The sequence below is a fragment of the Canis lupus genome, chromosome 22 (genome assembly GCF_003254725.2).
Source record: "Canis lupus dingo isolate Sandy chromosome 22, ASM325472v2, whole genome shotgun sequence".
Taxonomy (NCBI): domain Eukaryota; kingdom Metazoa; phylum Chordata; class Mammalia; order Carnivora; family Canidae; genus Canis; species Canis lupus.
This window is the reverse complement of record NC_064264.1, coordinates 17536599-17824956: the sequence shown is the minus strand read 5'-3', so window position 1 is coordinate 17824956 and position 288358 is coordinate 17536599. Positions and strand designations below refer to the sequence as shown.

At 34.7% G+C, this 288358-nt stretch overlaps 2 long non-coding RNA genes across 2 annotated transcripts; one reads left to right on the top strand and one right to left on the bottom strand.

The window, feature by feature from the left end:
- The first annotated feature begins 109353 nt into the window (after positions 1–109353).
- LOC118351987 (uncharacterized) lies at positions 109354–179751 on the top strand. Its single transcript, XR_004808330.2, has 4 exons — positions 109354–109490; positions 120497–120564; positions 167993–168117; positions 179608–179751. It is a non-coding gene; the product is annotated as an uncharacterized LOC118351987 (long non-coding RNA).
- A 9671-nt stretch (positions 179752–189422) lies between these two features.
- On the bottom strand, positions 189423–267221 carry LOC112678739 (uncharacterized). The gene is made up of 5 exons (XR_003147788.3): positions 267150–267221; positions 259624–259664; positions 206754–206784; positions 200199–200278; positions 189423–189497 (listed from the first exon to the last, which is right to left on the bottom strand). It is a non-coding gene; the product is annotated as an uncharacterized LOC112678739 (long non-coding RNA).
- Positions 267222–288358: the final 21137 nt, after the last annotated feature.

Sequence of the window (288358 nt, the reverse complement as noted above, 5' to 3'; positions counted from 1 at the left end):
GTGGGGAGAGATGAAAAAGCAATAGGACTATGTAGGAGGTTGTGGAATGTTCCAGAGAGGGTGTGATGCTCAGGTAAGGGTAGTGTCAATGGTGGCGATGACAACTGCACAGGTTATAGCTATTTTGGAGGTAGACTTTGTTGTATTTGACCATGATCTATACAGGAGGTGATAGAAAGAAATGAGAGCTACTGAGGAAAAGACATTCAGAATAAAAATTAATATTGAGAGATAGGACTACAGTGTCCTGCATGGTTAAGGCCACCTTAGCATGACATGGATTCTACACGGGGGCTAGAAATTGAGGCTTTAGGTAACAAATAATGGGCACTTTTCTGTCATTTCACACTCCATTCTCCCTAGGGATCCTACAACAGTAATAGATGTCCGCTCAGATGCTTCAGAGATTCAGAGTTTTGATACATCCCTCCTCAAAGAAACAAAATAAAATAAACTAAAAGAATAACAACAACAACAACAAAAAACATGTCACCATAATTTTAAAATCCAAAAGCTCTTAGAAGAGTGTGAATAAATGACTAATTACAATTATTTACCTAGAGAGCTGGAATCATATCCTTGAAATAAAATAAATGATCTGGAAGGAAAAGAATAAACAATTTGGAACATTGTTGCACTCCCAAAGGATTTTGTTTTAAAATAAAGCACTTATTTCTCTGAATAATGCTTCTTTAATGGTAGCATTTTGGGAGGCTTGGAAACAAAGTGGAGACAGTTGTGAAGAGGGAAGCTTTCCTGTTGCAGCATCCAGATGAAAGGTAGCAGTGCCATTATAGTGAATGCAAAGTGTATAAAGCTGATGAGGCTCTTCAGTTTCCTGTTATTATGTGTAAACCTCTCTCCTGAGAATAAAGTTTTGTAGAAAAACCTAACTTAGGACACTTGCACAAAGTGCATCTTTTAGGAGTAAGTGAAGATACAGAGAGAGAGAGAGAGAGAGAGAGACAGACAGAGACACAGGCAGAGGGAGAAGCAGGCTCCATGCAGGGAGCCAGACACAGGACTCAATCCTGGGTCTCCAGGATCAGGCCCTGGACTGAGGCAGCACTAAACCGCTAAACCACCGGGGCTGCCCAGAATATTTTTTCTCCCATGATTCTGAGGTAAGATAGTATTTTAAATATATTTTTACAAAGGAGAACATATATTATAATCCCTAGGATTGGACTTATTCATATAAATCTCAAGTGATCACAAAATAGGTTTGAACTTTTGTCTTATTGTAACTATACTTATTGTAAATAAAATATACTATGTAACATACAAATATTATAAATGTAATAAATACCTAGGCTAGAACAAACTTTAGTACACTAAAGGGCTACATGAAAGTCAGATAACTTATAGAAGATGTCTTGATACTATTTCTTCTCACAGTATACAATTTTCATCTCAAATCTTTGACTAGAATAAAAGTTAAAAAGTCAGAATAAAATTTTAACTTCATATTCCCCTTTTTATTGAAGTATAATTGATGTACAATATCCCATTAGTTTCAGGTGTACCTCATAGTCATTCAATATTTTTAAACATTACAATATGATCTCCATGGTAGGTCCAGTTACCATCTCCCAAAATACAAAGTTGTTACAATATTATTGACTATGTTACATATGCTGTATTTTATATCCCCATAACTTAATTATTACTGGAAGTTTCTATCTCTTAATCCTTTTCACTTGCCCCCCGACAACCCTTTTCTTTTCTTTTCTTTTCTTTTCTTTTCTTTTCTTTTCTTTTCTTTTTTTTTTCTTTTCTTTTCTTTTCTTTTCTTTTTTCTTTTCTTTCTTTTTTCTTTTCTTTTTTTTCTTTTCTTTCCTTTCCTTTTCTTTTCTTTTCTTTTCTTCTCTTTTCTTTTCTTTTCTTTTCTGGCAACCAATAATTTCCTTTATCTATGGCCTGTTTCTGTTCTGTTCATTTGGGTTTGTTTTTTTTTTTTTTAAAGATTATTATTATTTTTTAGATCCCACATATAAATGAATCATATGCCATAAGTGAAATCATATGATCTCATTTATATGTGATATTTATGAAAGAAAACAGATGAATGTAGGGGTAATTCTACATTACCCCTGCCTGACTTATTTCATTTAGGATAATACTCTCTAGATCCATCCATGTTGTTGTAATGGGCAAGATTTCATTCTTTTTTATGGTTGAGTAGTGTTCCATTGTAAATGTATACCACATCTTCCTTAACCATTCTTCTGTCAATGGACACTTAGGTTGCTTCTGTATGTTGGATATTGTAAATCATCCTGCAATGAACATAGGAGTGCATATATCTCTTCTTCTTGGTGTTTTCATTTTATTTGAATAAATAGCCAGGAGGGAAATTGTTGGATTCTATGGTAGTTCTATTCTTAAATTTTTAAAATGATTTTATTTATTTGAGAGAGAGATAGTGAGAGAGGACATGAGTGTGGGGGAGAGGGAGAGGGAGAAGCAGACTCCCCACTGACCAAGGAGCCTGACATAGGGCTCAATCCCAGGACCCCAGAATCATGACCTGAGCTGAATCCAGACCCTTCACCTACTACACCATGGAGGTGCCCCTATTCTTAATTTTTTGAGGAAACTCTATACCATTTTCCATAGTGGCTGCATTGATTTATATTCCCAAAGACAGTGTAGGAGGTTTCCCATTTCTTCACATCTTCACCAAGATTTGTTAGTTTTTGTTTTCTTTGTTTTAGATAATAGCTACTTTTAACCAGTATGAGATGGTATCTCTGTGGTTTTGATTTGCATTTCCCTGTTCATTAACATCTTTTCACATGCCTGTTGGCCATCCAATATGTCTTCTTTGGAAAAATGTTTATTCTGGTCCTCTGCCCATTTTTAAATCCAATTGTTTGCTTTTTTGATATTAAGTTGAATAAATTCTTTATATATTTTGGATATTAATCCCTCATCAGATGCATAATTGTATAATATCTTCTCTCACTCAGTAGGTTGCCTTTTGTTGTTATCTTTTTTGCTGGTGCAATACCTTTTTAGTTTTATCTAATCCCATTTGTTTATTTTAGCTTTTGTTGCCATTGCCTGAGGAGATTGATTCAAACAAATATTGCTAAGACAAATATTATTAAGGAGCTTACTGGATATGTTTTCTTCTAGAAATTTTATGGTTTAACATTCAAGTGTTCAATCCATTTTTTCAAGTTTTTATTTAAATTCCAGTTAGTATGTAGTGTAATATTAGTTTCAGGTATAGAGTTTAGTGATTCATCACTTATATACAACACCCAGTGCCCATCACAAGTGCCCTACTTAATCCCCATCACCCACTTAACCCATCCTCCCACCCTCTCCCCTCCAGAGACTCTGTTTGTTCTCTATAGTTGAGTCTCTTTAGTGGTTTGCCTCTTTTTTTTTTTTTTTTTTTACCCCTACATTCATCTGTTTTCTTTCATAAATATCACATATAAATGAGATCATATGAAATTTTTCTTTAGGGCAATTGCTGGATCCTAGGGTAGTTCTATTTTTATGTTTCTGAGGAAACTCCATACTGTTTTCCTTTTTTTAAAATAATAAATTTATTTTTTATTGGTGTTCAATTTGCCAACATACAGAACAACACTCAGTGCTCATCCCGTCAAGTGGCCCCCTCAGTGCCCGTCACCCATTCACCCCCACCCCCCGCCCTCCTCCCCTTCCACCACCCCTAGTTCATTTCCCAGAGTTAGGAGTCTTCATGTTGTGTCTCCCTTTCTGATATTTCCTACCCATTTCTGTTTTCCAAATGGCTGTAAGAATTTGCATTCCCACCAACCAACAGTGTAAGAGGGTTCCCCTTTTTCCACATCCTTAACCACACCTGTTGTTTGCTGTGTTGTTAATTTTAGCCATTCTGACAGTGTGAAGGAGTGTCCCATTGCAGTTTTGATTGTATTTCCCTGATGATGAGTGATGCTGAGCGTGTTTTGATGTGTCCATTAGCCATCTGGGTGTCTTCTTTGGAAAAGTGTCTATTCATGTCTTCTGCCCATTTCTTAGCTGGATTATTTGTTTTTGGGTGTTGAGTTTGATAGATTCTTTCTATATTTTGGATACTAATTCTTTATCAGATATGTCATGGGCATATATCTTCTCTGATTCCATAAGTTGCCTTTTAGTTTTGCTGATTGTTTCCCTCACTGTGTAAAAGCTTTCTATCTTGATGAAGTCCCAATAGTTCATGTTTGCTTTTGTTTCCCTTGCCCAGGAGACCTATCTAGTAAGAAGCTTCTACAGCTGATGTTAAATGTTGCTGCCTGTGTTCTCCTCTAGGATTTTGATGGCTTCCTGTCTCACATTGAGGTCTTTTATCCATTTTGAATTTATTTTTACATAAGAAATCAAGAAATCAATCTCATTTACAACTGTAACAAAAACCATAAGATATCTAGAAATAAACCTAACCCAAGAGGCAAAGATCTGTCCTCTTAAAAATATGAAACACTGATGAAAGAAAGTGAAAATGACACAAAGCCAAACTGTGGAAGGAGCCTCGGTGTCCATCGAAAGATGAATGGATAAAGAAGATGTGGTCTATGTATACAATGGAATATTACTCAGCCATTAGAAACGACAAATACCCACCATTTGCTTCAACGTGGATGGAACTGGAGGGTATTATGCTGAGTGAAATAAGTCAATCGGAGAAGGACAAATATTATATGGTCTCATTCATTTGGGGAATGTAAAAAATAGTGAAAAGGAATAAAGGGGAAGGGGAAAAAATGAGTGGGAATTATCAGAAAGGGAGACAGAACATGAGAGACTCCTAACTCTGGGAAACGAACCAGGGGTGGTAGAAAAAGGAGGTGGCCGGGGGGTAGGGGTGACTGGGTGATGGGCACTGAGGGGGGCACTTGATGGGATGAGCAGTGTGTGTTATTCTATATGTTGGCAAATTGAACACCAATAAAAAATAAATTTATTAAAAAATGACACAAAGAAGTGGAAAAACCTTCCATGCACACGGATTAGAAAAACAAACATTGTTAAAGTGTCTATACTACCCAAAGCAATCTATGCATTTAATGCAATCTCTATCAAAATAGCACCAACATTTTTCTCAGAGCTAGAACAAACTAACCTAAATTTTTTATGAAGCCACACATTTCCTCCAATAGCCAAAACAATCTTGAAAAAGAAAAGCAATGTTGGAGGCATCACAATTCTGGACTTCCAGCTACATTACAAAGCTGTACTGATCAAGACAGTATAGTACTGGTACAAAAACAGATACTTAGATCAATGGAACAGAATAAAAAAATCCATAGCTATAGAATAGAATAGGATCAGAATAGAAACCCATAACTATATTAAGAAAACTTCAACAAAGCAGTACAGTCTCTTCACATAAGGTGTTGGGAAGACTGAACAGCTCCATGCAAAAGAATGAAACTGGACCACTTTCGTATATTATATACAAAAAATATACTCAAAATGAATTAAACACCTATTTTGAAAGGACAACCCCATGTAAAAGAATAAAACTAGACCACTTTCTTATACCATACACAAATATAAACTCAAAATGGATTAAACACCTATTCTGAATGGACATTACTTTGCATGGGGCTGTCCAATCTTCCCAACATCATTAGCTGAAGAGATTTTTCCTCATTGTATATTTTTGCCTCCTTTGTTGTAGATTAATTGACCATGTATTCGTTGGGCTTGTTTCTGGGATCTCTGTTCTATTCACCGATTCATGTCTTTTTTTGTTAACCTCACCTTCCTAAAAGAAGGAAAAAAATAAATTTCTTAGTTTTCAATAAAGATGTTTTAAGCTTTCCTCTAGATCTTTTTACTTCAATAACTAGTATGGCATTTTTTATCAGTGTTTAAAAAGCTCAATATATAAAATGAAAATATCATCCCAACAGAAAACATTTTTTGCAGTTTTTGGTGTTTGTTCTGTTTTGTTTTGCTTTTAATCCTGAAATCCCTGGGGTTACATAGCCAAACCCACTTTTTCATTTTCCATGGCTATAATGACAGAGTAAAAAAACTACAATCCACTCTTAACAGCAAATTTTAAAAATGCATCAAAGCTCCAAAGGGAAAAGTACACTGAGAATTATAAGTTCTATTAGGCGGTGTCCCACTTGTAGGGCAACGTTTATGTGCATGCTTGCATCGTATTATTCCTCACGAGACACCATGGATTGCTTTAGAGTCAGCAGTGATTCACCCACTAAAACTAGCACTAGGGAAGCATTAATGTTACTTTTTAGAGCCATCTTTCCAGATTTTTAAATTTGACCTTCAAAAGTAGCATGCATTTTCACCCCTCTGAGAAAAACATATACACTGTTTGAAATATTCAATTAATATCATAAGGCTAAAACTTCATAAATGTCCCTGTCAAAAATATACCAGATGATTCTAAATTTAGATAAATAGTGAACTGTTTGTATATTTGACAGTTTGTTTGGCGTTTTTATTTATTTATTTTTTTTATTTTTTGGTCTCTCTGTCTCTCTGTCTCTCTCTCTCTCTCTCTTTCTCTCAGTGTTCCCTTGGCTATGTGTTCCAAATTAGTGAGGTTCAGGCTCCACAAGGGATGTAAAGCATGGCATTTGAGAAAGGGCTGTCTTTTTGGGTACTGCATCTCCTGACAGCATGATGAAAAGTTAATAGGCCAAATACACTTGCTATTTACAGGTGTATGAGCCTTAATAGTGAATTCTTTTCACAGCTGTCACTTTGTGCCCCAAGATACACCCATTGTCACAAAGCAACCTGTTTGTTAAGGAAGTTTAACCTCTTCAGAGTCAGAGCTTGAAATTTCAATCAGTGGAGAGCAAGATTTATAAATGACAAGGATTTAACAGTGACACTGGTGGAGATATTTCTGTAAGGCAGGAACAGAAACAACCACCACAACAAGATAGGACCGATGTATGAGAATCTTGGAGCAGCCTAGTGGACTCACTGACCTGTCACCACCCATAATTCTCCCACAGATAGGCCCCTGTTGGTGTATACCAATGTGTTCAAACGTGTCTAATCATGAGGATCACTTGCAAGGCTGGTGGTTAGGCATACAGATTCTTGAGACTCCCTGGAGAATCCAATTCAGTAGATATGAAGCAGAGTTCAGGAAATTCAATTATTAATGAGTACCCCGGGTGGTTTTATTGATTCAGCAAGTGTGAGTAGTACTGATTAGTCAATGCATGCCATCGGCAGCCCTTTTCTTTCTACCTGTAGCTTATGTCGGTGTATCATGAAAGTTCGGTTTCTGACAGGCTTTAGAATCCTTTAGGAAGGATTCTAAACCTGTGGAAACTGTATCACTGATATACTCCACATACACTTAGTATGTAAGTGTCCCTACTCTCCTGCAGTCTGCATGGTGCAACCTGTGAGCTGTTGCTATAACCTAAGGAACAGCTCTCTGTTCTCCAAAATTTCTCATGCTCATTCCTTCCTTTCACATAAAATATTACAGGTTAGGGCTGTGCTCTCTGTTCAACTACTCACTGTGAAGTAGTCAGGCAATAACTGTGATTCTTGGAAACAAACACAAGCCATATTTTTTCAGGGTGGCTCTTCTCTAAGTGAAGATGCAGGGGTTCAATCTTCCATTTTGTGTATTCTCCAATTCAGCCTGTGCACCCCAGCTGCATGGAAAGGGAAGGCAGAAGGACTGTGGATCTCCAAGGATATTTTAGGATTACAGTTCCCTTAGAAGCACTAGTTATTATTCCTAACAAAACTGGAGATATGTTCTTACTGTTTCTACACATACAAGAAGAGGAATGGGATACACCGAGGATGCTGCTGGGTTGTTCCATTGCTCCAATTGAGTAATATAACTTCTTTATTTCAGGCTCACTATATAGACTGATTTGTACTAGATTTTAATCTTGAATAGGCCTCTTAATGTCTTTTAATTTTTGGATCTTAGTTAAAATAAATTAAATGGTAACTATTTCTTTTTTTTTAAACTTTTTATTTATTTATTTATTTATGATAGGCACACAGTGAGAGAGAGAGAGGCAGAGACACAGGCAGAGGGAGAAGCAGGCTCCATGCTCCGGGAGCCCGACGTGGGATTCGATCCCGGATATCCAGGACCGCGCCCTGGGCCAAAGACAGGCGCCAAACCGCTGCGCCACCCAGTGATCCCAAATGGTAACTATTTCAATCATAGTAAGAGCCCAGAAGTGGAAGCAGTAAAACACTAGGTATTTGTTTGCTTCTTCCTTTTTGAATAGGAAAGCTTTTGAAAGCATATTTTTTTTAAAAAGCACTTTTTAAATTTTTTTGTGTGTGTTCAAAGTTCTAACTTAGTGTAATTGTTTAAGCAAATACCATTGAGTTTTAATCCTCTGAGAACATAGGGAGATTATTTTTTCCTTTCACACGGAAAAAAGAAAGGACCCAATTCTCCCAGCAAATACCTGCTTCAGTTGATAAACAAAGTACACTCAGAAAGAAGGCTGTCTACATACAACTGCAATAATATTTGTTTTTCTCTTTAGATCTTTAGAAATACAATATAGCTTTTATTTCCCTTTTCTACATCTTAGTTTCAAGGTCATTTAACTATATCATAATATTCAAGGCAATTATTTCTTTGATTCTTCATTCAGATGGAGGACATTATGGATCTTTTGAAAATATTGTAAATATTGTTTTCTCCAAAAACAAACCAGAGACACAGATAAACAATACCTATATATAGTTTTGATATGTTCAAGGCTCTTTGAAGGCAATCCATAAAGCACAGTTACCTTAGATATAAGCCCAATAACTTTTGATTAGGATGGAAAGCTAAACAATGATAATGATTCAAAAACTTTGTAGAATGCATGAAAACAAAAGGCTACATTTGCAGAAATAAGAGGTGACTGATATGTTCAAGTAGTACTAGCATACACCTATTGTTTGCAATTAGCTTCATTTTTCTATTCCCACAAATAATTGGGAATGTTCTTCCCACATACAGTACTTGAAAAAATAAATCATCACTCCTTGGCTTTCAGAAATATGACCTGGTTTATATCAAAATTCTCTCCTGTAGCTGTCTGCCTTTCCAAATTGTGTGCTTATTTCTACAATTCCTTTTAACAAAAAAAAAAAAAAAAAGTTCCAAGTTTTTTGTTTTGCTACATGTTCCCTGACTTGAACAATTTCAACAACCATTTCTTCAGTCAGCTTTAACTTTAATCAATTTTGACATTCTGACTGCCCTGTTCTTGGAGAGGTTGATTACTTCATACTCTTTGACCCAGAAGTGATATCTTGCTATGTTTTTATACATCCACATCCTAAATTTTCTAAAATTTTCTTGGTGCTATCTTTATTGCTTTGAGCATTTCAGCAAGCAGCTAGATTGGAAAAAAAAAAAATTAGCATTCTTCAGACCACATTAATGGATCATACATTACAATGATTTCTATATTCAGCAAAAATTGAAAACAGAATATGTGTATAAATTTGGATAAGCAACTTAGTGAAGTGAAATCTAGACTTGTTTATGAAAATAATAAACATGTATGCGTGTGAACGTACAATTTGTATTTGTTTTCTATTGCTACCATAACAAATTATCACAAACTTACAGACTTAACACAATTTTACTAGTTCTGATCTGTGGGTCTAATATGGTTTTATTTAAAGCTAAAGTCAAGGTGTGGGTAGAGCTGTGTTCCTTTCTGGAGTCTCTAGGGGAGAATCCTCTTTTTCCTTTTCCAATCTCTTAGAAGCTGCTAGCATTCTCTTTCCTCAATCTTTAAAGCAAGCAGAGATGCATTATCGCTGACCCTTCAGTTTACCTCTTCCTCCAGCCACAACTAGGAAAGGTTCCCTACTGTCAAAGACTCATGAGATTAGATTGGGCCCATTCAGATAATCCTGGAAAATATCCCCTTCTCGATGTTTTTAACTTTAATCACACTTGCTAATTTTTGTTGTTATCATGTAGGTAACTTACAGGTTTTATACATTAGGTTATGGACATTTTAGTGTTCATTATTCTACCTATCACAATATGATAGTTTATGATACATGACACATCATATTCATATTTATACATATATATAATGTATATTTTTAAGTATACATAAAATATATTTTATTTTGAAGTATACATAAAAAGTGTGTGTGAGAGTGTATATATATATGACTTATATGATAATAATCAAATGAAAACACATATAACTACTACCTAGGCTAAAAAAAGGATATTACTGGTAGCTTAGATGCCTTCCTCTTCTGGATAGTTCCCTTCCCATATACATACCTCTTCCTTCTTCCCTACGTCTCCTACTAGAGAACCTTGATAATGGATTTTTGTTAACTGCTCTGATAGACATTAATAGTGTTAATTCTTTCTGTACCTTTTCTACCTGGACATATAGGAAGCCAAAATTTTCCAGTCCCTCCCCACCTAATAGGTAGCTAAGGCTATGTACTACTGAAAAATGAAATATGACTGGAAATGAAATTTCTTACTACTCTGTGAAGCAAAGGTAAGTTCTATGTGGTCCTCAATTCTTTTTGGCCTTTTGCTAGGAAGAAGTGGTAAGTCACAAGATTTAAGTAGCCTGGATTTGATGTGTGTTACCATATAGAGGATGCCATCATTTGCACTGAAAATTCTAAGGAGCAAAAATTAAGCCTAAATTCTGTAAAGATACTAAGGTTTGTTTTTTTTTTTTAGATGAAACAGACTTACCTAATTAAGTAATATTATTTTTCTCTATCATTCTCCCAATTCTTCGATAATTCCCAAATAACAGTTATTTAGTTTCCTTATTTTTCAAATTAATACATGTGGCATAAAATTGTATATACTTTGTCATTTGTATCTTTTATTGTTTTCAATATTTTTCTATGTAAAAGTATGTAGCTTGGGCAGCCCAGGTGGCTCAGCAGTTTAGCGCCGCCTTCAGCCCAGGGCCTGATCCTGAAGACCCAGGATCGAGTCCCACATCGGGCTCCCTGCATGGAGCCTGCTTCTCCCTCTGCCTGTGTCTCTGCCTCTCTCTCTCTCTCTCTCTCTCTGTATGTCTCTCATGAATAAATAAATAAAATCTTTTTTTAAAAAAAGTATGTAGCTTTTTCATTAATCTTTACTAATATATTTTATCAAGTTGATATATAATATGGCATTTCTATATACTAACAATGAGACTGAAGAAAGAGAAATTAAGGAGTCAATCCCATTTACAATTGCACCCAAAAGCATAAGATACCTAGGAATAAACCTAACCAAAGATGTAAAGGATCTATACCCTCAAAACTATAGAACACTTCTGAAAGAAATTGAGGAAGACACAAAGAGATGGAAAAATATTCCATGCTCATGGATTGGCAGAATTAATATTGTGAAAATGTCAATGTTACCCAGGGCAATTTACACGTTTAATGCAATCCCTATCAAAATACCATGGACTTTCTTCAGAGAGTTAGAACAAATTATTTTAAGATTTGTGTGGAATCAGAAAAGACCCTGAATAGCAAGGGGAATTTTAAAAAGAAAACCATATCTGGGGGCATCACAATGCCAGATTTCAGGTTGTACTACAAAGCTGTGGTCATCAAGACAGTGTGGTACTGGCACAAAAACAGACACATAGATCAGTGGAACAGAATAGAGAACCCAGAAGTGGACCCTGAACTTTATGGTCAACTAATATTCGATAAAGGAGGAAAGACTATCCATTGGAAGAAAGACAGCCTCTTCAATAAATGGTGCTGGGAAAATTGGACATCCACATGCAGAAGAATGAAACTAGACCACTCTCTTTCACCACACACAAAGATAAACTCAAAATGGATGAAAGATCTAAATGTGAGACAAGATTCCATCAAAATCCTAGAGAAGAACACAGGCAACACCCTTTTTGAACTCGGCCACAGTAACTTCTTGCAAGATACATCCACGAAGGCAAAAGAAACAAAAGCAAAAATGAACTATTGGGACTTCATCAAGATAAGAAGCTTTTGCACAGCAAAGGATACAGTCAGCAAAACTCAAAGACAACCTACAGAATGGGAGAAGATATTTGCAAATGATGTATCAGATAAAGGGCTAGTTTCCAAGATCTATAAAGAACTTCTTAAACTCAACACCAAAGAAACAAACAATCCAATCATGAAATGGGCAAAAGACATGAAGAGAAATCGCACAGAGGAAGACATAGACATGGCCAACATGCATATGAGAAAATGCTCTGCATCCCTTGCCATCAGGGAAATACAAATCAAAACCACAATGAGATACCACCTCACACCAGTGAGAATGGGGAACATTAACAAGGCAGGAAACCACAAATGTTGGAGAGGATGCGGAGAAAAGGGAACCCTCTTACACTGTTGGTGGGAATGTGAACTGGTGCAGCCACTCTGGAAAACTGTGTGGAGGTTCCTCAAAGAGTTAAAAATATACCTGCCCTACGACCCAGCAATTGCACTGTTGGGGATTTACCCCAAAGATACAGATGCAATGAAACGCCGGGACACCTGCACCCCGATGTTTATAGCAGCAATGGCCACGGTAGCCAAACTGTGGAAGGAGCCTCGGTGTTCATCGAAAGATGAATGGATAAAGAAGATGTGGTTTATGTATACAATGGAATATTACTCAGCCATTAGAAATGACAAATACCCACCATTTGCTTCAACGTGGATGGAACTGGAGGGTATTATGCTGAGTGAAGTAAGTCAGTCGGAGAAGGACAAACATTATATGTTCTCATTCATTTGGGGAATATAAATAATAGTGAAATGGAATATAAGGGAAGGGAGAAGAAATGTGTGGGAAATATCAGAAAGGGAGACAGAACGTAAAGACTGCTAACTCTGGGAAACGAACTAGGGGTGGTGGAAGGGGAGGAGGGCGGGGGGTGGGAGTGAATGGGTGACGGGCACTGGGGGTTATTCTGTATGTTAGTAAATTGAACACCAATAAAAAATAAATTTAAAAATAAATAAATAAATAAATAAATAAATAAATAAATAAACTTTATATTTTACAATTAAAGTATATTTGCATTACACAAGAAGTTCTTCTGGTATGAATATTTTTTATACATGTTCTTTTTTAAAAAAATATATTTATTTATGATAGTCACAGAGAGAGAGAGAAAGAGAGAGAGAGGCAGAGACACAGGCAGAGGGAGAAGCAGGCTCCATGCACCAGAAGCCCGATGTGGGACTCGATCCCGAGTCTCCAGGATCGTGCCCTGGGCCAAAGGCAGGGACTAAACCGCTGCGCCACCCAGGGATCCCCTATACATGTTCTTAAAAATATTTCCTAGTACATATGTAAAATCATGTCTTTTGTATATAGATAAGATGGAAATGTTTAAATTGTAGGATATATACACATGTACAACTTTTTAGAAACTTTATTAACTTCTACCAATTTGTAGTCCATGAATTTTAGTGAGAGTTGTCATTCCACACATTGTTGAAAATATTACATTTTGAGAAAACTCTGAATTGTTCCTAATTAGATAGATCTGGTATTTTATGTTATGGCCATTCTAATTTACATTTCTCTATTACTAATGAGGATGAGCATCCATTTAAATGTTATGGATCATTTGGAATAATTCTGCTAATTCCAGTCTTTTGCCCATTTCCCAAATAACTTGTTTCTTATTAATGTATTAGAGTTCTTTCTAGGTTCTAAATGCAAAACCTTTATCAATTACATATGTTACAAATAATTTGTTCCACTTTCTGGCACGCATTTTATCATTAAATTGCCTTTTCATTTACAGAATTTCTTAATTTTTAAAGAAGATTTTATATATTTGAAAGACAGAGAGAAAGAGAGAGAGCAAGTCCATGAGTGGGGGGAGGGGCACAGGGACAAGCAGAGAAACTGTTGAGTGCTGAGCCAATCCTGGAGCTAGATTCCAGGACCCCAAGATCGTGACCTGAGTCAAGGTTGGATGTTTAACCTACTGAGCCACTCACGTGCCCCAGGATTTCTTAATCTTAATGCAATAAAATGTATTGGTCTTCCTCCACATGCTTACCAATTTTTGTGTCTTGTTACAAAAATCCTTGCCTAAACATACAAAATCATAGGATATTCTTTCATAATTTCTTAAAGTGTTATAGTCATGTCTTTAATCCAACTGTAAACATCTCAGATATTGTGCAACACAGAGATCCAATTTCATTTTTTCTCCTTCTCAATAACCAAATCCCTGAGCAGTATTGGCTAAATAGTTTCTATACATGTCTAGATCTGTATGTTTTCTCTAGACTATTGATTTGTCTTCCTTTACTATACAACAATAATTTGCTTTTCAGTTTTCCTTTTTAGAAGTGTCTTCCTTTGGCTAATTTTAGCTTTCAGTTCTCACATGTGAATTTTATTTTTTTTAAAGATTTATTTATTGAGAGAGAGAGGGGGAGAAAAGGAACTGGGGGCAGGGCAGAGGCAGAAACAGACTCCCTATGAGCAGGTAGTCTTACCCAGGGCTCTATCCCAGGACCCCGGGATCATGGCCTGAGCTAAGGCAGATACTTAACCCACTGAGTCACCCAGGTGTCCCTCACATGTGAAATTTAGAATTATCTTGTTGAATTCCACATCACATCCTATGTCTGATATCCAGTCTGATATCTAGCTTTCAAAAATGACTCATGTGTCATCCCTGAACACTTTCATTGGGAAAGAAAACACTTTCATATAGCCATATGGCCATAACTAGATGGAAAACTGTCATATCTGGAAAAAAAAAGATGATTTATGTAAACAGCTAGCTATTTACGTTACCATACTTTCTTCTGGATACCAAGACTTTAACTTTTAAGCTATGAGTGAATGTAAAGTATTGCAATGTGTATGGTATATCTCCAATAAACATATATTGAGATATAATGTGCATTTTCCCTTTTTCTTTTGGTAAAAATTTCATAACTAAAATTTATCATCTTAACTACCTGAAGGGTACAGTTCAATAGTATATTCACATTATTGTAAAACAAATGCCTAGAACTTTTTCATCTTGCAAATCTAAAACTCTATACTCAGTAAACTACAACTTTCCTCTCTCTAGTCCCCCCAGATACTAATAACAATCAATCCACTTAGAAGTGTTTTTAAGATGCTGAAATTTTGGAATTTAAGAGAAATTCAAAGATCAAAAGAGAATGATCTCCCTTTACATATGGAAATCAGCTCTGACAATCTACCCGTGATCTACAGTCAGAGATCTCAGTGTACCAGGGCATATGAGAAAATGTCACTCCCCAGTTAGGGTAAGAAAAAGTATGATATGAAGAATCTCTCATCTGGATTGAACTGCAGTGACTGACTTACCAGAATCATGTATGGATAGAGGGTCAATAAATTTTTGACAGGTGCTGGCAATGTGCCAAAATGGTAAATGAATACACAGGACAAGAATACACAGGATTTCTTTGTACAGGCAATGTCACTCAATGGTTAAAAGTACGGATGTTAGGGATCCCTGGGTGGCGCAGCGGTTTGGCGCCTGCCTTTGGCCCAGGGCGCGATCCTGGAGACCCGGGATCGAATCCCACATCAGGCTCCCGGTGCATGGAGCCTGCTTCTCCCTCTGCCTGTGTCTCTGCCTCTCTCTCTCTCTCTCTCTCTCTCTCTCTGTGACTATCATAAATAAATAAAAATTAAAAAAAAATAAAATAAAAAGTACGGATGTTATAGTTAGTGAGACCTGAGTTCTCATCCAGTTTCTACCATATACTAATGATTTGTCTTTAAAGTTACTTTACTTCTCTGAGCCTCAGTTTCCTTATTTAAAAAATGCTGTGTGTAAAAATACCTATCTCATAGGGCTGTTATTAAGATAATCCCCACAACTGGGGCACCTGGGTGGCTCTGTGGTTGAGCATCTGCCTTTGGCTCAAGTGTGGTCTCGGGGTCGTGGGGTGGAGTTCCTCAACAGGCTCCCCGGAGGGAGTCTGTTTCTCCCTCTGCCTGTGTCTCTGCCTCTCTCTCTGTGTCTCCCATGAATAAATAAAATCTTTAAAAAAAAAAAAGACAGTCCCCACAATTACTCTCCAATAAGTTGTTTATTGCTCCCAGTATCTGCTCAGTTGGAGATACTAGTTATTAGAGGCAGGAGTTCTGTCCAGGAGGAAAATTTGAATAACACACAATACATAAAATATATAAAGTTTAAAATGAAATTATATATATATATATATATAAATTAAGGTATTAAATATATATGAAATTTTATAATATGTAATGTGTTACATAACATGCATATAAGATTATATTTTTGCTAAACATATATAAATTTGCATAGAAAGGTGATGATATAAGCATGCCTAAATAAATAAATATGTATCACTTCTTTAGCTCAAGGATTACTGGATATATAAATAAATCAAATTGGAAGATTTTCTTTGCTGTTTGAGACTATTCTAGTGTTAAGCAGCTTTGAAGATATTCTTTCTCCTTCCCAAACCCCCTTTCTCTTCCCTTGATATCTGAGAACTGATTGAACCTATAGCAGAATGGTGCTTACTATACTGATATGATTCTTTTTCCCATTGGATTACAGAAAAGGCAGAAGTATTTGTGAGGATTTTGTGATAATATGACTTAGAAGATTTTCTTCTACAGAGAGATTATATATTTCAGTTTCTTAATAGTGCTTAGGTTTATAGTTACTTATGCTTTAGTTATCTAGGCATGACTTACAGCCAGAATCCCTAACAGATTGAATTTCTGCTGAATAGGGCATTCAGCAATTATTTGAGAAACTTGCTAGCTGTCAAAGATGAGAGCAGAATTAAACTAAATATTCTAACATATTGTTAGGGGAAAGAAGTCATTACTGACACTTTAAATATATACTTTGTTTTAAATCAGTTGCTCAGGTTTGACAGCTTTAAGGGAACACTACATATCTTTGCCTAAAATGTACACACTAATCTTTCAGTAAACTCTCGTTCATTTTTTCACTGTTTGTAAGTGTGTGCATTCAATATTAAGAAGAGAGCTGCTGCTCCAGTCCCCTCTCCATAATAATAATGTAATGGGATTTAAAATGTATAATGAGTAGCAGTAATCCAAGAATGACCCAAGAAACTCCTATTATATCTCAAAACATCATTTCTTTGAAGATCTTTCCTCACAACGTTGAGTGGACACATACTTTTCTCCTAAAGTGAATTGGAAACCTCAACCAGATGCCTTGTCTTTAAAGGAATCTAGAATTATAAATAAGAAAAGAATCACATCATTTCCTATGATAATGTAATTCTGAGCCGTGATCCTTGAGCGATGTGCTCAGAAATCTGGCTGCTCATGATGCCGAGTCCAGAAGATGACAAATTTCCAGCTAGTGGTCAAAGACCAAGGAGAAGAATATATAGCAATAAGTTCTCAGAAACATGACCAGGGTGGGCATAAAAACAGGCTGCTGCTGCAACTTACAATTCTCTGTGGTCTATGGCTTCTAACTCTAGCTAATGGACTGAGCAGTCTTCTTGAAAAACCACCAACTGGACTTCCCAAGTCTCAGAACTTGAGGGGAGAGCATGAACCCGAGTGGAGTTCCTATAAACTAACCGATCCTGAACTGCCTGGGGATGGACTACTTTTAACTGAACAACTGGTAGCTTCTCCTGAGTCCCACTCTTATCTTGCTCAGATACTCACGTCCCAGGGGTTGCTCTCCTTCATTATATTTAAATATAAGAAAAGAACCAATTCTTTTAATGATCTTGGGATTACTCTTTGATGGATCAGAACCCTTCCCACGAGGGTCTGTTCTTCCATGTAGAACCAGGTTTGCCTTGCTTTGCCTAGCAGCACCCTCAGCTTAACGGTCACTGGCCTTCTGCCTCTCTTTATCTATTATTTAAGCCTTCTGCATATTGCAAACTACCTCTGACTGCAAGAAAAATCACAGGAAAGGCAAAGTTTATAGAGCTCTAAAAATAGTAGGCCACGAAGGAATAAACTGAGAGGTAATTTCTAATGTTAAATGATTTTTTTTTTTAATGAAGCAGATTGCATTATAACAAAGGTCTTTGGGATGATCACTAGCACATTCCTGGGTAGACAGATTCAGAGGTGGATGTGGAGATGAACAATGATGAGATTAAAGGTGAAGCAATTTGGAGCAAAGTGGGGAAAAGGGTAAACCCTAGTGATTTAGGGGAGCCATTCCTATTATTGCGATACGTTTGACATTTCTGTAGAAGGTGAACCTGGGCACATATCTGTCAGAATATGGTTTGGAAGAAGGGCTTACGAAGGATTTATGGTATACTTAATGTTTTTGCAATTTGGGAAAGACAGACCCTGGATACAGGACAGAATATTTTCAGGTTAACTTTAGTGAAATTCTCTATGCTTAAAATTGAAAATTTGATCATGTCAAAGTGTTATGTTATTGTGGATATTGCTGTTTTTTATGATCTTTCTTTTCTTAGTACCTGAGCTAGGAGTTAGCTTCTGAGTAATTCCTGAAATTTCTATTTGAAGGGGAAGTTTTCAGAGCTGAAAAAACACTCTATCCCTTCAGTGCAGAGGAATTTGTGAGGGGAACTGGTGCTCACTGAAGAGCCAAGACCTGAGGGATATGGGAATCTCAACCACAAATATTTTTCTCCCCATTCCTTGACTTTTAATTCATAAGATATGTCATGTTAGTTTTTATGACCCCCTCTTACTTTAGAAGGCACAGAAAATAAAATCTGGAAGTCCAAGGACTTGCCACTAAGTCTGGTTGTCAACTGAGCCCTTCTAATACAGGGCACTTATGTTGTAGAATTTTTTTTTAAATCAATCAAAATAAAAACATTTAAACACTGTCAGGAGCACGACTTACATATAAGTTATACTGGCACATCGGTGTATCCGATTTATGCATTGTTAAGCAGTATCATCTCATCTGATCCTCAGCAGGAATTATTTTCTGTCTTTTACACACATAATTACACAACCTTTGACAAATCACTTAACCTTTCAGCTCCAGTTTCATCCTCTATGAGATAATGAGATCGAGTGGCTATTTTTTAGCGTTGCTTTTTATGTTCCTTTCTTGTAACTTATTTGGCCTCTGGAATTCTTTTGCTATAAAAAAACAAAATGACTAACTCTGTAAAGGAAAAATCTTACTTCCCAATGATGCACAGCTATTCTTCTCTCACACACGGGAAACACAACAGAGATGCCCCTAGTTTTGTCTTATAAATGCGGCAATCTACTCCCCTCCATCTAGGGACTGAGATTTTTAAGTTGCTCTACATTTTAGAGAATTGATAATAAAACAAATCACTGATTATTTTTTGAGAGGGGGGTTTAAATCTCCTTCTTAATATTCAGTTCCTATTGAGAAATCTACTCAGGATCAGAAATAATAAATTACAAAATTTTCAAAGTCACACAGTCATTGTTCACCAAGTCTGAACACACTCTTCATTTGTCTTGCTTACCGCTCTATTTGTAAGTAGACCTGACATGTAAAAATAGCTCTAGTGGTAAACCTTTGGTCTCAAAGTGGTTACCATTCCCCATGAGTGCTTTTATAACTATAGCTTACTTTGTAGTAAAGTTGTAATGACAGCTGTCATCAAAAGGCTTTCATGAAGCATTTGCTGACCTTTAGATGCTGCATGTAACAAGTGCTGTTGTAAAGTCTTCAGGGTCTTGCTTTGGAGTCTTGTTCTTCGACATAGTTTTCACATGGTTAACTCTAAATATACCAATTGAAATCTGATAATTCAATCCTTTTATTTCTCTGATGGTTCTCTCATTCCGTGTGTATTCATTGAGTTCTTCTTATGTGCCAGAAAATATATTATCTTCTAGATACATGATGATGAACAAAATAGCCACACCCATATCCACTTGGAAATTACCACCTAGCAGGATTGCTAGAGAGTAAATGAATGAACATACAAATAAGTATACATCATTTTATCATGATTCTTATCATGAATCTCATCATGAATCATTTATCATTATTCTTGAATAGCTGGGAGGTTCCTTTCCAGTTCCCATATCATTATATTGGTATGTTTTTATCCGTATTTTTTAAAAATGTAGAACTTCTCAAGTCCTCAAGACTGAGTGGCAACTAATGTTTATTGAAAGTGGGAGAAAGACGAATACCATAAAGGCAGGGGACCAGAGCTCCTCATACAGTAATTACCAAAATCCTGAGTGGGGCGAGAAGCAATATATTCTTTGAGTTCTAGAAGATCATTATTACATTTAAAAACTCAACTTTAAATTTCTGGCATCTGTAATCTGAAAAGTTTAAACTTGATAGCCTTCATGTCCATAATATAAACAAGGACATTAGGAGTCTTTTAAAGTGCATGTTTATGTTTTACCTAATGCCTGTGGGATGGTGATCATGCAAAGCGTCAATGTTTCATACTTAGTACGATGCTTCTTAAATCTAGATTTCATTATGTATCATTTGGAAGTTGCTAGAAATAGACTATGCTGAGTTTAAAATTTATTTTCGTCTTCCCTTCTAATTTCATACGTATAAAGTAACGTATCAAGGATAACCAGTGAGAGGAGGTGTTCGTTTTTATTCTTTATAAGGTATTTTTCCCCCCTGAGAGCAGATTTCACCTAGCCACATGAAAAGATTTTTACTATAAAGAAAATAATTGTAAAAGAAGCAAGCAAGTCAGAAAACCCTTAGAAAACTCTGCCCAAATTATGCTAGAAAATATAAATGAGGATAACTGTTAGGTTAACAATCTTAGTTCTTGTTTGTTTGGCTAGTTTTTTAAATATGCCTCAAAAAAAATCTGACACATGGGAGAAGTTCTATCACCATGTTTTTAACCTAAAGTAAACTTTATATGGCTCTTTGTTCCCAATTTTTCTAATTCCCTTCACCCCAGTGGCTTAGCAGAGAGTCTCCAGCTCTATTTCAGACTTAATCAGTTCAGCATCTTCCCAGGTCTCGTGTGAACACATATGAAAGACTGGGGAAGTGAAGCTGCTCGATACAATGGGGGCTCATTAACATTGTTTTAACAAGCCTTGGTTTATGCAAGCGGTTGTCTAACATGCAGCTCTAATTTGAATCCACACTTCTCAGCATGGTAATGAGGGCTCTGCTGAATGCCAGTGTTTGTGCATATACATGAGCACTCTGCATTTAATTCAATCAAGAAAATGGAAACTTTCAGACTCAAGCTTAATTTGACTTTGGATTAACCATTCTGACGACACTAAAAAAGTTCCCCATGAACTCACGTACCTTAAATGAAAATTAAGAGGACATGATGAAAAAGTGTACAACTGGCATTTACTTTAAAAGGAAAAATATTTAAATTTCTGCTTTGAGGAGAAGATCATGTCTTCTGTTCCATTACTGCAATAATAATATTATGTGCACTCATGGATGGTTTAAGAGAAAGTACAGAGCAAGGTGTGAATCCCAGTTTCTCTACATAGAGCCGGGGCCTCAAGAAGTTACTCCTGAGTTTTGGCATTTGTAAAATATAACCCCTCACACAATAACTATCTAGGATCAGAAAATAAGAGTGGATAAAGAAGCTGTGGTCTATGTATACAATGGAATATTACTCAGCCATTAGAAATGACAAATACCCACAATTTGCTTCAAAGTGGATGGAACTGGAGGTTTTTATCCTGAGTGAAATAAGTCAATTGGAGAAGGTCAAACATTATAGGGTTTCACTTATATGGGAAATATAAAAAATGGTGAAAGAGATTAAAGGGAAAAGGAGAGAAAATAAGTGGGAAATTTCAGAGAGGGATACAGAACATGAGAGACACCTAACTCTGGGAAATGAACGAGGGGTGGTGGAAGGGGAGGTGGGAGGGGTGGATGGGGTGACTGGGTGATGGGCACTGAAGTAGCACTTGACGGAATGAGCACTGGGTGATATACTGTATGTTGGCAAATCGAACTTCAATAAAAAAAATATACAAAAAACAAAGGAAGATGTATCTTTATGATTAAAATATTCATTTTATTCAGCATCAGTGAATCAAGGAAATCACACACATACACACACATACATGATGTAGCACTAATATTGTACACAACATTGTTTTAAAGATTTTATTTATTTATTAATGAAAGAGAAGCAGGCTTCCCCCGGGGAGTCCAATGCGGGACTCGATCCCGGGAAGCCGGGATCAACCCTGAGCCATAGGCAGATGCTCAACCATTAAGCCACCCAGGTGTCCCTGTACACAATATTTTAAAACAAAAATTTGACAAATTGTATTATCATGGAAATATTTTAGTTAAAACAGCTATGCAGAAAAAAAGTAGGTTTCTGGATATTTCTTTACTAAAATGCAAAATAAAACATTTCATCAATTTGAAATCTTGCTGTTTAACAAAAGCAAATATTTTAGAGTTTATATCTATAACACATTATCTATTATAAATATAAAAATACACACAAAAGTAAATATTTTAGAGTAAATATTCTGAAGTTTTATTTTTCTTATACATACATAAAATCTGAAGTTTTTCAATAATTATATTGAAGTTACATCTTTTCCTTCTATCCCTTATGTATAATATATTGTCAAACTACTTGAATGTTTTTCCTTTATTTGCTGATGAACTTACTTATATATAAGTTTTATTTCATACCCAAAACCAGATTGAAACAATTAATATATACAAGGTACATTCACTTTGTTTTCCATAATTCTTTTGCTTAAAACTTTGCAATGACTCTCCTTTTTATTCAGAATCAAAGATTAAGTTCTTATAATGACCCATGAGGCTCCTACCAGTTATTCCATAGGTACCTGCCCTCAACACAAAGCCTTATGGATTATTCTCTAGTTGCCCCCTTCTCCAGCTACTTCTCTCACCTCATCCTTTATTTATTTTCTTCTTACCCACATGCTCCATTCAAACTGCCACTGGCTGTTCCCTCTGACTTGAAAGTCCTTCCACTAGTTATCTTCATGGTTAATCCCCTTTCTCCTTCAAGTCTTTGGTCTCGTGTCATTTTCCTGATGAAGCCTATTTTGCAATACCATATTTGAAATTAAAACACCTCCTCACTTGCCTATACTCTGGTCCTCCTTATCTAGTTTTTATTTTCTCCTATTTTTATTTATATTAATAATTATAATATACTATAATTTAGTTATATGTTTAATGTGTGAACACACTTCCTATTCCAGCTGCAATGCAATATTAAATATATTAAATATACTTATTGATTTTAAGCTTATTTTTATTTGCTTATTGTTATTAAGCTTATTGATTTTGCTTATTAAGCTTCATTGCTAACTACATCTTCCTCTATTTTTCATCTTCCTCCAACCACTGTTTAACATTTTTAATTATTATTTGTGGAGGTGATGTTTCTTCAAAACTAGTCTCTAAAGTAATAATGGATAATATGCTTTCTAAATTTTTACATGTCTTTAAGATACTCTCACTTTCACTGGTTAGAGTACTTAAGGGTTGTAGTCTTATACTTTGTTTAGTTTGTTTTCTCACATCAAGACTGGAAAAGGAGTTACTCAATGCCAGTCTGATTTTTTTTCTCTTTGTATGAAACCTGAAGCTTACAAGCCTAGTATGATTCTTTTTTGATATCTGTAATCTTATCTATCAATACGTACATAGGAACATTTATTTTCTTCTAAACCCAGTCCAGAATTTAATGAGATTTCAATCTGCAAAACTGGATTTTTAATAATCTCAAGGAATTTTCTCTTGTGTCTTCTGTAATTATTGACTTCTGTTTCATTTTGTTCCATTTTGTTTTCTGAATGTATCATCCAAGTTCCTAGGCTTCTCATTTTAGATTCATAGCTCTTTATATTTTTTCCTATGCTTTGAGCTACTTTTTTCTATTTCATTTTCCAAGCCACTGACATAGGTCCAACTTTCATTTAGTACATTTTTGGTTAATTGGGTATTTATGTTTTCTTTTGTTTAGGAGTTTGTATATTTTTTAAACAAACTGATTATATTAATTACTTACAACAATGTAGAGAAATGATTGAATATGCAGCTAATGTGCTTATTTTATTTTGCTTCTTGGAATTAGGCACAATGATGTAAATTTAATGCTATTAAAGTAAAAGCTAACATTTTCAGCATCTCCAAATAGGAAAACTTCCTGTAACCCAACTTTTAAGATTGTGACCACACAGGTAAAAATATATATTATTTCAAAATATGGTGTGCTCCTTGTTTTTATGAAAAGAGGAGCCACCAGCTTCAATTTGCAAAATGAGGTATCTTTTGATATTTTTCATACTGATGAGTCTAGTGAGACACATTTTAAAAATGATACAGCTGTTAAGTTTAAGAAAATTTCATAAATTAGAATCATTTGGTTATGCCTAATCAGAAAAGTCCTTATGTAATACACAGTAATCCCAGTGGAATTCTGAATACCAAATGTTCCATTGTCATAGTTGTATAAATTTTTTATTGCATCTCACAAGATAAATTTGACATAATTTATGATATACCAGTGAAAATCAGATTATATTTTTCATTTGAAATTTAAAATAAAAACGGATTACTATTTTGCTTAAGAGAATATGAAGAAAATGTGCAGAATATTTGTTCCCTCACTGGTTTATTAAAGAAAATGTTTAAACTCTTTATACTGAATGACACTGATAAAAAATTTAAAGAACAAAAGTTAAAGCTTATATAATAAAAAATGGAACTCATCCATATGGTTGCCTAGCTTGAATAAATATAGTGTATTAAATAATTCAAGATACCTTATCGTTATGCATATAATGCTATGGTTTATTTTTTTTTTTTTTTTTTTTTTTTTTTTTTTTTTTTTTAAATTTTTATTTATTTATGATAGTCACAGAGAGAGAGAGAGGCAGAGACACAGGCAGAGGGAGAAGCAGGCTCCATGCACCGGGAGCCCGATGTGGGACTCGATCCCGGGTCTCCAGGATCGCGCCCTGGGCCAAAGGCAGGCGCCAAACCGCTGCGCCACCCAGGGATCCCAATGCTATGGTTTAGTAATGCTTATTGTAAATGATGCAAAAGGCAATATCAGGAGAAGTCATCACCATTCTTAAAAAAATGGAACTCTTTATCTCTCTAGGTTGAATTAATGTTATAATCACTGGTGAAGAATAGCATACATATTTTTAAATATATTCTATTAACAATAGACTTTTAAACTTTTTTCTTTTCTTAGTTCTAGGAGAAGAGCATTAGGAAACATTCTTTGTCACCAATTTCACCAACTACAAGAGAGGAAAATGTGATGGTGAAGAATGAAATTTATTAACTTCCTGTATTTGGCAAGCACATATTTCTCAGATTGTAAAGATATATAAAAGATTATGTTATCCAATTTTTAAATATCCACAAAGACTAATAAAAAAGTTTGATGCCAAGTGCCTGGGTGGTTCAGTGGTTGAGTATCTGCCTTTGGCTCAGGTCATGATCCCGGGGCTCTGGGATTGAGTCTCGCATCCAGCTCCTTGCAAGAGCCTATATCTCTGCCTATATTTTGGCCTCTCTCTGGGTCTCTCATTAATAAAATAATAAAATATTTTTAAAAAGTTTGATGCCTCCAAAATGCAATATGACATCTTAAAAAATTTATTGTATGAGGTACTATTTCATTACCTGATGTTCAATCTTTAAGTTTAATTTTTTTAGAGGTGGAATGCAACATTGTTCTGAGACTTCATATTGTATCAAATAGTTTAAAGCTATAACTATATAACAAACATTCATAAATGCATTGTTTATGTAATAAATACTATGACATTGTACTTTTTTCACTTAAAAGTTTAAACTAAGTTAAAAGAAAGCAATCAACAAAGAAAAGTCATCACATGGAGGAGAAGGACAGGCTGTTCTGTATCTCCAATTTGAAATGCAGATGTGGAAAGAAGGTGAACTTCCATTTTTCAGTTAAGCATGAGTAGCTAATGGTAAAATACAGTAGTTTTCATAGATATCTTCTTGGAAAACTCCATTAGCTTTTTTTTTAAGATAGTACTTAACTAGTTTCTGGCTTTCACTTAGGGTAGGATTTGAACAAGTATCATTTCCACCCTACCGTCACCACAACTAACGAACTCTGATCAGCCTTTAAATTCCTAACTTCTCTTTAACCCATCAGAGAACCAAAGTAACAGGGCAATCAACTAAACCTTAAACTAAGGAAGGTCAGATGCCTCCAAAAGGAAATAAAATACAAGCCATTGCTCATTGGAGCTAATTCTATCAGACACTACTAAGGATCAGAAAAACATAGTGACATATTTTTAAAACATTAATAACTTTAATAATAAAAGACACATTGAAAAGAAAAAAAAATCATGGTCCAATCAGAATTACAAGTTCATCAAAAAATTTTTCAAAATTGAAGATGAGAAAAATTACCAGGCAGAAAAATTAAGAGGGTGTATTGTTAATAGACCTGTACTATATGTTAAAGGAGGTATTTCAGACAGAAGAATGAATACAAAACAAAAATATGGATCTACCCAATTAGTAACAAGTGCTGGAACTTACAGTACTATTCTATAAGGTAACTGAATGCTTAAAGCAAAGTTAGTGGTAACGTATGTATTGTGTGTTTGTAGCATGTATAAAAAGGAAATGTATAGCAATAATAATATAAAAGAAAAAGAACTGAATTAAGAGTGTACTCCACAAAGGTCATTATGCTAAATGTAAAGCAGACATAATTTTATAAGGTAGAAACTGATTAATAAAGGGTGGGTATTTTCAATCCTGTAGCCATTATTTAAAATGTGTAAAAAGAAGCCAATAGTGAGGATAATCAAAACAATGAAATTATTACTATCCAATAAGGGAGAGAAAGAAGGGAAAATGAGTAGATGGAACAAATAAAAAACAGCTAGAAAAATGTAGATTTTAAGCCACTCTCAATAATTACATTACACAAAAGGATCAATTAAAAGTGGAGAGTGGGCAGCCCGGGTGGCTCAGAGGCTTAGGGCTGCCTTCAGCCCAAGGCGAGAGATCCTGGAGACCCGGGATTGAGTCCCACATCAGGCTTCCTGCATGGAGCCTGCTTCTCTCTCTGCCTGTGTCTCTGCCTCTCTCTCTGTGTCTCTCATGAATAAATAAATAAAATCTTTTAAAAAAAGGCAGATTAGATATTTTATATGTTGTCTATCAGAAACCCATGTAAATGTAAGATAGAGATAGGCTAAAAGTGAAAGAATGAAACAACATACCGTGCAAGCACACATTGAAAGAAAGCTGTAACAGCTATATTAATGTCATATAAAGTCGACTTCAGAACAAGGAAGTTTATGAGTTAAATAATGACATCACAAAATGATAAAGATGATAACTCCCTAGAAAATATAGAATTCCTAAATGTGTATGTATCTCAAAACAAAGTAAACATGAAGCAACAACTAGTAACACTAAAACTGAAGTAGACACATCCACAATTATATTTGGAGCCTTTAATATCTCCCTTTCAATAGCTGACTGAACAAGATCTGAACAACAATATCAAAGTATTTGACCTAATTGACATTTATAACTCCTCCTTAGTGAGAACAGAAGCATGTACATTGTTTTCAAGTGCACATGAAAAAAAGAGAGGTAATCAAAAAGAAAAGCTATATTGTAGATCATAAGACAATACTTAAAATATTTAAAAGACTAGTCATCAGACAGTTATCTGACCTTATTGAATTAAAATGAAGTAACAAATATATCTGGAAAATCTGCAAATATTTGGAAATGAGCTTCCTCCTAAGTAACAAATGAGTGAAAGATAAAAACAAAATAATTTTTTTAAAGTTTGAATAGAGTGAACATAAAGACACAATATATGAAAAGTATGGAATATAGCTAAAGTAATCCTTAAAGAGAAATGTATAGTGTTAAATACATTATAAAAGAAAAAAGTTCTCCAATAAATGAACCATGCTTCCACCTTAAGGAGCTAGACAAAGAATAGTAAATTGATTCCAAAGCTAGCACAAGAAAGGAAATAGAAGACAGAAATAAATTGTCAAAGCTCACTCAAAAAGAAATGGACTACATAGCCCCATCTTTTATAAATAAATTTTACTCCCAGTTAAAAATCTTCCCATATAGTTAACTCCAGTCCCAGATGGCTTTATTGGAAAATTATACTAAGCATTTAAGAAGGACATCATAACAATTTTATAGACTTCTCCATATAGAAGAAACAATACATTTTAATAGGCTAGTATTAGTCTGATACCAAAACTCAATAAAAACATCTTATGAAAACATTCATATCCCTTATAAACATAAATACAAAAATTCACAATCAAACATTAGCAAATAGAAACCAGAAATATGTATAGAAGATATAACATGACCAAGTGAGTTTCATCTTCAAAAAGAAAAGTTAGTTCAAATTCAACAATTAATCATGGTGATTTAATTCAATAACACATTCAAGATGTGAAACCATATGATCATCTCAGCAGATAAAGAAATATTTCCTTAACAAAATTCATAATTTTGTTCGTAAAAATTTATGCAAACTAGAAATGGAAGGGAGTCTCCTCAACCTGATAAAGGGAACTACCATAAACCTAGCATACACATTAGGTAACATATATTGGTGAAAGACTAAGTGTGCCTTCTGTCCCATACCCCATTGTCAGAAACAAGGCAAATTTGTTTACTCTTATTCAGCAACATCCTGGAGGTATTAGTTTGTTTTAATAATGAACAAAGAATTTTAAAAAGCCACATCCATAGGACAAGAAGAGACAAAACTGTTTGTTCACAGCTAACATGATCATCTTCCTAAATCCCAAAAATTCTATAAAAAGCATGATTAGAACTAAATGAGCTTGAATAAGGTAAGGTCACAGAATATTAATATACAAAAATCACATATCTCTAAAGACCAGAAATAAAAAAAAATAAATTAAAAATATCACTATTTACAATAGCACTAAAAACCCTACTTACCTAAAAGACTTGCAAAATATGTGCAAGATCTGTATGCTGAAAACTACAACACACTGATGAAAGAAATAAAAAATACCTAAACAATTAGAGTGATTTTCCATTGTCACAGATCTAAAGATTCAATATAATTAGTCAATTCTCTTTAAACTGCTTTCTATCTCCCTCTGCCTATGTCTCTGCCTCTCTCTCTCTCTCTCTCCTCTCTGTGTATTCTCATGAATAAATAAATAAAATCTTAAAAAAATAAATAAACTGCTTTCTAGATTTAATGTATTTCAATCAAACCCTCAGCAAGCTTTTCCTTAAAGAAATCAACAAATTCTAAATAATAATAATAAATCAACAAATCTAACTTAATGTAAATTTAGATTATAAATAATGGACTACAGGATAAGGATATATGGGAACTATATGGGGGAACCATATGGGGAAAACAATTTTTAAAAAGAGCAAAGATTACTCACACTACCCTACTCTGTAAATCTATTAAATGATACAGTAGTCAAGACAGCAAGGAATTGGAGAAGTCATGGGCTATATAGATCAGTGAAAGTAAAAAGAAGGTCCAGAAAAAAATGCTTAAATAAAAGTTCAATAATTCTTCAGAGAAAGGATAGTTTTTAGTTCTGGAACTATTGCACATATTTTGGCTAAAAGAAACTCAACTCTTACTTCTTATCCAAATAAAAACTTAAAACATATCATAGATCTAAATGGAATTTATTTTTTCAATAAATAACAAACAAACAAAAATCTTTAGTGGAAAGCATAGGGGGAAATCTTACATTAGGCAATGATTTCCTAGATCTTAAAAGTACAACCAATAAGATAAAACATGGATAAGTTGGACTTTACCATAATCAAAATGCTGTACAGTTTGACAAAGTATATACTATACTCTTTAAAGATGTTATTTATGTATTCATGAGAGACAGAGAGAGAGAGAGAGAGAGAGCGGCAGAGACATAGGCAGAGGGAGAAGCAGGCTTTCTGCGGGGCCCCTGATGTGGGACTCAATCCCAGGATTACACCTTGAGCCAAAGGCAGATGCTCAACCACTGAGCCACCAGGCATCCCCAAAATATATATTATTAAAGGAGAGAAAGACAAGTTACAGACTGGGAAAAAATGTGTTAAAATCACATAAGCGTATTCACAAATATAAAGAACTCTCAAAGTGCAACAGTAAGAAAACAAATATTCTCCAAATTGTACAAAATGTTTGAACAGACACTTCACCAAAACAGAAATATGGATGGCAGATAAGTGCAAAAGAAGATGCTTAACATCACATCATTGGGAAAAATAAATTCAAACCATAACGAGACACCAATATTTGCTTATTAAATAACTAAAAAAATTACCAAGTATTGCCAAAAATATGGACCAAATGGATGTCACAACATTTTTCTTTGGTATTCAAAATGGTACAGTCATTTTGGAAAATTTTTTGTCAACTTGTTATAATATTTTTTAATAATAAATTTATTTTTTATTGGTGTTCAATTTGCCAACATACAGGATAACACCCAGTGCTCATCCCAAGTGCCCCCCTCAGTGCCCGTCACCCATTCACCCCCACCCTCCGCCCTCCTCCCCTTCCATCATCCCTAGTTCATTTCCCAGAGTTAGGAGTCTTCATGTTCTGTCTCCCTTTCTGATATTTCCTACCCATTTCTTCTCCATTCCCTTCTATTCCCTTTCACTATTATTTATATTCCCCAAATGAATGAGACCATATAATGTTTGTCCTTCTCTGATTGACTTATTTCACTCAGCATAATACCCTCCAGTTCCATCCACGTTGAAGCAAATGGTGGGTATTTGTCGTTTCTAATGGCTGAGTAATACTCCATTGTATACATAGACCACATCTTCTTTATCCATTTATCTTCCGTTGGACACCGAGGCTCCTTCCAGTTTGGCTGTTGTGGACATTGCTGCTAGAAACATCGGGGTGCAGGTGTCCGGCATTTCACTGCATCTGTATCTTTGGGGTAAATCCCCAGCAGTGCAATTGCTGGGTCGTAGGGCAGATCTATTTTTAACTCTTTGAGGAACCAATGCCCAGAAGTCAGTGGCATTTCTATACACTAACAATGAGACTGAAGAAAGAGAAATTAAGGAGTCAACCCCATTTACAGTTGCACCCAAAAGCATAAGATACCTAGGAATAAACCTAACCGAAGAGTTTACCTCTAAACTACCTCTAAACTTTAGGGTATAGGATCTATACCCTAAAAACTATAGAACACTTCTGAAAGAAATTGAGGAAGACACAAAGAGATGGAAAAATATTCCATGCTCATGGATTGGAAGAATTAATATTGTGAAAATGTCAGTGTTACCCAGGGCAATTTACACGTTTAATGCAATCCCTATCAAAATACCATGGACTTTCTTCAGAGAGTTAGAACAAATTATTTTAAGATTTGTGTGGAATCAGAAAAGACCCCGAATAGCCAGGGGAATTTTAAAAAAGAAAACCATATCTGGGGGCATCACAATGCCAGATTTCAGGTTGTACTACAAAGCTGTGGTCATCAAGACAGTGTGATATTGGCACAAAAACAGACACATAGATCAATGGAACAGAATAGAGAACCCAGAAGTGGACCCTCAACTTTATGGTCAACTAATATTCGATAAAGGAGGAAAGACTATCCATTGGAAGAAAGACAGTCTCTTCAATAAATGGTGCTGGGAAAATTGGACATCCATATGCAGAAGAATGAAACTAGACCACTCTCTTTCACCATACACAAAGATAAACTCAAAATGGATGAAAGATCTAAATGTGAGACAAGATTCCATCAAAATCCTAGAGGACAACAAGGTAACACCCTTTTTGAACTCGGCCACAGTAACTTCTTGCAAGATACATCTAGGAAGGCAAAGGAAACAAAAGCAAAAATGAGCTATTGGGACTTCATCAAGATAAGAAGCTTTTGCACAGCAAAGGATACAGTCAACAAAACTCAAAGACAACCTACAGAATGGGAGAAGATATTTGCAAATGACGTATCAGATAAAGGGCTAGTTTCCAAGATCTATAAAGAACTTCTTAAACTCAACACCAAAGAAACAAACAATCCAATCATGAAATGGGCAAAAGACATGAAGAGAAATCTCACAGAGGAAGACATAGACATGGCCAACACGCACATGAGAAAATGCTCTGTGTCACTTGCCATCAGGGAAATACAAACCAAAACCACAATGAGATAGCACCTCACACCAGTGAGAATGGGGAAAATTAACAAGGCAGGAAACCACAAATGTTGGAGAGGATGCGGAGAAAAGGGAACCCTCTTACACTGTTGGTGGGAATGTGAACTGGTGCAACTTGTTATAATGTTAAAAGCATGCTCACAAAATCACCAATCAATCTTATTCCTATATATTTATCTACATGATATAAAAGATGTATGCTTATCCAATAATCTATATGAAAATATTTATAACAGTTTTGTTTGTAATCAACAAAAACTGAAAATAGGCTAATTGTGTTTAACTGTGAAAGCAATAAACAAAATGTTTTACAACCATACAATGGAATACAACTCTGGAATACAAATGAATAGACTAATAATACATGCAATTATATGGAAAAGCCTCAAATTGGGAAAAACCAGAGTAAAATGCTTTATATTGCATGATTCAATTTATTTGGCTTTTTTACAAATACAAAACTGTAGAAACAGAAAAACAAGCTAATGGTAATACCAGAGGAAGCACTGTCTATAAAGGAACATGGACTGATTAAGTGCTGAGCGGTTCTCTAACTCATTGCCAGTGGTAGTCACAAGATTGAATATATTAATTAAACTGAAAAGAGTAAACTTTAATGTGTACAAGTTATACCTAATTAAAAATGAAAGACTATATATATATATATATAATTATGTCTACATATAGCTGAAAATTGTCAGTTCCTGCCAGTTTAGTTCAAAGCTAATTCCTATTTGACAATAGGAAATTAGTTTCTTTACTTAGATGTAGCAAATGACTTTCAATGACAAAAAAAAAAAAAATTCTAACCAATTATTCTAATAAATTTATTTTGCTGTTAGCTTGAAATACTTGTAACTGTTGATAGTCAATATTCTGTCTCAAAAATGAAACTTATAACCAAATATATAAAATAAGCTTTTTATAAAAGATCGTAATAAATATAGCTCTTTTCTTTGAGAGTACAATTGCAAATCTTTCCCTTGTAACCTTAATAACCTTATCAAGACTGACTTAATTGGGACACATGTATTTTCGACTACACAGTTTCAATGTATTTAAAAAAATACGGAGCAAGTGTTCAAAAAGCTTTTTTATTCTTATTTTTTAAATTTTTTGTTTTAAATAAAAAACAATTGGCAGCTCTCAGTCTTTATTGATTACCAGAGGGGAAGTGGGTCACAGGATGGAGGAAATAGGGAATAGGGATTAAAGAATACGCTTACCATGATAAAAATAAATAAATAAAATGATAAAAATATGAAAAATAGCCTTTTTAAATGATTTGACAGCTCATATCTTGCAAAGCACTTTTCAAAATGTACATTGTAATTTACATAGAAAAATATAATGGTTGAAATACGTATAGTAATAATAATATATCTCAATACTTACAGTATTTCAAAATAATATTACTGTCAAAGTTTATAATACCTTTATAGTGGAAATAAATTGCACATGGAAGCATTTGGTTGAATGTGTATTCTAACATCAGATAGCTCTATCTTTTGGATTTTTGCCTTTTTCTTTTAAAAGATTTTATTTATTTCAGAGAGAGAGAGAGAGCATGAGAGCACATAAGCAGGGGCAGAAGCAGAGGGAGAAGGAGAAGCAGACTCCCCACTAAGCAGGGAGCCTGATGTGGGGCTCTATCCCAGGACTCTGAGATCATGACCTGATCTGAAGTCAGATGCTTAACTGACTGAGCCATCCAGGTGCTCCCAGATTTTTGCCTTCTGAGGCAAAATTTTCCTATTTGAAATATGATGGTGGAAAGACAAGTGGAAACTGGCTTAGGGCAGGAAAAAGTATGTAAATGGAAAGTGCATAGGCTGTCTTCTCCAGATGATGGTGGTGTTGACAAGTGAATGCCAGTGGAGATAAAGAAAAACAGACTAAATATATTTATTTTGTTAGGAAAGCTCAGTAAAGGTAACTGAAAGTAGAATGCAAAATCTGCTGTGGTTGTTCACCCAGACCTTAGGTCTAAGAATTCTTTTGTGTAAACTGCTAACAATCACATCTGTCAGCTAAAGGCCTAGGGTTTCACCAAGAAGTAATTTCAAAGGCAGGCAGTAATATTTATTAATATAAGCCCTCAAAGATTGGTTCTTCTGGCTTCCATGTGTTTGACAAGTGGGAATTTCAGTCTTTAATAGAATCTTTCTCCCAACATACCCCCAAAAATCCACAGGGAAGCTTATCTATATAATGTGAATTTTCAATAGGTAGTACTAATTCAAAGGGATACATGCACCTATAAACAGGGATGTTTATAGCAGCAGCATCTACAATAGCCAAATTATGGAAACAGTCCAACTCTCCATCAACTGATGAATCGATAAAGAAGTGATACACAATGGAATATTACTTAGCCACAAAAGAATGAAATCTTGCCTTTGAAATGACATAGATGGAGCTAGAGAGTATTAAGTGAAATAATTTGTGAGAGAAAGACAAATACCATATGATTTCACTCATATGTGGAATTTAAGAAATGAAACAGATGATTTTAGAGGGGAAAAAGAGAGAGAGGCAAACCAAGAAACAGATTCTTAACTATAGAGTACAAACTGATGTTACCAGAGGGGAGGTAGTAGGGGGTGGGTTAAACAGATGATGGGGATTAAGGAGCGCACCTGTTGTGTTGAGCACTGGGTATTGTGTGGAAGTGCTGAGTCACTGTATTGTAAACCTGAAACTAATATTACACTGCATGTTAACTAACTGACATTTAAATGAAATAATAGGTAGTAGAATCTTGGAATCCTGGGATATGGCACATCCCACAATAGGCTGGGGATCAGCGGGAAATTAGGAAAGTCAGGGATCCTGGCAACCACTTGAAGACATTGGAAATCTTGACTGGAGGGATGGTGATGGAGATTCCAGACCAGGTAGGATCAGAAGGCAGTGGACAGGGAGGAGTGGTGGGTGAACAACTTTTCCATATAGCAAAGCAGAGAATCAAAGGATGAGGCAGGCAGCTAGAATGACTGGATCAAGGCTTTGGGGGGTGGGAGGTGTTTAGAAGAGGGCACACTTACAGTGTATAAACAAGGGTGGGCACTGTAGGGTGCATGAAGGGTGCTCTAAAATGACAGGAATGGGCAATTAGGTGAATGCTCTCAGAGGTGAGCCCTTGGGAGAGAGCTAAAAGGTGGGAGAGAGGAGCAGGTGGGGGTGAGTGTAGCCTTCTGCAGCAGCCTCAGATCTCCCTAATCCCAGGATCCTCCTTAGTAGGGGGTATGCTTCCATACATATTTTCAGAAAAGGACACTGAAGCAAGAGAAGTTAGGTAACTTTCCCAGGGTCATACAGTGTTGAATTTGGACAGGGAGGCCAGGTTTGGAAGCTGGCTGGCTTAGGATCCAAGAAGGAAGGGACAGTGTTTCCCTGCTTTTTCTGTGGTGGTTTTGGCCTAGGAGGCAGTTTAAGGAGCAAGCCCTGCTCATCCCAAGGCAGACTGCCCAGGGAAGTGCAGGGGTGTTGGGGTTCACCCATCCAGTCACTTGCAGGTACAGAATTTCAGACAAGTTGAGCAGGCCTCAAGGCAGCCTTAAAAAGCTCAACTATGAAGCTATGCAGAGACATATCACCAAGTGAAAGTCACCAATCTGAAAAGGATACATACTATTTTATTCTAACTGGATGACATTCTGGAAAAGGCAACACTGTGGAGTCAGGACAATGATCAGTGGCTGCCGTGGGTGGGAGTGAAGAGAGATGAATAAGACAAGCACAGAGAATGTTTAGGGTAGTGAAAATACTCTATGTGATATTACAATGATGGATATAAGTCATTAAACTTCTGTTCCAACCCGTAATATACAACAGCAGGAGTGAATCCTAAGGTAAATGATGGACTCTGGATGATTACATGTCAATGTAAGTTCATTCTTGGTAAAAAATTCAATGAACGGTGTTGATAATGGGGAGGATCTGCATGTGTAGGGACAAGAGGTATATGAGAAGTATCTGTACTTTCCTCTCGCTTTTGTTGAAAACCTAAAATTGCTCTAAAAAATTAAAGTGTTAAGAAAAACCTGTTCATTCCATCGTGTATCCTAATTTCTGGTAGGTAGTAGTTTTAACCAAGAAAGAATGTATAAATAATACAGAAGTAAGAAAAACTAAAGTTAAACTTTAGACATCCTCACAAGCAGAGACTGATTTTCATCACATTCCTGGGGACTTATTTAAAAGTTGGTTTAATAAGTGATTTCTAGCTGAAAGTAAGTAATCTAAAAAATAACTGCAAAACTAAACATGAAACAGAACTATAAAAATAAGATCAAAGAGAGTCCAAAAATAAACCATGTTCATAAGGTCAATTAATTTACAATGAAGGAGACAAAAATATACAATGGGGAAAAGATAGGCTCTTCAACAAATGGTGTTGGGAAAACTGGACAGCTGCATGCAAAATAATGGAACTGAATCACTTTCTTATACCATACACAGAAATAAACTCAAATTGGATTAAAGACTTAAATGTGAGACCTAAAGCCATAAAACTCCTAGAAGAAATCATAGGCAATAATTTCCTTGACATCAGGTGTAAGAATGTTTTTCTAGATAGTCTCCTTAGGCAAGAGAAGCAAAAGCAAAATTAAATGGTTAGGACAACACCAAAATTAATAGCTATTGCATAGTAAAGGAAACCATCAACAAAACAAAACAAAACCATCAACAAAACAAAGCAACCTAATGGATGGGAGAAGATCTTTGTAAGTGATGATATATCTGATCAGGAGTTAATATTCAAAATATATAAAAAAACCTACACAGCTTGGACCAAACCCACAAATAATCTGGTTAAACATGAGGAGAGGACCTGAGTAGGCATTTCTCCAAAGAAGACATACAGATACATGAAAAAGATGCTTAACATCACTAATCATCAGGGAAATGCAAATTAAAACCACAGTGAGATATCACTTTACACCTGTCAATGACTAAACTAAAAAAGAAATAGCAAGTATTGAGGAAGATATGGATAAAAAGGAAGCCTAGTGCTCTGTGGCTGGGAATGCAAATTAGTGCAGCCACTATGAAAAACAGTATGGAAGGTTCTCAAAACATTAGAAATAGAATTACCATAGAATCCAATAATTCTATTCTGGGTATTTAACTCCCCCAAAACAAAATTCTACAAGATAAATTATCCCTATGTTTCTTGTAACTATTATTTACAATAGCCAAGATACAGAAGCAACCTAAGTGTCCATGACAGATAGATGACACCACATGAAGATGTGGTGTACACATACACACACACATGCACACACACACGCACACAGGACTATTACTAAGCCATAAAAAGAGAATGAAATCTTGCCATTTGCAACAACATAGATGGACCTAGTCCCTATAATGCTAAGTAAAATAAGTCAGAGAAAGACAAATAACATATAATTTCATTCATGTGTGGAGTTTAAGAAACAAAGCAAATGAACAAATGAAAAGAAAGAGCTAAATAACCAGACTCTTAAATACAGAGAACTGGTGATTGCCAAAGATAGAGTGTGAGAGAATGGATAAAAGAGATAAAGTGGATTAAGAGGATATTTATTTTCATGAGCACTGAGGAAAGTATAGAAATCTTGAATCATTATATTGTACACCTGAAACTAATATGTTAATTATATTTGGAAAAAATCAAAATCCTAAAGATTTTCATTTGAAATAAATATGCATTTTAAATGGACACTAATACACTACCAACAAAATTGGGAAAAGTGAATGGGGGTACCCTGGGCAGCTCAGTCAGGTGAGTGTCTGACTCTTGATTTCCCCACTGGTCATGATCTCAGGGTCTTGAGATTAAGCCCAGAGTCGGGCTTTGCATTCAGTGGGGAGTCTGCTTAAGATTCTCTCTCTCTCTCTCCTTTCTCCCCTGCCTCTCCCTGCCCCACTCCCTCTCTCTTTCTAAAATAAATAGTTTTTAAAGTGAATGAAATGGAATTTTATTTTTCCAATTTTATAAGCTATCAAATTGTATACTATTGTGATTTTCCAAGTGCGTCACTTTTTTTTTTTATTGAGGTATAATTGACATATAACATTATGTTAGTTTCAGGTCTACAACATGATTTTATATTTGTATATACTGTGAAATGGTCCACAATTAAGTTGTCGGCAAAGAATTTCTAGAACTCACTGTCAGAAAATGCATGAAACCCTTGAATAGCAGTCATCCCTAAGAGAAAATGTCTGGATAAAACGCATTAGAGAAATTTTATATCACTCAGTAGACCAATTATAGTTTGATGTGTAGCTTCTCTAACTAAAACTGTATTACTTCATATACTGTTTCTATTTCAAATTTAATGACAGAGAAGAACTTAGAGAATATATAGAAAATTAGAGGATTATGACCCAGGGTGTATTGCAACGTGTAAAAATACATTTTGTTCGTTCCAACAATTTTGTATATTAACCTTGTAGCCACTTATTTTAATTCCTCTGAATGGCATATTGGACATACTGTAAAATTTTTTTCATTATCTTGAGAATGTTCTAATTAGCTTTTACATTGTTTTATAAATCATTAGACTGCTAAGCAAGACAAAGATTCTTCATTATAAACCAATATGCTTCATCATCAATGCAGTTCTCTCTGATCACCACCTACCTACATCCCACATCACAATCCAAACCACTGCTGGCACCAGCCTGCCTTTTTATCTTTTTATGTCACTTGCTTTATGAATCTCCAGCCTCCTAATTACCTTCCCTTTTCACTTAACTTCTGTCTCAAGTGGAATTGTAACCTATACTATTTTCTTTCTTCTGTGCTGTGTGTGAATATCAAGCCTCATCCACTGATATTATCTGACATATGCATATATTCTCTTAAATACTCAAGTAACCAACATTTCTGGAAGAAGACAGGGTACACTTGTTTTCAGTAGCCTCGCATGTATGCTTTCCTTACTCTGGTTCATCCTTATCATTCCTTTATACTAACTTCACCTTTTCTTTGTTGTTCTCAGGATCGTAGGGACTCCACAGCCATCTTTGAATTTAAGAGTCAAGCAACAAGAAAAAGTTCTCAATATGGGCTACCCCTTACTTTGTGACCACCCCAGTGTCTGGCAAATAATTGTCTGTCTTTGTCCAATTCTTGAAACCGAATGATTATTCTTTTTCTTTTCTTGTTTAACTACTGCAAATTCTTGACTTTCTCACAAGAGCCCTTTCTGTCACATTTCCAGTGACTTCCCTGGGTGTGGGAAAAGATATTGTCAAGTTTTTGTAACTACAGTCAAATTACTCACTCATTTCTACAAGTTATTACTACTTTGCTGCATGATGAATGCATTCCAAAATCAATCTTTTTGCATATGTTTTTTTGATGTTCAATGCATAAGATTATATGCCCTACCCCCTCAAAGAACTTTGAGTAGGTTTCAATCACATTTCACAACAAGAAAAGATCAGGATAGTCTATTTTACAAAATAACTAATATAGTAATGTATTCTGGTTTATACTAATCATTTTTAACATACGCATGTCATTTTAATTTCATTTTTACTTCATTTCTCAATGTATGCTGCCTACTTATGAAATGTATTTTTGCCTGTATTTTATTGTGTCCTTAGCTTATTTGTTTAAGGCTACTTCAGATGATATTTCATTCATGATCTTGGCCTAATTTATAGGCAAATTTTTTTCCCTTTAGTTATTCCTATTAGCATACACTTTAGTGTTTTTATCTGGAGCACAATGTATACATTCATTTTTAAAAAAATTCCTCTTACATGTGATCCTGGTTTACCCTATTCTCTTTTTATAAAGCTCAACTTCTTTTTACATGTTTATGTATTTATCTTTTTATTGTTTTGTTTACTACATAGGGTCTCCTATGGCAAACATGGAATCTGTAGAATTTCTTTTGCATATCACCTGTAAATAAACTCAGATTTTTGTCTTATTTTCATTTAATATATAAATATAATATATATTATATATAATATATAAATATAATCTCAGTTATTTTTAATCTCAACCTCTGATTTATACCTCTGAAAATTCATTATCTTTAACTCATATTCAGTAAAAATAAACCTTCCAACTATTCTTTTTCCATAGGCAATAATGGGTCAAGGGGTTAACTATGCTTATTACTTCAGTACTTTAGATGATCCCTAGGCACAAAATGAGCTTTTGTTAAGTATTTGTTATATGCACTAATAAAGCTGATTACAAAGACTCCAGGATACCAAGTAAAATTGGTTATATAGAAAGACTTCACCAATTTTATTGAGCTCATTTTTTTTTCCTTCACTGAGAAAGACAAGCTTTGTATTTTTTTTTCATCCTAGATGTACTAGCAAAGGGCTTTGTCTCAAGTAGGACCAAGATGATCTTAAAATATTGCCTTTTGAAACATGCTTTTTTTCTGCCTGAAATACAGCACTTATTGAAAGTCTAAATTAAATACAAGTAGAAGGGCTTTTATAAAATTCTATTATGGCTCAAAATTGAAGTCTGATAAGAAAGCCATCACAGGACACTACTGGATGGTGATTGATGAGCTACTGACATTTCAAGTTTTCATCCTTAATGCATAGGAAACCAATTATTATCCAAATGACAACATATTTCTAAGTCTCTTAAGGCTGAGAATCATATATTCAATCATTCAGCTTTTGATGGTTCTGTGGGTTTCTTTTCATCCCTATTTATTGTACATTGGTGTGTATCTAAACTGTCCTTTGTGCACATGGGACAAATGAAGGATTCATTCTTGATTTCTTGTTTTAAGAAGTCTATTTGGTTAAAAAAAAAAAATCTACTTTTTTTTTTTTTTAATGCTAGCTTACCTCCAAATGGTGGTAAGAAAGCAGCAAAATGTGTCTTTTAGAAATGTTATTCTTAAGAAAAAAAACAAGTATGTTTTAAAGAATATTTTAAAGACCCATTGATTTGATATAATAGAGATCTAGAAGAAAAACAAAAATGAGTAGCATAGAACAGACAGTTTAGAACTGCATTTTTCAATATTTACCCAAGGAACTCCCTCCTTAGGTTATTCAAAATGTAGGCTTCTGGACTTCATCTCCACTGACTCTTTGGTGTCATTTTCTTAAAACATGGACTCAATTTATTAACCAATTCTTAAACGAAAGTTTAGAACCACTGACTTATGCCATACCTGGGGTTTTATATATTTGTTTTGTTTGCTCTGTGGAATTTGGAGATAATGTGCTTAGGAAAATAACTGTCAATATCCCCAGTTTTGCAGTATAGACTTCTGAATATTTTGGAGTATTGTTATGTTTTTTATACCTTGGAAAGCTCATAGAGTCCATGAAATAGTCTGGGAGGGCCAAAAATTTTAGGAAGACCTCCTTAAAATGGGGGGGGGGAGGACATTTCAGTGTTGCTATCAGGATAATCTGTGTGTAGGTATGTGACATAAAAAAAGTTTACAAAATTGTCTATTTGTTTACATGGCTTGTAAAAGTAAATATTATATAGCATAAGGTAAAGCCAGACCTACAAATTAAAGCTAAAATTAAACATGACTAAAGTGAGAACATAGTTTTCCCAATACCCTGTGAATTATCTGGATATCAAAATGTGTGTGTGTGTGTGTGTGTGTGTGTGTGTGTGCGCGCGCGTACTTAATGTGTCAGTGCTGCAATAGTTTAATAATTAACCTTAAAATAGTCAGGTTTTTAAAAAGGTAATGAGGTGTTTGCTAGATTAATTAGGACTCAAGCAGGAAATAGCATGGATTATACAAATATAGCATATGACAAATGGCATAGCACATGGTCTTTTAATGCACTATTAAATTGCAACTGTCCTGGGTAAAAGAAATATACATAAAGACTGTCAGGAGAACTTGAAGTAATATATCATCTTCTCATAAATAATAGTTAGCTGTCAACATGGAACTGCTTTGTGTGCAGTAATTCAAGTTAAAGAGTTGTGTTTCGATTGCCTGTGTACATGTACTGTTTCAGTATATATATTTTTTATTTCAGTTTCAGAAGCACTTAAACTACCACTTATGACTAACAATGAAAGCATACACATGGTTTAGACAGGGAAGTTTAACTATCTTATAGTTTAAAAAAATTCATAACCCCAGTTTCAAAGCATTGTAGTTAAATGCTTTGTAGCCACCTGGTAGATACTATGAAAATTAGAATTGAATGATTACCATTTAATTTTATTTATTTTTACCTTCATTTATAATATCACCATTTATTAGACACATATAATTCTCACAATTACCTTTATATGAAATTAAGTTCTATTATAGACAATGATGTCTACGTTGATAAGAATAGTTATAAAGGTTCAATAACTTACACAATATAATAGATCAAATAAGTTTCAAAGGGTGGATTCAAACCCATTTTTGTTGCAATCCAAAAGCTCAGATATTTCCAAAACATTGCATGTTCCTTTTGTGTTCTATGCTGACAAGGTAATAATTATCCATAAAAGTGGGCCTTTTAAAGAATACGACTGTGATGTCTAACTTGCATTTCTAAAAACTATTCTGATTAGATACTTTACTGGTTAAATGAAACTTGGATTAAATAGAAACATGGGTTAATTGAAACTTGGATTAAATAGAAACATGGGATAATAAGGTTTAGAAGCCTCTTGATGCAAAAAATAAACTAAAAATTACTTTTATGGAAATGTTAAGTAGATTTATCATATCAAATGCATCTTTACAAACTCTAAATATGTTCCACAAGCAAATACAATACATATCCTTTATACTGCAATAATTGAATATATATTGGTGATAGGAGTATTAACTCTCATTGAAAATAATTTTAGTATCTATGTTTTCTAGGTCATGCATGAAAGAACTATATTTCCATTGTAATGAACTCTCTGATTTCAATGAGGATGATGAGGTCTCAGAGTACCCAGAATCATGTAGCAGCACTCAGCAACCAGGGACACTGGTGTGGTTGTCACAGTAAACAGCAGAGTCAATACTATCATCAAAATGGCAAAACAATAGGTATATACAATAATGACCAATTGATCATGGCATCCTAAGACAAAAATAGATATATCATTTATACTAGAATAGAAAACTTCATCATTTTTTTTGTCAACTAAATATTTTTAAATGAAACAAGATAAGCAAGATAAATAACAACAACCAAAAACTTGAGTCATCCCAAAGACTTATGGTCTCTAGTAAATTTCCCAATTTTGTGTCCCTTGAATATACCAATTCAAACCCTTGAACGTTGGAAAAGTATCTTGAAAAAGTCTCTGCATTTTTAGCAAAATTGTACATTGTAAATCTCCAAGGAATTTCCTGAAGGGACTTATACAAGGTACCAGATACCTGACACTTATAACCAGGGTAACCATATCAGGGAAGGGAAAATATCAATCGTTTTAGTAATTAATGACCAAAACAAATATTGAATTTGGTCTATTTCATTTCAGTGAATCCAGTAATCCTGTAAACACAATCTCTAACTATTTTCTAGTTTCTAAATATATAGTTGAAATGGGTTTATAAAATGACTGGTAGAGTCCTCCTACTAGCTCCCTTGACACGTAAGAATCTAGCTCATCTTGCTTACCAACACGATCAATCAAAAGACATGCTTCATCAAAGATTTGAAAGAAGCAAAGATCATGAATTTTTATCACATCGCCATTTAAATTACCTAACTGAATTACTGTATTCAAATCGTGATTCCATTTACAGTGTTTATTAGAGATGTGGATTCTGAAAAAAAAGCATTGAAAATGTCACTGTCCTAGCACCTCATATACAAGCAGCTGGTTTGGATTTATTAAACCCAATAAATAGTCCTAGCAAAGATAGCAAGCTACCTTCCACATTTTGCCTCAGGGGCTGTTACCTTTCTGGATTAGTGACTTATTTACACCATAGCATATAATTATCTCTTTATTCCATAGATCATCACTCATATCTGCTACATTGGGACACCTTGTCAAAATAATATGTTGACACATATTGTTATTGGGAAAACATTGGTAGTCAACTGAGGAATAAATCCCACCCAAAGCGATGGATCTGTCATTTCAATAAAGCTACTTAGTGTCTTGTGCTCCATAATATATTAGGATCTACTTTCCAAAGGGAAAAGCAAATTGCCTCATTTGAATCATTTGTCCAAAGAAAGTGTCAAAATGCTTAAAACTTCTTAAATTTGGAAGAAATATATAGCTCTAATCTATATATTGCATTGCACATTATGTTATTAGGTTTGAATAGGGACACCAAGAAGAATGGTTGGCTGGCTTGTATTCATTTAGAGAATCCAGTGGTACACAAAATATCAGCCACTGACAAGTTCTGATAAGAAACACAGAGCAGTTGGTTATAGGGAGACCTGGGTGGCTCAGCAGTTGAGCGTCTGCCTTCGGTTCAGGGTGTGATCCTGGGATCTGGGATAGAGTCCTGCATCGGGCTCCCTGCATGGAGCCTGCTTCTCCTTCTGCCTATGTCTCTGCCTCTCTCTGCCTTTCATGAATAAATAAATAAAATCTTAAAAAAAAGAACAGTTGGTATAGTGCAAGGATTTAGAGGAATAAGATACTAGATTAGAAGACTGAAAATAACTTTGAAGAAAATTGTATGGGTAAATTTAAAATAAGCTGTAAATAGTGACACTATGTTTCATATAAATGTTCAAAATACTTTCAATAACTATCTAAGATCTCTTATTTGGTAGATATCAGTTGACTTGTTTTCCCAGGCACAGCAATATTCACACGATAGTTGTATGAAAAAAGAAGGCATAGAGGTGGAAAGTTGCGAATGCAAAAAAAGATATGAACTGCTTCTCACCAAGGCTCTCTTGGCTACCTACCACTATTGAGTGCCCTAATTGCCTCTAACAGTGACCAACTATAGGCCCCCAAATGAATATACTGATGGTAGGGTGATTACATTGAACACACACTATTATGTAACTGGAAGTGGTTTATCTTGCTGGAATAGAATATGGATTTACCTTCCTTGCCATCTATGATTCTGCTACAACCATAATCTGGAAACTTGGTGAAAGCTTTATTCATCATCATCTTGTCCTATGTAGCATTGCTTCTGATAATGGGAAATTTTCTGATATTAAATCAAATAAGCGCTTCAATAAACTGAAGATTTTATAATTCATAGCCTTTAAGCTCCCTCCTCATCAGAAGTATCTGGCCAGGAAGGATGCTCCTCTTTCTCTCTGGCCTATGAAGATTCAGTTTAGTGGTGCCTGGGTGGCACAGTCAGTTAAGCAACTGACTATTGGTTTCAGGTCAGTCTGTGATCTCAGGGTCCTGAGATTGAGCCTTGCATGGGCTCCACACTCAGTACTGAGTCTGCTTAAGATTCTCTCTCTCTTTCAAATAAATAAATAAAATTTTTTTAAAAAGTTAGTTTATGCTTCGGATGAAAGATACCATTTGTTGAGTGTGTGGGATGTTTATCTGCAGGAAGGCACATATGTTATTATCCAGTATACTATATAGATGATGATGCTTCAACTGTACCCAGAGCACCTGAATTTAGGAAACAGGGTGAAGGCAAAAGTGATGCAGCACATGATTTTCTCCTCACAAAACAAAGTATTGCTTCCTGTACCCTGTGACTCTGTCCTCTGAATTTTTTAAGCCTTTATACCTGAGGGAGGGAAGTTTACATTATGTGTGTGAACTGTTAATCTGTTAAACTGAAATTTGAGTTTTGCTTCTGGACATTTGGAACTTCTCATGTCACAGATGAAACAGTCGATATGTGGTTAATATGTGGTTAACATATGTGGTTAATCTGTTGGATGAGGTGACTGATCATGATCAGCACAGGAAATACATGATTGTGTACAAGGAGAGGAACAGGTTTTTTTAATAGGGCAGCCTCTTGGAGCCTTTTCATACTGTCATTTTGCATGTTAAAAGAAATTGATTTTATTTCTGAAATACAGTATTTTCTTTATTTTATTTCATTGAATAAAACATTAGAAAGAAATCCCTGTTTTAAGCAAGATACTTTTCCACTATTACAACTCTGAAGAACAGCCTAAATCGCTGAAGCATCAGAAATGAAAAGTATCAGAAACATGGCTTTTCTTTCAAGACTGTAAGTTTTGTTGGTGGCTCGTTACACAGCAAATATGAGCAGATACACCATGGGAAGGGCAAATCTTTCATGGCAGCATCAGCATTATTTGACTTTAGAGAGAGTCAAAAGAAACTCTCAAGAAACTCCTATAATATAACATAGTAAACAATTTAATATATTTGTTTTTTAATTTATTTGTTTTATTGTATTTGTAAAATGATTTTAAGTTATTTTACCTCACCTTAAGTGGGAAACATGGTATAAATTCATTCAAAAAACAAAAAAATATATATATGAATGTTTTTAAAAATACATCTTTGTTTTTTATGTTTTTAAATACATTTTAAAAACCTCACAAACCTAAATCAACTTCTACAGCAAGTAGATTAATAAGAGAGACAAAGTTTGCTTAAATTGAAAAAAAATTGAATCCTTTGCCTTATAGAGCAAGTTACACTATGTACTATGAATATTAGAAGAGACTTCAGGAATGCCTGGGTGGCTCAGTGGTTGAGTGTCTGCCTTCAGCTCAGGGCATGATCCCAGGGTCCTGGAATTGAGTCCCACATCGCGCTCCCTGCATGGAGCCTTGCTTCTCCCTCTGCCTATGTCTCTGCCTCTCTCTGCCTCTCATGAATAAATAAATAAATAAATAATAAATTAATTAATTAATTAATTAATTTAAAAAAGAGAATTGAGACTTCATATTGTTTTAATGGGGCAAATCGTTTTTTGTTTTTAACTGTATTCTATCTCCCCTGAGCAAAGGCCTGGATATGATTTTCTTAAATTGGAAAGCTAAATAAAGATTCATTTATATCATTTATAAATTACTCAATTTAGTAAAGAACGAAATATAATATCCTTATAAAATCTGGAATGACTGAGGTAAATTATTTTTTTTTTTATAATGGAAGAATATAATGTTTTGAGAATACCCAGCCATGATCATTCTAAGAATATCAGAAATCTTTATATAATGGAAATGGACAGAAAATAACTTTCTAATTGTATGTGTTCATTGTATGCATAGAGGATGGGAATTCTAGGGTGGAAATTATAGAAGCCATAGAGAATGTAATGGTGATGCCAATGCCTTTGGATTCTTGGGTTTGGGAAATTATAGATAAATCAATTATAATTGCCCATGGTGAACAGAATGCCTTTCAAGTAGTTATTAAACACATTTCTAGGGAATACAGGCAGATTTTCCAAACTGGCTTTCATTTCTCAAAATATCTTCAATAATTGCTCAACCAGAAAACAAACTTTATGTATTCCTGATTTCTTAAGAAGAATGTTACTGATACCACCAATAAATTAATATACAGCCTCTACCTTAAATTCTTCAGGTAATCTGTGATTTTTTAAATCTTTACATTGCTGGGACATGTCCATATTCTTTTTATAGTTTGTGTGTATATATGTATCCTACCTTATCTTACTTAAAGTATTTTATCTTGATAGTGTATAAATACCTCTATTCCCTAGTCTATGGATATTTCTGCTTTTGTCATTTTACTTTTTCACAATATTTTTCAAAATAATAATATGCCATCTGAGACACACAGAACAAAACAAAACAAAAAAACAACAAAAAGCACAGAAATATCAAAGACAGGTGACTTCTTTAAATGGCTCCCTAAAACATGGTCTTTCAAAATTTTTCAAAAGACCTTCTCTTGTGAGAAGCAGAGAAGGTAATGTTTGATTTTCAATCAAAACGGTTAATTTATCTCCTTTTCCCATTTGTAAACTTCTCCTAATTGTTTAGCATTAATTATTTTCTATACGGACAAAATTCTGTAAATATTTTGAATTTTATTACTACTAGTATATTTTAAAGTGGTGATGACTACGTTGGAGTACAATTTATCATTTTAATTTCATGACAAGTTTCTCTTGCAAGAATAGGAACAGGCTCATTTTTAAGGATTTCATCAGAATTGTTATCTTTGCTGTAGGATAACACATTCACACTATTTCTTATAAAATTTTTGACAGGAGACAGTGAAATTATCTCTATTAAAGTGTTTTAAAATTAAAAGTATTTTGTTCTCGTATCTTTTTTGGGTAATCACTGAAGGAGTCCTTCCATGAGGAAGCCAAGGTTTAATTCATTTTAAATCATATGTATTCCTTTCACATAAGTCTTATCAAGGTTACACAGCTTGCTATTCTTTGAGACGTTGTTGCTGCTAAACAAAGTACCCATTAAAATAGCATTTAACTGGTAAGAGAGTGTCAAAAGTGATAACATACTTCCATGTAGGCAATTTTTAAAAATTTACTTTGTCATTTAGGTCACTAATACTATTGTGCAGTTCTAAGGTAAATTTGAAAAAAACAAAACAAAACAAAACCTCCATCTTTCTTTGCAAGTAGTATGTTTCATTTCCTTTTCACTTCAACTAGAAACTGAAAATAACCTAACCTTTCTGGGGAATCAGAATATAAATTATAGTGTTAGACACACAAATGAATGAAGGTAATTTAGGATACAATATCTGTTAAAATACTAAGTACTACATCTATACCTAGGATTAAATATGATATCTGGGCTCAAAAAGTACACTCGCTTTTGTAAACTAACAAGTTGACATCAAGACTTACACTTATGATTATTTCCAGGAATTTATAAGGCTTCAAATTTCAACCAATAGCTACTCAAAGAATTTTGGTGGCCTTAGTTTCCATGTAGAATCTATTATTTTCTAGCACTGGTGTTAGAACAATAGCTTAAATGCTATTCAGGACCCCTTCATCAGTCACTCCTATTTATTTTCCTAACCCATCACCTTCTACTTCTTCCCTGCCTGCTTCACAACTAAAATGAACTACTTAAAATACCTACCTGTGTTTCATACAGCAAAGTCTTTGTTCATTCTCATTCTCTCTGTCTCGTTTCTCTCTATATATACATATAAGCATAAAATTATTTTACAAATTATATGGTTTTTATATGTTCTTTTAAAATTTTTCTCACTATAAATCCTAATTCAATAATCATTTTAAATGATAATTTTCTAGAAATCTTTATTTTGTGACTCCATTTAAAATCATTTCTGCACCATATCCTATCATTCCTTCCTTCTTATATCTAACTCTTTTAACCTCTGACAAAATTGTGAGCTCCTTTAGTATCTCAAAACTCCACTTGAAAGCTATTGGAAATTTTCAATCAAATAGCACATTGACCTATGGATTGAAAGCAAATAAATAATTTGGGACAAAGTCGAAAGAAAAGTACAGCAACATATAGCATAATTGGAAAATAAACTTATCATTGTTTAAGTAATTGGATCTTACTCATTTGAATAATTACTCTAATATTAGGTTCTTTTAATAATCTAATGTACTGCTTCAAAACTTTTTTAAAAATTGCATTATGCAATAAAATAATAAACCATGACAGACATATTTTTAACTTAAAAAAGGTAGGTTTTTTTTTTAAATAAAACATTACAAAAGAGATATATAATGACATTTAGATCAGTACTCAGACATAGAACAGAGTGCTGTCAGTGAATAGAAGTCAGAACCTTACATAGCCTGGAGGTTTAGAAAAGGAGTTCTAAAGTCAGCTTTAGAAAGCAGAGTGTAAGTTGAAAGTGTGAGCTCAGAACAGAAGTTGAGAAGAAGATAATTAAGTTTGAAAGAAGATACTCACTTGTACCTTTTCAAATATAAAATATAAAATATTTTATATATTAAAATATATTTATTTTATATTTAAAATATATTTTAGATATCACTCAATATTTTCAGACATCACTCAAAACATATTCTAAACATTGATCAAGCATGCTCATTACAATATGCCAATCACCCACAAGGTGCTGAGAATCTAGAGGTTAAAAAAAAGAAAGCAGAGATTTTCAAAGAAAACATTCTAACTGAGGAGACAAGGGAGAACCTCAGTGATTATATGTGTCATAATTGCCATTAGTGAGTTGGGTTATAAAAGTTTACAAGATATTGTGGGAGAGATGGGGGTTTAGATAAGGACCAACTAACTCAGGCGATGCATCACATTTCAGGTCTTTTGTATTTATTCCACAAACACTTGAAGACTCACTTGGTGACAGACACTAATTAAGCCCTTGGAATGCTGGGATGCTCAGGAAAGACAAGACACCTGTTACCAAATAGCTTGTGTCTAATACTCTCAAACTTGAAAAGCAGTTCTAGAGTATTCATGGGCAAGTTAGAAGAACAAACTCATGAAGAGGGATTAGCAAACGTTTTCTGGACATTGGGAGAAACTAGCTCCGTAAGAAGGGGACTAAGTTGTACTCCGAGGAGAGCTGGGCATAGCAGGCCTCCTGCATTATACTGTTCACTGACAAAGAATACTTCAGAAAGTATGAGGGCTGCATTGACATTATCTCCTAGCTCAGTTCCCTATGGACTAATATCTGATTGCTTATGTATTTCTAAATTTGAGTCTTAGAGCAGTCATATTCAAAGTATGGTCCACTTCCAGGAAGAATCTTCACAATCTGGGCACTTGTTAAAAATGCAAATTTTATGGACATACCCTAGACCAACAACGTCAAAATCTCTGGAGTTATTTCCATGATTCTGCTTTAAAAAGTTATACAAATCATTCTCATGCATGCTAAAGATGTGAAGTATTCCATAAAACATCACACATGAAGTATTAAAGTTACAAAAGAGAATACATTAAGATAAAGAATATTTTCAAAAAATATCTTGTGAGACAGTTATATTTGCCTTGTTTTTTTTAAGTTATTCTCTTTTTGTGAATTGTCATTTCTTATGCATAAAACATCTCCTTTTCATCAGACTAATAGCCTCATGGCTCTTACATGGCTCTTACGGTATTGCCTCTAAAAATTTTCTTCTTCAAGAACGTCAAAGACAACTTTGAAAACAATAAGCAGAAGATAAACAAATGTTCTTATTACCTATTCATAACATTCAACTTCTCCTTAAGTTTGAACCTTTTCTTTCACTTAAAAAGTTGTACATTCTTGTTAGTGTTTGTATTAAAATTTCTAGTCAAACAGTAAAGTACAATATTTAATTACATTGATTTGGCATCTTAAACTACTTGAAATGGCATTTGGTAAATATTGACAAAGAAAAATATGAGAATATGCTAAATTAGAAAAATGTATTTTATATTTTGTGTCACAGCATAACTTGATGTACACAGCCCTTCATATATTACATATGCTATGATTTGATGCACAGAATGGACTTTTTCTAGTTGAAAGATGGTGCTACCTGCTATAATATTTACAAAGTATTGAATAGCATGTGATTGATTGTCTTTTTAATTAGAAAAAATATGACACAATGTAGCTTTCACTGTAAGGTGTTTTTTTTTTTTTTTTTTTTTTTGTTTTTTTTTTTAGCTTGCTGATACTCAAAAAGAATGGAAATCATTGCATCTTTTCCAAAATGACAGATTTTTTTCCACTCCAAATAGAAACTGTGGAACACAGAATTTGGGATACTAAATCATCAAGGAACAACTGAGTATTTCAGGCACATGATGGATGCCAAATTTCTGGTGGGGATCAAAATCTGTCAAGGACAGTAGCTGCTATCATAAATCACTTCCCTGAAGTGCCTGGTTCTGCAGTGACTTATGAGTTTACAGGAAGCCCAGTGGTGGTAGAAAGTAAAAAGACAAAAAAAAAAAAAAGTCAACATTTCCTCAGTGGTACCCTGGCCAGATGATTAAAACTCAACATTCATACAATAAGTCAAGGAGAAAGAGTGGCACAAATGGGGATTTTAATTAGAATAAATTCACTATGGTTTATCAGCCCATGAGGCATATATTGTCATTGTACTAAGTAAAGAAATTTGTCTATCAAATTTATGAAATTGTATTTTTAATCCATAGTTGGAATTTCATTGATTAAAAAGTATATTTAAAATTATGTATAATTTGAAATTTGTGTCTTGCTTTTTTATGCTTTTGTGATATATTATTTCAATGTTCAATAGAGTATACTAAGAATAATAAATTACCATTAAGTTTAACTGCTTTTATACCTTTTTCACACAAAATATCAGCTAAGATAGTTTATGAAGTACTTTGAACTGATATGGCTTCATTGTTTTCATTTGGTAGTTCAGAAATAAAAAGCTGCCTTTCACCATATGTAGAGGAGCTCAGTTATTACATATATGTGATTTCATATTTTGTTTAACTAGGGAAACTAAATGTTCTCTGCAGATTATCTTTATTTTCTACACATAATGCAGATTACCTCTCCCTTTTTAATTCCTTTCTGTTATCCTTTTATCAATATTTATAATTCATTTTCTAGATCTAAAACTGCATTTGACTAACACTCCAATTTTTCATTGTTGAGGTAGAACTGACATACAATTCTATATTAATTTCAGGGATCCCTGGGTGGTGCAGCGGTTTAGCGCCTGCCTTTGGCCCAGGGCGCGATCCTGGAGACCCGGGATCGAATCCCACGTCGGGCTCCCGGTGCATGGAGCCTGCTTCTCCCTCTGCCTGTGTCTCTGCCTCTCTCTCTCTCTGTGACTATCATAAATAAATAAAAATTAAAAAAAAAAGCTTAAAAAAATTTCAGGTGTACAAGGTAATGATTCAGTGTTTGTATACACTGTAATATTTTTTTATAATTGTATATATACTTTTATTAGATAATGCCAAATTCCCCTCCACTTTCTGGATTATTTTGCAATTCTAACAAGAATGTATGAGATGGACTGTTTCTCTAAGCTTCCTTAACAGAATATATTGTTAAGCTTTTGAATTTTGCCAATCTGATGGGTGAGGAAAAGACTTTGGTGTAATTTAAAATTATAATTGATTATTTATTTATTTATTTATTTATTTATTTATTTATTTATAAGATTTTATTTATTTATTCATTAGAGACAGACAGAGAGAGGCAGAGACATAGGCAGAGGGAGAAGCAGGCTCCCTGCAGTGAGCCTGATGCAGGATGTGATCCCAGGACCCCCGGATCAAGACCTCAGCCAAAGGCAGACGCTCAATCACTGAGTGACCCAGGCACCCCACTTGGTGTAATTTATAATAAATCTAGTTACTATGCATCACTAAACAAAATTACAATTTTTTTCTTGTGATAAGGACTTTTTTTGTGATATGAACTTTTAAGGCTTACTCCCTTGGCAACTTTCAAATATACACCAAAATATTATGGACTCTTATTCCCACACTATACATTACATCCCAATGACTTTAGTATTTTATAAATGAAGTTGGTAGCTCTTTATCCCCCTACTCATTTCACCTACTCCTCAATCCCAACTCCTCTGGAAACTACCATTCTATTTTCTGTATCTCTGAGTTTTGTTTTGTTAGTTCATTTGTTTTGTTTTCTGGATTCCAAATAAGATGAAATCATATGGTATTTATCTATATTTCACTTGGCATAATACCCTCAAGCTCTATCAATATGACCCCCAATGGCAAGATTTCATTCCTTTTTTCTGCTTGAGTAATATTTCAGTGTGTGTGTGTGTGTTTGTGTGTGTGCACGCGTGAATGCGTTTGTGTGTGTGTATCAAATTTTTATCCATTTATCCATTATTGAACACTTAGGTTGTTGGTTCCATGTCTTGGCTATTGTAAATAATTCTGCAATGAGACAGAGGTATATATATATATATATATTTCAAATTAGTGTTTTTATTTTCTTTGGATAAATACTCAAAAGTAGAATTGCTGGATCACATGGTAGTTCTGCTTTTAATTTCTGAGGAAACTCTATATGGTTTTCCACAGTGGCTATATGAGTTTACGTTTCTACCAATAGTACATGAGGGTTCTCTTTTTCCACATCTTTGCCCACATTTGCTATTTCTTGCATATTTCGTATTAGCCACTCTAACAGATATGATTGTGATTTTGATTTGCATTTCCCTGATGTTTAGAGATTATAAGTGATTGAGGACTTTTTCCACTGCTGGCCATACAGTCTGGCCATCCATATATCTACTTTAGAAGAAGATCTATTCAGATTCTCTGCTCATTTTTCAATCAGTTTTTTTTTCTACTGAGTTCTTTATATAATTTGGATATTAATCCCTTATCAGATACATGATTTGCAAATATTTCCTCTCATTCAGGAAGTTTCCTTTTGTTTTGTTGATGGTTTCTACTACTTTGCAGAAGCTTTTTAGGTTGATATAGTCCCATTTTTAAATTTTTACTGCCTTTGCTTTTAGAGTGAAATATAAAATATCATTGCAAAGACTTATACCATGGACCTTACTGCTTATGTTTTCTTCTAAGAATTTTATGATTTCAGGTCTTATTCAAGTCATTAATATGTTTTGAGGGGCTCTTTATTTGTTTTTTTTTTTTTTTTTTTTTTTTTTTGGTATGGTGTAAGATAGTAGTCTAGTTTCATTCTTTTGCATGTGACTAGTCAGTGTTTTTTTAACACCATTTATTAAAAAGACTGTCCTTGGATCCATTATTTAATGGTGAGGACATTAAAACTTGAGAATTCCTTCTGTATTTATTAGCAGAAACTATCCCATAAAGAATATTCCCTCACCAATTATTGGTTTACCTTGTAATTTAGTCTGTACTGGAGAGGCTGGATTAATCTTCAATTCTTTCCTTTTACTAGGTTTCAGAATAATTACCATTAGGCAGCTCTTTGCTTCTGGGTCTTTCTAGGAGGAGCAGTTAGGATATATATCTAATAAGGGGAAAATAGTCATGAGTTTATACTGCTATTTCCAATTAAAATTCAGGACCACTGGGCTTTGACTTTTAAAATTTTATATCTGTGTCTTTTCTATGTAGAAAATCTTGGTTCCTAATGACATTAATTATATTGATGCAGACAGGCTGCCTGAGGACCCAGAGTGGGGTTCCCCAGGACTAACCAAGAGGATCATTGGCTTTATGCAAGACGGGTATCAAATGTAAGCAGGGAAATGAAGTTTCCCTGAAGTTTACTGAAGATATATATATACAGAGAGAGAGAGAGAGAGAGAGAGAGAGAGACAGTGCATCCAGGAGACTCAGAAAGGAAGATTAGAAGTTTTGTCTTTGCTTGGCATCTGGGCTTTTTATTGGTGATTGTGGTCTGGTGCACTGATCCAGAAACTGGTCAGAACAAGGGAGGGTCCTGTTTTTGATAAACCTGCCTGGTCACTCCTTAGATGTTATCTATTGCGCTGGAAGACTAAAGATACCATTATCTCTTTGACCCTTACAAGGAGGACATATGCTATTTGCATTACAAAGATACAGATAGAATAGGATGGGGGTGCAGGTCTCAGCAAGAATAGAAGCTGGAAAGGAAATAAAAGAAAAAAAACAGGTGTTTTTATGTTGTTTTGTTTTTGTTTTTGTTTTTGATGAGTTTCCTTCAGTTTCCCTGCCTCATTTTCCCCTATGGGATCTAGCCACTGGGAACTTTATAATTCAGGACTAAATTGAGAACACCCAATCAATCAGCAGCCCATGCCTCCTGCCCAATACCAGCCTCCCTGAGCCTCACCCAAGAATCTCATCCACCTGCAGGATGTTCTTGCCTCCAAATCAAACCAGAATTCCAGCAGGCCTCTAGACTTCCTACCAGCTTACAGGATGCAATCTGTAGAATCAAAAAATGGGGAAAGCATTACAGGAGAGAAGATCTAGTGTGTTTAAAAAACAAATGGCCTGACTCCAAAAAGAGAATGAGGGAAATATTAAATGTTAAGAGACTTAAGAGACTTATCAGCCAAATGAAACCTGTAGATCCCGACTAGACCTTAAACAAAACTGCAAAATACAAACAAAACAAAAACAGAAAGACATTTATCAGATAATTTGGGCAATTTAAACACTGACTGGATATTAATGATATTAAATAATTGTTCAGGTATACATATAGTATTAAAGTAATTTTTAAAAGAAATAAAAATAAAATGACTGTCCTTTCCCCACTGTATATTCTTGGCTTCTTTGTCATAAATTAATTGACCACATATGCCTGGGCTGATTTCTGGGCTCTCTAGTCTGTTCCATTGATCAATGTGTCTGTTCTTATTTCAATACGATATTGTTTTGAATTACTATAGATTTGTAATACAGTTTAAAATCAGGAAGCCTAGTGCCTCCAACTTTGTTCTTTCTCAAGATTATTTTGGTTATTCGGGGTTTTCTGTGGTTCCATAGAAATTTAGAATTATTTGTCACATTTCTGTGAAAAATGCCTTTGGGATATTGATATAGATTGCACGGAGTCAGAAGAATGCTTTGGGTAATATGCACATTTTAACAATATTAATTCTTCCAATTCATGACCATGGAGTATATATCCATTTATTAATATCTTCTTCAATTACTTTCATCACTGTTGTCATTTTCAGTGTATAGGTCCTTCACCTTAATTATATTACTAGACTTTTTATTCCTTTTTGATTAAATTAAAATGGGATTATTTTAATTTCTCTGACAGTTTGTTATTAGTATATAGAAATGCAACAGATTTTTGTATGTTGATTTGTACCCTACAATGTTACTGAATTTGTTTATTTATTCTAACAGTTTTTTGGTGGAGTTTTTAAGGTTTTCATCTAAACTGATGTCACCCACAAATAGTGACAGTTTATTTCTTCCTTTCCAATTTGAATGTCTTTATGTGTTTTTCTTAACTAATTGCTCTGGCTAGGATTTCTAACACTATGTTGAATAAAAATAGCAAGAGTCGACATTCTTTTCTTGTTCCTGATCTTAAGGGAAAAGCTTTCAACTTTCACCATTGAGTATGATGTTAGCTGTAGGCTTGTCATATATGGTCTTCATCATGTTAAGGTACATTCCTTGTATAGCCACTTTGTGGAGGGTTTTTATCATAAACACACAAATTTTGTCAAAAGCTTTCTCTGAATCTATCGAGATGCTCATGTGATGCTTATCTTCCATTAATGTGGTATATCACACTGATTGATTTGCAGATTTAAACCACCCTTACATCCCTGGAATAAATCCCATTTCATAATTGTCCTTTGAAATGTATTGGTGAATTTGGTGTGCTAATATTTTGTTGAGGATCTTGGCATCTATGTTCATCAGGAATAATGGTCTATAATTCTTTTCTTTTGTTCTCTTTTTTTGTTGCTGTGCTTGTCTGGTTTTGATATCAAGGTAATGTTGGCCTTATAACCTGTGTTTGGAAGCATTCCCTCTTCTTCTATTTTTTGGGGAAGATCTGAAAAGGACAGGAATTAAATTTTCTTAAAATGTTTGGTAGAATTTGGGGGCACTTGAGTGGTTCATTCAGTTAAGGATCTGACTCGATATTAGCTCAGGTCATGATCTCAGCATTGTGAGATAGAGCCTCACATCAGGCTCCATGCTCATTAGGAAGTCTGATGGAGATAGTCCCTTCTCTGTCTCTCTCTCAAATAAGTAAATAAATCGTTTTTAAAAATGTTTGGTAGAATTCACTAATGAAGTCATCTGGTTCTGGGCTTTTGTTTGTTGGACGATTTTGACTACTGATTCAACCTTCTTACTAATAACTGGTCTATTCAGATGTCTTATTTCTTCATGATTCAGTATTGGAAAACTGTATGTTTCTAGGAATTTATCCATCTTAGGGTTGCCCAATTTTTTGGCATATAATTGTTCATAATAGTCTCTTATGATCCTTTGTATTTCTTTGGTATCAGTTGTAACTTCTTTTTCATTTATAATTTTATTTGACCCCTTTCTCTTTTTTCCTTGTTGGGTCTACCTAAAGGTTTATCAATTTTGTTTTTATTTTCAAGGAACCACCTTTAATTACACTGATGTCTTTTTAGTCTCTATTTCATTTTTTTTTTCTGATTTTTTTTTTTTTTAATCCATGAGAACACAGAGAGAGAGGCAGAGAAATAGGCAGAGAGAGAAGCAGGCGCCCTGTGGGGAACCTGATGTGTGACTTTATCCCAGGACCCCAGGATCAGGACCTGAAGCCAAAGCAGACACTCAACCACAGAGCCACCCAGGTGCCCCTTCTCTCTGATCTTTATTATTTTCTTCCTCCTATTAACTTCAGGCTTCATTTGTTCTTCTTTTTCTAATGTTTTTTTGTTTGTTTATGAGTAAGTTAGATTGTTTGAGAGTTTTCTTGTTCTTGTTTTGGGGGTAGGCCTATATTACTATGAACTTCTATCTTAGAATTTGTTTTGCTCTTTCTAAAAAAAAAAAAAAAAGATTTTTTTTTTTTTTTGCTGCATCCTATAAATTTTGGTCAACTGTATTTCCATTTTCATTTGTCTCAAGGTTTTTGTATTTCTCCTGTGATTGATGTTTTGGTTGTTCAGTGGCATGCTGTTTAATCACCACATATTTTTAATTTTTCTGATTTGACCCTTTTAATTGATTTCTAGTTTTATACCATTGTGGTCAGAAAAGATGCTTTATAGGATTTCATTCTTCTTAAAGTTACTGAGTCTTGTCCTGTGGCCTAACATATAACCTAAATCAGAGAATGATCTATTTGCACTCGAAAAGAATGTGTATTCTGCTACTTTTGGATGGAAAGTCCTGAATATATCTATAAATGTATATATGTCCATATATATCTATGTTTAATGTGTCATTTAAAGCCAATATTTTATTTTCTGTCTGGATGATATATCCATTGATGTAGTTGGGCAGAAATCTTCAAATATCATTGTATTGCTGTCAATTTATCCCTTTAGATCTGTTAATATTTGCTTTATATATTTAGGTTCTTCTATGTTGTTGCATGTATATTTACAATTGTGATATACTTTTGTTGTATTGACCCCGTTACCACCATTTGAAATTTTCCTTTTTCTTTTATTACAGTCTTTGTTTTAAAATGTTTTTTTTTTTTTTTTTTTTTTTTTTTTTCCTGAGGCACCTGGGTGGCTCAGTCAGTTGAGCAGATGGCTCTTGATTACAACTCAGGTCATGATCTCGGGGTCCTGGGATCAAACCCCATGTCAGGCTCTGCATTCAGTGGGGACTGTTTGAGGATTCTTTCTTGTCTTCCCCTGTGTTGTACCATGTGCATGTGTGTGCACTCTCTCTCTCCAAATAAGTAAATAAATCTTTTTTAAAAAAATCAATAAAGTGTATTTTTTCAGATATAAGTATAACTACCTCAGCTTTCTTCTGGTTTCCATTTGTGTGGATCACCGATTTTCATTCCCTTTCAGTCTTTGCATATCCTTCCAACTGGGGTGAGCCTCTTGTACACAACACATATAAGTGAGTCTTGATATTTTATCCATTTAGCTACACTATGACTTTTGGTTAGAGAATTTAGTTCACCCACATTTAAAGTAATTATTGAGGGCAGCCTGGGTGGTTCAGCGGTTTAGCGCTGCCTTCAGCCCAAGGCGTGATCCTGGAGATGTGGGATCGAGTCCCAAGTCGGGCTCCCTGTGTGGAGCCTGCTTCTCCCTCTGCCTATGTCTCTGCCTCTCTCTGTGTGTCTCTCATGAATAAATAAATAGAATATTAAAAATAAAAAATAAAGTAATTATTGATAAGTATGTACTTACTGCTATTTAAAAAATTGTTTTCTGGGTCTGCATTCTTTTTTTTTTTTTCTTGCTCTCTGTCTTTGTGGTATGATGATTTTCTCTAGTGATATGCTTAGATTCTTTTCTTATTATCCTCTGTGTATCTACTATAGATTTTTGCTTTGTGGTTACCATGACACTCACATATAATACTGTATATAGATAACAGTTTAAGTTGATAGCCACATAAGTTTGAATGTATTCAAAAATTACATTCTTAGTCCCTTCTCCCCGTTTTTTGCTTTTTGGATGTCATATTTTAGATCTTTTTATTTTTTATATCCTTTGATTTTCAGTTATTTTTACTCTTAACCTTCATAATAGCTTTTAAGTGATTAGTCCATTACTTTTACTATATATTTACTTTTACCTATAAGTTCTATAGTTTCATATATTTTTTGTTGTTGTTGTTATTAATCAATGCCCCTCTTTCAGCTTAAAGAAGTTCCTTTAACATTTTTTTCTAAGGCTGGCTTAGTGTTAATGAACTCCTTTAGTTTTTGCTTTTCTAGAAAACTATTTCTCTTTCAATTTTGAATGATAACCTTGCCGTGTAGGTTATCTTGGTTGGAAGTTTTTTCTTTTCAGTATTTTGAATATATTGTGCCACTCCCTTCTAGACTGCAAAGATTCTGATAAAAAAATCTACTGATATAGGGGTTCTCTTGTACATAACAACTTGCTTTTCTCTTTCTGCCTTTTCTTTTTTAAATTTTAAGAGAGAGAGAGAGAGAAATCAAATTGGGGAGGGGCAATGGGAGAGGGAGAGAGAATCTCAGGCAAAATCCCTGCTGAGCATTAAGCCCAATGCCGGGCTTGATACCAGGACTATGAGATCATGACCTGAGCTGAAATCATGAGTCAGACACAACTGACTGAGCCATCCAGGCACATCTTTTTTTTTTTTTTTTCCCCTTCACTGCTTTAAAAATCTTTCTTATTTGTAACTTTTGACATTTTAATTGCAATTTTTTTTGGAGTGAATCTTTTTAGGTTCATCTCATTTGAACTCTGTGCTACCTAGATCTGCATGTCTGTTTCCTTTTCCAGCTTAGAGACATTTTCAACCATTATTTCTTCAAATACATTTTCTGTCCCTTTTTCTCTCTTTTCTCCTTCTATGACCCTATATAGTGAATGTTATTTCCCTTAATGTCTGATAGGTCCTTTAAACTATCTTTACTTTTTAAAAACTTATTTTCTCTCTTTTTGCTTCTCTGGGTGAATTCCACTGCTTATCTTCTAGATCATTGATCATTTCTTCCACTTCATTCAGTCTGCTGTTGAACCTCTTTAGTTTGTTTTTCAGTTCAATGACTGTATTCTTCAGCTGTGTGACTTGGTTGAGACTTTCTTATGTTTTCTATCTCTTTGTTGAAGTTCTATGTTCATTCATTCTTTCCCAAAGTAGGTGAACATCTTTATGACCAATACTTTGAGCTCTTTTTTCAGGCACATTATTTTTTTCCACTTAATTAAGGTTTCTTTCTGAATTTTAATCTTATTCTTTCATTTGGAATATATTCCTCTGTTTCCTCAATTTGTTTGAATCTCTGTGTTTGTTTCTATGTACTAACTCTCCCAGTTTTGAAGGAGTAGCCTTGTGTAGAAAATGGATCTTATTGTTCAACCTTGCTCTAGCTCTTGGTTGACTCTTGACTCTTTGTGGTTGTCTAAGCATCCTCATTTATTTTTGTAGGTCCCAGTTGTGGAGGTTGTGTGAAGACTTGTCAGTGTTCCAAAGGGAAGGATCTAGTTTTGGTCTGATTAGAAGCCAGGCCCTTGAGCTGCACCTTTGAAAGTATGCAAATATATCCAGTCCTATGGGACTGCAGTCACAAACCCTGCTGGCCTCTAGACTGGTAAATCCTGTGTTCTCTGGCCAAAGTTGTAAAAATCAGGGCTTCAGACAAGTGTATAAGCTTCTTTCTTGGAAATACTAGCAAGCTGTAGCAAGACAAAGGGAGCAAAGATGGCAACTCTCAGCCTACATTCCCTGAGAGCACTTCTGTAGCCTCCAGATGTGTGGCAAACCTGAAGACTACCCCTCAGACTGAAGCTCCAAGACAGTTAATTAGAGCTTTTTAATAGAAAGACTGGGAGTGTGTTTCAGTCTGGCCCTCTGTGTAGTGACTGACCGTGGATGGTAGCCCACCCAGAACTATCATTCTTATTGTTATAGTCCTATGAGACCCAGGAACACAAATCCCTAGCCACCAGAACCTAGTGATCAAGAAGTGTCTCCTGTATGGATTATATAAGCCTATTGGCTTTTGTAGGACTATAAGGGAGCATAGGGCCAGGGTGTGCCCACCCACTCTAGTGGGGCCTCAGGAGAGCACAGGGCTGAGGGCACCTGCTGGCTCTAAGAGGGTATCAAAGTAGTGGGATAGCACAAAAGTAGAACCTGTTTCTATCCCTAGGGAGAGTCCCAACAGGCTCTTGCCCATCCACCAGATGCTTTAAGATTAGCAAATACACCTTCTTCACTTATAGTAGATGCTTTTCAAACTATTTCTCTTGCACTGGTCCTGAGGCAAATGAGTCTATGCACAAGCCATTTAAGAGAAGTTTCTCAATTCCCTACAGCCCTTTCAGTCTCTTGGACGTGAGCCCCATTGATTTTCAGACCCAGATGTTTTGGGGGCTCATCTCTCCATTGAAGGTCCCAAAAGTTGGGTTTCCTAATATGGAGCACAAACTTCTTTGTCCCCAGGAAGAAGTTCCAGAATTGTGAGATACCTCCAAATTGTAGCTTACCACACTTGGGATAGGGTATTTGGTGAGACCCTGTCTCTGACTCTCATACTTGTCTCAATGTGGCCCTGATACTACTGTTACGAAGGAACTGTTTAACTAGTTCTTAGGTCTTTTTCAGAGGAAAGTTGTTACACATATAGCTGGAGATGTAGTGTGTCTATAGGAAGAGAGGAGTTTAGGATCTTCCTGTGCTGCCATCTTGGACTATCTCCCAACATTCCATTTTTGCTATATATTATTTATCATTTCATTATACATGTACATATATAGATATTCTCTTTCTCTGTTATAATGAAATACAAAGCTTTAAAGTTTATTTTCCATTATGAAAAATGTTTAAGAAAAATTAGTTATACTTGCTTTAGGTAACATTTTCATTTCTTTTCAAATGCATTTCAAATAAAACAGTAAGGCCACATCAGTGGAAAACCATATAGACATAACAAAGTGTTATTTTTTCTTTTGTACTCATAGCTTTAAAATTTAAAATCAATTATTATGTGGGCAGTAGGAGCCTGAGGATACCAACTGAGTCAACACACTTTTATTGATACAGGCTTGTCTTTACAACTGAAACATACTTTCGCTGTATGTCAATCATACCCTAACCGCAAAGCCTTTTATTATTTTTCTCTAGATTATTACTTTCTTCTCAGTTTAAATGGATTGGAAAATTGAAATGCTATTTTACATTTTCTGCCTCCAAGAAAAAAGTATAACTAATCTAAAATGAGGCAACCAGCAACATATCAACTTTGTCAATCACTATTGACATAATATTCAATTCTATCTGTATGCTAATATCGATTTATTTCTGGAAATGTATTTTTCAAATATAAGTCAACCAAGAACATGAAGCATTAATATGATTCCAGTGAACAAATATGGATAATTTTTAGCAACAGAGTGTCATGATTACATTTTGGTATAATTCAGATAAAAAGCAAAATCACTAAAATCATTTCAGAATTTGTTCTACATTTGTAGTGAGTTTTAGAGCTATTTTTGGGGTCCAATGTAGTAGCTACTACAAGCGATATTCTGGTGCACACCAATAGATTATGAAAACATACTATCTTCATTAAAAAAGTTTTTAAATAAATATGTTACAGGTGCTTTATAAGTGAAATGATATTCAACAGTGTTGTTTGTATAATTATTTGAAAAAAAGAGGATAAACATCTCTAGACTTTGTTATTTTTCTCTAGTAACTAATTTTATAGTGAAAGAAAAAAATCAGTTATGATCATTATATGAAACTTAGATTATTTTGATCTAAGGCATCCATTAAAGTACTAGCTAAACATGGGTTACAGAAGTTAAAAAATCACCAATTGTGATAAACATACAGACAGAAATGAACAAGACAAAGCCAATTTTGTCCAAATTAAAATATAATAAAATTGGCATGAAAATATTTGAAAATCTGATATAATTATTTATAACATAACCATCTCTATTCCTTAAACATTTGAGGCATTTAATTTGCTAAATGTCAAATGTTACTTTGAAATTCTCTCAGATGAAAATCATTTGTACAGCAAGCATGCTGCTGTCAGTAGCTGCCAAAAACAACCCAACATATAATCTATACGATTTTATTTTAAAATCATTAATTTTTTAAAAGGTGGAATGTAAATGCAATAATAACTATGGCAATAACATCAAACACTGAGCAAAAGCTGTCAAAAATATGTCTTATAGAAAAGGTCGGTGAATGTTGGTGGGAATGTAAATGGTGCAGCCACAGTGAAAAAAGTAGTACAGCCACAGTGAAAAAAGTAGTAGGGTTCTTTAAAAAGTTAAAAATAGAATTGCTCTAGGATCCAGTAATTACACTAGTGGGTATTTACCCAAAAAATACAAAACCAGGAATTCAAAGAGATAAATGCACCCTTCTGTTTATAGCAGCCTTATTTACAATAACCAAATTATGGAAGCAGTCCAAACACACACACACACACACACACACACACACACACACACACATACACACACACAATGGAATATTACTCGGCCATAGAAATAATAAAATCTTGCCACTTGCAATGACATGGATGGAACTAGAGAGTATAATTTGAAGTGAAATAAATCAGTCAGAAAAAGACAAATATCATATGATTTCACTCATATGTAGAATTTAAGAGAGAAAACAAATGAACATAGGGGGAAAAAAAGAAAATGAGAGAGAGAGAGAAACGAAGAATAGACTCTTAACTGTAGAGAACAAACTGATGCTTACCAGAGGGGAGGTGGTGGGCAGATGGGTGAAACAGGTGATGGGGATTAAGGAGGGCATTTGTCGTGATGAGCACTGTATTATTTGTAATTGTTGAAACAATACATTGCATATCTGAAGCCCACATAACACTGTATATTAACTATACTGGAGTTAAAATAATTTAAATTTAAAAAAAATGTAAACTTAGTGACCTTATGTGTATATATTACTTCTTAATCATATGTATATTTGAACTTCCCTCAAGACTGCATTTCTCCAAATGATAACTTAATTCATTTTTATAATAGTCAAGTGCTTTTAGATGATCATTTTAGAATATTATTTTAATAATAAGAAGCATAAATAAAACGTTCATCCACTTAAACAGCTGGTGCTGAGGAAAATAAAGAATATAAGGGCCCAAGGAATACTGCCTTCGAATTTTAAAATAGTATTGAAGAAAAATCCTTAAGTTATAATTATAAAAACTTTACTTTTGACAGATTTAGATTGTTAGTTTATGCCTGAGGTGGAATTCTCAGGCATAAAAACTTTATATTTAGAATCTCTAAAACAGAAAAAAGACCCAACACTTAGCTTTAAATAAGAAAAGCAGTTCAATTATTGAAAGTCATGCTTTTGTAGATATTTCCTCTTGCCAAGTGTGGAATATGTTTCATTTAATAAGCAAAATGCTGGGTAACTTCTTAAGGGAGATGAAATTACAGATAAAACTCATATACCTGTCACCAAGAACTTAAACTCAATTAATATCCCTGGTTTTTTGCTTAAAATTACATGAAAAAATCAAGATTTTTTATATACAAAGCTAATGTAGAAAGCCATGAGTGTCCCAAACTTCACTATAAATCATGATAGAGGATATATATATTTCTATATCCATATATGTATATATTAAATATAACAGATACACCAAAAGATAGATGAATAGTAAATAGGATGATGAGAACACAGGAATCTGTAAAAACCTACCAGAGTTTGGTGGTCTGGGCAAATAGAGAAAGCAGGGAGATTTTATATGTGACTGGTTTTTATGTTCCCTCACTACTACCAGTATTATGATTTATGGAAAAGAATGACAAATAAATAAATATAATACATTATAGACAGTAATAATTCTACAATATTACTGAAAGAATTGAGACCAAAAATGAAATAATTTGCTCAAATTTATGTTATAAATACTGAAAATAGGACTGGGATCTTGGAATTATATGTATATCTACATATATAGTTTGTTTGGTTTCCTCTATGTTATTATATGTTGTGTTATTATATGGTAGACATCTTAGAAATAAATAACACGGATCACTGATATAAATATGAATAACTGTGGAAGTTTACTGTGTGTCACCAATAATAAATAAAATGATGATGAAAATGAATAAAGATTCATTAACAAAAAGGGCATGATTTCATAGTCAAAAAAGAGAGCTCTCTATATTTTGTTGTAAATAAATCGCAAAATCCTCAGTGGATGCCAGAAACCACAGATAGTACTGAGCTCTCTATACACAATATTTTCTCCTAAACATACCTACCTATGATAAGGTTAATTTATAGATTGGACACAGTGAGATACTAACAACAATAACCAATAATAAAATAGAACAAATATACTGTAATAAAAGTTATATGAATGTGGCCTGTCAAGATGTTCTATTGTACTGTATTCACCCTTCTTGTGATTATGTGTGATATAAAATGGTCAGGTGATAAGATGAAGGAGGGGAATTATGTAGGTACTGTGATGTAGTGTCAGGCCACTCTTGACTTTTTGAAGATATACCTGGATCTGGAGAACAGTTGACTGGAGGTAATTGGAACTGTAGAAAACAAAACTGCTCATAAGGGGAGACTACTTCATTACTCTGTTCAAATTCCAAATTGCTGAGGTGTTCTCTCCTTACATAATTTTGAAATACATACAATATGACCTAGCAAAAATAATGAAATCAATGGGGCTCCTGGGTGGCTTCGTCAGTGAAGCCTCCGCTTTGGGCTTACGTAGAGATCCCAGAGTCCTGGGATGGAGCCCCCGTGTGGTCAGTCTCCGGCTCAGTGGGGAGTCTGCCTCTCCTTCTTCTGCCTCCCCCTACTCTCTCTCACTTTTTCAAATAAATAAAATCTTTTTTGAAAAATAATGAAACCTATAAGTATAATACAGTAGAACAAATCACATCAAAATTCGGTAGCTTGCGACTACAATAACTTACTTTTCTTCACATGCTCACTGGTCCAGTTGGATCTACTTCTAAATACATGTTAGGTCCAGTTGGATCTGCTTCTAAATACATGTTAGGTTCAGTTGGATCTACTTTTAAATACATGTTAGGTTCATTACTATGTAGTGGCAGAAGTATAAGAGGGAAAAGAATTCATGTGATACCTCTGAAGGTCTAGGCTCAGAACAGACAGGACACACAGATCTGCTACCAGAATTCTATTGGCCAGGTAAGTCATATAACGAAGCCAAATATCAGCAGGATGGGGAAATATACTTCATCTCTGGTATAATAAAGTGCAATGCAACAGAAAGAAATGAAGAATTTGGAAGTATATTGGAATCTGTAATAAAAATGATAAACTGGTGATTTCTGGTGAAAAAGGTTTAATAATTATGTCACTAATCCATATGTGCTTCTGTCTTATCTTTGGAATATAATATAATTGTCAAAATGCAAAGTATGGAAAAGTTAGCTTTACAAAGACACTGAAATCTAGAATAAAGGTGGATATGATAAAAAATAACTTGCATTGTAAGAACAATTCTAAAAAAAAACAATTCTAATCTATAGTTTCAGAAAAAGTACACAATGTGGTAAAGAAGAACAAATAACGATTAAGATGTTAAATTTAAATTACCAAAATATATAAACCCCCAACCTTAATGCTTTTCCCCAAATCATCATCCTTTACTTCTACTCATGTTATATTATTTAGCATTATTATATGGCCCCAACCTAAATGCAAGGGTTACAATAGAGAAGCAAATATGCATTTGCTTAATTACCTAATCACAAAGATGTTCTAGGAAATGGTCTTCTAAATATTGATGTTTAAATATTTATTGAATGCATGAATGGGAAAATAAATAAAATATCACGATCAAAATTGACTAAACTTAATGAAAAATTAACCTTGAGGTTATGTGGGAAACAGTGAGAAAAGCACATGTTTTCTCAATCATCAATAGAGAACAAAAGTCATAGCTTTTAGGAAAAACATACCAACTGCTTGAATTTATCACCAGATCCCTTGTTGGCTCAATATTTAAAATATAAATTACAATATTTCAAAAGAGAGTGATCTTTGGTGGCAAGATGAATATACTAAAAAAAAATAACTTCTAAATAAACTGGTTTTAAATAAATAAATAACAAAGCAAAAAACACCCAGTATACTTAATAATACAATAAATTAAGGAAATGTTAAAAGCATTAAACCAGGCCTTTTTACAAAGTTTCTTAATTTGACTTTGAGGACACTATGGAAATGTCTTTAAAAAAACATGATATATATTTAAACATACACACAGACGTGTGTATGATAAATCTGGTAGAGATTTTCTAGTAATATATTATAATGCTCTACTTGAATAGCAAATTGAATCTAACAATAGATAAAAAAGATAATCCATCATAACTCATTAATTGTGGTTAGCACCATAATGTAAAATTACTTTAATATTTGAAGAAGTGTCTGGGTGGCTCAGTCAGTTAAGCGTCTGACTTTTGGTTTTGGCTCAGGTCATATTAGGATCCTGAGATTGAGCCCCACATTGGGCTCTGCATTCAGCATGCAGTCTGTCTGGGATTCTTCCCTCATCCTCTCCTTTCCCCCATTCTCAGACAAGCCTGCGTGTTGCTCTCTTACTTTCTCTCTCTCAAATAAATACATTAATTAATTAAACAAAATCAATCAGCGCAATTCCCCATACAAATAGGATAACAAAACCCACATGATCACAGTAATACCTCAAAATAGTTTATCAAATTCTATATCCAATCATTAAAATGCTCAGCCAGCTAGGAATACAGGAGAAATGTTAAATCCAATAAAGTATATCGATAAAAAAAACCCACAATATATATCATACTTGGCTATGAACATGGTGAAAGACTGAATGTCTTCTTTATGGAATAGAAATTGGGAAAAAAAAAACCACTCTCATCTATCCTATATGCCATAATGCGGAAAGTCCTGTTGAGTGAATTAAACATGAGAAAATGTACATATACATACACAGACGCACAGACATACAGGCACATACTCACACACACACACAGAGACACCCCTAAACTGGAAAGAAAGAAGCAAAACTATTCTTATTCACTGACAACATGATTGTGAATATGGAGAAAATCCTAAAGAATCTATAGAAAGACTACCAGAATTAAGTAAATTTAATAAGACCATATGATAAAAAACTAAAGATCATATTTATTTTTATATAATCACATGAATATGTAGAATATGAAATTTTAAAAATAATATAGCATGAAAATATAATTAGGGGTAATGTTAACAAAGACACATAAGACCTCTGCACTAAAAACTGCAAAACAGGCACCTTAGGGGGGCTCAGTTGGTTAACCATTGCCCTTCAACTCAGGTCATGATCTCAGGGTCCTGGGATTGAATCCAGTGTCAGACTCCCCTGCTCAGCCCAGAGTTTGCTTCTCCGTCTCCCTTTGTCCCTGACCCCAACTCATGCTCTTTCTATCTTCTCTCAAATAAATTAATGTCTTAAAAAATAAAACCTAAAAAAATCTGCAAAACATTGCTGAAAGATGTTAATGAAGACCTAATTTTTTATAGATGTATTTATGGTCCGACAACTCAATACTGTAAAGATGTTTATTCTCTTCCAAAGTACCTATAAATTCAGAGAAATTACAAGCAAAATTCATACAGGGCTTTTTTTGAGGAAATTGGCAAGTTGATTTCATAACTTATGTTCAAAGGGAAAAGACATGGAAGAGCCAAAACAATTTTGAAAGGATAACAAATTTAGAGAATTTACATCCCCTTATTGTGAGACTTACAAGCTATAGTAATAAAAAATTGTACATTTCTGTATGGAAGGATAGATTAGTAGAACAAAAGAGTGTACAGAAACAGATTCTGATATGTATGAAAGTATGCCCAATTGACTTTCTACAGAAGTCCCAAGGTATTTGGATAAAGGGAAGAATATTGTTTTTAAGAAATTGTGCTAGGAAAGAAGAAATGAGTACTCTAATGGGAAAAGAAGATTCTTAAACTTGATATCATACCACACACAAACATTCACTCAAAATGAATCCTAGATCTATGTAAATCTTAAACTATTAGTGTTGAATAAGAAATAGGAAAACACTCCCACAAACTTGGTGTAGTCAAAGATATCCTGCACATAAAACTACAAGAACTAACGATTAAAGAAAAAAAAAAAGGTAGAACTTCATTTACTCAAAATGAATCCTAGATCTATGTAAATCTTAAACTATTAGTGTTGAATAAGAAATAGGAAAACACTCCCACAAACTTGGTGTAGTCAAAGATATCCTGCACATAAAACTACAAGAACGATTAAAGAAAAAAAAAAAAAAGGTAGAACTTCAAAATTTGAAACTCCAATCCTTGAAATTTCACCATTAACAAAATAGAAAGGTACCAACTCAGAAAAACTACTCCTAATGCCTATACCTATACTTGACACTGGACTTGTATCTAGAATTGATAAAATGATTTAAAAAACTCTTGCTGCTCAATAGAAAATGTCACAGTACCCCTAGACTCATATGCAAACAATTGGGAAGTTACTTAAACTGATATTTTTTAAAAGATGATGGTTATTTAATATATGAAAATATGTTTTTTTTAAAGTAATTCTTGTGTACCATTGGTGGGAATGTAAATTGCTATAGCCACAGTGGAAAATAGTATGGAGGTTCCTCAAAAATTAAAAATAGAAATATCATATGATCCAGTAATTCTACTACTGGGTATTTACCCAAAGAAAATGAAAACACTAATTTAAAAAGATATATCTTCCTTTATAGCAGCATCATTTACATTGGCCAAAATGTGGAAGCAACCCGAGAGTCCATCCATAGATGAACAGATAAAGAAGGTGCAGCATATATACATATATACACAATGGAATAATTCTCAGCTAAGAAAAAAAATGAGATCTTGTCATTTGTAACAACATGGATGGAGCTAGCAGATATAATGCTAAATGAAATAAGTCAGAGAAAGACAAACACCATATGGTTTTACTCTTATGTAGAATCTAAGAAACAAAAGAAATGAACAAGGAAACAGACAAAAAAAAAAAAAAAAAAGACTCCATACAGAGAACAAACTGATGGGTGCCAGAGGGGAAGTGGGGCAGGGGATAAGTGAAGTACATAAAGTGGATTAAGAGGTAAAAACTTTCAGTTATGAAATAAATAAGTCACAAAGATGAAAAGGACAGCCTAGGGAACAGAGTTAATAATATTACAATAACATTGATTAGTGACAGGTGGTGACTACATTTATTTTGGGGAGTACTGAGTAATATATAGAATTGATGAATCATTATGTTGAACACTTGAAATATAACACTGTACTTCAATTTTTATAAAAAAGGAAAACTGGGGATCCCTGGGTGGCTCAGTGGTTTAGTGCCTGCCTTCCATACAAGATGTGATCCTGGAGTCCTGGGATTGAGTCCCACATCAGGCTCCCTGCATGGAGCCTGCTTCTCCCTCTGTCTGTGTCTCTGCCTTTCTCTATATCTATCTCATGAATAAATAAATAAAATCTTTAAAAATAAAAAAGTTTTTAAAAATTAAAAAAGGATAATAGGATTTTTCAACATTTCTCCCTCCTTTGAACCAGAAGATGCATAACTATTATTCTATACCTGTCTCACCATTGTATGTGGCATGTGTTGGAAGTATCCTCTTTCTTTGGTTTCAGATCCAAAAAATGGAAAACATTTTTGGCCTAGGAGCTGTACTTAATGGTTTATACTTGGGAACCTCATTCATACTTGATGTAGATGTAAATAATTTTAATGATAAAATTATGGGTTCGAACTGATAAGATTTAGCTTTAAGTGATATAAGACTTGAGCTGGTGCCCAAATGCAATGAGACTAGTAAAGAACTAGGGAGGGGGTATTTGCCTTTGGGAGGGAGGTGAATCACTGAGGGCCAGAGGATGGTCCATAGACAGAACTCTAAGATGGACCCAAAGGTGCCTATTCCCTAATGCACATGTCTGTATAATTCTCTTTCCTTGGAGAGCAGGACTACTAAATATGATGGAATATCATTCTTGTGATTGTATTTCATTAAACGGTTCTTTCAGATCTAATTATTGTTAGCCGAATTAAGGTAGCTCCAATCAGTTTATCATTAGAATTAAGGTTATTAATTAACCATTTAGTAATTAGCTACAAATTACTAAGTAGTTAATTAGTAATTACTATTAAACTAATAGTGATTAAGGTTACTAATTACACTAATCAAAAGAGATTATTTTGTTGGGTCTAACCCAAACAGGGAGCCCTTAAATGGGATTGGCCCTTCTTGATGATATGAAGATGTGATATGAGAGAGACATATTGAATGGCTGGATTTGTAGGTGAAGGGTCACACATGGCAAGGATTTGGGAATAACATATAGAAGTTGAGAGCACCCCTTAGCCAAGAGAGAGCAAGAAAACAGGGACCTTCATATTACAACTACAAGGAACTGAATCTTGCCAATAACTTACACGGCCTTGGGCAAAAACCCCAAGTCCCAGGTGGGAATATAGCTAGTTGACACATTTATTTTGGCCTTATGAGACATTGAGGAGAGAAAGCAGTTAAGCCTTACCTGGCCTTTTGAACTACAGAACTGTGAGATAATACATTTGTGTTCTTTTAAGCCACTAAGTTTGTGGTAGCGTGTTACACAGCATAGAAAGCTAAGAGCTTTGTATGATTAACTCCTTGTATAAAAAGCATGATTATGGTACATGCCAAGTAATCACTTTTGTTTTGTGCACTGTATTATTTTTCTCCACTCCCTTAAAGATGATAGAACTATATTTGTATACTTGACCAAGAAGCAATATACCTGTAGCCAGTGATATGTTCTCACTGTTTTGTCTGAGATGATTGTATCCTTATGTGAAAAATTTAGAATATTGACTTTCAAGATCTGAGACTCATTAATAACAGAGAACTCAAAAGACATATAAAGACAATATACTAATAGGATCATTATTAAGAGTTGTTATACTATATTGAAAAGCAGAAAATATTTGACCACATGCAATCAAAGCTGAAGTTTAAGAAGTCATTCCAACGAGAGCAGAATAATATGCAGAAAAACTATGACCATTTGGCCCAAAAGGGAGAGAGAGAGAGAGAATTTTCATAGCCATGATGGTGTCCCTGCTTCCCTTCCTATAAAGTTTTGTTATATTGGGGGGGAGGGTCTACTATTATCCAGTAATAAGGACACCTGAAATAATTTACTTTTTAGTGACCCTGAGTGAGACTCTATTCCTTGTAACTTAACCAAATTTTAGCAAGACGCTAAATTATGCTAGGAATAGGGCAAATATGGAAAGTATATTATGCTGTTTTGTCTAGAGGGTGGTAAATCCCTTCCGCTCTGGGATTTAATGTTGGAGCTGAGTTGAGACTTCCATCTGGAAAAGCCTAAATTTTTATAATATGTATTATTATGAATATATAATAATTTGACAATATTTGGCAGGGATCTCTGGAACAACTTTACTGCAAATCAAGGTTTATGTATTACACGCAGGGAGTGAATATACAGAAAATAAGTATAATGACTCTGCACACAGATCTTTTTGCCTCAGCAAGCACATACTATAAAACATTGCCTCACTAAGGGTCCATAGGCAAAATAAAGCTGAAAAAAACTGGCTAGGAGAAAGACTAGGAGCTAAATATCCAGGGAGAAGGAGCAATGATATGATCATGTAGCCTCAAATATTGGATAAAACATAAGCATTAGTTTCTAATGATTTCCCAACTGTAAATTTTATGAGAACTTGTCAAATCATGATTGCTAACTTCAAATCACCGTGATAGTCATTGCACCTTATAAATTGTCTCCTTTTATGAGCTATCATAAGTGATTCTATATTCCTGGTTGGCACTCACATAATGTAGAGAATATGGCCTCTTAACGTTAGAGCACCTGCAGAAGAGACTGTGCTCACCAATATTTAAGTGTTTCCCTTCTTTCCTGGGATGCAGCTAGACCATACTTTGTCAACTCCCTCACTGTGAGCCTTGGCCACCTCAGTGAGTTCTGGCCAATATAATATGGGCCCAATAATAGGTGCCCCTTCCTGTCCTGCCCAACAAGAAAGGAAACAATTTTTTTTTCTTCTGTAGTATCTTCTCTTCTCCATCATCAGAATAAAAAAGAGAGAAATCCCAGGTCCTAGAGAATACTGATCCACAAGACTGAAGAGGGATTGCTCCTTGAGTTACAGGTTGGAAAGTTGCCTGTTGAACACTCCTTGAGTCGTTATGACAGCTAGGAAAAAATTTATGTTGTGTTAAGTCACCTTTATTTTGGTATTGTATATCACAAATATTCCTCCCGAATGCAAAATGATATTTTCATTTAGGAATATATGCTTAAAAATACATTAAATGTCCTTGGATTAGCAGTAGAGTGATGGGGAACATGGCAATGAAGATCAAAGGTAGGAGAACTGTGATTTATTGTGAAAAATATTTGCCAGCCTGTTGCCTTCAATTACTTGAAGGGAGGCCCTAGGCAAAGTGGTAAGAAAAAGTCAGCATGAGAGTATGATATTATGTGTTGGGTCCTATTAACTCCTTATTGTAGATTTTTATGTGAAGGAAATAGGCAAAGAAAAACTTAAGTGGTTTTTAAACAAATTCTAGAAATAGAGAAAAATCGAGAAATATAGGCCCTTATAGTATTAAGTGAACTTGTAGAATCCAAATGAAATATAACTGGCAAAGCCTTAGAATGGCAAAAGCCCTTGAAAAACTCATCTTTGAAACAAAGTTCAGATTAAGGGTATGTCTGTCCTCCCTACCCCAGTTGGCATGGAGATAGCCACTATTGAATTAGGAGTAAGGCATGAGAGTGAGAAAGCACTAAATATATCAAGATATAACATTATATTTAAGAATATATTTTATTGTGATTTCTGGAAAATGGAAGTGCCTGGAAGCGAGTACTGAAGGGGTCCACAAAATCACTATCTCTAAAAATAGAGCTCTTGAAGTATTCAAGACTTAAAAACAGTTTTGAGTCTTCCTTTTATACCCACCGGAAGCACATTATAATTCAGAGAAACAGACTTTATGGGGAAAAGTGGAACTTTTATGAGTGATGAGATAAAACTTTACTTGGTGGATCAACAGTAATAAGAGAAAAATGCAATCATTATTTATGCATTTTGCATAAACTTGCATATGTATTGTTACTTTGCAACAGATTAATCACTTAAAGAGCATGTGTTTGCACGTGCATGTGCACATACATGTACACACATTGCACACGTACACACAATTCTGGCATTATGTCAAGCATGTATTATCACATATATAACTAATAACCATGATTATATATCTTATATATACACATGAATATAAATGACCACATATATTAATAGATATGATTATGCATGTGTATATGAATTAACCATATATGTGCATCTATATATAACATGACTATATATAAATCTTATAAAAAATACATGCCTATTGCTATGGTCTGAATGTTTATCTTCAAAAAATCCATAGTTTGGAATCATAGCACCTCATGTAATGGTGTTAGAAGATGAGGCTTTTAGGAAATGATTAGGTCATGAAAGTAGAGCCCTTATGAATAGGATTAGTGCTCTTAATAAAGACATTTCAGCAGAGCTCCTAGACCCATCCACCCTATAAGGATACAGCGACAAGGACGCTGTTAGGAGCCAGGAAGATGGCCTGCAATGGACCATGCTGCCGGATCTTGCACTTCCCAGTTTTAGAACTGAGAAATACATTTCCATTGTTTATAAGCTTCCCAGTCTGTGGTATTCTGTTAAAGTAGCCCAGAAGGACTAAGACAGCTGTATTAAAGTAGAGTTATTTTTTCTCTCTCACACATACACTCATATACAATTTCTGTTCAACTATCAGTTATAATGGTCACAAGATCACAGCCTCTTTTTCTTATCATTCATTCATTCATTCATTCATTCATTCATTCATTTGAAGAGCACTAGGAGGGGGTGAGGAGGGAATCCAGAGGGAGAGGGAGAAGCAGATGCCCCACTGAGCAGGGAGCCTGGGATCAGGACCTGAGCCAAAGACAGGATGCTTAACTAACTTGAGCCATCCAGGTGCCCCCAGGCTCTTCTCTAAATATAGCTACAACTGGAAACTTTAAAAAATTAAGAAATAGGAGATAGTCTGTTCTAGGTTCTGATACCTTATAATCAGCAAGACTTCTTTTTATCTTAGAAAAATGATAGGAAAAATTGTAGAGGAAGAGTTCGCTCTGGTGTGCTGTTATAGGGCTGGCATAATTTTGTAAATTCTGCTTCAATAAAATCCCTACCTGTTACATATCAATTTCAAAATTAATCAAAGCATAGAGAGGGCAGATCTTATTTCACTAGATCAAAGTTTGCAGGTCCTAAAATCTTTACTGGAAGCTGAAGAATTCTCTCTCTGCTCCAGTTCACACCCTGAGAAATAAAATCTAAGAGTGATAAGAGAGGTAGCTTCCTCATTACCTGCAAATATTTAAATACTGGGTCTGGTTAAATCTCTCTTCATTCAAAAATAAGTAAAATGAACCAAAAAAGCATGCTCTTAGGGAACAATTGTGCATCACAAGAGGATACTCAGAGGAAAGTCACAAGTCAAAAAACAAAATTGCTCTATTACACAGAATGAAGTTTTAAGGAGTACTTACATTCTTACTCTCAATGTTCGACTATGTGGACTTTCTGAGCTAGGATTAGAGTGCCACATGTATCAAACAGGCTGGAATTGACAGACTTGAAAATAAAGTTATGTGAATTTGGGAAAAATATCTGTATAGATCCAAAATAATGTAATACAATTAATATTTGAAATAATTAATGACAACGGTTACATTGTAAAACTTGCAATCATGCTAAAAAGGACAAACTTCTTCCAGAAGTAAAGAACACATAAATGAAATGGTTTTAAAAAGAAATGAAAATGTAGAGGAGAATGACACTTTGAAGATATGTGGATAATGTTTCCTTTTAAAAATAAATTAACAACCATTATATGAACTACCAAGGAAATAATACAGAACAGTAATGCTGAACATCATTGTGGCATCTGCTCTTTATAATGCATCTGAGTTTTTAAGGTAACTTTTTAAGTTTTTAAGTAACTTCTTAAATTAGATATGGTTTTCTTGAGGTTTTAATATAAAATCTAGATGAAATATATTCTAATAGGCAATTTTTGCATGCAGGCATCTTAATTACATTAATTCAATAAAAAAAAAAATGTTTTCAAGCTACCCTAAGAGGAAAAGATGTTCTTATGGTGCATTCGTTTCCCCTTTCCCCTGAAGACTTCTTTGGCTGAAGCATCCTCCTTTTTTGGCATTTCAAGGAAATGGAAAATGCTGTCTTGTAATCAAATACTCTGGGTACATATTTATTAGATAAATAGGAGCTATAAAGGCCAGAGTTTATAAATACATGAATTCTACTCAGAGCTTAGTACTGAGTCTTGTTTGTAATATATGACAACAATGCATGAATAACCGAAAATAAAATTTTTGAATTTTTTCTAAATTCTATTCTGGTGGAATCACAGAGAGCCATTGAGAGACTTCAGTACTTGTGTGGACTGATCACACTGAGGCTGGAGCAAATGTCATAGCTAGAATTAGCTTTCACCTGTTAACCAACCTGCATAGTCACAGAATTGTACATAGTAACTAATGTCCTTGGACTTTATTAATTACAGTAAGAAAAAAAATGCCTTTTTAAAAAAATTGCATTTCACTGACATTAATATAGAATTGGAGATTCTAGGGTTTATATATTTGTTCATGAATTTCGTTGGCTTTGTATATTTAGTTGAATATGTGTGGGGAAATAAGCCTCTTGGAAAATTTTTTCTTTTGGAAGTTATTGCCAGGTTTTGAGCAGTCCCTTTAAAAGTGCTGTCAGAACAAATACATCAGGTCACACAGCAGGTGGTTTATCTCTCTGAAAGCCTAAGCATTAAAATAGAGAAGGCTGCAGACTAGTAATTAGGTATTGATTGGTTTATCTAACACATTCTGCACATTTCTAAACAAATGCAGCATTGTTTCTGATTCTTTTCTTCTAAACCTTGAAATTGGTCAGTGCATTCATTGCTAAGATTACAAAATATGAGGTGCAGTTTTTACAACTGATTCACTGATCTCACTTGAACCCAATCAATAAACTTCACAAAATGATTCCATTCTTAGAAAAATGTCACAAAGATCCACAGAAGCCCATTTAAACCTCCAATAAGTACTTCTACTTTATATCATCAGAAATATATATTTTAAACATCACCAAAGACTTATACACACAGCCTTTTCTTTTAGAAATATTGTGGATCATAATACCCTGCAGAGTTAACAGAGACGTGTGGAGTCACAGAGCAAATTACTAAGGGTCACACCATTAATCAGGGCACCAAGGTGAGAATATAAATGAGAAAGTAGAGTTTGAAGAACATATAAGCGTATAACTAAAGAGACACAAATGTGAAAAAACAATTAAGGGATTATAATAACAAAGAGATAAATAGTTAAAAACATTAAAAACCAAAATTCACACAGATTTGCAAGATCATGATGGCATTTAATGTTACAGAATTTATTTTCTTTATTTTTTTAACGATTTTATTTATTTATTCATGAGACACACAGAGAGGGGCAGAGACACAGGCAGAGGGAGAAGCAGGCTCCATGCAGGGAACCCGACGTGGGATTCAATCCTGGGTCTCCAGGATCAGGCCCTGGGCTGAAGGCAGCACTAAACCACTGAGCCACCAGGGCTGCCCAGTGTTACAGAATTTAAATTCTTCTTTTGCTCAATAATGATCACAGTCTTAAAAGGTCAAGACTAAAATATTAAGGAAATACAAAGAATCTGATCTTTGAAAAATAATAAGTGGTTTTTCAGAGGGTAAGGAAATGGGAACAGTGTATAAAGGAATCAAGCAATGAAAAGCAAAAAAAAAATTATTCAGATTTACACTGTGGTATTTTCTACATTAATACAATTAAAGGCATCATAAATTCACTTTTGCTTTGCTGATAAAAGCTGCACATACTATTAAAAATAACACAATGGGTTTAATTTAGATATGGATGTAAAAGAAACAGTAAAAGTGGATCTCACAAATTTAAAAAAATTATACACATTACATATTATTCTTATTTCACATCTAATTTGCTCCTATAATACCCCATTCCAAATAAGAAGGTGTCACATGCCTTGTTCAAATCATCTAGAGGGTGTGACAAAGTTCAAATTGAAACAAAATAAATGCACTTTATTTAAGATTTATTGAGGGCAAGAGGTAAAAGGAGAGGGAGAGAGAGAATCCCAGACTCCCCACTGAGCATGGAGCCTGATCTCAGGACCCCAAGATCATGACCTGAGCCAAAATCAAGAGCCTGATGCTTAACCAACGGAGCCACCCAGGTGCCCGCCAAGTAAATGTATTTTAGAGCTAGACTTTCCACCATTATTCCTGAGGATCTCCACTGCAAGGAACAAATGAGAATCTAATAGTGAAGATGTTTAGAATTTAATCCATATTTACTTATTATAGAATTTTTCCTTACTCATTTTCTTCCAGGACTCCAAAGAGGAGAGCCAAAACAATGAAAGCATGTTGTATTCTACATATGTATACACAATTCTTTTTTCACATACAAAAAACTAAATTTATGATGAAACCTATTTTGGTCTTCCATAGAGCTGGCATGTATGTTTGTATAGAGATGTATGTCATATGAGGGGCCCAGACATATTGCCTGCTTGGCATTTATGAAAGATATTGTCAAATGTAAATGTGTTTTTTAATTATCTTATTGCCTTATCTGTATGCTTTATAAATTGGTTCTATGTCATCCTTCCAATTGGAATGTATACATTTGATTTTACAGCAAAACCCAGAAATAAACTGCTAAGATGTTCCTAATGTGATACAAATGTAGAAAATTACTTCTGTTCACTGGCTTCATCCAATGTGTTCCAATGCTTTATTGTTTATTTGTATTTTGAGAAAGTCATAACCCAATGGAAGTAGGATATAAATATGTAGAAGGTTGCCAAGGCAGTCATACATTTTAATATAAGGTATATTGGGAAAAATACTTTTTTTTTTAAACCTCTAGGTGTAGCAAGCTTATTTGGGGCTGTATAAAAACATAACGGAAAAATGTGCATCTTTCCTCTTCTCTTTTTAATCCCTCTCTTTGCCATGGCTGAAAGGATGAGCAAATAGCTCATCCTTTACGTATTGTCACAATGACTACTCACTGCTTGATTTTTATGCAGAAGATAGATGAATCTTTCACTCCACATGACTGCACAAAACAAACTAGATTTAAAATGTGTGTGTGTGTATACTATATATATATATAGTAGCTATTAAGGAAAACATTGAGTGCTGTTTCACCCTGGCCAGCAAAAATGTGTATGACGGTCAGTTGATAAGAAATGGAAAAAGGAAATATATGTTGTATATGTCTATTGAAAGGGAGAATCTACATATGATAAAATATTATACACAAGATTTTAAATAGCCTGTCATGCTATATAAATGGAGAAAGACAGAGATGGGCAATGGAAGATTTTAAAATTAATAAGCGTTTTGACATAAAATCCATAAATACTAGTAGCTGATAATGCCATAGTGACTCAATTGCTTATTAAGATACTTTCTCAAAGTCCTTGCCCAAAGAACATATGGTTCAGATACTCCTAAGTTCTTGAGGTCCACTGGTAAAGAAAACAGATGAAAAATACATAAATGTGTGGAGTGCATGGCCCACTAGAGATAGCACTAAGTATGGAATCTTAGAACAGGCTTTTTAAATTCGTAAGTATAAATTAGATCTTTTAAAGTTTATTGACATTGTTAACAATATATGAAATACTACCTTTTGAACTCTAAAGTGTCTGATATAGAATATTGTATGTAAATAATTGATTTACTTAATGCATATTTGTTATTTTAAATTTGCTGGCACAAATTGTTGAAATTAGAGTGATTTTTAGTTATCTACTACATTTAGTTGTTTTTATCAGTAACACATAAAAGTAAGAAAGGAACTAATAGGGTACATATAACAGAAGGAAAAGGCACTATTGCTTGGTGCCATAATGGGAATGGGTTGTAGATTCTTTAATATTCTTAAAAGTATTACTTTTGTAAGGTATAAATATTTGAGACTTTATATTAAGTGACATACTATAAATACATAATTGAATCCTTTTTAAAATAAAGTTCAAAGCCCTCCTTGATTTCTTCACAATTAAGGTCCTGGTTGCACACCTGCCATTATTTCACTTCATTTTGCCCATGCTATATCTGGTCTTGTTTCCTTTTAGTTCTTTGAGCAAACATCTCTCTCCTTATACATGAAGTGCAAGGCCTGGAGCATTCCAATCCTACCTCTTGCTCACTCAATTTCTACTCTTTCTGTAGGAATTTAGACCATACATTCCCAAACTTGCACATTAAAATCACCAGGATGGTATGTTAAAACACAGATTCCTAGATCTCACAGAGTTTCCAACTTAGTATGTCTGGAGTCAAGTTGGAGAATTTCCATTTCTTATAAGTTTCCATATGCTTTCCAGGGACCACACTTTGAGTACCACTTCTTTAGGCTTCAAGTTAGATATGAATTCCTTACAGAAGTTTCTCCCATCCTCTTACAGTAGATTCAAATATTGTTACATATATCCAGTGTTTCCTATTTTTCCTCTTCCAGGACATTAATCTGTTCACTTTTATTCATATTCAAAATACATTAGCTGTGTTTGAAATCTATGATAAGGCACTGATTTGGACAATTCTGTTCTCTAGATTACTATCCATTACCATCAACACAGGAATATATCGTGTGCTTAATAATTAAATGGAAATAATCTATGTTGAATAGTTTTTGTTATGAAATTCGAGGTAGAACTTAATCTGTGGTGCTTCAAAATTATTTTTTAAAGATTTTGTTTATTTGAGAGAGAGTAAGAGGAGTGTGAGGAGAGGACAAGAGGGAGTAGCAGACTCCCCACTGAACAGAAGGCCTGATGTGGAGCTGGATCCCAGGACTCTGGGATCATGACCCTAGCAGACGGCAGACACTTAACCAACTGAGCCACCAGGTGCCCCCAGAATTATTAATTCTTTTATAAAAGCAAAATGTATGATTTAAAAATTGTGGACCATAAATGTAAACAGTATGCCATTTAATGATTTTGCTGATCATGCTCCTCATTTGAACACTATTTGGCCTATAATCTCTATCCTGAGATAAAATTTATAAGCATGTATAGACATACATTTGTTAAATTCAAATTTAACATGTAGTTAAATTAAAATCAGTAAGTCATGTAAACTGAAGCAGTATTTTAAGGGTATCTTTGCAATATTCCAAAGCATTAAGCTCTATAATTATTAGTTAAAAATTTAGCTTTTATATGCATGTAATTTTGCCCACTAACTTTGGTTTTCTTTTTGTTATAGTAACTTATTTTATTTTATTTTATTTTTATTTTTATTTTTTTATAGTAACTTATTTTAAATTTCAAATAAAGTCCATATTACTGGTATAATAGAAAGGAAGCTCTGAGGTTGTATAATGATTTTATATGGGAGAGGTATAAATTTAAAAAGCTGAAAATCACTACATGTATTTCTTTTATTCTAATTTGTCCTATATACCATACTATGAAATTAATCTCTAAAGGTTCTCCAAATGAGTCATTTACTCAGTGAAAACTGACTAAAATAAACCAAACAGGAATTTATAGAGAATAATTGATCTTCAACATATTTCTAAAGCATATGGTCTTATATACCCCCATGTATACATTCTAGACACCAATGGAATTCTCTATTGCTTGTCATTTCCTAGAAATGTCACATCTTCATTTGCATTTTGTCTTCACTTAAGGTCCAATCTCTGCCTAGATTATTCTCCACATGCTATCACATGTCGTAATAACCTCTCATCAAGGCCCAAAATAAATGTCACTCTATTCCCTTCATCATATCTTCCTTGATTCCAGGACCTAGCAATATTCCTAGTGCTTTATAAAACTTCTACTTAGGGATGCCTGGGTGCTCAGTGGTTTAGCATCTGCCTTTGGCCCAGGGAGTGATCCTGGAACTCCAGGGTAGAGTCCCACATCAGGCTCCCTGCATGGAGCCTGCCTCTCCCTCTGCCTATGTTTCTGCCTCTCTCTCTCTCTCTTTCATAAATAAAAATCTTTTTAAAAAAAGAAAGAAAACTTCTACTTAGTATTTTAATTTCTTATATTTATGCCTAGTGATCCCTTTAGATGATAACTTCTGTCAAAATATCTTTTAAAAATTATTCTCATATCTCTTTCATGTTACACTTGAGAGTATATGATTTTATATAGGCAGAAAGGTGCTTGATTTAAAAGTCCATGTAAAAATAAGTGCTAGATAAGGCTACCTAGAATCTAGAAGATCCCAAAGAATCTACCTGGCTAACATATAGCAATATTTTCTTATAGAAGTGGCTTGTTCAAGTTCATGTGTTATAGGTACACATCAAAAGGAGTCTGGACTTCTGAATAAAAAAAATCTAAGAAAAACAAATTTTACTTACATCATTTTTTAGAGAAGTAGAATAATTCCACCATAGTTTTATTAAAAGAGGATTAAAAATATAACAAAGTATATATGTGCATTTATCACCTCTTCTGATTTTTAAAATTTAAGTCCACAAATAACATAAGATTTTGTTCCTTTAGGATATTACAACATTGAGAAAAAAATAAAATTTTTCTTTTCAATAAAAATAAAATACCAAATCTAAAGTTTTTACCTTTGTAAACATGGGTGTTTGGTGCACTGTCATTGTTGAATAACCAATTCTATAAAGAGTGGTTTCCTTGCCAAAGTTTATAAATACCACAAACATGTAAAACATTTTGAGAATACTCTAAATATAGAAATATTCTACATTATTAATAATCATATTCATTATTTGGCATCATGTTATTCAGACAACTAGCATGAATATTGGGAGAAAATATTTTTGTTCTATTCCTAATTTTAATCTTTTCATGACACATTAAATAGAGTTTGTAGACATTTTGTGATTATTTTGCTACAGTACTTATACTGTTTTCAATGATTCAATGGAGTATTATTTTACTACTATTACAAAGAACATATTTAACAAATATTCTCAGAGCATCAATTTTATAATGTTTATATATGAACATAAAAATTTTGGAAAGGATTAGTTTTCATCACCAAATGGTGGGAAATATGTATTCTTATCAAATATTTGATATTGCTTTTCCTAAAGAAGAATGACATTTAAAATATTGACAATGAAAAATATGAATGCCCTATTTTTCAAGCACATGCTTTTTCAATCATCTAACTAGTTGACATGACTAAAAGGAAATCTTCACGTGTGTGTGTGTGTGTGTGTGTGTGTGTGTGTGTGTGGAAAAGACTGCATTTACCTTTCAGATTAGGTAACAAGTTACTCTGTGTGATAAAGTTAAGGATTTGGAGATTTACTTTTCTATAATCCTTCATTACAGGAGAACCTTTTGATTCAAAGATGACATTTCCTGGAAATCCCAGAGGAGTGTTAAGTTACCTTGGAATAAACTGAATCATCAGTGATCATCTTAGCTGTCAATGACCTATAGATGACATTTGTATCTAATTAATTAGATGTCTTCTTTTGAAAGAAACAGTACATTGTGCATAATTAGAAGAGACATCAAGGTTGGAGTCATTGGCTCATTAATCTAATGAAGCTAGCCTATGGCATTTATATTACTCAGTGGTGATGTTATTTTATTTGCAATTAACAATCTGTATGTAAAATGTTAATTCTTGATAAAGAACATGGAAATTCAGCACTAAATAATTTTTCAGAGGAAATTTCATATTCAGTTGTTTGACACATGCCCTTGACAATTATTTGCTGCAAAAGCATGAAAAACCAGAGATATTGTTTTTGACTGACTAGTTTCTCACACTCACACATGAGACATCTATTCATAATATTCACATCCATAATAATTTCTGTGCCACCTCCTCAATCATGGTGTTGGTCTAAAGTATAGGCATGTGACATGAACCAGGTACATTTGGGTCCTTTCCTAGGAGTTTTCAAATTGTTTTGATAAAGTAGCTACTTCTCCTCTTTAATCTAGTACTACAGATCCTCTTTGATCATAGAACTATAAGAATATAAACTTAGGGAAAGAGCCAGTCATCAATCGAGCTTACCTGAGATCATGAAACCATCAAAGAAGAACAGAGATGAGAGGAGAAAGTCCCTAATTTCATTAAAAACCTTGGGCTAGCCACTTCTAAGACTGAAATCATGTTTTGTTTTATTTTTTAATTAAGAAATATAATTTACTTCTGTTGTTTTGGCATTTCAGAAATGAATTTCCATTAATTGGAATTGAAATAGTCCTGATTATACAAGATATATTTATCATACAAATTCCAAGTGAACTACTACAGAAGAAAGGAAGTAAAGATGAAAATAAAGAATAGTATTGTAAATTAATTAACAATAATCTTAAATTATCTCATTGTATAGAAAGTTTGTTTTTTCCCATTACATACAAGAAAATTCTTTGGTATCTGTGGAACTTTATAACACTTGAAACTATGTATTAGAGAGAGGATTGAAACCTAAATCCATTTGACTCCAAAAGCCATACAGTATCTATAATATCATTAAAGGCTCTAAAGTAAAATTAAAAAAAATCTTAGAGGAAAATAGCTTATATGGACACATATGTATACATAAACTTGCCAAAAAATACATAGATAATTTATCTTCAAGATATATTTATATTTATTTGAGAGAAAGGAAGAAGCAGACATCCCCATGAGCAAGGACACCCCCCCACCCACCCGCACCGCCCGCCTAATGTGGGGCTAGATTCCAGAATCCTGAGATCATGACCTGAACCCAAGGCAGATGTTTAATCTACTGGGCCACCCAGGTGCCCCTACATAGATGGTTTTAAACAAGAGGCATTTACTTAATATCCTGTTTAATTAGGGTTACTCTTTGCACAAAAATGGCTACTTGACTTTTTCAATTTTACCTTAGTTATCATGAATGGTAGACTCAGAGCTGAAACATGTATATTTGATGGTGTTTATAAAACCTAAAATGAAGAAAAATGAAATATGTTATAAATCTGCACAGCAAAAGCATCAGCAGCAATTTGGATCCATTTGATGTGGGGACAAACCACTTTATATACATCAAAGATCACATCCATTGGCATATTAAAACAGTATGTTCATTTGGGGAATATAAATAATAGTGAAAGGGAAAAGAAGGGAAGGGGGAAGAAATGTGTGGGAAATATCAGAAAGGGAGACAGAACGTAAAGACTGCTAACTCTGGGAAACGAACTAGGGGTGGTGGAAGGGGAGGAGGGCGGGGGGTGGGAGTGAATGGGTGACGGGCACTGGGTGTTATTCTGTATGTTAGTAAATTGAACACCAATAAAAAAATAAAAAATAAAAAAAATAAAATAAAATAAAAAAAAAATAAATAAATAAAATAAAATAAAATAAAATAAAATAAATAAATAAAACAGTATGTGTGTTACAAAGCTGGCATAAATAGGAAATGGTACATGTCATATCTGAAAAGTATTTAACTAGGATGATTTCAATTAGAAATAAAATACGTTTGGGGATTAAATGCATAAATTTCAAATATTCATAGAATGAATATACATGGAAAGCATGATTTCTAGAATAAGCAAAAGTGTGTATCATTAATGTACAGTTGGTATTTTCAGAGATAAATGTATTCCAAAGAAATCTTTACAAAAATGACCAAAAATGGTTGTAAAAAATCATAACTTGCCCTACAAATAATAAGCCAAATAATAGATACTCAGGCTTTGACTTTAGCCAAGGTTCTTAGTTTATAATGGGTTTAATCTCTGTCAAGTTTCTTAGCTACTCTAAGCCTCAATTTTTTGGGGGAAAGATAATAGTATTCCTTTACATAGTTGTACAAGGATTCCACTTGGCAGTGTGTGAAAATAATTAGGCATAATTTCTACTGCATAACAAATTATTCATTAAATTTAAGTTACTATTATCAGTCATCATATAGACATTTGTATTCAGTGAATATTTGAAGATTTGCTGAAGATTTGTTGTCAAATCATCACTGAATGTAATTAATACCAAACACTAAAAATATATGAATGATTATAGCATTGAGGAATTTCAAATAAATGATTATCTGTAGAATTCAGGCCTTTAATATACCTTTAATATATTCTAAATCCTTAATAATGTTAAAGATTTATGTCCTTAATAATGTTAGCTATCAAAGCAAAGATTGTCCTGGAAAAGTTAAACTGGTAAGAAAAACTATATTCAAGGCTATTGCACTTAGAGCAGAATGTATTCTCAACTCCACTCCACTGGAAGGAAGGGCAGGAGAGTTTTTAGGAGCCGGGGTAAAGGAGGCTGTAGGCTACCTATGTTTGCTAACAAAGGTAGCCTAGTATCTCATGACATTAGTTTCACCACTGGAGCAAGGAGGTGGTACAAGTTAGGATCCTACCTTCCCAGAGAAACTGGCAACTAGGGATACAATCTTGCCTAATAATTACATTTCAAAGTGATGGCTCCCATGTCCTTGGAAAATATATTCCTGGGTTAGAAAACTAGCAACAGGTTTTGCTTTTTGTTTTTGTTTTTGTTTTTTTCTTTTTTGAAAGGATTTACATCCACTTTCAAAAGAGAAAATATTTACAATTACAAGTTTCCTAAAGGAAGTGGTCTAAGAAATGGAAGGGAAAGGATCTCTGTGGTTAGGGCACCTGTATTACATAAGAGCTGTAGCAGAGGGGAGGTCAGAGGCCAAGAGCAGCAAGAAACTTGTGCAGGGTGCTGTCAAACTAAGGGAAATGTTAAGGCCATGTTGGACGTTATCTCTTGGAATTAGTTTAGAATTCATGGATTTGCTGATTTTAATATTATGGCAACTTTCACTGTGGTACGTAGAAAAGAAAGCAATCTTAATAAATTCAAGTTCAAAGGGACATCAAATATTTCTAAAGATTTGAATGCTAGAGACAAAACTAACTGCCACCATTATCAAAAGCATGAAGTCTCCTATTTTATACTTATTGTTTGATGTCCTTGGATTTATCAACTACATTGAAGCTTGGAAAGTTTTTGTGTGCCATTAATAACTTCCCTAGCAATAAGAAATGTTTCATGTATTTTATTGCAATTGTATGATAAGATATTCATGTGGGATGTGAATATCTGGGTGGTTCAGTGACTGGAGTCAGTGTTCAAGCAGCCAGGGCCATATAGCCAATCTTACTTCTTACACCTCTGGCCTCCAATTAAGAATCTATCATAAATCTTTTCATTTCAGACATTTTCATGAAGTATCTAAGATGAGATAGATGATATACATGAGTTACCACTAGATAAAGCTGTAAAGTATTCAATATTTGATTTGTGGGTCTTGCTTCTAATTGTATTGTTTCTCTTTCCTTCTTCTTGTTCTTCTTCCAAGTGGGTCTATGTGTGAATTGTAATTATGAAGCACACCCACTCATCTTTTCATGGCAAGGATTTTTTTTCAGTTTTTTATTTAAATTCTATTTAACATATAGTATATTATTAATTTCAAGGGTAGAGTTTAGTGATTCATCAGTTGCATGTAACACTCAGTTCTCATTACATCATGTGCCCTCCTTAATGCCCATCACCCAATTACCCCATCCCTCCACCACACCCCCTCCAGCGATCCTCAGTTTGTTCCCTATAGTCTCTTATAGTTTGTCTCCCTTCCTGTTTTTACCTTCCCTTCCACAATGTTTATCTGCTTTGTTTTTTAAATTCCATGCGTAATTGAAATCATATGGTATTTGTCTTTCTCTGACTGACTTATTTCACTTAGAATACCCTCTAGTTTTTCTTGGCAATGATTCTTAACAGAACTCCCAAGAAAGTATGTAAGAACCACTTGTGAATGCTTCCCCCCAACTCCAAGTCTCTGCTCCTTCATTTTCCTAATGTTTGTTTCAGAGTGCTCAATTTTCATTTGAAAATCCATTCCCCAGCGGGCACTGTGAAATATTTCTCAACTTTGTCAAAGTGGTGAAAAGAAATTTGGGGATCACTATGGCAATTAATTGATAATCAAGATGCTACTAACAATGCTTGTCTCTTTTTGCTTTTCAGCATAATCATGTCAAGTTTTCTTCAAGGGTATAAAGAATATAATATGAATACTTCTGCTTTTTAAAAAATATTTTCTTATTAGAAACATGCACGTGCCTTAGAAGACAGTTTAGAAATTATAAATGCAATGGTAAGGCTGGAAATTAAGCTCTAAATTCTGAATGTAAAATAAATTAGTATAAGCAAAATTTTTCTAAAAGTCACATAAGCCAATGATAAAAAGCCTTATTAATTAGGTTCAACAATTTTTCCTCTGGCATTGAAACAGATTGAGGTTTCTTAAGATGATTAGAGATAAACATTAGTAACCAAGTGATATGAAAATCTGTACTGTGCATTTGAACACAAATTACACACTGCATTGTGAGATTCTCAAACAATTACAAGTCCTGCAGAAGTTGAATTTAATCATCAGAAAGCAGTTTTCTGTCTTCCTTTCCATGGCCACTCATTAGCATAAGCTCATGGGTGATTCTCATGCCAGCTTGTCCACCCCATTTAAATCTCTGTTCCCTCTATGTAGAGCACTCTCTCTAACATATCATAATTACCTACACTAAACACACCTATATTAAGCACTGTTTGCTATCTAATCATGCAATCATCAGAATTTTAAAGAGAATATATCCAAGGAGTCAAACTTCAGCTTCTGGATATATGGTATAAACAGAATGGCCTGAAATCTTCACACTAAAAATGCCAGGTCAGATATTAAAAAAAAAAATCACTCTTTTCCATGCATACATGAACTTAAAAGATAGTGAAGTAAATTTTAAAACCAAGAACAAAGCAAGAATACAAGTCTACTTAGGGTAAGTGGATGCTGAAGCCACCTGTTACTGATAACAGGTGACTCAGAGCACAGAAGAGGAACATCAAAGTCAGGAGCTCACGCAGGGCAGGAAGTCAGATCACAACCTTCCCCTGTCCCTGCTCAAAGATTATGCAGTGCTGCAGCCTCAGAGGAAGCATCTATGAGAAAAGGCATTGTCTTCGTGGAGGCAATAGAGAGGAAACGTGACTATGAGGAGAGAGGTGGCTCCCCCATCACTGAATCCACAGGAAGCACTGCACAAAGGTGTGGGACATAATTCACTCTATTTGTGAAACCACAAACCAGGAATTTCCTTCTAAAAAGGCACCAGCAGAAGCAAGTGTAATTCCTCTCCAGAGGATTGGACTTTCAGCCCATTTTGACACCCAAGAGATCACAATCTGAGATTCTATTTTACAAGCAATTTAACCCACTTGCATGGATTAGGCCTTTCAATATGGTCTGAACTATGACTGATTCCATTTGGCCATAGTTGACCACTCTAGATCTTCTAGAAAAAGACAGGAATAGCTGAATCCCAAGCTGGAATGGATTTTCTTAATTCCTTGATTTCTAGAAGAATTGCTAGTGGCAACTGTCATTTTGCATGCAAGCTGCTGTCTCCTGAGGTCTCCATGATTCTTGTACATCCACACACAGATCCATCTACAATCAATGTTTTAAAAATCAATTACATATCGTTAATATGTCTTTTGTTTTAAATGTGTACCCTCTGAGAAAGAGATTGTTTAACCTCTGCTACAGAGGAAGGAGCCAAGGAAAACAGATGGCATGCTTTCTTCCTAGGTTCTTTATGTTTTTCCTGGAAATCTGGACTGGGAAAAAAATTGTAGTTTTTGCTACATGATTATGATTTTGTCATCTTATGCTACTGAGTTTTTATTTTTTACTTTTCCCCTTCACTCTTAAGGAGTAGATGTATCCTTTGTACATTATTATAAGCAGATAGAGAATAGTGATTTGGGATTCAGTAGCATCTGTTCCTCCAAAGGCCCTGAGAGGACCTTTGGGGTCCCACGTGAGTCAGTGACAATGATAAGCTTGAAATACCTTTGTGGATGTGTGAGGGGCTTTAGCTCAGTTAAGTAGAATGAGAGAGCAAGAAGGACCTGGCTTAGCAGCCTCTTCCATAAACATATTACAGGTGGAGTCCCAAGGCTCCAGAGTTTGATAAAATTTTTATGAACTAAAAAAAAAAATCTCAAACACCAAATTTTAGTTAGTCTATAAACATTCCTGTATTTAACAGGATTTTTTTTTTAAGTGGGCATGACACTCAGTGTGGAGCCCAAGGCAGGGCTCAAAATCATGACCCTGAGATCAAAACCTGAGCTGAGATAAAAAAGTTGAACACTTAATTGATTCAGTCACCCAGGAGCCTCAATTCCTAAACTTTTAAATAGATTAAATGCATCAAGTAAAATTAGTCTTGTGATAATCCAAAGCCTAAATATAATGTTTGATTTTAACATTTATGTTGCAATCAATAACATATGCATCTCCTATGACAGTATCTACACTAAAATATTTGTGGAACTAGGAGAGAAATCTTATGGATAAAATCTGCACTCTCTTTTCTAGATTTGAATCATACATGTTGTAAAGATTTTGAGCATTCGAGTTGGAAAGCTAAATACATGTTCAACTCTGCCAAAGAAATATATTTCTGTTCCTTTATATTTAAGGAAACCAATGCATGAAAAACATACTGAAAAGCTTACAAACAAATTCTTGCCCTGAGGTTCTAATAAAGCATATACGACTTCTCTTTGGAAAAAATAAAATGCTTTTATTGTGCTTCACACCAACCAAGGACTTCCCTCGTCAGGTATTTTTATCAGCAATACTTCTATAAATCTAGTTAAAAGTGGCCTTCCTTAATGAAAGGTACAAAAATTAAAAATTTCTACAAAGCAAGCTATACATTGTTTTTTTTTTTCTCTGACTCTCCCCTTTACTCAAAGGAAGAACACACTTGAAATGGACAAATGTATTTTCAGTATAGTGAAGTTTTACATCTCTCCTGCTACCACCACCACCCCTGGTTGTATTTTTGCCACAAATAGGTGAAGCATGTCTTTGCCAGTCTCTTTAGTGACAATCTCCTGGAGAGAGCAAACACAATCATCCTCAGTAATTGCTACTGAACTGTGACTAGGGCATGCTGCTCTACTCCACACTTCTGCAATTTTACTGTTTGCTTGCAAAGGACTAAGGGAGCTTTGTGGATTTTTTTTTTTTTGTATTGTGCCAGCATGAACACAATATTTTTAAATAAAAATACCCTTCTCCCATCTTAACCTTGAGAAATGATAGGTAAACTGAATGAATTTGATCTTCTTGACAGATGAGAGTACCATTGATGTGAATTCTGTACCCATTCACCTATAATAGTTCCATGGATTGCTAGATCTCTTTCAAATTAAGCAACAACAACAACAAAAGGAAGCTAAGCAGGATTCACAAAGACTTCAGATCTCAGTGTAAAGCTGTGGATTATTTCAATTATTGCACTTCTAAAACCTTTTTTATCATACCTATTCTTCATCCTGAATGTAGGGAAGGTAAATTCTCATTTACAAACCATACAAGCAAAATCTGATAGAATCTAAACATGGCTAAAAGGGGCTACTCACTCACCAAATACTTGCCAAAGCAACGTTAAAATATCAAATTATGTTCATATACATTTACCATGTCAGTTAACCTATATTTATATTTTAATTAAATGGTAATATTTCCAATCCATTTTTCTGAAGTTCTGAAGTGTAATATGATTATTAATCTTAGTTAATAATTAGATTGGGAGATTATCTCTAGAGTTGATACTTTCTTTTTTCCTGTAAAGAGAGGTATACTATATATTTCCCCAAACTGTTTCAATTTAATGGATTGGTTTACATCCTGGCTATAATTGGCTGAGTCTATTTCCTTCTGTGACCCCTTTATACTCCTGGCATTGGTGTAGTGATTGGCACATAGAAAGAGATCAATGTGCGTTTACTAAATTGAATCAAATGCACCAATTTTGAAATGTGAAACGACCTTCAAGAAGCTGTAAACTTTAGTAAAGATCATTGCATTCAGAATGCATTTATTCATAATACATTGATATTATTGTAACAATTAATTTGAAATGCATTACACCAATTTGTTATTTGTGTAGTTAGTTTCATTAAGGCTACTTGTTCTTCTGTTCAGCTGGTTTACCATAGAGGAAGCTAAATTCTGGAGAGGCTCAGGCTCCCACAATCAACAATTAGGTCCAGTAATGCACTGGACATGTCCAGTGAGTTGCAAGGTCATTCATATGCTAGAGACTTTAGATTATTGCTTGAATAAATTGATGTATTTCCTCCAAGGGTAATTTTCAGGATATTACAGATTAACATCTTAAATAGGTGCCTTAGATAGAGATTTAATCTTCTTTTCAGACTATTATTTCCCTGATAATGTATGGGATGTGGAAGCACTCATTTACACATATTCTAACTCAGAACTACAAACTATCATGTCTAGACAACCTGGACAGAAATCCATTTTTTTCTTTTCTTTTTATATAGAAGAAATTTCTGGTTTTGAATCACATTAGTTTTTTAGCTTCTTAATAGTCCCACTGTAATTATTGAAGTCTGGCATTTCCACCTCCCTTTTTTGGTGACTGCGACTGCTACTGCCATCTTTTTACCTCTCGGCCTCTGCTATCATTTCTGACCAATCTGAAGAGGACTCTGACTGCAAATTTGTGTCACAGATCTATCTAAATCCCTTCTTGGTTCACTTTCCCAAGTAGAAAACTCTAAATGTAGTACAAAATGCCCCCTGTATTCCAGCTCTTGTCTATCTTTCTGTATATCAGAATATTATCTTATTTTCAGATTAAAGGCAGTGAGATTTTGTGTTTCTCTTAATTTTATTAAAAGTTACTGTATGTTTTTTAACAGTAGACCTAATAATAGTAAATACAATTTTCTCCTATAACATATTCAATCCATTATCTGCATCCACATCACATTATGACCCATTACCACTACAACAAATAGTTTGAAGCTGGCAAATCTCATCCTCATCTTTTAGGAGTCTTAATTTTACTATTTGTTATCTCCAGCCCATGTGACATAAACTTCTTATACAGAGGCTCTAGGCACTGTGTGGCTTGCTCATTCTCTAGCTTGCTCTAGTTTAGATGTGATGCGTTAGCTCCAATTTATTACATAGTTAGAGAGTGCACACTGCATTCTAGGCCCTTCAAGACTAACACCACCATTTCTTCACATTAGATTAAAGCCGATTGCATATCGTAGGTGTTACATGTTGCACTATGAATCTTTTTTTTTTTTAAGATTTATTTACTTATTCATGAACGACAGAGAGAGAGAAGGGCAGAGACACAGGAAGAGGGATAAGCAGGCTCCCTGTAGGGAGCCTGATGTGGGACTCAATCCCAGGACCCTGGGAGGATGACCTGAGCCACAGGCAGACGCTCAACCACTGAGCCATCCAGGTGCCCCTACACTACATGTTTTAATTGAAACATCTTAGTCCATTTTTAACATTACTATTAAACATTATTATTATTAACCATAAATTAGTGATAAGAAAACAGAAGGAGAGATGCTGAGCCCTTGCTCACTGCCACATGGACAACTTGGAACTGGGCAATCTAGAAGTTGAGTCCCAAAGATTCTGTTCTGTAACACTTGGTTGGTGGTGATCATCAAGGGGTCATGACTGCCACTTGACCTGCAAGCAGAACCCAGGCAACCAGAGGTTCCTTACCCTTCCTCCTATCCTTGGAATATACATTCTCCACCCATGTTCCCACACTAGAAGACACTACAAAGATGCAGCTTTGAGACTGGTACTGTGTGGTAGAGACAATCCGGACTGAGTACAAAACTGAACCCTGTTAAGGGCTCTAAATAAACTCTTAATATTCTGGTTGGCAGTTGTGGAGATCTATTTGTCTTGCAGCTGCCCAAGACAAGTCTAGTATGTAAATTCCCTGCTTAATAAATCCTCTACCCACCAATCTGGAGTGGTCTGCCACTTTTTTCAATCTCTCCTTGTCCTCTATGTACAGAAACCAATTTTGGATCTTACCCCAGTAAGTCCCAAGATTTCAAACCAACACACATCCCTGTCAGGAGTAGAGGCACATAAGGGCAGGCAAAGGAATGCTGTTCATGATCAAAGAAGGGAAAGGAATCTAATCAGAAAGGAATATACATGAGCTGGGAATTTCCTTTTTATATATTAAAATTTCCCTAAATCTAGATATGAAAAGAATATGATTTAGCAAATAAGAACCTAATGAATACATGAGAAAGAAAAAAAAACTATTGAGTTTAAAAAGTAATGAAATATAAAAGTAAATACTTTATTAAATAGTAGCACTTAAAAAGTTGAAATACCAACCTGTCTCTTTAAATCAGATTTGTGACAATGAACTCTGGAGAATTTTAATAGACCAAAATCCTTCTGTTAAGAGACTGGACAACAGTATGAGAAGAAAAAAAAAAATCAAAGAACACTGCAATAGATAGGATGATCTGATCTGATTACAGAATTTGACCTCTTTCTCCTTAGGTCTAAGACATTCTCATTTGGAATTCAAGATCCCTTTTTGGTAAACACTTTTAGTTTTATGAAAAAGGCTTAATCATTAAAATTAGAAAAAAACTCACTAATGAGATAGAAAAGTTTAAGGGTAAAAATCAGAGGGATAAAAGGTCAGTCTGACCTCAGAGTGGCAGAAAAATATCAGGAAAAAGAAAATTCTATTCTGTACAGGCTTTGTCCTCTGCTCCAATGGTGTTCTCAGTGTCAAGCCTAACATTTTAGAAATTCACTCTTGAAATGAAGCAGTATTTAATATGAAATTGTTGAAAACCAGGCTTTGAAAGACAAAAAATGAGTATTGTCCTTTGAATTAGCCTACTTTGTTTTCTCTCTCATCAACTGCTCTTAGAGATTACTGAGGAGGCAAATAGAAAATCTTGATGGATTTAGGCTTTACGTTTTCTTTTAAAGTTCCAACAATTAAGCATGTAGACTCTAACTCCAATGGTATTTGGAGAAATATTTGTTTCCTGATAGTCCTTTAGAGATTCAAATGGCTTTCATTTTATGATTGACTGTAATTGAATGAAGAGACTCATGATAATTTTAATGAAATTAGATTTCTTTCTCAATTATTTTAAAGCAAGGCTTTAACTCTCTTTTAAAAGTAAATTGTGTTTTTTAGTTGAGTCTTCAAAATTCTCAAGAAATCACCTTATTAAGTCATTTATTTTCTTTTTTTTAAAAAATTAACTTTTTATTTATTTATGATAGTCACAGAGAGAGAGAGAGAGAGAGAGAGAGGCGCAGAGACACAGGCAGAGGGAGAAGCAGGCTCCATGCATCGGGAGCCCGACGTGGGATTCGATCCCAGGTCTCCAGGATCGCACCCTGGGCCAAAGGCAGATGCCAAACTGCTGCGCCACCCAGGGTTCCCGACTTTCTTCTTTACATATGAAGAAAAAAGCTTGTCACTTAGGATGCAGGCAGTTACCCATATTTGGAATTGGCTTTTCCTATCAGGCACAATAGGAATGCAGTCTTGGGAGAAGTCCCCCCCCCCCCCAAGAAAAAAAACACATCCTGCACAGTATATGACACCAAACAGGACTCTCTGCACTAAACATTCTGTTGTCATCGGCAATGCTCAGGGAGCAAAATTCTTGCAGATATTAGAGAGAGAATTTTGCAGATATTAAGAAGTCTTTGTAGTCACAGAAAGGAAATCATACACAAGAATTTACCTATGAGGGGATCCCTGGGTGGCTCAGTGGTTTAGTGCCTGCCTTCGGCCCAGGGCGTGATCCTGGAGTTCTGGGATCAAGTCCCACATCAGGCTCCCTGTATGGAGCCTGCTTCTCCCTCCGCTTGTGTCTCTGCCTCTCTCTGTGTCTCTCATGAATAAATAAGATCTTTAATTAAAAAAAAAGAATTTACTTATGAATGAATAGGAGGGGGAAGATCCTTGGATTATAGCACCCCATTCTAATTTCTATGCGCCACCTTTACCCAGTATACTTTATTGATACTTTATTGGGAGGTACAGAGTAATATCCAGGTAAAGAGTATGATGCAAGACTTTCATACTTCTATTCCCGCCTCCCCTTCAACCTCCCCAAATATAATTCAGGTGTGTGCTACAAGAAAAGGTAGGATGGAAAAGCATTCTCATTTTGCTTCTTTCTTAATCATTTGACAGTTTAGAAATGTAAAAAAGGAGAGGATTTTGTGAGTCAGCAAACAGGCTTTATCAGTTTGGACTTGTTCCATAATACTTGGACAGCTCTAGGATGGTAATTTGCCATTTGAATTGGAACTCCATTTGGGAAGGAGAGAGGTATTGGAGCACCGGGTGTCAGAAAGACTGAAGCATCAGAACAAGACAAAGAAGCTGCCTGCCTGTGACAGCCATGGGGAAACCACATTCATTCAACTCCTACCTGGTACTACCAAACCTCTCCTCCAGGAAGCTTATGTTTACAGATCATGGGGGAGTTCAAGCAGCTGCTTTGGTGAAAACAGACACAAACAAAAAAGCATTTACTTACTGTATGAGCAGTTGGAGAAAATGATATTGAAACTCTGTCCAGGGAGCTTAGCTTTAAAAACGAATATTTTGAGACAGGAAAATATATCTAAAATAAGAAAGATATATGCTTCTGCAAACAGAGAAGCCAGACTTATTTTCCAGGTGTTAGCATTTTGTGCTTCTTTCTAAGTGCCTGTAGTTCTGGAATGCATGAGATCATTATTGGGGGCAGAACAAGGAGCCTGTGGGCCTTGTATCCTCTTTGTCAGGAAATTTTCTAACATTAAAGCCCTCCATGCAGAAAAATGGTGGATTTACTATTCTGTTTGATTCCTCATGTGTGAAGTTTTTGCTGTGCCTACACTACAAGTTTTGCTTAGAAAGTCTCTTTAAGAATCCTCTAAAAAGTCTCTTTTGTGAGCTGAATAAACGGTTCCATTGCTTTCCTATTTGATAGGTTTTCCTCACTTCAAATTTTTGATGAAGTGGTCTTTAGACTCATAATCCTCCCCAGGCCCTTTGTTCTGATCTCTCCATTACCCGTCATCTATTAGCTTCCCACCCTCTTCAGCTCCTGGAGTGTTTCTAATTTTCTCAGTCCTTAATCCTCCACTAGAGAGATATTCCTGCTTTGCAGAAATACAAATTATGTCATTCATATTGAATCTTTCCCTGGAGAGGATAAAACAGATTTACAGAAAACATGGAGCCTGGTATGGAGGGAACTTCTCTCCAACTCTTACTCTGGAATACTGTAGTCGTTAGCTTCTCTGTGCCTTCCCACTGTCCAGGGAGGTCGATGGCTTCAAACAGGATTCCCCACGTTGAACATTCTGCTGTCATCAGCAATGTGCAAGGAAGCAAAAACTAAGATGATTTGCCATTCAAACGGAATAAGGTTCTAGAGAGAATATGGCAGGTAATATTGAAGAGAGGCATTTTTCTCATAGTCACACAAAGGAGGTCATACAGACGAACATACCCATGAAAGATTAGGATGGAAAACATCCTTTGGTTATGGCACCTATTCCTACTTTCTGTACCCCACTTTCACCCAGTATACTTTGTCAGAAGATTATGCCATAAAACAAATGCCACACATTACTAATTCAGCAGAGACTGAGTACTTGCTAAGTGGTAGGGATTGAATGATGTATCTTGTGCTAGGTAAAGATGCAGAACACATAGTTTCTGGGAAAGGGGTATTTGCTGTCTCATGGTAACCTCTGTTTCCTGGTTACTGATAATCTATTAAGGGAGATCATTTAGAGATGGTTCTTATGCACCATGTTCTAACTATACATGTATGTTTTTCTTTTTCCTTTAAAAGTTTCCTAACAGTGTCTCATTTTATTTTCTATATTTCTCTCAGGGATGTGATGAACTAATAATTGGACTCAAGGTGTTAATAAATTACACTGCCAGTATTTGCCTCAATGTATTAATTTTTATATATTTTTATAAAATAAGGTGACCTAAAAGAAGTAACATGATTAAATGACAGTAGAGAAAGCATATTTAATTCTTGCCTTTTCATCATAAGACTGTTTGGAAGCACCATTTATACAAAATTAGAAATGGAACAATACCACTCACCATGAGGATCTGGATTCTCTATACAGGTGTTCATGCCTAAAAGAATTTTCTAAGATTTTCCAAAACTAGTTAAATGCTAATAATAGAATTTTAGAGCTTTCTGAAAATGTTCACATCTTTTATAAAAGGGAAAAAAGTCAAATAGAAATTAATCAATCACGGATTACTAAACTATATAAATTGGGATTAAAGGGTTTCAGATAAATTTAAATCGAATATGGTCCAGATCCATCTATGTACACACACACACACACACACACACACACATGCAGGAAAACAAAACAAAATATCAAATCCCAAAGCCCTTGACTGGCTTTCGAAGAAAGAGCTCAAGGATGGAGTATCTCTCGCTCTTTTTTTTTTTTTTTTTTTAATGAAAGTCTAGGTATGGTAAAAGCTACAAACAGACCTATTAAATAGAACTTAGTCTGTAGAAAATAATATGACTTTATATATTAAAAAGGTTTAACTTTTCTTGGAGGCTACCTAAAGAGTTACATAGCATGAAAATTTGGCACTAGAAAATGTAACTTGAAATACATGATTCTCACAGGGGGCCAGCATTTCATGGAGGCTAAAAGCAACCATTTTATTCAGAAGCTCAGTTTGGTGGTGAGCAACCTAGGACTTTGAAGACTAAATAGGAAGGCTCATCCTAAGTAGACTTCTTTTCTTTTCTCCAGGATCCCAATGGGCTACTTGAAATATCTACAAGTCGTTCATCCAAACAGCAGTGCATCATTACAAGAACTAATTGCTCATTATTTTTGCAGCGCAGCTTAAAAGGGATACATGAAAGATTTCTCAGAGGGTTCGCGTTTCAATTTTGAAGCCTGGAGTGAAAGGACTTCGACTGTGATCCATTGTGAGAGCTGACTAGCAACTAGAGCCTGTTGCAACCCCCCACTGTGCCCTGCGTTCTAAAAGAATGCAAGCTTACTGTGTCAGCAGTTGTACCACGCACACATGAATGAACTTTCAGAATGACCGTTTTATTATGTGTATCTAAAAATGAGACAAACCCATATGCCTGGGGTTTGGGTCTTCAGGAACGAACATGCATCAAGGCCTGTGGTTTGATTGAGCATGTTACCTTATTTTAGAAGGGATGATGCCTGTGAGATCAAACTAAGACAGGTCCCTGCTTGTTCTCTATGAATCTGACATGCCTTCATACAGAGGGGATACTAATAGGCTGCTGAGCTATTAATGAAATCCAATTTCAAACCATGTCTCATAGCCGTCCATGCTGGTAGGATACAAGAACAACAATCACAGCACTTTTAACAGCCCTTTCAGGTTGACTTAAATAAAAGTGATAGAAAAATCCCATGTATAACAAAAAAGCATTGAATAATGGCACTGGGATCAGGTGGCGAGGTAGTTCATTGTCAACATCTTACAACCTTAGAATATAAGGCTCTATCGTGTGTGGGCATTATGTGATTCATGAAACGATGAAAAAAATGGATTGAAATGCAGTTCACTTGAAATTTTTTTAATTCTTAGGATTATAGGATAAAAATGAAGCAACTATTTTTGATACAATGAAATGTCTCAAAATTTCACTAAAGACTGATCTAAAATTTTACATCTCTGATTAACTTTTTACTTTCTATTAATAATCAAGAATCTTTTTCTCTTTTCAATTAAGTGTGATAAATTGTAAATATGTGTACCATTATATTACATATAATATTCAGATCCCTTCATTTAAATTCTAGCACAGCAATCCTCCTTTAGTTCTCTTTGGTAGGGGTGAATAACCTGTTTTCATTCCTTTCACTACTACCACAAATTTATAGATTGTTTAGACAAATAGTCTTGTACTTATCCAATTAATATATCTAAATATTTATCTGCTTTTGGTTTCTTTCTGCCTATGTTTTATATACTTATTTGTATTGTATAAATAAAAACACCCTTTACCTCTAATCATGTTTGATTAAAGGATGCATTAATTTAAAATCTCTCCCTTAATGTGGGACTATTCCCTTTCAAGCCAGGCTTATCTTTAATATTATGTTTTTGTTTGAAGCTTTCTTTTCTATCTCTCTTATTTTTGTTAGAACTCAAGTAATAGAATCATAGAAATGTTAATGTCAAAGGGGTCTTTGAAAATTTTTCATCCCAAACTGTCATTCCACAGAGCAGAGAAGTGGGTTCAGAGATATTCAAGGACTGTCCATAGGAGTCACCTGCATATTCCTTTTTTTTTTTTTTTTTTTTTTGGTCACCCGCATATTCCTGATAGAACATGCTAGGAGGCAGATCCCCTTACTTCTAATGTATTTCTATTTTTATAATCAACACCAAATACTGACAATGAGCATATTTTAAGATACAGTAAATTGTTTGTTCTTAGTTCAGTGCTCTGGTTTTCCCAACTGTTTACTGCTTCTCAGATGAACATCCCTTAAAAACAGGTGTCATGGGGACATCTGGATGGCTCAGTGGTTGAGCACCTGCCTTCAGCCCAAGGCGTGATCCTGGAGACCTGGGATTGAGTCCCACATCGGGGTCCCTGCATGGAGCCTGCTTCTCCCTCTGCCTGTGTCTCTGCCTCTCTCTTTCTCTCCCTGCCCTCCTCATGAATATTAAAAAACAAAACCAAAACAAAACAAAAAAAAAACAGGGGTCATGGACTTCAGATACAGAAGAAGTCAGAATCAGTACATATATATTCAAGAGATCTTTCATGATTCTTTCTCCTTTCTTAACCCAGACTGATTGATTGGTTGAGTGATCTAATTCAGTAGTGAGCATCCCTGATACCTATCTGAATCATTTCCTGTTTCTGATTACTAATTGGCCTGCTTGCTATCTCTAATTGTACTTTGTGAGGACTACTTGGTGATATGTTTTGTGAGCTCATTAACAGCTCTGTTCATCCTCAGGGAGGTGAAAGTGGTCATTCGAGGTCATACACCTGTTTAATAGGGAGTCTGGTTTCAAACCCACACGTGACTGAAACCTCTGAGCTCAAAAGGTATATTGCTTCTGAGGAAACCCGAATTAACTCTGAGGGATAGGACAAAACCCTAGGATTTAGAAAAGGTGGCTCAGTGGTTTGGTGCCACCTTCAGCCCGGGACGTTATTCTGGAGACCTGGGATCGAGTCCCAAGTCAGCCTCCCTGCATGGAGCCTGCTTCTCCCTCTGCCTGTGTCTCTGCCTCTCTCTCATGAATAAATATATATATATATTTTTAAAAAAGCAGCAATGACTGAATAAGCAGATATTTTATGCTTATAATTTGGAGTCAACTAGGCAGGAGTTTCAGTCCTGCCCTTGCTGACTTCTAATCCTTTGGGAGTACCTAAACTCTCTTAACTTCTGTATTTCCCCACTTTGATATATATATGAGGGTTTTTTGTATGTACTGTGTTCTCTAGGAAAGTTATATAAATAACTTATTAATGAGGAATGTATTCAGTTACCTCCATAGCTAAGTAAATTCAGTGCATTTAACAGTATAATAATCAGGGGATCCCTGGGTGGCTCAGCGGTTTGGAGCCTGCCTTTGGCCCAGGGCGTGATCCTGGAGTCCCGGGATCAAGTCCCATGTCGGGCTCCCTGCATGGAGCCTGCTTCTCCCTCTGCTTGTGTCTCTGCCTCTCTCTCTCTCTCTCTCTCTCTCTGTCTCTCGTGAATAAATAAAATATCTTTTAAAAAAAACAGTATAATAATCAATACACACAAACTAAATCTTCCTTCAGGATTTCCACTCAACTCTAGTTTGAAAACACTTCTACTTATCAAGGCTTGAAATTCAAGAATCATCTTGAATTCTTAGTTTTTCTCGTATAACAGTCAAGAAAGTGATTTTGATCATCATACCCCCAATAGTATCTCTCACATCCACCTGCTCCTGGCTTTCCATTCTCATTGCTCTTTCCTTAGTGAGATACATGCCACAATTTCAATTTCTTTATTTCAATAAGGTAAAAGCAGATACCGATACCAGCAACTTCCTGAATCACATTTTTAAGCCTTCTTCTTTCAACTGAAGCATTTGGGTTATAGTTAAACCATACCATATCCAGTACCTGAAGATTTTATGAATGCTGCTTCAACTTCAACTTTTATTAGTTATTTTTATTATTTCTGATGATAGTGAACAGAGAAAGCCAAGAACAGAAGTCAACTAAAACTTTTCACTTCACCTTTAGAGTACAGATTTTGTTCTGGAGTGTCTCATGAGAAACCTTCTTTTGTTGCAATCTTAACTGATATATATCTATGTTGTCATAGGTTTAATAATATAGAATGGATGAGATGCATTCCCAGAAGAAGTGAGGTTTGCGTGGTATAATCTTTCTTGGTAAAGTGTATTAGTTATTGATCCTTTTAAAACATTCAACCAAATTATATCTTCTAAATGATTCTAGAATTTTACAAGTGACTTACACCACGCACTTGATCTCAAATTCTCATATCAACAACACTGTATCAGAAGAATATTCTCTACCAACTCTTTTCTAACATGTCATGAGTGTTTCCATTTTGATGGCTATCGTTCTTTGAAGAAAGTTTGCCATTGGTTGGTATTGGTTTGCTGTTGTTTTTAGATTCTGCCTTTAAATAATATTTGCCAGAAATTAAAAACTTATTTTCATTTGGATAAGTCTTCGTTGAGAGAAAACATCTATGTAGTTTAGATATTTGTTTTCCAGTTTTTATAAAGATTATTCCCCTCAAAAATAGGTATTTTGAATATAGTTGAAATCATTGATTCTTCCCTTAAAATTTTTGTAAGACTAGAGTTGTGTTTGGCTTAACCTTTCTATACATTTTGTTTTAGTCATGTACATTTTTATTTTGCTAAGTATTCCTGTTTAAAATCATCCTTCTCTTCCTCACTAGCCTTCTAATCTGATTTATCAGTCTTTAGCTACATCCAATCTTTTTACATATTTCCCTTTTCCATTTTTGATTCATTCATGAGTAAGATGCCATGCATTTTCTCAACAATTTCTTAGCATCCCTAAGCTATTTTTTCCCTTTTAAAGTCTCAGAGAAGCCTAGAAATATTGTTTTCCTGTTGAATTTCTATAGCCTAGAAAAATAGCACACTGCTCCTTTTAAGATGGTTATTTATCAAAATTATTATTAAATATGAATTTGACAAATACACATTTACACTTACTCCCTTCTTTATCCTTTCCCTATCCTATCTCAAGGATGGGCAGTTTAATCTGATTGGTCAGATTTTAGGACAACGAAAATGCCATTTTCATTATCTGGGTTCCTATAAAATCATTTAATTCTTGATATCTCGTTGGTACACAGGCATCAGAGTGGAAAACAGATTCATGTTCTTTTAAGGGTGAGCCAAACACCTCCTTCTTCTCTCCTGAAATCCAGGACCCTTTCTTCTAACTTTTCTATTCATTGTGGGTGTGAGTTGTGGAGAAGAAAAGACTAGGGAAGGTTTGAGCCTAAGCCAGGTTTTCTGATTTGCTACCATTTTCTGCACTGAGATTTAGGTACAAGCATAAATTACCAGGTGTTATATTAGTTTCATTTTTGATTAACCACCCCCCCCTTTTTTTTAACTTTCCAAAAAGATCTCTGGAGAAATAGGAGCTGTGGCCTATAATTCCGTTATTCCTAGGATTTTTTTCTTCCCATAATGCTATTAATTACCCTACATTTTTATTGTTTTTATTTTTAACCAGTGCAATGGCCAGCATGATTCTGAATATTCAGTTCCAAAATTGAGTTAACAGTTGTTGGACCTTAACAATCTCAGTTTCTTTCATTCTTTGTAGAATAGGTTGATCCTATGATAATCCACCTAACAACAGAATCTGTTCAATAGATATCTGTAACCCTCAGAAATACATAACTTGGACTGTAATTTTTGAAACTATGTTGACTGACATTTAATGCATACAGAATGGCACTACTTTTGTGTTTGCTCATATAGTTTTTAGAGTTCCTTTTATAACATTTTTAATCAACACTTTGCAGCAACATTAGAATGCCCTAAATTTAGGCCTCCAAATGAATCCAGGTTGTTAACTTAGATATTTATAATTCCGGAACTAGAATTTACAACACATGCATCAGCCTTCCTAAAATAGTCTCCATTGACCTTATCTAGGAAAGGGGGAGACATGGATTTGGTTATCTGGGCTCCCCTGTGATGCACACAAGGACATCCACTACGTCTGTTGCCTTTAAAATCTAAGCTGCCCACTGCTGCATCTGTAGGCACAGCAACTTTATGTGGTGAAGCATTCCTAATAGTTTCAAGTTTCTCCTGTGCATCCTCTTAGTACAAAAATACCAGTGCCTAAATACAATCCTCAGTGTTCCATTTCATTCAAGTCCCTTTAGCAGAAAAATATTAGCTTTCACGTCTTTTTTTTTTTTTTTAAGTCTTGTTCTTCCTAACAGTTTGACAGTTTGCCTTGTCAGTGAATAGATCTGCTTCATTTAGGAATACACTACACTAGTTTTTCATCCTTTGGCAGTGCTTTAAATTTAGATACAATTTATAATAACACTAAAGAGAAGTCTATCCTTTAAAGAAGAGTGGAATGCAAAACACATACATAAAAAGCATGCATCTGGGTCCCAGTTGTATTCTTTTCAAGTGTTCTTATCTGTGCTCATGGGAAAATCTAGAGCTGTATGCCTCGTTTTGATTCACAGAGCAAAGAGAAGAACAACTTCAAAAAAGTAATTCCTGGTTTTACCCACAACAGTGTTCATTATTCACAATGATCAAAAAGGGAGTGTTCTCCACAATTACTACACATCACATGAATATACTTGTGAATGCACCACCTATTTTAGTGTTTTGTTTTACTGAGAGATATCCCCTTCTTATGAGGCAGGGGGGATATTTTCTTAGGTATAACCAGGCCCTCACACTTTTCACATAAACAAAATTAAGTTTTCAGGTCTGCCTTCCTGGTCATTTGAAAGTAGGGGAGGTTTGGAGGCAATTTAGTTCTGCTGCACCTGTTCTCCTTCTGGGACCCAGGCTGAAGAAAACACTGCTTGCAATGTGTTTTCCTCATGGTGGAGAGAGAACATATAAAAAGGTTGGTGGAAGCTTTCCATGATCATGAAGGCTTTAGCCAGCAACACTTACACTGCTAATTTCTCTTCTCCATATTATATTCCATTGGTCAAAGAAGGCCAAACCCCACATGAAGGGGTCAGTATAAATACTCAGCTAACTCTAATGGAAATCAAAGCAACATCACAGGACAAAGGCACTCGATTTTCAGAGAGGGAGGAAAACAATAATCCAACCTATAGAAGACAGATAAACTAGAAAGGGTTGCTATGAGTTTCTAACATAAAATAAATAAAGATCACATAAATAGCACTCATTGCTATTTAAGGATGCTTTTATTTTTCTTGTTAAATTTTTCTTAGCAGGGAGGCTTTCTTGTACAGTAATTGTAGAGTTGAAGAGGTGAAGTTATTAGATGAAACTTATCATCACTGCCCCTTCATTAGAACATTTCTGAATCCTGACTAGCTCAGTACAGGTCAAAACAGCCCATCTTTATGTCACACTAGGCACCCTTAAGCAAAACATGCATAGGACAGAGAATGACACAATGCTCTTCCTCAGCTTTGTTGTACCTTGACTAAAGTAGTCTTTGAAGAAACACATTTAATTTTTCCCTCCATGTTATGTTCTAACATACTTCATAACTAGTGGGAATTCATCATAGAAAAATCCTAAATGGGTTAAAATTAGGACTGATTACATTCAAAGGGCATCTATAAAAGGGCAAAATGCACATTTTCAGATGTTTCTATTGAGAAAGAACACGAATGAAATTGAGGATAATGAAACTAATTCTCTTAAAATCATTTAAGTCTATGTAGTCTTTGGGAAGTTTTTGAACATTTTTAAGGATTGTGTGTATTCCAGTTTGAAAACCAATTAAATATGGTGTACTGAGAAGTTAGAAGTTGAAAAGCTATGATCCCCACAAGTAGATGCTTAAAAATAATTAGCAAATGTCAACGTTCATTCATTACCTATAGAAAATGTAGGAAACTAGCAATAAAATGTTCCTAACTTAATGAATGACATATTAAAAGTAAACAATGAACCTGTCATTGAGGAATACCAAATTGAAATAAGGAGAATATAGCCCTTTCCACCATGTCTATTTAGCCTTGTATTAGAGTCCCTGGTCAATGCAATAAAACCAGAAACAATAGGTCATGATTCATAAGAAGAAATGAAAACTTCTTTGCTTTTAATTGACTAATTGACTACAGGGAAAATCCAAAAACCCATATATACAAACCATTTAAATTAATAGGATAATTATGCAAGTTGGGTAGCTAAAGATTATCATACAAAAATAATTATCATTCTTTGGAAACAAAAATCCTATTCTTAGCTGACTACAAAATCAAAACATAGCTAGGAATATAGCTAGAAAAAAAGACCCACAACATTTCTTAGGAAGTAGTTACAGAAATAACAGAAAGACAGAAAGCCTGATTGTTCATAAATTAAAAGACTCAATGAAGTAATACATTCAAACCTCCCCTAAATTGATCTACAGAGGTTGTAGGACTTATTCTAGCAGAGATACTCTATCAATCTACAAAAATGAAGAGAGTACTATTGGTGAAGAATAGGGGTCATCAATACAATAGGAAAAAATTTTGAAGTTAGACCAATCATATACATAAACTTGTTATAAGGCAGCAGTAGTATTATAAATCATTGAAGTAAGGTTAATATATTAGAATACATTAAAATGTTCTTTAAAAAACACAATTAGCAAGGTCATAAGATTTTAAGAAAAATACACTAGGAGATTTAATATTAAAACACATAAAAGAAATCACTATCCAGAGCTTTTACAAATCAAACTCATTTAAACCATTAAATTTCCAATATAAGAAAAAAGTAATTAGCTTGAATTAGTGTTGTTAGAATGTCAAATCATACTTGAAAATTTTCAAAAAAAAAAAAAAAAAGAAAGAAAAGAAAATTTTCAGGTTGATAACCAATGTCACCCAGGCATTTCCCAAATAAGAGTCAAGATAGTGATCAGACTGCTCCATCATTAAACAAAATAAAACAAAACAAAACATTAAAAGCTATACTTGCATTAGAAAAAGGAAATAAGCATGGACCTAAATTTTGTTCTGTCTCTAATTGTAAGATGGCCATTTATTGACATATTCTGTCTCTAATTGTAAGATGGCCGGCTTTGACTATACTTCATATCAGAACTTTTGCCCAAAATATGGATATGGATATCCTCCATCTACTGTTGAATAAAGATGTGGTGTACACACACACAATGAAATGTTACTCAGCCATAAGAAAAGACTGAAATCTTGCCATTTGCAATGACATGGAAGGAGCTACAGAGTATAACACTAAGCGAAATAAGTCAAAGAAAGACAAATATCTTAGGATTTCACTCCTATGTGGAATTTAAGAAATAAAACAAATGAACAAAGGAAACAAAGAGAGGCAAACCAAGCAATATACTCTTAACTCTAGAGAACAAACTGATGGTTACCAGAGAGGAGAGGGGTGGGGTGGGAGATGGGTGAAATGGGTGATGAGGTCGCACTTGTGATGTGCACCAGGTGTTGTATAAAAATGCTGATTTGATGTACTGTACACCTGAAACTAATAGTACACGGTATGTTAACTATTGTAAAGAGAAGCAAACAAAACAACTTTTCGTTATTACCAAATAAAGGCAGCACACTGTGAAATTTAAAGAGCAGTATTTTACTAATTAAACTCTAAGTTTATAAAACAGAAATGAAAAGTTCTTAATTAAAAGACTTATTGGTTAATACTTTATACCTGTTACACAAACATCCTCTCCACAAGAAAACCATGATGTATTTATACAACTCGGTTTCCTATAGATCATGTTGCTACTTCTCTCTCTCCTGAACAGATGGAGGAGTTAAAAACACAGTGCATGCAAACTCTAAAAGAAGATGCTATAGAATTCTCAACGTCATCCTGTGTTCCACATGCACCACCCCCTAGAATGTTTACATTGCTATTGCTGATGCCCCAGATCAGCCTGCCTCATCCTGACCTGCCCTGAAACAGCTGTCTGAAAACCGTTAGCTTCTGGGCTCAATTTTGTCCAGGTTTTCAGGGCCAAGAGCATGAAGCAATTCTACATGTTTGTCTCTTTAATGGTGAGGCTTGACAATATTCTGCAGCCCCTAACCTGCAATCTGGTGTGTTAGCACTGAACTGAGAACGTCCCATCTTACAATATGCTTAGTATCCTAAGTTCCTTCTTTTGTTCCCTACCTCATTAGACTACTGCTGGCATATAAACCTAATTTCCCATTGTTGTCACAACCCACTGTGAGTCACTTTGTGATTTTCTACAACTATCATGGAAAGAGAACTTTGTACTCAAATGCCTCCCTCTAACATGAGCTCTGATTTAACCTCACTTAAATTCTCTCAAAACCACGGATAGAAGGCGAAGGAGGATCAATAAAGTATCCTCCACTCCGAGAGGGCATTTTAATACCAAACTACACAGCAAGCCACTCCCTATCACTTACAGAGTTTTATAGTCAGGGTAACTTACTGACGGGGACGGGAGGACGGAGGACTCAGATCACCACGCAGCTATTCTCTACCAAGCCCAAACTGCAACCTTGAGTTTTAGAGAGTGAGGGGCATGGTGGTGAGGTCACAGGGCAGTTAACTAAAGTGGAGACTTCTGTGCACCAGTCATCTCTACTAGTTATCTAAAGTGGTGCTATCTGTGTGCCAGAGGGGAGAATAAGATAAAGGGCCAAAGATGAAGTCCGTGTTGTCAGCATTCCTACAACCACTGTTTGAAAAAGATGCTTTCTGAAATTACTATTCTGGTGTGTTTTTATTTTTTTTAAATTAATTTTTTTAATGATGTATGGTTGACACCCAGTGTTACATTAGTTTCCAACATATAATATAGAGATTAAACAAATCTATACTTTGTGCCATGCTCACAAGAGTAGCTACCATCTGTCACCACACAACACTATTATAGTACCACTGACTCTGTTCCCTATGGTGTACTTTTTATCCTCGTGACTTACTCATTCCAAAACTGGAAGCCTGCATCTCCCTCCACCCTTCAGTCATTTTGACCAACTTCCCAACTCCCTCCTCTCTGGCAACTACTAGTTCTCTGTATTTATGGGTCTGTTTCTGCTTTTTGCTTATTTACCATTTTTTTAAGATCCCACAACAAATTGAAATCATGTGGCATTCTCTGATTTATTTCACTTTGCATGATGCCCCCTAGGCCTATCCATGTTGTTGCAAATGGCAAGATCTCATTCTTTTTTTTTTTATGGATGAGTAGTATCCCATTACATATATCCCATTATATATACATACACACACATACATACACACATATATACACATATACACACATATATATGTCGTAGAATATATATATGTATATACATGTATATACACATTATATTCAATGGATATATAGTATAATGGATAATATTGGATAATTAATTGGAATATATATCCATGATAATGGGTGCTTATTGCAACATTATTTACAATACCCATGATATGGATCTATATATATATATATATATATATATATATATATATATCATATATATCATCCTCCTTATTCATTCATCCATTGATGGACATGTGAGTTGCTTCCATATCTTGACTATTGTAGATAATGCTGCAAAAACTATAGAGTTTTTTGCAGATAGCCTACATCTTTTTGAATTGTTTTCATTTTATTTCCATAAATACTCAGAAGTGGAATTTCTAGATCATATGTGATTTTAATTTTTTGAGGAACTTCTACACTGTTTTCATAATGACTGCAATGATTACATTCCCAGCAATAGTGCATGAAGATCCTTTTTCTCCACATCCTCACCAACACTTGTTTCTTGTCTTTTTTATTTTATCCCTTTTGAAAGATATAAGGTGATATCTCACTGTGGTTTTGATTTTCATTTCCCTGATGATTACTGATGTTGAGCATCATTTTCATATGTCTGTTGGCCATCTGTATGTATTATTTAGAAAAATGTCTATTCAGACTCTCTGCCCATTATTTAATCAGATTGTTTGGGGATTTTGGTGTTGAGCTGTAGAAATTCCTTTTATATTTTGAATATTAGCCCCTTATTTATTGGACATACCATGTGTTAATATCTTCTCGCACTAAGTTGTCTTTCGCTTCATTGGTGGTTTCCTTTGCTGTGCAGAAATTTTTATTTTGATGTAATCCCAATAGTTTATTTTTGCTTTTGTTTCCCTTGCTTATGGGAATAAATAAATATATATATATATATATATGAATATATATGGGAATATATTATGGGAATATATCTAGATAAGTGTTGCTCAAGCCAATGTCCAAGAGATCATTATGTTTTATTTTAGGAGTTTTACGGTTTCAGGTGTCACATGAAGTCTTTAACCCATTTTGAGTTTATTTTTGTGTATGGTGTAAAAAAAGTGCTGAGACTACTGCTCTTATACTGTGAGTGGTCCCAGAACTATTTAGGTAAGCTGGTCCAACTTTTGGTAACCACATTTCGGAGCTAGACCTTCCTCTGTAAGGTACAATATCTTCTTCCTCCCCCCATTCTGGCATTTTCCTCTATTAGAAAACTCATGATGAAGGTTTCAGCACTGTTTGACAAAAAAGGTCCATGTGAGCTTTGAAGTCATACTTTCTTGGAACCACTAAATTAGGAAACCGTGGTCGATAGATCAAAAAATGCATTTGAAAATTAATGATTATGATTATCTTCCTAAGCAAATTGCTTTGGAGGTTATGAGAGCTTTGTTCATAAATGCAGTGGAATGAGCATCAGATTAAAACCTAGCTGCTCATGAGTTGGTGAAATTGTGAAAGTAACAGATTCTGAGACGCATGTGCTTTTCTGTAAAATAGAAGCATTTAGAACAACAGCCTTCTTATATTGTGCCAGAGACTGATAAAGTTTCAAGTGTTTTGTTAAGTTCCATGCAAATGTTACAAAAACAAAGAAGTGCCCTGATGAATTAAATATAATATTCAGTCCCAACACTTTCCCATTACAAAAATAAGAACATAAACAAATCAAAATTCTAATCAGATTTTAAATTGCACTTTGTAATAAAATTTCCTAACAAAATTATGTATTTCCAAATTCTGTTTAATAGTCAGAGGAACTTAGTCTATGCATGCAATGATGCCAGTGTATGACCAAAATGAACCAAAAAACCTGAACTGCCCACCTTAAGAGTAAGTCAGAGCTACTAGCTCGACTACATTTCTGATCAGTTCCAGTTAGCTCAGGAATATTAGTCCTAGGAGATTCTCTTGCCTCTAATGTATGTTATCAGACTTTAGGCCAATGTGAAGCAAAAGATAAAATACTGCATTTATTTTTTTCATTTTAAAAATATTTACTGAGCAGCTACCACATGCCAAGCTCTGTTCTAGGCAATGAGGATAGAACAGGAACCAAATCAAATAATGAGGCTGCCTTCTAGGGGCATAAAATGTAGCTCCGGAGACAGAATAGAAACATACAGACCAATAAATATCATGATAGACTCTTCCTTGAGGATTCCCAACCCCATCTCCTTATCCTGCGCACACAGCATGCAGTGATTTTTTTGTTTTCCAACTTCCCTTTCAGTGATAATGGGGACATATTACTGGGTGCTGGCTAATGGGAAACATTGTGTATGCCACTCTTAAACCTACCCATGACAAGCCCTGTAATTTTTCTTCACTCTCTTGCCATTAATTCACTGACATAATACTGATGATCTTAGAAAATGGCAAAGGCTCATGAAGGAAAAATTCATGACCCAAAGTGTCCAAGCTCGGAGCAGAATCTCATTGACAAGGGTCCAAAGTGTAATGTGAATGAGAAATCAATTTGTACTGAACTAAACCAGTATGTTTTTGTTGATCGTTTGTTATAGAGGCTATAGAGTTAATTACACTCACTAATGCAAATGTACGAACTTATTGGCAAGTAGTCATATATACTGTGTAAAAGCATCAACATAATAAGATATATAGAGAAAGGGCTATTATAGATAATATAACCAGAAAAAGTCTTTGGGTTTTGGTAAAGTTTGAACAGAAGGTGAATAAAGAGACAAAATTGTGTTTATTTGGGGATGGACATTCATTCTCTAGTTACATAACATCTATAAATACCCTGAAGCAAAACGGTATCTGGCTTTTTTGAGGAACTGAGAAAAAGAATATAGTTGGAAATGTTGGAAAGAGAGTTAGGGGTCAGATCATTTTAGGGCACATTAGGATTTGATTTAAAACTAAAAGAATTTATCAGAACATTTCCATTAAGATCATAATGATGGAAAACAATACTGCAGTCCAACTAAAAAGAATACTTTGCAAGTGCGAAGTGAAAGTACTATTTGATCTATAGGAACTCTGTTTTTTATAGCATTTACTGGTAGTGTCATCTTTAACATTAACCCGTTTGTATTGGCTCATATGCTGCAATATTGGAAAGATCTTTGTTCCTATGTCATTTCGTCCTTCTCCATAGCAGTAATGTTGCCACAGAATCTTGGTCTGTGCAAATTCTTAAACCCCTCATGCTTCCATCGTATAATACTTTTAGATCATTTTGACCAACATTTGCTACTTTTATATTTTCCAGAGGATTGTTAGTTGTGTACCTTTATACTGGATATTCCTATACAATATCAATAGCAACTAAGCAGCAATATGAATATGTATAGATTCATTTTGCTCCAAGTCCACAATATTCTTCTTTTTTAAGCAAAAATAAAAGCAACAAATTATATTATTTGATTGCTTTAGAAAGCCTACCAAACATTAAAAATAAAGGGAATTTTTCAAGGTCCAATATATTATAAGTGACTGCACCGGTTGCAGATCCAATTTCATCCTAGCTCCAAAGTATTCAGTTGTTTTAGGATAATTCAAATGTAGGGAATTTTTATATGTGGAAAAAAATATTTTTCAAGTAATGTGATTTGTCATTTTAAGTTCACTACCATCCATTGATTTCTATTATATTTTCTTTTAAGCAATGAAAGAAAACTAGTCCAATTTTTGAAAATAACTATATTTTTATTGCTTAAAATTTGAAGTTGAGAAACAAAAGCAAATTATGTCTGTGAAAGTAATGACTATCTTCATTTACTGCTTCACAACAAGATAAAAATCATCACTATCAGAATATTTCACATAAACAAAGTAAGGTTTTATTAATTAAGTGGTTTAAAAAGAGGGGTGCCTGGGTGGCTCAGTTGGTCAAGCATGTGCCTTCGGCTCCGGTCATGATCCGGGGGTTCTTGGACTGATCCCAGCATCTGGCTCCCTGCTAAGTAGACAGTCCGCTTCTCCCTCTCCCCCCCCCCCACTCATGCTCCCTTCTTCTCTCTCTCTCTCTCTCCGCTCTCTCTGTCTCTCTCTCTAAGGTAAAGTCTTAAAGAGATTTACTAAAAATATAAAACATATAAAGGAATACTCTAATATAACAGTTCAATTATGGATTAGCTTTCCATAAATTGAATGTTCAAACCACCAATTAAAAGCATTATTCCTATAGGAAAGTGATTTATCTTCTCTGCTCCAGTTTTATACTAATAAAAGAAAATATGAAAAACTACTACCTACATAGTTATATCATTAATAATAAAATGATCTTAATGAGATAATGTTAAAGATGTCATTGAGACCTTCTCATAACAAACACATTATACATATATTTTCTCTAAAATTGCAATATTTAAATGGAAATGTCAGTATTCCATTGTTTACTCTGTAAACAATTATATTGCATTGAAAAATTGCAGGAAAGGAGAAAAAGTGAGTCTAAATTTTATAATAATTATTCAATATTATCAGGAAATATTCTATCTGGACTCTGCCATTAATATTTTAAACGTGGGGGCCCCCTGTGTGGCTCAATCAGTTAAGCATCTGACTCTTATTTTCACACACACACACACACACACACACACACACAGACATATATATAACAAACCTAAATAGGGAAAAAACCTACTTCCAGTAATCATTGTTAGAAATTAAGATTGCCTGGAATGCTTTAGCACTGCTTTATCAAATATTTATTATTATTACTTTCACTTATATTTTTGAAAAGCATGATAGAAGTCTATTTACAATATCCTGCATTTTCAATCGTGTATCATGATAAAATAATTCAATTTGTTCTGGTTGTCATCCTCCATTGTTACCATCAAATATACAAATAAACAAGTATGTCTCAACAGTAGAGTTCAATTTGAAAACTACAAAATTTCTTAATGACTTTTTTAATATCAACAGTCTTCAGTAGTTTTCATTTATTCAACAAAACCAGAAGTGTAATTGGAGTCTATTGCACTCAAACTCATCATCTAAAAGAATTACCATTAAGAAAATAGTTTCCAATCTTATGGGTTTTATCTTATTTTCTGGTGCTATAAATAACCCAATGCCTTGCAGTAAGTAGGAAGTAGACAGCATTTTCTGAATGAATGCATATGTTAACAATGAAGCTATACTTTTGTAAGAGAGAAAATAACTTTGGCTGTGCTTTGAACAAATAAAGATTTTGAACATGACACAACCTAACAAAGAAAGTGTTTCTTTGAGAATAAAATGCTTTTTAACCTGTGAAATATATATAATTAGCTCTAAAAGGATCTTACTTTAATCTAAGGCTTAAAAAGGAGATATGTTTTACAAACACGCAGCTAGACATTTCTAGCTAAAGAATAGTGACAATAGGACTTTTCTTCTGACATGAGTTAGGGATCCCTTTAAAGTAATCACTTGCTTTAATAAAGCAGCAATTCATAAATAACTGCAACACATCTCTTTTATATGTTCTTGATAAAGGACAGATGGGTTAACTCACACTATTATGAATTCTTAATGAAAGGCTAATAGAAACTTATCAACCTAATCCAGAAAATTTGCTGTAATATTTTGCATGCTATTTTTTTAACATTGGGAATTCTATTAGCATCCAAATCTAGTAGTGACAACTGATAGGAGGCATTTATCTGAGGAACACCTACAGCACAACTGAGATGGCTGCTTTAAGTAGGTTCCCTTCCTTTCTCCCAGTTACCAGTATTTCTCTTTAAATGTGTCCTTAGCATAAGAGAATCAACTTTACAGGTAAAAACAGTTTTACTAACAAAGTACCAGCTGTTGGATTCTTAGAGTACATAAATAGCAATATAAGTTTGAAATCTATTTGAAAGAAACACTTCGTTAGAAAAAAAAGAAATAACAACCACTCAAATGACAAGTTACATATGGAAGGAATATTTCAAAATAGCAAATATATCTTGTTCAAAGTAACTGATGAAGATTCGTTGAGATCTGACAAGTTTTCTGTCATGAGCAAAAATATTTTTGATTTTTTTTAATTTTTATTTTATTTATGATAGTCACACACACACACACACACACACACACACACACACAGAGAGAGAGAGAGAGAGAGAGAGAGAGAGAGAGAGAGAGAGGCAGAGACATAGGCAGAGGGAGAAGCAGGCTCCATGCACCGGGAGCCCGATGTGGGATTCGATCCCGGGTCTCCAGGATCGCGCCCTGGGCCAAAGGCAGGCGCCAAACTGCTGCACCACCCAGGGATCCAGCAAAAATATTTTTAAAACTTTGGTTCTTGGGGCAGCCCGGGTGGCTCAGGGATTTAGCGCCTGCCTTCAGCCCAGGGCATGATCCTGGAGACCTGGGTTCGAGTCCCATGTCGGGCTCCCTGCGTGGAGCCTGCTTCTCCCTCTGTTTGTGTCTCTGCCTCTCTCTGTGTCAGTCATGAATACATAAATAAAATCTTAAAAAAAGAAAAAACTTTGGTTCTTATCACAGCACTGTCCTATAGAATGGTAAGGCACGCCAAAATTGTGAGCTGAGCATGTAATTTTAAATTTCTTATAGACAAAATATCGAAAGGAAACAAATTAAAATGATTTTGATAATGTCTTATCTAACTTCATATGTCTAAATTATCATCATTTTAACATGAACCCAACCCATAATTGTTAACAAAGTATTTTACATTCTTGTTTTTATCTTGCCTTTGAAGTCAGTTTTAAATTTCAAAAACATACATCTCTGTTCAGAGTAGCCACATTTCAATTTCTCAATAGCCATATCTTACCATTCTATAAATGAGAAAATTGCATGCCAGAGTTGAAGTGAAAGATCAACAATTTATCAACTTGTAATGTTAGAACTATGACTGCATTAGATTTCATTTGACTTAAAATCAATTCTGTTTTTCTATTCTAACACAAAATGATACAGTACAGTGTGATCGGAGTAAAAATTTGTCCATGTTTTTCTAAGTAATTTTAATTTGCTGGGTTTAATCTGTTATATTTTTTGCTTGTTTTACTTGTTTATCGTGCTTCCAGTAATCAAGAGGAAGAAAGAAGGGAGGCAAAATATGCACCGGAAAAGAAAGTGTGATGTGAAAGCAAGTTAAAAGTACTTGATCAAATAAAGAGAATTATTTTTGCTGTTTTTTACAAAGAATAACAGAATAATAATATAAGAGATTATTATTGGGAGAACAAAGCTAATCATTGATATGGCTAAAAAATTTCATAGTATTAACAAGATTATGACAAAAGTTTAGATTTTCCCTTTTGTACGCCTGAAACTAATATAATACTGTATGTTAACTATACTGGAATTAGTTTTTTTTTTTTTTTAAGTTCAGATTTCTCTAGTAGGCGGTCTAGCATTTCCTTTAATCAATCTGTGTAAATCTTGCTAATGAACATACACTGCACTTTCATTATGTGTGTGTATTAGAGAAGGTGAATGATTGATTCCATCTGTATTAGTAGATTTTTTAGAATTATGGACTGTTATATTATTAACCTTTGCAAGCGTTTTGTAGGGGGTAACTTTTTCACTAACCACCCTTATTGTTACCAACTGCATTTGAAAGAATCAAAAGCAGTAATGGAAACTCAAATCAAGTAGTATCTGACCCAGAGGTTAAATGGGCACGCAGAGTTACAAATAAGCTTTGGGTTCATTCTTTGCCTTATATTTAAAACAGTTGTTGTTCAGTAGCAGAGTTGACTGCTTATTCTTTTATCTATATAGAATGAGAATTTAAGGCCTTCAGGCTGCCTTTTCTTCCATGCCAAAGATGTTAATAATGTATCTGCCTACCAATGTGACAAAGAATATGTGTCTGCTGGGTTCTTTTCTTTGAAGTGAGGTGAAAACTGAAAACTACTTTGTCATTTGAAAATCCTTTCCATATAAGTCTTCCATCTCACACCCCCTGCAGAGACTGCAGTCTAGGTTAACTTTGGGCATAAGAAATTCATGAACTTGCCCCTGGTTAATAGATAATAAAATATACACATATACATATATACTCATATATATATATATATGAGACATACTTCTCTTGTGTTTAAGTGTTTGAAGTAATACATGGTTGAACACTTCATAAAAATTGTATAATATATGCATTTTTTAAAATGTGAAAACCAAAGCTGAGCTTAGTAAAAAACAGTGCCAAATAAATATGAAAAACTGTTACCATTTTAAGAGAGCTTGTTTTTGATAAAGCAATTTATTTCTGGAAGCAAGCACTAACAATTATTATAAATAGTAAATGACATTGAGCCATTTGCTTACCCACTCCCCATCTGAAAATATCCTGACATCAACTATAATTGAGCAGTTACTCAAGTTTGTACATGTATTTACTATTCATTTTGGTATAAAAACATTCGATGGCATGTTAAAATACTTGCATTTGTATCCAGAACAGGATAATAGAATCCAGTGGTCATAATGCTAGGTGAAAACATGGGCAGTCACACAAAAATTTGTCCTTTTGGAAGGATGAAAATAGTGTGTGTAATTGAAGCAATCTTTCATACTGCAGCAGGGACAATTTAAAAATGAAAATAATAGCCTCATTAATCGTCAATCTCCAAAGCCATGAAATTTGTGTTAAAGATCTCTGTTCCTCTTGCTAGTTAGCAAGGACCCAAGCCACCGGTAGTAACCATTCTGCCTAATTTACACTCTTTGTGTCAAAAGGAGAAATGAAAAATAGGGGATGACAGAGGTGAATGAAGCTGTCCTTCCCTTAATTTTATTTAACTCACCATAACCAGCTCTCTCAAGATGTGCTCCGGGAATAATTCGCTTTTTATATTATCCACCAGCACCACCACGTGGTGAAATTTTTACTTTCTCTCTGAAATGATGACTTGAAGACAAAATAAAAACAATACTGGGATAATATTAGTACCAATTAAGCAGCTGAAATATATCCCATAAAAAGTGCATCTCAGAATCCCCAGGCTAAATCAAAGAGCCACTGAAAATATTACATTTCAGAAATCAAGAAATGAGATAATTTAATGCATAGATTGCTTTGGTTATGCTTATTTTTCTTGTTTTATGTTACCCATATTTTATTCCACAAAGAGGTATCTTTTTTTACTATTGCAATTTATTTTCATTTTATTCCTCCATACTGTCAATTTACTCTAACAGCATAAAAATATATAATCTTTTGATTGCACATTATTTGATTTGGTGGCAGAATTTTGAAGAATAAAAAAATGAACTATAAGTTTAAATATTTGTTATTTCAGTGGAATAATATATGAAAAGCTATAAAATGTTTTAAATTGGTCTAAGAAAATCATTTATCTTTGTGATAATATAAATACAAAGTGTAAATAAATTTTTTACCTACTGTGAATAAAACTATACACAATATACATTTTTAAAGACATTTGTTTAAAAATGACACAGTTTTAAGTATTGTCATTTTGGAGTTCTAAAATAGAATATGTCATTTGTAAAAATAAGGAATGGAAAAAGCTGGATAGCAAAGAAACTGTTGTCAGATTTGCCAGGTAAAAAGTGCCAGGGTCCTAGTAACAGATTGCATTATAATCATCTATGCAGTGGAGAGCATTGAGCACTAGAGTCTGGTCTGTGTAATTTTAAGGATGGTATTGCAAGGTGGAGATATAGTTCAGTTGGCATTAGTTTATAATGTAGAGCTTTGATTGGTGGGCAAAGGAAGGCAAGTGTACTGATGTGTATATTTGATAATTGAACTGTGAATCTTGATAAGTAAGTTATTTTAGTTGGTTCATTCTTATCTTTCAGAAATAAGCATTCTCCAGAACAAAGAGATAAGTTTTGCCTAACCCTAGTATTGTTTAGTGCCAACACAGGTAAGTAATCTTTCTCAAAAATTCATTCCGATCGATAAGCATGTACGTTTGTCTCCGAATTGCTTAATATAAGAAAGAGTAAAATATGGTGGGTTAAGTTCTCTATTCATTTCTGAAAACCACAGGAAAAACAGCATCAACAAACTCACGTCAATTACAACTGTCAGGAGATAACCCACTGTGGGTCCCCTGCATCACTACAAGTCTTACAGTCTGTCTTTGTACCAGACTATCTTTTCAAGGATGTTTGTAAAATGAGAAGTCTGAGAAATACAGCTTGTTGTATACCTTCTGGGGTTGAATCAGGGATTCCCAAGGTTGTAATAGATGATGGTAGCAATGAGATCCATGCTACCTAATATACAGCATCAGACCAAAACACAGGACAGTTTATTTGGTTGAATCACACCTGTCGCCATAAAGTTCAAACGAAAAGTAAGTGCCAAGCCTTGTTTAATGGCATGGAACACCTCTTTCCCTCTTTATTCCTTCAATCTCTCCCCCTCTATTCACAAGTCAGAGACTTTATAGTAAAAGATAAATAAGGTGGGGCTAAGGACACCTTGTCATCAAAGAAAATCAATGTCCCCATGTACCTGTCTGAGTATGCTGGGGAATTCTGAAGCAAGGGACTCAATTACAGCTCTGTTGAATATAGAAACTAAAGCTGTTATTTTACCCACAACTCTGGAAGGAAGAGGGGCCCTTATTCCACTTATTCTGCCTGGGCAGAGTTCACAGTGGAAAAGGAGAGCTAACATGACTCTGTTGACAGGGTCCTTTGAGTCAATTAGTTGTATTATTGTTGCTCCTACCTATAACGCTTAGCAGGAATTAATGTGCTGTACGCACGTGCCTCCTGTTTTAGAGTGCCAAAAGATGTTCTTCTCATCAGGAACAACCACACCACCTCTCTAGAAATGCCAACTTGCCTCTCTACAACTTCCTGGGTGGTCCAGCATTCAGTATAGAATACAAGAGGAGAAACTAAAAGTCATGACTTTGATCAAAGTCTTAAAGGCAGCAGGAGTGTGAGATGCAGTATCTCAATACATTAGCCCTGTATGTTCAGTGGTAAAGGGAGCTTAGAATGGATCCTTGCTTAAGTGAACTCATTTGTTGCCTCTATAGCCCTGGCTGCTACAGACTTTGCAACTATATCCAAATCCATTACACAAAATGATAGTACTTGGTAAGCAGTCTTGGACATACCAGGTTCAAGAAAAGTTCACAGTATAACATAAAGTATCCAATATGTGTTCATAATACTCCCCCAGGAGCATCTAAACTACCTTGTCATTTGCCAGTTTGGGGTGGATGAGGGTTTAGGATGAATGGTTCTAATTTCTAATGTCCAAAGCTTTACTATGTAGATGATATACTGTTGTATGACTAATCAGACTAGGACCCAGTGACCATGACTTAGTCCATGGACCTTCCTCCAGAAGGTGTCAATGATGAATTCTGATGAAAATTAGGGGCCTTATTGGTAAGTAATGTTTCTCAGAACTATGTGAGTAGATTCATAAGGATTATTTGACAGTTGAGGAACGAAATCTCTCCTTGGCTCCCTTCTACCTTAAACTGAGGTTTTATATATATAGGCCACCACACATAAGACTTTTTTTAAAGATTTTTATTTATTTATTTATTCATGAGAGACACGGAGAGAGAGAGGGCGAGAGAGAGAGATAGAGAGAGGCAGAGACCCAGGCAGAGGGAGAAGCAGGCTCCACGCAGGGAACCCGATGTGGGAGTCGAACCTGGGAATCTGGGGTCATGCCCCAAGCACAAGGCAGGCGCTCAACCACTGAGCCACCCAGGCATCCCACATCAGACTTTTTTGAGTGTTACCCAAACCAATAGATCTAACTCTTTAGAATCCATCCAGTAAACTGAACATGTTCTATATTTAGGGCACTGCAAGCCTAGTGTTCTCTTAAAGCCACATGTCTTGGTAAATGATGATTCTGCTGATTAGAGCTTCTAGCAAAGAGAAAAAGCCTCTACTTGGATGCGTCTTTTGAGTTGTGGACTCACTTTCCAGATATGGTTAATAATTATTCCAATTTTTATAAATAAGTTATTAGCTTGCTACTTTACTCCGATTGAAACTTAACTCCTGACTCATGAGACCTTGTTTTTTGTTTTTTTTTTTTGAGACCTTGTTATTCATCATATTGCCATTTAAGAGTAAGTCATCACAAATCTAATGGTCAGCAAGTTAAAAAGGATCCAATGAGGCTTACCTGAGAAATAGATATGCAATATTAAAGAATGCAGATAATTGGGTCCCAGCATTATTTCATCTTTACCTGAAAAATTGGCAGCTACCACTTTAGGGAAAATTTAGCCCTAACTATGCTACTTGAAGCAAAGCTATTGAATTACCTAGACTCTCAATTTACAGATCTTGCCCTAAATTCCAGGCCTGTTTCAATGATGATTTAGATAAGTCAAAACCTGATAGTGTATAGTAGGCTGCTACCACTGGTGAACATCAGCACCAGCTAAGCAGGACCAAACATGAATATTGTTTCTTCCCTCATTGAACAGATATCAAGGGCATTTTCATAGCTCTTCCCAAGTCTTTGTCAAATGAAATTTCTTATATTTTTTACCAACTCTTGGGCCATTGCTAATTGACTGCTTATTTGTCTGACATTTGGAAAACTATTGGCTGATAGGTTTAAAACTGAAACTGATTTCAGTCACTGAATGAGCTGAGTTATGCATGTAGATGACCATTGTAAGAAAACAATCTCTGATGAGACAGACTGAAGTCGATCTACTAATCAAGCAACACTCAGATTCCTACCATTTCTGTCTGAATTCATCATCATACCAGGCATGGAAATCCATCACCAACACAAACCAGGCTCTAAGCAAACAATTCTGTTTCTAATGCAGAGGATACAACTGCTTGCCAGATTGTCAAAGTTGACCCAGTTGTCTCAGGTTGACAGAAGTGTTGTCTCCACCTGCTTTTGGCATGTTGACTACATTTGATTTTGAGCCTCCTCTCAGGGGCTGTCAGTGGTGCTGTATAGTTGATGATATATTTTCAGGTTATGATGATGCCGTTTCAGTCAATCAACTGACTTGTCTATATCACATTGGCCCCTGAGACTATTATTTGCCATCTTTTCAGTTTTTCAGATTATTTCCCATCCAACAATGGTGCAGCCATTATCCCAGAAGCCTCTGAATACTGGACTCATGTCAAGTTATTTAATGGATGCTCCACATTCCCCACCATCCACTGATATCTGGTATTGCTGAGCAGTAGAATAGACTCCTCGAAAAATACACTCAAAGATTTCTGACTCTATCTTCCTCACTTCTTTGACCTTAATAAGGCAGTTCTGTCACTGAATGTGCTATTTCTAGAAAGGGATCATTTCCTCTCAGTCTAGATAATGATGAAGACAAAAAGTACAGGGGATATATAGCCATTTTTCAAAAATTTGTAATTCCATCCTGACTTTTCCTGGGTACTATGCTTTATTCTTCCCCTGTGGCAATCCAGGCTGATCTGGTTGATGAAATTTCCAGGTATCAGCAAGTCAAAAGAAGGCCTCAGGGATTCAATACTCATTTTGTTCTAGACACCTACATTTTTCATTTACGATTGCAGTCTTATACAATAAAGATAATTAGCATTTGTTGAGTACACTCCTTGCTGAGTTCCCTTTCTACCAGTAGGTCAAAGTGGAAGACAATGGATATCTATAAAATTATAGGGATGCCTGGGTGGCTGGCTCAGTGGTTGAGGGTCTGCCTTGAGCTTAGGGTATGATCCTGGAGTTCCAGGATGGAGTCCCACATTGGGCTCCCTGCAGAGAGCCTGCTTTTCCCTCTGCCTGTGTCTCTGCCTCTCTCTGGGTGTCTCTCATGAATAAATATATAAAATCTCTAAAAAACAAGATTATGAAAATCACCTTGTTCCTTTTCTATCTAACCTTCAAGACAAAAGATCTTCATGAAGGGAGATGATAATTGAGCAAAAGGTAAATTTACACATACTGGAATGGTACACACTGATTTTGTAATGGTGGAAGGAAGACAACAACTTGACTCCTAGAGAGGGGTCACCTTAGAATATAGGACAAGTAGGATAGAGGGACATTAATGTCATCTCTCTCTCTTAGAACCATTTCTGAATCCTCCCTCATGAAGGAAAACACCATGGTACAAATCTTAAAAGCCACTGCAAGGACCTTAAATTTAACTCACTCTTAGGTCTGACATTTCCTGTTGAGTTGTTCTGACCTATTAGCAAACAACAAATGTTCTCAACTCCTGTACCTCCCACACAAAACACCTAACAATTACTCTAGATCTCTTCTCCACCTTCTTTCCTAAAACTATCACTTTGTTATGCCATGGAATGGATGTGTGTCACCTGACTGATGGTCTGGATATTAGGACAGATTGGTCCAATGGCCCTTAGAAGTCCTTGAAAAACAAATATTCAACTTAATTATTCAAACTCAACTGTGAAACTTACGACCTACTCTTTGGCTGGCAAATCCCTTTGGATGTTGGATGTACTATTACCTGTACCCAGTAATTGATGTATATCCCGTATGTGTATGTTGGTTGGTTCGAAGGGGGGTGGTCTCAACAATCTAAAAAAAAAAAAAATTCTTTCTGGGGTAATTAGCTCATTAAATTTTATTTATTGTGTTGAAGTCAGTAATTAAAACACCTACCTACTAAAAACATGAACACATGCACCCTCATTTGTAAGAGATCTTGAATCTTGAGAAACCACTCATGATAAATCATGTAACCCTCAGCAATAAATATGTCTCCAAAATGAAGTACACTTCGTTTTTTGAGGAAGCTTCCTAGAAGGATAATTGACCTAATGTTTACCAAATTTGTTAGGTAAAAGCAGAGCAGTGCTCCACTAGGGATCATTACTTCTCACTACTCACACAACGCCCTCTGTGTGCTCAACCTAGCACCTTGAATCATGAGGTTTTCCACAATGGATGATAGGAGGAGGCCCTGAGTCCAGGACACTGGCATTGTCACCACTCATTCTTTAGATCTTTTCCTGGCCTTATTCTCACATGTGTGCTTATCAATATTTAGCTGAATATTTGGGAGGTACCCTGTGAGGTGTTCTAGATGTCTACCTCCACTTCGTTACTCTGATCTATGAACCACCATTGTCACCTCTGCCTTTATCAACCTCCAGCTCACTGTCCTCAAATCAAAAAGTCTGTTGGGGTCATCTGCCTTTTTTCCCTTGTACCATGGCCTGGAAACACTATCAAGAAATTGAGGGTAGGCAATGATAGGGGTAATCTTGTTTGCTTCTTACCTCTCACAGTCACTGCCCCTTGTTGGCTGTCTGGTGTCTTTAAATATGTTATTTAAAATATTTTGGCTATTTTGTCTTTGTTTCAAACAGAAAGATAAATTAGGTCCCTGTTGGTCCATCTTGGATGGCAACAGAAGCCCCTTACAATTTTTATTATGGATTTTAGTATCACTTGGACAACTATAACTAACAAAGCAACCAACCAAATTATTTGATTTTTGACTGGAGTTTCATTGAATTTGCCAATTAATTCATTGAGAATTAACATCTTTATAAAGCTGAGTTTGCCATTTCACTGTGATTTTATGTCTCAATTTATTAATGCCTTTTATCTATTTTAATATTATTTTTATCATTTTATTCCTAAAAAGTTTGCACAGGGATCCCTGGGTGGTGCAACGGTTTGGCACCTGCCTTTGGCCCAGGGCGCGATACTGGAGACCCGGGATCGAATCCCACATCGGGCTCCCGGTGCATGGAGCCTGCTTCTCCCTCTGCCTATGTCTCTGCCTCTCTCTCTCTCTGTGACTATCATAAATAAATAAAATTAAAAAAAATTAAAAAAAAGTTTGCACAATATTTGTATAATTTATTTCCATGTAGTTTATGACTTCTGTCATTATGGATAATAGAATTTTTGCTTTTTATTTAATTTCCAGATTGGTTATTTCTGATATAGATCAGAATTGTTTTTAATAAAGATTGATCTAGGGGCACCTAGGTGGCTCAATCAGTTAAGCATCTGCCTTCAGCTCAGGTCATGATCCCAGGACCCTAAGACCCAGCCCTGCATCAGGCTCCCTGCTCAGTGGGGAGTAAGCTTCTCCCTCTTCCTCTGCTCTTCCCCCTGCTTGTTCTCTCTTTCTCTCTCTCTCTGTCAAATAAATAAATAAAATCTTAAAAAAAAAGATTGACCTAATGGTTTGCATCTTTGTTTAACTATATTATCAATTTAATGACTATGCTCTTCCTAAGATTTCTAATTTTCTTTCAGTTTTCTTTCATTTCTGTATGATTTTGCCCTTTAGTTCTTGTTAATTATGGATATCACCTCATCATTTTCTTTTGAGAATACTTCAAAAAATCCCACTTAGAGTATTTTAAATTATTTTATGATATTAATTCTTAAAAACATGAACTAATAATGCAGTTTATTCTGATGGATGCCTTTCTAGTGTTAGATGTTTTTTTTTCTTACATATCTAATTCAGAATTCGGGTTTGCAGATCTTTGAATAAAATGGTTTATCTTTAGTTTTATGGTTGTCTCCGCTCAACTCTCTGAGGTATTCAGTACAGAATGAAAGTTTATATGATAACTTTAGAGCTCTTGCCCCAGAATGATGGTTCTATTACCAAGCAGCAGGTTATGTGTCAATTCTTGGTTACAGTATTATACACATAGGGGGATAATTTTTTCCTACTAAATAGAACTGTACTCAAACCTTCTTTCAGATACGTTCATTAAAATTTAAGTGTATCCTCAAGAGGCAAACAACAATAGAATATTTCAGCCTAAAACAGGAGTATGGGGAGTATGCATACCATCCTTATGTTCAAGCAAATAGTCTTCTTCTTTAAATGGAAATGTTTTCTCGTTCTGTAATAATCAAAATATGTTGTGGTTATTTACTTGCATTTAGATATACAGTTCAGTCGGCTGGTGGCTTTAACTACCAACAGATTTGTCCTTTTATTTATTTTTTTTATGGTCTCCAAATATATTTACTCTTAATTTTTTTTTTACTTTTTGATATATTTTTCAATATGATATAATTTTGAAGTAACATTTTACTATAATAGACAAAAAGGAATTCAACTGGATCCAAATATAAATAATAGCTTATACGGCCATTTATTTATTCATGTATTTACTTAAATCTGGTCATCTTCTAGAAATGATCTAATGTGGCTTACAGATATGCATCAAATGTAACACAGACATATAAACTAATATTGCTGGGGAGGAGAAGGAGAAAGTAAAGAAGGAAAAGAAGAAAGAGAAAAAGAAGAGACAAAGACAAAAAAAAGAGAAACAAATCATGAGATTAAAAATGAATAGTACAGCTGTCTATAAACTTTATATGGGTCAAACATTCTCTACCAGCTAGAAGGTAAAAGTTGGAATTAGTTACACACTTAAAAAGGTCCACTTATGGCTTCCATTCAGTCTTTCCCACCATAATAGCCCTTACTTCACAGGTCAGGGAACCAATGTGGGTATTGTGTCAGCTTCTGAGAATATGTTCTCCAAACACACATTTCAGCAAAACGGCCATAAGGTGTGTTTGGGAACCACTCTACACATTATGAGACAGACCTAACCTAAAATTTCATTGATTACATGATGTCTGTGAGTCATTTCTGACTGGTAAACCACAGTAGTATTTTGGGTCTCTTGGAATTAATGTCATTTAAAAACCATTGTCCAGTAGTCCCCAGAAGAACTCGTTATTTCCTTTTTCCCAGTGCACAATTACCTTGGTAAAAGGTTGTAGGGCCCTTTGGGGAAGGCTGTGAGAAAGACTAACAGTGTCAATTTTTAACAGTGTACAAAGGTCCTTCCTCAAAGGGATACAACTTCCCCTTCATTCAAAACGTTCAGGATGAGCACTGGGTGTTATTCTATATGTTGGTAAATTGAACACCAATAAAAAGTACATTTATAAATAAAAACAAACAAACAAACAAAAAAACATTCTGGGACCCTTACACCAGCTCAAGTCTGGGAACTGATTTTGAAGACACGACTCTCCATTTTTATGATTCAGGATAGATCTTTGTTTTTTTTTAATCTCAAACTTTTTAACTTACACACACCAAGTAAGAATTTATTAGACTTCCTATCTGTGTCACTTCTAGGAACACTATGATTAACTAGCCAACATCATAGGGTCGGGTCAGTCAGACTATTCTGATTGTTGCTTTAACTCTGCTGTCCATTATAGTAACCACAGCCAATTGGCAGCCCCTTGGTCCTCCCACTGGGATCCAATTACCAATTCATTAACACCAGTCACCAGTCACCACTGTTACGTCTGGCCTATTGGTAGGATCAATGACAGAGCTTTTCAAGGATTCTGGAACTCACCTCCCAAATTTCTTTCTCATAGTTGAGTAAAAGTATGTCTTCTGGACCCTCCCAGCATAAGTGTGGACACATATGTCTCACGGGATAAATCTGCTCTAACATTTCAATCTCCTTGAGGCTTTGAATCTTTCCCTTAGTAGGTCTAGCATTTCTAATTTACTCACTGTAGGCCACTATTTAGTTCATGTTTCAGCCAACCAACCAAAAAACAATTAGAGCCCATCCTAGCTTTCCAAGCTGCAGCCTTAAATGCAAAATCTCTGTTTAGTGAGTCCATATCAAAATTTAGCCTGATCCAACTTTATGTTCCTTCCATCATTATATCATACCCTCAATATCCATCCCCACATATGTTTCTGGGCTTCTGTGTATATACATTAAAAAAAAAACAAAAACAAACAAAAACATAAGAAGTCCTTTTGGACTGCTCACTTCCTTATGGGTCACATCCTGTACTTTACCTTTAGGAGCCTGCTGGGACTTAAATCTAGTTAGATCTAGAAGCAGAGTGGAATGATGGGGGTGAGTCTGAGGAGAATCAGCACTGTCTTGAATGGCAACTGCCTCAGGGGAGCCTATTATCATCTCCTCTAGCAAAGCAAACTGGGATGGGGAGGCTACTATTGCTAGGATTGGTGAGGTACCTTTCCTTAGCAAAGAAGATTTATCAGAATTTATAAGGTCGATGTTTCCAGTTTCATCAGGCATATCAGTCATCCCCATTCCAACTTAAAATATCTTATTCTTTCCCAGTAAGTGCCCTCACTTTAATGGACACCTGCAAGATTGGGAGTTCTACTTGCATTGTAATTTAGCCAATCACAGAATGAGGCTCTGCCTGTGATTTTCAGCAAACTCTGCCTGTGGCTACAGAAGATAAAAATTTCCTTCAGTGCACACATAGAAGCTATAAGGCCATTTCTGGGGTGATTGAGCTGGGAATTTGAATCCCTGAGCGCATCCTTTTCTTTTACTACTTTGTTGACAGACATTAGGAGCAACCAGCTAGCTTCATAATATTCATTAGTTTTCCAAAAATGTTTGAAAATATATACACAGTCACCAAGCTTCTTATTTCTTATAAGTGCTCGATTAGGAGAATCCAACCGGGAGATATTTTGCATATCTCTAATGCCAGATCATGTATCATGTACTCTTTACTACTGGAAATAGTCACTAGCATCTTTAAATATAAGCAAATTAGAGAGCCAATTCCAGAAACTCCAGAAGCAGTTCAGAAAACTCATCCTTAAAATTCTGTTTTTCTAGAACCCCAGTCTCACTGCCAAAAATCTGTATTAGTTGGGGTTTGCCAGAGAAATAGAATTGACTTATGTAATTATGGAGGCTGAGAAATCCTAAAATATGCAGTTGGCAAGCAAGAGACTGAGGACAGCTAATGGTGGAGCTCCCGTTCAAGTCCAGAGGCCTGAAAACCAGGAGAGCAAATGGTGTAAATTCTAGTCTGAATCAAGTCCAAACACGGAAGATTGGTGTCCCATCTCAAAGACAGGCAGAAAGACAATTCTTTCTTACTCAGCTTTTATTCTATTTAGGTCTTTGATGGATTGGATGAGGCTCACTGCCATTGGAGTGGGAAGTCTGCTTTATAAATTCTACTGACTCAAATGTTAATCTCATCTAGAATCACCCTCAGAGACATACTCAAGTATCGGTGCACCTTGTGGGCCAGTCAAATTGATATATAAAATTAAGTAGCACAGCTATCTTTAAGTATTTCAATAGATTTCTCTTTCTGAGTTTAAGAGTAAAATGAATAATTGAGTACTTGATTCTCTTACAGCACATTCATTGATTGCTATATTTTTTCTTCATCTTCTTAAGCTATTGCAAAACAGTTATTTTTCCAAAATATTTTTTGCATATGATACCTATAGGTACCTTTATCAAATGGATTCCTCCTCTGATGTTATTTACTAACTTTAGTGGGAGAATTTGTTTTATCTGGGTCATTAGTTTATGCTGGGTATTATTCTACTTTTGTTTTAAGTCTCTTTCAAAATGTTCAGCAAAGATTTGGAGACTTGACAATGGGATAATTTCTTATTAGTTTCTGTTTGCCAGCTAAATCTTGTATTTCTAGATTTAGTCTATTTTTAAAAAGTCAGGAGATAGGTAGTTAGGGTCACATTTTTTCAAGGATATATTTCAAAGCTTACAAAGACATTAAAGAGTAAATTTATCCTTGAACTTCCCAGCGGATTCATCCTTTCATTACTTTAAAAACTGCAGGAGAGTCCCATATGTTTACACAGGAAAGAATTGGGGATAGCCTCCAAAGACCTTGTGTCTGAAATTCATGGACTCTAAAGTTATTATCATGGTTTTCCCATTTTTGACTTTTTTTTTTAAGATTTTATTTATTTATTCATGAGAGGCAGAGAGAGGCAGAGATATAGACAAAGGAAGAAGCAGGCTCCCTCTGGGGAGCCCGATGCAGGACTCAATCCCAAATCCCAGGGATCGTGCCTGAACCAAAGGCAGACGCTCAACCACTGAGCTACCCAGGTGCCCCCATTTTGAACTTTTCTGTTCATGGGGTTTTTTTGTTTGTTTCTGTTTTTTTATTTGCTTGTTTGTCTTTTTAATCTGAGGGTCCAATTTACATATTAAAGAATTAGTAAATATTATAGAGCCTCAGATTATATACTACCCATTCTAAATAATCTCTAAATGTCTACATATCTTGTCTAACTACTAACAAGCTTTGACAATATTTCTTTACTCTGAAAAAGACGAGTGCCTAACATGAACTATAATGCATTTGCACTGATCTCTAAATGACCCATTGAGAAGGCCAGTTGGTAGATAAGATGGGAAGAAGCATGGGTTAAGATAGGATCCTATCAATCAGTCCAAGAGTGAGTACTCTTAGACTGAATTCAACTTGATCTAAGCCACAAGAGTTTGGCCATAGTTGGTAACATATAACACTTGTGCATTTTGTGATTTGGGGGCCTCAAACTAGTGAGGGATCATTTTCTGTAGTGGTATCAATAAATCTGTTTTTCTTAGAAAAGGAAAATTTTGGAGCAGAGATTTTCCTAATGCCATATTTTTAACAGATATTATAAGATAGGTTCAAGAAAAATTTTATAAGGTTTTGATGGAAGACTCAAGGCAAAGTCTATGCTTTAAAGTATCTAATCTCTCAGACCTTTTGATCTTATATGATGTGTGTTCTCTTCCCTGTGAATATTTGCTTAAAGACACTCTAACAAAAGGGATGGGGATAGGAGAGAGACAAAGAATAGTGTTGTTAAAAATAACATTAAGAATATGTTTTGTGACACCTGGGTGGCTCAGTGGTTAAGTATCTGCCTTCGGCTCAGGGCATGATTCCAGAGTCCCGAGATCGAGTCCCTCTTCCTATGTCTCTGCCTCTCTCTCTCTGTGTCTCTCATGTATAAATAAATAATAAATCTTAAAAAAAAAAAAAGAATATGTTTCTAACTAAGATCAGTTAATTGAAGAAACACTAAAAAGGTTTCTTTCTTAATTCTTAGAAATCAAAATTTGGGAGCAGAACAAAGAAATTATAGCACAAACCATTATGTGGTTTATCTCATTGTTGCAGTTATATGGATCCCTAAGAGGGAGGCTGAAGGGTCTCAGAGGAACATGCTGCTTTTAAGCTAAGGTTCTGAGCCTCAGCAAAGAGGGGCTTTCGATTGGATATACTTGAGGTTTCTGGGCTTCCTGACAGCAAACATTCCCCAAATGACCTCCACTGATCAAACAGATCTGTTTATGAGCCCTAACTCAGATGGAGAGAACACTATCTTGACAGAGACTTAATAATACCTCAGAAAGAGAGGTCATGGGTTGATATTCATAGGCTGGAAGAGGAGCTACACTCAAAAGATTTAAATTGGATTTTCCAATATGGCTATCTGGTTGGGATTAGGCAAATTCTGTGGTAAAATGTTTAGTGAGGAAATTAAATTAAATCTTGGTGATCAAACAAAAGTTGTTTGATAGTAAACTGGATGCCTGGGTAAGGAATTTATTATCCTGAAAAAGGAGATTTAACCCAGATGAGCAACCAATTTGATTCAATAAATTAGATTTAAAGAATTTCCTAAATAGTCATAAAGGATATTTACTTAAAAACTGATCTTCCTGGAACAGAAAAATTCATGCTTACAGAAGTGGCCTTGGTAAAAAGGAAAGAGATTCAGGATGGATTTAACGTTTTGCCACTGAAATATACTGTTTTTGCTTTCCTGCCAATATTTAAAAATTCTCAGACTTGCAAAATATTGCATATAGCCAGTTGAAGAATCAGAATGTACATAATGGTTGGGTACCTCAAAATGTCCAGTGAATTTCATGGTAAGGTAATCTGGCAAAATTGCTTAAACTATTAAGCTAATTTGTTGTTTTCCTTCTTCATTTTTTTTAAAGTCTGTTTAATATATTATGGTATTTCTCACCTAAAGTAAAATGGCATTATTCAATAATAACCAAGAGAATTTAATATGAACAATTAGGAAAATGTACTTTGTGCAACCTCATTGATACATTACATAATTCATATATTTCTGTCATTTTAACCTTTTACAAAACACGATTCCATTTGCATAAACAGGCTAGTCCTTGGAGTACACAGATGGCTCTCTCAACTATTCGGTGACTAATTCCTGTTAGTGAATGCAGTTGACATGGAAACAACTAGTCAACACCAAATAACCTGATTATTATGTGTAAATAGCAGCCCCTCTGTGATTATAGCAAATACCTTATTTATATATGAAGGAAATGTCTAACAGTAACTCAACAACAATTTTCAATGTCTCTTTAGGATATTTATTTTTTTATTTTTATTTTTTTTAAATTTTTTATTTATTTATGATAGTCACAGAGAGAGAGAGAGAGACAGAGACATAGGCAGAGGGAGAAGCAGGCTCCATGCACCAGGAGCCTGATGTGGGATTCGATCCCAGGTCTCCAGGATCGCGCCCTGGGCCAAAGGCAGGCGCCAAACCGCTGCGCCACTCAGGGATCCCTCTTTAGGATATTTATATGTGATTTTGCATACACCAAAATACCTTACAGGTCTTCAGATGCTTATAGGTTTTATATCATCTATCTACCTATCTATCTATCATCTATCTATCGAAAGGTAGATAGAGAAGAAGAGAGAAGAGAGGGAAAGAGAAAATTTATGAAAATCTAAGTGAAACGTTCTTGAAATACTAAAGCAATAATCAACCTCTGGGATCAATTAGCATTTCATGAAATTATGCTTCTAGGTTTCAACATCATCCTCCATCTGTTTTATAGCTACAAAATGACACCTTTGACTTATTTTAGATAATTATATTTTAAAAAATAAGGTTTGTAAATATCACAGCGCTGAAGAAGTTAAAAATAGATGTTGAAAGTGGCATATTTAATTTCTTTCCCCTTTATTGTTGTATAATACATGCAGGTTTTGTGTCAGCTACAGCTCTTTGATGATATTATCAAAGTTTAGTTTTCCTTTATATCTTGAATAATTGTGAGTAGCAAGAAAGTATAGTTTCACTTATTTTATTATAGAAAAATATAAGCAGTTTGATATTTCTTCTTAAATACCTAAATCTAAATTTTGACGTGAAAGGTGGATGCTAAACACATGTACCACATATCACTGGGTCATAAAGAGCTGTAGCCACAATTACCAGATTTTGATGCTCAGTTCGATAAGATAACCTCTTGCATTAACAAGTATTTGTTGAGAACCTATCAGTCAATGATGATAGACCAGTGAACAAAACACACAAATTTACAGTCTTCATGAATATTTCATTCTAGTGAATGGATAGTAACTGTAAGAAAATTATTTAAAAAGCATTTTTAAAATGTTTTTTAGGGGCACCTGAGTGGCTCAGTGGTTGAGCGTTTGCCTTTGGCTCAGGTCGTGATCCCGGGATCATGGGATCGTGTCCCGCGTCAGGTTCCCTGCACGGAGCCTGTTTCTTCCTCTGCTTATGTCTCTGCCTCTTTCTGTGTGTCCTTCATGAATAAATAAAAAACTCTTTAAAGCAACAATAAAAAATAAAATGTACTTTAAATTATATTCATATTTATTAAAATATATTTGAATATATTTATGTTTATAAATATATATTGTGCATATAGGCAAATATATAAAATTGTATATTTTAAAATTAAATTTATTTAAAACTATATTTTGAAAATTATATTTTGTTTTCTAACTTTATAGTTAGAAAGTAATATGAGCTCTGGGGAAAAAAGCTGAGGGAAAAATATATGTAATGTTATGCTGTAAAGTTGGGTTTGCAATTTTAATCAAGGTGGTAATGGGAGATTACAGTGGAATATTGACAAATGACTAAATATCAGGACAAAGTGTGGGAGCAAGCCATGCAAATATCTTACAGAAGTACTTACCTGCAGAGGGAACAGCAAGCACAAAGACTCTAAGTTTGAGAATATAATTAATGTTTCAAGGTACCTCAAAGAGGCCAGAGTCACTGCACTGGAATGAGTCAGGAAGAAGAGAATATCAACTGAAGTAAGAGAGATAAGAAGGAGGCAGGTGGGTGGTTCAGTGGGATAAGCATCTGCCTTCGAGTCAGGTCATGATCCCAGAATTCTGGGATCAAGCCCAACTCCTGCTCCCCACTCATTAAGGAATCTGTTTCTCCCTCTCCCTCTTCAATCCACCCCACCACCACCCCCTTATGTGTGTGCACAGTCTCTCTCTAATAAATAAATAATTAAAAAAATGTCCAATGTTAGTCATCTGACAACTCTTTCAGTTGTCTGTTGGTGTATTAAATAAATATTAGTGGCTTTAAACATTAAACAATAAATAGCTCACAATTGTGAGAATCAGAAATCAGGAAAGGGTCATCAGAGATGGCTCATCTATGTTTTCCATTCCATTGGCTTTCTTTTCAAGGTCATTTGATGACTGGATCCTTGGCTGTTCTCCACATGGTGTGTGTCATCATTTGGAGTCTTATCCTCCAGGATGTTTCTCATCAGGCAGATAGCCCAGACTTCTGGCCTCCCAGAGGGCAAACAATGGATGCTGGAAGGCCTCTTCAGGTTTACGTTTGGACATAACACAAAAGCACATACAGAATAGAAGGAAACACAGCCTTGATGTTTAGAAATTATCTACCACAACAACCAAAAAGCAATGAAAACTTCTAGCATCAAATTTGGGTCCACTAGGTACATACATTCCCCATTGAAAAGAAGTAGGATTTTTCTATTAATGGCCAAACCTAGGTACAGAAAATGTGGAAGAACAAATTCAGGATATCTTAATGCATCAGAAACCAAGGGAGTCAAGAGTATAAAGGAAGAAACAATCATATAGGACATGCCTCTTGATGTGATGCTTTAGAAAGTACATGAACAATGTATAAAATATTCTTCCAAAAAATGAAGTTTGAATTTGTTCAAATCTCTGATTGTAACCATTAACTCAAATCAGATTCAAGACTCAGAGGAACATGTTAAACAACAACATGTTAATAGCATGCTAGTATCAGGCTAATTTGTGTTAGAAACTAGCTTAATAGCTTTTGAGAAAATTGCTTCACAGGGACTCAATCTCTTGCAATAAGATGGAGATAAGATATTTTATGAATATATACTATACACATTTGAAAGAGTATAAATTGAATAGAACAGCATAACATAGCATAGCAATGCTCTCCAATAAAAATTAGTTTCAACTCTCCTTCTCCTCCTCCTGACATACCTGTTACTGCCAGTAGAGAATTTTTGTTGGAGTTGTCTGGGGTCCCTAGTACAAATTGATTCCTATGATTGCTCCTCATGAATAGCTTTTCACTAAGCAGATACCTCTCAAATATATAAATCCTTTTGTGGTATGGAATGAATGATTTAATAATGGTCTCAACAAAATTCAAAGATTTTTCAGAAAATAGAAAAACATCCTGCCACAAGCTTCTCCCACCTGAACAACTTATCTATTTCTTTGTTTCTATACTCTGCTTTTTTTTGGGGGGGGGGTACTTTAGATGGATTCTCATGCTATTCAGCAAAGATCAGTACTTCCACTTGTAGAGAAGATCCCATCCCCTCTCACCTACTTAATGATACTGCTCTCTGCTCTCTCTTCTGAATCACTGTGTTTCCCCTCATTTCTAATGGATTTTTCGGCCTACCACTAGACAAGTATCCTAATATTCATTCTGTCTTCAAGATAAAGCTCTCTTGACCTACTTCCTTTTGCCGGTGTTTCCCATTTCACTTTTCCCTTTATATCAAAACTCCTCAATACTAGTTTACAGTCATCGTGTCCATCATTGTGTCCTTTGTGGCTTCATCCTCAGTGTCCCACTTTTTTAATAATTAAAAGTTCAGGGCATAGACCTAGCCCATTTTCTACACTCACTCCTTTGTTACTTCATATAATCCGATAGCTTTATTTTTTTAAGATTATTTATTTATTTATTCATGAAAGACACAGAGAGAGAGAGAGAGAGAAAGGCAGAGGCAGAGGCAGAGGGAGAAGCAGACTTCCTGCAGGGAGCCCTATGTGGGGACTCAATCCCAGGACCCCATATCAGGACCTGAAGTGAAGGCAGATACTCAACCACTGAGCCACCCAGGTGCCCCTAATATTTTAGCTTTAAACATTATCTAAATGAAGACCACTCTAAATGTACATCTCCACAAAGGTCCTGAATTCCAGACTTGGATATTCACTTACCACTTGGGTATCTCATAGGTATATTAAAATTATAATATAAAACCCTGAACTCCCGATTCCTTCTTTCTTCAAATATGCTATTTCTGGAAACTTTCACATTTCAGTAAATAGACACTCCATTCTTCTAATTGTCTGGATTGATTTTTTTAGTAATTGCTGATTACCTTGTCTTGTTCTAATATTTAATCTCTCACAAATCCTGTTTATCTATCTTCAACATATAACTTAAAATCTAAGCAATTCTCAACCTCTCTGTGGTGTTTTGATACCCCTCACAGATTTCCTTTACAGGGGTGGCACTCAATCCTCTGCCTTTGTGAAAGTTGTTTTCAAGTGACTAAGGGAAACCATATTACGGAGTAAGTTAAATCTCTTCCAGCTCTCAAGTGACCAAATTCAGTATTTGCAGATGGAGGCATACAAGAATTCTAATATGTGGTTTAAGCTTTTATGCTACAGAAGCTTCCCTTTTATTGGACAATATTAGAGTTTACCAGCTACCATATTTTTGCTGAATTTTTCCTCCCTTCTCTATCATACTTCACTCCATACCTTACAGGTTTGTGTTTCTTTTTATTTTTTTATTTTTTTATTTTTTTTTCTGGAAACATTGCTTCCATAGGTTAGGCACAGCAAACCCATATCTCTTACCTGGATGATTGGAATATCTTTCCTACCTTTGTCCCTGCTTTTGCTCACTTTCAGTCTATTTTGACACAGCATTCAAAATATAGTATTCAAAATAACTAGTTTTAAGAGAAAATATGTTAGTAGTTAGAAAATAGTATGTTAAATAAAAAATTGTAAAGTTCTTGCAGCTAGTTTATTTGATTTTATATTTTTAATCTCTTTTCCTTTTACTGATACTGATGTTTATATAGAATACATTGTAATGTTTATTCTATCAGTGTGTGTTTGTGTGCATGCTTCTATTAGCTTAAAAATAAAAAACTTAGCATGTAAGGTTTCTGACCCCACTTATAAACTAGTTATCCTTCTCCTGGGAGTACAGGGAACTAACAGAATGATAGCACTATTCTTTTGCTAAGCACTACCAAAGTTGTTGTGTGTTGATCAAAAGATAGCAGATCTTCATAAAGGGAGACTAAATAGCAAACGTAAATCTCCTATTTTATTTATTTTCGTTTAGAACTCATGCTTTTTTCTATTATTATTCACCTTTTCTGCTTAACTTTCCTCTTTCCTTCCACTTTCTTCTCCAATTATCTTTTTTTTCCTTACTCTTTTGCTTGAATAAACACAGTACAATACATGTACAGATAGCTATGCAAATGGACCTCATATATCCAGAGAAGGTGAAAGAAAACTTAGTTCTATTCCAGCATGGAATTGCTCTCAATCCCTTCAAGAAATAGTCACCCTGTGTCCCCACAAAAATTGACTTGAGATGCTTCCCACATTCCTTTCTGTTCTGATCTAGCCATGTTGGTTAAAAGGCCATTTGCCTGAAACCAATTTGTTAGAAATCAATACACCAAAGGATCATTTTAGCAAATGGCCAATACTGTTGATTTAGCACATGTACTAACTTTAAATTTTTAACAGAAATGTTTAAATGCTTTATAAATAATGTTTAGTATTGGTTACTGCTTCTGGCACATGGGAAAATATATGTTACCATGAGGACCACAAATTTTTACTTTTGAAAGAAAATCCTACGGTTTTTATAGTCTTAAAAGATATACAGAATTTTTGCCTAATTACAGTATCCAGTATTATAAAATTTATATTTTAAAATGGTATGATTAAATACTAATTCATTTTCTATATTGTGATTTAATATTTTATTCTAAATTAATTATAATGAATTTTAATGTCAATTTCTTTTTTCAGTATCTACTTATTTATCACTTTACCAAATATCATAGCAAAGTTTTTTTTTACTTTTAATCATAATAATAATAAACTTTATAATTTTTTGTGGCTGTTTCCTAGTTAATTTCTTAATTTCCAAACTAATCTTGTATTCTGCTATAATAATGTGTTCCACCATGCTCACTTCTAATTGACTGTCTCAAATGTATTTATCCTTTCAAGTTATAATTGCTGTACGATCTCTGTTCTTCAACAGTTTATTGGTAGAAACCACAATGCCAATATTTTGTTATAATATTATTTTAACTATTTTAGATATTTTATTCTTTTGATATTTTTATTCTCCTTTCGAATTTCAAAATATTTTTCTCTTCTGCCAATTCCTAGTATAAAATAACAAATTTAATTTATATTTCTGATAACTGTCATGATTTTGATCCAATGATAGTTTAAATATAAATTTATTTCAAAAATATTCAATAAGATTAATAATGAACAAAAGTGATAGAAAAATCTTCAGATTATAATCAGGATGCATACTGGATGAAATATTCCAAAGATAAGAAAAATATCGAAGAGATGCAAGGACATACTTGCATTATTTGAAGGTCTTTTGGGATGACATTTTTTTTTTTCTAAAGTCTATGGCAAGCCACAAAATATTAATTGGTAAAAGAATAGCATAATTTTTTCATAAGAGATTTCTCATATTTCATAACCTCTACCTATATATCTTACTTATATAAATAGAGAGTTGAAAATAAAAGAATGGAAAAAGACATACCATTCAAATAATAATGGAGAGAAAATTGGAGGGGTCCATTAACATCAGACAAAATATACATTAAGACAAAATTGCTACCAGAAAAATAAGAGATTGCCTTATAGAGGCAAAAGGGGCAATACATCACAAATAAATCACAATTATAAAGATACATACACCTAACAACAAAGTCCAGAAATAAATGAAACAAAAACTGACATAATTGAAGGAAGGAAAAAAATAATTCAGTAATAATAGTTCAAGACTGTAAATACTTATCATATTAGTTAGAACAATTAGAAAAAAGATCAATGAGAAAATAAAACATCTAAAAATTACTATACATCAGGTAGAACCAAGAGAAACCTACAGATGATTCTAACAACAGTAGAAAATGCATTCTGCTTAAGTTCAGAGGTACCAGCATAGACCATATGCTAGGCCATAAAACAATTCTCAATACATTGAAACAGAAATAAATAATATAAACTCATCTGAACACAAAGGCATAAAAAGACAAATTAGTAATGGAAGGAACTTTGAGAAATCTAAAAATATTTGAAAATTAAACATATTCCTAAATAACTTAAAATCTAACCACCATAGAAGTCACAAGGGAAATTAGAATACACTTTGTAATGAATAAACATATAAAGCCAATATACCACAATGTACCAAATCCTATAGGATGAAGAGAAGTTCCACCTTAAAACTTAAAAAAAAAAAAGTTTAACTAAACCTAAAGCAAGGAGAAGAAAGGAGATAATAATGATCAGAGCAGAAAGGAATAAATAGTAAAACAGAAAAACAGTAAAGAATATTTTTAAAACGCTGATTCTCTGAATAAACAAACTTGACAAACTTTGCTAGAAAGACCAAGCAAATGAGAGAGATCAATGACAAATATCAGTTTTTTCAAAAAAAGAGGAGACAGTGAATATCAACCTTGCAGAAATAAAAACAGTCCTATAAGGGAATACTATAAACAATTCTATGGCAATGTATTAGATAACCTAGATAAAATTGCCAAGTTCCTAGGAATGCACAAACTACAAAGACTGAATTCAGGAAAATAGAAAATATGTGTGTACTTATTACAAGTAAATATGATGAATAGGTAATCAAAACTCTTCCAATAAAGAAAAGTCCAGGGCCAGATGGCTCCGCTGGTTATTTCTTCAAACATTTAAAGACAAATTAAGGTGAATCCTTCTGTAGTTCCTCCAAAATTCAAAGGGGTGGTAACAGTTTCCAGTTCATTCCATAAAACCAAAGACATCACAAGAAAAAAGTTAACAGATCAATATCCCACATGACTGTAGTTGCAGGAATTGTCAACAAGATATTTTCAAACCAAATTCAGGAAAATACAAAAATAATGTTGCACCCTCCCAAAGTGTGCTTTACTCCAGGTATGCAAGCAAATTCAATAGAAGTAAACAAATCTTTGTAATATGCTATAGAATAAGGGGGAAAATATATACACGTTCATCTCAGCTCACAGACACACACGAAACCGCATTAACAAAAAACACTATTCTTTTATCGCAAATTGTTCAACAAAGTAGGAATAGAAGGCACTTCAACCTAAAAAAACAACTTCTACCAAAAAATCCACAGCCAGTATCATATTGAACTGTGAAAGAATGAAGGCCTCTCTCTTAAGATCAAGCACAATGCTCACCATTTCTAGGTAACATTATACAAAAAACAACAACATATTAGAAATGTTAGTAAATGAGTTCAGCAAATTTGCAGGTACAAGATTGATATGCAAAAATCAGTGTATTTCTATATTCTAGCAATAAACAAATAATAAAATTAATAGAACAATTGTATTTACAATAACATCCAAAAGAATAAAATACTTAGAATGGTTTTAACAAAAGAAGTGCAAGACATGTACACTCAAAACCTTAAATCATCTTAGAAAAAAATTAGGAACCTACATGAATGGAAACATATCTCATGCTTATAAATTTGAAGACAGTATCATTCAGATGACAATACTTCCTAAATTGTTCTACAGATTCAACACAATCTTTATCAAGATCCACACTGGCTCTTCTGCAGAATTTTATGAGTCTATAAAGTTTATATGAAAAGGCAAGGGATGTGGATAGCCACATATATAGTCCAATATATTTATATATATATAAAGACCAACACTTTCTGACTTCAAAACTTAAACAAAGCTACAACAAGCAAGACAGATTCACAACAGTCTAGGATTGATGTATATACATCAATGGAATAGAATAGAGAATTCAGAAGTAAATCCAAAAATTTATCACCAGTTGATTTTAAGACAATTCAAAGGGAGAAATAAGTCTTCAACAATTGTGGAGGGACAACTGGATATATACAAAAAGGAATGAATTTGGAACCCTATCTGACATCATATACATTAAAATATACAAAGACATAAATGTAAAAACTAAAACTATGAAATTCTTAGAGAAAAACACAGGTTTAAATTTTCATGATCTTGGAGTAGGCAATGGTTTCTGGGATATGACAGCAAAAGCAAAAACAATGAAAGACAAAACAATAAATTGGCTTCATCAAAATAAAGGACTGTCAGAAAGTGCTAAGATGAGCCATCGGCTTCCTGTTTCTGTTCTAATATATAAACAGTGTGGAAATCATTACCTGTCTCTCAACAAGCCAAAAGCTGTACAAACTAAAAATCAACTTTTCTTAATTCCACCCAGGAATTAAAGTCACATGACAAACCACCACTCTGAATACTGAAGAGACAAGTGAATACCAAAAATCATAGCTTACTGAAAGAGGAGGCTTGGAGCAGAAAGTGCTGCAGTTAGTATCAAGGTAGGAAGATTTACACTCTGATAAATTGCTGCAGGCTCAGTGTGGACAAGTCTGTAAGATAAAAATTCTACATAAGGCTCAGGTTTAGGCGGCCCTCATACTTTATTGAATTTTACCTCTAGGAACCCCACCAGGCTCACATAGTGATAATCAGGGAAAAAAAAAAAAAATCCCTCCATCCTGGAAGGGAAACGGGTAAGAGAAGGAGAAAAGTTTTCATTTGGAAATATTTCCAAACCATTCTGTTCTCTTTAACTAAATCTGCCTCAGAGAAACTCTTCTAGTAGAGCCAAACCAACCTGAGAGAAGGACAAACCCAACTCCAGCTCCCTCTTGACCTCTGGTGTCACCCAAGGGTAGGGGTATGGCAAGGACAGAGAAGCTTTTGTGAAGGTCATAGTGTAGGGGCCTAGGTTCTGTGAAGGTCATAGCCCAAGGAGCATTAGGAAAAGACTGGGACCTGATCAGTGGAATATGGGATGGATCCCCCCCACACACACCTTACCGCCACTTCCATAGGGCTGCTATATGGTATCAAGTTATTAGAGCTAAAAGAGCAGCAAGGCTCACATTCTACCTAAGGAGTTCTCTAGAGGAGTTCAAAGCCAAGAAGGGAGACAAAATCCAGGAAACTGACAGAAATGTTCACCTCTGACACTTGGAGCCATAGCAAACAACACATACAGCATAACCCCTAACCAGATAAAACAGAAAACTTCACATTAAAGGCCCATTTACCTGAACTCCTTTCACACTCCATATCATGTCAGGCTCTCAACAGAAAACTAAAAGATATACTAAAAAGCTAAACAGTTGTAAGAGACAAAGTAAGCAATAGAACTAAAGTCAAATATGGCAGGGAGTTTGAGATGACCAGATAGGGATTTAAATTCACTATGATTACTATGCTAAGGGAGCTAATGGAAAAAGCAGATAGACAGCATTGAAGAAAACATGTTATATAAGCAGATCTGGGAACTCAGAGAGAATCAGAAAGAAATGCTATAAATCAAACACAATAACAGAAATAAAGAATGCCTTTAATGGGCTCACCAGCAGCACCCCCCCCCCAAAAAAAAAGAATCCGTGCACTTAAAGATATGTCAGTAGAAAATTCCCAAATGGAAAGGCAAAGAGAGAAAAAAAAAAGACTAAAGTTCCTCAAATGTTTTGCATGGAATTACCACATGGTGAAGCGATTCCACTATTACATTTATATCCCAGAGGAATAAAACATATCCACCCAAAAGTTGTATGCAAATATTCATAGCAGCATTTTCTTGATACTAGAAACCTAGGAACAACCAAAATTTTCATCAACTGCTGAATGGATAAACAGAACATAGTATAGTCAGACAATGGAATATTATCCAGCCAAACAAGAAGAATGAAATGGTAATAACCCTATAATATAAATCTTGATGACGTTAAGTGAAGTGAAAGGAGCCAGACACAAAAGTTTACCTATTATATGATGCTGTTTTTATGAATACAAACTATAAAGCTTCAGGACCATTTAAATTTGGGCTTTCACGGATATTCACCCCTTTATTTTCATTTTCAGTTAAAAAAATGCTTCCATATGGGAGAGTGAATGGACAGGGGTTGTTATACACCGACATTTCCTTACCTGTTCTACTATATGAAATCTAGGGTGTTTTAATCTACCAGGAAATGGGTACAACTGATATCTAAAGCTGATATAAATAATTCAAAAATTTACATGCAACTCTAATCGTATAAATTCCTCTCAAAAGACTTCATATAGGGCAGCCCCAGTGGCCCAGCAGTTAGGGCCGCCTTCAGCCCAGGGCGTGATCCTGGAGACCAGGATCAAGTCCCACATCAGGCTCCCTGCATGGAGCCTGCTTCTTCCTTTGCCTGTGTCTCTGCCTCTTTCTCTCTCTCTCCCTCTCTCTCTCTCTCTCTCTCTGTCTGTCATGAATAAATAAATAAAATCTTAAAAAAATAAAAAATAAAAAATAAAGACACTCATATGTTTCCTAAAAATAAACCTACTAGCTAAATTCAATTAATCTGAGAAATTAAGTAAAAACCATCAATGTATTGAAGAAATGGTCTTTTTTGTAATACTTGTTTTTCATAGCATTCCCTACATTGCAGCTTGATGGATAGGAAATGGGAAAATTGACCTGAATGTTATGAATAAATTTGGAGCATATGAATTTTTTCTTAATCTGGACTCTCATCCTTTTCCTGCAAGATTTGCAAAATGAGAAATACTAACCTGAAAAACTGTCTATGACAGATTATCTAGATTTGAAATAAGGCTGTTTTCCCCGCCCCACCAATTTTGTCTGATTCTAGAAACTGATATTATAATTATGCCACATTCCAAAAGAAGAGATTCAGTAAGATATTTTTTTAAAAAATAAGAATTTGAATGCTTTCAGAAGAAATAAAAAAGAGAGATGCCTTTTCTATAAAATTATAAACATATTTTAAAATGTCACCAGTGATTGCCCCCCCTTTTTTTTTTACTTTTAAAAATGTCCTGCAATTAAGAGTTTTTCCCGATAAATAGAGTTGTTGTTCTCTGTTAATTTGAAGAGTAAGACTTACCTTAAAATGGAGAATAAACAGTTTATATCTTCTCGGGAGATACACAGAATACAAATCATGGAATTTTTATAATGTTAAAAAGACTTTTAGGCCATATTAGGCAGTAAAATTAAAACAAAAATTACAGATGAATATAGCCCTTGTGATTTTCCTAGAGTCTTATTTAGATCATATTTTGAAAGGCACAAATGTTAAATATTTATGATCTTTGGTGCTAAAATATAATTTTAGAAGATTTTGGCAAAACGTATTTATTTAATATGAAAATATCCTTTGGAGAAGAACCAGCAGGATTGTTACTAAGCGACCCAGTAAGATAAGGTTGCCCAGCAACAAGTTGTCAGGGATCAGGACTTTTCTCTTCTCTGGTCTTAAATTCAAATTTCCAAGAGATCTATGAGGTCCTGTCCTCAGGGTTTCTGGGCTATTTCACCTGAGGATGTCAAGTACCTTCCTAGAAAAATCTTTGTACAGTTGACCTTAATATATAGATATTTTTTTAGCTTCATCCTGTCTTCTGCATCTAACACATTTCGCAGTGTGTCCTATCCTATGTAGGGTTTTGTGTAATTATAATTAGAATTGTCTAACTCAGCACAAACTTTTTTTTTGTCTCCTATGGATATAATAATAAGCATTTGGTCCTTAGAACCATAAATGATGTATTGATGGATAAATTAATCTGAACAGTCCCACATTCTTAGAATAAGTTTATTGCCATATTATGATTCATTTACTATGTCCTGGGGTAAATTTGTTAATTTCTTTGAAAATTTGCTTTCATATGCAAAGGTAAATTACCCTGATTGTCCCTAGAAGTATTGAGAGTCAGAATTTGAGAGCTGAAGCTCTGTTCGACTAGCAAGAAAGTTTATCTCTTGTGCTTACTTTTAAAAGATGCTGATAAGAAATAGAGTTCTTTCCAATCCCGCTAATGGGTAAGTGTTGTCCATCATTTTAGCTACAAACAAGAACAAGGAAGTCATGATTTTCCTGACTGCTGGTCTGTCACTGAAGAGGAATTCCAACATTCCAAGTTTGCCTTATATCTATGCTTTTATCTAAACTTATGTCTACAAAGAATTCAACTAATGTAAAGGTTAGCCTTGAAAAAGTGGAAATTGCATTGAACGATCCAAACAAATGCATCCTATTTTTTTTAATGCATCCTATTGAGATAGGACTAACAGAAGTGTGAAAAGAAGATATTTATTAGGAAGAAATGAAGTAACTCACAGAAACCCTCAAATAACACAAATTTTTTTTTAGAAATTGAGATACTTAAAACATATACAAAATATTCATGTTGTAAATATAATAGACAAGCCAACTATGTTGCCACAATAAACAGATTTTATGTATTAATACACAACTAGACTAAAACTAAAGGTATGAAGAAAATTATAGAAAACTAACAAAGAGGGGGAGGGGCAATTGGAGTGTCAGACATTAGAGTCCAACAAAGCAGATTTCAGAGCAATGCATTTATCAGAGATTCGCAGTTACTGAGAAAAATAACATTCAAACTATTGCTATTCTTATTGATTGATTTTTATTATGGTAAGAACGCTTAATATCAGACCTACACTCTTCAATTTTTATTTTTTACTTTTTAAAAGATTTTATTTATTTATTTGATGGGGAGTAAATGCAGAGGGAGAAGCAGACACTCTGCTGAGCAGGGAGCCTGATGCAGGGCTTGATCTCAGGACTCTGGAATCATGATCTGACCTGAAGACAGATGTTTACTCAACTGAGTCACCTAAGTATCCTTACCCTCTTAAATTTTTAAGTGTATAATATGTTGTTGTTAACTATTGGCACAATGTTGTAAGGAGATCTCTAGAACTTATTCATTTTGCATAAGTGAAACTTCATACCCATTGCTCCCTGCAATAAGTAAGATATGGAAACAACCCAGATGTCCACTGATAGATGAATAAAGAACGTATGGCATAAATGTATAATAGAATATTATTCAGCCTTTAAAAGGAAGGAAATCCTGCCACATGTGAAAACATAGATGAATCTGGAAGATACTATGCTAAAGAAATAAGCCAGTCATAGGACAAATACTACATGCTGTAACTTTAATATAGTTGAAGTGAGAAAAGAAGTTTTAGTCTCTATCATCTATCTGATTTTGTTTACATAATAGGCTTCCCAAATACAAAACTAATGTAAGATTTTAATAGGAAAAGTCTTAATGAGAACTAATAAAATGTAAAATAATCATGTTATCAAAAAAGTTAAGAAAAAGTACTTTTTAAAATATTCATGTTATCAAAAAAGTTAAGAAAAAGTACTTTTTGACATTTTCATTTATTTCTAAGCCTAACATTTGTATGTAGTGATACTAATTTCATGTGATCTTACTAGCTACTCAGCAGTTATAAGACTACATATCCTAATTTTATGTCACATTTTGAGACTTGTTAATAAAAATTAGTGTTTTCACAAATTGAAATTTGGCAGTACCGGCAAGTAAAACAGGGAGTATATAACTTAGACTGAGTTATAAAAATCTAAAAGTTACATCTTAAACCAGGAGTTTTCTTATTGAAACATTTATGTTGATGCATGCAAATGTAGTTCATTCCATTTAGATGCTAACTATTAAAATTTAAAACTCAATATTGGGTCACAAAAGATCATGAACTATGATGCTGATATCTGTTCATATATAATCTTCAAAGACTGGGTTTAAAGTTCAAACACTTACATAAGCATGTTAATGGTACCAAAAATTAATTAAAAATAGTTACAACCTAAGCGGTGATTATATTCTGATTTTTCTAATTGAAGAGAAATGAAACTGTCATACATCTGGAAGAGGTCCACCTACGTAATTTGTGGGGTTCAGTTCAAAGTAAAATGTAGTGAACCTTGTTAAAAAAGAAAAACAGGAAAAAACTCTTTTCCTTTTTCTGAGGCCCTTTCCTTACCTATCATGGTATTTTTAATTTGTTATTTAATATTGCATTCCTTAGGGCAATGGGATACTGGTGGGGGAGTGCATATACTCACAGGAGCCCAGAGCCCTGCCCCATGACTTGATGGATGGGATGGTATGCGTGAATGCATGAATGTGTGCATGAGTGCATCAATATATGGGTGTATAGCATTACCACCAAGCTCTGTAACTGGGGCAATTACATTCAGAAAAATATAGATAGATGGATAGGTAGATAGATGGTTGGATGGATGAGTCAATGGATGCATGGATGGATAGACACGGACAGGGAGATAGAAAGTAGATGATAGATAAATAGGTAGATCATAGTTTAACATTAAAGTTAATATTGCTGGCAAAGCATCTTTCCAGTTTACTCCTACAGTTCTTTATTTGAATAACATCCAAAGTTTGTGTGGAGCTAGATGCTTGGGTTAAAGGGTCTGAATTATGCTTCTCTGCTCAGACATGCCTGCAATGCAGTGAGTACAAAGTCAGAGACAGACCAAGGCAGGAAAGAAGGCCCAAAGCAAAGCATTTAGTCCGTCTTTTGTGCATTAGGAAAAACTTTGAGAGGATATTTTTTAATCAAGTTCTAAAAGACGCTTGTTACATTGTTAGATGAAGTGGCCACAAAAGGATTAGAAGGCAGGAAAACAGAAGCAATCACATAGAGGCTAGAAATCACAGAGTGTATGCAGGAACACAGAGAAGGATTAGTGTTCATAGAGCAAAAATCTAAGAAAGAAATGATAATAAAAGAGATGAAGTTATCATAGGCATTGACATTATCCTAAAAAAACTTCAACTTTATGGTATTGGTGAGTGGCTTCCTATTGGTGGTAAGTTTGTCCTTCAGGGAACATTTGGCAGCATCTAGAGACATGTTTGTTGCATTTTGAGCTGGGGGTTGCTTATAGCATCTAGTGCATAGAAACCGAGGATACCACTAAGCAGCTTTTACAATGTGCAGGCTAGCCCTCACAACAATGTAGTATTATAATATGATTGACAAATCAAAATCTAAGAAAGAAATGATAAAAGTGTCAAGATCGAGAAATTCTGTGTAATTGAATGGGTATTCACTTAAGAGAACTAAAAAAAAAAAAAGTGTTCCTTGGCTAGTCTATGATGGTAGCCACATGGCTATAGGAGATATAATTTATGAACACTCAGGGGTACCTGGGTGGCTCAGTCAGTTAAGTGTCTCCATTCAGCTCAGTTCATGATCCCCAAGTCCTAGGATCCAGGCCACATCACATTAGGCTCCCTATTCTGCGAGGAGTCAGCTTCTCTCCCTCCCTCTGCCTGTCGCTCCTTCTCCTTGTGCTCTCTCTGCCAAATAAATAAACAAAATCTTTAAAAAAATGTATGAACATTCATTATGATATTTCCTAGATTGCACTAAATTTCTATATTTTTAAATTCAAGTATAATTAACATACAGTGTTCTGTTAGTTTCAGGCGTACATTATGATTCAAAAATTCTACACATTACTCAGTGCTCATCATGATAGACTGCACTAAATTTTATAGGTAAGATAACATAAACTTTCAATTCTTGATTGACTTTGGGAACTTGGAGAATTTCCATTAGTGAATTAGGTACTTTACAATAATGCTTCTTTAAAATTGAAGCTACAGCCTATGACTCAACAAGTGGCTAAGGATTAATTTTTATCCCCTCTGCCACCATCTGCTTTGCTGTTTAATTGCACTGCTCCACACAATATTACATTTTAATTATGAAAGGTTGAGAGAACATTAATTTGGAATTGGCTCAAGGAAAAGATCTCAATTAGATTTCCTAAGTTTTTCAGTTTGACCTCATTTATTTTCTGTCTTTACTACTGAATACAGACAATATTTGAGAGATGAATTGTAATTGGTTAACAATTAAAGTGATCTGGCTTTAAATATAAGCACCCAACACATGAAATGCTAATACACTTGAAATCTAGATGCACATGATTTTATCAAGCTAACACGGTGCTGTTGAAAGTAACATATTGTTACTAGAAGAGAAAAATCTCAATTGAATTCATGAAGTGGCTCTAAAAGTACAAAGAAAACAAATAAAAGTATATAGAAACATAAAATCAGTGATTTTGCAGAATTTAATCAAACTACCAACAAAAATGTATCCTTTCCCAATTTTGATCATCCATTATGAATGCAATCAGATTTAAAAGATATTATATTCAGTACCAGGTTAAACTTCAATTTCAAACATATAATCAAAAGCTTCAAAACCTCATACTTGTTATCAATATACTCTATGTCCCCCCAAAACATAATTGGAAGTGCAGAATATTAATATTTCACATGTTACTTTTTACAATAAAAAAAATCTAGCTTTTTATTAATCTCAGAGTGATTAAACTTAAAGAACAGATGGAAAGGATTGGCTCTTATCATTAAAAATGTGTACCATTGGCTTTGTAGGGTCCATGAAAATTCTTTGGACAATCTGATTGGAATTGGATTATATCCACAGAATAAGTGTGGAAAACTATTATTCTTACAAAATTAATTCTTCCAATTCATGGATATACAATATCTTTTGATGATTTCTGTCTTCTTTAACTCTTTACAGAAAAGTTGTATAAATTCCTAATAATTAGACTTAATTTTTTTTTTATTTATTCCTAAGTATATTGCTCAAATAAGTAGGGGAAGTTTTAAAGCTTGTTTTTATGTCTTCACTGGTAAATAGTACATTATTTTTATGTTGACTTTTAAAACTGTCCTATTAAATTCTTCGTGGAGTCTTTGGTGTTTTCTATCACCAGTAATCTAAAGATGATAGTTTTACTTCCTTTTTTAGAAATTTTGTTTTTTCTTGTTTTATTGTTCAGATTATAACAGACATAGAGGGTTGATCATCATATTTCTTGCCTTTCCCCTCATTTAAGGAATCTGATTCAGCTTAGATATTTTTAATGACCCATTATCCATTTCACTGATGCTAATGCCTGTGCTCAATCTGCTGTTAAACAACATAGTTATTTATTGCCTTTATCGTGTATTCTTTCTCTTACATAGCCATGTCTATTTTTATAACAAGTGGTTTTGAATAAGCAGCTTCACATTTTCACAAAAATCTAGAGAGTCCAGCTAATATCTTCAACCAGTGAAGGTTTACTCTTTGCTAAGCAGATATGCTAGAGACAATCCCAAAGCTGAGGTCAACCTGGGTTGCAGTTTCAGTAAAAGTGAGACTACCTCTTTACTCTGTCCTTGTATCTAATATGTAGTCCTCTATATTTTTGTTCCTTGTGATCCTGGCATGTCACAGAAGTGTCACAAGAGAGTGAAAATATTACATTGCTTTTTAGAAGTTTTGGCTTAGACTGACATAGCTTTAAAATATGGCAAATGTTTTCAATCTGTGCTTTTGAGAATCTTCAAGTCCCTAGTTTGATGTTTCATAGTTTTCTCTTTTTTTTAAATTTCAATTCAATTTGCCAACATATAATATCACACCTAGTACTCATCCCATGAAGTGCCCTCCTCAGTGCCCTTCACCCAGTTACCCCCATCCCCCCCACCCACCTCCCCTTCCACAACCCTTTGTTTGTTTCCCAGAGTTAGGAGTTTCTCAAGGTTTGTCTCCTTCTCTAATTTTTCCCACTCAGTTCCCCTCCTTTCCCTTATAATCCATTTCACTATTTCTTAGATTTCAAACCCTAACAGTACCTAAAATCTTACCCAGTTTTCTCTCCTCTGGGCCTAGTTCCCAACCAAACTCCAAATCCACCAAAATAGGCAAACTTCTTGAAAAAGAGCAAAAAAGGATGTTCAGTGTCACTGTCTCAAAAGCTTTTTTCTTATATATAATCTTTGAGACTCTCTCTTGAATAAACACTTGTCTATTCAAGAGAAAAACCCTGATTTTCTAAGGTCTTTGGTTTAGTTCTCAAGTCCCTTGTCTGGCATAGATATAAAATTTAGCATCTATATTGAGGGGAAAACTAGCCAAGTGGAAACCCCTCAGATACCTGGTTTTGTCATTCCACTCCATGGTTTGACAAAAGTTCTCCATCCAAGCAGTAACCCTTTGCCTGTGTCTGGACTAAATTCCCAGACTTCAGCCTGAACCAGGGTTGGTTAGATACCACCATTGAGGCCTTCAAATTCTCACATAATCTATTAAAGTTTCTCCTCTTTCCAGAATTGTATGCACTCTGGTCCAGGTTGGTTCCACAGCTTTAAAGATAATAGTTTACTTTTTATTACTTATTATTTTTTAAAATTTATTTGTTATTTATTTAAAATTATTATAGATTTACTATTTTTAGTATATATATATATATTTTAGTATATTTGATTAGTGGAATGTTGGCCTGTCTCTGAACCACTATATTCTACTCTTAACAAAAGTATTTTTTAAAAATCATGAATGGTAATTTAATTTTATGAAATAATATCTCATTGACGAAGGCTATCTTACAGTTTTTCTCCTTTAAATTAATGAAGTAACTGCCATTTAAAGATTCTTTTCTACTATTTAATCCTCCTCTTATTTCTAGGATAAATTCAAGTAAAACAATATGTCTTATCCCTAGGATTTATATGCTGTTTTAGTGCTTTTGTCTCCAGGATACTTGTTTCTCCTTGTTGCCCACAATTCAAATCAGCTCTTCTACTGTTGATATCTTTCTATACGAGTGGTAGTTCATAAGGAGTCCTTTTCTTTCCCCTTATAAGTCAGAAAGTATATAGACTGTTTCAGAGTGGAAAGATCTTAGAGAGTTCCTAGTTATGTGTGATCCCCAAAGCTGAAACTTCCCTCTACACTCAAATTATAGGGTTTCAAGAAAGAGAAGAAATCTTATTATATACACATTCTCAAACATCTTAAACAGTAATTTATCATTGATTATATGGTAACCATTCTGCAAGGGCTCCAAAACTAAGTAAGAATTTATGCTATAAAATCCTAAAATTCTACATTCAATAATAGTAAACAGATGTTGGTCTGGAAAGAAACAAATTAGAAAATTTGGTGGCAATCTAGAGAATTTGGAAGCATTTTGCTGTGGTACAAATAACACAATCTTTGTAATCAGATACACTTTAGTTTCTAAAGACTGGCTGGCTCCTAATCATCCCAATGATATGATTCAAATGTGTGACCTAAATCTTCTGAACTTCAGAGCAGTCTTTTTTTTTTTTTTTTTTTTTAAACGAGAATAAAGAATGGCACACATTGGAGAGAATTACCTTTAGGTTCATTGAGAAGATTTATGCAACTAATCAAAACTGTGTTTGCTCCCAGGGGTGCCTGGCCGGCTCAGTCCCTAGAGCATGTGACTGGATTACAGGGTAGGAAGTTTGAGCCCCACATTGGGTGTAGAGATCATTTTAAAATAAAATCTTTTTAAAAATGTGCTTGCTCCTTCTCTTTGTTTCCTCAAAAAACAATAGTAACATTGAACATGTACGTTGGAAAATGTAAACTCCTTCTAAATCATTGCATAAAAGTAGAATTTTTGCTTATTAAGGGTGAGAGAAAAATGTTGCTGTCTATTCTATTCTAAATAAGTATGGATAGTAAGCGAAGAAATAGTTAAAATCACATTGCTGTGGATTTAAGGTATATATTTTTTGTAACACAAATAATTTTTTAAATATAATTTTTACTTATAAAAATTCCTATGTAATTGAACTTATTTACAAATTCATTACCAATATCAATACTCTATTATATGTTAAATCAGAGGTTTATTTCTAAATAATAAAACAAAACTTAACCAGACTTTTAAAATAACAGACTAAGCTAGTATTTAAAAATGACAACAATCACTGCTTGATTACATGAATAAATTAATGCTTATATATCAATATTTACTAATTATTATTATTTTTTAAAATTTTATTTATTCATGAGAGACACAGAGAGAGAGAGAGAGGCAGAGACATTGGCAGAGAGAGAAGCAGGCTCCATGCAGGGAACCCGATGCAGGACTCGATCCCAGGACTCCAGGATCACTCCCTGAGCCAAAAGCAGATGCTCAACTGCTGAGCCACCCAGACATCCCAATAGTTTATTAACTTTGTTTTTGTTATAGTTAGGTGAGAAGAAATTTTAAAAATAGCATCAAATTCTCAAGTAGTGTTCAAGAAAAGATACAGGTAAAGTTATTTTATTCTATAAAATAAACATATCATAGTCTTATAGAATTCGAAAGATTTTCAAAATGATATAAATAATAAAAGGAGCAGAATACACTAACACAACTAAGGATTGCTGGTTATGACTAATAAATAACCTTTTTAGTAGCCTACCTATTTCCCACTTCTTTTACTACTTTTAATGCTTTCAAAAATAGAGGAGCTATATATTTGATTAAATAAATGTAAAATTCTGAACATGGCAGTAAATTCAAGTGTCAAAGAGGTGTCCAAAATACCATTAGAGAGGAGTCTAATACATCAGATCAAAGGTTTAAAGTTGGTTATTTGGAAAATAAATAATATTAAAGCAGTGTCAAAATGTAGTTCTCTGGCTAATATTAAAATATATATATTTAAATTTTTTGTTTAAACCATTTTATGGTGAAATATTCCACTTTCAGAAATATTTATAGGTTCATTTATTATTTTGGAAGAGTTAAAAAACTGCAAAATAAGGTATATAATTCAGAAACAAAACCTTTATTTGATAATCAGGGGATGCATTAATTTTCTACTGCTGAAACAAATTAGCAAAATTACATAATGTTTAAATTATCAAATGCATTATCTCACAGATTTTGTAGGTCAGAGGCCCAACAGAATAGGTTTCACAAAACTGAAATAAAGGTATTGGCCCTGCAGGACTCTTACCTAGATGATTAAAGGAAAATTCCATTTCCACACTTATACAGATGGTTTGCAGGATTCAGTTCCTTGTGGTTGTGGGACTGAGGTTCCTGGGCTCCTCCATGTTTAAACTATCAAAAGGGTATCAAATCTTCATGCTTTCAATGTCTGACCTCCCCTTCTGTCATACTTTCTTGTATCCAGCCAGAGAAAATTCTACACTTTAAGAGTACATACAATTATATTAGGCTTTCCTTCATATAATCCAAGATAATGCCCTAATCTTAGTCAACTGGTCAATGAATTTAATTTTATCTGCAAACTTCATTTTGCATATAGCAGAACATATTTATAAACATGATAACAGGCAGTGAAGACCATGGAGCCAAATTCTGCCTGCTAGAGGTGAGATCCTTTATAGTTAGGTAATATAAGGACTATTGAGACATAAATATATGTATGAGAAAATTTTTCTCCTTCACATTAATACTACAATTAACTACAATTTGTGGTATTTGTGTTAGGAAAATTTTTGAATTGATTTTAATGAATAAACAAAAATAAAGCATGACAAAGTATCTTCTACATATGGAGAGGCATAGTAGATTTTATTTATTTATTATTTATTATTTATTTATTTATTTATTTTTAAAGCTTTTATTTATTTATTCATGAGAGACACACAGAGAGAGAGAGAGAGAGGCAGAGCCACAGGCAGAGGGAGAAAGTGGGCTCCATGCAGGGAGCCTGATGTGGGACTCGCTCCCAGGACTCTGGGATCATGCCCTGGGCCGAAGGCAGGCGCCAAACCAGTGAGCCACCCAAGCATCCCTCATGTATTTTATTTTTAAATACTACTCTAGTAGTTGATAGAAATTTGATAGAGTAAGTATCCAGATTTTAACAAAATTCTGTCAGGAAGTTTATGATAATGTTTGTAGATATAAAGATGTGGAGCCTAAGATTATAATATAGGTAAATATTACCTAATTTTGTGGTACAGCATCTTTTCTTCAGTCTTATTTTGCTTAATATTTTAATCTAATGCATAAAGACATTTTCATCTGATTTTTGGACTGTTAAACACAGAGAAGAATAATTGTCACCTACATGACAAAAACCCAAAGACTACTAGGTAGGATGATGAACTGATTTTAAATAAATTTAATATGGATAAATATCTGTCCTGCAGTTTGGTGCAAAATATCAACTGTTTATTTTAAACTGAGAGGAACTTATGTAAACAAGTGCATCCAGAAAGATAATTTACAAGTGGTAGCTCACAGTCAATACAAATGAATAATGCAATATGCTTCCAGTAAATCTAATGCAAAAAAATACTTTATTAGTAGAAATACTGCATCTATAAAAGAAATATGGAATTTTTCATCCTCCTCTGTCATAATTTATCTGGGTGTTAAAAATTAAAAAAAAATCTAAACAAACTGCAACAATCAAACCTTCAAAAATGCAAACTCAGAGGTCATTGTAGCTGTCTTTTAAGAATTACTATGACATTTTGCTATAAATAATTGATTAAACTTTGCCCTGGTAATAATAATGAAAACAGTAATAATAGAGCTAGTAGTCCAGGCTATCATTTTTTGTTTTACTACAGAAGAAGATGGATAAGGAAGGCTCACAGAGACAACTTATTATTCTAACTAAAATAAAAGTTTTAGAGACTTTCTTGTTAATCAGGTAGCAGCTACTGGGTAGTAAATCGGCTTTATTTTTATTCATGTCATCTCTGAAGATGGTCAGGAAGAGACCAATCAGTATTGTGCACAATAATGGTTCCTGTTGATTCCAGAGGAAGGAAGGAATTCAAATTGCTAATTATAAGGCTATTGAACTATTGTTTGTATTTTAAAGATTTATTAAGTCATAACCACCCCAAGAATCATTTTCTTTGTGGAATGTGCTTATATCCTTTTATTTTTCTTATATATAAATTTTTAAATATTTTACTTATTTATTCATGAGAGAGAGAGAGAGAGAGAGAGGTAGAGACACAGGCAGAGGGAGAAGCAGGCTCCATGCAGGGAGCCCAACGTGGGACTCGATCCTGGGTCTCCAGCATCAGGCCCTGGGCCGAAGGCAGCGCTAAACCGCTGAGCCACCCGGACAGCCCTGCTTTTCTTTTCTAATCTAAGAAATAAGATAACTAGTGAAAAGTCTGAAGAACATGATGGTGAAATGACTTCACAGGACACTTAACTGAAAGAATCTATGTCTGTCTTGAGCTATAGAGGTTTAGCCGATCCCTTCCCTACCACCATCACCTACTCTTCTGAAGGATTCCCTAATCTGCTATAATTACTCATAATTCTGTATATGTTTGAGGGTAGGATGAGCTCCAGGCTCAAGAATTTTATGTAGAAATGGTAACTCCTTTTGTTTTCTTTTTAAATTGAAGTGTAGTTGACATATGATGTTGTATTAGTTTCAACTGTCAACTTAGTGATTCAACAATCCTATACATTACACCAAAAAAGAAGGAAATCTTACCATTGTGACAACCTGCATAGACATAGAGGGTGTTACCCTAAGTGAAATACAGACAGAAAAAGACAGACACTACATGATTTCACTTTTATGTGGAATTTAGAAATGATCTCTTTTTTTCAGAAAGAGAGAGAACACAGTGGGGAGGGGCAGAAGGAGAGAGGATTTTTTTTTTTTAATATATTTATGATAGTCACAGAGAGAGAGAGAGAGGCAGAGACATAGGCAGAGGGAGAAGCAGGCTCCATGCACCGGGAGCCCGACGTGGGATTCGATACCGGGTCTCCAGGATCGCGCCCTGGGCCAAAGGCAGGCGCCAAACCGCTGCACCACCCAGGGATCCCAGGAGAGACAATCTTAAGCAGACTCTGTGCTCAGTATGACACCGTCCTGGGATTTGATCCAATGATCCTGAGATCACTATCTGAGCAGAAACCAAGAGTCAGACGCTCAACTGAGCCACCCACGCGCCCCTAGAAATGGTAATTCTTGGTGAATACATGGAAGTTTATGCAAAGAAACAAAAGCTGATTGAGGCAAGAAAAGTATCAATCTGCGGGAAATAAAGACTTCCTTGTATGTTGCCAAAGTGATAGACTCTTTTGCAAGAATAACTCAAGGATTTGACATGAAGCAAACTCATCACCCTTTTCTGGGTCCAAAGCTGCTGCCTCTAAAAGTGCCATTTCATTGTGCTTTTTTTTTTTTTTTGCTTTTTTTTTTTTTTTTTTGTCATTGTGCTTTGTATCAGTTAGTGCTGGAGAAATCTTGAATAGCTTATGTACAGAACTGTTTTTAAATTTTATATTATTTTGAAGCTTTGCTTCTTTAGGTTTGGGGCACATTGACCACCCCTGTCTGGCTGAGAACTCTCTACAGTCTGTGGGCTGACAGTGTGCTGATCTTTTAAAAGTTTCTTTCCCTCCCCAACTCTCCTTTTAGGTGAGGTTTCTGTGAGGTCTGTTAGGTGTGCATCCTGCAGCTTATTGGCATAAAATGCACTCTTCCTTTGGTGGCCTCTCTTTGGGTGCCGATTGGGAGAAAGAAAACAATAGTGCAAACTGTTTTGATAGTGAAAATTGACAAGTGTCTTTTTGAAATAAAGAACCAGTCCCTCTGGAAAAAATAAATAAATAAATAAATAAAAATAAAAAAAAAAAAAACAAGGTTGAAATTAAGTTGGGAAGAATTGATACTTTAACAATGTTGACCTTTCCAATCCATGAGAATGGACTAGCTTTTCATTAATTCAGATCTGCTTTGATTTTTTTTTTCATTAGTATTTTGTAGTTCTCTGGAGAAACCCTATAAATATTTTGTTAGTCCTAATAGCTAAGTGCAGAATTTTTCTGAGAGCAATTGCAAATAATGTTTAATTTCAAGTTCTGAAAGTTCATTGCTGCTATATATGACAGCCACGGCCCTTTGTAACTTGCCTTGCATTTTACAATCTTTTTGTAGTAACTTTTCAGTGTGAGGAGATTTTGTTGGTTTTTAGGAGTTTTCTGCATGGAGAGTTTTATTTCTCCATAATCTGAACACATTTTATTTTCTTTTTTTCCTATTGCATGAGCCAGGGCTTGCTAGTATGATGTTTTGAGTAGGAGTGAGGTAAGAGGAAATGCTTCCCATTTTCCCTATCTTGGTAAGGTATCCAATTTCTCAAAATATGTTAGCTGTGTATTTTATAATTTTTTTTATCAAAATGAAGTTATGCTCCTGTTTCTTAGCTTGCTAAGAGCTTTTATCTGGATTATTGTTGAATCTTATAAAACGCTTCTATTTCCATCCATTGATGTTATCATACGACTTTTCTTTAGTCTGTTGATGTGGGAGACTACACTGATTGATTCTCAAATACTGAACCATCCTTATATACCTGGAATAAATCACAGTGATCACTGTGTATAAAATTTATATAGGGCCGCCTGGCCGGCTCAGCGGTTTAGTGGCACCTTCTGCCCAGGTTGTGATCCTGGAGACCTGGGATCGAGTCCCACGTCGGGCTCCCTGCATGGAGCCTGCTTCTCCCTCTGCCTGTGTCTCTGCCTCTGTGTGTGTGTGTGTGTGTCTTTCATGAACAAAAAAAAAAAAAAAAAAAAATCTTGAAAAAATAAAATTTATATATATTAAGGATTTTATTTACTGATATTTTGTTGAGGATTTTTAAACCTGTTAATTAAAGATATTGATCTGTCATTTACCTTTGTTGTACTGGGTTTATCTGATTTTGGTATTAGGGTAATCCTGGCTTCTCAGAATTTTCCCTCTGTTTCTGTTTTCTGGAAGTTATTGTTAAATTGGTATCACTTATTCCTTAAATACTTGGTAGAATTCAAGAGTAAAATCATTTTGGGCCCTATAAGTTCTCTTTCAGATAGTTATTAATTAGTGACTTATATCCTTTAATTGATACAGGTACATTAATAGTATCTATCTCTCCTTCTATAATTTTTGCTAGTTTGCCTCTTCTAAAAATTGGTCCATTTTATCTAAATAATCAAAGTTGTGGGCATAATATTGGTTGTAATACTCCTTTATTATCCTTTTAATGTTCTGTTATAACATTGATGATCCTTGGGGCAGCCTGGGTGGCTAAGCGGTTTAGCGCTGCCTTCAGCCCAGGGTGTAATCCTGGGGACCCGGGATTGAGTCCTACGTCGGGCTTTCTGCATGGAGCCGGCTTCTCCCTCTGCCTGTGTCTCTGTCTCTCTGTCTCTGTCTCTCTCTCTCTCTCTCTCTCATGAATAAATAAATAAATAAATCTTTAAAAAAAAATTGATGATCCTCTATTTCATTCATGATATTTTCTCTTTTTTTCTTGGTTAGCCTGGCTAGATGCTACAAAATGTGTTGATCTTTTCAAAGAACCATATATTGACTTTGTGGGGCTTTTTTTTCAATTTTTTCCTATTTTCAGTATCATTGATTTTGCCTTAATTTTTATTAGTTCATTCCATCAGCTTTTTCTTCTATTTCTTTTTTTCTGTAATCTCCTTAGATAAAATATTTGGTTAGTAGAGTATTAACTTTTCATATCAATTTTAACTCTGTAGAAAGTTAGTTTTTATTTAGGAAATTCTAAATTTAACTGCAAAAATCGATATCATGTTTTTAGTGAAACTGAAGGAATAAAAATTGTCCCATCTTACTTTTCTTGCCAGTTCCTATAGGAGGTGATTACCCTGCTCTCATAAGGGAAATGGAAATGAAGTTGAGCATGAGAATTATTTTAATATTAATAACAAATAATTTAACTTTTGAATTTTTATAATTTTCTTCTTTTAAATTATAAGTTATGTATAATTATCTACACTTTAAAAATGAGAAAGTAAGGTAGAGGGCTTATAGAGGCTTATAAAATTTTCTAACACTATAGATTTAGTAAATTAGTATTAAATTCCAAGTCTTTGTATACTAAGGCATGATGAACATAACTTCCCAGCAGACATGTTTTAGCTCATTACAAACTTATTGGTGGAATTATTTAAGCATAAGATATGCAATTAGTTTGCAGGGGTATTAAAATGGAGACCATATTGTCAAGTGTCATATAACCATATAATATATGGTCATTTCTATTCTTGAGTAATCCTATTATATGGATATCCTAACAGAAGAGTTCATTTTCTACTATATCTTTTATGTAACATTTAAGACCATAATGTGGTAGTCTGAATAATGGCCTCCTAAAGATATTCATGCCCTAAGCCCCAGAACCTATGAACATGTTACCCTACATGGTATATAAGATCCTGCAGATGTAATCCAGTCAAGGATCCTGAGATGGAGAGATTATCCTAGATTGTCCTGATAATTGAAATGTAATTACAAGCATCCTTGCGAAAGAGAAACAAGAGTGTCAGAGTCCAGAGGTTTTTGCATATGAAAGAAGGGCCACAAGCCAATTCAGTCAATCCATACAAATTCTGTAAAGAGCTAAGAAAGATTTTCCCCTGAAGCTTCCAGAAGGAATACAGCAATGCTGTTCCCTTGATTTTAGACTTCTGACCTCCAGAAATACAAGATAAAATTTTTGTGTTCTTCAAGCCACTAAATTCATGGTAAGTTTTTACATAAGCAATCAGAATCTAACTCACAAGTCCAGGTGGGAGACAACATCCTTTGCCAATATCTTAGGTGATACATATGATTTACAATATTTAGAGACCCAAAGTATACAAAATGATATGTGAAATGAAGTCATGTGCATATGAATTGAAGATGATTAAATTCTTCTTGATGCTAATTTTCTTACCAGTGCAAATATAACAATTTACTATATCCAACGGGATCTTAAAGTCTACTTCTGGAGGAAGGTAACAGGTAGTCTAGAGTTGAGAGGAGAGAGATGAGAGAGAAAGAGGCACATAGAAGAGACAGAGACAGAAGGGTCAGTGTTTTTTATTCTCAATTAGTAAGTTGTTTCTATGAATAACTGCAGTATTTGACTCTTCCTCCTCCATCTTCAGCATTTTTATACAACCTTCCCACTCTATTAGAAACAGAAGGCCAAGATCTAATGGAGGTCTAAGAGTAAATGATGCATTCTCACTTTTCACTTAATTCAAGTAATTGGTTACCATTGCTTAATTTGCAGATCTCTGATTGAATTCTGACACTTTGCAATGTTAAATGAGCTTGAACAGCAGATGGCTAACTTTAAAAAAAAATCAAGTAGTTTGAACTTCAGAAATTGGTAAAAGGTAAATATAAAATGCAAATAAAATGAAAAATAAAGTATGTTTACTAGCACAGTATTATTTTTAAAGACTTTATTTATTTATTCATGAGAAACAGAGAGAGAGAGGTAGAGACACAGGCAGAGGGAGAAGCTGGCTCCATACAGGGAGACCGACACGTGGGACTCAATCCCGGGCCTCCAGGATCACACCTTTGGCCAAATGTGGCTCTAAACCGCTGAGCCACCCACGCTGCTCCAGCACTGTATTTTCATTCAAGAACACTCACAAAATAAGGTGTATCAGGGACCTTAAAATAGTAACTAAATGATTGAAAGAATCATCAGTTTATTTTTTTATATTTGATTTAATAGAAAACCTCCTAAATAATTCCATTCTTTCATGAATTATCTACTTAGTAAACACACCAATAAAATTATGTACCAGTCAAAATTTTGTGACTGTTCTAGTTACTAAAGATATAAAGATACAAAAGGACATTTCCCTTACTCAAGAATCTTACATGCAAGTGGGGAAGACAAAGTAAAACAGGATTGGTATAACTATAGAAGTATACAAGTTACTCTTACACTTGATAGTTGGGAAAAGGAAGAAAGTGGATATCAGGTAGAGATAATTTAATTTATAGTAAAGTTTCTAACTTTAAAACATCAATCTTATCCTTGCCCCATAAATAATAGTAGTGATACAAAGACATTACAACATGTGAAAACAAAAACTATAATTTAGCTATATACTAAATAACTAGTTTTGATGCAATACGCACAAAACTTAATCAATATAATATTTGTGATTAAAAAGCCTTAAAAATTATGTATTATTCCAAGCACACCATTGGTGCCTATTGAACAAATTCCACAGTTCTCAATTATCTGGATGAGGGCTATTAATGGTAACATCCAATTGATGTAAAAATACCCCTAAGGTTTCCGCATCTATCTGATTCTCCAAATTTCCAAATTCTCCTAAAATGAAGCTTTATTTTCTTATTCTGTTGGAAGTTTTAGAATAAGAGAGAACAGAAAGCCTCATCTGCTGGTGGGAGGATAACTCTGAGAGCCCACCCTCTCTCTTTTTTGGTAATTAGGAACTTTGTAATAAACAGGCTTGAAGAAAATGGTGATCAGAAACAGGAATGTGGAGTGGGCTCAGGACTAAGCCAGAGATCAATTCACAGTTCCCAGTTCACAGAAGGAGATGGTCTAAAGGCAATCTGGCCTGGGAAAGTACTTTCTGCACATTTGAACTTATCAAGGGAAATTGACAGTTTATATCAATTCAAAAGAGGACAGTTTAACAAGATAAGCAAATATTATAGACTTGAAACCCATAATTTTTGTTATGTAAAGTTGCTTAAGATATCTCTTCACTCATTTCAACCAAAAATTATTTATGAAATAATTTCAAATTGATGCTTTTGAACATAGCAGTAGTTATGACTACTTGAAACCAAATAAATTCTCTGTTCATTTTTGTTTTGTGGTTGTTAGCTAGATAGCTAGAAAAAGCTGTTCCTAGTTAACCAAAACTATTAAAAAATTAATATTATATTATTCATAATACTAATAAAAAACATTGAAAACACATTTCTTGAAAGTACATCTATCTAAGATAAATGCCAGAATTCTAGGAAATTATGTTACATTTTGTTAAAAATAAACAACATCTGGGGCACCTGGGTGGCTCAGTGGCTGAGCATCTGCCTTCAGCTCAGGTCATGATCGTGGGGTCGGGGATTGAGTTCTGCACTGGGATCCCCACACAGAGCCTGCTTCTCCCTCTGCCTATGTCTCTGCCTCTCGGGGTCTCTCATGAATAAATAAATAAAATCTTAAAAATAATATAAAATTTTAAAAAACAACATCTATGTGAACAGCAATGAAGACAGCAATTGCATTGGTAACACTTCATTTTTTTAAAAAAACATATGTTAAATATATTCTTCAATTTCTGATATCCTGATTCCAAACGTGTACCACATTATGGACTGAGGAATGAGAGAAATGTCTGTGCTGGTGGAATTTTTTCTCTTGCCCTTGTATTTTCGCCAGTCTGCTACCAGGATCATCAAGTGATTATCTCTCTGAAACACATGTTAGACCTAGTTTAGAGGACTTCTGACATGATTGCATACCGTCTGAATCTATGGGCCTCCTTCAAGTTTTGAAGAGTTTGACAATTAGTTACCTTCAGGAGGAGTTAAGAATGCTGGCTTTAGAATAAACCCACTCAAGCAGTCATCTCACTGTTCTGAGAAAAGCACCCCCTAAAGGGACCATAGATTTAAAAACACATAACCAGCCAGTTTTTTTCTGGTAGTAGCTTTGATGTTAGAGACCAAGCAAACACACCTGGTGCTGACTTTAATGTATGTTGAGTATTCTTTGTATGTCAACCAAAAGACAACAAAGACAAACCCTCCAAACCCAAAGGATTATTTGATATCATGATAAATTTCATTAGTTTCCATTTAAAAATAATAATAAATCTTCCATTTAAAAATAATTATCTGCAAAGATTCATTTTAATCTCATTTTTCCTCTCTTCTTCCTCCTTGACTAAATGTGCCAACATTCTCATTTCACTGTCCCCAAGGAGCTGTACTTACAAGGAGAGCAATGTGGATCATGCCACCATGGAGCAATGGAGCTCTACAGACTCTGTCTCCTACATAACACTTGCTCTCTGAAAGGGGGAAAAATTAAGTAGAGTGGACAAATGTGAGAAACGAAGGATAACATTTTTTATTATCCACTATGTGAAGGATGCCATACTTGGAAATTTTTACATACCGATTACATGAAACAATTTAATCTTTTCAACAATTTTAAGAGATAAATATCGTTACCATTTTACAAAGAGGAAGAGGCACTGAATCGCAGAAAGGCCAATAGACACCCAAGGTTACACAGCTAGTTAGTAAAAGAAACAGAATCTGTATAGGATTAATCCCAAATGCCCTGTGTTCCTACCACACGAAGCTGACCAATACAATTCCGTCAAATTTAATTGACCATGCATCTACTGTACCATATCTGTTCTTCAAAAAATTAAAGTAATTTTCTTCTGACATATGCTTTGGGGTTTTGCACAATCTCTACATATTTTCTCCACTTCCATGCATAATCCTCCAGAGAATAAAACCAAACATTTGTATTCAATTATTTTATTCAATTATTTACCATATATATAGTTGCCATTTTATTAAACTAGAATATAAATGAAGATTAATGATTTGGTTCCATTTTGTTTTAGCAAATAGAGGCATTATTGCTGATATTCTTTATTCATTACTAAACTTGATTTTTGGCCTGTTACCGCAAAGACTATTTTATTCTCCTAATTGAATTGGCATTATTCCTGATTAAAACCATTTTAATAAGTTATACTAAGTACTTGAAATATCGTCTCAAGTGTAAATTATTCTTTTCTATGTAAGGCAATTAATTATCTGAGCTTTTTCAGTATGTTATTAAGTATAAGCACTATTTTCAATAAACATTAAGTTAACCCTCTTAATTTAAAAAAATGGTTATTTTAGACTACTGCTACCAAGCAGATTACAATTTCCTGAAATATTGCCAATAACCTCATACCACTGAACTGCCGCTCTCTCACAGCACTTTAACATGCTCACTTGCTTTCAGGCTCCACCTGGCTCCTCCTTTGTAAGGATGATATGAGCAACACTTTCCAGTAATTTTCCACTTGTACTTATTTATTTTTGAACTTCATCTATGCCAATTAAAAATCTACATCACTTCGAAATTCACCTTGTCAGCTTCTACACATTGAAACTTAGAGAAAGGCACTATCCTGCCTGGATAGTCTTAGGAACCGGTATTATTTTGATGTTCTTTATCTCCTACCCTCCCCCATATTTTCAGTGTTTCCATGGTTTTATTCCCCAAGCTTCAAACACCTCAACACTTCCAGATCCTTTTATGTCAGCAGAGGTCCTCCTCTCATGCTATACTGAGGACACTTGGCCTACCGTGTGAAAGCATCTTCACTTACCAAGTTCCTATACACTCTGGCTTTGTTACAAACAAGACAAAAATCATCTGTGAACAGAAAAGCTTTCACATACTGTTTCTAAACTCTTTTCTTAAAGGGATGCCAATTGTTATGCCAATTGTAACTTGAAATGCTGCAATTTTGATTCCTTTATCCTGACTCAGAGATATTGTTCAACTCTCTTCCTCATTTCTTACATTATCACTCTTTATCGAGTGCCCTTCTTTGCTTTAATTTTTTTTTAATTTTTAAGTTTTTTTTTTTCTTTAAGTAATCTCTGTACCCAGCATGGGGCTTGAACTCATGACCCAGAGATTAAGAGTCGTAGGCTCAGGACACCTGGGTGGCTCAGCGGTTGAGCATCTGCCTTTAGCCCAGGGCATGATCCTGGACACCCGGGATCAAGTCCCATGTTGGATTCCCTGCATGGAGCCTGTTTCTCCATCTGCCTGTGTCTCTGCCTCTATCTTTCTGTGTCTCCTATGAATAAATAAATAAAAGTTTAAAAAAAAAAGAATTGTAGGGTCTTGTGGCTGAAGCAGCCAGGCACCCCTAAAAAAATTCTTGCATGTACTAATTAAGAACATCTGGTCAAAGATTTAGTATTTTGCTTCAGTAAACCACCTCTCCATCAGTGTCCAACTTATCTCCTCTACCTCACCACCAGTTTACATCACCTCTAATAGAATCGTGGACTCAGGATCAGAAGGGACCTGGCTTCATAAAGCCCAGTCTGGAAACTTTACCAAAAGGCAGGAATTTTGGTGTTCTTTTAAAATTTCTATTAGAGAATGAACTTTTTAATAAAGCACCTTGTTTTCTTTCAATGTATCTCTAAGTACTATTCTACTTTTACTATAAGGGTTTGTCTACCTATCCTATGGAATATATTCCCATTTGTTGAAGTCCTATAGCCGTATGGAATAGCTCTAACTATGCTCTTAGTTGCCTTACATTATTTCTCCCAAAACCTAATTATAGGTATCCAAAGTTCCATCTTGTCTTCCCATATAATCTCTTACAGTGAATCCATCTCTTCTTAAAACAGTCCAGAGCTCCATATCACATTTCTAACTCCTTAATCACATTCCCATATAAATATTCCAGTGGCCCACCAACTCTAATAGTAAAAAACCTTCTTTGCCTAAACTCCAGTCCTAATCCTTTACATCTCTATTTAGTATATGAGTAATTGGTTCTTTTCCTTTTTCTTACTTTCTGCTTTCAAATAGCTTAGAAGTGTTGATGACTCTCTACTTTATTTTATTTTTTTTAGTCCCAGAACTGCAACAAAGAGCAAAGTAGTCCCCGCCAGCTGGGAGCTGACCTGGCACTACCAACTGGCCTTCATGTTGCTAGAAGCCAGCCCATCCGCCCCAGCCAGGCCACAGGGTTCTCATGGTGAGTATAGTAATTTTATGGAACAAGGCCAGTCTGTAGCTGTGATGGAACTAAACAAAAACAAGACCACTCCATTATCATATCTATACACTGAGAAACAAAACATACTCATTGTGCAAACCACAAAAATGACCAAACGCCCCCACCCACCTCCCCCGATCTTGGCTAATATGAATGACTTCTGCTTCTTTCCTAAATTGCTACTTTCACCTTGCTTTATTATTTCACCATTTAGATAACAATGATTAGAATACAGTTACAGGTTGAATTATGGACCAAAAAAATATGTTGAGATCCTTCTCTAGTACCTCAGAAAGTGATCTTAACTGCAGATAGGGTCATCATGGGTATCATTTGTTCAATAGCAATGAAGTCATATTAGAGTAAGGTTGGGTCCTCCTTGAAAGAGGAAATGCTGGTTAATTCTATGTGAGGGCAGAAGAAGAGACTAGTGACACAGCTACAAAACAAAGACTAAAAGCCACCATCAGAAGCTAAGGGGCAGTGAAGGATTCTAGCTAGAGTCTCAGAGGTTGATGGTCTTGTGCACACCTTAATTTTCAACTTCTAGTCTCCAGAATGGTGAAAAAATACATTTATGTTGTTTTAAACCTTCCAGCTTGTCAAACTTTGCTACAGCAGCCCCAGGAAACTAACTTAGATACAAATCCTTAGATACAAATCCCAAAATTACCCTGGCTCCCAACAACATTGAATCCATAGGTAAGCTCCCCCCAAATCACATTACACAAGGTCAAATCCTAGTCTTACCTAATAATCTCTTACTGAAATGCTGTATGACTTCTCACTAAGGACACTTCCTGTCGCAAAAAGTCAGCAAACTCAACTTTGTTCCACTACCTGATGGTTTCTAACAGAAGTGCAGTGAAATCTTTTTTTTTTTTTTTTTTTTTTTTTTTTAGTGCAGTGAAATCTTCCTCCTCATTCATACTTTTTACCTCACAATTGAAAAGTTGTAGCAGGTTCCTAACTATCATTACGCCTTAAGTTTTGACTATATTAATTTCTGATCTAATACTTAATATGCCAGTTAATCTTTCTAAGTATGTTCTGAGAGGTTTTAGTGATGTCCAGTGAACCATGACTCAGGGATTAGTGTAATCCCTTCTCATCAGCACTGGCCTGTGACCTGCCTGACTCAATAGGATATAGCAGAAGTTATGCTGTGTCAGTTTCCAGGCTAAGCCTTATGAAGGTTTGACATCTTCCAATTTTGCACTCTGAGGCAAATCAGCTCCCATGCATGAAGTCTGAATACTCTGAGGTCTTCATTTTTATGGACAAGAAGTATACCTGATAATAAACAAAGGCTCACATTGTATTTCTAAGCATTTGAAAATTATTAATCAAGCTAAAAAAATCATTTAAAAAAAGTCTGTCCTCCCTAATGTAGAAATACAGCTTATTCATATATATGAATAAGCTGGTAGGTCAATTTTGAATATGCAAATTCTCAGAATCCTTGGATTTCTGTGCTGGGATTGAATGATGTGGGAATAGTAGGCCTATGCTTCTGGCTCTCATTTCTCTGGATCCATGTGCTTTGTCATCCCTCTTCTCTTCTCTTTTCCAGTCTGTTCTGCACTACAAAGGAACTCATACACATATCCAAGATCCACCCCTATCCCCACCAGAGTTGCCTTTGAGTTAATGACTCAACATTAGCAGACCTTCAGGAGGACAGAAGGTCCTCCCCTTGAATTAGGCTCAAGATTATTTTTTTTTAATTTTTATTTATTTATGATAGTCACACAGAGAGAGAGAGAGAGGCAGAGACACAGGCAGAGGGAGAAGCAGGCTCCATGCACCAGGAGCCCGACGTGGGACTCGATCCCGGATCTCCAGGATCGCGCCCTGGGCCAAAGGCAGGCGCCAAACCGCTGCGCCACCCAGGGATCCCCAGCTCAAGATTATTTGGTTGGGAAATTCAATGTTCCAGTTCACTCTACTTGCTTGGGGCTGCTGGGACAGAGGAAGGATCTGAATTATGGTTTACTCTGGCCTTTAAGTGCCTCATCATATGGGGTAGCATAAGACTGGAAGGAGACAAGAGCATGACTTCATAAGCTGTAGGCTCCAGGACAAGACTTTCATAATAGGTTTACAGTTAGTGCTGAGTACTGCTTTCACATCTTATGAATTGTGTCTCATATACCATGACAGAAACCATTATTTTAGTGATTATGAGTGAAATGTCTTCTGTATAGTAGAATATTAAGACTATTTCTAGATCCAAATGTGCTAAGTGAAATTTACCACTTATTTTATAGCCCCTACTTAGAGTCCCTGTTCCAGCACGAGGATTTGTCTTTACAGCCATATTTCTACAGGATAACAGGATGCATGCTTCAAAGCTGAATCAATATCTTGAAGAAAAAAATATAAAATAATTTAATTTATTGTGAAACATCTTTATTTCTCAGTGAGTTACTAAAGTGCCCTATCATATTTGCATTTCAAATAATTTTTTTGATTAGATACTCCCATTGTGTCTTACAATTTTAACATTTCAATAATAGTCAAAAGTTAGTGTGCATGCAGATCATCAATTTTAGTTATTTGCAATATTAACAGTAAATATACAAGAACATATATTAAAATTATTCATAATTATTTTTGAACAGTGCAAAAATGATGTGTAAAATATTCTCCAAGATATGTATACCCAGTAAGAGCTTGCTTAAAGCGTAGGATCTATAATCACACCTTTATTCATCTGTTACCATGCTAGAAATCTTACCTCAAAATTATATGTTGTCAAGAATGGTAAGTAGCATGTCATTTGCAGCTCTGCTAGACTTTCTTAGTTTTGGGGGTCAATTTGTATCCATGAGTTATGAAGAAAATAGTCACTAAAGACTACTTTCAGCTCTAATTTCAGATACTAATTTAAAAAGCATGTCATCAGGTATAAGGAGACTTTGGAGATACTGGAATATTGATTTAAAGTGTATGTTTTTATTATCTTCACACTTTGAAAAGTCTTCCAATTTTTTTAATCCCATGCTTCGATGTACTCTTTCAGTATGTCCTCATTATCATTTCTTTCACAGACGTGTGACAAAAATTATCAGTTGATGGGGAGAAGTTAAATTCAGAGACTGACACATTGGCTTTTTAATCCTATTAAAAAATCCTAAAATCTTAAAAGTCTTATTTTATATTAAAAGTTATCACATTTTGGCTGTGACTCTTAGTTGCCTCAAGCTACAAAACCCATGGTGGTAACACTGGCTGCAAGAGGCCCACTGAAATATTAGTTTCTCTTAACCTTGTATTAAATACCATGAGAAAATATCTGTAGCTTTGTCCTCTAATTCAGACATTCTTTTATTTTTCTTTTATTTATTTATTTATTCATAAGAAGCACAGAGGGAAAGAGAGAGAGAGAGAGAGAGGGGCAGAGACACAGGCAGAGGGAGAAGCAGGCTCCATGCAGGGAGCCCGACGGGGGACTTGATCCCGGGTCTCCAGGATCACACCCAGGCTGAAGGCGGCGCTAAACCGCTGAGCCAATGGGGCTGCCCCCTAATTCAGACATTCTTAAGAACATGTGTTTCATTAACCATGAGAGCCTTCCAGATTTGAAAAAAAAAAAAAATATATATATATATATATGTTTTGATCCTACATCCATTTATTCAAACAGGTATCCAAGAAAATGTAAGTGGTCATGATATTTTAACAAGTGACTTTCACTATTCTTTTTAACACTGACTCCAAATAAAAAGAATATTTTTGACTGATAATTATTTTTTGATTAGTGCGGTTTTGGGATTGATATTCAGATGCAAAATCTTTTATGTCTATATTAAGGTTTCTGCTGCTCACATAGTAGTTTTGTCAATACTGACCAAGAAGTATTAGGAATTTTTTATTCATGACAGACACAGAGAGAGAGAGAGAGAGAGAGGGAGAGAGGCAGAGACATAGGCAGAGAGAGAAGCAGGCTCCATGCAGGGAGCCTAATGTAGGACTTGATCCCAGGACTCCAGGATCACGCCCTGGGCCCAAGGCAGATGCTCCACTGCTGAGCCACCCAGGTGTCCAGTATTAAGAATTAAAGAAAATATTCCTGTTCCTGTAACATATATTCTCAATGCTGAACAGATCAAAAAGTCATTAAGCATTTTTCCTTCCTGTGTCAAAACACATTTACAAAAGATGGCATATTCTCTCCATACTAGTGTGTTTACCCATTGTAAGCTAAATTATCAGATAGCCCAAACTCTTGGTGTTATTTGCTCTTGCACATTATATGTCACTGCTTTGAATAGTCAAGCATGTAATTTGGCAAGGTTATTTTCCAGAACCTCATTTTGTCCCCGAATGTATTATGCGTTATTACCTTTGTAGGTGGCTTAGAAGCTCCTAGCAATTACCTTAACCTTACATTTCAAATTTGTGAAATGTATAGGAGAATAATTGTTTCATCCCTTCTTTCCCTGGGACCAAAAAATGACCTGTAGACTAATTGATGGTGTGTTGAGTATCACATTTTTCAAAACACTGCCTTGACTTCAAGATGTAAATACAAAAAAAAAAAAATGTAAATACAAAATAATATTTGTAGTACATTGAATGTGGGTATGCTATGTATTTTAGATACTTCTCTGGAGGAATTAAAATCTAAAATATATGGGTAAAACTATACTTTTACATTTCATTCATTTGCATTTAATATTAAACTTAAAATAATTTTATTGAATGAAATACAGATCCTTAAAACATATACATTTTAGTCTCACTTATTGTCAAAGTAGTGCTATAGTATACATACAAATTCACAGTATCTAGCAAGCTTGCCAGCTTGCTAAAGTACAAATATGTGGATTTATAGCATCAATAGAAAATTTTTTAAATCTGCCTCAAAAAATGTGGAAAAAGACATTATACTTCCTTTACATTAAGGAGTTATTCTAAATCAGTGTTTACTAAAGTTCTCAGATAATAAGAAAAAATGTTAAATATGCATAATCTGTTTTAATGTTGGATTGGTGTCCAGGAATTGGATTTATAAATACTGCCCCACTCAAATTTTGACAGACAGGATAGTCTTAGGCTTAAGAGCACAGATTCTATATAATGGTTTGATAATCATTTGCTTCTTTGAATTTAGGTACAATAATTTATCTTTCTATACCTGATTCTTCTCAATTGAAAAATTGGATATTAATAATGTGGATACTAAATGAATTCCTATACGAAAGTACTTAAAATGACTGTCTTACCATAATTGCTCTAAAATCAATAGGTTTTATTACTACTACTATCACTGTAAGTCAATTATTTAAAAAACAAACATAGGCAATGTGCTTGATGAGGATTTGAGAAAGTGTAAAATGAAATTTTCTCATTTCTTTTTCCAAAATTCCTATCTTCAGAATGCACAGAGCTTTTGTGTGTGTGTTTGTGTGTGTGTGTGTGTGTGTGACAGATGCATGCATCCATCCACCTTCTCGTTCATTGTGAGAGTCCTGAGAAAATAATACTGATCAGATAATAATACTGATCAGATAAACTTGAGGCTCTCATGGGGTTTACACTTGAGTATGTCTATACTACTAATCAGCAAAAGTTTTTATTTCTTATACATTACTTAGAAAAAAGAGTTTTTTTCCTCTGAAAAAAACCCAGAGATGTATTTATGTATTTATGAAATGTCTAATTGATCATAATTATCAAAATAGTTAAGAAAAAATAGTTTTTCAGAGATGAAAAGTATCCTTTACCATCATACTGACATTTCAGAGATATTAGAAAAAAATATTTTTTAAAAATGTACTGGGTCAGGGACAGATGAAATGATTCTGTAACAATCTAGACTAGATGATATATCTGGATTTTTAAACAGATTATAGCAGAAACAGAAGTGAAGTCTACCCTGAAATATGGGAAGTTTGATAACTATAAATTGGTTTTGGAAATAAAATAGTATCAAAGTAATATCAGATGTCATACTCAATGATATTCAACACGCTATCCATAGATGTGTAAGTGGAGGTAAGTGTAGTAGGCCTTACACTGTGGTTACAATATATTAACAGACCTTCTGAATTCTACTTCTAAGATGCATCTTTCCACAAAATGACAAAGTAAATTGTCCTACATTCCCAATATATGTGTAAGGCATCTTTGATGAATATGATTATGTCAACTCACTGAATCAGAGGTTAGAAGCTATAATTATGAGAATAGCATTCTTCTTGATTATGTGCATCCTAGATCTCAGACTTATAGTGGTGAAAATATACATGATTTATCAAGACTAACATGACAGAGGAACTTAAGATTCTAAGAATAGTGATTCTCATCAACGCCTATGAAAGGATGAAGTGATGTTTAAGGAGAGCAGATATTATTAAAATTTAACTGCCTAAGGGCAGAGTATGAAAACTAGACAAAAGGAGGCAAAAAAAAAAAAAATCTAAAATTGTCCTCAGTGGCTTTTTGTGGCTGAGTGGTTTAGCACTGCCTTCAGCCCAGGGCATGATCCTGGACACCCGGGATCGAGTCCCACATCAGGCTCCCTGCATGGGGCCTACTTCTCCCTCTGCCTCTCTCTCTCTCTCTCTCTCTGTCTCATGAATAAATGAATAAAATATTTTTTAAAATAAACAAATAATAAAATTGTCCTCAAATAATAGACAAAGGTTACTGTACTAGAATCTGTCCTTACTGATGGTTCCATAGAAACTAGCCTAATTTTGAACAAACCATTTCTGAGTTGACTTTTTTATAGTTGGCCTTGTTGTATCCTGACATATGCTATAATCTATAGCACTATTAGAGAATATTTATAATATGTTTTTTATTTAAGATTTTATATATTTATTCCTGAGAAACACAGAGACGCAGAGACATAGGCAGAGGGAGAAGCAGGCTCCATCGATCCTCAGATTCTGGATCACACCTGAGTCAAAGGCAGATGCTCAACCGTTGAGCTACCCAGGTGTTCCTATAATACGGTTTTAAACACTCTGTAATACTGGTAGTAGATGAAACAACCTGATAAACAGTCAGTCCAGAAACTCAACCCCCCTTCCCCCCATTTTATTTTTTGCTGCTCTTACAAAAAAAAGTCTGGAATGAATGCACTATATATCCATATGGGAGAAAGCTAAGATTGGTGAAACATTTTGTAATATGCAACCATCGCATAGGTTTTCTTTTCACAAGACTCAACAATGTTAAGCTAATTTCTTTGATACTTATGAGGAAATAGGAAATCAGAAGTTGGGCACTTCATCAATGATCACTCATGTAGTGAGTGCTGGAAAAAGCTGGGAGAACGTTTGCGGGGGCCTTTTATAGGCCAGTTCCTGTATCAGGTTCTTTTATAAGCATTACTCTTTTAGCTTTTTCTATCCTGTGAGAAAGACGCAAAATGTAGAAACAAACAGGTTAGAAAAAATACATTTCTATCTGGGTTCCAGAGTTCCCCGTATTTAATCAGGCTGACTCACACTAACTAAACTCACAAAAAAAAATAAAATATATATCAGCAGATAAATTAATATACTAATCCTCAGTGAGCAATATACCTGTCACACAAACTAATACTTGCTTGGGTGGCCAAAAAATCAATTTGGCAAACCAAATCATGGTCGGAAGGTTTTCCTGTGAGCATGCAAATCACAATAAGGAGAGTGATTTTACATGCTTCAAATATTACAGAGCATCAGGCTCTGATTGCTTCATTTGCAGATTTCCATCATTGAAAGATGTCTGCCATAAGCACCAAGACAGCAGAGTTTTATGTCACAACTCTATGTTCCTTGCACAGTGCAGAAGGTGAACGGCCAACCTTGCTCCCCGGTTACTCAATTTTCTTACTCTATTTCTGACTCCTCCTCTTCCTCTTTCTCCTCTTTGACCTTCTCCTCCTTCTCTATGATCTATTCTTTTATTTTTTTAAGGTATGCTAAAATTATCTAAATAATGTAAAGTCTCACAATGTCCTGGAGCCCAGTCTCTACTTCTGTCATTCACAGAAAAATTTTATGTATGATCTTATTTTTCATAGTATATTATCTATTATTTATTTATTACTTAATGTTTCTTATTATGCCCTACAGTTTAATTTTTATAAGGTGTGCAAAGTAAAATGAATTTCAGTTCAATATAATCTAATATGAAAACTCAAAATAATAGTGATGTTAACATCATATAATTTTCTGGAGAGAAGTAGTCCAAGGCATGCATGGTGGCTGTTTGAGGACATGAGGAAACAATCTATTTCTGATCTATCCAATTTAAGTCTCGGTTTCCATCATCAGCATTACCTCAAGATACAAGATGATTATCAGAGAACTATCCAGAGCAGTGCTTTCCAAACTACATAGTATAACATCATTAATGTGATCTTTGCATAGAAAAGCTTGTTTGGTTTTACCCACCTCCACATGTCCTAACTAATAAGGGCATGGAGCACTGTTTGATAGAATCAGAGAGTTTACCAGGAATCCTGAAATCGACTTCCCTCTCTTCCACATAGTGGCTGTATTATGCTACTCCCATAGCCCCAAAACCTTCAGTTTCCTCTTATCTATTATGGATATAATGTATCTGTTTAATGAGGAACATCGAGACAGAAAATGAAACTGTTTTTGGAAGCATATAGTACAAAACAAATCAACTGAATATATTTTTAAGCCCTGCATTATGTTTAAAAAAATAATTTCATTTTTCCAAGTTGAAGTTACTCTTTAGTCAGAGCCCATTCCATCTGAGGAAGAAAGACATAATCTTTGTAAATCCAGGATATGCTTAGTCAGTTTCACTACTGGAACAAGTCACTTCAGAATGTTCTCATCTCTTTTCACCCTGCTGTTAGGAGTAAGTTGAGGCCCTCTAACATGTTGGATTTGATTGTATTGATCAGCATTCATCCATTCTGCCTTTTCAGGCCTCCAAGCTTTGTAGGATGTTCTATTGCTCATCAATTTTGGAAATACAACTGCTAAAGACTCATCTCCAGAATTATTCCCATGTACAATCCCTTGCCCCCTCATCCATTTCTTAGATGTTATCTTTCTTTTTGTAAAAAAAAAATATGTTATTTATTTATTCATGAGAGATACAGAGAGGCGCAGAGACAGAAGTAGGCTCCACACAGGGAGCCCAACATAGGACACGATCCCAGGTCTCCAGGATCACGTCCTGGGCGGAAGGTGGCGCTAAACCACTGAGCCACCCGGGCTGCCCCTTAGATGTTATCCTTGAAAGCTATTGTCTACCATTAGTTTCCAAAGTATTCTTTTAAGATTTTATTTATTTATTTACTTACTTACAAGTGAGAAGCAGATTTCCTGCTGAGCAAAGAGCTTGAAGCTGTGAGTCTCCATCCCAGGACCCTGGGATCATGATCTGAACCAAAGACAGACACTTAACTGACTGAGCTACCCAGGGACCCCCAAAGTATTTTTTAAATTAGGAGTGCACTCTCTCTTTCCATTTGATTTGTTCACACATAAAAAAACATGTTCCAGAATTAAAAGAAAATAAAATTTTCTGAGAAAGAATAAATTGGGGAGGGGGGGTGAGCAGAATTTCTACCTAGTTACGTCTCTGTGGCAACTCATCATGTCCATTAAGATCATTAAGATCTCAGTTTTCCATAACTCACAAAAAATAGTTAGCCTCACTAAGGAGATGGAGAATCAGAAATTCTGTGCATACTAACAACGTAGGTATTATGTAGTATGCAGTTACATAAACATCTTGTTGTCAATTAAGAAAATGGAGAATTTTCATGAAATTGGCATAAATACAAGTAGAAATTATAGGTTAACTATAAATTTTGGTGGAAACTGATATTTTAAAAGCCTTTAAGTTTAACTTACATTTTTCATCCTGTAATTCAAGTGTGAATGATCCAAAAACACCTTAGTTCTATAATAGCCCTATTATTTATCACCACAAAAATAGCTGACATTGTCCAGTTAGTCCAAATGTTAGGACAGAAGAAGAGTAATGGATAAAATTAATGGAATTGTTTTGATCCTTAATACTTATACCCAGTGGAATCAATTTTCTCATGCCATGTTATGGTCTGTGATATATGAGCAACTCAGAGAAAGAAAGTAAGAGTAAAGATATATTTTCTCTGTTCCCTATTCAACTCAAAAAAATGAAAAGTGTTGTTTCTATGAAGGCAACATTCCCAATTTCCAAAACCTATCAGATTTTTAAAGATCTGATCAATCTATCTTTTCCCAAAGTCTATCCCATTTTGAAAAATAATTAAGACACAAAATTAGAAATATGTACCTCACATAGGTATGAACTAATACTGTCATTGCAGTGAGTTATTATTAAAGTCACACAAGGTTGGCCAGCCAGCAATGCTTTCCATTTTCCTCAAACTTTCTTCCACCCACTAATAAAAACATTAATATATATACATCGATGTTTGCAGACACTTTCTCACTAGTGTATTATTAGCAAGCAAACATAAAGCATTTCTTATGTAAGATGTGGAAGTTACTTCCTAAAATAACTTCTTTATATTATATTTACAAATATTAGGCCTGCATTATAGGATTTCTGCAACCTATATGGGATTAGGTGTAATATGGTATATGTGTACTATGTACATAATTTTAAAAAATTATTCATGAGAGACATAGAAAGAGAGGCAGAGACATAGGCAGAGGGAGAAGCAGGCTCCCTATAGGGAATCTGATGGAAACTCAGTCCTAGGACCCTGGTATCATGCCCTGAGCCAAAGGCTGATGCTCAGCTGCTGAGCCACCCAGCTGTCCCTGTATTTACATTTTTAAGAGAGTGTCTTGGAGGGGCACCTCAGTGACTCAGTCAGCCAAGGATCTCTTGATTTCACCTCAGGTCATGATCTCAGGGTCATGAGATCAAGCCCCTCCTTGGGCTCCACGCTCAGCACAGAGTCTGCTTATCCCTCTCCTTCCTCTCCTCCTACACCTTGCTTGCATTCTCTCTCTCAAAGAAAAAGAAAAATAAGAAAGAAAAAGGAGAGAGGGAGAATGTCTTGGGTTTTCAAACAAATATGAGACTCACACAATGGTTAAATCAATTTATTGGTCCAATATTTTACAGATGAGAAAATACAGATCTAGTGAGATTAAGCTAAGTTATAGTAGAGCTAAAGTCAGAGAACTGACCTTCAAATTAACAGTCTATTTTTCCCCAACACAAAAAATGACATTTTTATGTGTCACCTGATGTACCTCATATTCAGTTCAATGTGTATCAAGAACACTGGTAGTCACAAGCTACTTTTTCATGAAATCCCTTTTCTCTTAGTTCCAAGCACATGGTTACAGTACTTTTATCAACCCTTCTCAGTTATGTGTGGCTGAGACTTTCAGCTCTGGCCAATGGAATGTGGGTAGAAGTAATAACAATATGTTCAGACCTGGACCATGATAACCTCCCACTGAGTTTTCAAACTGTTTCTTCTCTTGTCTGTTCAATAATGGTTGATGTCAGTGAAGCCTGGAGGTGACATGCATATGGAGCAGCCTCTGTCGGCCTGAGAATCTGAATACTCTTTTGAAGCAGTGAGTTCATGGAATTTGGGGAATTCACAGGTTCCAGAAATATCCATCTTTGGATTCCACGTAAAAAAGAAAATAAACCTCTCTGAATTAAACTACTGGCATTTGTGGGTTTATTTGTTATAGGATATAGTATTATCCTAGGTAACACAGACATATTAAGGGTATCACCTAAAATGGTATTAGGGTCTCTAGTTTTGGCATTAAGGTCTCTGGTCCAGTACTATGTATTGTATTTAAAGTGAGAAAATCACAATCAATTGTACTTTAAAATCTATTTCTTAGTCTCCTCAGGAATACTGCTTGTAAAAGAAATGTGTCTTTTAAATAAGAAAAAGCAATAAAAAATTTCCAGGCATTATAATTAAGATAACAGCTCATTGTGTATGAAGAAATCAAATCAAAACATCTCTTTTTGAGGATGAGATTTTGCCATTTGTGACAAGCGGATGGACCTAGAAGGTATTACACTGAGTGAAATAAGTCAGACTGAGAACGACAAATACCACATGATTTCACTCATATGTAGAATCTGAAAAACAAAACAAATGATAAACAAACAAAAAGCAAAATCAGACCTATAAACACAGAAAACAAGCTGATGACTACCAGAGGGAAGGGGATAGCGGGTGGGTGAAGGCCGGTAGGAGAAAAAGGCTTCCAGTTATGCAATGAGTATGTCACAGGAATAAGCACAGCATAAGGAATATAGTCAGTGATATTGTAATAGTGTTGTGTGGTGGCAGATAGGAGCTACACTTGTGGTGAACACAGCATAACATAAAGAAGTTGAATCACTATGTCATACACCTGAAAATAATGTAACATTGTGTGTCAACTATACTTAATTTTTTTAAAAGAGAAATGAAAAACAAAAGCCCACCCCCCAAAACAGGAAAAAAAAGAAGAAAGAAAAAGAAAAAAAGAAACAAAACTCCACAAAAATCTCTTTTGGAAAGCCAGAGAAAGAAAACTTTATATTTTAAAATAAAAAGTTATTTTCATATGGTGGTATTAGGTAAATTTAAATTAATTAGCACAGTATGAAAATTACATAAAAACACATTATTAATGGTTGTCTGGGTGGCTTAGTCCATTAAGAATCCAACTTTTGGTTTCAGCTCAGGTCACAATCTCATGGTCTCATCAAGCCTTGCATCAGGCTCCTCACTGAGTGTGGAGTCTGCTCAAAATTCTCTCACTTCCTCTCCCTCTGCCCCTCCCTCCACTTGTGCACACACACACACTCTCAAATCAATCATTCAATCAATCAATCCGTCAATAAAACATTTTAAAAACATTATTTAATATAACTTGACTACTAATAATTCAAATAAATAATGGTTGTATTTAGGAATTCTTACTCTATATAAGGTGTTGTTTATTAATGGCTTGTTAACGAATCCTACAAAAACAATATATGTTCTATTATTTTCCTCAATCAGTATCTCAAAGGTAGGTTAAGTTGGGTGTTCTGGAATGGAGATCTGTTGTATCAGGCTAACATCTGCAAAAACTGGCCCAAATGGAACCCTGCCTGGGATACCTGTGGAATCTGAGTACTATTTACTGAGGCCTTAAGAAAAGTAGTAGGTATGTATTTATCCGAGCTGATAGACAGGGATGAGAAACCAGCCCAGAGCTGAAGATCCCGACATTCAGTTACTGAGTAGCAGAAGGACTAATGGTGATGGTGATGGCCACCAGGGTATAAGGACATCAAATTTCTGCTTTTCTTTTCTTTGCCTTTATATACTTGAATGTGTATGTGTGAGTGTGTGTGTGTGTGTGTGTGTGTATCACCTAAGTTTTCCAAACTATATTAATTTGTTTTAGGGAGAGGTAGTATGAGCAGGGGGAGGGGCAGAGGGAGAGAGAGAGAGAATCTCAAGCAGACTCCAGGTAGAGTGTAGAGCCTGATGTAGGCCTTGATCCCAGGACCCTGAGATCATGACCTGAGCTGAAACCAAGAGTTGGAGGCTTAAGCAACTGAGCCACTCAGGTGCCCCTAACATGGAGCTTTGATCAATATATGAGAGAATGACCAATAATGCTATGGAAAATAAACAAAAAACACAATTAACTTTACTGGAAGGGGAAAACACTTGTTAAACATCTAGAAGATACTCAGAATAAAATCTAGAATATGAAAAAATATTATTTTACCTATAATAACCTCCAAAGTAAAGGTGCTGGCAGGGTGGAATAATATATAATAATTAATATTTAAGTGAGTGAAACTTCCCATAGAAATGGTATGGCATTGACATTATTTTTCAAATTTGCAGTAAAATATTCTAAAAAAATATGTGATCAATTGAATAAAAAAAAAAAATGAGACTGGTTCTCCACTCCTCCTTCTTCCACAATCTTTGGGATATGTTTCTGCAATGCTTCACATTAAAAGGTGGATTCATTTCCCCACCCTGGGCCTACATCCAAGGGAAACTTGCTTGCTTCTGCTCTCTCTGACTCCTACACGTGCTATGAGAATCAGGCTAGGATAACTTTCTGAAGGATGAGAGACCAGAAGAAACAAAACCAAGGCATCCTACTTGTTCAAGCTAAACCCAAACATATGAGAGAGTTTGTCCAGTATCAGTAAGTGCAAAATAATGAATTGTTATGTCCCTGCAAAATTCATGTATTAAAATCTTAACCTCCACTACGATAGTCCTGGAAGGTGGGGACTTTGGGAGATGATTAGATCGTGAGGGTACAGCCCTCATGAATGGTTATTTGTACTCTTATCAATGAGACCCTAGAGAGCTTCCCTGCCCCTTCTGCCATGTGAGGTCATAGTGAGAAGATGATCAACTATAAGCCTGCAAGCGAGCCTTCCCCAGACACTGAATCTGCCAGCACCTTGACTTTGGAGTTCCCAGCCTCCAGAACTGTGAGATATAAATTTCTGTTGTTTGTTAGCCATCTAGTTTATAGTATTTTTGTTACAGCAGCCCAAACAAATTAAAACAGTAAGTCATCTTAGCTACTCTATAACTGACCATAGACACGTAATTAAGTCCAGCTGTGTGAAGCCAAGAATTTTGGAGCAATTAGTTATACCATGTTATTGTGGCTGTATGTAACTGAAATAGACTTATTATATGCATTCTTACCCTAGACATAAAATCAGCACGATACTGCATATGAAAAACTCTTCAAAATTAATCATTTTATTTAACAAATAAATTATTAAGTAAAAGGAAAACGGTTGTGAGGGGGAAACCTACAACTTTCCAGATTTAAGGCACAATTCAACCAAATGCAGTATGTGGCTGTGTTTGGATCCTAAGTTATTTATTTATTTTTAAAGACTTTATTTATTTATTTGAGAGAGAGAGAGAGAGAGAGAACCAGACCAGGAGGAGGAGCCGAAGGAGAAGCAGACTCCTGCCTAGCAGGGAGCTCTACATAGGGCTCTATTCCAGGACCCGGGATCATGACCTGAGCAGAACACGGATACTTAACCACTGACCCACCCAGGCGCGCCTTGGGTCCTAATCTTAATAAACAAATCCTAAATGAAAACATTCAGACTTAAATAGGAAGATTTAATATTAAAAACTATTGATAATGATTTAGTCTATTAATGGTATAATAATGGGGTAGTGATTATGTTTTTTAAAAACATTCCTAATCTTTGTGAGCCATATACTGAAATATTTTCAAGGATATTATGATTATCCTTGGAACTTGCTTCAAAATAATCCAGTGTGATAGTGGTACAGAAGCGGGCCATACTGAAGAACAATGCTGCTCAAGTTTTAATGCATAAGAACATTTAGGATTCATTTAGGATTCTTGTTAAGATGCAGACTTGGATTCAGTACTTCTGTGGTGGCACAAGGAGAATCCACACGCCTAGTGAGCTCTTAGGCAAAGGCAATGCTACTGGTCCCTAGAATACACTTTGAGCTATAAGGTTACAGATAAAAAGAAAGGCCGTGAATTAGTAATTGTGTACCTGAGTAGTGGCTACATGGGGCCCCATAGAAACACTCTCCTTCATTCTATATATTTTTAATCTTTTCATAATACAATAAAAACTGTTTAAAAAAATATTTCTAAATCATTTGAGCAGATAATACCATGCTGCCACTGAAACAGTGAGGTCCCAAGTTGTGTTTTTCTCACTGACTTTAGGTATAATACCTATTTAAAGAAATGAACCACTGAGACACAGAAGAGTTTATGAAGGCTCTGTGAAGGAAGTGTCATTTTCACCTTGGTAGTGGAGAGTAGATAAGAGTCAGATATATGGGATGAGGGAATAAAAGAGTGCAGCATTTCAGGAGACAGAAATTGCTTTAGAAAATGCATGAAAGCCAGAAGGAACATCGAATGATTAAGTAGAAGATGCCTAGCCTGCGTGCTTATTAAAAGATATTTACAAATGTGCTGGGTTGCCATGGAATTTAAGAATTCAAAATATATGTTGTTGCTTTCATTGTGGGGCCTGGCCAGCAACTGGGAAAGAAAACAAACCAGGACCAAAATATAATTAACCGCAAGATGGCGCCAAAGCCCCTTCTGACCATCTCACAGCTTGAATTTTCATACTTCCTCCCCCCCCCTCCCCCCATGAAATCTGGAGTAGAATCAGAGCATAAAATAGAAACTCCATGTTTTAAGCAAGTAGTTAAAATAATTAAAATTTGAACCTAGCTATTACCAAGAATGATTTAATCATGAGGGAACTCATGCATTTTAATCACAGATATTAAATGCATTTTATTAGTTCATATTAAGTGATAGAAAAAGTACATATTCATATTTGATAAGTTTATTCTTCCTTAAATATCTTGGGAAAACTGCAGATAAAGTTTTATTGGCAACACTAATAATAATACCATTAAAATGAATTCTGTATCTTTATTTACCATATCCATTATTATAAATGGTTTTTGAATACCTTTTCAAAAAAGTTTTTTTCAGACTAAAAAAAAAAAAGGAAAAAACTAGTAATTTCCTAAAACTTTCCTAAAACTTTTCATAATAGAATGAACTTAATTGTTAATATAAAAAAAGTATGTGATTTAAGTACCAAAATGTATTTTGGAAAAAATATTTCAATATTACATTTATTGGATTATGTTTTGACCATACAAAGATTACCCTAGCCCTATTTTTAGGTGGTTAAGTTTTCCACGCTAAATTTTCCATACATTAGAAAACAGGAGGACAGCAATCCTATTAAGCCACTGCTATTAACGAGCTACATGTGTAACTTGTCCAAAAATTTCAGTACCAACAAGTAAATTTAAAAATTACTTATTGGGTAGCCCAGGTGGCTCAACGGTTTAGCACCACCTTTGGCCCAGGGCCTGATCCTGGAGACCCGGGATCGAGTTCCGGGTGCTCCCTGCATGGAGCCTGCTTCTCCCTCTGCCTGTGTCTCTGCTTCTCTCTCTCTCTCTGTGCCTCATGAATAAATAAATAAAATCTTAAAAAATAATAAAAATTACTTATTGTGGATTTACTATATACTGTACAATGTGTGATTTGAATGATATCCAGTAAAATATAAATAAGGTATAATGTGAAAATATGTATGATGAACAGTGTTAAATATGGAAGAACATTCCAGCTATGGTTGGGAGTTCATTAGTTAATTAGTATTTGGACATTTCATTACAATAACAATAAAATAAGAAGCCAGAATAACATGGGCTTGGGAGTAAAGTTAAGGTAAAAACTGAGACAGCATTTGGATACTACTCTTTCAAGAAGCAGGACACTAAAGAGAAAGATAAAGCTAGGAAAGTATCTTTGATGGGAATGCAAGAAAAAGAATGATTTAGAATAAAATACTGGATTTACTGTGTAGGTAAAATGAGAGTATCCAAGCGATATGCCTTCCAAGTTGGGGCTGTATTCATATACTGTGGCTTAATAACAAAAAGAGCTTTTTTAACATAGGAAATAAGATACAGTTGAGTTTTTACTGTCTTGTATCTGTGATTTCATAGAGAATATATGTATCACTTATTTTTCAGGGGTGAGTCTACAAGATAGTTAAAAATGTATATTACTACAAAATAAAGATTATGTAACTCAAAATGATATGAGAAATTTTATGATGAAACACCAGTCAGAACTGAATTTGGAACTTTCAAAAGGAAATACTGCTTATAATTTAATATTTTAGGGAAAATATTAAATTATAAGAAATAAACTATTGCATTGTAAAGATTGTTAGAGCCATGTCATTAATAAACATTATAGGTGATTAGTAATCACAATAAAAGTTGCAAGGCAATTGGATGTTTTAATTAATAATGATCATTTTAAGTAACTTACTTTATTTACTTAATATATAAGCAATTTACTAAACTGCTTAGCAAACGTGTTTCATTAAAAAAATATTAGGATAATCAGCTTGTGCCTCCAGTCCTAAATCTAAATAAATAGAGGAGACCAATTAGTAAGTTTATTTTTCACAGAAATTCATGCATATAACTTCTTCTATGAGCAGTAGGCCTCTGGATAGCAGAGACATTTCAACATTAAATGTGATGAAATAAATTAAAATATGATAAACAGATGAATATAAAAAATGAAATTACTGTTGTACATAAATGATTATTGAATTAATTGCACTCTTAAAACTTAGGGTTTAAGTTTTTTAACCTAATAGGATAGAATGTTTATGTTTTTATTTCTCCAAAGTCTTCTGATTTTTTTTCCTTATCTATTACTCAAAACCAAATCATAATGTCTTTGATGTTAAGATAATATTGTTTAAATATGCCTAAGCTCTACCTTGGCCAATATAAAGCACCCTCACTTCTTAGGGGAGATTCATTGGCAAATGATCCCTTAAATAGAATGAGATCCTTAGCATTTATTATTTTATAATTGATTAGAAAAGAATGTAGGAATTCTTTATAGTGAGAATGCTTTGTAAAAAACTTGTACATAAAAAGAAATGCTTTATATGGAGGGGCAAAATCAGTACAGAATATTTTAGTAGCAGGAATCTCATTTTACTTCTTTTATTAAAACATTATCATGACAGACATGTTATTTAAAGAAAGTAAATATTCAGTGATATTTTCCCCAAAATTACAAAACTCATTTATGTTTGGTTTAATAATTGGTAAGATGTATTTCTCCCAAACTGTGAGCATATTGCCCTAAAACCACATTTTGGTAATACATCATTTTTTGATGATGAAAAGTTGAATTTTGCTCTTACGCTGGTACTCAGACATGTGGCATTGTTGCTGTTCACTAGACATTATTGCTTGGAGAAGGAGTCAAGTGGTGATTTCCACAGGCAATAAGTTACTTATTTTTTTTTTAAGATTTTTAATTTTTTTTTATTTGAGAGAGAATAAGATGTACAGAGAGAGAAAGAGAGAAAGAGAAGCAGACTCCCCTCTGAGCAGAGAGCCCAATGTGGGGCTCCACCCCAGGACCCCCAAATCATGACCTGAGCCAAAGGCACTTAACCAACTGAGCCACCCAGGTGCCCCAAGTTACCTATTTTTTAAAGCATTGTTAGAAGACATTGTCTTGTAGCATTTGTTTATATTTTCCCCCTTAAAGCTATGGACTTAATTTTGTTTCTTGAGCCTTTCATTATGGTTACAAGCATTAAAATTATTTTTCTTTATGTCTATTAAATTACATTGGGGTCAAATAAATTTATACTTGTTAGGTATAAATCATCCTTGCAATTCCTGATAATATCTTAAATCTCATTTGTGAAAAACAGGTCATTGGTAAGAGAAAAGGATCCTCTTTGGTATCCAGAAAGTAAACTAGTACCAAAGTATAAGCCATAACCAAAAATCTTTTTCTATTGTGCTGACCAATTGGAGAGCATAGAATGAAATATAAAATTCAATACATGACATATAGAGTTTAATCTACTCAATTCATTAGGGGTGTGTGTGTGTGTGTGTGTGTGTGTGTGTGTGTCAGGGTGGAGGTGGGGGTGAGCAGACTGGAGTAATTATTTGCTATTCAGAACACTAGTTTAGAATCCTTCTAGAAAAATAAAGATCTACACAAAAGGGGAAGAAGTCAAATTTTCATCTAAATTTGCTTTCTACCCTGTAATTTTAAATCTGCAATATAGACAGGGAAGTGGAAACATGAAAATCCAAAGCTGTTCATATCCATCCTCTTCATTACTACTGGCATCATTCAATTACAGATGTTTTTCCCTATTAGCCACTGCATCTTGTGTTTTAGTTTTAGAAAGAAAAATTTATTAGCATTGATAAATAGTTTATTTAAACTTATGTAATGCTTTTATTAAAACTTTCAATTTCCTCCTGAAAAATGTACATAAAGGTAATTTTATGTGTATTTAATTTTTCAGAGTTAAAAGGAAAATGCATTGCTAGATGCCATATAGATCAAAATACTGAGATTTTGGGAGGAGGGGCAAGATGGCGGAAGAGTAGGGTCCCCAAGTCACCTGTCCCCACCAATTTACCTAGATAACTTTCAAATCATCCTGAAAAACCTACGAATTCGTTCTGAGATTTAAAGAGAGAACAGCTGGAATGCTACAGTGAGAAGAGTTTGCACTTTTATCAAGGTAGGGAGATGGAGAAAATACTGAGATTTCATCTTAGAAATATATACTCATTAATAGCACTTAAATATTAAAAGATAATGAAGAGATAGGGTTCAAAGTAATCTTTCTAATTAATTTAATTTTCTATGATTATCTTTCTGATAAATATTTTACAATGGTTACCTTTCTTAAATAGAAATATGAATTGGAGATGTGCAGCTCTCCTCAAAATGCATTTGCATCTTTAAATAACTAGACAAATTCCCTAATGCCATGAGAATTGTTTGAACTTTAAATATTTAGAAATGAAGTCTTGAAAGAAGCATGATCCTTAATAGAATGATGCTCCTTAGGAAAAAACAAAACAAAACAAAACAAAAAACAAAACAAATGAAATGACTTTCTTATCACTGCAATTAGACATTTACAAAATGATGAATGAATGAACAAATGCTTAATTCTTGTGCTAGAAAATATTTTTAATAATGACAATCAAACTTCTACTTAGGGGCCCTAGTGGCTCAGTGCTTGAGCCTCTGCCTTTGGCCTAGGTTGTGATCCCGGGGATGGGATGGCTCCTCACATGGAGCCTGCTTCTCCCTCTGCCTAGGTCTCTGCCTCTCTGTGTCTCTCATGAATAAATAAATAATTAAAAAAAAACTTTCACTTAACTCTAGGTTTTATGCCTTTTATGCCCACATCATCATCATTCCCCTACTAATGTTTCTCCCTGGTTTTTACCCACAGAAAGCCCATTTAAAAAAAAATCAATTCTTTCTGTTTAAACTAAAAACCCACAATACTAATCATTAACATTTTAAACCAATAACATTAGTTTCAAGGTGAATTTCTATTGCTACTTGCTTTGTTCTTGCTTAGGAAAAGTGAAGAATTTTTTTAGAGGGGGTATTAATGACTAAAATATATACTCTAAATCAATACACTTGGATTATACTTAATGAATCAGGCTTTTTATGAATCTCTCTAGATTTTCAGAGTTCAATGACTATTAATTCAGCCACTATTTATTGAGTGTTTACTATATTCCAGGCATTCACAGAAGTGCTGAGAATACAATAAATTAATGAAAAATACTGATAAAACAAAACCAAAAATCAGAAAACAGAATATGCCATGTGGATACGCATTTTGATATTTTGTTTTTAAATAACAAGTAGCAAACAGAAAATTATCACAAGATGCTCCACTATTACCTGTTTGGATTATGCTACTGCCTATGAAGAAAGCACTCAAAGAACTTCAAGCCAATAGCCAGTGATCAGTATCTTGATGTTCAGGAAAAAAAAAAAAAGAAAAAGAAAAAAGCTGTGAAAGCCTATAGGAAATATTGTTGAAAGTATTACATGATAGCTTGTTCAGAGAACAAGGATAATCAGTGATCTCTTCTGTAAAATAACAGTGGTGCTCCTGTACTATTCATTATAGGCTCTTTCTCCAGATATTAGATTACACAATACTTTAAGAATCAAATTCATAATGAATTACAAATTTAAAGACAACACCCTTCTGCAAAGACTTATTATAAGCTCTCAAGGTTAGAGTTAAATATAAACAGTGTTAAAATACAACAGGCAAACTCTGAATTCCCAATGTGCATGTAGTTAACCGAAATGCTGGACTTATGAACTCATTTGTACCTTTGTCTCTCTGTAATATTTCCTGATACATAAAAAGTGTTCTTTTCATTTTTCAGAATTTTTTTAAGATTTTATTTATTTATTCATAGAGACACAGAGAGAGAGAGAAAGAGAGAGCGAGAGAGAGAGAGACGGAAGGCAGAGGGAGAAGCAGGCTCCATGCAGGGAGCCTGATGTAGGACTCGATCCTGGGTCTCCGGGATCACGCCCTGGGCTGAAGGTGGCGCTAAACCGCTGAGCCACCTGGGCTGCCCATCATTTTTCAGAATTAATTATATCTTGATTGCCTAATCAATATATATCTATATATTTAAATCTTAATATTTCATCAAGATTAAATATACAAAAATCACTGATTAGTCTGTGGTAGCAGTCAAGGTTGGAGTTATTTCTCTAGGGTACACAGAAGAAATTCCAAGAGGTAAAGTGGCAGGGCCCTTAAACTGGCAAATTCTCTACACAACTACCTGGAAATCAAAAAGTAATCTTTATGTATTTTCATTATAAAGGGGATTATTGGATATTTTAGAAAGGTTCATATGAATATATTTCCATCTTCATCAGAACTAGGTGACCCATCTTTTCCTTAGAGTGATAAAGCTATTTTATTTTTGTCCTTTTTGGCAGAGAGAGTAACTTTTTGACTGAAGACCCAGCTATGTACTGATTTTTCTGTTGCCCTGGATCTTGGGGGTTCTAATATTTCCTAGTGTAACATGGTTAAACATCACTTGGCAGCAGCTTATGAAAGATTCTTAATAAGCCAATTAATACATATCATCTCTCAGGTAAGGAATCAAGGTTAGAAAGAAAATTGAGATAAAATTTAATTAATTTTGTTTCTGAAATAAATTTGACAGGCAGGTACAAAAATTGGGAGGATATTATTTCTCTATTACCTATTAATGTCACTATTCTTACAATTACCTTTATTATCTTCAATAACCAAATGTTAATCATTGATTTTAATGTTTACACTAATTAGTGATTTTTTTATAATAAACAGGAAATAACCTATCTCCAAATTTAGTGACCAGAGTGGATCTTGCCACATTGTAATCCATGTCAAAAGGAATTAATCATAACACTTTAAAATATAGATTGTCTCCTTTCAGCTATTTTTGGGGTAATAACTTAGCAAAGCCCATTTGCTCAAATGCATAAATATACTGTCCTATTGAGTGTCTTGAAATGGCAATTGTCCGGTGACCTATAAGTATTTTAGTCTTCAATATCTTTGCAACAATGTCTTGGAAATGAATGAATAATAAGTAGAAAATATGAGGTGATTATTCTTCTATGCCATGGTACTTAAAATGTACTGTGATATTGTGTTTTATCCTGGGTCTCACCTTTATAGTGACATAAGTTAAACCTCAAAAGAACTTTAGAAAAACAAGACAGATCTTTAGAATGTAGAAAGTATATTAAGGTAATATGTGGCTTGAATTAGGATGATGAGGTGGGGAAAATAGTAATCTATGTTATTTCTGTATTTATTTTCCAGATTAATTGTGTTATAAATAGGAAGTAAAGGAGTGCCCAGTGATACAACCTGTCTCCTCTTCCTTCATCCCATAATCACAGCCCATAATTGTTGCCAGATGGGACAAGGAGAGTAGGAGGTTTCATTTCTTCCTAGTACTATTTTTCTTCCTTTTCAATGTTTTTCTTTTGTTTCATAATAATACTGCACAGAACCACTTTCTATGTTAATAAATTTCTACCTTATCTCTAAAATCATAATAAAATACCACATTCATGTACAACTTAGATAGGCATGAAGGTTATATACTAATATATAAATGCATTAACTGACACAAAACAAGCTCTTCAAATTTCTTCATTCCTGAGAATGAGATCAACTGCAAACTCTAAGAATGAAGTAGCAAGAAAACCATTAATATTTCTATTGAATTCACTAGTGTTTAGTATGCTTAAATGCTTGAAAAAAAACAAAAAGAAAATATTATATGTAGTTCTCTCAAAAATAGAAAAAAAACATGGGGGGAGAAAAAGTGAGGTAGAGAGAAAAGAAGAGAATGAATTAGTTAATACCTCACCTCAAATGATTATAATTTCATTGTGGGTATAATTGAAACCAAAAAAAAAAAAAAACCAAACACATTAGATTATGGACTCTCTGGGTTTCTAAGAGGATAATAAGCAAGGGAGCATTCAGAGCATGTTGAAAATGGGGAAAAGAAAAAAAAAAAGAAAATGGGGAAAAGATGTTGGTGACAGACCATAGAAATAATGCATAAAACATGGAATGGATGAAGAAAGCAAGCTACGAAGACGTTTTAGGTAGGACAAGTACACCGAAAATAGTACAAGGAAAGGTTTGACTAGATTGCATTACAAGTCATGCTGTGAAATAATACCATTTCCTAATTTGAGGAGATGCTTAATGGAGTAAAACTTGGTATTTATGAAAGAATTTTAATTGAATTAAACGTAACATATGAATCCATACATACAAACACCCTGAAAACAAGAGTGAAATGGTGAGCAATGCAGTGGGGAAATTATTCCATTTTGGAATGTGGAAAAGAGACCTCAAGGTGATAAAATAAATACGTGTATGAATGAAATTAAGTGTTTAGTTTGATCTATTTGAATTAGGGTTGAAAAATGTGCAGTATCTAGGGGCGGCTGGGTGACTCAGTGGTTGAGCCGCTGCCTTTGGTTCAGGTCGTGATCCTGGGGTCCTGGGTTTGAGCCTCACATCGGGCTCCCCACAGGGAGCCTGCTTCTCCCTCTGCCAATATCTCTGCCTCTATCTCTGTGTGTTTCATGAACAAATACATAAAATCCTTAAAAAAAAAAAAAGAAAATTGTGCAGTATCTAAAAATAAATAACAAAAAATAAAAAAAAATAGATAAAAATAACCAAATAGATTGTGGCATCACCAATTGGTGACTAGTTTTTGTTGTTGTTTTGTTTGTTTTCATTTTTTTGTAGTTCAACTGAAACAGATAAGTTTAACGATCAGAATAAAATGGGCTCAATTAGGAAAACCTGTTTATTATAAAAGGTGCTTTGCAGTATAATAAATCTTTTTCAAGTTGATTTTTTTCATAGGATTTAATATATATGATTATTCTTCAGTTTTCCAAATTAAATTGTTCAGGCGGCCATAAGTTTACTGATACTCCAACAATGTTTAACAAATGTACTATTCCTCACTAGCGATTCATAGTTGAACAAGTTGTGCAAAAAGTACACTGAACACAGTGCACTAAAGCGGTGTTTCCATACATCCACCTACAGTGCATCACCCTAAGTGATTTATATTTCATTTTTCACTAAATGAACTTGTGCCCTTAGAATACAAAAGATGTAATCAAGGAAGAAGTGTATGTGGTCTGTGTCTCTGAACAGTGTTATCACCCATATATATATTTTTTATGTTTCACATACTTTAAGTCTTTTTTTTATTGGAGCTCAATTTGCGAGCATATAGCATATCACCCAGTGCTTATCCAGTCAAGTGCTCCCCTCAGTGCCCATCACCCAGTCACCCCAACTCCCTGCCCACCTCCCTTCCCACTACGCCTTGTTCATTTCCCAGAGTTAGGAGTCTCTCATGTTCTGTCATCCTCACTGATATTTTCACTCATTTTCTCTCCTTTCCCCTTTATTACCTTTCACTATTTTTTATATTCCCCAAATGAATGAGACCATATAATGTTTGGAAAGATGAATGGATAAAGAAGCTGTGGTCTATGTATACAATGGAATATTCTTCAGCCATTAGAAACGACAAATACCCACCATTTGTTTCGACGTGGATGGACCTGGAGGGTATTATGCTGAGTGAAATAAGTCAATCGGAGAAGGTGACTAGTTTTTATAAGGTTAAGTAAGTATCATTTTAAGTTGATTGATTTATATTAGAGAATTTAAGTCTATTTGAATTCTGACTATACAATTTTATAGACTTATCCTACTGTGCATTTTTTTGTTTTTTTTTTTTTTTTTTTTTTTGGCCAGAGTTAGCTGTCTGAATGGTCTTAGTGTACTTTATATTGGATGGCTTTTTCTGAATACAACTGTTCTTTTTGGAAAAAAAAATTAAGTATGAGAATATTAAAATATAGATTAATTCATTTAGAAATGTTACTTTAGAATATTTCTAAATATCAAATAAGGGAAATGAAAAAATATAATGGTTTCAACTAAATATTTCTCCAAATATGTGTATAAATAATATAAAATACAGCATATATAAATGACAAATAATTATATATAAATGCCTATAATGCATTTTTACATTATTAAATGAAGTTATTACATATAAGCTGTTTTATACATATACATTTAGATACATTTAAACCAAAAAAAAATACATTTAAACACCAATACATTTATTGGTGTTTTTAAATCACCTTAAGGTGGCTCTTCCTACTTATGATCATTAATATTCAGGGCAGCCTGGGTGGCTCAGCAGTTTAGCTCCCCCTTCAGCCCAGGGCATGATCCTGGAGACCAGGAATCGAGTCCCACCACCGGCTCCCAGCATGGAGCCTGCTTCTCCCTCTGCCTGTCTCTGCCTCTCTCTCTCTCTCTCTCTCTCTCTGTCTCTCTCTCTGTGTGTCTGCCATGAATAAATAAATAAATAAATCTTTTTAAAAATTTATTAATATTCATTAATATAAAAATATGAATAATTTTAAGATATTTTGAGTATAGTCCTTTAAAGACACACTTTAAAAGTATTTATAAGATCAACATATTTATAATCCTTAAAAAGATTCATAAAGAAATTATTTCCAAATTTACTTCTGTGGTACAATCATATTTATGTTACAGATACTCACTTTGTAACATTAACTGGTTCAGAGATTATCCAGAGCAGATTGCATTTATTTAGTGATAATGAAAACAGATAAGACATTTGGGTAAAGTTTTCATCCATCAGTTTTCCCACTGCTTCAATTGCAGAGAATATTATCTCTAAATAATACAAAATTATGCAGGAATATATGAAAATATAGTACTAGACTTGGATTTTAAAGAGAGTTTGAATAAATCATTAATTATCCTGATTTGTTGATGCCCACCATTAATAACACTATATACAAGCACAATAAGCATATTTAAACTAATGTTGATTTTTCCCGTCTGCATCTGAGCAGTGTTTGGGCCTCCTAAATGCTAATTATTGAGAGACATAAAGATGTTTATGGTTATAATAAAGCCATTAATATAATTCACAAGGTTTTCTATAGTAGATTGTCTACAAATAATATTGACTCTATTAATTTCCAGGGCCATTGAATACAAGTGATTATGGAGGAATTGCCCTGTCATGGCCGTGAATAAATCATGTTCTATGCTCCACTGGACAACACCTCTTAAAATTATATTGGAATCTATAAATATGATCTGGACAAAGGATGGAAGCATTTATGGTAGAGTAATGACAGTGTGATAGTAAAGCAAAAATAAATGGAAGTTAAGAGATCTGTGGCTTAAGTCTGGTCTTTGACTAGCTATGTATTTGTAGAGATAAACCAATGACTTCTTTTCCTCTTTTGCAATGCTTAGAATTCCTAATGACCTTTCCAGTTTAATTTGTGGTTTTAAAATGATACAGTGTATGAAAATATAAGATTATTGATTAGTTCAATTAATTGTACATTAATTTGGAAAAAGCCTACTCACTTCACACTGTAAAAGTTAATTTTGTGGAAAAAAAATAATCTAGTAGTTTATTCAGGACTTAACTTACACTGAGTTTTTAATATGGAAAATTTATCTTTGAGTTTTCCCTTTTACTCACATGATATTTTATGCCCCAGTTTGTTTGGTTTCTGACCTAGCTAGTTATTAACATACTTGATCTTGTGGGTATTTAATTCCTGCAAGAAAGCAGACTTGCTGAAAGGTTAAATAAAATTTGTTTACATGAAATCAGTACATGGAATGTGGTCATCATGAATATTTATGACAGTGTGATTGGGATATATAGTCCTTGGAGAAAGATTTTATTTCAAAATATCATGTACTGAGAAAGTAGAGATAATGCATAAAAGACTAAAATTTCTTACATTTTTTGAAATGTGATATTAAGGATTTTTTTGTTTAAACATGATGAAAGATTATAATAAATGCCATGCTTCTTTAAATTTAATTTTTATCTATTTTGCACATAGTGTATAAAAATTAATATTGCTACTTGTCTATCATGTATCTATCTATATGTAAGCATATATATAAACCTGTGTATGCGTAAGCTATTTACGTAAGCATCATTCTAGTTTGAGTTGTCTGTTTGTTTTTTAATTCAAGACCCTGAGATCAAGACTTGAGCTGAAATCAAGAGTCAGACACTTAAGTAAGACTGAGCTACCCGGGCTCCTCAGTTTGGATTTTTCTTTTTCTTTCTTCTTTCTTCTTTCTTTCTTCTTTCTTTCTTCTTTCTTTCTTTCTTTCTTTCTTTCTTTCTTTCTTTCTTTCTTTCTTTTCTTTCTTTCTTTCTTTTCTTTTCTTTCTTTCTTTCTTCCTTTCTTTCTTTCTTCCTTTCTTCTTTCTTTCTCTCTCTCTTTTTTCTCTTTCTTTCTTCTTTCTTTCTTTCTTTCTTTCTTTCTTTCTTCTTCCTTTCTTCCTTTCTTTTTCTTTCAGATCTGTTTATTTATTTGAGAGAGAGAGAGAAAGAGAGAGAGAGAGACAGTATGGGCTAGGGGAGGGGAAAAGACTCCCCACTAGGCAGGGATTTCCCCCCTGTGTGCGGCTGGATCCCAGGATCCTGAGATCACTACCTGAGCTGAAGGCAGATGCTTAACCATCTGAACCAACCAGGTGCCCCAAGTTTTTCTTAATTAATGATTCTTAGGTCTTTATTTTCCCTGCACAATAATTATTTTCCCATATTTATATAATACTTGTGATAATTCCTCATATCAAGCCTTAAAATATAAGCTAAAATCTGTATCTTGGTAGGAAGTATATAACTTTGAGTTAAAAAATTCTTAAAGTTCCTGAGTCATATATACCTAAATTTTAATCTGATTATTACCACTTAACTATATCACCATAGACAAATCTCCGAACTGCCAAATTTTAAGCATCTCACCAATAGCATATAGATTATAAGAGTATAAAATATATAGTTTTTGTGAGAACAACATAAATTCATAGTAAGTACTTAATGTTATCTTGAATCGTGAACATGCTGAGAGACTGAATATACAAATAGGCAATGGCCAGAATATATATAAAAATAGAACTCTGCCCCACAACCTGCAATAACTTGCCTAGGAGACCAGCCTCGTTATTTGCAATAACCAGTCCAGGAAGCCAGCCTGCTGTAAGTTGAAATTGAAGGAAGCCCAATTGCTATCCTTGTAATAATCTAGTAAGCTAAGCAATAACTTCTGGAACAATCAGCCTAAACTGTCCAGGACTCGATTAATAACTGACAGCTTTCTTGATTTTTGTCCCCCCTTCTAACTTAGACTCAACCAGAGAAAGCCAAATATACAACCCCCTCATCAAAACCACTGCATACCTTGCTTCTAGTTAGCCTGCCTCCAGCTCCCCCATGCCAACGGCCTCTAATCAAAACATACCTGAAGTCTTCCCTTTGTTCCACTATAAAGACTTCCCATTTCCCTGCCTGCCTTTGAGTTCCTGCCAAAATCGAAGGGACCTGGTGGATCCCCTTGCTATAGCAAGCTGTTAAAAGATCTCCTTTGCTCTTCTCACTTATTCTTTATTTTGCTTTGTACGAGAGACAGCATTAAAAATCTCAACATCATTGTGCATTACACAGTATATAACAATATATACATGGACTATACTGTTGAACAGCATTTTCGCACATGCAAGATCTCATAACTTTGCACCTATTTACTTCTCTAATAATAAATAGCTTAACTGGATCAAAGAGTGGTGGGACTCATCTAACATATGAAAACTCCAATGAATCACCTAGACTTTAGGGCACTTTTTACCTCGGTTAAACTCAGAAGCTCTGATTAGTGCTCTAACCAATATAATACAATTAAAAGGTTACCTTTGATTGGCCTGCATACCAGATAGAAGAAGCTAATACCACAGAAATGTCTGTGTGATTTTCATGTAGCTGACACCATTCATTCATTCACTCAGTAATATTTTTGAACGGCTACTAGTATGTGATATCAATATTTGATATCAATACAAAGTTCAGTGCTATCGTATAGTTTGCCCAAGGTGAGAGGGATACAGACACCAAGCAAAAAATAATAGAAATAATTATAAAAATTACACATTATAGCATGTTAGATGGGCTATATTCTATAGATAAGAAGGTACTTCAGGGTAAGGGGAAGAGGTTTTCCTTTGAAAAGGAGCCAACACTTAACCTAGAGTACTCAGGGTAGGTTTCATGTAGAAGATAGTGCTTCATAAACTACTGGAAGAAGTGACAGAGCAGGCAGATACCTGGTGGAAAAGTGCTTCAGAAAGAAGAAGCAGTGACTGCACAGGAGAAGGGGGTTTGCCAGAAGTGGGCTAAAGAGAATAATGGGGCCCAGTGTGGATGGACTGAGGTGAGTATAGTAGACACCGACATCAGAAGAGCAAGCAGGATGGAGCAGAATGAGGTGGGAAAGGTAGGATGTGTAGGGTTTGTGGGGCATTGTGAAATCTGTGGCTTTTACTCTGTGGGAAGTGAGAAACCATTGCAAGAGTTTGAACAGAGGAGTAATACGATAAGATTTACATTTTAAAATGATCATTTGGATATATAAAGAATATGTGAAGCATAGAGGTCAGGGGTCAAATTTAGAGACAAAGATCCAAGACCAAAATCTATGGTACTAATCCAGGCTGGAGATGGAGCTGTCTAGGACTAGGGTGGTAGCAGTGAAGATGATAAAAGCAGTTATATTCTCATAAAAGCTTGAAGATAGCCAGCGATATTTGCTAATAGATTAGATATGTGGTGAGAGAGAAAATAAGGAATCAGGGATAACACCAAGAATTTTTGCCTGACAAACTGGAAGAAACTTCATTAAAAAATGCTATTACTTGTATGTTTGAGGAGAGAAAAAGATCAGAAATTCTTTTCTTACACTCTCAGTGATTTTTGTTTCTGGACAATCTCCCTCTTTTATCCCTGATTTTTATTATCAGTATGCTATCTGTTTGAGTAACCTTAAGATGTCTGTAAACATAAAATAATTATTATTTTGGAAAAACTTGTAAGCTTTGGCTAAATATAATTTGAATTTCTACTATGATTTCAAAGTTTTCATCTTACATTTAAAAAAAAATTGAAACACAAAAATACTAGGTTCTTTTGTCCTTGGTACACCAGCCTCTATAATCCTATACAATCCTCCCTTCAGCTGGAGAGGCGGGTGTGATTTAGAGGCAAGTGAATTTCTCCTCCAGTTCCTCTCTCGGAATTCTGCTGGGGCGCAGTGCTCATGCTAGCCTCAGGATCAGGAAAGTGAGGGATCTTCTATCCGGTACATGAGGATTAAGAAGGTGGAGCCACAGAATTAACTGCTATTGTTATTCACCAGTAGAAAGCCTCTATTAAGCATCTCTGAAAGTCAGCACAAAAACTCTCTTATATAATGTACAATGAAAATGTGTTTTCAGAAAGAAATGGATTTTTTTACTTAAACTTCCTATCTTAGATTTCAACTCAGCCTTTTAAACCTGCTTCTCCTTCAGTTTTTCCCATATCCACACAGTTTGGTTCGAGTCATAATCTTAAGAGTCATTGGGATCCCTCTCTAATTTTCACACTGCATATAAAATCATTAACTAATGTTAATACCAGCAATAAATAGCAATGGTATTAATTACTTATTGAGTTCTATGTGTCAGGCATTGTGTTAATAGCTTTATATTCACAATCTCATTTAATTATCTCAACAACGCTTTGAGGTAATTACCATTATTATTGTGAAGACACTAAAGCTTCTCGCATAATTAATTTGCCCAAGAAGATGGAATTTAGAAAACAGAGAATGCAGGATATATTACTTTGCTGCATTAGACAGTCTTCCTAAGTTGCGTCAATCCTCTCATCTACATTTTTTTTTATGTTGTCTACTTGTCTCTGTCCCAACTGCCATAACCATAATACATTTCCTTCTTTCTTAGGCTAATGCAGTGGTCTTATCAACTGTCTCCCTCCACTGTTCTTGCTCTGTTGCTCTGTCATCCATTTTCCACAGGGCAATGGTAGATATCTTTCAAAATGGAAAAAAAAAAATCATGTTTATCCTCCTGCATTAAAGTCAGTCATGTTATCATATTACCCTTAGTCTTGTCATAAAAGTATAAACACCTATTTGGATAGTCACATGTTTGGTCCTTACCCTACTCCTGTATACTAGCTTTCCTGGTTTTGTAGCTCAAATTCTTAGCATCTTCAGAGGTAATGAAGGATCTAGCTCATCTGAAAAAAAAATACGAGATTACCTTTTAGTAATTTAAAATTAAATCGTAACTGCCAAGTATAGTGCTTTTGACAATGTCTTTATTTTCTACCACTAGTTAAATATGTGAGGAAAGCAAAATTGTCATGAGAACACTGTTTTGCAAAAATCCAATCAGTGAATGAGAATTTTGCTGCATTATATCAAGGGTGATTTCAGTAGACTATGTTAACCTGTTGAGCAAATACATACTTGCCACTGGATCAGCAAATTGTCCTTCCCAGTAGAAAACAAGATACCTTTGAACACTTTTCACACTTTTACACTTCCATTTCTTATCTCCACACTGGCCATCATAATTATGTTAACACTCTGAAAGTTAGGTGGAAAAATAGAATTCATTTGAGTTTATTTTTATAATTTATAATAATTGAATGGGTCTGAATCCCTGATTTGATCCTAAGTCACCAAGATTTCAATATAACTTTCACTGAAATTCCTTAAACAGCTATTTACAGATTATTATTTGGAGTAGCTTACCTGAATCCATTTTGATTTCATTCTTGCATAGTCATTTAATTATTAAATAAATATACATGTACAAAAAAAACCCTCCTGTCTTTATAGGGTTTGCCTTCTATTGCAGGAAGACAAATATTAAGCAATAAACAACAATTAAAATAAGTGAGTTTAGACAGTCTGTTAGGAACATGAAAATGGGGGAAAAAATTAAGTAGAATAAAGTAAGGAAGTTAAACTGGTGAGAGTAAGCCTAATTGAGAATATGACATTTGGAGGTGGTAAAAAATTTAGATGTGTGGAATCTGGATATATAGCACTTTAGGCTGAGGACCCACAGATTGCAAAATCTCTCTGGCGAGAGTGGCTAATGTAGGTAGGGTAGAGGGAGTGAAACACTGTATAGGAGACTTACTGGAAGGATAGGAAGGCATTGCATGCCATTGTACGGACTTAGACTTTTATTATGAATGAAAGAGGGAGCCACTACAGTATTTATAGTGAAGAAATGACTTGATCAGGCTTACATTTCTTCAGCATCTACTATGGTGAATATAAACATAGAAGGGTGAGTGTGGAAGGAAGAAACCATTGAGGAAATCATTGCTACAATGCAGAGAAGACATAATATTGACCTGATCTTCACAGATAGTCAAGGTGGTAAGAAGGGGTTAGAGTCTGTTACAGACAGGCCCAATTTGAATAATTAATAACAGATTGGATATAGAACAAGAGATAAAGATAGTTATTGAAGATGACTCCAATATTTTTTCCTGTACAATGAAAGAATGGAGTTGTCATCAACTGAGATGGGAAAATATTAGGCGAGCCGTTTTTTTTTTGGTGAGGGAGTAGTGTTGGGAGTTCAGTAATAGACATGTTAAGGTAGAGTTAGCTATTTACCAGACCTTCAAGTGTAGATGTGGAAAAAGCAGTTGAATATGTAACTCGGGAGATCAGGGAGAGATTTTTTTATTTCCTTTGCATATTGGTGATATTTACAAATATGAGAGTGGAAGAATCTCTAAGGAACTGAATGTAAGTAGAAGAGAAGAGGTCCAAGAACTAAAGCCTGAAATATTCCCAAATTAAGAGGATGGGGGTGGGGAGAAAGGAAGGGAAACTGAGAGACAGATGCCAAGTTAGATAAAAACTAAATTTACTCATTAACACTGGATATGTAAGCATTATCGCTAACTTTGACAAGTGAGGTAATTTTTATGAATTGGCTTCTCTTTAGACAATTAACTTTAGCATTTTCCTTTCCCTTTTTCTTTTTAAATGTTTATTTTTATTTTAAAGAGAGAGCATGCAAGCTGGGAGAGGGGCAGAGGAAGAGAATCCCAAGCAGATGTCCTGCTGAGCATAGAGCCCCATGGAGGGCTCAATAATCTCCTGACCCGAGATCATGACCTGATCTGAAACCAAGAGTTGGTGCTTAACCGACTAAGAAACCCAAGCGCCCCTTCATTTTCCTATTCCGTCTAACTACATATTTAATAGTAGTTAGTTTTCTCACTAGACATCAAGAATGTGATAAATTTGGATGGAATTTCTAAACTATATCATATTTCAATTGGAAAATCAGTCAGCAATAATACACACGTTTAAGCCTCACTTTCACTATATCAGCTTCTATAGTTAAAGGGATTTATGACTAGGATGTAAGTAGAAGAGTTTTGTGTAATGTTTATCTTTTTCCTTCTTTGTTGTCTCCCTCCTGGTGGCTGAAATATGGATGTGATGGTAAAAGCCCCCATCATGGACTATGACTCCAGATCATTCACAGAGAAAGAATAAGAAGGAAGGAGGAATAAGAGGGATTACCCAAAACCATTAACATCAGAAATGGCCCTGTCACCTATTCGTTTTTTTTCATGAGGAAGAAAAATTCCATGTTATTTAAATCATTGTTTTTATTCTAATTATCATTTTCCACACTCAAATATTGGTACCAAACCAAAAACCCTTTTCTTTATAGTACATGGAAGCTAAGGAAAAGAAAAAAAAATCAAATAAATTATAGAAGAAAATTCACATCAGCTGTGAAGTGGAGCACATATGTTGTATAACTATAGTCAGAGCAGTGGCTGGAAGAAGTAGAATGAAACAAAATGGAAAAGAAGCTGAAAAAAATTAGAAGCTGAGATTTTGGATTAGAACACAAACATTTTATTTCAAGTGAATTTCAAATGTCCCCTTGAAAGCAATGTTAGTGAGGCTGCTGTAAACATAAGTATTATGCTTTCCTGTTCCTGAATATACTCCCAGATTGATTTAATTAGCCTAGTGCGTCTCAAAACATGTTCTCAAGATAATCTTCAAAAAGAGAGTCTAAGAAGTCTTGTATCTTTTCATTCCCTTTTGAGGGCAATATTTACATCAAGATAGCTAAACTAATACTACATTAAGAACACTGAAAATACTATTTGATTTTTTTCAACCAAAATTTTTCAAGGACTGCCTCTCACAGCCTTTCACTTTGTTAATGAATGACACTAAAGTTTTAGATAAAGTTATCTTAACAAGAAAACTTCATGTTATAAAAGAAATTTGAGTATTGGTTTTATTGATGCAGTAGCCAAAACATCTTCGCAAAAATTACAGTAGCAAATCAGAGTTCATGTTTTGAATTCAGTTCAAGTCTTGCTTTCTAATTACCTCCTGGGTTTCTGTCGTCTATCTTCCCTCTTTGTTAAAATAATAATAATGATGATAATCAAAACATGTGCTTCCCTGCCTGGAAGATTCCTGACAACTTGTGTAAAAAAGTAATTCACTCCTAAGCAGCTAATCCATTTAAAACATTCCAAAAAAGAATCACCAACCAAGCATTAAAATTACATTTCAACCATGATCAAACAAACGTAGCATAATCAATTAGGTGTTAAAGCATCTAAACACAATTATCCAAACTCATAATTGAATCCAGAAAGTAGTCTCCAAACTTAAAGAACAGAAGGTAACACTTTCATGTTTAAAGATACATCCAAAAAAATAAAAAAGAAAAAATAAAGATACATCCACAGAGCACTCACAAATATAGGCAAAATTAGAGCAACTTTACAGATAAAGAAGCTTATTATTAAAATTTTTACATCTGTCATTTAACTACATATTAACTGAACTTACAGTTACATAACTTTAGATAATTATTTTAAAAGCTACAAATACATCCTAGGTACATGAAATGTCACAGAATTTCTTTCTCAAATCTATATTTGTACTTTAAAATTTTGTTGAATAAAATATTTATGTTAGCAATTATAAAAGTACATGATGCTGAATTTCATTATTTTAAGCACAAATTGTACTGATTTCTAATAAGATACAAGTCATTTAGTTATCATTACTAACTGCTTATATAGTACAATTAAATTTAAACTTCCAAAATATTTATTTATCGAGATAACTATTGTCAAAAACTTTTTCCAGGTACTAGGAATAAAAGAATGAATAAAATAAAATTGATCTGCCATATTTGGTGAACTCTTACATAATGAATTCCTACTCTAGCTCAAACAGATCACTCACAGCTTATTGTATTAAATGAGTTAATAGCGCCTGAAATAAAATAAACATTATTCAAGGTTATAATCATCATTATCTCTTCTTATCATAATTATTTCTTTATTGTACATATTCCCTTTCATTATGAAAGCAAGTATCAGTGTCTATCACAGTTCATGACATTTATGCTTATTAGCATTTAAGAATATTGAAAGAGTAAATGCTATTTAACTCACTTTTGTGGGAAAGGAATAATCTTTGATGTAAAATATTCTTTCTAAGTCAGTTTTTGGAAATCAAATATGTTAAAAATTACATAGTTCCACATATGCTATGTTAGAAAAGATGTGTAATAATGGAAAAATAGCTGATTTATCCATAAATGATTATAAAGAACACTTTAAATATATGTTATTTCCATGTCAATGCTTATAAAAATAATAATATAACCTATAAGTTAAAATTAAGAGATGATGGAATTATTTTTAAGGAAGATCATTCATAAATGCATTAGTACCTTTTATTAAGCTGTAATTATAGAATTCTAAGCTCTAATGAAAAATAAAATGGCTATAGATTAGCAGTTAGAAACAGATGATATTATTAGAAGATGAAAATATTAACATATATAACTAGGCTTAAGCCCTGTATAAGAGAAGATAATAGAATCAAGTTGTATTTGATATATCATACCAGTAATAATTGGTTTAGATAACTAATAAATTGCTATGTATGGAGCAGTTGCTAGGAGCTTAGAATACATATCATAAAAATATAATAATGAAAGGAGATCTATATATCTCAATAAATAGTACTGATATAATATTAATATAGAAAATAACTCATGAAATATTTCAATAAATGTGGGTACAAAATTCTCCTGATACAATAGAAGATGAATAAATTTTCCCTGAGGAAATCCATTACACTCTTAGAAGAGAAGAGGGCAATTAGACTAGATCTTGAAAATGGAGTAGGAGCATAGGAATCCAAAAGGATGATACAGAATTTTTTTTTTTTGAAACAGAATTTTTTAAAAGCATTGAGACAACAGAGCATGCAGCACATCTAAAAACATGCAAGGTTCTGTTTAACTGGAATGTGGCCAGAGTAGTGATGAGCAATGAGAGGAGGCTCAAATGGAAAACCAAAGAAACATTTTTATGAAGTAGTATAATACAGAAGATCTTGGACACTATATGTTAGTCAAGGGGGAAGTATTAATTGTTTTAAGTACTGTCATAGACTTCAAATAGTTCTCATAGAGAAATACTTGGTGGATGTATTAGACAGTTAAGAAATTTGGAGGAAAGATGCATTGATAAGGATTATATGAAGTTGAAAAAAGAAAGAGACAAGGATGGACCTAGATACAGCATCCATAAAACTCATTGGTACCCTGTTTCATGGTTCCCAAATAGGAGACAGATAAAACCTAGTTACAAATTTTATTAGGGGATAAGGCTGACAGCAAGACTTCTAAATCTGTAAAGATGAGTGGATAGGGGTGACCTTGACTGAGATGTTGAATACAGAACAAAAGGTGTTGAGTAAGGGTGAAATAATGCATTCAATTATTGACTAAGCTTTAAAATTTAATATGTCTTTTAAATACTCAAAAATAGTATCTGAGCTGAAGATACATATATATTTAAGTATTGCCTTGCATTTCTTTTTGAATCACTCTCTCCAATCAATGCATGCATGGCTAAATACTATGAGATGGAGCTCATCAGTTGGATGTGGGAAATTATCCCTCACAGAGTGACTCATCCAGAGATGGCACATGTCTGGGGAGAACGACTCAGAGACTTGATATTTACCCTAGGAAATAGGAACTAATCTCTGCTTTTGGTAAGATTCATCATTGACTTCTGATAAAAACTTTCAGCAATCTAGTTATATAAGGGACCTTTCCCATCTTATAAAGGCTATTTACACACACGCACACAAAAGCCACAGCTAATATTATACATAACAATTCAAAAAATTCCCCCTTAAGATCAGGAAAAAGGCAGAAAGTCCTGTACTACCACTACTGTTGAACATCACACTTGGTGTCCTTGCTGGTGTAATAGAAAAAGAAGAAATGAAGTGCTTCTAGAACTCACAGGTAAGTTTAGTAATATTTCAGGATACAGGATGAATATGTAAATAAAAACTGAATGTACAGAAAATATGAACAGATATTTCACCAAAAGGGTGTGAAAGGATGGCAAAATAAACACATCTAGAGATGCTCGATATTACTAATCGTTAGATAAATGCAAATAAAAACCACCATTTAACAACTGAATGGGAAAAAAAACACTAAAAAAACGAAACTGAAAATATCAAGTTCTGACATGGATACACAGTAGATATATTTCTAACTCTGATAATATTTTGGAGGGCACTGGGAGTTGAAAATGGTACTATGGGAAACATGTTTATAATTTCTAGTAAGTCAAACATATGCAGGCATACCTCAGAGACGTTGGGAGTTTGGTTCCAGACACTGCAATAAAGCAAATATTGCAATTAGGTAGTCAAATAAACTCTTTTGGTTCCCCAGTGCATATAAAAATTATGTTTATACTATACTACAATCTAGTAAGTGTGCCAAAGCATTATGTTTAAAAAGCAATGCACATACTTTAATCTAAAAAAATACGAATTGGTAAAATGTTAATCATCATCCAAGCTTTCAGCAAGTCATAATCTTTTGGCTGATGGAGGGTCTTGCCTTGATGTTGATGACTGGTGACTGATCAGGGTGGTGGTTAATGAAAGTTGGGGTGGCTGTGGCACTTTCTTAAAATAAGACAAAAATGAAGTTTACACTTCGATTGACTCTTCCTTCCACAAATAATTTCTCTTGTCACATGTGTTACTGTTTAATATCATTTTACCCACTGTAGATTCTTTAAAATTGGAGTAGGAAACAAGAAATGTTGGCAAGGATGTGGAGACAGGGGAACCCTCTTACACTGTTGGTGGAAATGCAAGCTGGTGCAGCCACTTTGGAAAACATGTGGACGTTCCTCAAGAAGTTAAAAATAGAGCTATCCTATGACCCGCAATTGCATTATGGGCATTTACCCCAGATATAGATGTAGTGAAACAACAAGACACCTGCACCACAATGTTCATAGCAGCAATGACCACAATAGCCCTACTGTGAAAGGAGCCACGATGTCCTTTAATAGATGAAAGGATAAAGAATATGTGACATACATATACAATGGAATATTACTCAGCCATCATAGAGGATGAATACCTACCATTTGCTTCAATGTAGATGGAACTGGAAGGTATTATGCTGAGTGAAAATAAGTCAATTGGAGAAAAACAATTATCATATGGTTTCACTCATATGTGGAACATAAGAAGTAGTGCAGGGGACCATAAAGGAAAGGAGAGAAACTGAGTGGGGAAAAATTAGAGAGGAGACAAATCATGAGAAACTCCTAACTCTGGGAAACAAACAAAGGGTTGCAGATGAGAGGTCAGTGAGGGGATGGGGTAACTGGATGATGGGCATTAAGGAAAGCACATGATGTGCTGAGCACTGGGTGTCATACTATATGTTGGCAAACTGAATTTAAATCAAATAAAAAAAATGAAGTCAGTCCTCTCAAACCTGCTACTGCTTTATCAACGAAGTTTATGTAATACTGTAAATCTTTTATTATTATTTCAATGATCTTCATAGCATCTTTACCAGGAGTAGATTTCATCTCAAGAAACCACTTTCTTTGCTCATCTCTAAGAAACAACTCCTCATCCACTGAAGTTTTATCGTGAAATTGTAGCAATTCAGTTACATCTTCAGCCCCCTTTCCCTCCCCCGCTTCTAATTCTAGTTCTTTTGCTCTTTCCACCATATCTGCATTACTTCCTCCATTGAAGTTTTGAAATCCTTAACGTCACCCGTATGGATGGATTGTAATCTCTTCCAAACTCCTGTTCACATTGATATTTGACGTGTTCTCATGAATCATGAATGTCCTCAAGGCATCTAGAATGGTGAATTCCCTTCCAGAAGGTTTTCCATTTACTTTGCCCAGATCAGATCTATCACAGGAATCACTATCTTTGGAAACTGTAGCCTTATGAAATGTATTTCTTAAATAAGGATTTAAGTCAAAATTAGTTTTTTATCCACATGGGCTATAGCATGGGCATTGTGTTAGCAAGCAAGGAAACATTTATCTCACTGTACATCTTCATCGGATCTCTTGGGTGATCAGCTACATTGTCAATGAGCAGTGACAGTAATATTTTCAAAGGAATTTTTTTTCTGAGTAATAGTTTTCAAAAGTGGACTTAAAATACTCAGTAGCCTACATTGTAAACAGATGTGTTGTCATGAAGACTTTGTTGTTCTGTTTATCGAGCACATGCATAGTAGGTTTAGCATAATTCTTAAGGGCACTAGAATTTGGGGAATGATAAATGAGCACTGGTTTAAATTCACCAGCTGCATCAGCTGCTCTCCTTTGAAGCTTTGAAGCCAGGCATTGACTTCTCCTCTCTAGTTATGGAATCACTAGATGGCATCTTCTTCCAATAAAAGGCCACTTTGTTCATATTGATCATCTATTGGTTAGTGCAGCCACCTTCACTAATGATCTTGGCTAGACCTTCTGGGTACGTTGCTGCAGTTTCTGCATCAGCACTTGCTGCTTCACCTTGCATTTTTATGTTATGGAGATGGCTTCTTTCTGTAAATCTCATGAACTAACCTCTGTTAGCTTCAAACTCTCCTGCAGCTGCCTCACTTCTCTCAGCCTTCACCTAAGACCCTGTTCTGGATTAGGCTTTGGTTTTAGGAAATGTTGTGGCTGCATTGATCTTCTACCCAGATCCCTAAAACTTTTTCCATATCAGCAGTAGAGCTGTCTCATGCTCATCATTTGTTTGTGCACTGCAGTAGCACTTTTATTTCCCTTTAAGAACTGTTTCATTGCCTTTGCAACTTTGGCTGACTGTTGCAAGAAACTTAGCTCTTGGCCTTTCTCACTTTTGGCATGGCTTCTTGACTAAACTTAATCATTTCTAGCTTTTGATTTGACTCTTCCTTTCGCTTGACCATTAGAGGCCATTGTAGTGTTAATGATTGGCCTAATTTCAGTATTTTTTTTAAAGATTTCATTTATTTATCTATTTGAGAAAGAGAGAGAGAGACCAGAGGGAGAGGGAAAGGGAGAGAATCTCAGGTAGTCTCCATGCTGAGCATGAGCCTAAGCCATGACCCTGCGATCTGACCTGGGTTGTAACCAAGATTCAGATGCTTAACTGATTGAGTCACCCAGTCAGTTAAGGCTCAACTGACTAAGCCACCCTAATTTCAGGCTTAACTGACTGAGCCACCCTAATTTCACTATTGTGTCTCAGGGAATAGGGAGGTTTGAGGAGAGGAAAAGAGATGAGGGAGTGTGTGGTTGATGGGACAGTCAGAATAATACAACATCTAAGTTTGCTGTCTGATATAGTACAGTTTGAGGAGCCCAAAGTTGTTGGAAAAATGGTACCAATATACTTGCTTGATGCAGGGTTGCCCCAAACCTTAAATTTATAAAAAAAAATGTAGTATCTGCAAAGTCCAATAAAGTGAGGTACATGAAAATGGTAGGCCTGTAATTACCATTATATCCAGCAATTCTAACACTTATTTATCCCCAATAACTGCAAACTTTCATTAAAACAAAAGTCTATAGACGAATACATACCCAATCAGTAAGAAATTATATACCTTCCATTGTCTTCTATATTATCTTCATTATTCTTTAATCATTTAGTAGTTTTTTGTTCTCTTTCAGTATTATTTATAAATCATATGAAAGAGGGGATCATCTCTCCTCTTTAAATTCTTAAATCTTCCAGAAATATGATTGTCTTACTGTTGTCTTCAGTAACATAGAATAGAACAGTGACGCACTTAGTTTTTGGCAATATTATAAATTATAAAAATATTATAAAATTATTCTAAAAAAAAACTAACCATTTTTAGATACTTAACAATTAATGGAGTCTCACTATTTAATTTGATAACTGATGATGTGCCAGGTGATATTTAAAATGACCGATTATTTCCTGCATATCTTCTGGGATCATAAGTTATACTCTAAGATTTCTGTGCAACATTTTGAATTTTTAGTTCTTTAAAACTTTAAAAATTATCTTATATTACTATAAAACAAGGATGCACTATTACTAGAATATGGTATTTACATGTATTTTTCAACTTAAATAATGGAATGGAAAGAAATCTCAAGTATACAGAAAGACATTTTGGCTACATGCTTAGATATGTTTCTCAGGCATCTGCAAGAGTACCCTTCCTATTGTATTTCAGAAAATTACCATATCCCAATATTTTATTTTATTTTATTTTATTTTATTTATTTTATTTTTAAAGATTTTATTTATTTATTCATAGAGACAGAGAAAGAGGCAGGCTCCATGCAGGCAGGGAGCCTGATGTGGGACTCGATCCCAGGTCCCCAGGATCACACCCCAGGCTGCAGGTGGCACCAAACCACTGTGCCACCAGGGCTGCCCCATATCCCAATATTTTAGAGACATATTTATCACTATCATAAAATAGTAGACAAAGAAAGAAATTCATAAAATTAAATTTGACCTCTACCTTAATTCATGAGTCTGAGAGAACTTAAGGATATTTTTGGGATCACTAAATAATGTGGTGGAGAGATCTTGAGCTGTCTAACCAGGTTTAGGTGTTTATACTATTTTGATTATTAGCACATAACACTGACATAACACTACATGCCTTGACCTGTTGTTCATAATCCTCAAGATCCAGAACTAGATAAAAATGTAAACCTATAGCCCAGAAAAGTAAAACTTAAAAATTGTTTTTCAACATCAATGCATCTACTTTATTTAGCATGATTAATCATCTGCCATATACTTAACACATCACCAAGAAGTCTGAGAATAATTTGCATCAAAATTGATGGCATATTTTATCAAGTTTCCTGAATACTTACATTGAAAGATTGTTGTCAAAGTCATCTACAGTTTAAGACAAAATGTGATAACTTGTTTCTATTCTCTTTACATCCTATAATTTACTGAAAACTCAAAGTTTAAATTGTCAGGATCACTCATTTTGACAATAAAATTATTAGCATCCTAGAAGGCTAACACGATAGAAGTTTACAAATAACCAAAAAAGAGTAACAGGAAATGAGTAAAGCAGCAGTTACAGGATTATGCTGAGAAAAAAATATAATAACCTATATTCAAGTTTAATCTAGTGTATTATACACCTGCTATATGTTTATTATCATTTATTTAATATAATATAGTAAATGACTCAAGAAATAACTCTCTACTTACACACAACAGAAATATCCCATAAGGAAAGACTTTCTAGGTAACTTAGATATGTGAAAGAGTTTAAAATAACAATTTTGCTTATAGTTTTCCCCTTTTCAATGCCCTATTTCTTTATCATTGCTAATGCAAATCATAAAGAAAAAGTCAACCTTAATAAAGCATGTACAATGATATCCCCTAGAAAATGTTTTTCTCACAGAATAAAAATGAAATCAAGTAAAAAATATAGACATTTCTAAAACTAGTAATGTTAAAACTTATTTTTATTCAAATTCATATACATGCATATGTGTGTGTGCTGTGTGTATATATAGTAACTGTAAGTATGTGTATATGTAATATAGAGAGACAGAGAGAGAAAAATGAAGTTTTTTTTCTATTGAAACTGTTTTATTAGGACTTAAAAGCAGAAGACAAAGCTTAAAATCTCATAAGAATTAAAAGAAACTTAGTGAAAACAAAATACATCCCTTTCCTTAACAAATACATTTAACTAGATTCCAATTAGAATCCTATAGTTAAAAAATAACCAAATGCCATATAAGTTTGGTGGAATATAATTATTTTTAAACAGATCTTAATGTTTGTTGACTTTAATTATGACATGAACCATATGCTCATACTGAAAATCATCTAGAATAATCAGCAATAAAATATCTTAGTAAGAAAAGAATTAAGATGATACATGGTAAATAGAATGCTTTGAAGTTATTAGTCTAGTCTAGTAGTTTTAACAATTGCCTGATTTCTGGATCTCAGCTAGTATTATTTTCTTATTTAGGACTTTTTTCCTATGGCTGATAATGTCTTTACTAAAAGTAGCAATTCCTTTATGCTTCTTTCTTCTTTCATTTTGGATATTTTAATAATTACATCTATGCTATAATTATATCTATGCAATAGGGTTCATTTCCCTATTGCTAAATTTAGAAGAGATATTGTTTTAAAACAGAGGACCTTGGGGATCCCTGGGTGGCTCAGCGGTTTAGCGCCTGCCTTCCGCCCAGGGCATGATCCTGGAGTCCTGGGATCGAGTCCCCCGTTGGACTCCCTGCATGGAGCCTGCTATCCCTTTGCCTATGTCTCTGCCTCTCTCTCTCTCTCTCTCTCTGTCTCTCTTAAATAAATAAATAAATAAATAAATAAATAAATAAATAAATCTTTAAAAATAATAATAAAACAAAACAGAGGACCTTGACTCTAAGCCATGTGACAAATGAGGGCATACCTTAATTTGCCCCTGATAAATTATGATACCCTGATACCCTGATAAAGAATGATAATACCCAGGAGCTCAGGAGATGGTTCCCCTGTGTGAATGCTACCCAAGGCTGATGATGGACAGCCTAAATTATGGTCTTCCAGTAGGTCTTTCTTCCGGTAGTGAACACAAATCTCAAGATATATTTGTTCTACGTTTATTTTTAATAGAAGTAATATTTGTTGAAAGAATCCATGTTAAGTATTTGAGGAACCACTTGGAAACAGGAAAGGGGACTGTTTGGTATAAGCAGAATAGGCATGATACCTATTTGTGTACTCAAGAAACAGAAGAAATTAAAGATTTTAACAGAGATTTAGGGTAAGATCGAAAATAAAAATGCCAAACTGTGTGAGAAAGATCAGAAGTTCATTTACAAACTTTGTTAACTCAAAAATTAGTGTAAAAATTGTAAAAATATGAATATTTTGACTAGGTTAAAAGAAACAGGAAATATGCAGAATATAATTATAACCAGTTGTATTTTGTCCACACATAGATTTATAGATATAGAAATAGAAGCAATAAAAATCCATGCAGGATTAAATGGATATACTTGGTTATTTAGCATATCTAGGAATAAATTGTATTTTAGGTGTTAATGGTATGAATAAAAACTTGGGGGAAAAGAGTAAGAATAAAGAGATAGTCTCAACATGTAGACATTAACTTTTCCTAGGAATCCTTTACAATGTATGGAATTTTATTGAACACTTGCAATCAATAGCATTTAATCCAGCAACCATTAATGCAGTGGTCTTTCCCAATCCTGAAATGGTTAATTTCCAAAGTTTCAAATTTGCAATATTGATTCTATTTCACTGAGACAGAATGCATTCAAGACCCTTCATAAAAATAGAGCTACAGATGAACACTCAGAGGTACAGGGATATATCTATCATATTCTGTCAAGGTTTATTTTCAATGACCATATCACTTTTAGAAAACAGGCTTTGGAAGTAGGATTTCTTTTAAAGGCTGGGATATAGACATCTGTAGGGGTCCTTTATTCTCCTCTTAAGTAGTCTAGAAGGTCTCTAGTACATTTGACGCAAGAGATGATTTTTGGCTTCTGGGTTAAAAAATGGGGAATTTCTGAAGCCTTAAGAGTTTTACTTTAGATCTAGCCCCAAGACATATTTGAGATACTCTGAAAGGCATTTCTGCAATTATGATTTTCTAAATGTGCTGATATATTTGGCCGGAATCCATAGAAACGCACTTCAAAGAAAATCCTCAATTTGGAATCCACCAATTATTCTTTCATACAAGGGAATCACAGAGAGGAAGGAATTCCTCTTTGAGAACATCACAAATCAGCATTTCTTACTTCTTTGAGGGTCTGTAGAACACTTTAATTTCCTTTTCTTAAAGTTAGCCAGAAAGTTTCATATTCCTGCCATAATGGTTACCCTGAATATTTTTTTGTAGCTGGAATATTTTATATTCCTGGACTCTCTCTGGATAGCTACTTTCTTCTGCTAAGAATGGATGTCTGGCTATTAAAATCAGCAGACCAAAGACAGATAAATGTCCACAAAGCCATCAAATGGGTTTATTGGTGGTATACCCAAGTGTGGATTTCCGCTGAGCTAACACTACTTTTAGAAAACATGAGGTATGGGTTAAAAGGAAGGGCTGATGCCAGTGTAAAGTAGGACCAAAGTTATGAGTTGTTCCTCCAGAGACCTGACTTAAGTCTCAAAATTCCCTCTTATAGTTAAAAATAACTATATTTTGATGTATGCATACCTTGTAATGAGTATACAATGCTTGATTTTCCAAGAACTTCAAATAACCAGTATAGATAATTCAACTTCTTTCTATATAATAAACACTCAGTGCTTAACTAAGAGAAGCATGGTAGATATAACACTTATAACTTGATATCAAATAAAACAGAACTTGAGGAATTATGAGAACCCCTTTTATAATATTCTATTACTTCTTTGCAATAGTTAATTTTCTCTCAGATATGTTACAAATAAAAGCATCTCATAGGAGATGGAATTTTATTGAACACTTGCAATCAATAGCATTTAATCCAGCAACCATTCATGCAGTGGTCTTTCCCAATCCTGAAATGGTTAATTTCCAAAGTTTCAAATTTGCAATATTGATTCTATTTCACTGAGACAGAATGCATTCAAGACCCTTCATAAAAATAGAGCTACAGATGAACACTCAGAGGTACAGGGATATATCTGTACCAATACCAACCTCATTATAAGAGATTATCCTAGTGCAAGATTTCAAAGCCCACTACTTCACTCTGCATTGGGCCTTTAATATTTTAATTAGTGTACACTTCAAAGTCTTCCGAAGGATGCTTACATACATAGTGTTTTGAAAGAGAACATGTTCTAAAGCCAGAATGCCTTATTTTAATCCCTGGCTCCATTACTCAATGCTCCTGTGATCCTAAGCATGTACTTAGTTTTGTTTCCTTATTTGTAAAATGGGGTAAGAGATAATAACAATAGTAAATACAGAGAATGATCAGTACTTAGGGAAAAAACATATAAATGAAATTTACACAACTGTAAGCCAAAATACTAGGCTATTATAATCTTTACCCACTCAGAAACAAAAACAATCAAAACCATCCAAAATACCCCCACTTTATGTTTAGTAACCATTCTCCTCACTCCTCCACAAACTTTAAAAACTCAAAAGGTAGTTAGTTATTTGCTTTCTTGGAACAGAAAAGCCACAAATGTGCAATGTGATTAAATGGGTAAGTAACTTTTTGCTATATGCTTGGTCTGTTTTCATGCTCCGGGTTTATTACGTTCTTAGTTTGGAACCTCCTGTCTTGTGAATATTTATTCCGACATTATATAACATCTACTGTAACATTTTTTTGCTCAGAAGAGAAAAATGCAGCTATGTATGTTTATATATGCCTAAGACAAAAACTTATTTTTCTTTTTTATGTCATAAAAATGCCAAACTAACCAAGGCCTATTTGTTTGGTTGTCTGTTTAATTGGTCATCCAGGTTGCCCCAGACATGGTAAAGAGAAATGATCTTTCTAGTCATTCTAAAGCTCTCAAAGGGAAGCTCGATTGTTACACCAGCTGCAATGAAGCTAATTTCTACATACTTAGAGGAAAGAAGAAGGAAAAAAAGCCCCTTGACAAAATAATAGAAAATTTATATAGAAGCCATCTCTGTCTTTCTTTTCATACTAGAATGAAATTGTTTAAAAGAGCATGTTAAAGCTCGATCTCTTTTTGATGTTGAAAGTGGAATTAATAGTTATGTTTATGATAGTGGGATTTTAAATGTGTAACTGCACTTGCATTATAAAAATTCTTAAACTAAATTTGAAGCTTTGCGTGGGACAGTATTCAAGCATTATGAAATGCTAATATTCGAAAGAAATAAGTAAATCGTGTCATAATTGTCTAGCACTAAATGTAAATGGCACTAGTGAACATCATTAACAAATGTGCTTTTAAATGTTATTTTAACCTGGTTGGGCATTTATGAAAACAAAGCCAGCATTAAAAAAAAGCCTCATTGAACTATAAGCCACAAAGATGATGGAACCCTTCACTAATTGAGTCCATAAGTAAGTCTTTTAGAAAGAATTCCCAGTAGCTCAGATAATCTTTTGTAAGAAACTCAAATTAAAAACTTGTTTAAGAAGCTTATGACCTAAATTAAGTAAAAGGATTCACTTCCCTTAACCTTGACAGTATAAACTTGACATATTCCCCTTCTAACAGGATGAACATTTATGAACTTACCATGTTCACGTGGAATGTCAAGCATTCCACAAAAAAAGAATAATATAACTACTTCTCCAATAAGCCACAGAACATATGAGCTCAATCTTCTTAAACTTCAAATATCGGGGTCTTAAACATATGTGAATAATATGTCTACCTCTATCCCTACTTAACCTCGTAGTCATGAACAAAGGGAACAGATATTAAGCCAGTTTGTAAAGTGAATTTATCCTAAGAAAGCCAATGATAGATTTATACGATCTGAAGAGAAACCAGAGTAAACTCTGGGAAACGAACTAGGGGTGGTAGAAGGGGAGGAGGGCGGGGGGTGGGAGTGAATGGGTGACGGGCACTGGGTGTTATTCTGTATGTTAGGAAATTGAACACCAATAAAAAAAATAATAAAGAAAGAAAGAAAGAAAGAAAGAAAGAAAGAAAGAAAGAAAGAAAGAAAGCCAATGATAATACTCTTAAATAAATCCATAGATTTAAAAAAGAAGGAAAGGAAATAAGATACTTTTTCCATTAGCTGAATTAACCACTTCAGACCAGTAGGCATGTGTTCATAAATTGAGCATTTCTGTTAAACAAGAGCAATACAACTGTTGTGTTTTTGCTTTTTCCTGTTGTTTTTATCATCTGTCACAACCACTGTTTCTTTTACACCAAAATTGCTCAATGGAAATAGTACCAATTTAGAACTATGAATTCCATATCTACCAATCAGTCATCTGTAGTCCTATTTGAGGAACAAATATTGTTATTTAGGGAAGAAGCGGTACTTTAAATAATGATAAAACTCATTCCTATTACCTTATTTCTTTTTTTTTTTTTTATTGATTCTAATACCGCAGGTAACCTTTGTCATTCCTTTCTGGCTCTTCTACCAATGAGTCAGATACACTAGTCTAAGTATATACTTATTTCTTGTGAAACATAGAAATTAAATAGCACAACTCATATCACCATGAAAAAGAAAGAAAACAGGTGAATTTTTCCAGAGATTTTTTTTTTATTTTAAATATTTTATTAATTTATTCATAAGAGGCACAGAGAGAGAGGCAGAGACACAGGCAGAGGGAGAAGCAGGCTCCTGGAGGGGAGCCTGATATGGGACTTGATCCCAGGATCCCCAGATCAGAACCTGTGCCAAAGGGAGATGCTCAACCACTGACCCACTGAGGTGCCCCTTTCAGAGAGATTTTTTTTAAGATTTTATTTATTAATGAGAGACACAGAGAGAAGGCAGAGACATAGGCAGAGGGAGAAGCAGGATCCTCACAGGGAACCTCATGTGGGACTCGATCTGGGATCACACCCTAAGCTGAAGGCAGAGGCTCAACCCCTGAGCCACCCAGGCATCCCTCCAGAGAGATTTTAACTGCAATAGAAGACATGTGTGTATACTTTGATTTAAATCAGTGAGGGGAATTGCACAGAAAGGACATATTTGATAGTGAAGTACTGAAAAATGTGGCATAATGTGCTAAATTTAGTATCTCAGTCAATTTGGTATGAGTATCAGAAGTACAGGGAAAAGGAAATGTATGGTAGATGACTGAACATTGGAAGTGTGCTTGATCCTTGTAAGACAGCAAGTGTTAAAGGAGGCCTGGCATCGATCTACCACCTTCCCTTCACAAAATGTCTCAGCACATTACCTCCAATTTTACAGTGGGCTCCACATTGGGCCATAGCTGTCACATATGTCTAAACAGGACAGTCTCGTCCAGTATAACGTTAATATACTTTTTTATATTAGAATATTCATTACCAATAACTTTTGGGGGGGTTGGTAATAAAAACCCTGGCATCTAGAAAATAGTCTGATTTTGAATATTTGAATAGAAAAGAAATATTTCAAAGTTAACTAAGAATCAGATTAAGATGACATGATATATGGAAACTAATCTACTAGTTTTATTCCATCTTCTTTGAGTGAGATATTGTCCAGTGTCGTTCAGGTTTCAATTTCAAAAATTTAGAGCTGTCAGTCTTAACCTGGAGTGTTCATCTGAATCACTTAGGACGGGGGTAAGGAAAATACATGTTCCCTGGCCCTTCTTCTGAAATTATGAGGGATTAGGCTCAATAATCTTAACACAGAACAAAACGATGAAAAATCTCTATACATAATTCTAAGTATAAACTTAGTTGTATGTTTTTTGTTTTTTGGGTTTTTTTTTTTTTTAGTATTTATGTATTTATTTTAGGGGGCAGTTGCGGGGGAGAGGGAGAGAGAGTCTTAAGCAGACTCTGTGCTGAGCGCAGAGCTGGATGCAGGGCTCAGCCTCATGATCTTGAGATCATGACCTGAGCCAAATCCAGAGTCGGTTGCTTAACTGAATGTGCCACCCAGCCCCCGCATTGTCTGTTTTACTAACATATAATCATAATGCAGATTAAGAAAGTGTGAATGACTCAGTAGTCTCAATTCTTCATTCTTTCAAATATATTCAAATAAAATCTTAGCATCTAGAGAAAACTTTAACCCACATATGTGACCATATGATTTTTGAAAACCTTTGAATATAATTAACTTCTCAATAGACTTTAAGAATAATGGGCATTGAAACATTTTTGCCCTCGCTGTCACTATATTTCTTCAACTAGAAGAACATGTGGTATTAAAAAGCTTCTCTACCATTTTTAGCTCATAATTACTCAACAATGGAAATGCCTAAATTTTCTTCAGTGCGAGGATAAATAAACAGTGACAAATTCCTTCAAAGAAATTATTCTTAGCAATAAAAAGAATGAGTTATTGATTCAGGCACAACTTGTATGAATTGTAGACTCTGATGGTTACATATTCTATGATTCCATTTATGTGGAATAAAAAAACCAGACAAAACTCTAGTAACGTATCAGTGGCATCAGGGGTTATAAAAGAAGGTGTGACTGCAAGTGGACAGCATAAGAGAGTATTTTATTTTATTTTATCTTATTTTTAATTTTTTAAGAGAGTATTTTAGATGTTGAAACATTCTCCATACTGATTATCATGGTAGTTAAATGAATATATTATGTGAGTTAAATTTATAGAACTATACACTAAAAATAGTCATTTACTGTATGTTCATTTAAAAATAAATTACAACTTTTAGGGCACCTGGGTGCCTCAATGGTTGAGCATCTGCCTTTGGCTCAGGTCATGATCCTGGGGTCCTGAAATGAGCCCTGCATCAGGCTTCCTGCAGGGAGTCTGCTTCTCCCTCTGTCTAAGTCGCTGCCTCTCCCTGTATGTCTCTCATAAAAAAAAATAAAATAAAAAAAAATTAAAAAAATAAATAAACTACAACTTTTTGGAAATATATTCTGACATAAAATGTATATTGGCATGTAGACTATTTGTCTATAATGTCAAAAAATAACAGAACAATTTTTTTTTCATTTTAATCTAAAGAGTGGGGACCTCTAGAAATATAGAATTGTCATGACCCTACAAATTCATCAACAGCCTTCTCCTATGTTGGGAGTTCAAACTGGATAATCTGTTAGTTACCTTTAGAAGTTTTGAGGCAGCACAGGATAGGAATGAGAATTGTCCAGAACGTGCTCTATTTGTATACTCTCAGGCTGTTTTTTTGCAGCATTACACTCATGACTGCAACAGACATTGTGTGATCCACATGAAAGCATTTAGTAGCCTATTGATCTTTTGCCGGAATAGCCTAGAGATAATTCAATTCAACTTAACAAAAAATGAGTGTCTACTAAGTATTATTACAGTCACTTGTATATATCAAACATAATTTGAACTATGGCTCTTTTTTTTAAGATTTTACTTATTTATTCATGAGAGACACAGAGAAAGAGAGAAGCAGAGATATAGGCAGAGGGAGAAGCAGGTTCCCTGTGGGGAGCTCAATGTGGGACTTGATCCCAGGACCCCAGGACCCCAGGATCACGGCCTGAACCAGAGGCACCCAATCAGTGAGCCACCCAGATTTCCAGCTCTTTTTTCCCACCATTCATTTAACATTTTCTAAAAACATTTTATTTATTTATTCATGAGAGACACAGAGAGAGAAAGAGAGGCAGAGACACAGGCAGGAGGAGAAGCAGTCTCCACGCAGGGAGCCTGATGTGGGACTTGATCCTGGGCCTGCAGGATCAGGCCCTGGGCTGAAGGCAGGCACTAAACCTCTGAGCCACCCAGGAATCTCCATCATTTAACAGTTTTTAAATCATTTAACCATGTCATGCAGTATGTTAACCATTAAGTAACAAGTAACAAGTCTCTGCTATCCTGGAGTTGATACCCTCTTGAGGAGTAAATGATACATAAAAATTTATAAGATTAAAAATTTTATGAAAAAGAGAAATACAAACTACTATGACGATACATACAAGATGACTAAACCATGTTTTCAGATCGTAGGAAGTCCTGTAATGGAACATCGGCCTCCCTCTAGAGTATTAATTTTTGAAATTAATTTAATGAACATATAAATCTCTCACTTGTGACAAAGGGTGATTGTAAATATTAAATGCCATCATCTTCATTGCCACCCTATAAGATGAAAATAATTCATTTTATTTCAATCTGGGAGTGAAGGCAAGGAAGGTACAAATTTTCCCACTGTAGCCCAGCCTGGTATGATCAAGGTGGGCATTAATCCTGGGAAGTCTAGTTTCAGTCTGTCCTTGTTACTGTGAGACTATGCTGTCACCGCCTTCAGCTATTCTTATGTGATGCCAGGAACAGGATCCCATTCGGAGGCTTTAAATGTGTGTCATTACACTTTTCAGAATCTGCAGCACATCAGCATGGTGCTAAATTAGGTCAATAATACAACAGTAAAGATTGACTTTAGTTAAGTGAGAAGTACGCAGAGCTCAGAGCCCATGAGAGGGCCATGAGAATTTTCAGAGTACTGTACAGTAGGGAAATGAAGACAACCTTACCCTGAATTCCCAATATATATATTTTTTTCTTCTTTTTTATCTTCAGTCTGACATAGACCTGACCTCATGCATCTCTGAGCTTATGCAACTTTGCTCCAAGTTGGACTCATTTTAGGAACATTCTGTATTCACAGCAGTGAGAAAGATTCACAGGAGACAGAAATGAGGCAACTGACAATTCATGTTGCCTGCTGTACTTTCTCCTTGAGTTTCTGCCTCTATCATACTTGGAGTGTTTTTTCATAAACTTTTCTGCATTAACAGGTGGGCGGTTTCCCCTCTGCAAAACACTTAACATGGATTTTGCCCCCTGCACTCTCCATTAACACCAGGGCATCATATTGTGCAAATGTGCCAGCATGGATCAAGAAACCGATGTAAGAAAACCTGTTATATTGCTAAAGATTTTGTCACTGAACCTTATGGCATCGGTACTTAAACAGGGAGAATGATGTTTCCAGGAAATTACTCTGATTCAAAATGTAAGCCCATTTTCCAGTGGCTTCCCACCAGGGTTGGTTTATTTGTTTGTTTTTGTTCCTTAATGCACTTTACCACTTATTTTGTCTTGCTTCTGGCCTTTGTAATTGGTTCCCTCTGATGAGATTGCCATCATATTCCTGAGCAAGTTCTATCCTTAGCATTCTCTTCAGTAAGCATATACTTTCTTTGAAGCTTAGTGGCTCAAAGGAGTGATATACCTAAATAAAAAGCACAGCACAAACCCATTCACATCGAATAGGAGTACGCATGTATGTGTGTGTACATGTGTGCATTCATGTGTGCATGCACATGTCTGGGTGTTCCCCCTCATTTTTCCAATCCTTCATGGTCCAGTTGAGATACTGTACACTATTTGTATTTTAACTTATAGTTTTTGCCATAAAACATGTTGGAGTTTCTGAAGAAAGCCCAGTAAATGGGATTCTTCCCTGTCTGTGTCTGAATAAGTTGATAGATAAAACAAGGAATTAAAATGGAGGCTGATATATTACATTTATACAAATAGAGACTAGGTTGGGAAAAGTTGTTTAAAACTGTAGGCTACTATGCAGAACTAGAACTTCCTGATGTGGAGAGGTACCTCAATAAGACTACATAGAGGGACAAAGGAGAAAACCCTGCATGGGTTTTCTCCCAAAAGAAAGAAAAAATAGCTCAGCTTAGAATACCCAGTTATTTTTGCCAATCTATCTATCAATCAGTAAGTCAATGGTTTTCTTCAGCCATTCTGGAGCCTGTTTCCCAAAGGTCTTCCTGGGAATTCTGGTAGATGCTCCACACTTTGTTTCCAGCACATTAGAATGGATTTGTTTCCAGCACAAACCATGGATTAGAACGCTGTTCTGTTTAAATCCATGCCAAGGCCAAGTTGTCCTTAAACCTGAAATATCCCCTTCCCTATCTTCTTAGGAGTATTCCCTTCCCTATCTTCTTTCCCTCACTGTCCAACATATGAGAATACATGGTACATAGTGGGCTACCTACACATATTTTGAAAAGAAATGAAAGTTTCACCAAATACACTTAAAAGAAGAAAACTGTTTTAGAGAGTGTATATCATCATAATAACATACGTAAGCCTGTGAATTGTCAAATTAGTCTACATTGTGTGAACTCACAAAAGAAATTATTAAATTATCATGTGAAGAAGGAAGACCTCTACAGATACAGAAATGCAAATCCACTAGAGTTTGTCTTCTGATATGGTGCACAATTTGAGGCAGTAGTCATCTTTCCCAAGTTAGCCAACTGCACAGGGAGGATTACAGGCATTGTCCAGAATTCTCTCTGTAACTATACTCTCAAGCTGTTTTTCTAGCAGTTTTAGGGAAAGCTTTACATAAAACTAAAAATAAAAGGCCAAATTAAGATGAAACCTAAATATACTCCAACAATAACATGCAAATAGCATAGAGATGGACCAAATTTAAATCTAAGTCTCCCCTTGTTATAAAGTTCTGAAGGAGAAAAATAAATTAAAATAATAAATGTCTTTGAAAATTAAAATGGAAAGATCAAAGGAATTGATGTTCAATACCATTTGCTTTAAACCTTGAGTATCAAAAGCCAAGTATCTGAAATCCTAAATTACATAAAATCCAAAATATTATGCAATTTCTTATCTTGCTTAGAGACTGCCAGTGGTTTCTTGATTCCTGAATAGAACTAGGACTCACATTAGTTGCACTCTGACTGGGCTTTCTCTCCTACTGAATAGGTATGGTCCCTTTGGGGTCCTGGGAGTGGTATTAATTTAATTGCAAATTCCTCAGAAGCCTCACTTATAAAGAGACTAAAACCTTAAAAGAACATACTAGATCTTCATAGCAGTGACTCAGTACCTGTTCAATTTAGAAAAACAATTCAATCCTTAGTTCTTAAAATAATGAGCTCAGGTAAAACTATGTTTACAAAATCCAGTATTCAATATTTTCAGAGACCATAGCAATGGAAACTAATTGAACAGTATTAGTTTCACCAGGGGGCCAGATGTCTACACCTGCTACCCAGAGTCCAAGGCTTCTAAGCCAAAAATTACTTGGGATAATTTCCAAGCAAGATGCTTACTTTGGTATTAGCATGATTTATTGGATTCTTCTTGTGGCTATAACCAATTATCGAAAACTTAGAAGCTTAATACAAAACAAATTTATTACTTATAATTCTGGAAATCAGTGGTCTGAAATGGGTCCTATGGGCCAAAAGTCAAGGTCTCTGCAGGGATGCATTCCTTCTGGAGCTTCTACAGGAAAACTGTTTATTTATGTTTTCCAGCTTCTAGAGACTGCCTACATTTCTTGGCTCATGACCTTCTTCCATCTTCAAAGCCAGTAATCCCATCACTCCAGCTTCTGCTTCCTCTGTTACATTTCCTTCTATGACTCAGACTCTTCCATCTCTTCTTCTGTTTACAAAGTTATTTGCAATTTAGAGTCTCTTTTATGGTTTACATCTCCCTCGCTCTTGCTCTCACTCTCTCTTTTATAGAAAACAAACTGGGTTGCTGGAGGGGAGGTAAGTGGGAGGGTGGGCTAAATAGGTGATGGCTATTAAGGAGGGCACTTGTGATGAGCACTAGGTATTATGTGTACGTGATGAATCACTAAATTCTACTTCTGAAACTAATATTACACTATATGTTAACTAACTAAAATTTAAATAAAAACTTGAAACACTACAAGAAAAAGAAAAACAACCTTACAATTACATTGGGCTACCCAGATAATCCAGGATAATGTTCCTGCATGAAGATACTAATGTAATTCTATCTGCAAAGTCCCTTTTGTCATGTGAGGTTATGAATTCATATGTCCCAGGGTGTAGAATGTGGATATCTGTCCACCTCAATGGTTCATATCTGTTGGAAAACAGATCTATAATTAATGTCTCCCTTCCAAGAATGTCATTTGACACACTGCTGCTTTTCTGGAAACTAAACTTTTTAGTAGAAGCAGCTCTATTTGCTAAGTCTTGTTTGAGGTGTTTTCAAGTCAGAATTTTAAAAATATATAATTTTCCATATTTAATTTGATGCTGATGATTCTGGAAACCCTTTATTGTAGTGGAAAAAAAAACATCAACATTGGTGTCAAACTCATAAAGATTTAAATTGAGACATATTAGTAAATAATTCTCACACTTACTCTGGGCAAATAGCAGTGCTTCATTTTCTTGTCCACATATTTGGTTAGGAGTTTTAAATAGGCTAATGTTTATAAAATACCAGGAGTGGGGCTTAGATTACAGAAAGATATCAGTAAGATAAAGAAATGATCAAAAGCATTACGGTTGATTTGACTCTATCTCTGATGTTTACAATAGGGGTTGAAGACCCTAATTAAACACTGCAGAGAAACACCCCTTCTACTAATTGCCTGTTAGTCTTCCCACTATTTCCTGCTCCTTCCTGCCACCCTGCCTACTGAAATTCCTCTATTTCAAGTTTTCCTGAATTTTAATGTCCTGGCTGGAAATCCATCTGCTATTGTACTTCCTTTCAATGTCATACCAAGTTATCTGTCTATTTCTGTTAAGCCTCTTCTCAAAACAGACACTTGGTTTTCTTTTTTCTCATAGAATCACTTCTCACCTAAGTAGGGCTAAGACTAAGTCACCTACCAATGTGATTCACTAGCATAAATACACAGACCAGGCCATTTGTGTCTTAAGGCATGAGAGAAGACTCAAAACCTACTGTGACTAGAACTATGCCCTGGGAAAGATGGGATGTCTCCGATTGGGTCCAACCGCCTATGAATGTGTGTGAAGGGTTGAAGAGAATTTTGTTGAGAAAAATACCACAAAATCATGTTAAGTAATACATTATTCTAACCTCCACTGTTTCCTAGAAGGACCAAATAATAGTTTCAGCATCCTTTTGTTTAGGTTTCAATGTTGCTAATATTCAGCTGCATATATTGTTATTTAAATAGTGTTTATATTCAATAACCAATGACCTGACAGTAAGTACTAGACTTCTTTAGTTCTAGGACTGAATGGGACTCAATATTTATTTAAAGTTCATTCCATAAAAAGAGTCCACATTTGTGATGATATTCTTCCTTTAAATTGGCTTATACCTTCACAATTCTACAAATTCTTAATACATTGTGCCGGGGTGACACTTCAAATCTGAGTATTTCACAGTAGTACTTTAGTAACCTTCCACTTTCAGAGCACCACAGGGAACCATTAGCATCATTCCCATTTTATAGAGAAGGATATTAAAGCAAATGGTGCCAAGCCCCGGTCATACTCACTTGTCCTTGGAAGGGAAAATAGAATTTACAATCCCCAACTGTCAAGTCTGCCCACTAACAGTCAGTGTATGGTTCTTCTAAAACACTTGATTTCGCTTATATTTTCCTAATTGAATCTCGGAGGGAAGACAGACCAATGCAAGGAATGGTTAACACTAATAGATATTATATAGTAGAAAATTTGTAATTTAAATACACAAAAAGCACAGGTGTTGTAGCTAACACACAGCTTATCTTGGCTCCAAATAAAATTGGAAATAAAATGTTTAGGGCTTGCTCTTTATAATGAATGATAATCCTGGAACATTTACTTAATGCATTTTGATGGAACTCAAGAATCTGTAAATGTATCAATATCAAGCAATTATTCTCATATAAGGGATTACTGTGAATATTATAATTACAAAGGAAAAAAAAACTAGTAGTATGAAAAAGCACTATCTGATTCTGTCCTAAGTACATTTTACCAGTAACCCTACTAAATGTATATTACTGTTATTTTATGACAGCACCTTTCAAACACTGTGGTCTCATGGCCGCTTAATAATCCTAGAAATTATTGAAGAGGGATACCTGGGTGGCCCATTGGTTGAGTGTCTGCCTTTGGCTCAGGTCATGATCCAGGAGCTCTGGGATCGAGTCCTGCATCAGGCTTCCCACAGGGAGCCTGTTTCTCCCTCTGTCTATGTCTCTGCCCTTTCTCTGTGTCTCTCATGAATAAATGAAAGAAAGAAATGAAATGAAAGAAAGAAATGAAATAAAATGAAAGAAAGAAAGAAGGAAAGAAATTATTGAGGACCCAAAGATATACTGTTTATGTGGGTTATATCTATTATTAGTAACTATAAAAATTAAAACTAAAAAAAAAACAAAAATATTTTATTTCAAATAATAAGTACAAATGAATACAAATAATATATTATTTGGATAATAAGTATATTTAAAAAACAAAAATAAATTAGTGAGAACAATAGCATTGCCCTTAACATCTGAATCAATGAAAACCTCCTATATTGCATATTTGTTTTTATATTTTATCTATTGTGATATGTTGCTTTGTTTGAAATATGTAAAAGTTCTAGCCTAACTCAGATATACATGTGGAAAAGAGGGAAGAAAGTAAATATTTTTTTAGGTAGTTATATTCTTCTCTGACACTACCCCACCAACTCCACAAGTAGTAGTTTCTTAAAGGATAGTTCTTACACAGGTCTAAACACAAATCAATAAACTTTTTGTACTGTTTCACTAAAGTCCACTGATCTATCTTGCACTTTGAATAAATTTATATTGGTTCACTTAATAATGAAGATAATGAAGCACTTTCAAATACTGCCAACTTTATTATACAATGTCAAAAATTACATCTGCTATTAATACAACAAATCTCATAACTTAACTTTTGAATATTTCAAGTATATATATATATATATATTTTTTTTTTAAAGATTTATTTATTTTATTTATTTATGATAGACAGAGAGAGAGAGAGAGAGGCAGAGACACAGGAGGAGAGAGAAACAGGCTCCATGCTGGGAGCCCGACGTGGGACTCGATCCCGGGACTCCAGGATCATGCCCTGGGCCGAAGGCAGGCCCTAAACCGCTGAGCCACCCAGGGATCCCCTCAAGTATATTTTTAAGTAATAGTTGCTATGTGTGGATACTTTGGGGCACATTTTTGTCAAGCACATCACACTTTATATAGTATACACTTTATATAGTATTTTATAGTATTTTGTTTATTTTTGGCAATTGTCTAAGAAGATATTCAAACAATCTACAATAGTAATAATTTTGATATATTTTACTAAACTATACCTCATTTCTTTAATAATGGCACTAGAAGGTATGTCTGTCATATTCCAGATTTTAATTAAAGAGCCTAATAGTTTCATTGTTGAATAGAATATGAGCTGATAATTTAAGGTATCTTGTTAATGATCCATTCTTCTGTTTGCAGTAGACTAAATTTATCAGAAATACGCTTTCAGTTTTATCAAATGTCTTTTAGCATATCTTTTTTCATTTTATATGTATGCAGTGTGTTCTATTAGTATCTATTATTAAGACATTTTTGCATTGATGGGCAACATTCTGTGGTGGAGTTTTCTTTTTAATATGCCATTGGAAAAAAAAACAAAAAAACAAAAAAAAACCTTGCTGGGACGCCTGGGTGGTTCAGCGGTTGAGCATCTGCCTTTGGCTCAGGGCGTGATCCCAGCATCCCGGGATCAAGTCTCTCAGTGGGCTCCCTGCCTGGAGCCTGCTTCTCCCTTTGCCTATGTCTCTGCCTCTCTCTCTCTCTCTGTCTCTAGTGAATAAATAAATAAAATCTTAAAAAAAAAAACTTGCTTAAACTATAGCTCAAACATAGATTTCAGTTGTTCAAGAAAATCACTTATGAAAAATACAGCTTATTCTCACATTCAACGTGTATTTAAAGTCTCCAAATAAGATATTAATTAGCTAATAAGTTTCAATAACATGCTAAAGGATATAATTTCTAAGTGTATATAAATATACCACTTGATTCACACATACACAGACACAGAGACACAACTGAAGTCAGTTTTCTGGTTTTCTGAGACTACACTGTATCATGAAAGTATAATCTTTTTAAAAAAGATTTATTTATTTATGTCAGAGAGAGAGGACACTGAAGGAAGGGCAAGGTGAGAAGGAGAGAGAGAGAATCCTCAAACAGACTCCCTCCTGAGCATGGTGCCAGATGCGAGGGCTCAGTTCCAGGACCCAAAGATTGTAACCTGAGCCAAAATCTAGAGTAGATGCTTAACAGAATGAACCACATAGGTACTCCTATGAAAGGATAATTTTTATTATTAAGTCATAATAGCTAGGGTACAGACATATTAGACAACTTGTAGTAATGCATAATTTGAAACACTCCTCCTAAAGTATCAGATTCAAACATTAGAAATGATGGAAATAGCATTTATTTATTTCTGATTTATCAAGAATAAAATATAGATGTAACATAGCAGCACTTCTCATTAATAAATTTTATAGTTGATCTAAACAAGAAAACAATTTCCACTTCTGGATTAACAGGAACAGGTTTTAACATCCTTCTGTTAGGAAGAAAGGAAGGAAGGAAAAGGAAGGAAGGAAGGAAGGAAGGAAGGAAGGAAGGAAGGAAGGAAGGAAAGGAAAGGAAAGGAAAAAAAGAAAAAGAAAAGAAAAAGAAAAGAGAAAGAAAGAAAAAGAAAAAGAAAGAAAGAAAGAAAGAAAGAAAGAAAGAAAGAAAGAAAGAAAGAAAGGAAGGAAGGAAGGAAGGAAGAAAGGAAGAAAGAAAGAAAGAAAGGGAAGGAGGGAAAAAAGAATAAAAGGAAGATAAAAGAAAAATCTAAAAGAGCTAATATATGTTAATGCATATCAAACAGTAGTTGTCAGATATTAGTTATCAAGTGGCAAAATCATGATTCCTGAGAGGAAGCAAAGGGAACCTACAATTATCCCAGTTTACTGCATGAAGACAGTTTACAGGGCATCCTGTTATAAATAAGAGCACACCGAATTGCAAGATTAAAGAGGTAGAAGGAAGAATTCAGGGAGGCCTAGGTAGGTACACATCTAAGACAGAACACCAGATAGGAGGCTATAACACAAAGAGAGGATTTCAAAATTTTGGAGAGCAACCTGAAGTTTTTCTGTGTATTAATCCATGTACTTTTGGGGGAATTGGCCAAGTTCAAGGAAAGAGCCAAGGGAAATCAATAGGCCAAATGATTCCTAGCGGTCCTAGAGAGCTGGGAATTGTTTCTCCATTACCTAGAGTTCAAACACATTGTAATATACAAGCATCACATAGGGTACTTAGATAGGTATTGCTGGGTTGGGAGGCAGGGTCTTTGGGTCGCCAGTGGTACTCTGCATTTTCCTGAATGTTCCAATCAAGGCTCTGACCACTCTTTCCTCTGGGCCATTTCTTAGAGTTGTTTATACAGTGAGTTACCTGGAGAGATAAGGTAACATCATCGAATCCAAAAGCACAATTTCTTTCTGCTTGTATATAAAAGCTCGGGACTTTGCAGCTCTTACATAAAGCCACTGTGTGTGTCACAATACATTTGGGCACACCATATAACTGTATATGACAGAGTGTTACCCCAGGACTACTCAGATAAATATGCTGATATTCATGCTTGCTGTGTGATAAGAAATAATGCAGATTCTCTACCACTTAAGCAGGAACAGATGAGTGCCACCACACCCGACAACTAAGAACCACCATCTGAACTTGGTATCAGCTCAGTTAATTAACACTGGATATAGTTGACTACTTCAAGAACTTCGATATTAATAAAAACACCCAACCAATTGATGTAAAACTCTATCATTAATAGGGCCTTTTTAGTAACAGAGGTGTTATTTTTATACCTGTCCTACATTTTCCATATCCAACAGTTCAGGATCCCACCCATGACTGTGGTGGTGGTGTGGTTGGGGAGCTACAACATGCTGTTATTCTGGCGGCACCTTAGATATTCCCAACAAAGTGAATTTTGTGGGAAATAAGGAATCACTTATATCCCACACAGATTAGAATTTATTATCAAAAATTTTATTTAGCCTTGACAATTAAATCTGGATGGCTTTGGTCATTGCAATGCCAAGAATTTTACCCTTCTTGAAAAGTGTATTACTGGGTTACTACTTATTTCTTTGATTCATATAAGTGTTATTTAAAGTTTGAAAAATGTATTTAACTCATAATAAAATGCATATACATTTCCAGATACTGTTCTAAGGGTTTTTACAATTTTAGTCCATGTAGCCCTCATATATGGGCTGGTACAATAGTGTATTCATTGTGCAATTCAGAAAAATAAGACTCAAAAAGGTGCATGATAAAAATTTTATATCTGTGCAAGGATCTATAAATTGTAATGACAAAATTTTTATAGAAAATAATTTTAAAACAAAATGGCAATGTAATTTGGAATTCACGTACTAATATATATTTAATGGGTATTAAAGTTAAATGTAATTTTTACTTAAAAATTTAATCCCTATAGATATTAAATAAGAATAAAAATAGAAGCATAATCTCCCCTATTTCTCTTCCAGATCAAATTCAGTTCCATTAAAGCCTTTATTTAGTTATGCAGTGAAGTAGGATTTTCTAGGGTTTATTTAAATTTAGAGGAGCTTATAAGGTAATTTAAGATATACATGATACTTTGAGTCATGGTAAAATGTATAATGCTTTGAATAACTAATAGTATTCTTGCAGAAATTACGTGTGAAATAGTGAAGGGAAGCTTCAGATTGTAGAGCAAGACAATTTAATCTGAAATATATATATATATAACAATAATACAGTTCACAATCTAACTTGTTTTTTGAAAGTTTAAGGCCTAAGGCAACCTATTTAATATTCATTTTATTCTGATAATGAGCCTAAACTAGTCAGGAATGAAAATTAGCATGCTTTCCCATTGTTTAATTGTATCTTTTCTTTTTGTTAAGTAATTTGGCAAGGTTAAAGTCTTTACAAGAAACACTACGCTTTCTCCTGGAAGTATCTTTTGTTTTCAGTTTTAACCTTGAGACAGCAAAATCTGCTATTGCTACATACACGTATTAGATGGATAAAGAGTTGAATTAGCTTATTTCGGTCCAAGCTTTCATTTATTATTTTTCTAACTTAAAATGTTTGATGGCATGGAGAATAAAAGTTGACTTTCATATGAACAAAGAGATAAAAGCACTGTGTTAAATATGATGATGCACAATTTTTTTAAGCAATCCAGGATTTTGTGGTGTGTATGTGTGTGTGTATTTGTGTGTGTGTATGCAATCCTATCTTAGGATCCCATCAGTCCCTGAGACAAAGTCATGGGGGCAGGTAGTTTATTTGAGACATGATATCAGGAAATACAAATTGAAAGGGTGAAAAAAGTGAGACACAGAAGGGGAAAAGCCAATAAAAATTATGTTAATGGACATATTACTCCTGGGACTACAGGGATTTAATCTTTCTCTCAAACCTTCCACAACACCATATGGAACCTTCTTCAGAACTGTCTTTAAAAAAAAATCAAGGAAGCTGGGGAATTAAAAAAAAAACCTTCTTTTAAACAAATCCTTTATTCATTGGGTGAGAGATACCTCATAAGGATTAACTCATGCAATTTTCCATTCTGTAGCTTAATTTGGCTGAGGAAGCTTCTAGGAAATAGAAGGGGAAAACTAACATGCTAGAAATATCTTCAAGAGCAGGTGGAGTGAAGGGATATGAGGCAGTGTATGAACAGAGTTAGCTAGAGTCTGAAATCCACTTCTGCTCATAATCTGCACTGAATCCACTCTCTCGGTGACACCTGTGGACAAAAGCTTCTTAAAATCTTTTTAAAATTCCTTAAAATGGAAGGATTAAGGATCATTTTAGATTCTGTTCACCCTCATATAGCACTTTCATTTTTCTGTAATGCCTGCCCAGAGAAGTGACACAAATCCTCATTAACATGGAGTCTGACTCCTTCTCCCTTTCAGAACACAGTTTTTGCAATTGCCTTTTTGCTTTTATTTCTAAGAATGGAAACACCCAAAGATAAAGATGCCCCAGAATCCCTCAAGTTTCAGATATTTTCCTGCCTAACCCCATTATGTAGCAGTATCTAGTGCTTCTTAGAAGCAAGGTCTATTAACCTAGACATACAGTAATCCCTTACTTTGTTTGCTGGTCTAATAACACTAGTAGTACTAAATAGCTTTTAATTTAGTGGTACCCCTATTGTGTGCCCTCTCCAAATGGGGCTTCTAATTATGATGTGGGTTAACTTCCAGAAACAGGAGAAACAAACTCCCTAATGAATCCCTGTATATGTGGGTGACAGGGTCCAATTTTCTCCTCCCTAGTTCTGATACTGAGTACCAGACTGAGAACACAGCATCATTTAATGGCCATTTGTGCAACATAGACACTAAATTCTAGAAGATACTGCCCTACACACATAGAGTTTTATCACCAAGGTGCTGCATTAAAGAGGTCATTTCAGTATTCCATGTGACTGACAGCTATTGGATAATATGTAATATTGTGGCACTGATATTTCCTATGATTATGAATCTATCATAACTGTCTGATCAGAGCAGTATTGATATATGAGGCAATGCTGCCTCATAAATCCAAAAGAAATGGCACACCTATTTCTTTAGGATGGAAAGTGTAAAGTGCAGTCATTTTGATACCTTAAGATGAGTCCAGAAAATATCCAGACTGTGGGACACTACTAATATCTTCACTAATTGGCAAGGGGAAATGGTGACAGAAAAGGAGGACCCTAGGCTTGTCTCATCCCACAGACATTTAGGAAACTATCAAATCACCTTAAATACTCCAGAAACTGACCTTAAGACTAGCAGAATAAACTCCACAACTAGAGGTAGAGAAGAGGCCATGGAAGAAGGTAGGGAGTGAGGAAATGCAGTTCAGGAGAGAAGGGGATCATGGCCACTATAGTAGGGAGGGAGGTATGGTCACTGAGAAGGGCAAGAGACACTAGCACACAGGGGAGGACCAGGGAAAACGAATGGCCATGGCACTTGGCAATGGAAAGCAGAGGGGCCAAATTTTGTAAGTTCTTGCACCCAGAGGGGCTTAAAGCCTGGAGCTCTAAAGGTCAGGAGGCTTGGCTGAGATAAAGCCTGCAGGGCATTGTGCTGCTTGTGGACAGAAGGCAGGCAAACATCCTGTGGACATACAGTGTGGAAGCAGCCATCTGAGGAGCACCTGGAGCACACAGTGGGGAGTTTATGTGCTCATCTTGGAAGTGTGTCCAAGAGAGGCAGCATTTAGGGAGAGAATCCTCTGGTGACAAGGAACTGGCAGGTACTACTTCCCTCCCTTGGCCCTCAGCATAAGCACAGAGGGCCTTGCTGGAACCACAGGGCCAACACTCCCTGCCTCACTTGCTTATACCAAGCCCACCCTCCCTACCTCTCCCCACCCCATCCTGTTCTGGTGGAACGGTCATGCTTGCCTCAATCTCAGAGCAGTGGGTCCCCTCCCACGCCATCACACCTGACCTGGGAGTTTTGCAGGGCCTTGGTTCTGGCAGCAATGCCAACAGGTCACATTTCACAAGCAGACCACAGTACACCTAGTTGAAATTGCTCACAGCAGACAAAGAGAGCCTCTGCAGATGGTGGGCCTGCAAGATGAAGCAACCAGGACAAAGTAATACAGAGCCCACAGTGCACACTGGAGACACTCCTGGAAGCACCAGGCCCCAGGAGACAGGGGACCCTACACTGCTGGGCACAACAGGACCTCTTCTTCATAAGGCCATCACCCTCAAACACAGGAGATGTAGCTGACTTTCCTAACACACAGAGGCAGGCACAGACACTTAGACATAATGTGAAGACAATGGAATTTGCCCCAAATGAAAGAACAGGACAAGGCCATATATCTTAAGTGAAGCAGATATAAGTAACATACCTGATAGGGAATTTAAAGTACTTATCATAAAGGTACTCATAGGACAAACTAGACTTAAAAAAGAGACTGTAACAAGAGACAAAAAAGGGCATTATATCATAATAAAGGGGACAATACAACAGAAGATATAACAATTGTAAATATGTATTCACCCAACATGGGAGCACTCAAATATATAAAACAGTAACAAACATAAAGGAATTAATTGCTAAAAACACAATGATAGTAGGGTAGTTTAATCCCACCCCCCCCCTTATATCAATGTACAGATCATCTAAACAAAAAATAAACAAGGAAACAATGACTTCGAATGACAAGCTGGACCAGATGTACTTGACAGATGTATTCAGAACATTCCATTCTAAAACACCAGAATTCACATTCTTTTCAAGTGCACATGGAACAGTCTTCAATAGATCACATATTAGGCCATAAAACAAGTCTTAAATTCAAAAAGACTGAAGTAATATCCTGCGTCTTTTCTGACCACAAGGCTATGAAATGAGAAATTAACCACAAGAAAAAATCTGGAAAGAACACAAATAAATGGAGGTTAAATGACATGATACTAAACAATGAATGGGTCAACAAAGAAATAAGAGAGTGAATAAAAAAATACACATGGAGACAAATGAAAATGAAGACACAAGGATCCAGGATCTTTGGGATACAGAGAACACAGTTATAAAAGGGAAATTTATAGCAATATAAGCCTACCTCAAGAAGCTAGAAAAAGCTCAAATAAGCAACCTAAACTTATACCTTAAGTGGTAGAAAAATAAAAACAAACAAAACCCAAAACCAGTAGGAGGAAGGAAATAGTAAAAAATTAGAGCAGAAATAAATATTATAAAAACTTAAACACCACAAGACAAGCAAAAAGATGAGATCGGGCGCGTTCAGTGTGGTATGGCTGTAGACAAGACAAGCAAAAAGACTCAAAACAAAACAGTGGAACAGATGAATGAATCATGGAGCTGCTTTTTAAAAAAGATCCACAAAATTCATAAATCTCTAGCCAGAGTCATCAAAAAACAACGAGGAAGGTCTCAAATAAACAAAATCTCAAATGAAAGGGTAGAAAAAAACAATAATATCACAGAAATATAAACTATTATAAGAGAATATTATGAAAAACTATATGCCAATAAATTAGACAACCTAGAAGAAATAGATAAATTCTTACAAACATATAAATTACCAAAACTGAAGCAGGAAGAAATAGAAAATAGGAATAGACTGATTAACAGCAAGGAGAATGAATCAGTAATCAATAAACTCCCAATAAACAAAAGTCCAGGACCAGATGGCTTCACAGACAAATTCTACCAAATCTTCAAAATAAAGTTAATACCTATTATTTTCAAAGTATTCCAAATAAAGGAAAGGAACAAAAACTTCCAATTTATTCAATGAGAACAGCATTACCTTGATAACAAAACCAGGTAAGGGCATCACTAAAAAGGAGCTCTAGAGGCCAATATCTTTGATGAAATTAGATGCAAAAATCCTCAACAAAATACCAGAAAACAGAATCCAACAATATATTTAAAAATCATTCATCATAATCAAGTGGGATTTAAGCCCCATATACAGGGCTGGTTCAATATTTATAAATCAATCAGCGTCATATATCATGTCAATTAGAGAAAAAATAAAAACCATATAATCATCTCGATGACACAGATAAAACATTTGACAAAATAGAACATCCATTCATGATAAAAACCCTCAACAAAGTAGGTTTAGAAGACATATACCTCAACCTAATAAAGGCTATAATAAGAAAAATCCACAGTGAACATTATACTCAATGGGGAAAAAGGCAGAGCTTTATCCCAGATGTCAGGAACAAGGCAAGGATGTTGCCTCTCACCACTTTTGTTCAACATAGTGCTGGAAGTCCCGGCCACAGCAAGCAATTAGACAGCAAAAGGAAATAAAATGTGGTGTACCTGAGTGGTTCAGTGGTTGAGCATTAGCCTTTGGCTCAGGTTGGGATTCCAGGGTCCTGGGATCAAGTCCCTGATCGGGCTCCTCACAGGGAGCCTGCTTCTCTTTCTGTCTGTGTCTCTGCCTCGCTCTCTGTGTTTCTTATGAATAAATAAATCAAAAATATTTTTTTAAAAAAGAAATAAAATGTATCCAAATTGGTAAGGAAGAAATAAAACATTCACTATTTGCAGATGACATGACATTCTATACAGAAAACCCTAGACTCCGCCAAAAAACTACCTGAAGGAATTCAGTAAAGTCACAGGATACAAAATCAACGTGCAAAAATCTGTTGCATTTCTATACACTAATAATGAAGCAGCAGAAACTAAGAAAACAATCCCATTTAAAATTGCAAGAAAAATAATATACCTAGGAATAAACCTAACCAAAGCAGTGAAAGACCTATACTCTAAAACACTGATGACTGAAGGTGACACCAAGAAGTGGAAAGACATTCCATGTTCATGGTTGTAAGAACATTTATTGTTAAAAGAGCTGTACTACCCAAAGTGACATACAGATTTAATGTAATTCCTATCAAAATATCAATGGCAGTTTTCACAGAACTTAAACAAAATACTAAAATTTATATAGAACCACAAAAGACCCCATATTGCCAAAGCAATTTTGAAAAATAAAAGTAAAGCTGGAGGTGTCATAATTCTAGAATTCAAGTTATATTACCAAGCTATAGGAATCAAACCAGTATGGTACTGGCACACACACACACACACACACACACACACACAAAGACACATAGATCAATGCTGCAGAATAGAAAATCCAGAAATGAATCCATAATTGTATGGTTAATTTATCTTTGACAAATCAGGAAAGAATATCCAATGGGAAAAAGAATTTCTCTTCAAAAAATAGGGTTGAGAAAACTTGTCAGCCACATGAAAAAAATGAAACTGGGACACTTTCTCTTTTAAAAGATTTTATTTATTTATTCATGATAGAGAGAGAAAGAGAGGCAGAGACATAGGCAGAGGGAGAAGCAGGTTCCAGGTAGGAAGCCGGATGTGGTACTCGATTCTGGGACTTGGGGGATTAAGCCCTGAGCCAAAGGCAGATGCTCAACCACTGAGCCACCCAGGTGTTCCAAAACTGGATTACTTTCTTACACCATACATAAAAATAAACTCAAAATGGATTAAAGACCTAAATGTGAGACCTAAAAGCATAAAAATCATAGAAGAGAATATAGGCAATAAGGTCTTTGACATTGGCTATAGCATATTTTTTTTATTTCACTCAAACATGGGATTTAAGAAACAGTACAAACAAGGAAAAAAAAGAGAAAGAGAAAGGGAGACACAAGCCAAGTAAAACAGTCTCTTAACCATTGAGAACAAACTTATGGTTATCAGAGGGGTTGGGAGATGGGCAAAATAGATGAGGATTAAGGAGTGTACTTGTCATGATGAGTACCTAGTGATGTATGGAATGCTGAATTGCTATAGTATACACCTGAAATTAATATAATGCCATATATTAACTATACTGGAATTAATATACCACCATATGTTAACTATACTGGAATTAAAATTCAGCAAAATAGGTATTTGTTCTTTAAAAATAAAAATGTTAGCTATGTAATTGTTAAAAGGACTTCCTACTAGCTAAACACTGATTCTTACAGAATAGATCATCGTTAATTCATTTGTACTTTATGAGCAAAAATGTATTTCTAGAATAAAGAACTTTCTACACAAGGAAAACAAAACATAAAACAGAATAAAGCACTGAATAAGGAAAAAAAAGAAAAAAAATGAAAGCTTCCCTAATTATATTTTCCTATCAGCCCTGGCTCATAGAGGACAGACTCAGTACTGTATTTCTTATTATTTTAATGATGTCAATTCAGTATTCTGGCTTTTGCCTGACATGGAAAATTCATTCTATCTAATATGCACAGTTTCCTGAGCCTCCCTACCCTTTCCACATTTATTTGCTAAGAGAATTCTGACTTTCATTATTTACAAGATGAAGAAGTTCCAAAAACTGCTGGGACCTGTGTTTTTTTGCTTTTTGTTTTTTTAATAAGCAATGCCTCCCATAAAAGAAATCAATCTCTGCCAGGTTATGTTGAGACTTGCCCATAGTAACTTATCAAAGGTGACCAGCAGAACTAGCTGCAGATTTTGAGGAGGGCAAGATTCATCTTGTAAGACTTCCATCTCTTGTGAAGGCTTTTGTGCTCTCTCAGTAACTTAGGCAAGAAGGTAGAGATCAATTCTGTCTCTGGAGGGTTTTGGGAGAAGCTAAATTTTAATGTCCTTATGCAACTCCATCTAAAGTTTGCATATAGAGAAAAGGATGCATATTAAAAACAAAAAAGGGTGAAAAATAAGAGTCAAAATGATAAGATAAATTATGAATTAAATGAGCAAACCAGTAAAGAATAATAACATATTTTGGGAAGAATGTTCAATGCTAGATGAGAGTAGAGTAATATCTACATAACTATAGTGTTCTTGGAGAAAGAAAATGTGGTATAGATATGTCAGCTCTCTTAATGTTCAAATAATAGATATCTGTTAAACTGCTTGAAATCAAGAAACAGAATTTCTTTGTCTATCAAGAGTTGAAAGTAAAAAAAATAAAATAAAAAAATAAAAAAAAGAGTTGAAAGTAGAACTTCTGTTAAAAGCACAACAGTTTGAATCCATTTAAAATAGAAATAGTCTAAACATTGGACTTTAATTGCAAAGTTTAAATATTATAAATATTTAGAATTAGGATAAGTTGAAGACAAAAGTTATAAAGATCAAAATGTATTATTTAAATAGAAATATTATATCTGCTTTCATTTCTAACCAGGGCTTAGCATATTGGCTCCCTCAAAGGGTGGCAAGTAGAGCCATTCAATCATCAGTGAGGTAGTGACCAGAGAGTATACTGTCAACATTCACAAGTACATCCATGGAGTGGGTTCCAAGAAGCACACACCTGAGACACTCAAAGATATTGGAAATTTTCCATGAAGGAGATGGGAACTCTGGATGTGTGCATGGACAACAGGCTCAATAAAGCTGTCTGGGTCAAAGGAATAAGGAATCTTCCAAACTGTATCCATGTGCGGTTGTCCAGAAAACATAACAAGGATGAAGATTCAGCAAACAAGCTCTATACATTGGTTACTCATGTACCTGTGACCCCATTGAAAAATCTACTGACAGTTAATGTGGATGAGAACTGATTACTGATTGTCAAATTAAGGTATAAAACTGAAAAAAAGAAAAGAAAAAGGAAAGAAACAAAAAGAAACATTATAACTAAAATAAATAAAAATATCAAAGTATCAAAGTAATTAACCAGAATCGAGTAATTTACAAAGCATCAAAGTAATTAACCTGTTAAGCAAAGTGGTGATAGGGAATATCTTTTAAAGTGTACTTATTCTTCTGCTTCTCAGTACAGAGCCATTAGGCAGTTATTAAAGTTGTTGTATTAAGAATAAATTTATTTAAATTAATATTTAGACATCTTAGCATAATATAAATTAAAAAGGCAAACACTACAAGTAAAACAGATTATAAACTTTATTAATGATAGAAAGAAAATGAATATTAAGCTTCAAAACTTCCAAAAATCAGTACTAATATATATATCAAATATTTTAAAGGAAACAAAAAGGGAAAACGCATCCTAAAATATTATTATTATTATTATTATTATTATTATTATTATTATAGTCCAAACACATCTGACTTAGCAATATGTGTAACAGATAATTCATCTATCAAAATAAAAAAGTTTTAGGAATGGGTCAGAAAGCAAAACTGGATCCATACCTAGAACAGAGATATTTTGAAATATTATGTATTAGCTTGTATCCAAGATGAGAGCCATTAATTCTTTCTGTCTGTATGTTGAATCCATTCCTCACTGAAAAGTATAGTTCATACCTGCCCTCCCTTTGTCTGTGCATATTCTGATGAATAAAATTCAGCAAATGTGATACTGGAAGACTCTTGATACTAGATCATAAAAAACCTGGCATCTACTATATAAATCGTTTGGAATGTGCACTCTGAGGAAAACAGTGACCATATAAAATGTCTTTATATCCTGAGGCCTCCATTCAGTAAGAAAGCCCAAGCTGGCTACATGGGGAAGCCAAGAGATTGATGTGGACCAACACTGGACCCAATCAGCCATTCCAGATCTAAACATGTGACATGTGAGTGATAGATCGACCCTTCAGTTGTTTCCTGCCTCAATTATCCTCAGTTTTGATCACTTCTCTATACCTAATGTCTCAAATTACAACATAGAAAGGCACTCAGCTGTAATTATTTAATGAATCAATCATAGAGGTTATAATTACTCAATTATAGAAGTTGTAATTGAAGAGTTTTCTTAATATCAATGATCAAGAAGATTAAACTATTTATCCACAGTCAGAAACATGCTAACAGTTTTCTCTTGATAAATGTTGCATATGTATACATATTTTATATAAATTAATTAACATTATTAATCTTACAATATACTTTTTACTTAATATTTAAATTATGAACATGTTTTATGTTAGTATATATTCTACAACTCATATTTAATCTATGCAGGTAATATTTCCAAGAGTCTATCAGGTACTACCCACTGTGCTGGGGCTGATTATACACTGCTAAATGAAACAAAAATAATCTCTTCTGTTGGAGAGTTTTAATCTATGTGGCAAATAGTTGATGAATGTTGCTGCTTGGCTTCCCAGCTGCTGAGATAGACTTTATTGTGCACTAGACTTATTAAGTAGTGCCCTTGGTACCCACACCTCTAGAAAAGAGGGGAAGGAAACAGAGTTAGGAGAGAGAAATCAAGTTCTGATGGAGTTTCCACCGTAGTTTTGACCAACCCCACAGGATACTAAAGCTAATATATCATCAATCTGTCTCAAATTGAGCAGAGATGACCAGATCCAATGAAGACTCGCAAGTATTATATTAGAAATTCTTCTCAATATCAAGATTGTTTATTTTTGGTTGTTTGTTTTAATTTTTAGTGTTAGAAATTTAATCACACTAAAAGCAAAATAAACTGATATATCAGAAATGGATGCTGCTAAATTATATGTATGAAGTAAGTTGTATCACAATATTTTATGGGATGTCAGCAAGATGGCTGGATAAGACATTTCCCACTCAAGTCTTCCCTGAACAATAATAATTTAACATCTGTCTAAAGACAAAAATGCCTTTGTGGGAGCTTTGGGGTGCAGGTAGGTGATTGTGAAACTCTGATGCAGTCCAAGACCATGGGGAGCCACTGTGAGAAGGCAGTTTCATTCTTGGCAGCTAACCACCAACCATGGTCCCAGCTACAAAGGCATGGCTCCATATTCCTGTGGACTTAGCTACAACCCTGTTTGGCCTTGGTCCTGCACCAAGTATCATATGCCAAGGGATCCAGGAGGAATTACTCTTACTTATGTATTGAGTAATAGGCACACAGATCTTGGCCTTGGCTATGCACCCAGAAGTAGGCCTTGAACCAGTTCCATCTCCCACCCCCAGCAGTCACACCTTATGAACATTCCTGCTGGCACAGGGGCATGGAACGAGAAACTCCTGTCTGTGCCCCTAAAACTCCTGAAAAGGCCCAATGCTCCACTCCAAGCCCTCTAGTAGTAGTCAGGGAGCAGTCCAGTCCACTCAGAGATCTGGTGGGTGACACACTTGTGTCTGGAAATCTCCATGCTTCCAGAGCCAAGTCTGAAGACCTAAATCTTGGCTAAACTAAATTAAAATAGCTATGGGCTCATCTCTAGACTTCTTTAGTCAAGGTCCAGTCTTGCCTACCCAGGTACTCATCCAGAGATTTGGCAGAGCCTTCCCAGGAGCCTGGTGGGAGCTACAACCATCTGCACACCTGGTAATAAGCCTACTATCTGAAGACCCAACTATAAACCCCAAGAGGACTCTTGTCCCATCACCACCTGACTCAATGTACGGAGGGAGTCTTATCTATCCAGAAACCAGACAGGATCCACCCTTGCCCACAATCCTGGTAACAAGTCCACCAATCACAAACCCCACTGTCACCTAATAACAGCTTTGGAGTAGCTTCAACCCAGTATTTCTGTGATTCCAGAGATTATTGCAACAGCCCAGGGAACTGACAGAAGGTCTTACTTTCTTTAATACAAGACTATAAAAACTGGAAGAAGTGTTTGCTCCTTCAAATGCATAGACACAAATGCAAAGCTATGAAGATTACAAAGAAGCAGACAAATATGACACCACTAAAGAACACTAAAAAGCTCTAGCAACTGTCCCCAATGAAATAAAGATCTATGATTTATCTGACAAAGAATTCAAAAAATCATGTTAAGGGAACTCAATAAAATGCAAGGAAACACAAATAGATAACTAAATGAAATACATGAATAACATGAGAAAAATAATACATGAATAACATAAGAAGTTTCAAAAAGAAATAGAAACCATAAAAAGATCAAATGGAAGTCTTGGAGGAGAATAATATGACATGCTGCCCACAAGGCATTTTAGCTTTAAGGACACACATAAAATGAAAGTTAAGGAATGTAAAATGATATTCCATGTAAATAGTAACCAAGAAAGAGCAAGAGTGACCATACTTACATCAGATAATATTGATTTTTCAGTCAAAATCAGTCACAAGAAACAGAGTAGCTCACTGTATAGTGACAAAGCAGTCATTTCATCAAGACAATATGTGATAATTATAACTATACATGCACCCAGTATTGTAGCAACTATTTATTTAAAGCAAATATCATCAACTAAAGACGGGTGTATAAAGCAATACAATAATAGTAGAGGACTTCAATATCCCACTTGAAACATTGGTTGGATCATTCAGATAGAAAAACACTGGCCTTGAATTATATGTTAGTTCAAGTGGACTTAACAACATATATTCAGCAGACTCCAACCGACAGCAGCATAATATACATTCTCTTCAAGTCAACACAGAACATTCCCCAGTATAGATCGCATGTTGAACCACAAAGCACACCTTAACAGATTTAAGAAAACTGAAATGATAAGGTATATTTTCCCACCACAATAGCATGAAATTAGAAATGAGTAACAGGAGGAAAATTAAAAAAAAATTCACAAATTTGGATATGAAACAACATACTCCTGAACAGTTAGAGGGTCAAAAAGGAAATCAAAAGGAAAATTGGAAAGTATCACAAAACAAACAAAAATGAAAACACAACACACTAAAACTTATGGGATAGAGCAAAGGCAGTTCAAAGAGGAAAGATAATAGCAATAGCTGCTCACTTTAAGAAAAAATAAAAACTCAAATAAATACACAAGGAATTAGAAAAAGAAGATGAAACTAAGCCCAAAGTGAGAAAAAGGAAGAAAATAATAAAAATTAAGGCAGGAAAAATGAGGAGACTAGAAAGATAATAGAAAAAAGTCAATAAAACTAAGATTCAAATTTTTTAAAGATAAAAAGCAACAAACTTTTTAGCTAGACTAACCAAGAAAATAACAGAAATAATTTTAAAACTAAATTATAAATGAAAGAGGAGACATTACATCTGAGACTACAGAAACACAAAAGACTATAAGAGGCTACTCTAAACAATTATATGCCAAAAAACTGAAAAACTTAGAAGTAATGGATAAATTCCTTGAAATATACAACCTACTGAGTCTGAATCATGAAGTAACAGAAAACTTGAAGAGACCAATAATGACAAAGGAGATTGAATCAGTAATCAAAAACCTCCTAATAAAAAAAAAAAACAAAAAAAACCTCCTAATAAATAGAAGACCAGCACCAGATAGTTTCACTGGTGAATTTTACAAAAAATTTAAGGAAAAATTAATGCCAATCCTTCCCAAACTATTCTAAAATAAGGAACACTTGAAAATAGCATTACGTTTATACAAAAGCCAGATAAGGACACTAAACAACAACAACATCATCCCAAAACAGAAATCTATAGGTAAGTATCTTTGATGAGTGGAAATGTGAAAATCCTCCACAAAATACTAGCAACTATAATCAATAGCATATTAAAAAGATTATTTACCATGATCAAGTGGGATTTATCCCTGGGATGCAAGGATGGTTCAGTATAAACAAATCAAGAAATATACATCACATGAACAGAATGAAGAACAAAAATCACACGATCATCTCAGTACATATAGAAAAAGCATTTGACAAAATTCAACACCTTTTCATGATAAAAGCTCTCAACAAATTGTATGTAGAAATAATATGCCTCAATGTAATAAAAGGCATGTATGACAAATCCACAATAAATGTCATATTCCAATGGTAAAAATCTTAAAAGCTTATCCTCTAAATCAAGAACAAGACAATGACGCTGTCTCACCACTCTATTCAACATAGTTCTGAAAGTCTGAAGGGAATAAGAAAATACATACATACATACATACGTACATACATACATACATAAATGGATTCCAAATAGAAAAGGAAGAAGTAAAATTGTCTGTTTGCAGAAGACTGATCTTATATATAGAAAACTCTAAAGACTTCACACACACACACACACACACACACACACACACCTATTAAAACTTAATGAATGAATTTAGTAAAGTTGCAGGACACAAAAGTAACATACAGAAATCAGTAGCATTTGCATATACTAAGAGTGAAATGTCTGAAAAAATAAATAAAAATCCCATTTATGACAGCATCAAAAACAACAAAATACTTATGAGTAAATTTAACCAGGGAGGTAAAAGATCATTATACTGAAAACTGTAAGACATTACTGAATTAAATTGAAGAAAACACAAATAAATGGAAAGATATCCCTTATTCATGGATCACAACAATTAATACTATTAAAATGTTCATACTACCCAAAGCCATCTATAAATTCACTGTAATCTCTATCAAACTTCCAATGACATTTTTCGTAGAAATAGAAAAATAGTCCTAAAATTGCTATGGAACTACAAAAGACCCCCAAATAGCTAAAATGATCTTGAGAAGAACAAAACTGGAGGTATAACACTTCCTGATTTCAATGTATACCTCAAACCTACAGTGATCAAAACAGTAGAATATCGACAGAGGCAGATACATAGAGCAATGGAAGAGAATTGAGAGCCCAGAAATAAACTCATTCATATACAATTAATATTTGGCAAGGGAGCCAGGAATAGTCAATGAGAAAACTAGATATTCATATGTAAAATAATGAAATTGGACCCCTATATTACATCATTTACAAAAATTAACTCAAATCGTATTAAAGACTTAAATATAAGATCTGAAACTACAAACCTACTGGAAGAAAATACAGGAAAAAAAAAACTCCTTAATATTGGTCTTGGCATCATTTTTTGGAGGAGTATAACAACAAAAGTTCAAGCAACAAAAGGAAAAATAAATGAGTCTATATCCAACTATAAAGCCTCTGCACAGCAAAAGACAGTCAAGAAAATGAGGAGTTAACTTACATAATAGGAGAAAATATTTGCAAATCAAATATCTGATAAGGGATTATGATCCCAAATATACAAGGAATTTACCCAATTCAATAGCAATATACAAATAATCCAAGTAAAAAATGGGCAGAGGACCCAAACAGGCATTTTTCTAAAGAACATATACAAGTTGCCAATAGATACATGAAAGATACTCACTAATCATCAGGGAAATGAAATAAAAATCACTGTGAGAAATTGCCTTACACCTGTTAAAATTGGCTATTATCAAAAAGATGAGATAATAAATATTGGCAAGAATATAGAAAAAAAGGGAACCATTCTGTACTGTTAGTGAGAATTTAAATTGGTACAGTAAGTCACTATGAAAGACAGTACAAGGATTCCTGGGTGACTTAAAAATAGAACTACTATTTGATCCAGCAATCTTCTCTGTATGTATGCAAAGGAAATGAAAATAGGATATAAAAAGATATCCTCACTCCAGTGTTTATTGCAGCATTAATAACAATAGCCAAGACATGGAAACAACCTAATTGGCTGTCAGTGGATGAATGGATAAAGAGATGTGGTATATACATATATATAAAATAAAATATTCTTCAGCCATAAAAAACAGAAGGAATTCTGCCATTTGTGATAACTTAGACCTTGAAGGTATTATGCTAAGTGAAATCAGACAGAGAAAGACAAATAGTACATGATCTCATTTACATGTGAAATCCAAAAACAGCTAAACTCATAGAAACAGAGTTGAGTGTGAGTTACAGGGGCTGGTGGAGCATGATTAGGGGTGAAATTGGGAGATGCTGACCAAAGGATACAGTTATAAGATGAATCAGTTCTGGGGATCTAATACTCAACATGGTGACCTTAACTACCAAAACTGTATTGTACACTTGAACGTTGCTAAGAGAGTATATTTTGAATGTTTTCTCAACACACAAAAAAATTAATTATGTGAGGTGATAGATATGTTAACTTATTGTGGTTATCATTTCATAATATGTGAGTGTATTACATCATCACATTGTACACCTTAAACTTCTATAATACATATGTCAATTATCTTAATAAAGCAGGAAAAAATGCAAAAACAAAACAAAACTTCTTGGTCTCAGAAGTACTACCATATTCGCTCATTTACATATAATATATAGCTACTTTGATGTTACCAAACCAGAGCTGAGCAGTTGTAACAGATATCACATGTTTCAACAGTTTAAAATAGTTACTATCTTACCCTTTACAGAAAAATTGAGCCAACCCTTGGTTAAGTAACTCTAGATTAGTTTTAATGTAATTTTCATGAGATTTGATTAATTACCACAATTGTCAATTTTTAAAATTGTGTAACAGCTGGTCACACAAAAAATAACATGTAATACTATAAATCATAATCTCTTTTGACATTTTATAATATTTTATTGGTTATTTTCTATGAAATTTATATAGGGGAGGTCATCCATCATTCAATGATTATTTACTGGAGGCCTACTATGTAACACAATTTCTAGGACTTGTGTAACAAGAACAAAACAGAGATTGTCTGTGAATCCATGGAACTTATAAAGAAAGGATTTTCTCAATATTTTAATGAGAATAAGTTGTACACCGTGTTATTCTATAATTTACCTTACCATATCTTTGTTCCAAATTTTGTTTGTTTACAATTTCTGTTATTTTAAAGAGTATTAAGTTTGGATGCTTTGAACAGAAATATTTTTCAACACTTACCCTTATTTCTATAAGAAAGCATTACTAGAACTAGAATTATAAATTTAAAGGATTCAGGGATTTCACAAATGATACTTTTGGCAAATGAACTATCATAAAAATTTTAGGCGATTACATTTCTATAATAGTGGATAAATAAGAACTCAATGCTTATCTAGGCCAAGTCATCTCAATATAAAAATAATTAGAGCATTGTTTTAAAAATCATGATCCTAAGGGATCATGATTAAATTTGTTAAGACAAAAATTTGTTTAGAATATCTGAAACCACCTTCTGCAATAGGACTTGGATATATATATATATGATAGATATAAAAATATAAAGGCAGAAAGAACTATGTATTATATAATTGAGACAAAAAGATAGTCTGAGCATATTAGTTTCTATATGAAGACTGAGAATCGTTTGCTCAAAAGCTCACTGGTGCCAAATTGAAATGTTTATAGATCCACATATGTTACCAATAGCCCAAACAAGGAGATTTTAGCCATGTAAAGCCTACCTGCTTTGCAAAAACCACGAAACATCAACCTCCATCTGCTAGCTATTTCCAGTTTCTGGGGCCATACAGGCCTCCCTCAAGCCACTGATGTCCTTGAGAGTTCTCTGACCCAGAAACTCCCTGCTGTGCTGCTGAGCTATATCACCTACACACTTAAGCTCCCTCTTGGATCCCCAGCAACCTCTGGACAGATTCCTGCAGTGAGGGGCTTCTCCTGCATACAAACCTGTCCTATCATCTCCCAATAATTGAGTACACTATGGCCACCTGCTGGTTATATTTTTTCCCTTGATCAGCCACCAAATCTATCAAATCCCTTATTGTGTGTATGTGTGTATGTGTATAAAATTATATGCAATAATCCTATAAAATTCTACTTGAATATATTTGAATATAAATAAAACCTTTATATATATATATAGCATTTTGAAGACCCATATATTTATAATTTCTTTACAAATATATAGAAATTGTACAGTTCAAGTCAGACATGTCTCCACTAAGAAACCATTGATAAGTCTTAGTTTCTGTTCTTTTCTTGTATATAGTCTCCATTTAGTTTCTGATGGTTTCCTTTTAACATAGGATATGTAAACGAATAATGATTCATTTTCCAGAATTATTTTTACAAATCTATGGTCGGAGAATTTGTCATTGCTCATGTCCTTGCTCAAGGCATCATTCCGGTAACATCGATTTCTAAAGGAGGATTTCTTTTTTGCCATTATCCTTGGGAAAAATATGTACTGAACAATTTATTAGAGAATAGAAATGACCCTGGAGTGCTGTAGCTTTTCATTCATTTCTCTATCTGAACACTGGCATTCATGTTTGGTTTTCTGGCTATATTCCACTTGCCATTATCAATGTTCTCTGGTAGGCAGATTATTTTTTGTGTATGATGGTAAATAGGAGAACATTTTATTCTGCTTCCTCTGACAGAATAAAGAACTTCCTTATAAAGATCCAGAAAAAAAATAGGCCCTGCATTGAAGTTAGGACATTTCCTCACAGCGAAATTATTCCCAGCAATATTTTTCCATCTCTATGCAGAAGATTGAGTACATTTTAAAATGTATACAAGTAAATAATTGCAACATACACTATAAAAATATGTTGGCCATTTTTTAAAAATAATAAATTACACAAAATGTATTTTTGACTGTTTTCCAAATACTTTATTAACTCTCCTATATTTAAAGATTTCTAGGAATATATGTGACGAACAAAGTATAATCCTACTTCAGATAATTATCCAGAAATCCTGTATCAGTGCTTGGCTATTAAGCAAAGAATAACATAACTCACTGCTTGAATTACTACATACCTTATTAGGAATTAATACTTTGTTAGGAAAATCAGTAAAAGACAGTTAACTGTCTAACCACATTAAAAAAAATTAACGAGCATGCACTCTGGATCTGTGGCTGCTAGGTTAACAGGGGTAAATAAGGCAGATGATATTTCTTTCTCTCTTTGCCTTTGCAAAACAAAAATCAAACAGAACAACCAGGTCATTTCAATTAGTGTAAATGGACAAAGAGCTTCTGAGAACAGTGGAGGAACAGAGGCCTCACTTAAGAGGATATTCCATCACAGATATAAGTGATAAAAAGTGTAGAGTTGTGCGACTTCAGGGAAACAGCATTCTAGGCAAACAAACTCCTCCTACAGTGACTTAAAGAAGATAGAAGTTTGTTATTCTTGTAAAAAAAAAACTTCTAGATTTGTGGTTCAGGCCTTCCTGGGTGGTTCTGTCATCCTCCAGCTCCCAAGATTGCTCCAGCCTTCACCGTTTCATGGCAAGTATAAAGAATAAGAGCACAGGACAGCAATCTTTATGAGGATGACATGAAAGTGATATATATTACCTCTGTTCACATTACATTGGCCTGAATTTGGTCACAATTCAATAAAGAGATGGAGAATATAGTCTGCAGCTGCCAAGCCCGTTACAGCCACAATTCAGGTGGTTATGTTACAGAAAGGAGGAAGGGAAGGATGGACACCGAGATTCTGTTATCAGTCTTTGCACAGGCTCCAAGTTGAATATGAACTTGCATTTTTATGGAATATGAAAAAGGCCAGAGATGCTGAAACACAGTTAGCCTGGAAGGAAGGGAGATGAGGTTGGTGAGGCAAATTGTATAGATAATTTAGACCATGTAAACTGTGATAAGAAATGTGAATTTTATTCAAAGGTGATGGAGAATTGAAAGGTCGGCATGAGAGTGAAAGATACCATTTATCATTTAAAAAATATCAAATTATCTCAGTTATATCAAAGAGATTCTCAGTGGAATGAATGAATAGATGAAGCACAATTAGAATCTTTAGCCAGACTTCCAGAATAAAGATGATGATGATTATTGTAAGAATCGATACAATTAGGTCACATTTCACAGATAGGGCTTACAATACTTCCTGATATATTTTATGTAGAGAATGAAGGAAAGAAGAAGAGTCATGATAACATCATTGATTTGGGTGTGAGAGACTGGAGACATAGTGATACCATTTACTGAGATGGAGAATATTGTCAATTAAACAGTTTTATTGAAGCACAACAGTGTTGAGGAGGCCATATGTTATGTTTTGAGTATGCTGAGTTTAATATGTCTATTAGACATCTAAGTAGGATTGTCAATAAACAGTTGGATATAGGGGTGTGGATGCAGAGAGGATGTTAGGATGCACAGGAACTGAAAAGTATACATAAAGAGAGAGAGAGAGGGATCGAAGAAAAAAAGAGAGTTGAGGATGGAATCCAGGGATATGTCAAAATTGGCAATTAGTCAAGTAAGGAAGAATCATGAGGAGAGAAAAAGAGGGATCAGACTGCCAGTCAGAAGGAAGGAATGCCAGAAAATGTTGATGCTGTGAAAAATGAAAAAGTTCTGAGTATTAAAATCACTGGTAGTATCAAAACCACTGCTTATAATCTCTGAAAAATCACAGAAAATTGGGAAGTTATCAGAAGCCAAGTGTTTTAGGTCAGGTTCCCTGGAACAGACACTGAGATATGTATGTAGGGTTGTTTGTCTGTCTGGTAATGTTCTCTTGGGAATAATATCTATGAGAGAATGGACAGAGAGACCAGTTGGACTCTGTGAGGCATCAGAGGCCTCACACAATCCCACAGAAAAATCTGGAACTAGAAGGATCTTCAGAGTTGCCTCAGTTGAGACATTGGACCATCCTTTCCTGCCCTCACCCAACATTAATGGGATATTTGGCAAGGCTGCTCCCAGGCATACACTTGGGCAAGGCCAGTTCCTTCAGACTAGAGAAATTCCCTGGGGAAGAGACTCAGCTGTAGAGCTGTCAGAAGTCAGTACATCCAGTAGATGGTAGAATGAGTTTCTTTGTTCTAAAGGGGAAGTGGGAAGTGGTTTTAGACTAAAAAATGAACCAACCACTCAAGATTTCCCTCAAGTAAGAAACTGTTTCTCCTGCTGCTGGCAGTGCTTTTAGAAAACAGCTTCAGCTTTCAGACTTTATAGGGAATAAGTCAGCTTCAAGAAGTTGTGTTGCCATAACTCATACCGTCCCGGGTACACTTGCATGCAATAATTGGATAAGGTTAGTCTGCGACAGTAGTCTTTCTAGTGGAAGATGGAAAATCTCTGATGGGCTATTTTAGCTTCAGCTGTGATGTGCAGTGAGCAAAGCCTGCATGGACTGCAGCCCAACTTTACCTCTTCCTCTGCCCAATCTGGTTTCTTTCTCCTTTCTTCCGTGTGTGTTAGTCCTGAGGTCTCACATTAAAAAACATCCTTTACTTTAATTTCTGTATCAGTTTCCCAGAAAAGCTACCAGGTGGTGCCAGGAGTTGTCCAAGAACACAGGCAATAAGATGGTGCTTTGGAATGGAATCACCCAATCTTTGACTAGCAACAAGACCCCATCACTGGTGTTGATGACATGGACAAACACTAAGAGAAGGTAGCAATAAAACTTTAAATATGATAAATTGGAACATTTTGGTATACTGGTGGAAGGCAATGTACAAGTTGGTACAATGTATAAGGTATTTGGAAATTATGAATTAGAGAGTTTCCCTCCTGTGGTGGACAGACTCGTAGAGTGCCATCATTTATTTTTGCATCCTATTATTCATGCTTTTGTGTTATCTCCTCCCCCTGAGTGTAAGTAGGACCTGTCACTTGCTTCTAATCAGTATAGAACATGGCAAAGGTGATAATATATACATGACAACATGTACATAACAAAATGACTATGTTACATAAGATTATAGCTCCCATCTGGCTGGTGCTTTCTCTCTCTCTCTCTCTCTCTCTCTCTCTCTCTCTCTTTTTGCCATGAAGAAGGAAGTGGTATACTGAAGCACTTCATATGGCAGAGCCTGCTGATGATCTCTAGGACCTGAGGGCACCTTCTAGCCATGAGACAGTACAAATATCTGAAACGAAGCTCTCAGTACTACATCTATAAGGACATGAAAGCTGCTAACAACCATGCAAACAGGAAAATAGCTCCTACCCTAATCAAACCTTCAGATGAGACTGCAGCCCAGCCTATATTTGACTGCAACCTCAGAATATTTTAAGTGGAAGATTCAGCTGCCATACCTGAGTTCCTGACTCACACAAACTGTAATAGAATGCATAGTTGCCATTTTAAACTACATTCTAACCTTGCAGTAATATTGTCATACAGTAAGGGAAAAAATAAACACAGACAATGGATGTAGAAGGCTACTGCTAAACTAGATTCACACACTAGGGAAAGATAATGCAAATCTGAGAGAGATTAACTGGCAATTGAGTGCCTGCTGTGAAAGCCAAATTGTCTCACTGACAGCACACAAGGAGCCTGTCTTCAGGAGTAAGGCAGAGAAAACTGAGGGTCAGAGCAAATAGTTATTCATCGAAAGCTGAGCTCCAAAAAGTTTAAATCCTAATCAAAACAGATATACTGCACCAAAGTCAGAGCTTTGGTTCGGAAAGAACAGGACTCTGACATATGGATGGAGATATCTAAGTTCACATCCCCAAATTCTTGAATTCTGAATCTGCCAAATAAGGCTATCACTCCCTGACAAAAACAAGCATTCCTTTTTCACTTGAAAGTGAGGTAAATGAGAGGATAATCCACACTTGCTTCTATGATGGTTCCATGAAACATAGAGAAAACATGAGTCCCCGCACTAAGGAAGGGCAAAGTGCTGGAAATTCTGTGGTAGTAGGCATTTATGGGATTAAAGGTCACACAAAAGGGAACATATTGGAATGTATATAATAATTAAAATACTAAAGCTCCATAGATAATTATGGTCGAAGAAAGGTCCAGAGTGACATCATGCTCAAAAGCCATAAACAATGTCTGACAAGAGAAGCACCAGTACCAGTAAGAAGTTCAGGTTTATTCGTGTGCCAAAACTTGGCACCATCTCCAAGTGAGAAGGTTAAGGTAAATACTGGCATTACCTCAGTGTGCTGCTTTTTCTTTAGAATCTGGTCACTCAAATCCTGTGTGGCTTTTTAGGCTGCAATGACTCTAAAATTCTGTTTGTTGTTTCATGATTCTATCCAACAGCTGTATGTTTCTCAGTGGGGAGATTAGCCTTATAGAATGCCACTGTACAGTCGATAAAAGGGGGTCTTGACCGATGAATCTCATTTCTATTCTTTCATTTTACAATGGAAATAACAATGTACGTATTTAACGAAGTACGAGTTTACTTCTCAAACTCTAACACCAGTCATTCTCTTTCAACTCATGTGTTCTTATTTTCTATTAATTATTTTATGCAATAAATTGCAAGCACTTATTTTTTGTTTTAGGCAGTTAATGTTTCTTCAGCTTCTCTGACCTTCCTTTCTGCATTTTTTCCATTCTTCCTGAAATGAATATTTTTCTGTCATTGCAAGTTTACTCTCAATATGTGCTTATTTGAAAACATCATTAATCAGTGTTATTCTTCAAAAACAAAAAATAGTTTCACTGCGTATACAGTTTTATATTGACTTTTTCCCCACCATTTTGAACATATTATTTCAAAGTCTTCTGGGTTCTATTTTCTTTTGAGAAGTCCTTTGCCAGTCTAATTATTATCCCATGTGCGGTCATCTACATTGTTTTCTTTGATGCTCTGGTGTCCTCCTCTTTCTCTTTGTTTATCTGCAACTTTGTCCAAGGTTTCAGATGCATTTCTCCCCCAACTCGTATCTCTTTCCTGTATTGTATTTTCTAATTAAGATGATTTGTGTTGTTCATCAATCTTGCAGTATTTTTATGTATGTCACTTCTACATTTCCCCTTGCCTACCCATTATCCTCTTCCTCATTCTTTCATTCTGGTTCTGCAACTAGAACTTCATTTTTGGATATTTCAGCAGTTTTCATGTTTCCCATCTCTTTTTAATCTGCTTATTTTTACTTAACTTTGAATTTTAGTTTGCTTAATCTCTCTTCATGTGTGTTTAGTATATTTATTTTGTATACAGTTTTTACTCTTTATCTTTTCCTATTTGGAGCATTATTTAGTTTTTGACTTGAGATTTTCGGTTTTATTTATTAAATATATTCAAATAATATACCTGTTAGTGTTTGATATATTTTTTTGCTCCTTTTGTTCTTTTAATTGTGCTCCTTTTGTTCCTTTAATTTTGGTCCCTTAATTTCTTTTGTTCTTTTAATTTGTTCCTTTAATTATGCTTTTTTGTTACAGCTGGTAATTCCAATACATGAAGCCTTTGTGAAACTCCTCTTCAGTCTTTTTTTTTTCTGCTGAATTTTGCTCATAAAAGCTGATTCCCTTTTGTGTTTTATAAATTTTGTTTTGGAACTCATGTTCCACAGAACTTTGTATAGGGACACTATGAGATATTCATTATTTTTTGTTTACTTCAAAGATGTACGGGTTTGAGACTCCAAGTATCATCACATCACTGTCTTCCATCAGTGATAAGTTTTTCACTTTTCATTGTTTCCGGTCTGATTTTTCATAGCTGAATGTGGTAAATTTGTTCAGCCAGGAGGTCCCAATCAGTCCAGCCTCCATGAAATTCCCAGGCCCCCAGTAATCATTTGAGATTGTTCTAAGGCTCCCTCTACATTTTGAGGGGTCTTCCTTTGTGGTGTCTTTCATCTAATCTCCCACTATTTGCTTTATTCACAGCCTTTAACTCTTATCTTTTATATCGGGTATTTATAGGCCATATGTTAGGGTACAAAGATCTAGTAAGACCCATCTTGAGAAGTAGGAGTTCCTTAGCTCTCTCATACATTTTCAGATTTTCTCTTTCTCCTTGTTTTGGGGCCCCAGACATATTCCACATTTTTTCATTTGAAAGATACACATTACTAGATGTAAGATATGCTCTTACATTTTTATAATTCAGAATTTTAAAATACACTTTACTAGAATTTTTTTCTATAAATTTAGCCTTTCATGCTAATGAAAATTTAATTCCTCACCCTAATGCCATTGTTTCTCAGGAGCACTACATTTAGCATTCCTTGTAGGGTCTTCCCAGGTCACAAATAACCTTCTCAGGTCTTTCTTAGCATGTGTCCTTTCCTGGGCATGCACATGGCATTTTAAATTCTGTAGTATAAGAGGCATCTTTAAATATCCTAATTTCCCAAAGAAACTACTTCCCCAGATAGATTTTTCTCTCAGGCTTTAGGTAAACTTCTGTATGTATATCTTAAATGTATTCTTTTGCTTCAGAGAGCTCTAAGATTTTGTTTACCTATCATATTTTCAGGCAGCACCCCAATTCTTCTCTGTGAAGAACTAGTTCTGAGTTAGGCATATCAGAGATGAGCACCTTGTATCAATCCTTTGGGTAGCCCCCAGAAAGTTTAGAATAGAAGAACACAAAAATTTGCAAATAATATCTGTCCTTAATCCCTCTAAAACCAGGTTCCAGGGTTCCACACTGGGAATGTGGAGTGTGATCTTCAAGACCACTGGGAGCCAGGGACAGAGGGGGGAAAGGATAAACAAAAATACCAAAAAACTTCCCTACCATTTTCAGATTGCTTTTTATTGATTCGGTGTCCACTTCATTGCTGTAAGCCTGTGACTGTTTCTGTGATTCTGACAAAGTTGGTTCTGACAGTTTCTGTCTGTTTTTCAATGTTATTTTTCAGTGTTACTGTGGAAAAGCAAGAATCTGGAGCTTCTTGCTGCACCATTTTATAGACCTAGACCATTTGTGTTCAAATGCAGTGAACACAAATTGTTTATTATTTGCCAACATCAATTAAAAATATCAGGGTCAACAGGTTTTTTTCTACCTGCTATAGCAATTTTCTCACCACAGTTTTAGGCTCCACTAAATGATTGTTCACTATTTTTCTAATAGTTTTTGTGCTGCTTTTCTAGCATCTGCCAATAATAGCTCAGCCCCAAAGCCAATTCCACATATTTTAGGTTTTTCTTATGGTAGCATCCTAATTATGACACCTATTTTTTTGTCAGTATTTGCTGCACAACAAAAATAAAAAAAATCTCAAAATGTAGTGGCTTTAAAGAAACAGCATTTACTTAATCCCAATGTTGTAGTATGGCAGTTTGTGTTGGACCCAAGTGAATAGTTCGTTCACCTGTTTGCTCAGCTGGGCCCCCTCATGCTTTGGCAGTCAGCTGATTGGCAGGTTTGTGATGGACTCAACAGGGAGAGACTACATCAGCCCTTCATAATTTCTTTGCATTTCACAGGCTTCCTTGCTTGATCACATGGTTGCTGTGTTCCAGGAGAACAAGAATAGAAGCTGTAAGGCCACTTTCACTCTGGGCTTATAACTCAAGCACTGGCACTTCTATTTCATTCTATTAATGACAAGGCTGGATTTGAGGAATGGATACATTGACTACCCTTGAGTGGAGATGCATAACAGGTAGCCTATTGGAAATCTACCAAATCTGTGTGGACTTCCTTCTCTTTTCTTAATTTCTCTTCTTTAGGTCGCTATCATTACTTCATTTTTAGAGTTATTATTTTCTCAGTTGGTAATTAGCGTTGTACCTTCTTCACTCTAGTTCTAGTCTTGTTTTTTCTAGGAATTTTTAAAATCATCCTGAGTATAGAATTAGCATTTATGGCAATTATGATAGAAAATATACACTAATGCAAGAAATACATTTTCATATCCTCAATATTTCATAAATTTTAACTAATCTAATGGGGCTATTAATAGATTCTAACTAAATTTAAAAATCTATACACCATTAAAATGTTGAAAACCATAATTGCATTGGTAATACTATTTTCTGCCAAAGCTTCTGTCACTCCATTATTTTGAATAATGATCTCATCATTGTTTTCTACTCTTTTCTCTTTACTTCTCTCTCTCTCTCTCTCTCTCTCTCTCTCTATATATATATATATATATATATATATTAGCAAATTACCTTATTGTGTAACTGTGGGGTTGTTTGGTTAAGTAATTGTCACTAAGATTATTTATGAAATAGTATGTGTGTATACAGTAGGTTGCTTTCATAAATAATGGACTGAAGTAATTGAATGTGATAACTAATTGTATCAACAGTTTTTGACGCTTTGGCAACAGCATAAAATTACTATTTACAATATTTTATACTGAAGATAATTTTTTTGAACAATGCCATTTTCTGCAAACACCAGCTATACGGATACAGAAAATATTCTCAAATGCCAGTGTATACACCATGCTTTGTTGTTCCCCACAGGGGTTTGAATAGAGCTTTTAGAACAAAAAATGTTGAAACTGTATCATTAACTACCTTTTCTTTTCTCTTTATCCACCGCAGTAGTGTTAGAACATACCATTATACTTTTCATCATTTGTAATGCAAGTTTAAAAAAAAAATAAGGTCTGATTCCTATACCATCAAATCCTACCAAAGAAGTAAATGTTAAAATATTTTATTTGGTTGACTTGTTTGTATGAATTCACATATTTTGATGACTTTAAATATTATAAGAATCTAAAGAGCAAAATTCTAATCAAAATAAATTGCCAATTCTTTCTTTTAATTTATAAACTCATTTTTCATAGAATAAGTTCACCTAATTTAGTTAACATACAGTGGAAATCCATATACAAGAATTAAATTTGTCTTTAGGTTAAGAAACATATAACATATATATGAGTTGTTAGAATTTAGTTTTTTTTTAATGACAAATATAAAACCTAATATAAAATAAAGCCCTATAGTTACTGAAATTTTTCATTAAATAATTAAATTGAAAGTATTGACAAGTTATATAGAAAATCGAAGTAACACAAGCCACAAAATTTCAACTACCTAAAGTTAATTGTTAAAATTGTTTCTTCTGGTATATTGTTGGTGATTATGATAAACATGATGTAAACAGGTACACAAATCTTTTATCAGTTACATAACATTCATCCAATTAATATTCTATATTTTAGATAGCATGTAATTACTAATTGCATAATATTTTATAACAATTTTATTTTATTTTTTAATTTTTATTTATTTATGATAGTCACAGAGAGAGAGAGAGAGAGAGAGAGGCAGAGACACATAGGCAGAGCGAGAAGCAGGCTCCATGCACCAGGAGCCCAACATGGGATTCGATCCCGGGTCTCCAGGATCGCGCCCTGGGCCAAAGGCAGGCGCTAAACCGCTGCACCACCCAGGGATCCCCAATTTATAACAATTTTAAAGGGTAACATTATATCTAAGCTCAAATCAGCCCTATCTTTTCTGTTGCACGTGGCTTTCTCCATTTGTCGCAAATGATTACATTAAATTAAGCATCTGTGTCAGTCAGAGAAAGACAAATACCATATGATTTTACTCATAAAAGGAATTTAAGAAATGAAACAGGGAAAAAAAGAGACAAATAAAAAAACAGGCTCTTAGTTATAATCTGAGAAGAGAGGGTTACCAGAGGGGAAATGGGTAGGGGAGATGAGTGAACAAGGTGAAGGGGAATAAGAATAGATTTACCTGAGGAGCACAGAGCAATGTATAGAATTGTTGAAATCACTATATTGTACATCTGACACTAAGTTAACACTGTATGTTATACTGGAATAAAATAAATAAATAAAATAGGTTTCTGTGGATTTATGATGAAAATTTACTTCTAAATATTTTCCAGGATAAAATCATAAAATAAAATGATTATGATTTATCTATATAAAATATAATTACTATTTTTTATGCTTACCTTCTGAAGTAATATTGTTTTCTGAGGAGAACAGTCAAAATCTGAGGGAAAAAAAGAAGTGTGGGAGGCAAATAAATTATAATTTATCAGTGTTGTCAACTCTGTCCTAAAAAGAGGGCACCCAGACCAACTAATGACTTGTGAGTTATATCTGACAGACGGTTCATTGCCCTATGATAACTTTATTATGCTTCCACTAAAATCATTGAAGCCAACTTTGTTTTGATACCACAGTCACTTCACTGTAACACTTTTATTGCATGGCAATTAATATTTAATATTAAAATTATCCAATAATCTTGTGTAATCTATATTCACAAGGTCAGATAATTGTTGACCATCAGAGTCAAAGGTAGAAATATAACTGGAAATCACAAAGCACTCGGTATGGTCATTTCTACTAGAGTATCATTGCTTTTAACCCCTCTCAGATGAAAAAAAAGATATATGTATGCATATTAACCATTTATATTCACATATTGTTAAGTATTTCTATATGAACCATCTATATCTATATTAGGCATGATTTAATATTGATGCCTCAAATCTAATCCCTTTAAATAAACATAATAATATGTACTTAAATATGCTCTTGGGACACAATTCAATTTTTATTCAGTGTTTTGTGTTCTTTTTTTAAAAAAAATTATTTAAATTTAATTTGCCAACATATAGTATAACGCCCAGTGATCAATTCATTGTGTGCCCTCCTTAATGTGTTTTGTGTTCTAAAACACTTTTCAAACTGCCTACGGCAAAGACTGGCTATGGCCTATCGGAATGTATTCTTCTTTCCATCTCCCTCTTGCACTCCCAGCTAAAAGACTACATCTTTGCATCCTAATCTTGACTGCTAAGTATAGTAGTAAGTATAGTAAGGTGACTTCTAGCTAGTCGGGAAGGAAAATTTTGGGGTGGGGCTTTTAGGAGACTTCTGAAAATGAAAACAGTCCTCTAGCACATCTTTCCTTTACCTTTAACCCTTTCCTCCAGTTGCCTGGGATTCAGACAAGATAACTGGATCACTAACACCCCTATGGGATCAGAGGAATAAAGGATCAAGTAATCCTAAAGCTAGAAACCTATGATAGAGAGTAAAACAAAAGGAGAAGCCTGGCGTTTTGATAACTCAGAGCTGCCACACTGACCCTGTTCTGCCTACATCCAGACTCCTTTTATGTGAACAAAGAATAAACTGCTATCATTTGGCCTTTATGTTTGGTTCAGCCAAGCCAGATGGTAATTGATACAGTTTTGAAAGTCTTTTGAATACAGTTTTCTTTCTTTCTTTCTTTCTTTCTTTCTTTCTTTCTTTCTTTCTTTCTTTCTTTCTTTCTTTCTTTCTTTCTTTCTTTCTTTCTTTCTTTCTTTCTTTCTTTCTTTCTTTCTTTCTTTCTTTCTTTCTTCTTCTTTCTCTTTCTAAGAGAGAGTGCAAGGGAGAGAGGGAGGGACAGAGGGAGAGGAGAAGAGAGAGAATCTTAAGCAAGCTCTACACCCAGTACAGAGCTTGATGAGGGGCTCAATCTCACTGCCCTGAGATCATGACCTGAGCCAAAATCAAGAGTTGGATGCTTGGGTTCCCTGGGTGGCTCAGCAGTTTAGTGCCTGCCTTTGGCCCGGGGCATGATCCTGGAGTCCCAGGATCAAGTCCCACATCAGGCTCCCTGCATGGAGCCTGCTTCTCCCTCTGCCTATATCTCTGCCTCTCTCTCTCTGTGTGTATCTCATGAATAAATAAATAAAATCTAAAAAAAAAAAAAGAGTTGGACACTTAACTGAGTCATCCAGGTGCCCCTAGGTACAGTTTCTTAAACTAATTTTCATGATTGCTTATTTTGTCCCTCCTTGCATCCCCAAATAAAAGACTTCTTGGGGAAGGTCTTTAGAGTGGTTACTAAAGAGAAAGAGTAGTAAAGGGATGTGGGACTTGTAGGGAAAAGAGAACAGAAGCCAGGAGAGGTAAGGTGAGGAGAGGAAAAAGGAGGGTTGGGAGAGGATGGAGGGGGAAAGAGAGGAGAAGAGGAAGGGAAGGAGGAAGGGCGGTAGAAAAGAAGGAAGGAAGGGAGGGAAGGAAGGGAGGAAGGAAGGAAGGAAGGAAGGAAGGACGGAAGGAAGGAAGGAAGGAAGGAAGGAAGGAAGAAAGGAAGAAGAAGAAGAAAAAAGAAGAAAGAAAGAAAGAAAGAAGAAGAAAGAAAGAAAGAAAGAAAGAAAAGAAGAAAGAAAGAAAGAAAGAAAGAAAGAAAGAAAGAAAGAAGAAAAGAAAGAAAGAAAGGAAGAAAGAAAGAAAGAAAGAAAGGAAGAAAGGAAGAAAGGGAACATGGAATTTAGAGTGATCTCTGGGAAACAGAGATAGTATCATATTATCAAGGAGGTGAGTAAATAAGAGTATATCTTGGAGACAAATGTAAAAAATGTTTACATAGCTTGGGCATTGTTGGAAAAGTCTTTTTCCTCTCTAAGAGTCTAGTTGCATGAGTGTTAGATCTTTTGTTACATTTTCACAGGTTCCTGAAGCTATGTTATATTTTTTTTTCAGCTTATTTTCCCTATTGTTTAGATTGGGTAATTTTTATTGTTCTATATTACCATTCACAGATTATTTCCTCTGTGCAGCTCTTGAACTCATTGATTTGTTTTTATATCAATAATTGCAATTTTCAGTTCTAAAATTTCCCTTTATATTTTCTTTATATCCTCTTTTTCTTTGCAGAAACTATTTTTCTATTGTTCTAAGTATATTTTAACTCTTCATTAATTGCAGTCACTTTAATTTTTGCCAAATAAATTTAACTCCTCTGTCACATCTGTACTGATCTTTTTCATTGTTTTCCAGGATTATTGAGATATACTTGACACGTAATATTTAAGGTGTACAATGTGATGATTTAATACAAGTATATTTTGTAAGACGATTACCACAATGAGGTTAGTTAACTCATCCATCACCTCACATAGGTAATGTTTTTTTTTTTTTTTTTTTTTGGTGGTGAGAGCTTTTCAGATTTACACTCTGCAATTTTTAAGAATACAATATTTTAACTACACTCACAATGTTGTACATTGGATCCCCAGAAATAATCTAAAATAGAATAGAAAGTTTGTATTCCTTGACTACCTTCACCCATTTCCCTCACCTCCGTATCCCTGACAACCACCAATAAATCCCTGTTTCAATGAGTTCAGGTTTTAAGATTCCACATGTAAGGAGCATCGAATAAAATACTTGTCTTTATGACATACTTCACTTAGCCTAATGCTCTCTAGTTTCATCCATGTTGCCACAAGTGTCAGGGTCTCCTTTTTTTATGGCTGAATTATATCCCACTGTGTGTTTGCATTTAGAAGGGTGTATATGTATGTATGTGTATACACACACACACACATGCACATTCCATATTTTCTTTATCCATCCATCCATGATGGATACTTAGGTTATTTTCATAGCTTAGCTATTCTAAATAACGCTGCATCACAGGAGTGCAGATATCTCTTTAAAAAGAGTGATTTCATTTTGGATATATACCTAGAAGTAGGATTGCTGGAACATATCATAGTTCTATTTTTAATTTTTTGAAGAACCTCCACATTGTTCTCCACAGTGACTGCACAAGTTTACATTCCCACCAACAGTGCACAAGGGTTTCCTTTTCTCCACATTCTTACCACCACTTGTTATTTATTAGCTTTTTGATAATAGCCACTGTAGAAAGGTGTGAGGTGATATCTCATTGTGGTTCTAGTTTATATCTCCCTGAGGATTAGAGATGTTGAGAACATTGTCATGTACCTGTTGGCAACCTGTATATGTCTTTGGAAAAATGTCCATCCAGGTCCTCTGACCATTTTAAAAATTGGAACATTTGTTTAGTGCTATTAAGTTGTATGAGTTCCTTCTATATTTTAGATGATAATCCCTTATCAGATAGATGATTTGCAAATATTTTCTACCATTATATGGGTTGTTTTTCATTTCATTGATTCTCTTTGATATGGTTCTAGTTGTTTATTTTTGCTTCTGTTGTTTGTGCTTTAGACGTCATATCTAAAAAGATCATTGTTGTGACAACATCAAGGAGATTTTCCCTTATGTTTGATTTAGTTTTATGGTTTCAAGTCTTACCTTTAAACTTCGATTTGCTTTGAGATAATTTTTGTGAGTGGTTAAAGATAGGTGTCGTTTTATTCTTTCACATATGATGATGCAGTTTTGCAAAGCCATTTATGAAAAAGATTACCTCTCCCTCATTTAATATTCATGGCTCCCTTGTCAGATATTAGCTGCCCATCTATATGTGGGTTTGTTTCTCAATTCTCAGTTCAGTTTCGTTAATCTTTGTGTCAGTTTATATGTTAGTACTGTTTTGATCACTCTAGCTTTGTAGTATAGTTTGAAATCAGAAAATGTAGTATCTCCAGCTTTTTTTTCCCTGTTTGTGTTGAGCTTGTTGTTTTGCTCATATGTGTTTTCTTCCTAAGTTCGTTTAGTTGTCCATGTGATTTTGTAATTCACTGAACTGCTTTAAGAGGATTAATCTGAATTCTCTGGCTGACAGTTCATGGATCTCTAATTCTTTTGACTCCAGTGTTAGAGTTTTGTAAGTTTCCTTTGGTGGTGTCATGTTTTAACCCAATTGTCCGTAATCCATGTATACTTGTGTTGCTATCTGTGCATCGAGTTATGTAGTCTTCTCTTCCAGACTTTATATAAGTTCACTTTGGCAGGAAAAGACTTTCACTGGTCAGCTCATCTTGGGGTACTGGACAGGTCAGCCAGTAGTGTCTGTGGGCAGGTGAGATTTGCTATTGGTATGGTATCTCTCGTTGGGAAGGCTGATACTTGTGCTCTAAAGTTGGGAGGTGCCACAGGCTGGGCTCCACAGCTGGGAGAGGCTTCTGGCTGTGTTCTCTAGTCAAGTGGAGCCAGTACCTGGGCTTTGAAATAACAGTTTTTAAAAATAAAGATTGTATTTATTTATTCATGAGAGACACAGAGAGAGAAGCAGAGACACAGGCAGAGGGAGTAGCCGGCTTCTTGCAGAGAGTCTGATGTGGGACTTGATCCCAGGACCCTGGGCCAAAGGTGACACTCAACCACTGAGTCACCGAGGTGTCCCATGAAATAACTTCTGGTCATAAAGAGTCACAGGCTGTATTTCCCTACAGCATGGTACCAATGGTTGGAATCTACTACTGGGCAGGCCTGTGGGGCGTGGTCTGCAATTGCTTCCAATTAGGTGGAGTCTCAGGGTGTGATTCCCAACTAGATTGTGCTGCTAGCTAGACTTTGTGTTCAGGTAGGGGCATAGATCAGGCTTTACAGCAGGGCAGAGTCTTAGACCTTGCTCTGAAAACAAGTGTGGTCTCAGGCTATGTCCTGAAATTGTGAATTTGGGCTTTGCAAGTGAATCAGCCATAGCTGAGCTATGCTGTTGGGCATGGTTGTTGGCAGGGCTCTATGATTAGACATGGTCCCCTGCTTTACCCCCCACTGTGTGTGGCTGGAGACTGTGCTTCACATTTGGACTAACTGGCTGCCCAGTCTTCCGGATCAGGTGAGGCCATAGGCTATGCTCCACGATTGGATTGGGTCCCTGGCTGGAGACATCACAGGCTCTTCAGCAACTAGACAGGGCTGTAGGCTCAGGACTGCCTCTGGGTGGGTTTATTGGATGGGCTCCATCAGTTGCTCAGGGTCACTCTTCAGGCTCGTGTTTTATGTGGGGCCAGAGGTTATATTCAACTGTTGGGCAAGGCTGTTTCCTTGGCTCCTTGCCTGAGTGGGTCATAGAATATGCCCTGATGCTGTTGGGCATATGTGGTCACATGTCCCAATAGGTGAGACTAAACACTAGGCTCCGCAGTTGGGCAGGACTGTGAACTGCTCCCCTGCCCAAGCAGGCCATGATGTCTTCTATGGCTGCTGGGCTTCTGTCCCCTCACTCTAACTTTACTTAATTACAAATTCACACAAAAATCAATATAGGACATGGATTACTTTAACTAGGCAGAAAGAGTATTGTCCACATTTCTTAAATCCCTGGACTACTGTTTCCTTGAATCCATCATGTCTCATGATCATGTTGATTTAGATTATTTCCATGGCTTGCCAATTCAGGGGTCATGGAGGAACCGATGTTTTGTTTTTCCAAAGCACCAAATCCAAGACTTTGCTATATATTATGTTAGGCAATGACCTGCATTATTTAAACAAACAAACAAAAACACAAAATATTTTCAAGAAACAAAGTCATTTGCCTCAGACACAGTGAAAAACAAGATAAAACAAAACACCTATTAAAAAAATTCAAAACACTGAGCCATGAGCCAAAGCATTAACCATTTTAAATTTCTTGCCACTGTTTCCTTTAGACCATGGTATCTGTGAATGAAACTTGAAGTCCTCTGATTCCATCTCCACCTACTTGGTCTTACTTGGTCTCTGGTCTCTGCATTCTTAATGACTTCCACTCCTAGCAAGACTCATGGATGTGAATTCTATGGCACACTGCTTGCTTATAAGATAGAGCTGCTATCGGACACTAATTGGAAACTTTATAACTATTCAACATAAAGATTCACTCCCTAGACAATCAAAAATTTAGAAGGCAAAAAAGAAAAAAAGAAAAAAAAAGAAAATTTAGAAGGCAAAGAGATATTTATGGTTTGCTAGAATTTTGCCAAGTTACTCTCACTCTGAGACAACTGGCTACCTTATTTAAGATCAAGTTTTTTTGTTTTTGTTTTTTTTCAGATTAACAGGGTACATTTTGCTAATTTGCCTAGTAATAAGCATGCGACATAACATTGATCAAATATCTAGTTTACATGGGAGCGTTTTAAAAATAATATGCTTTGTTGCACACATATTTTACCCAAACATATACTTCTATTTCTAAAAAAAAAAAAGAGGCTGCCGAGTACGATTTACATTAGCATCCCACATACCTCATAGTCTCCATAGGTCTAGAATGTGCTATTAAAACGTGTCTTCAAGTTTAGCAAAGCATATCTTTAAAAATGTCAAACATTTGCTAAACTTAACGGGAAGTGATTTAGTAGACCTTTGGGTATTGCCTGCTTTTGGATAAAAGTTGTGTTGAAAGAAGCCAATAATAGATAGTAATATCTGAAAATGCTTTATACCTGTAAAGTTGAAAATGAGTTTAAACAGCTTTATTTTTTCTCACCATAACCTCTAGGATTCAGGGGAATTGCAAGTTCTTTTGGTTGAATTCTGCCAATTGACATAATTTATGAACAGAAGGGAGACTAGGTGCAAGTTAATACTTCAAAAAGATAGCTCAAAATGCATAACTTTCCTAAGGCAATAGGGTAGGGCAAACTGATCTTCAAATGACTCTTACTCAAAAATTCTCTCCTTTGCACTCTTGCAGGGTAGAACCATTTATTAACTTGGACGTATATCAACAAAGAAACATTATAGCTTATCTCTTAGTGGTGTAGAAACTTTTGCAAACGGGTCTCCAAATAGGGCAATACAAATACAGAGAAAAAGTTTTACCCACCTGGCACTTTCTCCAAATGTTGACTGGCTTGATTAATTTCAGGAATATCTTGAAAAGATCTTTCCTAGTTAAGAAATCAAAAAGAACCTCAATGTGTAACCATTTGTTTGGGGAACATTTTTTTCTCATGTTGGTGTTTCATGTGAGCTTAGCAATATAAACTTTAGATACATTATTTTGAGATAAGAAGTGAACATATAGAATGTTTATTTTCTGTACCCTAAACAATAAAGAATTTATGATACACAAATAATCATATATGATAGAAAAGTGATTTGTTAAATTTTGTTATTGGATCTCCCTATATTCTGTATATGAAAATGTGCAGATGGGAAATAAGACAATGCCTCAAGGAAAGAAGTGATGATGTTACTAAAAGCTCCAATATCATATATATGCTTTGTTGAAGAAAGAAAGGTAGAAAAAGAAAGAAATATTTCCATTCTGACTTTATTTTCTGTTATTAGACTCATATTGGTCTTCTGTAAAGTGAAAGAGAAGAATACTAGAAACAATGGACTACTTGTGCACTATTTAGTTCTTTGTGCGTGACCAAATTGATTATGCCACAACATTATAGTTGAATTCTAGTCCACTTAAAGGACAAAACCAATATGGTGGCTGTGATGTGTACCTGAACATTTATAAATTAGGTCCTTTTGAGCTCATATGTCTTTATCCCTGGTCAGTTTATATAATTCCAAATTTTGAATAGAAAAATATAATCATGTAAGTACACTAGAATTTTAAGTCCTGAATTTATATTCAATATTACAGAAAATATAGACATTGCACATAAATTTATGAATACTATAACGAATAGGAGTATAATGAAGTTGTTAGGTGTCAGAAAAATACTTAGACTCAATTCTACATCCAGTGGTAGCTCTATGATTCTGGGGGCATTGCTTTCTTAACACTTTACAGATAAACAAACACCTAATACCAAACTTATAAGATTGTAGGTGACTAAATAATACAAGGCCCAAATATGCTTAATCTACTCTCTGGCACAGAGTTAGCAATAAATAAATGTTAGCTCTTTTAAAATTCTCATATGACTGAAAGTGGAAAAATAATAAAGTTAGTCCTCTGCACAAGTTTAAATACATTTTTAAGCATCTCAGTAAGTGACATAATAATTACAGCTCATTAAGTTTTAGATATTTTGGAAAATTGTAAATTCAGTGACTTCTATAGAATGAAAAATATATGTTTAGTAAAGCCTACAGAGAGATTAAATATAGCATAGTTTAGTAAAAGTCAATTATGCAAATACCAAATTGAACTAAGTATTTAAATTAAATAGACCATAAAGTGTTCACCAGATACCTGCAGTGCTACCTTTTTTTTTTTTAATCTTCCCATTGAATTCTCTATCACAAGTCAGATATTTTTAACAAAGACCTTTCTTCCAGTTGCTCCATCTCATCTCTAAAATTTTTCTAACATTAACCATATTTCTAGAAGTTTTGGGCTAAAATTTACAAGTTTTTTCATTATTGACTAAAATACCAAACTCCTTCTTATCTTAGAAAAATTCTGTTTGACTTTGGCAAGTTCTTTAAATTCCCTCAGACTGCAAAACTTGGGCTAAGAGCAGGAAACTCTTATTTATTCCAGTTCTAAAATTCCATGTTTTGCTCAATATGGAGACTTTCTATGTTTACGTATTTAAATAGGTGTGACTGTGACAATGTCAAGACTAATCTTGGCCACCAATGACACTAGCTGGAGGGCCTAAACTCTTTTCTGGCATTATGTGTATGAGATTAGGTAGGTCATAATTACATTACTTGTAAAGAATAAAAAAGTATCCCAAACATTAAGATGAGTCTGAAAATGTTATTTACACTTGTTCTGCCCTTTCACTAAATGGAGATTAAAACACAATGTAGCATCACATTAATATAGTTCTGGTTTTTAAATCTTTCTTAATAATAATGATAATAAAACTACTCCTTCATTCATCCTGTACTGTGCATTATACATGGTGCTTTACATATGTTAGCTCAGTTAATCCCATAGGCCACACTGAGTACTAGCATTTGCTGAGGCTTTCAGATAACATAAGCACAGGAATAGTTCTTTATAGCATTTATTTCTGACAATCACCTAAGCGTTAGGTGCTATGCAACTATTACCATATATACAGTTTCTTCTCCTGATGAACAAGAGAAATGCAATGTACATTTAACATGAAATTTTGAAATTTGGGGCCCAAACCACAGAGAGTTAAGAAACCTACTGAAGATAATATATCAGGTGATTTTGACTCTGATAAGGAATTATAACTTTCTAGTAATAACAAAACCAAAAGAAACAAAATTTTCAAAGGAAATTTTCATTGTTTGCAATGATTAAACATCCAGAACACCTTTTTTAATTGCTGACTTTTTTCTGATCTTTTAAAAATCATGGATGTATTACTTTGCATATTGCCAAAAAATCATGAAACTTCAAATTCAAAAATACACTTTGAGACTCAGAAAAAAGGAAGGAAATTACTTTGACTAGTAGCTGCATTTATGCTTGGACGGTTATTATTTATTAGTAATTTGATTATTAGCATCTTTCAGTATATATATATCATGAATAATATGTAATGGTATATATAAAATATATATAAATATATTATCCTATAAATATATATATTTGAATGTACTTAATGATATACTTTCATAAGTAAATTTAAATTCATGTTTCATCAGCCAACCAGATATCCCCCTGCTATAATTTTATTTTAAAAATATTTTTTGCTCTGTGATCAGCTTTGCCGTTTTTATGCAACAGAAAAATTGCATTTTTAAAAACTAAGTTCTGTTTATGAACTTTATATTTTTTATCCTCAGATAACTGTTTTACAAAAATCAAAATAACAAAGCAACCTATGAGAAACAGGGAAACAGAAGAAAAAAAATGCTCAATATTCCAATTCTCTAATTTTTCCAAAAATATTTTAGAATGTATTACTGAAAACCAACATCTTCTTCTCTGCTTGACAGTTTTATCTTTGATTCAGTTTTACTAAACATCATCCCCAGACCATGCAACACTGAGATTGTCTGCTTAAGTACCAAAGGCCAATAACAGAGTTATTTTGAAATATCAGTGCATCGCCAGGACTTTCATTTTCCTGTGGTCAGGCCAACCCAGTCTGGGACTGCCACTTATGTGGACCTGAGAGCAATGACTGGTTCCTGCTTCAGTCTGTTTTGGTAATAACTGTGCTTATGAAAAATTGATAAACAAAATAATGCCAGCTTTTTCTTTTAATTCATCTTATTGCATTGAAGCAGTTGAATGTAATAAAAAATGCAATTGGGATGTTACTGATGACTTTTTGTTTATACTGCAATTTTTATAAACTCCTATTTAATTCCTTTTAATAGTTTAGTTTGCCCAGTTTTATTGTAGAAATCATGGTAAAAATAAATGAAAGTTTGTGAAATGGTATAATTTTTCTTTAATAATATATCTTCCAAATAGATTAGCAGAAATGAAATTACTGGAAGAAGTATATGAATATATTAAAATGCATAATATATATTGCAATTTAGCTTCCAAATGAAAATGAACACATAATGCCATTGGAATTATTGACAGTTTTATAGACAAAACTGTACTAAGTTTTGGGTTTGTGTTTCATTCATTTTTCATTTACAGTTCACTACTGAATACCTGCCACAGGCCAGCCACTGTTCTCAGTTCTCTTGTGCTACTTCAACGGACTTTTCCTACATGTAGGTGTGTAACCTCTGGGTTTGGCCTTTGTTTTTGAATTTTCTGCTCAGATTGGTTGCTCAGTTTCCTACTAAATGTGTTTTTATTGTGTGGGCGTTTTATTTACATTTCTTTCTGATTAAAAACTCATAGTTTGTTAATAATCATCACAAGAGTATGTAATACAAAGCATGAAAGTCTCTAGTAGTAGTTCAAAAAGATCACCAGCAGCAGCTTTCCCCATATGCTTTTCAATATTCTAAAATGTGTTTTATTTAATGAACAGAAATATATAAATTAATATATAAAATTATGTCTACTAATACATATTTAAGCACTTACCAAGAAGTAGGCATTACTCCATGCATAAATAATATCTCACTTAATTCTTATATCCATGTGTGGTATATAGTTTTATTTTGTTCATAAGCTATTCTTTATTCTGATCTAATGGTATATGCTCACAAAACATTATTCTCTTTCTTCCACTCATTTAGTTTTTCTCAAAAAAGAAGTAGTCTGGATCATTCTTATGTTTTCCTTCCAATCCATTGTCATTGTATTAGTTCTACCTACTACCTCTTTCAAGAGTTTACTGTTTTCAAGAATCTTCTCCCATCCCAATTGCTAGCCTGACTTCTCCCATCCCAATTGCTAGCCTGACTCCCAATTGCTAACCTGACTCACCCAGCACTTGTTTAAAACTTTAAAAGTATCTTTACCCTTAGGGGCAGCAAAAGTTTGCTTTGGAAGCCAAATACTAGAATAGTATTTGTCAAATACCAAAGAGACAGGTTTTCCTCTTTGAACTTCAGCTATAAGTTATCTTAGTTATACTTGGGTAATCTGAATGACTTTGAATCTTATTGAAAAATAAAATATGAAAAAGTACAGAAGAGAAAAATCACAGAGAATAATATCTCAACATATCTTACCATATATATTTACCAATGGGGAATATAAAATATTTATAGAGCAAATACATTAGCTATATGCCTGTCCTATACACTATCTCTATTTTAATTTCTCTTGTAACTTCATTTTTAATGTGTTTAAATTAAAAGCATCATGTTCAGTTAATAATTTTTGTTAATGCACTTTCTTCTTTATGATTTTTCTGTAACATCATCATGTCAGTTATTGCCCTTGATGTTATGACCTGACTGTGTCAACTCATATAAACCTTGACTTAAAAAGCATTCTATAAAATTTCAATACTTCACACAGGTCAATATATTACGCACAGTAATTTTGAATGTTTTTGAAATTTTGGGAGGACTTAAAGTAAGGGACATATTACAGCATGCACTGAATGTAAAAAAGCTATATATAGAGAGAGCGTTCTCACAGCCAACAGCCAAAAAATGTCTGGTATTTTTTTAAAGACCTTCCTTCCTTCCTTCCTTCCTTCCTTCCTTCCTTCCTTCCTTCCTTCCTTCCTTCCTTCCTTCCTTCCTTCCTTCTTTTCTTTCTTTCTTTCTTTCTTTCTTTCTTTCTTTCTTTCTTTCTTTCTTCTTTCTTTCTTTAGAGAGGGAGAGCACACAAGTAATAGGAAGGTAGAGGGGAAGGAAGAGGGAGATAGAGAATCTCTCAAGCAGACTCCCCGCTCTGCATGAAGCCCGATGTAGGGCTCTATCCCATGCCCCCCAAGGCTACGACCTGAGCCAAAACCAAGAGTTGGATGCCCACTCAACCCAGATGCCCCTGATAGTCTGTTTTTAACCTTCTACATTGCATAAATAAAGCCTCACTTCATCTCCATTTTTCTCCTTTATCAGAGTATACTTCTTCATTCTTCATAAGGAGGATTTTATGCTATTCAGAAATCAGTAATGTTTACTGCATACCATAGACCCGAGAACAGAAATCATGTTAAGTGACACCTGGATCTCAGAATAAAAACCAAAGGTAGAAGTGCCAACCAGGTTAGCATTTTCTTGTTTCTTGTACACGAGTCTTAAGAAACGAATAATTTTAACTAAATGAGCTATATAATTAAGTCCATCTATCAAACAGAAATATTACTATTTTATGGGCTATATTATAAAGACCACAATAAAATAAAACAATACAATCATTAGGTTATCTTATCTTACCTAGGGCAACTGGTTCCCATATTCTCTTTAGAGAAAAAAAAATGTCTTTTCTTTCCTAAACCACATATGATTTCTTAGAATTTTAAGAAATTGACTTGCTTCAGGCAAGCAATTCTGTATCTTTTCAGGCAGTCTGCTTAGTTTTCCTCTACATTAACTTTATTCTTAACAAAGCTTTTTCTTGGATATCTAAGATTTGGTGGAGAATAGACATACCAGTCCCCTCTAAGGGATTCAAATAAGTCCTTATTTTGGTAATGGCCCATTGTTGGACAATGACTCCATCCAGGAGAATGGGGTATTATGAGTGAACTGTGGCATGTGTGTCATATATAAAGTTAACGACATGTGATTGACAACCACACTAGCTCCCCTCCACAAAACAAACCAAGAAACATGGATAGGAGAGAAAAAACTAAATTTAAATGTTCTAAATTTTGATTGTATGATGACTGTTTGACTCTTGAAATTTACTAAAATTTGTAGAATTTAAATAAAAAGAGCCGAATATTAGGATATGTAAATTATCTTCATTAAATCTGCTAAAATAAAGTGCAATTTAAAAGAAATGTATCTCCATATCCTAGCTGCATCACTGATTCATGATTTGCATTTACACTGAACCCCAGTGATTTCTACTTAGATTTTAGTCTCATTCTCCTGAGTGTTCATTTCAGTTCTCATCCATCCAGACATTTCCATTAGTCAAGAATTGTGGGTTGGTTGGCCTTTCCAGTAGATTGATCTCTCTTGAATTATGCATCAGAGAATTTTCTTAATATTGCTAGAATATCTATGGTGACCTTTTCTATTTTCTAGAATGGGTATAGGATATTTTTATATTTTGCATTTTTAATTATTTTAATTAATTTTTCCAGAAGGGGGAATTGAATTCACATATTCAGACCAGTGTTTTGACTTATATTCCCAATATTCTTTTATTACATATTTTGCAAAGGTCTATTCAGTATCTATCATTGCAGTTGATACTTGTATTAGCTTACTAGGGCTGCTGTAACAAAGTAGCACTATTTGAGTAGCTAAAGCAATAGAATTTTTTTTTTCTTGCAGTTTTGGAGGCTAGAAGTCCAAGATCAAAGTGTCAGTAGGGTTGTTTTTCCTAAGATCTATGAGGGAAGGATCTGACACAGCTTATAGATAGTGGTCTTCTCTGTTTGTCTTTACTCTGTGGGTATTTTTTGTTCAAATGCTTTTTTCTTACTAGGACACTGGTCATATTAAATTAGAATGACCTCATTTTATTTTAATCACTTCTTTGAAGATCCATCTCCAAATATAGTGATATTCTGAGGTACATAGGACTGGGACTTCAATGTATAAATTCCTAAAGAGGCAAACTTTAGCTCGTAACAATACCTTCAACTTAAAAAAAAACATATAATCAGTGATATTAATATATCATAAATATTGGGATGGATTTTAGATGTACCAGCAAAGTAGTGAGAAAAACTACTTAATGGGAAGATTCTATTTCTAACCAAAATAGATTATTTTGACTATTATCAGAAGCTCCTATTGCAATATCATACCTTGCTTTTTATACACCCATTTTGGTGTCTTGTTCATTCAACTATCCTTTCCAAAAGAAGTATAAAATTATAAGCATTTAATGTGCAATAGGAAAAAGACAAATGCAGATTTATATTTATTTTGGTGTGTTAAGCCATTTTGGAAATATGGGGAGAAATCATATGCCACGGAGAAAAGAATCATATAAAAGGAACTAAATACTGCAATGTACATGTGATATGCCATAACTATTTTAAGTCTTAAATTTAACACCACGATGTTTATTGACACTGCAAGCACCAGCTATGAAAAGAACATGATCTTATACTCAGCTTTTATTCCTCTTCACAGGCTGGTGCCACTGCTGTCAGACTTTCTACCTGTAACTGAGATCGATGATATATAGCTCTTACTGATCCCTAAGGGCATTTCCAAAGTAACCATGCAAAACACAATCACCAAAAACAACTGGCATTCCTAATGTAGGAGATTGTGTCTATATAAGGACCTGTTCTAAATTCTTACATGTCCCCTTTGATGAGCAATTTCCTCTGGTGATTTTAAAATAGATATACAACAAATTTATCAGTAAAACTGAAGCAGATAATATCATTACAGAGAGATAAAGTTAGTGGTTTTACCACCATGTCAACATTTATCAATTCATCAGGAGGTCTCTAATGGGTTTTTAGAAAAGAAGCACATTTTCACTAGATCCCATTAATTTAAAATGACTACCAGCATATACTACCAAGATAAAATGCTAATGTACAAAAAGGAGAAATCAGATTTTTAAATTAAAGTTCCTGAATTTTTCTGAGGCATATTACAAAATCTATTACCTTTGGGTTTTCAGTTATACTTGGTTGCTTCAGTCACCACAAATTCATCAACATTACAGAGAATCATACAATAGGAAGAGGAAGCAGAAGCATCAGTCACTGGGCTACTGGATAAGAATACAACTTTCATAGAGACTCTGGATTTGTGTGTATATATACATATACTGTATATACTCTATATATTCATAATATTCAATATACATATGCTCATATAGATTTCACAAAAGAGATTATAAAACTTCTTCTGCATTGGTGTAAAAATAATTGTCAGGAAAGTCAATGTAAATAAAAAATGTGATTAAGGTAAAAGCCAAACAAAATTCATATTGGTGACTTTTTTCTTATCAAGAAATTATGCAGATTATCCCATTATTCTCAGCTATTTGATGAACAATTACATAGATTTATTACGAAGTTTATTCTCTTAAGACATAAGAAATACACTACAAAGTTGATTATTGATATCTAAAGTAGCATTGTCTGTGTTCCCTTAGGTCATGATGCTTCTGCTATAAAATTGCAATATTAAGCATTCTCTAGAGAGCTCTTTATAATATTATCAACTTACTTCATTATTTTCCTCTCTTGGCTACTTAATATAATTCAAACTTCACTGCCCTTAATTTACATTTTTTAAAGATTTATTTATTTATTTATTTATTTATTTGGGGGGGTGGAGAAAGAACAGGGGGAGAGATGGAAGGAGAGGAGGAAGGAGAGCATCTCAAGCACAGTCCACACTGAGCACAGTGCCCAATGTGGAGCTCTCTCCCATGACCCTGAGATACATGACCTGAACCAAAACCAATAATCAGACGCTCAAATGACTGAGCCATCCAGGTGCCCCATCTTAATTTACAATTATGTAGCCATTTGGCACTAATCTACTTTTTAAAATAATAAAAAGTATAAATCCCAGATGTAAATAGTAAGAGAAAAATTTAAAAATCACAAGCTGAGTGGAATTCACAATCATATAGCTCCTCATACTTTATTCAAATATATAGTTATTTTCAAATTTACTCTTATATCTAAAAAACATCCTATGTGATAAAATATACTTCTATCATTTTCTATTATTTAATGTAGCATTGAAGTGACATTTGAAAAGTGTCTTATAAAATTAAATATCACATTCACATATATTTCATAACCTTGTGTAGGTTTTATTATGGTTTTTGGCTAATAAGGAAGAATTTTAAACCTCAAAAACTTCAAGAGAATTGCTCAATATTATATAGCTAGTAAAAACAGCTTTGTTCCTTGAAGATACATCTCCTTTGTTACTGTCCTATCCCTATCACCCATTTTGTGTACAAACACTGCGATTAGTTTATCTATAGTCACTGGGTCTACTTTATCCAACCATATTTCACTGTATTGCAAAAAGACTTTCATCTCCAATGTCTCTACAATGACATTATTCTCATGAAGATCACTAGTAACATATTTGTAGATATATTAAAAACTAATTATCTAAATAATTGCACATCTTTGCACATTTGACACTGTTGATAATTCCCCAACTCTGATCTCTTTGTTACTAGCAAACTCCCTACTTTTTTCTTAAACCTGACCACTCTTTCTTAGTCTTCTTACTGGCGTGTTCTTTGAGGAATTCTTTATCATAAAGTGCTAGCTTTTATCTCTTCATTCTACGTATTCTCCCGGAGAATTCTACTTTTTTCAAGGCTTCAATTTCTGTGTGCTTAGTACACCTAATCTCTGTCTAGAGTTCAGAATGCTCTCCTGAAGTTCATACTTTATATTTAAATCAGATTTTTTAAAAAAGATTTTATTTATTTATTCATGAGAGACAGAGAGAGAAAGAGAGAGAGAGGCAGAGACACAGGCAGAGGGAGAAGCAGGCTCCATGCAGGAAGACCAATGCAGGACTCGATTCCCGGACCTAGGATCATACCCTGAGGCAAAGGCAGATGCTCAACCACTGAGCCACCCAGATGTCCCTTAAATCAGATTTTTAAAAAAATATTTATTTATTTATTTATTTATTTATTTATTTATTTATTTATTTAATTATTTATTTGAAAGAGAGTGAGAGAAGAACAAAGAGGAATGATGTCACCCAACTTCAAGAAATACTATATAAGCTATAGTAATCAAGACAGTGTGGTATTGGTGAAAGAATGGAAAAACAGATCAATGGAGCAGAATGGAGGGCTGAAAAAGAGACCCACATAAACTGATCTTGGTAAAGGAGCAAAAACTGTAACATTGGTGCAAAGATAGTCTCTTCAAAAAATGGTGCTGGAACAATAAGACATCCATATGCAAAAAATGCTAGTCTAGACAGAGACTGACACCCTTCACAAAAATTAACTCAAAATGGATCAATATTTCAGATTAAAACATAAAATGCAACACTCTAAACTCTTAAAGATAACATAGGAGAAAACCTAGATAATCTTGAGTATGATAATGACTTTTGATAGAACACCAGAGGCATGATCTATGAAAGAAACAATTAGTAAGTTGGGATTGATTAAAATTAAGTATTTCTGCTGTCTAAAAGGCAATGTCAAAAGAATAAGAAGACAAAGCACAGCCTGGACATAAACATTTAGTAGAGGCAAATCTGATAAAGGACTTTTATCCAAAATATACAAAGAACTCTTAAAGCTCAACGTCAATTAAAAAAATTATTTAAAAATTGGCCAAAGATCTTAACATAAACTTCAGAAGGAAAATATACAAATGGCAAAAAAAGCATACAAAAAACAGGCATACCCCCAAGTTATTGCAGGTTCAGTTCCAGACCATTGCAGTAAAGTGAGTATCACAATAAAGCAAGTCAAATGAATTCTTTGGTTTCTCAATGCAAATACAAGTTATGTTTAACATTATCCTGTAGACTATTAAGTGTGCAATAGCATTATGTCAAAAAAAACACAATGTACATACCTCAATTAAAAATAATCTATTGGTAAAAAATGCTAACCGTAACCTGAACTTTCAGTGAGTTGTAATCTTTTTGCTGGTGGGGTCTTGCCTTGACATTGATAGATGCTGACTGACCTGGGTGGTGGCTCTGGAGGTTGGGGTTGCTGTGGCAATTTCTTAAATTAAGACAAAAATTAATTCTGCTGTATCAATTGACATTTCCATTCATAAATGATTTCTCTGTAGCATGTGATGCTGTTTGATAGCATTTTACCCAAAATAGAACTTCTTTCAAATTGAAGTTAGTCCTCTTAAGCCCTGTCACTGTTTTATCAACTAAGTTTATGTATTATTCTAAATCCTGTGTTGTCATTTCACCAATCTTCATAACATCTTCATTAGGAATAGTTTCTATTTGAAGAAGCCACCTTCTTTCCTCTTCCATAGAAGAAACTTCACATCTGCTCAAGTTTTATCATGACATTGTAGCCATTGAATCCCATCTTCAGGCTCCACTTCCAGCTCTAGTTCTCTTGCTATTTCCACCACATCTTCAGGTACTTCTTTCATTAATATCTTGAATCTCCCAACATCATCCATGAGGGTTGAAATCAACTTCCTTTAAACTCCAGTTCATATTGACATGTTGACCTCTTCCTATAAATCATGAATGTTCTTAATGACATCTAGATGTTAGGCCCTTTCCAGAAGGTTTTCCATTTACTTTGCCCAAATCTATCGGAGTAATCCCCATGCCACGATAGCTTTACAAAATGTATTTCTTAAATAATGAGACTTTAAAAATAAAATTAGTCCTTTATCCATAAGCTGCAGAATGGATGCTCTGTTAGTAGGCATGAAAACAACGTTCATTTCGTACATCTCCATCAAAGCTCTTGAGTGAACAGGTGCATTGTTGATGAGAATTATTATTTTCAAGTGCATCTTTTTTTTTTTTTTTCTGAGTAGTTCTCAACAGTGGGCTTAAATTTTTCAGTAAACCATGTTGTGTTTACAACATCCAGGGTTTGTTCTTCCATTTGTATGGCACAGGCAGAGTGGATTTTATCTAATTCTTAAGGGCCCTGGGAATTTTGGAATGCTAAGTGGGCATTAGCTTCAACTTCAAGTCACCCACTGCATTAGCTCCTAACAAGAGAATCAGCCTGTCCTTGAAACTTTGACCCCAGGCACTCAGTTCCCCTCTCTAGCTATGAAAGTCCTAGATGGCATCTTCTAGTAACAGGCTGTTTCATCTACACTGAAAATCAGTCGTTTAGTGTAGCCACTTTCATTAGCTAGATCTTTTGGATAATTTGCTGCAGCGTCTACATCAACACTTGCTGCCCTACCTTGTACTTTTATGCTATGGAGATGGCTTGTTTCCTTAAACCTCATAAATCAACTTTATCAGCTTCCAACTCTTCTGCAGCTTCTCACTTCCTCAGCCTTTGTAGAACTAGAGTTAGGGCCTTGCTCCTGATTAGGTTTTGGCATTAGGGAAATGTTGTGCCTGGTTTGATCTTCTACCCAGACTACTAAAAGTTTCTCCATATCAGCAATAAGGCTGTTTCGCTTTCTTATTATTTGTGTGTTTACCAGAATAGCACTTTTAATTTCGTTCAAGAATATTTCCTTTGGGGGCACCTGGGTGGCTCAATACTGAGTGCTGCTGTGGCTGCAGAGCAACGAGAACTCTCATTTACTGCCGCTGGAAATGCAAAATGCTACCGATACTTTTGAAGATGGCTTGGCAGTCTTCCATATGTACAAAAAATATTCTTACCATATAATCCAGCAATCACATTCCTTGATATTTACTTAAAGGTGTTAATACCTTATGTCTACACAAAAACTTGCAAGTGGATGTTAATAGGTAGTTTATTCATAAGTGTCAAAACTTGAAAGCAAATGAAAATGCCCTTCAGTGGGTAGATGGATTAATAAAATGAATAAAAAGACATAGAGGAATCTTAAATGCATATTACTAAATGAAAGAAGCCATCTGAAAAGGTTATTTATTGTAAAATTCGAACTATCTGATATTCTGGAAAAAGCAAAACTATAGAGATGCTAAAAAGATCAGTACTTAGCAAGAGTTGGGGATTGTGAGGTAAAATTGAAAAGAGAGCACACAGAACTTTTAGGATGTGAAACTACACTGTATGATACTATAACGATGAATACATGACATTATACATTTATCCAAACCCATAAAATGTACACCACCAAGAATGACTACAATGTAAATTGTGAAGTTTATGTTTTAAAGATTTTATTTATTTACCCACAAGAGACACACAGAGAGAGAGAGAGGCAGAGACATAGGGAGAGGGAGGAGATGCAGGCTCCATGCAGGGAGCCCAATGAAGGATTTGATCCCAGGAATCCAGGATCACACCCTGAGCTGAAGGCAGACACTTAACCACTGAGCCACCAAGATGTCCCTAAATTATGAAGTTTGAGTGATTATGGTATCTCAATGTGGGTTCATCAATTCTATAAGTACACCACTCTAGTGGAGGATATTGATAATGGGCAAGCTAAGCATGTCCAGGGACAAGTGGTATATGGGAATTATGTCTTTTTCAATTTTGCTATAAACTTAAACTTACTCTAAAAATACTCTTTACCTATGAATAAATAACAAATTTTAATGAACTATTTCTCTTGAATATGATTAGATAACATCTATATCCATTCCTTTAGCATCTTTGAATACAGTAGGGTATAATGGCACAGCATGAATTTATTCCTTCCACTTGTCCAATTTCCAGATACTTCTATAAATGCATTAATCATAATAGTACTTTTATGTAGAAACATTATTCACTCAATTATTTTTATAAGAAGAACATTTTTAATAGTATTCTATGAAATGAATGAGTCAGGCAAAAGTTATGCTATATAAGGTTATTTTTTGTTTTTCTTGTAACCATTTATTTATATTGTGCAGGTTTTAAGCAATGATGTAAAGCTGTTGGTAACACTGAAGTTGCTAAATTGGGTCACAAGGAGTGAAAAGTTGTCACAGTATTTTTGGATCAAATGAAACAACATTGTCTGCTCTCTTGTTTAACTTTTCAGCAATTTAGAAGACCTAAAAAGATCTTTATATATGTTTTTTTTCCTCCCAAAACCCATTTCTTGTTATTTCCTCCACAAGATAATTAGAGATGGATACCACTTTTCTGGCAGCCATGTCCTTAAAAAAGCCTAAAAAAAGGATAAATACAAATTAATAAGGGCACTATAATAAGGTCATAATTAAAGAGGAAGACTGACTTCAAATAAGTTAAATTTCTTTTTTAACTTTACAACTTTAATACTCTCTCCATAAATACATCCATTTCTTACTAACAGACCAGTATATTCTAAGTTTATGCCTATATAATGTGACTCCCTCTCCTCAGAAAAAAACAAATATGTCAGGAGAAATAAATGGTGAAAATCACTTTGGGATGGGATTTCTAAATGCATAGTAAATTCAGATAACATTTCTTCCAAAATGTAGCATGGCAGCACTGTAATTTCTCTCATTGACTGCCAAACTGATCGTTTGGAGCAGATCAAGATAGCCAAAATAGGCACTTGTGATAGGTTTTGAATTCCATTCCCTGGATATTGTCCATGCTCCAGAACTACTACTAGTGTAAACCAACTTCAGAAAACAGTAAATGTTAAAAAAAAAAAAAAAAAAAAAAAAAAAAAAAAAAAAGAATATCAATCTTCAAAGTCAAAATTAACATTTTGTTTTATTCTCTAGAAGATGAATCACAGTTTCTGATTTTAAGCTTGAGGCTGCCTAGATTACTCCTAGACCATGGCTATTCCCCCTTAGTTTCTAGAAGTTTTCACTGTATTCACTTTGATAGTTAGGCTAAATCTCATCATGTCCTTGTTAAAACACCAGAGAGTATTACATTTTGACCTGGAAATTTCTGGGGTAATGCTATTCTATTTTTAATAGAAAAATACACTATTTTTATTCCGTTTAACAGAGAACTAAATAATCAGAAATCAGTGATTACAGGCAATTCATATTGATGAGCTCTCAGAGGGGATCTTGACATCAGCTTGTGAAGTTACAATCCTTTCATACACCTGGATGGGAGAAATATCATGGATTTCTGGGAGAAACTAGGAGTGGCTATCTCATAAATTACTGTATTCTGGTTACATTTCACCCTACTTTGACATAGAGCTTTATGTTTTACCTTCTCATGCCATAAGAAGGTATCAGCCAAGATTTAGCCTGCCCATAATTTGGGATCAGACTCATGAATTTACTCTTTTTTAAGATGATCTTACATAGAGGATTAACCTTTATCTGCATTTTACTTTATTGAGGTTTTCATAATGAAGGAAGAAGTGAGGAAGGCAAGAAAAAAAAGGAAGAAGAAAAGAGAGATCAGTTAGATATTACTGAAGTTGTATTAGAAAGAAATGGTAATAATTGAATTAGAATCATGTCGATAACAATGGGAAAAGAGCCAGATTTTTGTAAAACATACAAAGAAATAAGTAGTTGGCATAATTAGTCAAATATTTCATATGTAACATAAGATAAGTAATCCTTAAAATCACTTGTATGAAAGGAAACAATTTTCAGTAAAAATGAAGAATTCCCTTTTACACAAGTTGTCACATCTTAGAAATGGAGCATATGGGAAATAGAATCTACTTTATTTCTAAATTGGTCTGTCCTTGTCTTTTTCCTTTAGTACTGATACCTGGAAATTATTTCTAATCAGCTAGTTTTACAGACTTAACAAGAAAATAATCAAAAAGGACTATGAAAAGACTGAATAGTAAGTAGTGTTTGTTTGTATATGTTTCATGAGTTTTGCCATTCCAAAAGTCCCTCATTTGTTAGGTTGCTGAATGTCATATTCTTAAGACAAAGTAGATTTTTCTCTTCTCATAAGTGAAATTAGTAACACTCTTTGTACCATTATCACTGAAATAGATTTTTATTTAGTAAGTGGCAATTGCTTTTTTGTTGCTGTTTTATGTTTCAATTAAAAATTTCATTTTATTGCATGGCACTGCTCCTTATTTCATAAATTTTAAAAAAATACAGAATCTATGACATTATTTCTCATGATCAAATATGACAAAATTAATGATGTATTATTTCAGCTTTATTGAAGTATAATTGATAAATTGTATATATTTTATTTTTTTAATATTTTATTTATTTATTCATGAGAAACACAGACAGAGAGGAGAGGGAGAGAGGCAGAGATACAGGCAGAGGGAAAAGCAGGCTCCATGCAGGGAGCCTGACATGGGACTCGATCCTGGGTCTCCAAGATCACGCCCTGGGCTGAAGGCAGCACTAAACCGCTGAGCCACCTGGGCTACCCAATTGCATATCCTTTAAATGTATAATCTTCCCATTCATCTGTCAATAGACACTGCAAAGAACACAGGAATGCAGATATCTCTAGATAGTAATTTCCATTCCTTTGGATACATACGTAGACATGGGATTTCTAGATCATATGGTAGCACTATTTTTAATTACTGGAGGAATTTCCATTCTATTACCCACCCTAATATACATTCCTATCAACAGTGTACAGGGTTCTTTTAACCTCACATCCTCCCCAGCCTTGGTTATCTCTTGTTTTTTTTTTGTTGTTGTTGTTTTGTTTTTGATAGTAGACATCATAGCAAGTGTGAAGCAATACTCCCTTGTGGTTTTGACTTGCATTTTCCTGATAACTAGGAATGTTGACCACCTTTTCATTTACTTGTTGGCCATTTTAATAATATAGCCTTGGAATACAGTTTGAAATAAGCAAGTGTGAAACATCCAGCATTGTTTCTTTCTTAAGATTGCTTTGACTATTCCTTCAGTGTGGGGCAGCTCTCCGCACACATTCCCTAGCTATCTGCAAAGGCTTGCCCTCACTGCCCTGTGATCATGCACAGAGAGTTGGAGATATATGTGGCTGAAATGTGCAGAACACTGGGGGTGTCCAAGGACTACGTGAGGGATCTGCCAGTGAGGTATCCCCAGTGGTATGTGGGAATTATTTTTTTTTAAGATTTATTTATTTTAGAGGGGTAGGAGGAGCAAAGGGAGAGAGAGAGAGAGAGAGAGAGAGAGAGAGAGATTCCCAAGCAGATTCTGTGCTGAGCGTGGAGCTTGATGCGGATCTCAGGGCCAGAAATGAAACCAAGAGTCAGATACTTAACCAATTGTGCCAACCCAGGCACCCCATAAGTCTATTCTTACTCTGGAGTCTGAGAACCTTTTAGAATTTGCATGTCTTAAATGCCCTCCAAGAGCCCTAGCTTCTGTTCTTCCAGCCCTCTCCCATCCCCTAATCTTGCAGCACCTCAGTATTCAGACAGAAGTAGGCTTTGTGGGTAGCATCCAGCACAGCTGAGGAAGTAGGAAGCTCACATATACACTCTCCTTTTTTGCACATGGGAGAAATGGTAGGATGAGTGTCTCTTGGCACTAAGCTGTGCCATCCAGGAAGGGTGATGAGGATAAAGTGAAACTTTTCCTATCTTCTTTTTTTTTATAATTTTTTTTTATTTATTCATGATAGGCACACAGTGAGAGAGATAGAGAGGCAGAGACACAGGCAGAGGGAGGAGCAGACTCCACGCACCGGGAGCCCGACGTGGGACTCGATCCCGGATCTCCAGGATCACGCCCTGGGCCAAAGGCAGGCGCCAAACCGCTGCGCCACCCAGGGATCCCTGTTCCTATCTTCTTAAATGTGTCCAGCCTCAGATTATTTTTTTCTCTAACTACGTATTGGAACTTCTCTGCTGGACTTCTTGACTTCCAAAAAGGCCCTTTTGTCAATGGGTGGTTGTCAAAATTGGTGTTTTTTGGAGGGGAAGATGGTAGTAAACTCGTATTCTGACATTTTGCTGTTGCCACTCTCTAATGATGAAGAATTATGACATCCTATGAAAAATAGCAACTTTTATTTATTTAGAAATAAATCAATGGGGAAAGAAGAACTTTACAAGCTCATGTAATAAGGCTTAGAAGAGTCCAATAAAATTCAACAGGGTTCAATGAATCATAAAATTCACCTATTTATATTCAGTGAATCCAGTATTTTCTATGATTTGTCTGTATATTTCTCCTCATACATTTGTAAGCAACAGATTACCATCATTGTCTAATTTCTAACGTTTCTATCTTTTCAGAGATTTTGTGTTATCTTCCCAAAGTATACACTGATTTTTGTGTAGTTCTTTTCTCTCTGATGGCCTTTCTCCTTTACCCCCTACCCTTTATATAGATTTGGATTAAATCAGTTTGCATTGGAGGAGGATTAATGAGTAGTGACTTCAAAGAGAAAAAGAGACAATAAATGTTTCAAATATAAGTTCTAAAAATATATCTTTCAAGGATGGACCAAAAAAGAGATGATAGGTCTATTTTAATAAGTATACTATGGGCCACAAATATAGAATACAAGTAAATATTTAAAGCAAAAAAATACATTTCATCTTCCTTACCCTCATCTCTATATCATTATGACATTTATTATGTTCTTATTTAACATTTGCTGAGTTTAAGAAAAATGTTACTCAGAATGAGATTGCAGTGATTCCTAAGATAGTTATTCAAGGCTACCCAACCACATCTGTGGCTTTATAAGCCACAAGCAATGAAAAACAAACATGCTGCTGGCATATTAGGAAACCATGGAACTTTGACAAAACCAACAAGTAAGAAAAAGAAAATTGGAATGTGAAGACTCTGTGCTGGTGGGCTGCAAAAGTTTGGCAACCTGTGATGGGACCTGTTGAGAGACTGCTTGTTTAAGAACCTGCAAATGAGATCCTGCAAGACTGGCAGATGGTGGCAGTTTCTGTTTTACTCTGGTGCTCCTACAAAAGTGTTTCCTCTTAAGAGATGCACAGAAACGTCTCTGACAAGTTCAGGTTTCTGATAACTTTCAGATGACGGCACTAAAGTAAAAATCTATAGAACTCTATCAGAGACGTTGACTGATTTATAAAACTGCTAACAATAGATCAACAAGAATTAATTATGTGGGACTGAATGAATTCATGAGGACATTCTTATTGTTTAAAGCATTGCAAGTTTTGTAATGCTTTGTATTTCCAGACATAAGGAAACTTTTTCTTTTATCTCTAACTTACAGCAATTTGGTAACTTACACCATTGTAACCAGAATTTAAATAATTACATTTTCTCCCTACCTGATCTCTTCAGAATTTGGAAACTCGCACTGAATATTCTTATTTCTATGGTGATATATTATTTGCATTAAATTCAATAAAGATACGTTCTCTTTGTAATAGAACACAATTGGAAGCACTGGTTATAATACCAAGGTTTTGACTGGAATATCAAATTTGTGAGTGATGTGCACAGAATCAAATATGACCAGACAGTTTTAAGGAACTAAGCTTGACTTTATGGAAACAAGAAAGCCCCCTAGAAATACCTCCTGGTGCCTTCTTTATAGTGTCCTCATCAGCCTTGCCTAGCAAATAAAGAAAGTCACTTCCTGGCAGGTACAGGAAACTGAGACTATCTTAGCGATGTTGAAAAGTGAAGGATCTACCCAAATCTATAGGTATTATAGGCAAATTCTGATGGGGAGTCCTTGGCTTGGCTTCCTAGCCTCAAGAGTTTTTTAAATGCCTACTGTGAAATTTCTTATGAAAAGTTCCAGCAAAGCAGACATAAAAAGAACCTATATGGTCAATCCCTGTTCTTGCTGCACTCATGCAAATAATCATCCCAAGTTTAATGAAACTTGGCTTATTTTGTCAACAAATTATTCTTATTGTGATTATCTTTTGTAGAAATGAGAGTGATTGTAGAGAGGAAAATTATGTTTCAGTAGAAAATACAGTACACTTTTTGGATATAAAAAAGTCATTCAAATCCTCACCACAAATCTGCTTTTATGTTTCCCATTTCAACAAATAGCAACTTGATCCTTTAAGTTATTCAGGCCAAAACTTAAGTTATTCTTGAGAAATGAAGGAGACTTTTTAAACAAACAAAAAACATTTCAATTTGCCAGAAATTATTTTTGCTATAAATTCTAAATGTTTCTCTTCAATTTCACTGCTAGCAATCACTATTTCAAAATATAAAATGTCCAAGTGCCATCGATGAAATCAATTATATAAAAATATGTAGAATAAGAAGTTGGCTTTGAAAGATGGGTGGATGGGTGGATAGACAGATCAAAATAGATAGTGATCTATCTATCTATCTATCTATCTATCTATCTATCTATCATCTATCATTTATCTATCTATATCTATCTATCCACCTATCTATTCATCCCTCCCTAGGTGATTCTAATTGACAAGAAAGGTTAAAACCTACTACATTAGATCTTTTGTACTTGGTCTCTGATTTCATATCCAAGAAATTATCCTTCCATCAACTTTTTGCTCTCAGCACGTTGGCCTTCATAGATTTCATGTTATTTTTTATGTTATTTTGATGATTTTGATTATCAAGGGGATTATTTTCTATTTATTTTTCAGATGTCTTGTTGTTAACATATAGAAATGCAAATTATTTTTGTATTCTGTAACTTTACTGACTTCATTTCTTAGTTCTAACATTTTTTAATTATGTTTTTAGGTTTACCATATAAAAAATCATGGGGCACCTGGGTGGCTCAGTCAGGTAAGCTGACTCTAGTCATGGGCTCTGCACCTAGTGCAGGCTCTGCATAGGATTTAGGATAGAAGATGGCACTCTAGGAACAATGGATTCTGTTATGACTGAATATAAAGTTTAAAGAATCTACCTCACATTCCATCTAATATCATTTATTTTACTTATTTGCATCTTAATATTCATCTGTAAGATGAACCTTAAATGTGACTCTCTTATCTATGAAAAAATCTAGGGGAACCCTGGGTAGCCCAGCGGTTTAGCACTGCCTTCAGCCCAGGGTGTGATCCTGGAGACCCAGGATCAAGTCCCACATTGGGCTCCCTGCATGGAGCCTGCTTCTCCCTCTGCCTATGCCTCTGCCTGTCTCTCATGAATAAATAAATAAAATCTTAAAAAAATAAAAGATTTTTAAAAATTAAAAAAAGGAAAAAATCTATACATATGGTCCTGACAGAC